This window comes from Eretmochelys imbricata, chromosome 19 (assembly GCF_965152235.1).
Source record: "Eretmochelys imbricata isolate rEreImb1 chromosome 19, rEreImb1.hap1, whole genome shotgun sequence".
In the NCBI taxonomy this organism is placed as follows: Eukaryota; Metazoa; Chordata; order Testudines; family Cheloniidae; genus Eretmochelys; species Eretmochelys imbricata.
This window is the reverse complement of record NC_135590.1, coordinates 12,425,675-12,714,032: the sequence shown is the minus strand read 5'-3', so window position 1 is coordinate 12,714,032 and position 288,358 is coordinate 12,425,675. Positions and strand designations below refer to the sequence as shown.

Genomic DNA, 288,358 nt, shown 5'->3' with positions numbered 1-288,358 from the left:
TTTGAAATGTCATAATAACCCTTTGCCTTTCCTTTGGGCTTCTCATCCAAAGACCTCCAAAGTGCTTTCCAAACACCACTTGAATTAAGCCTTGCAACATCTCCAGGAGGGAGGTAATGTGAGAGAAACAAAGCGGTTTGCACAAGGCCATACAGCATGTTAATGGAAGAGCTGGGAAGAGAACCCAGGAGTCCTGACTCTCTCACTCCCATCCCAGAGCTGGGAAGAGAATCCAGGAGTCCTGATGCCTAGACCCCTGCTCTACCCCTTGGACTACTATAAACAAATGGGCAGGTGCCCCCCCAGCATACAAAAAGATGGCATACAATGTAAGTCATTGGTGAACTGAGCCCTGTATCTTCCAAAGCAGACCTGCCATGCCCTGGGCACCAAATCCTGCAGCCCTGACTTCATCAAACTTGCCAGTGATGTTACGCATATGCACTGTGGGATTTGATCCCCAAACCGAGTGGGGGAAGGGCAAGGTCCAGCAGTGTTTTAATGAAAGAGCTGATGAACAGGCTTTTGTCTGCTACAGGTCAACAGGAATTTGGCTCCTTGAAACTGACGGAGGTGGCTCATTCCTGCCTGGGTGCAAGCTGGTGTGCATGTGATAGGCTGTTTGGTGCATTAGCAGGTCAGCTAGAACAAGTTTGAGCAAACTGGCCATTTGTTTCAATCATCACACTGTGCCAATTGCAATTCAGATGTGAGGTATGCTGTTCAATGAGCGGGGAATGTGTGTGTGTGTGTGTGTAATACCTTGGTTATTTTTAGGTCCACTCTTCCTGTACATCCTGCTACTGATGGAGGAAAATACACACACCAGCATATTTGAAACTGTTTTTAAAAAATCTTTCCTTTTCATTATTAGCCAGCCTAGGACATGCCTTGAGACCTTAATTTAAACATCCCTCCAGGCCCTTGTCCAGTATGTTAGTCGCCAAAAGTGACTGTATTTAGTGCAGCAGGCTTTCATGGTGAATGATACCACATAGAAGAGGTACATTTGGGAGGCAGAAGGTAAAGAGAGTCTGTAATGAAATAGCAAGTCTGTCTGTCTGCCCCACTGCCCTCTTCTTGGAAAAAATCAGAACCATTCCACTGTGTCTCACAGGCCCTGTACTGCTGGCAGCTGTGGGAGACTTCCTTAGCATCTGTGTAGGAAAGTGGGCTTTCAAATCAACAGGATCTATCTCTATTGGCCTCTCATGTTAGTATCCGAGTCTGCGCATATATTTATGGATCTGTTCTCACACCATCCCTGGGTGGAAGAATCATAACGGTGATTTTACAGTCAGTGATGTGCCGGAGGTCAGGCAGAGAGAGAAAGTCTGTAGCAGAGCTGGGAATTGGAGTCACAGCTCCCAAATCCCAGCCCAATGCATTAACCACAAGATCATCCAGCCTTCCTCTGTTGACCCTTGCTGCCCTCATGGAGTTCCCAGTAGCCACAATCGGTCACCATCCAGTCAAAGGGGAGTGAAAGTCTACAGTACAATTAAAACAAATCAATATATAGTAAAGCAATTGTTACTTTTTCATGAAGAGCCCTTGGGTTGAAATTCATAATTACTCATCACAATTCCATAAAACAAGTTAAGGAAGCCTCTGGTCCCAGCTGGATTTCTCTCTCCCTCCCCCTAGAATGTTGTAGCCAAGTGGGCAAAAGGGTGACAGGAACTATTACAGCCTCTTCCCAGCTGGCAAGAATCCAAAGCACTTTTGTCTTTTATCCCCCCTTGACTCACCTTAAACTTGTTAGAATCTAAGGGGAGAATGTCCTCAGCCTTTCTCGCCTGCCTCTATGTATTTTTAAACCTGTTCCACACTGATTTTTAATTAACCCCCCCCCCCTCTGGTGCTAAGAACCAGTCCGAGTTTCATCCAAAAAGGGCGCTCTAGTTTTTTCCCTCTCCTTCTAAACCGCTGTGCGAGGAAATCAGAGACTATCTTGCAGAGCAACTGAGGGCTGGGGGGGGGGCCGGAGTCTTTTTCATTTTTATTTCTGTCACTTTATGGTGCAGATGTTTTTTTTAAAAAAAAGAAAGAAGAAGAAGAAAAGAAGCCACCGAAGAACTCTCCCAAGGCAGCAGGGCCGCGAGGGGAGGGTGGGGAGAAATCCGAGACCAGCAAGGGGGGGAAGCGGGAGAGGGAACGTGTGCGCCCGAGGGAAGAACGGCGGAAGACAAGGGAGAGGAGGAGGGGAGCCAGGGTTTAAAAGGAGGCCAGTGGAGGATTAAGGGGAGGAGATCCCGGGCAGGGTGGGGGGCGCTGAGACGCCCTAGCTGGGGAGCAGCCACCCCACGCACGCAGCAGGGCGGAGAGGATGGACCCTTGCGCCCGAGCTTGAGCCCCCCGCAGCCGCTGCCCTTGCGCTGCGTCCCACAGCCGGAGGCGCCTCTAGGGGGCACAGCATGGAGCCTGGGCTCCGGGGGCTGGAGCAGCTGCAGCCGCGGGACCCGGGCGCCCCCCGCAGCGGGGCAGCGCGGAGGCCCGAGGGGGGTGACTGCCGGCAGGGGGTCGGGGTGGCTGCGCGGAGAGGTCAGTGCCTGGGCCGGGCGCTCCGGATCCCGTGGGCCCCTGGCGCAGCCGCGCGTCTGGCTGTGGAGTGAGTGACCGGGGGCCACCTCCCGTGCCGGGCGCTGCCTGCCCCTTTCCGCCGGCCACAAGGCGGGGTGGAGAGACGTGACCCTTCCCCTCCCACTCCAGCGTGGGCTGAGCATCCCCGCCCCGAGTGCCACCGGCCGGGCGGGGCCCTGCACTTCGCTGGCAGGACTCGGCCCACCCTGGCGCCCCGAAAGTGGCCGAGCTGGGCCGGGCGGGTGAGTGCCGGGGCCGCGAGGAAACCCTCTGCTTGCGCGGCTGCGGTTGCTGCCTCTGGTTCCTGCGCCTTCGTCCGGCCTCCCCGAGAAGGCAGAAACTTCCCCGCGGAGCCCGCCGCTCCCGGGGACAGCCGGCTCGCCCCCCGGCCTCAGGTTTCCCGCAGCTGGCGATTCGCCGCGCTTCGCCGCTCATCCGCCCGGGAGAGAGACGCCCGGCTTTGGAAACGCTTCACATGGGGAGAGCAGCGGACTCGGCGCGCTGGGGGTGGCTCCGCAGCAGCTGGTAGGTGACTGATTCAGCTGGGGATTAGCACGTTAAGAAACCCAACAGTTAGTCTTGTAAAGTGGGGCGGATTCCAGTCAAACCTCCTTCGGCCCCCAGGGGAGAAACTTCCTGGACAAACTCCACTGGGTCAGCAGTGAAATTCCTAGAAGTGTGCTGTGGGTGGGTGGGGAAGGGGAAACACACATGTAAACAGTTGGTTGTCATAGACTACGTGCAACCTACGGCGGGAAGGCTCCCCCAGGGCAAATCCCAGAGTGTTTACATGCAGCGGGATCCTGGAGGCAGATTTTGGCTGAGAAGAGAGACAGAGGATCTAGGGAGGCTGATCTAGTCTATGGCTAGGAGGCTGTTGGAGATTTCGAATCCGAGAACTGCTGTAGAAAGAGACTCCGGCCGGCCCTTTGCACAGAAACCACAGGATCAATCTTCGTGCAACTTCCCCTTGTGTTAAGGGGGCCAGGAAGGGACAGAGAGGGAATCGGGCTGCAGAGGCTAAAATCCCAGTCTCTCAGGCATTGACCTGAAGGTGAGTTAAACTCCTGTTCATAAATCTGCATCCTCTGAAGCTAAGAGGTGTGTGACAGGGCTGGGGGAAATGCAACAGTGCTTGTAGGGTTTCGTTGGGTCTGTGCTGGGATGAGATGCCCTTGGCCAAGGCTCTGTCCTCATACTGTGTTCCAAAAGCAGCCGTTTAAAGGGACAATATCCTGGAACCGCCAATGGCGGGGACTTTGCGTGGACAGTCACAGGGGAGCTGGGGCAAGAGGTGGAGAGGGAGCGGGGGGGGGGAGTGGGTGTTCCAAGATGTTATTGAGTAATACCAGCCAGACTTGTAAATCCTCTTCTCTGGCCTTGGCTGCACTAGGGAAGAAATCCACCCCTGGGATCTCCTCCCCGGCTATGAACGTTCAATAACTTAGCCCCATAGAGCAGCTTTTATCTTCCTCTCTATTGCTGGAATTTTCAAAGATGCCTAAGGGACCAAAGTCAATGGGAGCTGAGCACTCAGCCAATGCCTTAAAAATTGCACCCCTTTTGTTTTTTCTCTGACTTCTTTTTGCTGGATCATTCACTAAATATGTTGGTATGTACATTTCATAGAACCTCAGGAGTCCAACCCCCTGCTCAAAGCAGGACCATTCCCCCAATTTTTGCCCCAGATTCTCTAAATGGCCTCCTCAAGGATTGAGCCCACAACCCTGGGTTTAGCAGGCCAATGCTCAAACCACTGAGTTATCTCTCCCATTTCCTTCTTTCGGCTACTCTGAGACCCTGTTCCACTTCCAGTGAGTAGGAATTTTTAGAGGAAAGGCTGCTATTGGCCCACTCTGTCCCCTTCAATTAGGTGAAGGAGCTTAAAAAAAAAACACACACCCTGAGCTTAGAATGTTAATATACTGTTCTCTTGAGATAGGATTTATTCATTGTTTTAAAGGGTGCAAACAATGAGCCATGCCGGTATCCTTTCAGAATCTTCCCAGAGAAGTGCAACCTTAGCCCATGTTGGGCAGTGGGCCAGAGTAGAGACAATTAGATGAGAAACCCTTTCTAAGAAACCTGTAATGAGTTATGTGGCCATCTAACTGGCTTGACCCGCGTGTGACAGATTGTAGTTCAGTTCCCAGCCATGGTGATTAGTGTAATTAGCAGAACAAATCTGCCTAAAGCAGGCTTTGTAATTAGCAATCAGCTGGATGCTTCTGCACATCTCTGTTAGGGGTAGTAAGGAATAAACCCCATGTAGTATAAATCCCAAAGAAGCCAGGGTTAATTTACTGCTGGGAACAATCCAGGAGGGCTAGGTCACTGCTCTCTGGGTATAAAGCTTTCCCTATATAGAACCCAGGCTCCCCTCCACTGCCTGCCTTGTCCATGGCTCTGATCTTTCTGGGTCACTCTGCTGTTTGGTTCTTTCCTACTAGTCCCTGCCTGCTCCAGTTTGTTTGTTCCCTTCATCCTGGTTGAGAGTCTGATAAGCACCTGTGAAAATCAGGCCATGAGTGCCTTGCATATGATCCTAGAGTGAATCAGTGACAGAACCCAGGAGTCCTGATTTCCCTGTCCCGTGCTCTAACCACCAGACCATGCTCCCTCCCAAAGCAAACTCCTTTATGCTGCTGGCCCTTAGTTGACTTTTACAGTGCAGTGACGAGCCTGGTAGCGCCTGCAGCTGGCTCTGGTTTGGGTCATGCAACCTAAAAATACAACCAAATAAAAAGCCCAGTTGGTTGCCAGCCCACCAGCTGGGCAGTACAGGTGACCGCTCGGGTCAGCAAAATATTCAGAGACTGGTTAGCGGCTGCAGGGTTGGAAGGAGCTGATGTGTCCGGGAGCCCAGGGCAACTTCAGGATGGAGAGCTACACTGCGATGCATGAACAGCGCTGTGGTATTTTAGATGCCGAGCTCTGATTCTTACAGCTGCAAGCTCTGTTCTGAATCCATCGCCTGAAGGGGGATTGTTTTGCACGTACACTTCCCACACATGGGCCTCTTCTGTGTGGGACAGGCTGGGGTCACAGCTGCTGAAATGACCCAGCAGCAGAATAAAACAGGGGTGCTCAGGACATGCTGGCAGACTGCTGCACCAGTGTCACCCCCTTTCTGGCTGCAGGACCCTTGCAGAGGTTGTTCTCCTGCAGGGCCTGGGATAGGTGGATTTTTAAGGCCCTATTTCAAGAGATTGGCATCAGGTCCTCCATCCCGCACCAGCGTTGAGAGCACTCAGCACCACACAGGATCAGGCCCAGATACATGGCGATTTAGGACAGACCTGGCACCAGGCTCCCAATGTCTTGCAGCATGTTTGATGCACATGGGCCCTTTAGGCATTGAATGCCTCTGTGCAAATACATTTTGAAACCCCCCAGTGCTAGTAGCTGTTTCCTGGCTGTGTCACCCTGAAGGAAGACAGCCAGTGCTGCTAGCCTGTGTTGCTTGGAGCTTCCCCAGCCTGCAGTGGGTGCTAACCCTCTTCCTGGCTCCTGTGTGGGGAGTTGAGTGGCCATAAGTCCTGACTGATATCAATGGTACCAGATTTGAGGAGATCTGTCCTGCTCTCTCCAGCTTTAAGCTTGGCAGACATCCAGAGGAAGGCAGAGCCCCATGATTAGGCCAGGGGATTGGCCACTGGGACTCCTGAGTCCTAGTCCCAACTCTCTGTGGCTCAACTTACCTGTCTGTGAAATGGGGATAATGCTTTTCTATCTCCCAGGCTCTGGCAGTTAATGAGTTCATGTTTGCGCTTGTAAAGCCTGTTAGATCTTTGTGTGAAAGGCGCAGGAGAAAATCTACTTACTCGTGATTTAATTAATAGTCCCCCGTTAGTTTGGAGGCTAACGGGAATGTCATCACAAGGTGACACTGCATTGGGGTATGCTGATGGCTTGCTGCAAATATCACAATTGTCATGACACACAGACTTTACCCGAGGGAGGAAGCCAAGAAAGTGGCAGCCCTAAGGATAATAATGGGCAGTGAACAATTAAACAGGCTTGGTTTCTGCGGAGAAAAACCCATAAAGACCCCCGTCCTTATTCCCCACGTTGCCCATTTTATTTCCTTCTGGGCTTGGCAGCTGAACTCTTTATCCATGGGAAGAAATGGAAGCAGTCTAATGATGATGGAAAAAGGGGCAGTAGCTGTGACAGGTTGACAAGCCAAGGGGGCAGAGGCATTATTTAGGGCAAGGAGGCATCGCTGAGATTAGCAGGGGAAATTGAGCAAAGGAAAATCTAGGTTGGATACCAGCCAAAACATCCAATCAGTGAGCTCCAGCAGGCTACAGAAGACTCTGCCCCATTGCTTGAGTCACTTGAGGCTGGACTAGACAAAGCTCTGGGAAATATAGACTGCAGGGAGCAATCCAGCACCAGTTCTGGGAGGTCTCTTTTGTTCCTAACTTCTCGGCTAAAAGACTCGGACGAGAAGGACCAGCACAAGATCCTGTGGACTGGCAACCCTTACTCACAGGAGCAATGCTACTGAAGCCAGTGCGTGGGGCTACTCCAGAGCAAAGAGCAAGCCTGAAATCACTAAGCTGATGAGTCTCAGCTGATTCCCGAGTCTCCGCAGCCTGGCTTGCTGTTCAAACATTCATCCTAGTGAGCTCGCTGGAGGTTGGGATCTGGCTGTGGGCCAAGGGGGCTGGAGCAGGGAGCTGAGGCATGGAATGGGATGGGGACTGACAAGTAAGGAGATGCTGTTAAGAAGTGTAGGGCCCAAGGGTGCTTTGCTCAAAGGGGGAGGGGCGACGAACTGTATGGAACAAGGTGGGTGTTTTCCATTCCAACCATCCCCCTGCTGCGTTGGGAACGGAACATGGCAGCATCGGGCTAGTGCCTGCTGGAGAACCAGCACCAGGGCTTCCTAACTGAACGTCCTGCTTGCCCCGCTCTGCACCTAGAAGCTTCCTCTGGCCTTCATGTCACTTTCCTTCCCTCCAGTGCTAGGGGCCCAGAAATAGAAGCCCATGTGGCTCTGGCTGGGCTTTTAGTGGGTCTCGTTCGGTGGCTCCAGACACATCGCATTTCACTGGCTTCTATTTTCTTCACTCCCCCCTGCGGCTTCCAGGACGGGGTTGATCCCCTCCCACGCTCTCAGAGGCTTGTCACGCTACCTGCCAGCCCCTCTCATGCCTGGCCTTCACCCCTCCTCGCCAGTCCGCTCCAGGCCTGTGGCTCTGTCCCGGGCTCCTGTCTGTGCTGTGGGTGCGTCCTTCTAGCAGAGAGGTTGCCCTGAGCCCTCCAGCTCCGCTCCCTGCCTGGGCTCTGCAGTATAACAGGGGCCTCTGCTGCTCACCCTGGGCTTTGAGTCTCGCACCAGGGGTGTGCCTGGGGGACTCAAACATGTCTCTGAGATGGGGGAGGGCATGAACCCACTTCCTGGCCTGCTCCCACTGCCCTCCCTTCTGACTCCTTTCCCCGGCTCAGGGCCAGGCCTGGCTCCCCAGAGTCCCTAAATGATGCTGAAGGCTGAGATGGGACCTGCTGCTGCCCAATTGTTGCTGGGGATTGTCCTTTTGCAGCCCAGTGGGGGGCCCTTCATCCTTGTCCTAAGCAGCCCTGCATGCAGCGCCCCTTGCCCCGGCAGCAGGCTCTGGGCGCTGGCCTGTGCCTGGTCTGCTCTCAAAGGCATTTCAGCAGGGAAGCCCAGCAGCTGCCTCAGGATTGTATCTGCCCAGAGGGGGCGGTGGCAGCACCAGGGCTTCTATGCTCTGGCAGAGCTGCTGGCGTTTCTTGCTGGACACTGTTCCCTCAGGAGCAGAACGAGGCAGGGCCCCCCAGTGCATGGCAGAGCGGTGGTCACGCCCTCTCCGGGCAGCCTTTTAGTGCATAACCTTGCTCTTCATGACTTTATTGTTGATGGGCTGAAAATGCTCCAGTGAGCCCCAGACCAGGGGAGGCCTCCTTACACCCTACACCTTGCCACTGTGTACTCCGTCCCCATCTGAAATGAGCATTCGGGGGGGGGGGGGGGATGGGCACTGGCTTTTCTGTGAAGATGGCTAATTCCTGCCAACTCTGATGAGGTTCTTGTGATGGGAATGCCAGTGCACTGGGCACGGACCCGAGCCCTCTGATTCATTTCACACCAGCGGCTGAGGGGGAGCTAACTGTTCTGGGTCATTATGGACCCAGTATGGACCCAATCCCATCACAGGATCCACCATCACAGTTAGCACTAAGTGACCCCTGTTGGTCAACTCCCTGGCACAGCCAGGGGCTGAATGAGCCATGGCGGGGGAGCTCAGCCCCCAGACTTGGTCCCTTTGATGTTGGGCACCCTGGCTGAACTCTGCCACTGCCCCTGCTGTCCTTGTCCTGGGAGGAACGAGCAGCCTCCAACCTCCCAGGGCCCCGAGTCCAACAACTCAGATATTAAAGGGGAGACTGACCAAGGGATCAAAGCAAAGCTAAGGATGGAGGAAGGGGGCAGCGCGGCTCTTGCATATGGCAGAGGGCTCTGGGAGCATCTCCTCTTTGCCCCCTGGGCGTGGGTGGCGCTGGAAGGTTACACTGAAAGGGAGTTATTTTTAACCATCATATCTTGGCGCAGACTGTAATTATGATTCCCCATCTCCTTCCTTGGTGGGAGGTGACTCCGGGGATGATTGTTCCAGCAGGAGCAGCGCTGCTTGGCCCCTCCCAGCAGTCGTGTCTTGGGTGTCTTTCCCCCCCGGGTGACAGCACAGTGGTGGAGGGAGCTCTGTGGCTGGATGGGGGCTGGGGCTTGTGGGGCTTCCAGGGCCGTGTGAAGTTTTTTGCTGCCTGGTGTCGCTGCTTGGGACTGTCACCAGTTCCTCTCTCAGAGGTGTTGGCATGGGGGAGCTCAGCTCTTGCTCCCATGATGCAGCCTTGAGCTCCACCTCCACTGACTTTGATGGGGCGCAGATTGGGCCCCGGGTGAGACCTAATGTGGTGGCACCTTCTCCCTCTGTTTGTCTCGGTAAGACAAGGGTTTAATTGTGCTCTGGAGTATGGCGCTCAGGTGCTGTTCCAGCTAATGGGTTGGAAGGGCGCTATCTGTAACAGACCAGGTCTCTTGAGTCACATGCATCAGAAAAGGGATGTTGCATTCGTTCCAGTCAAAGGGGATGATCTTTGTAGCATTTGTTCAGTGTTCAGCACTCCCACCGCACGCTGCATCGGCCAGGCTATTGCACAGCTGCGTTGCAAAGGGAGACCTAGACACCCACTTCTAGAGATCCGGCTCTGGGCTGTGCTTGGGCACTGCCCTGCAGGTAACTCAGCATGAGAGCTCTTCCTGCGACTGCCTCACTCCTGCGACCACCTCCACCTCCCTCCTCCTGCTCCTCCTGCCACCGCCTCCCTCCTTCTGCTCCTTCTGAGATCTCGCTCCCTCAGATGCAGTCTCCTCGCCTCCCTCCCCTCCAAACCTCTAGCTGTTTGTTCTCCTGCTCGCCCAGCCTGACAGAGCGATTTAAAATGCACCCACCTTTTAGCTCATACAAGTTTGTGTTCTCAGTACTGTAAACCCCCAAAGTTCACAAAGCGTGAGTTCCCCCCAGAAAACCACGTGAATTTAAAAACTAATAATAAATGTGGGGGGCTTTTTATTTGCCATGTTGTGGGGGGGAGTTTAAGCCTTTAAGGTGCACTCGGGTCACTTCCTCCACAATCACAATTGCTCATGCAATCAGTCCTATCCAGGAGCTGCCTGCATCTTTAAGAAAAACATCAGATATGATGAGAGCTGGCAGTGCTGAGAACCCAAGTTGCATGTGGGCCTGGGACTGCCACACAGGGCATATGGGAGGATGTGACAATTGGCTTGCAAGGAAGTGGTCCCCAGGATGGTATTGGGCTGCGTGTCCAGAAAGAGTGTGAGCATCTGGTTGCCAGAGGGCCCCTAAGTCAGGTCCATTCCACGTAGGGCATCAGCACCAGGAATTTCTTTCTCCTCTCCCCAAGGAAGGCAGAGGAAGGCTTCCTGTCCTGTAGCATTCTCTGGAGATACCTACATTCACAGAATATCAGGGTTGGAAGGGACCTCAAGAGGTCATCTAGTCCAACCCTCTGCTCAAAGCAGGACCAAGCCCCAATTTTTGCCCCAGATCCCTAAATGGCCCCCTCAAGGATTGAACTCACAACCCTGGGTTTAGCAGGCCAATGTTCAAACCACTGAGCTATCCCTCCCACCCATTCCCCGAGATTCCTCAGGCATCTCTTGCTGTCCAGGAGCGAGCAACTGTTTTGCCTGCAGTACATTAAGGAGTACCTGTAGCAGGCTACTTTGGAAAGCACGTCTCACAGGGACGCTGAGGGGATTCACTGGTGGCGGTGGATCAGTCCAGGAATAGCGATACTCGGTTCAGCAGCACTGTATCCCATCTGGGCTCCAGGGCATGGGTACAGGAGAAAGCTGCCTGCTGCAGGAGTCACTGCAGATTAGCCAGGGCTGTTCTAACAGGGGGTTCCTCTGAAAACCCCCTTCTGGAGCCTGTGACCGTTCCAGTGTTTTGGGGGTGCATGAGCTGCAAAGTAGAGAAACTATAGCATCTGCTTCAATGGCTTCTTATAGTACTCCAGCCAAGGAGGGAGGCAGCTGCACAGAGCAAACAAGCTTGCATGTGAGTAGCACTTTGCTGGAAACATAACAGACCCTGTTCTTGAAGAACCAGCTGAGTGTGGGGCTGGCACGGCCCAGCACTCGGCCTGTGTGGTCTGGATGAGGGGAAGGTTTTGAAAGGAGGCTGTGAAATTATATCTTGCCCCACGAAAGTTTTGCTTCATACCTGGCTGTTTGGTGCAATCTCATCCATTCCAAAGGCCAAAGAAAAACCCTTCCCTTTTGTGAAACAGTGTTACAAGCCTCAGGGATGAGCCGTGCCTGGCAGGAGCACCCAGGGGTGAACTGCAGCGAAAGGAAGGGACTCACCTCAGGCCTTGCTTCTGTCTGGAACTTTAACCAGGGGTTCCCTAGAGCCTCCTCTCACACAGCAGCAAGCCTGGATCCAGGAGCTGGCATAGCCACTCTCCTGACTGCGCCTTCAGAAGTGCTGAGGAAAACCGGGGCTGCCCTTCCCCAACTAGAGGGGATTGGATTCCCCAGATCCTCGTCCAGGTCGCTCACCCAAAGGTGTAATGTTTGGAGCAGGGGATTGGGTTAAATACTGCCGGCAGGACTGAGGCTCTTCCTGTGGGGAATGTCCTATGATAATACCCAACTCTTGTCATCAGTAGATTACAAAGCCCTTTACAAAAGTCGTCAGTATCGTTATCCCCATATTATAGACAGGGAAATTGAGGCACAGAGAGGGGCAGTGACTTGCCCCAGGTCACCCTGCAGGCCACAGGCAGAGCCAGGAATAGAACCTAGGTTTCCTAACTCCTGGTCCAGTGCACTAGCCACTAGGCAACACTTTCTCCATCCTTTTGTCTCTGCTTCTCGTGGGTAACAAATAGGAGAGGGGTTCCAGGGATCTGGGTTCCTTTCCCAGCACTGCCGCTGATCGCTGGGAGGCCTCGGTGAGTCTGTGTCCCCATCTGTAGAACGTGGCTCAGGATACTGTCCTGGCTCACGAGGGGAGTGCCTGGGACACTTCAGGCTCATTGGATGGACGATGCTATGGAAGGGTGGAAGAGAAGCATCTCCTTCCAGCATGCTGGGCTCATTCTATACTGCTGAGCAAACCAGAGGGATGCTGCCAAAACTAACACGCCTTTGTGTAGCGCTTTGCAAACCCAGGCCTGTGGCGCTCGGCCTAGCACGAGTTGAATGAGTTTTAATGAAAGGCTCATTGCAGGGATTGGAAGCTTAACATCCAAACTCCCAGTCTAGGAGCTGAGCTGCTGTCTCGCACCATAGTGCTAATGCCATTTCTGTAGCATCTTTCATCCCATGGGACCCCCAAACCCTTCCTAAACTGCAGACATTCAGCTCTGCTGAAATGCAGCCACCTCTGGGGTGGCAGGCAGCAGCCGATAAGCTGCACAGCAAACTGCACTTCAGGAGGGACGGGGCATCTTTCATCAGTGACACTGGGGCAAACTCCCCTCTTTTACAGGGAGCGCAGTAGGGGCTCAAATGCCTACACAGAACAGAGAGGGCTTCAGTCTCTCTTTACACATAGTGGGATTTTGTGTTCCTGCTAAAATACCGAATTAATCAATTAACTCGGGTGACCGTGTCTGGGAGTTTTAGATTCTGATGGCAATGCTGGATTTTTTGTAACCCTTGGGGCTTCTATTAATAACGATAATGGTGCTGAGGTCTGGGAACAGCCATCTCTCGCAAGGAGTATTAAATGCTCCAACTTTTAAACACACGCCGCTTTGTGTGGTACCATCTATGCTCAGGAGAGGGCACTGTGGGCGGGGGAGAATGTCACGTGAAGAAATTTTGAGGCAGGGTGAGTTGTTTCTTGCTTGTCCTGAAATGCCATGTGCAGTGATCATTTGCAGGACAAACAGCCTTTCGGGCATCAGGGAATAAAATGATTGAGACTGTTCCGGGAGGCCAGTCAAACTGGACAGTGCCCCTTTAAACGCAACACACCCTCTTCTGATCAGCACTCGCCCACCCCACTACGGAGCGCTCCAGAGCTCTCCTCCATGGTTGGGTGCCTGGTTGGAGGGCTGTGCACAGAAGCCAAAGACTGAGCGGATCATGGAGAATCAACTCCCTGCCCACGTGGACACAAGCACCTCCCGCTCAGAGTGGAGGCAGGTCGTGTGGCAGGGAAGGAAGCTCGCACAGCCTGTGTGGTCCTGGTCTGGAGGTGACCAGAGGCCTGCTGGCTTTTCTTGCCAGCACTAGATGAGCCCCAGTTCATCGCACAGAAGGCCACTAGCTCACTTGCCCTTTTCACAACTAGCTGCTGGCACCGTCCGTTGTGTGTGCTGCACAAGAGACGCTGTGGGCCTGATCCAAAGCCCATGAATTCAGCAGGCTTCGAATCATAGAATCATAGAATCATAGAATATCAAGGTTGGAAGGGACCCCTGAAGGTCATCTAGTCCAACCCCCTGCTCGAAGCAGGACCAATTCCCAGTTAAATCATCCCAGCCAGGGCTTTGTCAAGCCTGACCTTAAAAACCTCTAAGGAAGGAGATTCTACCACCTCCCTAGGTAACGCATTCCAGTGTTTCACCACCGTCTTAGTGAAAAAGTTTTTCCTAATATCCAATCTAAACCTCCCCCACTGCAACTTGAGACCATTACTCCTCGTTCTGTCATCTGCTACCATTGAGAACAGTCTAGAGCCATCCTCTTTGGAACCCCCTTTCAGGTAGTTGAAAGCAGCTATCAAATCCCCCCTCATTCTTCTCTTCTGCAGGCTAAACAATCCCAGCTCCCTCAGCCTCTCCTCATAAGTCATGTGTTCTAGACCCCTAATCATTTTTGTTGCCCTTCGCTGGACTCTCTCCAATTTATCCACATCCTTCTTGTAGTGTGGGGCCCAAAACTGGACACAGTACTCCAGATGAGGCCTCACCAATGTCGAATAGAGGGGAACGATCACGTCCCTCGATCTGCTCGCTATGCCCCTACTTATACATCCCCAAATGCCATTGGCCTTCTTGGCAACAAGGGCACACTGCTGACTCATATCCAGCTTCTCGTCCACTGTCACCCCTAGGTCCTTTTCCGCAGAACTGCTGCCTAGCCATTCGGTCCCTAGTCTGTAGCGGTGCATTGGATTCTTCCATCCTAAGTGCAGGACCCTGCATTTATCCTTATTGAACCTCATCAGATTTCTTTTGGCCCAATCCTCCAATTTGTCTAGGTCCTTCTGTATCCTATCCCTGCCCTCCAGCGTATCTACCACTCCTCCCAGTTTAGTATCATCCGCAAATTTGCTGAGAGTGCAATCCACACCATCCTCCAGATCATTTATGAAGATATTGAACAAAACCGGCCCCAGGACCGACCCTTGGGGCACTCCACTTGATACCGGCTGCCAACTAGACATGGAGCCATTGATCACTACCCATTGAGCCCGACAAGCTAGCCAGCTTTCTACCCACCTTATAGTGCATTCATCCAGCCCATACTTCCTTAACTTGCTGACAAGAATACTGTGGGAGACCGTGTCAAAAGCTTTGCTAAAGTCAAGAAACAATACATCCACTGCTTTCCCTTCATCCACAGAACCAGTAATCTCATGATAAAAGGCGATTAGATTAGTCAGGCATGACCTTCCCTTGGTGAATCCATGCTGGCTGTTCCTGATCACTTTCCTCTCATGCAAGTGCATCAGGATTGATTCTTTGAGGACCTGCTCCATGATTTTTCCAGGGACTGAGGTGAGGCTGACTGGCCTGTAGTTCCCAGGATCCTCCTTCTTCCCTTTTTTAAAGATTGGCACTACATTAGCCTTTTTCCAGTCATCCGGGACTTCCCCCGTTCGCCACGAGTTTTCAAAGATAATGGCCAATGGCTCTGCAATCACAGCCGCCAATTCCTTCAGCACTCTCGGATGCAACTCGTCCGGCCCCATGGACTTGTGCACGTCCAGCTTTTCTAAATAGTCCCTAACCACCTCTTTCTGCACAGAGGGCTGGCCATCTCTTCCCCATTTTGTGATGCCCAGCGCAGCAGTCTGGGAGCTGACCTTGTTAGTGAAAACAGAGGCAAAAAAAGCATTGAGTACATTAGCTTTTTCCACATCCTCCGTCACTAGGTTGCCTCCCTCATTCAGTAAGGGGCCCACACTTTCCTTGGCTTTCTTCTTGTTGCCAACATACCTGAAGAAACCCTTCCTGTTACTCTTGACATCTCTTGCTAGCTGCAGCTCCAGGTGCGATTTGGCCCTCCTGATTTCATTCCTACATACCCGAGCAATATTTTTATACTCTTCCCTGGTCATATGTCCAACCTTCCACTTCTTGTAAGCTTCTTTTTTATGTTTAAGATCCGCTAGGATTTCACCATTAAGCCAAGCTGGTCACCTGCCATATTTACTATTCTTAGAATCTACTAAGAATCAGGTCTTGCGTGAGGAAACCAGAGGGTAAGTAGCAGATCGTGGCTCAGAGGAGTAGAGGGCATAGCAGCAGAGCCGGGTACGTCAAAGTGCCATCTTACACAATTGTCATCTTTATTTTTAACAGCTCCGGCTGTGTGAGCAGGCACTTTTGACACGGGTCATTTCCAGTACTGAAGGGTGAGAATAACAGCCGGGCTGTGTGGGACACAGGTAAACTTAAGTCTGACTGACGGATGACCCTTGGAATGAGGGTCAATTGGGTGTGATGCTTGTTAGTCCCCAAGCAATTATAGACAGTTGCCTTGAAAAGCAGCTGGGTCTTTGCTTCGCTCTGCAAGGTAACACGTGGGGCTTAGGGGAAGCTAAATGAGATAGGAAGGGAATTAGGTTTAAAGAGACTGGCAGCCAAAAATAGGACCAGCCCATTGTGTGTTTTGATGGTAAGACTGTGTGTGAAATTTATAAGAATTCTCTTCCCTGCAACTGCAGGGAATGGACTGTGCTCTGGGGAGTGGATTTCACTCGACCCGACAACAGCCAAAGTTTGCAGCAGCATCAAAGAGGCTTTGCAAAATCCACGGAGTTTGGAGTTGTCAGCAGGACATTTTAAAAGTTTTTAATGTAGCTTTTTAAAGGTAGGTCAAATCTAAGATTGTAATTGAGGTTAGTTGCTCTCCACAGAGGGCTGGAAACAACACAGTATAAACAATGGCACACTGAAGAGAAGCAAACATAATCTTAAGAAGTATTAGGGAAGATTTAAAATGCCTGGTAACTTCATTTGGTAGCAGACGGTTTTAAGGGAGAAAATCTCGCTCATTTTGGGGCTGACTCCATCACTTTAGGTGACTGTTAAGGCAACCTGTATAATGCCTTTCCCCATGTGATGGAGGCTTTAGCAGTATGTTTCAAAGGAAGATTTAAAAACTCACTCATCAGTAGGCTGTGGGTTTTGTTGGCTTTTTTTTCCTTTAAATCGCCCTCATTCAAATTGTCATAGCTTGACAGCCCTGTGCCAGGAACACACTGTCATCATGAAGCTTGTATATTTAATTCCTTCCCTCTGATACTAATAACGCCTTAAGATGATTAAAATTGGAAGAACTTTAGCATCTCATTTGCTTTCCATTGGTTATGCTGTTCGCTGGCTTTTTGCTTTGCTCAAATTAGGCAGTGAAATTAGGCAGGTCGCTTTCCTTGCTTCTTTCCTTGTGTGTGTTTTTAGTTTCTAATCAATTTTTCTTTCTGGCTGTGGTGCGCGAATCCCCGTGCTGTTGTGACTGGGTTCCCAACTCCGCAGGGGAAGGCTGCGAGTTGGTCTACGCTATGTAGACAGTTGTGACTTAGAGGCATGGTCACTTTAACCCGTTACGAGGAGCACAACTCAGGCTGGGTCCATGCTGTAATTTTGCTGCCCCAGCACTATGGCGCGTCCACATCTACACACTGCGTGCTTGTGTTGGTGCATTGTGGGAAAAGCTGGGCAGTTCTCCAGTCCTGCTTCGGCAGCGGACAGAGGGCCCGGAAGTCATGCACACAGAGGGAGAAAGGAGGGCTGACCAAGCCAGTTATACGGGCACTGTGGGAGGGGTTGTCCTATCCGTGCCACATAAATACTACATTTCAGCCTAGTTACAGGAAAGGAGTTGCATGCCAGCTTCGTCCTCTGACAGGGACAAGATGCTGTTAGCTGCCAAGTTGGTGTGTGGACACAAACTTCCTTAGTGCCAACCAATGTTGTCAGCTGGTAAGATGGAATGTGGTTATTTTTAAACCCAGTTTCAAACCACAACGTGAGGGGAAATATTCTCCGCGTGTTCATCCGGGGCTCAGGCAGTGCCTGTTTGCTAACACAGCAGCATACCCCAGCCACTGTCGTGGTGTCCTGATGAGCCCAGGTAAGGATCTGACGGGGGGTAATCGGACAGTTCAGTCAGCTGTAGAACTGACCTGGAAAACAGGCTCTGCTCCTGCATATTTAACAAAGACTTGCAGAGTAATGCGCATGCTGTACCTCTGTGGGAGAAAAGCCACTCAGACGTGGCTAACTGTTCTGTGCGCGCCAAGTGCAGTCAACCCGTGTCTTTGCTCTACGCTGAGGGGAACGTCCTAGAATCATAGAATATGCAGTAGGGAGCCAGGAGGGCAACTGCCAATATACCCCAAAGGTACCACATGTGCAAGAAAAATACCCTTCCAGAGCAAAGGGGGGAAGGATAGCTCAGTGGTTTGAGCATTGGCCTGCTAAACCCAGGGTTGTGAGCTCAATCCTTGAGGGGGCCATTTAGGGATCTGGGGCAAAAATTGGGGCAGTGGTCCTGCTTTGAGCAGGGGATTGGACTCCATGACCTCCTGTGGTCCCTTCAAACCCTGATATTCTATGATTCTATATCAGGGTTGGAAGAGACCTCAGGAGATCATCTAGTCCAACCCCCTGCTCAAAGCAGGACCAACACCAACTAAATCTGTCTCTGTGTTGCTCTGGAAGGGTATTTTTCTTGAACATGTGGTACCTTTGGGGTATATTGGCAGTTGCCCTCCTGGCTCCCTACTGCACATACCAATAGAAATATACTGTCCGTATGTTTGTTTATTTTCTTACTTTCTCAGTTGCTTAGTAGAAGAGTGCTATGCTTAATGTGCAAGTGATTGCAGGTTCAAATCCTGCCTGCCTCAGAAGAGGTGAATATTCTCTCCTAGGTCAGACTAGATCTAATAATCTCTCCTGGCCTTACATTATATGACTCTTACATTTCATTGAAAAATAGGGTTTTTTATATCAACCAATCCCTGAAGTGCTAGGAGCCCAAACACAACAGCGTGAGCTCTTGCAGGATCACTGAGGAAATGCAGCTGACTATGAGTGAAAAGCAAACCGCTTCCCAAGCTGTGCAAAGAACAAGAAGTAAATGGCAGCAAAAGGGATCAGTAAGACAGACTCTTACGTTATTTCAGTTCTCCTGCCACTGACCCTGTAATAAGAAAAGAGCTTTTTCTCTCACCCACTGAAGCCCTCACGTGGCGTTAATGGAAAGGGTTATTTTAAGTGTGGCCATAAACCAGACCCCTGGTTCTGCCCTGATCTGCTCCCTGTGCCTCTTTCAGGAGACATCAGCTTAGTTTGACAAAGATCTTGCTGTCAGCCCTGTGACGCTGCAGGGGAAAACCAAGCTGGATTCTGCCCGGCTTCTAGCATCCTCACTGCAGCTGCAGGCTGAGTCTGGAACGGGAAGGTCATTACCATTAATGATGGCAGCGCATGAGTTATGGAAGTTCACAGCTTGGTGATCAGACTCCCGGCTCAGCGGCAGTCAATAATAATAATGATAACGCTGATCATTAAAAAACAACTTGTTTTGCATAGGAAACTGAGCAGATTGGAGAATAAATGTGACGCTCCCAAGATCCTCTGCTACTTTGTTTTGTTTTAATGGAGATATTTTTCTTGTTGCCTGAAGAATGGCTCTGTTGCTAAGGCCCTGGGCTGGGAGTTGGGAGATCTGGATTTTGTTGCACACAGACTTGCCGTCCCTGTTCTGTGCCTCAGTTTCTGCAGCTGTAAACTGGGATAATGAGACCGACCATCCAGAGATGTTGTGAGGCTAAGCTAATATGTGTAAGATCCTTCGACATCCCTCCCTAGAAGGTGCCATAGAAATGGAAAGTACAGGGTGAAAGCCTGAGTCCTTACTCGCCACGACTTCAATGTGAACGTTGTCAGAGCAAGGGCTGTTTATTTGTCCTGTTCGTAATTGGGCCAACAAATCTTGCATGTGCCTGAGCTGCTTGGACGTGCCCAGGGAGCCATTTGCACCTGCACAGACCAGCATTCCTGTGCACCGTCTCCCTTTCGTTTGCCGAGCTGTTCGGGGTGGGGATCATTGTTTTCTTCCACTACACGTGCAACCAGTCTTACTAATTCATCAGGCAGATGTGCATTGCTTTGTGTGGGCATGGGCTAGGCGCTTGTGTTTGAAAGACACCACCCGTTGTCTAGCTTCTGAGTGGGAAGGAGAAAAATGCTTCTAGGAGGACGTAGGCAGGACGCAGAAAAGGGAAGGGGAAGGCCGGTTGCATGAGCCACCATGTCCCAGCTCCTCCGCTGTGAGCCCTTCCTCTTCACTGTCTGCTAGTGATGCCTTCTGTTCATCTCTTTTCTCCCCCACTCTCTAGAAAGACCTGACCAGGAGGATGTCATGACAGCCAGCAGCGCCGAAGCCAGCAGAGCCATGAGAAATCAGGATCTTCTGGAGAAGAAACCCCTGGGACCCGCCCCTCCTCCCCGGAGACACAGACGCAGGCTCAGGCGCAAGCCACCGACCGAGGTGGCTGTGAAGGGGCAGCTCCGGATGCGCTCGCCATCAGGGGCCTTCGTGATGGTGGGCGTCTCCGTCGTCTTGGTCGGCATGACAATCGCCGTTGTGGGCTACTGGCCTCACAGGGGCCCACACGCAGCCGGGCCTGGGGCCAGGCTGGGTAACTCCAGCGGCATGGGGGACATGAAGAAGGAAGTGAAGGTCTCTGCCCAAGCCCGCTACCTCCCTCACAGCGAGAAGCTGAAGCTGATTGGCCCTGTCATCATGGGCGTCGGCCTCTTCATTGTCATCTGCGCCAACACCATGCTGTATGAGAACAGGGACATGGAGACCCGCCTGTTGATGCAGAAAGGCCTCTACTCCATGACTCCGGGCCTCGCCCAGGACTTCAGCCAGGAGGACAAATACTGCCAGAGGAGGACTAGCTTGCCCCTCCTCAAGGCCAATGCCGAGTGTGTCGAGGGCTGTTATGAGGTGGATCTCTCCTCCAGCGGCTTCCAATCCTATTCCAGTCCCGGGAACAAATGGGCCGACTGCTACGGGCATAACAGGCTCCAGACGACAGCCCAGCTGCTCCATCACAAGGGGATTTCCCACTCCATGTCCCTCCTCAGCGTCCGTTCAGACTCTGGCAACTCCATGGAGGGGAACCTCAATCTGTCCTTTGCCCGCGGGGCTGAGTCGGTAATTTCTTTGGCTGCCACTGCCCGGTCACTTCCCGTCATCAAGGTGAACAACTGTCTCATTGAGAAGCCGTCTGCAACTCGGGGGGCAGGCGATGAGGGGGAGATCAGCCTGGCTGGGGGGCCAGATGATGCACCGCGGCTCTCATGGACTCTCCCACCCAGGGGCAGCAGAATCTCTCCCAGAGGAGATGACCTCCAGGGTGGCCATGTCGTTATTAACATAGACAGCGAGCCTCCATCTGTCACTGTGGGCGAAACATACCTGAACCCAGATGGCACCAAGAACGAATTCAGCTCAGATGTGCAGCTCCACAACCCGGGTCACTCCAAGTCGCTGGACCTTGGCAGGCCGGGCGTGCTGCTGGTGGCACCCATCAAAGACCGGAAGAACAGGAGCTGGCCTAGACTTGACCAAATCAGTCTGGTAGGCTACGCCAAACTGGAAAGCACGGGTGAGTCCTCTGACAGACTATTGGAGCAGACAGATCAGCAGGGCCCGGACGAGCCCAGCCCCAGCACCCAGGAGGTGTGAACAGAGATGGGTTCAAGGGTCTGACTTGGCAGGGGATGGGTGACACGGCCAGAACACCCTCCTCTCTTTTCATTGCCTCACCTGGGGGACTGCTGAGCATGTTCTTCTTTTAAGCAGACATTCCAATGACGTATGGAGGTCAGTGCTGCTGACTGAGCCCAGGACAGGCCTGCTACTCCTTAGGGGAAACTCTTCAAGGGATAGATGTCTCCTCCCCAGAGGCACCTGGTGCTGAGGTGTCACTCTTTCTCAGTGAGCAGCCTCAGCCTTGCCTTACGCCCCCCTCTCCCCGAGCTACATGAGGAACCCGGGCTTAGACAAGCACTCCCCGAAAGGGGAGGCGGGCTGGGGATCCCTGCTACTAAGCCGTAGGGGCCCCTTTCCTCATCATTAGCCAGAAGGGCTGCGGCAGCAGGTGTGTGAGGGGCCCCCCACCGCCCCACACCGCTAGGCAATTCACTGGCCAATGGAACGTTAAGGCTACCAGGGTTATTAAATGTTCTCTCGCCACCACCACCGAGATGCTAAGTCAATCATTTTGCCTGCACAATGTTTCATCATCTGTCTTTGCAAAGCTCGCTGTCACGGGTTGCCCCCCTTCAAGATGCCACTTGATGGGCTGGGATACCGCTGAGCCTGCCTGTTCTGCCAACATGGGCTCCCTTTAACCTGTCTTGCTGAGCCAGGGTCTTAAGCCTCCTCCAGCACAGACACAGGCAGGGCCACACCCAGCTGCAGAAAGACACAGACACTGAGATCAGCTCTGGGAAGACTCAGTTTAAGGGACTTGCCCTAGCACTCAGGTGCCCACCTCCCTTGGAGTGCAGACCTAAAGTTATATTGTCTTGCTCTGTATAGAAGAATCTGCACAGTGCAAGCTCATAAAATTCGCTCTCTTCCTCAATGTGAAGACAAATATGCACCCCTTTGTGCCCCCCCCATTAGAAATTGCATGAACTGGGTTTAATAATAAAAAAGGTAGATTTTAAGTGGTTATAAGGGTTAGCAAACAGAACAAAGCAGATTACTAAGCAATTAAAACAAAACACACAAACTAAGCTTGATTCACTAAAGAAACAGGTTACAGAATGTAATTTCTCACCCTAACTGTTGAATTTAGGCAGGATGCAAAGTTTCTGTAGCTCCGTTCCAGTTATTTCTTCTTCTAGATTGGACCTTTGTCTCAGTCTGGACTTACCCCCCGCCTTTCCCTTCAGGTTAGTTCCTTTGTCCCTTTAGGTACTTTCAGCAGTCCCTCTTCTTGGGTAGGTAATGGAGGAGAGTCCCATTTGCATTCCTCCCCACCCTTAAATAAGATTTATGTAAGGTGGGAATCTTTGTTTCCCAAACATGACACCCCCCCGCCCCAGCTTTTAGTGGAAAGTTACAAGAAGTCCAAGGTAATGTTTAGTATCAGCTGACAAGACCACCTGATCTAGTATTGTCATAGCTATGCCCTTCCAGGAAGGAGAGAGATTAGTGTCTTCAGTCTTGTTGTTTCTTCCTGATGGCCTGTTGGCTGGAGGGTGTCTTCCCAAGACACACCCAGTTGTAATTGTTACATAGTCCATGTTCTTAACTTTAGATACAGAAATGATACATGCATAGAAATTGGATAATCATCTTCAGTAAATGGCAACCCTTCCAATGATACCTTACATGAGCCATCTTGCATAAAACATATCTTAGCTGTGTCATATCCATATTACACTCCATATTCTTTATGAAAATATGCTTATGACGTCACACTCGCCAGCTGCCTTCTTTCCCGGGAAGTCTCCTCTGCCACTGTCAGAGTGACAGGAGTCGTCAGCAGAAGGGGCCTGGGCAGGATCTCTGGTGTGTCTGGTTTCATGGAAGAGGACACCTGGCTGAACACGAAGAAGCAATAGGAGTGGGTCAGGGCTGGTCCACACTGCAGTCGGAGGCGTGACCGCAGCTCAGAGGGGCACACCCCCTGCTTGCTTTAATCTAGCTCGCCTGCTAAAAATAGCGGTGAAAATGCAGGAGCCCAGACCTCGGCCTGGGCTAGGAACACGAGTCGTACCCAGGGTTCTGGGTAGGTTTTACGCAGCCCATCCTGCTGGGTCTTCACTGCTAGTTTTAGCCGCACTAGCTTGATTATGCCTCTCCAATCTCCCCTGTAGGTACTGCTGTATCTTTAAAGGGATGGCACTCACTTACACCAGCTCTGAATTTGACCCTAGCACTGTGTGAAACGAATCACCCCAACGATCAGGAGAGTTCAGCTCCTGGGGTCTGATTTACAAGATAGGGGCCGCCTGCTGAATTTGGATCTGGGTTCTATCGCTAAAAGAAGCCAAGACCAAAAGGAGCTGCATACCGCCATACAACTCAGTAGGGGGTCACCCATTGTACAGTGAGTCTGATTTGCCCCGTGCTTACACCAGTTTAAACTCTGCTGCAGTCAGGGGAGAAAGGCTGGTCCAGAGGTTCTGGAGCTAGCCTGAGATTGGGGAGACCTGTGTTCAATTCCCTGTTCTATCCCAGATTCCCTTTATGATCTGGGGTAAGTGCCTTAGGCCCACTGCTTCAAAGATATTTAGGTGCCTATCTCCCATTGGCTTTATTCTTTGTACCTCTGGTCCCCATCTAAGAACAGCTGAATAGCATTTCTGGTGCTGGAAGCGTAAATGCATTAAAGGCTGCAAGGTCCTCGGATCTGATAGTCATGGGGGCTGTAGATAGATTTACACCCGTGAGAGGAGAATCAGGCCCCCAGTTCTGAAATCGTGAATTTGGCAAAATTCCCACTGAGACCTCACTTCCCCCTTACCTGGCTAAGCCCGGCCTGCGGTGATGCTGCAGACACACCTGTGTCGAAGGGTCCTTTGTAGCCTATATCAGGGCAAATCGCAGCTCTGCATTAACCTGCCGAGGGAGAAAAACGTCTGCTGCCCATTTCCTTCTGTGTGAGGAATTTTATAGAAATGTTTCTAATTTCACTCCCAGCGTCCCTTTCCAAATTCTTCACCATGACCTCCATTACCCTCTGGAAGGTGGGGTGAGAATCAGACTGAGCACTGGCTTTGGAGTTGTTAAAGGGGCAGTGGCAACATAAAACTCGTCTGACTTTTAGCTACACCCTGACTCACATTTAATAACCCACCTCGAGACTGGGCCTGCTCATGGTAAAAGTCATGTTCAATTTTTGCCTTCATGTTGCTTGTTCGATGCTTTGCTCCACGGGAGCAGTGACACGTCTCACGGCCAGGCTCTCAGGCATTAGCACTGTGCTGTGGTGGGCCCAGCATCGCAGGGGCACAGTGTAGTCTAGCAGGATTTGTCATAGTCCAGTGGGTAAGGCACTAGCCACAGTCAGTTTAGCGAAATCTAATCCCCGCTTTCCCTCTGACTCAGTGTGGCCTCACGTCACATAAACATGCTGTGCCTCAGTTTCCCCATCTGCATGATGAGACTTCGCCTCCTTTGTAGAGCACTTACAGATCCTTGGATAAAATATGCTCTGTAAATATTATTAGTGAATTGATCACACAAGTCATCAGTTCAGCCGCCAGCTCATTCTGTAGCCTTTGGCACGTCACTTAACATCACCCTGCCTCAGTTTCCACATCGGTTTTAAAACAAAAAGGGAAAATCATCGGTAGCACCAGGGTGTCGTGAAGATAAACTCGTGAACATGTCTGAAGTGCTTCAACAATGGGAAGTGCTAGGTATTATATGGCAGAGGGAAGTTTGGGTAAACAAATCTTTTAAGAGCAAGAACCCACTGTTCTCAGGGTATATATATGGAGCAGGGACTCACAGGCTGCACTTGATCTGGCGTAACGTCAGCTAGACACATGCACCTCTTTTTGGAGCCCCCCCAGGCTGTGCTCTGCCACCACTGTGCCCCCATGGAACTGAGACCTGAGCTCAGCCCCAGCCTGGGTCACATTTCCAGAAAGCGGGAAATTTATCAGTACAGCTTCCAGTTTTTATTTGTACCCACCTCATAGGGCCCCTGCCATTGGGCCAAAAGCTTGCTTTCTGCCGTGGGTATCAACACCATCACCTGATCCCCTGGTTGGAACTGTCAGACTTTTGCCTGGCGATTGTAATGGGTTCGTTGGGCCTCCTGCACCTTTTCCAAATGTTCCCGTACAATAGGGGTGACCCGGGCTATCCGTTCTTGCATCTGCAACACATGGTCAATTATATTTCTCCCCTCATTGGGTTCCTCTTCCCAGATTTATTTTGAGATATCTAGCATGCCACGGGGGTGGTGTCCGTATAATAATTCAAAGGAGGAAAAACCCAGTTGAGGCCTGAGGTACCTCCCGGATTGCAAACATAAGGGCAGTAGGGTGTCCCAATCCTTCCCGTCTTGACTTACCACTTTCCTTATCATTGCCTTGAGGGTTCGGTTAAACCTTTCTACCAGCCCATCAGTCTGCGGATGATAGGCTGAAGTTCTCAGGGTATATATATGGAGCAGAGTACAGAGGTCCTTCATTAGCTTTGACATAAATGGGGTACCTTGGTCTGTTAATATCTCCTTTGGTAGCCCCACTTGGGCAAAGATCCCCACAACTCTTTAGCTATCATTTTAGAGGCCGTGTTCCACAGGGGGATGGCTTCTGGGTAGCAAGTAGCATAATCCAGAATGACAAGTACATGTTGGTGGCCCTGGAGTGTCTTCTCCAGGGGTCCCACTAGGTCCATGGCTGTTTGCTCAAAGGGGACCTCTATGATGGGAAGGGTTACTAAAGGTGCCCTCAAGTGGGGATGGGGACTGTGCAGCTGACACTCCGGGCAGGACGCACAGTACCTCCGCACTTCTTCATGTACTCCAGGCCAGAATAATCGTGCCAGGGTCTTCTCTACCCCCAAATGCCCCCCAAAAAGATGACTATGGGCCAGACTTAATACAGCATTCTGGTGTTCTTTGAGGTACTAGAATCTGCTATACCTTCTGCCCCTGTACTGGTGCAACCCGGTATAAGAGGTTCTTCTTCATTATGAAGTAGGGTCCTGGTCCCTGGGTTTTGCCTTCCACGGGGACCCCATCTATTTCGGTCACCTCCTTCCTAATGTTGTCATATCTTGGGTCTTCAGCCTGGTCCTGTCCAAAATTTCCTCTCCTGGGGCTAATTTGCCCGAGATCTAGGGGGCCAGTCTCTGTTGCCTCTACCGGTTCAGAGGCATTAGGGTGTGAGTCAGACTCAGGTGCTTCTCCCTCCTGGGTGGCCTCCTTTTCAGCTGCTCGGGTCCGCCTACCTACAAGAGCGACCCTCTGGCTTTGGGCCAGTATTCGGGTTCCCAAGGCCTTAGCTGCCCTTCTTTCCCTTTACGTCTTTCTACGCTGTCTGTGAGTGGAGAACAAATCTGGGGATATTTCAGAGAAGGTTGGGGGTTGACAGTCTACTGTGGATGCCTCACTATTTTCAGGGCTTCCCCCTTTCTCCAATTCCCCTACCAGGAGTAAGTCTTCAAACCCTGGGAAGTCCCTCCCTATGAGCACCACGTATGGGAGTTTAGGGACTACACCTGCTGCTACCTCAGTAGTGTTCCCCTGAATCTCAATTTTTACTGGGATGGCGGGGTAATAACCAACTGTCCCATGGACGCATGTTCTCCCCATATACTTAGCCCACAGCAGCTGACTATGCGTCACGAGCTTCCCTGAGACAAGCGTGATAGCACTCCCCGAATCAACCAGTGCTCTGGTCTCTACCCCATTTAGCTTCACTGGTCTGGTGTACATATGTGGGGTTAGTGAGACCCCCACAAGGTGGATTAGGGAGCATGGGTCTGCCCAGTTCCCCAGGTTACACTGCATCGGCTCCGCGGCACTGGGACACTGTACAGCTATGTGTCCCCACTCCCCGCAGGCGTAACATCTGTATGGAGCCCTAGGCGTTCCCCTGTCTCTTGGTTTGGGCAGTCTAACGTCATGATCCTCTTCCCCCTCAGTGCTCCGACTTTTTGTGGCTTCTGGTGGCCTTCAGCCCCTCTCTTTTTCCACCTGGGCTCTCCTGGTGGCCCAGTCACCCGAGCTCTAGGGCTTGGTGCTTACCCGGGGTGTAACCCAGGGTGCCTCTTCCTTAACGGGTCGGGTCAGCTTCCTCGCTGTCCTTCGCCTCTCTACCAGCGCGACAACCTCGTCGTAGGTGCAGGGTTCGTTATGGCTTACCCAGGCGTGAAGGTCTGGTGGTAGTCCTCTCCTGTACCGGTCAATGACAAGAACCTCTAGTATCTCCTCCGGACTTCGGGACTCAGTTTGTAACCACTTTCGTGCAAGATGGATGAGGTCATATAATTGGGACCTCGGGTTTTGTTTTCCTGGTACCTCCACTCATAATATCGCTGGGCCCGCACTGCGGTCATTACCCCAGATCTGGCCAGGATCTCTGCTTTCAACTGGGGATAGTCTGCCGCAGCCTCTTCAGGCAAATCACAATAGGCCTTCTGGGCCTCCCCACAGAGGAATGGAGCAAGGATGCCAGACCACTGTTCTTGGGGCCAAGCCTCCCGCAGGGCTGTCCTCTCAAGGGCCAGGGGGTATGCCTCTACATCATCCTCCCGCATCATTTTCTGTAGCCAATTGCTGGCCCACATGATTTGCATCCCATCATGGCCACGGTTCAGCTCTGTAAGGGCCTTTACCTGCTTCCTGTTGGGCGGCTGCTTGAACATGGGTAGCCTCCTGCTGGGCAGCCGTGGCTTGTATCAGTGCCCGCCCTACCTCCTCCATTGTGGTGAAAAAAATAAATAAATAAACCCTCTCCCTTTTTTTTTTTCCAAACACCCTCCTTCTTCCACCGTGCTGTGCACACCAGATCCCACTCTAACACCAGTTGTGACAAAGTTCCTCCTCTACTTTGGTGGGTCTTGCACTTATTGGCAGATTTGCTCGCCTTGGAACTTCACAGCAGCCCTCAGTTGGGCCGTTTTCATGAACCCACAGTCCAGGTCATCTCCTCCTGTGTCTGACCAGGAGTTGGGAGGATTTGGGGGGAACCCAGGCCTGCCCTCTACTCCGGGTTCCAGCCTAGGGCCCTGTGGAATGCAGCTGTCTAGAGTGCCTCCTGGAACAGCTGTGCGACAGCTACAACTCCCTGGGCTACTTCCCCATGGCCTCCTCCCAACACCTTCTTTATCCTCACCACAGGACCTTCCTCCTGGTGTCTGAAAATGCTTGTACTCCTCAGTCCTCCAACAGTCCACGTTCTCACTCTCAGCACCTCTTGCTCCCAGCTCCTCACACGCACACCACAAACTGAAGTGAGCTTTTTAAAACCCAGGTGCCCTGATTCGTCTGCCTTAATTGATTCTAGCAGCTTCTTGATTGGCTGCAGGTGTTCTAATCAGCTTGTCTGTCTTAATTGTCTCCAGAAGGTTCCTGAGTGTTCTGGAACCTTTTCTGTTATCTTACCCAGGGAAAAGGGACCTACTTAACCTGGGGCTAATATATCTGCCTTCTATTACTCTCCCCTGTAGCCATCTGGCCCGACCCTGTCACAGTACTGATGACATTCCGGTGAGGGATCAGGATCCCATTGCGCTAGGGGCTGTACATTCATTGAATGTATCGGCGGCTCCTGCCCCCCAAGAGCTCACACTTGAAGTATCCCAGGAGACACAGAGTTAGGTGAGGTATGGGTATGTAGCCATGGTAACCTCCATCAACTAAACTCCTTTACTGCCCCCCCGGTGGACCAGCACCACATCCCAGCTGGTCACATACTGCACTTGAACCTAGCACCAACCCCTTCCCACCCCAAGGAGGGCGTGTCGAAAGGAAGTGACTCATTTCAAAGGGGACAAATGGAGGGAGATGTAAGAACAAAAATCATCCAAACACAACCTGTGATAAGGCCACAGCCGAGCCCTAAATGCCCACCCTGGAGCAGGTGAAAAGGCTCAAGTGAATCCCCCGGGTGTACAGAAATTGGGCTCCCAGCTCCTCTGCCTTCCTCTGGAGGGTTTGAAGAATAGGGGGGACTAGCCAAATGTCCCAAGAAACGGAGCTAGACACTTATTTGGCTCTGAGATGCCTCGGCTCTGACGTGTCATTTTCTGTAGAAGTCGGCTGCTGCTGTCAGGATCGTGGAGGGGGCGTTTTAATAGCAGCCCTTCAGCTGCCTTTTAAAATCAGGCTCCAACGCAAAGCAGAAAGGTTAAAATAGCAGCATCGGCAGCCCAAACAGTGCAGGGATCAGAGCTGTTCGCTCAGCGGGGAGCGGGGGCTTGGAGCGGCTGTGGATTTAGCATGGAGCTGCTTTATTTTCAGGGTTTGCTCACAGCAATATTAGGGTTTACCATTTGTTACAGTAGCACCGAGAGGCCCCAAATGAGGTCAGGGCCCCACAGTACTACCGAGAGCCAGCCCCTGGCCTAAAGAGCTTCCCTTCAAATTAGACATGGCAGAGAACAAAAGAGTTTTATCCCCATTTCACACATGGTAAATGGACTCACAGAAAGAGATCCAGTCACCTGTCCAAGGTCACACAGGCAGTCTGGGAAAGGACAGAGATTTGGAGCCATGTCTCCTGAGACACTGGACCAGCCCTCCTCTCCAGTGGGACCTGTGTACTCTGGGGATGATGGTCCTTTGTAAAGTCCCCTGACCTCCACCCAGGACAAGTGCTCAGTGTTGTTATTCCCCAGGGATATCGAGGCAGCATGCTCTGCTCCCTTCCCCCACGTGCTGGGGCAGGGCGTGGTGCATGTGACACTTTCTTGGGGCACCCAGGACTGGGTGTTACCTTGTTACCCCCCCGCCTCAGCGAGAGAGATTTGTTGGTGCTAAATGGGGTGATCGGGGGGTGGAGGGGCTGGCCTGAGTCTGGGGCCAAAACAATGAGTTTGGGGGAAATATAAGGTGAAGCAAAATGACATTTTATTATCCACCCCTGAGGGAACAAAAAGAACAGGACTTTTGTTTCCAGGACCCAACTTTGGATTTCATCTCCAAGGTCTTCATATCCCTCCAGCCCCTCCTCAACCTGCTTTACTGTTGACTTAATATGCAAACAGAGCTTCCTTTGTGTTGGTGCCACAATGTTCAATTGATATTAGACCCAGCAGTGTGTTGGGTGCAGTGAGTTTGTCAGGCCTGATGGGATTTGCTGATGCAGAGCAGGGAACCACTGCAGGGTTTCTGTGTTCCTCAGTCGTGAGTGCTGTGAATGGTGCCCATGGCTTCAAAGGGTGCCCCAGCCCAATACTCCTTAACTAGAAAGCCGGTGGCTGCAATGCTTTGGGGGAGGGGGAGTGGGCCCTCCACATCTTCTCCCACACAGTGGGTTCTCCAAGGGCTGGAGTCACTTTATTTATGTAAGGTGGGACTTTCCAAAGTGCCTCAGTGTGTTAGGAGCACAAGCCTCACCTAATTTAACAATGCAGTTCTGTGCACCCTAATTCAACTCCCAGTAAAAATGCTAGCCACCCCGTGGCATTAAATACTCAGATACACTCCGCTCCGACAGCCCTGCACTTGAGAGAGAGCAGAGTTGGACCCAGCTTTCCTTTCACTTCCCTCTGAGGCTTATCCTCTGGTTGGTTCCAGCTAATAAGTTGTACAGGTGAAGCTAAATCACTAGCTCATGCATTTCACCTGCAGCAGCTACCCCCCCTCCTCCAGCCGTGAGGTGACCTGCAGGGTGATCAGTCTTCCCCTGAGCTGCATGTTGGAAGTGGTTTGAGGAGCTCTGCTTTCTGCAGCTAGAAGCCTTACAGATAGGTAAATTTTGCTATCACAGTCTTCAAGCCTATGCCAAGCTTAGGTCTGTATTAACAATGATGCACTTGTAACAGCCAGGGCATTCACATGTTGGTGGGTGATTTAAATGGAATGCTCTCTGACATAAGGGCCTGGAGTTAATGCCATACTGCAAGTGTAGCATGTTAGGGCTTTGTATGTTACTGGGCTAGAGGACAGTAGGGGAGCTGTAAATGTGATCATCTAGATTTTTGTAAGTCTTTTGACACGGTCCCACAAGACATTCTCCTAAGCAAACTAGGGAACTCTGGTTTAGATGGAAGTATTATAAGGTGGTTTCAAAACTGGTTGGAAGAGCCTGCTCAAAGAGTAGCTATCAATGGTTTGGTATCAGACTGTGGGACAGACGTACTGGAGTCCTGCTGGGGTCTGTCCTGGGCCTGGCACTAATCAATATTTTCATGGATGACTTAGATAATGAAGCTGGGAGGGGTCACAAGAACTTTGGAGGACAGGACTGGAATTCAAAATGACCTCGACATATTGGAAAGTGGGTCTGAACTCGGCAAGCTGAAATTCAAGAAAGACAAGTGCAAAGCCAAAGGGGAAAAAAATCAAATGCACCACTACAAAATGGGGGCTACCTGGCTAGGTGGTGGTACTGCTGAAAAGGACCTGGGGGTTCTAGTGAGTCACAAATTGAATATGAGCCAACAATGTGATATAGTTGCAAAAAAAGCTAATGTCATTGTGGAGTGTTGTAGGTGAGACACAGGAAGCAATTGAGCCATGGAGATTCTGGGGCAGTGGCCCTCATGGGCATGCTGGCACGGGCCCGAGTGGGCAGAACTGGCCTGGCTGTGGCCCATGGAGGGCTCACAGGGGAGGCTGATGTGCCTGAGTGAAGGCTGTAGGCTTGGGCTCTGTAGCAAAGCCATAATCCATTCATAACCCTCACTCCACCCTCCCCACCAGGGAGCGCCACGCTCCCAGCACTGCAGAGAGTACCCCCATCACATCACCGCTCGAGCTAGACCTCTCTCCCGCCCCACACACACTCCCTCACTCCAGGTCTTGCTGCGCGTGGCCTGGTTTAAACCGACTTGGGGATGCCGGCTCCTCTCCATCAATGATTTGGGTAGCTCTGTAGCTGGCACTGGGTCACTGTGTGTGTGGTTTCGGGGCTCCTCGGAAGTACCACTCTGTGCTCCGACGGGCTCTTCGTTGCCCCGCTGCTTTGAATCCTGTTTCTGGAACAGATGCTGTGGTTTGGAGCAGCTGCCTCAGCATCCATCTTGCATGCGCTGGGCTCTTTCCTCAATAGTGGCTGTGCTTAGAATTGGGATGAAGGTAGCTGGCTGATTTGTTTTCCCACTACACGGAGCTTTCCTTGTTGAGGTCCCTTTCAGACAGGTTCTCCAAAGCTCTAGTTTCTAGCATGGCGTTACAGGAAAGCATTTCTCTTGCTCCGATTCTTCCTGATTGTACAGCCGGCTCAGTTCCAGAGCAGGAAGAGCTCCGGATACCCGGGCCTCTAGCAGTAAATATCCTCTCTGTGACTGTATCTACAAGGACGGGGAAAGTCTGCAGCAGTTCTCCCTCCTGTCCAGTTTGCCTGCTGCAGAGGCACGATGGTCAGAGCCCCGTTGCAAAGAGTTTTGCCCTGAGAGAAGTGCGTTCCCAATCTATGCAGCGTGGGCTTGGGATTGCCCATCATGCTGCTGCATGCAGGGGATGATGTGTCACATGTGATGGTTCTGGGTTGATCAGCCATGCGTCGTTGGATGCAGGATGACTAGTGATGAAAGGGGTAAATGTATAGCACTGAAAGGATCCAGTATGAAGCTGTAGATTCTTGCTGGCAGTCGGTTAGTTTCCAAGACTTTCCTCTCTTAAAAACTAATTTACTCTCCCTGCCTAGCAAACACTTGTCCTCTCTCCAGACGTACCTGGAGAGACACGACAGGGATGGGCAGGTCAGGAGGAAGGTCCATCTGCAGAGCTGCGTATGGGAGTCCATGGTGGGTATAGCCGGGGGCATTGTGTCCTGGTGGCTGTTGGCATGGGGCATGGTGGTATCTGATGGCTGTGTGGCAGCACCTCTGGGTGTGTCTGGGCCTGCCCCTCAGTTGTGAAAGGATACACCTGAGCCCATGGCAATGCAGGGATGGGCTTCTCAATGTGCATAGGGGGCGGGGAGAGGGGCTGCTCTTGTAGGGAGCCGCCTGGAGACTTGCTGCGGGTGCTCAGGTTGGGAGGGTCCAGGGTTTGAGCAGCAGGAAAAGATGGGGGTTCACCTGTGTTTGGTGCAGGAGTCATTGCAAGGGGGCAGCACGACCAACCCTGGACACTCGCCAGCCAGCCCCCAAGAAACCATGAAATTGGCATAAGAATCCATGCGGTTTTAAAAGATAATCACTGCTGGGCTCGCTTTCTTTGCCCTCTTGTCTCTGACCTTTTAGGGGTCATGGTTTTCCAACTGTTCTTCATGGCTGCAAGGGCTGGAGACTCTCATTTAAAGCTGATGTCATCACCTGCCTCCAGGAGCTGGGGCTTTGTGTGCAGCACCAGCTGGTGAGAGACCTGGGATAAAGTCATGAGCATTAGCAGCACTGCAGAGGGTGGGGACCGTGGAGTGTCTGAGGTTAGCAGGGGGCAGAGCGGCGTGGAGTGGAGTTTGTGTCGCTTACGGGGCAGCTATGAGTTAAGAACCAGAACCTATCAGCCTGAACTCCATCCTCTTGCTCCACCCCCTGGCTGGGTTCAGGAATTGGGGATGGGAAGAATCCTCCTTGAGTCTCTTGCAGTGGCTGGGGGAGGGGGAACAATGGCTCATCTCATGTCCAGGAGCTTCTGCACCCGATTTCACCTAATCGCCAGCCTCTGCTGAGTGCGCACGTTCTGGGCCGTCCTCCCCGGCTCCTCCTGGCCCCTTGCTCTTTCTTCAAGCAAAGCATCCTGCTCCTCCTGGACTCTGTGGTGAAAACACTGAGGGCATTCAGGCCACCTTGGAAGAATTCCCCAGCACAGCTCGGATCCCTTCCTCGGTGCTTCACCTTGGGCCTCATAACCTGGAAACTGGGTTTCCTTGCATCCTGCCACCTCCTTTCTTAATAGGCAGGAGCATAACCATAGGATCACAGTGGGAGCAGGGGTGTGGGGTGAGGGATCCTTGTTCATGTGGCTACACTGAGAGATACTTCAGGCCAGCGTATCAGCTGTGCTGCAGCCAGGGTCGGTGGGGGCTGGTAGAAGCTATAGAAGCAGGACGCTGCCAATGGGCCAGAAAGGGGATGCAGGGAGGCTGGAGATGTCACAGCGTATCTGGGCCAGTGCAGGTGTATTCATAGCCGTTCTACACTAGCGGGTTCGTGCAGCATAATGTGTGTGACCATGTCTCCCTCTAGTGGCTTATTGAAGTGATTACAATAGCCTGCCACTTAAAACCAGGCTTTGCACAATTCCATATAATTTTGACAGATAATATCAGTGTTTGATTTTTAAGCCTTTTTCTAGAATTTTTTTTTGGGGGGGGGGGGAATTTTCACAGTTGTAGGAAATGATGTGGGTGGGGAATTATTTAATGACAATAGACGTGGTTCAAAAAGGTAAACCTTTGCAACCATTATCACAAGCTGTCAACTTCACATATCAACGTTTTAGCTTCTAATCAAACTCTAGTTAGTTCTCAAACAGCGTTTATGTTACTCTGCCTAGCTGTAAATTTTGATTATCAATGGAATTTTTGTGTGTATGTGTGATAGCTGATGGCTGAACTTTGTGACTTTGTCCTCACCCAGAACTATTTCACATTTGGGGACAATGTATACCTTCAAATCAGCGGCACTGCTATGGGTACCCGCATGGCCCCACAGTATGCCAACATTTTTATGGCTGACTTAGAACAACGCTTCCTCAGCTCTTGTCCCCTAATGCCCCACTTTACTTGCGCTACATTGATGACATCTTCATCATCTGGACCCATGGAAAAGAAGCCTTTGAGGAATTCCACCATGATTTCAACAATTTCCATCCCACCATCAACCTCAGCCTGGACCAGTCCACACAAGAGATCCACTTCCTGGACACTACGGTGCTAATTAGTGATGGTCACATAAACACCACCCTATACCGGAAACCTACTGACCGCTATTCCTACCTACATGCCTCCAGCTTTCATCCAGACCACACCACACGATCCATTGTCTACAGCCAAGCTCTACAATACAACCACATTTGCTCCAACCCCTCAGACAGAGACAAACACCTATAAGCTCTCTATCAAGCATTCTTACAACTACAATACCCACCTGCAGAAGTGAAGAAACAGACTGACAGAGCCAGAAGAGTACCCAGAAGTCACAGGACAGGCCCAACAAAGAAAATAACAGAATGCCACTAACCATCACCTTCAGCCCCCAACTAAAACTCCTCCAACGCATTATTAAGGATCTACAACCTATCCTGAAGGACGACCCATCACTCTTACAGATCGTGGGAGACAGGCCAGTCCTTGCTTACAGGCAGCCCTCCAACCTGAAGCAAATACTCACCAGCAACCACACACCAGAACCACTAATCCAGGAACCTATCCTTGCAACAAAGCCTGTTGCCAACTGTGTCCACATATTTATTCAGGGGACACCATTGTAGGGCCTAATCACATCAGCCACACCATCAGAAGCTTGTTCACCTGCACATCTATCAATGTGATAAATGCCATCATGTGCCAGCAATGCCCCTCTGCCATGTACATTGGCCAAACTGGACAGTCTCTACGTAAAAGAATAAATGGAAACAAATCAGACGTCAAGAATTATAACATTCAAAAACTAGTTGGAGAACACTTCAATCTCTTTGGTCACTCGATTGCAGACCTAAAAGTGGCAATTCTTCAACAAAAAAACTTCAAAAACGGACTCCAACAAGAGACTGCTGAATTGGAATTAATTTGCAAACTGGATACAATTAACTTAGGCTTGAATAGAGACTGGGAGTGGATGGGTCATTACACAAAGTAAAACTATTTCCCCATGTTTATTCCCCCGCCACTGTTCCCCTCACGTTCTTGTCAACTGCTGGAAATGGCCCACCTTGATCATCACTACAAAAGGAACCCCCCCTCCCACTCTCCTGCTGGTAATAGCTCACCTTAAGTGATCACTCTGGTTACAATGTGTATGGTAACACCCATTGTTTCGTGTTCTCTGTGTATATAAATCTCCCCACTGTATTTTCCACTGAATGCATCCGATGAAGTGAGCTGTAGCTCACGAAAGCTTATGCTCAAATAAATGTGTTAGTCTCTAAGGTGCCACAAGTCCTCCTTTTCTTTTTAGAGATTTTGGGTACCCAACTTGCGAACCAACTTCTCAGAGGGCGGATGCTCAGCACTGTCTCAAAATCCATCCCTTCTAAGGGATCTCAAGTTGGGGCCCCCCCAAATCACTGGTCACTTTTTTTTTTTTTTTTTTTTAAGAATTTAGCCTTTAGACACTAAAATAACGCACATACACTCTTCAGCTAATCAAGTTCTTATCACACTCGCACAGATTTCCCCATGGGCCGGATACAATATGCCCTGTCTGCCATTAGTTGTGGCTAAGTGGTGCTAGCTCGGTACATTTACCTGGCATTCTTAACATTGAGAGAAAGAGGCTCCCAGAACCTGAGGAGCTGCCACTTCTGACCCAGTGAGAGAAATTCGACAACGGTATTGGGGTGGGAGTGGGGCAAGGTCAGCCCATCCGTGCTTTTTCCCTTTTTCTTTTGAAGTCGGCTGACTCTGTCTTGTGCTGTTAGCCACCGTGGCTGAAATACGTCTCATTGAGAGAGTGTACGTGTAAATACTGTAGGTGGAGTGGAATCTAATTTTTCAGGCACACATGCTTTACTTTCCGCCCAGTGACTAGCCCCTGTTTATTGTACTTAAAAGTAAGCATGCACCTGAATCTTTGCAGGGTTGAGGCCTTAACATCTACAGCTGGCTGGGGGAATTTGTCAGTCAAAAATAGAACTGACAAAGGAATTGAAATTTTGCAAAAACTTCTGAGACTTTTCGCCACCCAGCTCGGTAACCTCATCAGAGGTTCCCAAACGGTGGTTTCTTTGTGGGAGGGGGCTACACTTATGTCCCTCATTTGGGTCATGGTGGGTTCAATAAGTGATCCAGACCCAAAATGAGATCACAAGATTGCAATGGAAGTGAGGAGTGGGAATCCACTCTTTGGTGTAGATAATTGCCTAGAACCTCAGTTCCATGGATCTTTCTTTCTAATGTAGGGAGGAAGGATAGCTCAGTGGTTTGAGCATTGGCCTGCTAAACCCAGGGTTGTGAGTTCAATCCTTGAGGGGGCCATTTAGGGAACTGATGCAAATACTGGGGGTTGGCAGGGGGTTGGACTAGATGACCACCTGAGGTCCCGTCCAACCCTGATAATCTATGATGGTCCAGTGGTTAGAACATTAACCTAGGATTTGGGACACAAGGGTTGAAGTCCCTGCTGTGTAGCAGACTTCCTGTGTGACCTTGGGTAAGTCACTTAATCTCTGTGCCTCAGTTTCTCATATGTACAATGGGGATAACAGCATGTCCCTGCCTGTGAGGATAAATACACTAGATTATGAGGCATGTGGATACGGTGGTGGTGGGGGGCATATATCTACCTAAGTAGATGGAGATTTCCATCAATAAAGGTGGAGGGCCATGGGGTGGTGTGAAATGTAGGAATGTGGGACTCTGGGCTGAAATGAGTGACATCCCTTGAAATGAGGGGTGTGAAGTAGACACCTTGGAGAGGGAGGCTCCTAACTTGGGTCCCCTACAGAGCTGTGTCTCCGCGCTGTCTCCAGACTGGGCGTGAGGTGGCTCCAGATATTTGAGTGATCCCCAGCTAGGTGGGGGATCCTTGCCAGATCTGGAGTTACCCATTGTCCAGCTGTGCCCTGGAGCCTGTGCCTGAAGTCTGGTTAGTCCCAGTATTCCCCTCTCTAATTGTTTTGCTGCTGATATGCCTTAGATAGGCTGGTTAAATAAATCTCAGCCTTCCTGTATCCCCACTCTCCCTCTGCCGCTTGGCCCGGGCTCCGAACTCCGTATTCGCTGCTGGGCATCTGTCCAGCTCTCCACTGCAGCTGGGCAGAGACGAGAGAGCCTGTCGTCTTTGGAAGGAAGAGGCAGAGTGCTTTGAGGAGCTGGACATGGACACGGCTCCAGCCCCAGGAGCCCTCACCTCCTTGACTTGATGGGATGTTCCAGCCAGGGGGCCCGAGGTACCCCATGGGGCTGGCAGTAGGTGCTGATGCTACTTAGGTGCTACACATGGGCCATCACCCAGGGCCCTTGCTGCTTTACAAGCCCTCATTGGGCCTCTTGATTTTCCCCCAACTCCCCCTCACCCGTTAGGCAGGCTGGGATTGTTACCGTCAGCTGGGCAAGTTGCTGGGAATTGGGGTTTCTGATTTCCCTGCTCTAAGAGCTAGGCTGGCCTGGCTTTTCTGCGGGCCCCTTTGGTGGGAGAGGCCCCGTCCTGCCGAGGCCCTTTCTCCCCACTGGTGGGAGATGTTCTGCTCGCCCCCTGCTGGGTTGTGCTCCACGTCAGTGTCACAGTGGGGGTGGAGGGAAGGAGATGTTCCCCGTGCAATGGCCTTTTGAGTCCTGGGGGGCTGTGATGGGTCCCAGGGCCCATTTCCCATTGTGGATCTGGGCCCCAGGAGCTCTGTCGTTACAGACAGTCTGGAGTGGATGCACTGGAAGGGGCACCCAGCGCTAGTGGCCCCTTGGGGATTTCAGGTGCTGTGTAGCCATTTGCAGCTCCCTTCACTAGCCCCCTCTTGTGAACGGCTCCCCATTGGCAGGACTGGCCTGCTCCAAAGTGGGCTGGCTGCAGGGGAAGTCTACCCTGCGATGCAGCTGCTGGAGCTAATGGCTTGACGTCCAGTCCAGCATCTCTCAAGAAGGATTCACTCCTGCGTCGCATGACGAGTGTGATGCAGGTGGACAAGGAATTGTACTTTGATGCAACTATTTTCTATTGCCCCTCTTGTCACGACATCTCTTCCCAGATGCTTTCACAGCTGAATGTTGGGGAGGCAGGAAGCAAAGGGGCCTCGTTAGGGGGATAAGATGTTCCCGGCTGGGGTGGGGGCCAGGCATGAATGAGGCTGTTCCAGGTGGCAGGAACTGCAGAGGAGAAGGTCCTTGCGCTGAAGGATCTGAAACCACGTGACGAGACAGCAGGGGGGAACAGTGAGATACAGCATCCATGTGGTCAGTGGGAGCAAGACCTGGGTGAGCTTTCATGAGCTGGGCTTAAATTCTCAGAGTATTTCCTGGAGCCCCCTATGCTCCTCCCCCCATTCTTTGTGGGGGTCACTGGGGGAGGGTGGCGCCAGGGCTTCAGCCCTACCCAGAGCTGGGGGCTACTGGGGCTTTAGCCCTGTGGGGATAAAATATTTACCGGAGCTCTGCTCTGGACAGCTCTGGCTGAACTTAAGCCCTGGGCGTTAGCCTGAGAGTCAGGCTGGCGCTCGTACCCTCTCTGGCTGAGGCCCAGGAAGCCGGTTCTGTGCTGCATCCCGGGATGAGCGAGAAGCAGGCGGGGTTGGCCAAGTGACTCTTGCAAATATCCCATGAAACCAAGTCACCCAAGATGGAAAAGTGCTCCCCAGGCTCCTCCCAAGCTGGCTTTTGGGTCCTTCCATGGTAATAAGGTGACAAAGGGCTTGGCATACGCTGCAGCAGCCAACTGGCCCTGCATAGGCTGGAGAAGAGCGGAAGCCCAAAAATGCGCCCTGCCCCCACAACACAGAAATGGGGTACACATCCCATGCCAGGGATTCACTTGTACGGGGGGAGTGACACTTCCTGGAAAGAGAACAAGAGAGTGAAAGCCAGGGGACCAGAGTTCCTAGCTCTGCCACTGACATGACTATGTTATCAAGCCCTTGATCTCTTCATGCCTCAGTTTGCACACCTGTAAAATGGGGCTAATGTGCCCCCACCTCTCCAGTTATTGTCTGCAAAGGGCGGTGTATGGGAAACACCAAGTATTGCCACTGATCTGTGGTTAATTGGTTATGAATGAAGGGTTCCACTCTTAAAGCTGACTCTAAAAGCCCATTAGAATTCCTCCACTTCATGAGAAATGCTGATGGAGGCACCATCCGTTCCCGTTAGGCTGCTGCTCTCCCTCTGTCCCTGTTCCTCCCCGCCCTCCCCCCTGCACTTACTTAAGAACCATCTCAATTATATCCAGACACTAAGGAGACAGGGAGGGAGTCTTGAGATAACTCTGAACAAACAGGATCATCTTTAAAAATGACACTCTCTGCTTCTGGCTCCGGCACAATGAAAACAATGGGATTTTGTTGTAGCTCTTGCATCTGCTCTGGTGCATCGTGATCTGGGCTGTACTGTCTGATGAGGCAAGGTCCACCTTAACCTCCGGAGATGCTGATTTATCTACTCCCTTCGCCCTCCCAGCCTCACTGAGCTGGGAAGATCAATCCCCTCCCTGCCTGTTCTCCACCTGCTCTTTGTTTATGGAGGGATCCCTGATCCATCTGAAGGCAGCAAAGAACAAAGGTCAAGTCTGCATGAGGGACAGCAGGGTGCATCTGGAAAGGCTGCACTGAATGGCCTGAGTGCGAAAAGGTTTAAAGGTGCAGTCAGTAGAAACAGCTGTAATTGTTTCATAGTTAAATATCTTCCTGGTGGGTATCTCCTCTCCTCCAGCCAAGCAATTGAAGGGGAGCTTTTTACCCTTGAACGGCTTGCAAAAAAACCTGTTTCCAGCATGTCTCACTCACTGACTCTCTCGCTCCAAAACAGATGCTGTTAAATGACCCACTGCCTGGGTCATTCAGGGGTACAACTCCACTGCGGCTGGGAGATGCGGCTCCTGGCTCGGGTGGACCCACACGCACGTGCTCTGCCCAAGCGTAGCAGCATGGCTGCGGGGTACAGGCAGTAGCTGGGGCTAGCTGCCGGGGTGCAGTCCCACTCAACTCCCTGCATAGGCCTAAGGCCGCCTCCAGGTCCATTGCTATTTTAGATGCTCGCTTGAGCAGCGCTGAAAGCCAGGAATCTCACCTCTCAGCTGTACCCTGACAGGGATTCTCACTACTGCACGCAAGAGCTTCCGTTGCTTCCAGCCAACGGAGTCGAGGGGCAGATCTGAAGTTTATTTAAGCACCGAACTCCCATTGCTTTCACTCCCTTGGCTGGAAGCAGTAGACTTACCTTACATAGATTAGCCACTAGAGAGGGACATAAACCAAACCATCACAGCATGTGGCTAGGCTGTTATGCCATTAAATCTTTCTAGCAGCACCAGGTGAGACCAAGAGCAGGATTTAGCCTACTTAAGGTGTAATAGCTCGTAGAGGAGCTAATCACTGTTTAGCATGTGCCATGCATCCCCTTCTGTGCCTGAGCCCCAGAGTAGAGTCTGTGACAGCTCCTGACTCCAGGATTGTCCTATAGCTCCTCGATCCTGAGGTTGTGAGTTCAATCCCTAGTTACTACATCTCTCCAGCTTCTAGAGCCAGCAGCAGGTTTCCTCTGAGAATGGGCATTCTGGCCCCAGATCTGCCTGCGTAATATTTATCCCTCCCGTGTGCTGGGCTTTTTCACAGAGTTCCCTGGGGGCCCTGAGGCCAGCTCTGACCCCAGTTAAACAAACAGAGCTGCCAGAAAAACAACCCAGCTGCGTAAGTCTCTGAAGAGAGAGAGCAAACTAAAAATACCCGGCTCTGGAACTTGGTGGTGTTGAATTGGAACTTTCTCCTCCCTGTCTGGCCAGGGCTTGCGGTTGCTGCGCTGGAAACTCCTTTCAGTTCTCATTTTGTTTTGAAATTGCTTTATTACCTTTAATGACCAGTTTGCGGAAGAGAGCTGGGCCCAGGCTGCACTCCAAGGTGGGCCGGATCATCCAGCAGGGAATCAAGCTGGGATCAGCTGGCAGTGAAATCACTGTCACGGTGGCTGAAGATCCAAAGTGGAGATGCCAGGTGTAAGAGTTGGCATTGGCCCCCCCCCCGTTGGACTGGGGACCACTTTGGCTGGAAGTGGAGCAATTAGTCTGGAGTCAAACCACTTCTTGTGCTCTGGAACAGTGTGTTCACAGAGGCAGCTAGAAAAGAGGAGCTCATTCCATAATAGCGCTGCTCTGTGTGTGAAGCAGTCTTGTCTGTCCCTGCTGTGCCTCAGCCCCCTGAAGCCCCCAGCATCTGGCAGCACAAGCCCTGCCTTGCAGGCCTCGCTCTGTCTGTGCAGGCAGCGGTAGGCACACCCCAACCCCTGAATCCTCAGACCGCTCACAGAAATACCAGGCCTGCTGTTCCCAAAGGACTGCACGCAGCGGCTCATTAGTTACCCCTCGGGATGCAGTTCCGCGGAGCACATGGCCCTGACACTTGTGTTCACAAACTGTCTCCGTGATCCCAGAACAGGGATTTGGGTGAGAGTGAGCGAGAAGATGGGAAACAAAAGATTACGTGTCACCCCAAATCAGGCTTTCTAGAGACTAAACCAGTGGTCACCAACTGTTAGATCGCGATCGACTGGTGGATCCTGGAGCCTCTGACAGTCGGTGGCGATCTCTGGTTGCTAAAAGCCCCGGCCCTGTGCCGCTCCCGGAAGTGGCTGGCATTTCCGTGCGGTGGGGGGCGGGCAGGGGGTCTCAATGCGCTGCTCCTGCCTTCAGGTACCGCCCCCACAGCTCCTATGGCCTGGGAATGGGCAACTGCAGCCAATGGGAGCTGCGGGGGCGGTGCCTGTGTCCTGCAGGGAGGGCAGCACACAGAGCCATGTGGAAAACCTGCTTTTCACCCCGCCCCACAGTTACATGCCTTCAGAACAGAGTGATCAGGGTATATACAGAACGCCTTACATAGCATCTGTTCGCATAGTCTCCAACTTTGTAATGTGCCGGGGGTGCTCCGCCCCCGCCCCTGAGCGCGTGCCACCCTTGCTTGTCCCCCTCTCCCACCCCCAGCGCCTCCTGCATGATCATGGTGGGCAGGAGGGGCAGGTGCTGATTGGGGGGCGCCGGGGGATGCTTAGCACACACCATTTTTTCCCCCATGGGTGCTCCAGCCCCAGAAGCACCCACAGAATCAGTGCCTGTGTCTGTGCGATACAGATTTTTATTCGAGACCTCCCATGACACTTCGAGCTAGAATGTAACTGTCAGAGCCAGCGGACTCCTGTAATTCTTAGGCCCCCTTTACACCCTCTGCCACTTGGCCTCAGAGCCCCTCGCGGCAGAGTCAATGCAGTGGGTTACAGGAAAATGGCAGACATGGGGAGGGATGATAGAGGGGCCAGGGCAGCTAGGCTGATTTGATCTCAGCCAGCATGTTCTGTGCATTCTCCAGTCCCTTTCCTAAGCACGGATTTCCCCAGAGGGCTTGAAAGGGTGAGAGCAGAAGCAGGACGCAGAAGGGGGTGAGGGACAGTGAAGGAGAAAAGGCAGTGTGAGATCCCTCCTGTGAGGACACGCCACGGGTCGGGATGGCCCTGACCTGTGGGGTGTTTAAAATCCAAACCTATAGGCTCTTGGGGACCCCGTCCGCTGTAACGGGCTGACCCAAACCTCCTACGTCCAGGCTTGTTTGGAACGCAGGGCCCATTGCCTGAGACCCTGTGTGTAACTTGGTGACTCTACCTCTGCTTACGGACAAGAGGTTGGTGGTAGGAGAGGCCCTGGAAGGGGAGGCTGGCAGCAGGGTTAGGAGCAGCTTTAAGGATGGCAGGCAGCAGCTGGGTGGGAAGGCAGGAATGGCCCTTAAACTGGGAGAGTTCCAGGCCTCCAGGGCAGCTGTTTACCCTGCTCGTGCAATAAGCCAGTCGGCTTGTTAATTTCACTGGTGCATCTGGGCAATGGAGTCTGCTGGGGCTCAGGATAAAATGCCAACTTCTGTAACAACTGGCTGGGAGAGGCCTAGAAACCAGGATGTTTCCAAGGATGTAAGCTCCCCTTCCTGGCAGAGCTGTCTGCGTCCTGGCTGACACGTTATACCTGACTGCAATCAGTGTTACAGCATCTTTGCCTGCTTCCAAAGGAAAAAACACACACCCCGCCCGCCCCCGCAAACTAAAGCCAAACCACAGAACTGGGGGAGGGGAGCAGAAGAGAAGCTACAGTTTATGTAGGCCCTACCCAAACAAGGAAGTGTGCTTCCTTTGGGTGGTGCTCTAATGTTAATCACTGCTATTACCTGAGCGACTCTGACATTAACGAAGATGTGAGTTCACAGGTCAGCAAGGAGAGATGTGCAGATTCGAGGAGCCCTCTAGAAACACTGGGGGGGGGGGGGGAGTGAGCAGCAGGGGGCAGGACAGAACAAAAGACTGTTGGGGAGGAACAATGAACAAGTGAGTAACATCTGGGCACCTTTCACAAAAGCCAAAGCTATGGCATGTAAAGAAACAAAATGCCAAGAGCCCAGAACAGCCCTGGACTCCCCCTCCCCAATAACCTCCTATAAATAACACACTGTTTAGAAGCTCATCCGAGGGTGTTGCAGACATGGGAGAGTCAAACAAAGAAATCTCCTCTTCTCCTACGCACCGGCACTAGCCCCAGTACCCTTTTAAGGTAAAACTTTCCCTAGTTCCACGTCTGTAGCATGACCTCTCTCTCCTCCCAGCACCATCCTTCGAAGGCGTCTCATTCGAATGCACTTTTCTCCCTAACTTTGGCTTCACAGACCAGACCCCACAGTGGAGCATCAATAGGGCTAAGGGGGGGATTAAGCACCTTGCCTGGACCAACTGAGGGAAGAACCCCCATGGCAAAAAGCACACAGTCCTGTATAAACATCCCCTGCCTTGTGTTGGCGAGGAGAGGAGGTGGCCAGAGGACACCGAGCAAAGAAGGGGCTGGAGAAGATAGATCAGGATATCCTGCCCCAGAGTACAGGATCAAAGTGACGTTGGACGGTATTTTTCTTGCACAAGGCCTGAGTAGCCTCTGGGACTCATTGCTACATGATCTCTACCGAGGCAAAGCATTGAACAGGATTGGACGTATAGCTGGAGAACAAAGGTATTTGGAGTAATCATGGTGAAGCAGTAGAGACCAGCCAGGAGTGCTATCAGCTATCATGCTTCATGGCTGAAGCTGATACCCTACCCCCTCTCATGGCCACCTGCAGGATTTCTTTCAACCTTCCTCTGAAGCAGCTGTTGCTCCAGGGTAACTGGACTGGACAGACGATAGGGCTGAGTCAGTCTGGCAAGGTCCATGTTGCATCCGCCCTTTCAGGCCAGTGGAGCCGGAGCAATGGGCTAGAAATAGTGTGTGTGCACTGTGCAATACCCCAGTAGATCTCTCTAAGCAGTGATGGGCCCTGAATGGGTGCTGCCGCCACCGGCCCCACACACTAAAAAACGCTAGATATAGCCACCTGGAGGGGTGTGGGCTTGTCCCCTGCTTAGCAGTTAGAGCGCGTCCCATGCCCACAGTGCCATGTGCAGATAAACTAGTGAATCCCTGCTTTGAATGGGTAGGCATGCCCCCTTGGACTGGAGCCCCCTCCCCCCAGCGGGGAAGGGGTTAAAGCAGCATGACTCTCCCCCCCCCCCCCCGCCCGTTTGCAAGGGAGGGGCTGGGTGAGAGCATCAGGCCTGGGGAAGGAGAGAGCCCAGCAGCAGCCTGGTTGGGGACACCTGGGTCTCACGGGGGCGGGGGGGGGGGTGTCAGAGGGCACTGTTGTGTCGAGGGCATTTTAGTGTCTCTTGGCAACCGAGCTTGGCTCTGCCCTCTTGCTGCTGCATGGGCGCTCGCTGGCCCCCCTGGCGAGTCAGGGAGTGGGTGGCTGCTCCTTTGCCCAAGAGAACACACTGGCCCTTGCCAAGCCCTGACGCTTCCCACCCCTCAGCGGCAGACGGACACTAACAAGGTCTCTAAACCCAAGGAGAAATTATCCTTGACAGGTTTCGTTCAGAGCCAGCGCAAGGCAGACTAAGCAACTGAAGCTCAAGGGGGGGGAGGGTATTAATTACTATTGTGTGGGGGGTGGAGGAGGGCACATATTCCTGCTTAGGGCCACCAAGGGTCTAGCACCGCCACTGGCTTCATTGGTCCTGCCAAAGCCGTGAACAGAGCTGCTTTTTCTTCAGTGCGAGCTGCTGGCACGATAGCTGTTTCCACGGACCCAGCCGAGCTACCTGCATACCATCGCCGCTGGGGGAGGCCCAGGCGTGGCTCTCCAGTCCCATCCAGCCTGGGGCGAGCTGCGATGTGGATGGCAGCCCCCTTTTCTCCTGGCCTGAGCGTACGGCCCCCAGGGACCTGCAGGCCCCAGCTGCGTATGATGATAGGCCTCTGGACTAGCCCTCAGCTGGGCCAGTTCTGGGGTCAGTGTTGCCGGGCAAGGCCCAGCGGCAGCACTCTGGCTTTATGGCACCTGGCTTTGGATTCCCTTTTAGCTCTGAGGGCTGGGGAGGGATTTTCCTACCAGAGTGTTGCTGTCTATCACCGCCCCCTACAGACCCGAACGGGAGTTCATTCCAGGTCTGGCTCTGGGGGGAGGCTCGAGCTCTTGATTACCCTGAATGCCCCAATGAGCCCTCTCTGTAAGTGTCAGCCAGCCAGGTGTGTGAGCCCAGCTCCCTGCAGGAAGGGGTGGGAGCCTGCAGACTGCTTCCCTGTGACTAACCTGAGGGCTTTAGCCTCCGCTCCGCTCCCCGAGGCTCCTGGAATAAGGCAGGCTGCCTCCCCGCTCCCGCCAACCCTGGGTTCTTGATTCTTTCAGCTGCCGAATCCTGGTGAGGTGGTTCTGTGCAGGGAGGGAGACGGGGCTTTTAAAAGGGTAACTTCAGTGCTGGCGCGAGGTGACTGGCAGCCCTGAAGAGCGGATTATCGCAGGTAGCAGGGCATGCCTTGCTCCCGCTACCTTGTCCACGCTTTGCTTCTTCCCTGCCACAGTCCTCTGCTCTCAGGGCCGGCTCCAGGCACCAGCGTCCCAAGCAGGTGCTCGGGGCGGCAGAGTTTCTGCAGCGGTGGCTTCTCTCGCTCCTGTCATCCGTGGTGACCGTTTTTTTCACTGCTTGGGGCGGCAAAAACCATAGAGCCGTCCCTGTCTGCTCTGCTCAAGGTCCCTCCAGTCTCTCCCCCAGCCCTTGGCTCACTGTAGCTTCCTCTTTGTACGTTGTTGTCTTCTAGGCCGGCGAGCAGAACTGCATTCTAGGTACGCTTGCAGCAAGGCACTCGAAGTTCCCTGGCTGTATTTGTGACATCCTGTCTGCTTCAGTCTAGAAATAGCACTGGTGTCTCGAGCAGCCTCTGACTGCAAGTTCTTGTTTAGTTTGCTGTGTACAGCCACTTCCAGCTCTGCCCTGGCCTGGTGTCTGTTCCCCTTCCTGGGCAAAGGACGTTTGTAACAGCCAGCGCTTGGACAGATGCTTAATGCAGGTGGACAAACTTCGTCATCCCCTGGGGCGGGGGAAGCTTAGGCCTGGAAGCCAAGTGAGTGTCTGTGGATGAGGGTCAGAGCTAGAATTAAAACCCAGGGATCCTAACTCCCACGCGGGGACACTCAGATGTTCAGATGGCCGGGACTTGGGATGGCTAGGCTGGAGGCATTGGGCCACATGCCCTGTGCTCAGGGGCTGTGGGGGCGGCTACGTGCTGCCTACCTGGTGCTGGGTTGGCTGGGGGCTAGTCTCCCCAGCCGGTGCATCACCTGCTGCCCATGGGGTGACGTTGGGGTTAGTAACCTGTAGTTGATTTTCCTCCGCTTCTAGCCCATGCAGAACAGGGTAACAAACTTTGTTCCCAGTTCATGAATTCGATGCTGGTCATTCACTGACCATATACTTATTTCAGCCCCATCTTCCACTCTATCCTGATCGTCCCTAGGTCCTCACATCATGCCTAGCCCCAGGGAATCGGGCCTGAGCCCTGTGTTACATCATCTGGCTTCTTGCTGGGGCTCGCCTGCTGCCAATTTGACTTTATTGGTTTGGGTTTTTTTCTCTCTCTTTAATTAAATTGGCCTTTCTTAATCTATGAAATCCCTTCAAATGGTGGCAAAACCCAGCCAAATCCCTCCCTGCTACTTGATCTCACCGGCCTTTCTCAACTCCCCACTAACGATTCTACAAACCTCCATGGCCGCCTGCTTTTGGGAAGTGATCTCTCGGGAGCTGAGCGAGCCCAGCTCACAGACATCCCAGGAGGGTGTCAGTGGCAAACTCCAGCCAGCTGCCTGGGTCAGCTTTTATAGGCATCCAGGCCCCATGACGAAGGCAGCAAGAGAATGTAAGGTAATGGGCATGTTGCTGTGACCGCCTGCACAGGAGAAACGTGATGAGCCATGTAATAAGGCACCTGTGCCGGTGCTGAGTCTGGCTAACTAAACCTTTCCCCCTGTAGCAAGACAGTTCTGGCTCCAAAGCATCCCAAGAGCACGTTCACCCTGAGTGACATTCTCGCCTGCATAGTGCCCTCCCCAGCCTAGGCTTCATACAGCACAGAAGGATGAGAGGCTGCATCTAGGCTGATGTGCAGCTTCTCGGAGAAAATAGAGTGCCAAGTGGGATCAGGCCGGGAACTGGAAGGATGGATCTGAATTGAGTTCCGCTAAGTGGCAGCTTATTTTCTTCACGGATGACATTAAATAATGCAAAGGAAGGAGATGGAGGGGTGATGTCTTGCTGGACTCTTTGCCTGCTCATGTGGTTTAAACACACGGGCTTTCTTTAAACAAACCATCGTGTTCTTGACTCAGTAAAATACAGTGACTGTTGGGCAGTCTCCAGTCAGTTACTTTCAAATACGGAGAGAAATCTCTAACTTATCTAGATTGAGATGCCTCTTAAAGGGGCCTGATTTTCAGTCTCTTTTGAAAATGGAGGCATCTCCTTTTTAAAACAAAAAGAAAAGGAGTCCTTGTGGCACCTTAGAGACTAACCAATTTATTTGAGCATGAGTTTCCACGGTATGCATCTGATGAAGTGAGCTGTAGCTCACGAAAGCTCATGCTCAAATAAATTGGTTAGTCTCTAAGGTGCCACAAGGACTCCTTTTCTTTTTGCGAATACAGACTAACACGGCTGTTACTCTGAAACCTTTTTAAAACAGTCATTCTTGTTGGTCCTTGTGTGGTTGCTCACAAAGCCCTGGTAGCTGTCTGCACTGGACAGATTTATCCCCTTACAAACCTGGCTGGATGTTTAGTACAAATCTTCCTCCCAGTTCAGCTGTGCGGTTTTGTAACAGACAGAAAAATAGCTTAAGGAAGGAATTGGGGAGGGGTGTCTAACACTTGTGCCTTTATATTTCACCACATCCCTGTCTTCTTACACTGAAGGATTGTAAACCCACAGACTAGATGTGTAAATAATTCAATTAAGCATCACTAAACATGTTTCCTTCATTTTCTTAGTCTGTTGCAAATCTAACTTTCTTGCCCCACTGGCTTTGGAATATTTTGCTGGGATGCAGCATGCTATCAGTGTCAATCCAGCCCAAGAGACTGGATATGATATTTCACATCCTCTTTAAATAGCCCTATCCTGGGGAAGTGAGCACTTTGGAGGGTTGGATGCACATTGTGATACTAATGAGGTTAGACAGAGCAAGGGCGTACCCCAGCATTAGAGCGAAAAGGGAGCTGGAGAGCCTTATATGCACAGCCTAAGAGGCTTACTTTCTATGGTATTTTGTTTGAAAATGTATTAAACAGCTCTTATGTGTGCATGCTGTATTAAGTAAATCAAGTTCTTCGGAAGGATTATGAAGAATCCAGTCATAGCAGTGATCTTCACCCAACGATTTCTAGAAGATTTTTAATTTCCCTCACTGTGTGGGGAGCTAATGGTTAGAATGGCTTGAAAGCACACTGGCTTAAGGCCGTTGTTAGTTTTTCAGTAAGGCCAGCGTTATGATGTCAGTAAAATAGAGACACAGATGTGTTTTGATGCTGAGTGCGCATCTGCTTCCAGCATTGTACAAGCATGAATCCCTCAGGGCTGGGATTCACAAAGGTCTTAAGGTACTGACTCCTACAGATTTCAAGGGCAGTTAAATAGCATTGGGAATCCCCCCCAGGTAAAATATCTCCCTTTTGCAGCTGGGTAAACTGAGGCACAACAACCAAGCCATTAAACTTCTCCACCTCTACCCCTGGAAGCCTGTCGGCAACAGATCATGTTCAATCCCGCGTATGGGCTGAAAAGTTTTAGGCAGGGGCTGGCTAAGGATTGGGAAAGCTGGGTTCTGTTCTACAACTCTGCTACTTAGTCACAGGATGATCTTGGGAAAGTCCCTTTAATTTCTTTCACACCAAAGACACTGGGGAGCCCAGTCTCAGGAAACTGAGGGGCTGAAGAGCAGCTCTATAGCCTGGTGTGCATACACTCTAGTTCAGAGCAGGAAAGGACAGCTCAGGTGCTGCTGTGTGTTTCTGCTAACCCTTGCCACGAGAAAGCAGGGAATTCATTACAAATGAGCAGCAAAGACTCAGGCTGGGTGCATGGATGAAACAAAGGTGCCAGATTTGCTGCATCATTAATTCCATCCTTTCAGCATTCTTGTCTACAACCTGGAGTAGCTGCGCTGGAGAATACAGACAGGTGCCAAGGGCAGGATAACATTTGCTTGGGTTGTGGCTGAGGAAACTGAACAAGCAGCAACATCGTGGAGGAAAAGCTGTTGTGGTACAATTAATCTGACTCATAGTGTCTATCATTCTCTGGCAGAGCTGCTCACAACCCCAAGGTGAAGGGGTAGACTGGAGCAGAACCAGCTTCTACTAGTTCATAGTCCCAGGCAGTGGCATAAGTGTTCCATCTCATCCAGGATCTTGTAACTTGCTAACACCCAGTAACCACATGCTAGAGAGGAAGGTACAAGACACAGCAGTGGGCAGCTGCTTGTTCAGTTCTTGTTCAGAACTGAAGTGGAAGTGATTGAACCTTACTTCATCCTAGAAGTGCAATGTCAAAATTCATCTCCACCTACTGCTCTCCCTCCTAGCTGAAGCACAAGGGCCAGCATTAGAATTAAACTCTAACCAGCTTACCCTCCTTATTGCTGTCGCTCTCAAACGTGCAGCAGGCACGACTGTGGTGTGTAATGGTTCTCCTGTCACAGGTAAAAGAACAGCCAGTGGGAGGAGTTGGAGCAGAGCATGGAGTCGTCCGGATTGCTAGGTTCCGTTCTTGGCTCTTACCTTGGGTTAGGATACAGCTCATTCCAGTCAAGTCAGGGTCCAGTGTGCTAGGATGGTTCTTGGTTGCTTTTCCCCATCCATACCAGCTGGATTTCCTTACCCCTATCCCAAGAAAACTGCATCAGGGAGTAGTGATTATGAGTAACCCTCTACATGGCTGTTGCCTTCTCTTCATTCCCCTTTCCTACAGGACCTTCATTCAGAAGCTCTTTGCTGGTAAGAAGCAGTCTCTTGGGGGTCCTGTAACAGGCAGAGTTGATCTGATTAGGCTGGGACTGCATGAGGGGTATCTAATACCAAAAGGGCAAAGGCCCAGTATAGACGCAAGCATGACCAAAAAAACTATTCTCCTAGCTCTAGAGAGTGAGTGAGGTCTACCTGAGTCCTCTGAATAGGGTGTGGTTAGGTATAAACCATGTATACTGAAACTTTATGCAGCTAGCGTAGACTGACTTGTGTTCAGTGGATTGGTGCTTTGGGGATATTTGGGTAAAATTTTCCACAGCAGCTAAGTCACTCTTGAAGACTGGATGTAAACTTCTAAGTCACTTAGCTGCTATGGAAAATTTTCCCCCTTGTGTCCAGCGGGACAGTCCTTCAACCTCACTGCAGGAGGCTTTAGCATGTTCAACGAAGCAGAAACAAATCAATTAAAAGTGGAGGTTTATGAGAGCAAATGCTGCTGTAGCCTAAGTCTAGTGCAGAGTTGTGGAGAACTCTAGTGGTCATTTCCCTGAACTACAGGTAAAGCTGCAAATGCAGGACAGCCTGCAAGGGTTCATCAGTGAAGACTCTGGATCCTTCAGAGCACAGGTGGCCAACCTAAGCCTGAGAAGGAGCCAGAATTTACCAATGAACATTGCCAAAGAGCCACAGTAATACATCAGCAGCCCCGCATCCGCTACCCACCTCCAGCCCCCAGTGCCTTAGGTTAAGTTACCATAGGGTCTACACCACGCCGGGCGGGGCGGGGGTGGTGTTGATGGAAGAAAATCTCCCGTCGATTTACCTTACTCTTCTAGTCAGGGGTAGAGTACAGGGGTCAACTGGAGCGCGATCTGCAGTTGATTTGGTGGGTCTTTACTAGACCCGCTAAACTGACTGCCAGTAGATCAGTCTCAGAGCATTGATTCCCCACTGTAGTGTACGCCCGCCCTAAGTGTTCCTGAGCCACCACAGGTTGTCTACATTTGAAGTGCTGCAGCTCTAATTAATCTGCCTTCCTGAGAGGCAGTAGCTAGGTCACTTGAAGAATTCTTCTACCAGTTTAATGCTGTCTACACCAGAGGTTAAGTCAGCTTCATTAGGTCAGTCGGGATGTGGATTTTTCACACCCCTGAGTGACAGTACCTGAGTCAACCTAACTTTAGTGTAGAGCAGGTGTTGGATTCCTAAATCACTTTTTGAAAATGGGACTAAGTCACTTAAGCACTCTTGAAAACTTTATCCCAGTCTTATTCTGGAGTACCACTGAGGTCACTAAGAATGTAGAGACTCTGAGGAAGGCTTCAGAGCTGGTGTTCACAGTAATAGGATTTTACTTTGAGATTCTTCACAATTCAAGCTTGTAGGGTGAAATATACCTTTGCTAGCTAAAAAAGGCCTTGTCTATACTCATGAAAGTTGATCCAGAATAAGAATTTAAATTAGATTAAGTCCATGGCTGGATGCTCCTATTCTGGAATAAAAGCATCTGCCCATGGAGTTAATTTGGAATGGCTACTTCACGACAACCAAGCCATAACTCTCCGTGCAGACAAACCCTGAGTGAGCAGACTGTGCTGGACAAGGGAAGTTTTTTTTTTTTTTAAAAAAGACAAGAATGCAGTAGTTTGAAAAATTATTGAAAAATGCAATACAAGAAACAATATTAACACTTAGGTCTGTCTAAACACTACAACAACTTTCCCTTTGAATTACTACAAAAGTCCAAAATAACAGCTTCTGTCATTTACTATTCAATCTATAAAGATTTGCCAGTTTTAAGTCTGTTGTGATATTTCCTATTTGTTGTAAAGAAAAGATGTAAACAGCTATTCTAGACAATTCACAATTGTCTTAAAAAATGTACAAAGCTCCTTCATATTTGCAACTAAATTTTGATTAAACTTGTAAAAAACCCCACGGTTGGGACACAAACATCTCTTAAGGTAATTGTACATTGTATGAAATCAGCAAACTAAAGTTTACTAAAATCAGAACTCAGTCAGTCCTTTAATACAGCTGTATTGCTTGGAGATTGCAGTCTGGAAACCAAAGCTGCCTTTCCAGGTTAATTAATCAGAGGTCTTGCTTCTCCTGCCTTCCTTTCTATACATTCATTCATATATAAATAGCTTCCGTAAAGTGTATACTATACAATCAAGCCAGTCTCTGGCTTACCTCCTGGACTGGGAATAGCTGAGAACATTCATATCTTATCAATACAGACCTTGTTCACATGTTACATTGACATGAGCAGCACTGGTCCCTGGAAATTCACAGTTCATGGTGGACCAAATTTTAAAACTCAATCTGATCAACTCATTGTAGGAGAAAAAGGTGAAAAGTGGGATGGGGCACAGGCAGTTTTGCAGCCCTGTCTTGCAAAGGTAGAAGTTAATTTAGTTAGTAGTAGTAGGTAGAGTGAATCTCACTAAAAGCTATTTTCTTCCCTGTCCCTCTATGAAAAGCTCAACTGCTTCAGTAGGAGCAGTTCCAGTGGCAACCCCTATTCCTCTCAGAGATCTGGACTAGGAGAACCTTCTGCTTGTAAAAACTTGCTCCTCAGAAGTATGCTGGGGTTGCCTGGGTGTGGCAGCTAGGAATCCCTACTGAAAGGTCACCAGTGCCCAAGGGGAAAAGTTTGGCCTGTCTTCAGAAGCCAGTTTGGTTTGCACTGTGTTTTGTCCCACGAAGAGAGCACTGACGTGTAATATCAAAGGGTGAACAGAAGAAACAAGCGCACTTAACGCTATCTAAAAGTTCTACTATTCTATGTCTTGTCCCTTTTTAAGAAGGGTACTATTGCCAAGGCAGAAGCCTGTAACATGCTAGGAAATGCTTGTGTACCATTGTTTGGGAAAGGAAAAACTTCTCACCAACAAGAAACTCTTCTGGATCTTAGACAAGTCAAGATTTCTGTTCCTTAGGAGGAGATGATTTTTCTTTTTTTAAATAAGATCAAACTTCGTGCTGCCTCTGCTTTATTGAACAAGGTTGGGTGTGAACTAACTTACAGCTGTGTCAAGGTCCTTAGTACTTCCTTCACTACTTAAAGTGGCATATCTAAACCTTCACAACCACTATATGCCTTTAAGTGCCATGAGCAGATTAAACATTTGGTGGCTCTAAAAGTCCCATGAAGCCAGCTATGAAGAACTAGGAAACTTTTTATGAATATTGTGTATACTGCTTGCAATAGCATGTTAGAGCAACCAAACAGGAAAGGCAAAACAATGACCTAGATAATGAGCATCCCAGCAAATGCTCAACCACACCTGCCAGATTATTAGTTGTACACACCAGGTGCCAGCAAAGCTACAGAGATGTTTTTACCCCTCCCTTTTCAGCCTTAGTAAGACAGTAGCCAGTTGTAGGATTTGCCCCTAAGAAAGGGAAGGGGAGACAGGTTTGGCAGCAGACTGAAAAGGGCTGTGGAGATGCAAACGAACCCTCAGATTCAGGAGCAGGGGCTGGTATAAACTGGGCCTACCTAAGCTATGGTTAGAGAGGTTGACTCATACATATAGGCCTCTTAGGGCTTGGCTGCACTTGCACGTTATACCGCAATAAAGCCTCCTAGAGCTCTCTACCTTACTCCCTTGTCCACACTGGCAAGGCACATGGAGCGCTCCTGGTACTCCACTTCCACAAGAGGATTAACAGCTGTTGTGTGTTGGGTGAGACGCTGCAGCTCCAGTGTAATTGAGGAGTTAAGTGACAGTGCTTTGATTGACCTCTGGAAACATCCCATTAACTAAAGTGGCCTCTCTTGTCTTTGTTGTGAACTCTGAAAGGGCCACTTCCGCATTCCTCCCAAGCTCCGTTTGGGAGTGCCGGCTGCTTATCTGGTCCGAGAAAAAAACAAACACCTAATGTTTGCTTTGAGTGAGAGAGAGAGAGGTGGGGGAAGGAGTGGGTCTGAACTTACAAGACAGCATGCTGACAAGCTCTCAGCACCCCAAAAATCCACTCTCTCTCCCCCCACATACACACTCCACCCCCCCCCCCATTTGAAAAGCACATTGCAGCCACTTGAAAGCTGGGATAGCTGCCCATAACGCACCACTCCCAATACAGCTGCAAGTGCTGCAAATGTGGCCACGCCAGTGCGCTTTCAGCTCTCAGTGTGGACAGACTGGAGCGCTTTTCCTAGTGCGCTCTCTGAAGCCTGGTTTAACCCAAAGTGTAGACAAGCCCTTACTAACCCTCTGTGCTATATACCTTCCGGGTGGATGAATGAGTGAAATGCTTTGTTTTGACAAAATTGTGTCACTGCAAGCTTATTCTGGGAGGAAATTGCCTTACAGATGCCCAATCAGGTTGGGCCTGTCAGATTTTTGTGGTTGGTAAACAGAGGGCCTGGAGCTCCCGTCTAAAGACCATGTGGTTCCACCCAGAGCAGGAAACCAGGTTTGTCAGCCAAAGGGTGCAACCCTGAGAGACTGAAAGGGGTCTAAATTGCAGTTCACCAGCAAATTGCACATTTAAATGTCTGCCTAGAGGAGGTAAAGTAGCATTCCCCCAAAACAGCTGCCTTCACAGGAAGCAAGATGCTGATAACTACACCAGTATTCAAGTAGCTCCATAATCCTTTCAAAGATAGTGTCTCCAGCCAATACTAACAATTTACTTTAAGGTGGGGTGCAATTTTAATTGTAAAGACAGTGCCATTTAAAGACAATTTTCAACCAAATAGTAAGTCATTGAGTCTAGCTCAGTCTTCTACCTCTTTTTAAAACAACAAAAAACATCATCAAACTTTAAGTGAAGCACTTACTGCCAGTTTCTTCTCATCCTGGAATGTAGCTTAGCAGCAAAGGGCTCTTCTCCCTCACGGCTAGAGGTATGCCACACCAGATACAGAATTACAACTTCAAAGCTCTATCTTTAAAAAAATATTGCTCGCAACTCTATTCATTACAAAACTTTAAAATATTGCTGGAAAGAAAAACCAGGGCATGATTAAGAGGTTTCCATTAAATCCAAACAGGTGGTGGTGATCTCCTGCTGCTGTCTACCCCCATAAAAGCATTACTCTCTCATTTTGAAAATCATGATTAACACCACAGTGGTCACCTTACAAATTTATGGATCATCTCCAGGTAGAAAATTCCATTCACACACATTCTCTCTAAAAATACTTTAAAAAATATTACAATTAAAAAAACAACCTCTACTAAGTATGCCATAAGCTGCTATAGTGGATATGACAGGAGTATCTAGAAATAATATTTTCAGTGCTTTATTGGTAAAGTACATGGGGTGTTTTAAAACCAGCAGCTGTCATTATAGACCTGAATGCACCATCATCCAGAAGCTGAAAACTGCAGCCAGCTCTGGCCCTGGTGTTTCATTGCAGCATGGCAGTGAAGGAGCCAATGTACTACAGAACCTTAATTTATGTGGAGAGGGGAATGCCAGTGATCTGAGCATGTGCACTTTCCAAACAGTTTGACTCTGTTCCCACTGGTTGCTATAACCTACAGCTATGAGAATGTCTTGGACTGCCAGCCCAAATCAAGCTTACATGTCTAGAAAGGTGAGAGTGTCTGAGAGATGATTTTAAATTAAATTAAGATTATACACACCCTGCCCTGATTTGTGGGTAATGTGCTTAGCTTTAAATAGTACTGGAAAAAACATGATTTACAAACTTATTTAAAAATTAAACATAAATAAAAGTCTGACACTGAGAAATCAACTATTGCAAATGCTGCATAGCCTACCATATAGCATTCAGAGCCCAAACCCCTTAACCACACATTTCTATATACTTATTTAAATGGCATCTAGAAAGCAAAAATAGATAGGTAGCATTCAGTAGAAATGCAGTCTCTGAGGAGCAGGAAGGGGTAGTGCCCTGTCACAGTTCTCTTAAAGCTCTAGTATTCACAGTAAAATAGAGATGTGAAGCAACTTCCAGTATTCCTTAATCTAGCCAACTACTGAAATGTGTGAATATTACACCACAAAAAACCGCCACTATGTTCGAACAACATCAATGGACCAAAACCCATAAAAGCAAGGAAATGCAGAGTAAAGGTATAGAAACTCTGTTTTGTGCACCTGGGTAGCGTGACTTGGAGTTTTCTGGAAATATCTAGGGCCAATCGCAAGAGGAAAGTAGAAATACCACACAATGGCATCTAAGTAAACTGATTCTTCTGGCAGAAGGCCCCATCAATCACTGGAGTTTTCAAACAGCTGTTATTCTAAGGTGCAGTTTCTAAGATATGCATGAGCGTGGCTTAAACCCAGTATATCTGATGAGGCTGAACGAATAAGAAGACTTAAGAACCAACCCTGTTTGTGAGGACCTATGGAGGCTATGCATGAGGGAATGCAAAACTGAAAACCTTTTTTTTAAAAAAACATTCAGTACAGTGAGAAGTATGGCATACTGTGTTTTACAATATAAAAATATTCAAAAGGATCCACTATATTCTGGAAAATCCCAAGTAAATGTCAAAGCATAACTCCTAGTAAGTCATATGAATGTTCAGTTATTGACAGCAAATCTTGTAAATCTGTGGTCTTTGTGCTCCAGGTAGTTTCTCTGCAGTTTTTCCCCCACCGTTCTCTCCTCCCTTTCTGGTGTTCTCTCAGTCAGGGAGAAACATCTCCTAGAAAGACAAGGTTAGGGTGAGTTGCCAGCTTCCTATGGAAACACTCCCAGTGGCACCCAGTGAGGGGCATTTTAACACCACCAACTTCACAAGGTGCTTTCCCCCTTGTTCCCAGTACTCAGATCCTTAAAGCATTGACCATAATTTTCTACCGTGTTTCTAAAAGCCAAGCACCAAAAGATACACTGAGGCACCCTAAATAAGTGCCCTGATTTCTCAGAAGTCCCAAACACCCACAAATCCCAATGAAGAAGCCAATGAGAATTGTGCATGCTCAGCACTTTTGAAAAAGCAGAGTAACTTTATTTAGGAGCCTAAATATGAGACGGGTACTTGACTTTCGGCATGAAGGTTTGAAAGAGAGGCAGTCAATGGCATTTTCCTCCTCCCAAATTTGGCTTTTTAAAATTGTACTGTAGTGATCTCTCCACTGCTCCCCATATTCATCCTCTCTCCACCTCCCAAACTCTCATCCACACACTTTTTGTTTTGAATGGAACACACACGCACACACGTGGACTGTTTAATTATACCTTATCTACATGCTATCTGGCCAAAACATGTTGGTGCACCAATGTAACTGATGCTGAGCACGGCCCTAGGAATAAAATGTTTGCTAGACAATGCTGCTGCCTTTATGGATTCTTAAAGCAGCTACTATGGTTTCCAAACTACTAAGCTGAAAAGCTAGGTATTGAGGTCATAGCAGATCACAGCAACTTTAATTCAAGTTTTGGGGTCTTTTCTAGATTAGGAAAAGAAGCAGATTGACAAATGGCTCTCCTCTGCTTTAGTAGTAAACCTCTGGCCTCAGGGCTAGGGCTGGGATAGAGCCCATCTCATAACCCTTCATTCACTGCTGCAGATAACAGAGCCTAGGAGTGAAGGGGGAAGAAGCGCCTCCACTTCCAGACCTGAGGAGTGCAGCTCCCCATTGGATCCACCATTAAAATGTTACTGCACAACGTCCTCATCAAGTGATGTTGAACTCTGACCCTTTTCACAGCCACTGTAGCTCAAAGAACATGTGCTGGTCGGTGGCGGCGGGGTGGCTCGAGCTGACGCCGGGATGTGGTACGAGATCCTGCCCAGCATGGCCATCATGGGCCTGTGCCTGACCATCCCTGGCGTGTCGCTCATCCACATCCACAGATACCTCAACGGGGGCAAGGAAAAGAGAATTGCTCCTCAGCCCTACCAGTGGCACCTATGGAGAGAGAGCGGCGACTGTCGGGGGCTAATGACTACTATCAGTCCAAGGGATTGGAGAACATTGACTAAGAAGCAACTCGTTGAGTGAAGAGGTCTAGTTCCTGTACAAAGTAGTTTAGCTCCAGTAAACACGCATTTATATTTGATGCAACGTGTTATATGGTGCACATAAACCTGGAAAATGAAAAAAGAAAAAGTAAAAACCACATCCATGTGCCACTGCAGCTAGCAGAGACACCACTGCTCCTTGTGCATACCACCATTTTAATATTGCTGAGAGGAGGGGAGGAGGCCCAGAAAGCACCTCCTCTTGACATTGTCAGACTGCTTCTTTTCCTCCTGCAGACAGACTCAAAGTTTCTAATTTTAGTCAAGGGGTAAACATCAGTCTGTGATCGCTTGTTCTTCTGCACTGCATGATGTTATCAAGACAGAAAGACTGGGGGGTGTGGGGGAGATAGTCATTACAGGTAAATATGCTGTAATGATGCTTTTTCTATATAGGGCTCTAGAATTATCCATGTCATCAAGCTTTTGTTTACATAAACAAGGGTAGGGGATTTCACCTGAGTTTGGCTATTATCAAAACAGAAAAATGATAGTACCTGGTTTTAATTAGGTTATGCTAATACAATAAAATTGGCAAAGTTGTGTTATTCATTCTGATTTCTCACAGCAAAGGCACACCAGGCTTGGACAGTCCTTGCATAGGAGACCTCTAGGGAAAAAGCCAGGAGCTGCAGGAAGTGGTGCTGGCAATTTAGTGAGTGGTGAGGTAGGGGTTCATATTTAACACCCTTGTCTTTTCCTTCTGAGCAAGTGCTAAACCAATGTCCAAGTAACATGGTGTTGGAGATCCTGAATACAAAGTAAAATGGAGATCCTGATCATCCATGGTCATAGATGAAACTTCTTGCAAACATCTGAGCAATTGCCTTCCCTGCAAAGTTAACTCAGATTATACCTAAATTCTGCATCCGTCCACACTCACAAACGTCACTTGTAGCAGCATGAGTTGGCTGGCAAGACCATAGCTGTAGGCTAAAGCCTGAGTAAGCATAACTAATCAGCTGCTAATACAGCCATGCTGCTGTAGTGTGGACACAGGACTGGCCAAATTCCAAGTTGATTAATGCCATCCAGCCTATCCAAATTAACCTGTTGCTTCATTTGAAACAAATGTTGCTTATCGTTTCCTGTTCTAAGATGGTTGTAGTGTACACGCCTGCCTTCCTATTTTAAAAAAACATTGGTATCGTCATTCTGTCCCACAGACATTTTAGTCCAGTGTATTTCTACTTATGGATAACTAATGGGGTAGCTGCTGCCTGCCTGAATTTGGCGTTTGTTGAAATGATTTCTGCAATACAATAGTTCCTAAAATTCACACTGGCGGTTTTTCCCCTTTTTGTCACCCAAGATTTGAAGCCCTGCTGCCACAGCATCAGCCTGACATCTAATCAGCTGAAGGTAAAAGTAGTCTTACATACTACAAGCATTTTTTTGTTTGGTGTTTTAAAAAACTAACGCAAAGATCCACAGACACAGCGTGCCAGTACACAAAGTGCTGTTCGGTGCACAGTCAACTACACGCTTTTCTCTCTGTACTAGTACTGACAGAGGTGATTCTTGGGGCTCCCAGCCAGTGAAGTTCCACTGCAGCGTAGGTCTGTAAGGCATTTTGATACTTGAAGTACTATGCAAATCAACATATCTGTGCATCTTCCACTTCTAGAGTTACAGGAAGTACCTTGCTAGATCACATTCAAAATACGGATATTCCAAGAGAAACCTAAAAGGCTCGGACAGATTTCTTCAAGGACTCGTGATGTCTGGTCCTCTATGGCTGTAGGTGTTCCCTCCTCAAGTCAGCCTGTGAGTCAGAACACAGATTTCTACCTGCTTACCTAGCCTTGCTATTCTTCAGCAATCTCGGTCTCCTGGTGGACAACGACCTTGGTCACAGACATGTCCGGGTGCTGCTCTTTTGCTTCTTTGATGGCCTGCACGAGAACCTAAGAAAGAAACAGCTCTTCAGAGAAGCACTTTGGGCTGCATACAGCGGAACAGCTGAAAGTGAATTTCACTGCAGTCTCTCCCATGTCACCATACCAGACACTGGGTGAAATCCTGGCCTCACTGATGTCCACGGCAAAACTCCCGTTCATTTCAATGGAGCCAGGATTTCACCTAGCGGCTGCAGCCTTGAGCAGCAGGGGGAGGGCTGCTGGCCTGCCAACCACTCCCACCCAGAGCAGAGGGGAGCCAATCTGGAACAGCAGGGTGTGAGGGTGTAAAAAGCCTTAGCTCCAGGAAATTCCACTGCATTGTTGCTACCTTCCCACCTTACATTCCACCTTACATTCCACCTTCCCACCTTACATTCCACTGACTTCATTGTTGCTACCTTCCCACCTTACAAGGATAATAAAATTATTTTACATATGAAGCCTACAGGGAATGCTTTTGCCATTTGCCTTCAGTTGAGTTGTTGGTCTAGAGTTGCACTAATTCACTGCACTTGCTCTCCACTAACCAATATGAATCACCATGTAACCGCCCTTGTTTCTTTCTCCAGCCATCAACCACCACTTTGTTTGCATGTTGTGTCCCTTTCCACTTTACTATGTCTTCCTTGTCTATGTAGTTTTGGAAGCTCTTCAGGGTGGATACCACGTCTTCATGCCATTGCACAACACAGCACAAAGAGCTGCCCCACTCCTATTGCTCTCTTGGCACCATTACAATACCAAGAGCAGCTGTATTGCCCATTTGCTGTAGCCGCCATCATCTTCACAGCATGTTAGAAAATTACATAAAAACTGGAATTCTTGGACTTACCCTTGTTACCTTTTGTAACCCTGCCTTGTTGCCTGTGTCCAGGAAACGAACAGTCTTACGTCACACCTTTATTAAACTGTCAGAAGACTACTTATCTCTGACAAAAATGAAGCAAATGAAGACACTTGAATCTCTCAGTCTAGAAAGAAACTAAGCAGAGAACTATATGTGGAAGTTGCAGTGCTTTCAAATCTTCCTGGAAGCAAGTGCAGGGTGAATTCCCCACTTCTTTGGAGGGGAGGGGGGACGGGGAGAAGAGGCAGAAGTTCGGATGCATTAGAAATGTACAGTAAGTTACAGGGGGAGCACAAAGAAATAGAAGCTGCCAAAGTCAATCAGATTTTGATCCATCCAATCCATACACTTGGGAAAAACACATTTGCTTTACAAGAACCCAGTTGCCAAGTGAGTCCATTGTTACAGGCCTTTGCAATAAAGTTGTCAAGAATGAGAAAAATTAACAGATCAGAGACATTTGTAGAACAACAGAAAGTGTGACCGATGTCAGATTATTGGGAGAAAGTCTCAAATTTGTAAAGAACATTGGATATTAACTAGTAAAACCGGTTTCTCAAATAAAAACATTGGTGAACGGAAAAACTGAAGTTCATTTAAATAAAATGCACACTGAGGCATAAAGACAAAATCTGAATGAAAACAAATAGCAACCAGATTTGCTGCTGAAGATAGGTATTTGGGTCTCAAACTCTCAAAATCAGGTTCTACAACAGATTGGTTTGTGACAACTGGAACAAATTTCAATGCAGGAAGTATATTAAAGAATCACATCCCAGATCTCTGAAGATCGAAATGTAGTTGTTGATTATCTGCTGATTTAGGACTAAATGATTCCACCACAATGGGACTATGGTTTTGTAGCATGTAAAATAAGAACCATAAATTGTACAGGAACAAATACTAGGTCAGGCTGAATGAGATTAGTTAAGTGGGATACTAGTGACAAGGGCATGACTGTCTTAGACCCATGAATGCTGGAAGCAGTCGTACAAATGGAAAAACCTCAACAGGATGGCCTCTCAGACATTCATGGGCATGTTAATTTTGAAAAGTTAGGGATGAATTTGCTTAGAGTGTGTTAACTTCTCCATTCAGAATGCTGTGTGAGAACTACACATAATGGGCCTTGAATAATTGGCAAGAAAGAATCATTTGGGAATTAAATCCAGAACCACCTGTATTGAAATATTTGGAAAGAGTCTAGGATCTCAGCTGATGCATGCTGACATGGTTTGGGGCTGTCCTTCTAAACAATAATTGCCCTGTGGCATGTGCTTCTAAAAACACTAATATACACCAGAACTGTGCTCTAATTAGTGCTGAGTGTCTGAAGTACATAGCATATTTTTCAATGCTATATAAATAATTACTTCATTAGACACCAAAAAGGGCCTAAAAGCCAGCTTAATGCTCATGTGAAACCATAATATTATTATTATGGGAAAGGGAAAGTTCACAAGAGGAACAGTTTATTGGATCAGGTTTAGGCAGCAGCTCAGTGACTTTGAAAATTATATATATCTGTAATTTCTAGGAAAAGCTCATATCTCCAGTTAGGAAGAGTTACCAGATTCCCAGTCAGGGTTCTGTTACTAGTTGGGTCCACTAAGTAACTTTTTCAGATATTTTGTTTTTATCACTGAGCTCTAACTGTTGGAGCATGTTGTCTATGTGGAAACAAGAGTTCTTCAAGAAGCAGAAAACAAGAATACCCAGCATAAGAGGGAAAGAGATCCATGAGCACTGTTTAACATGTTAAAGAATGCATCTGATCCTACACTAACACCGTCTTTCTCTGGTGACTTCTCCCTCCACAAACTAAATGAAAATTAGCTACACCAGGATGATAGTGTGTGTGTTTTCTTTAAAAATACATCTGAGTTTCATACTAGCTCTCTCTAAACTTTCCTGAGCCTATTTAATTTAATAGTAAAAATGGCAACACTATAGTTTATACTTCTCTAACACCATTCAACAAAGGTTCTCAAAGCACTTTACAAACATTTAACCCTCAAGATCCCCTAGGAAGTGGGTATGTATTAAGCATTTTACAGACAGGCAAACCAAGACAGAGTAGGATCTGTGACTTGTCAAAAGGTCACACGCAATTAGTATCAGAGCCCAGAACAGAACGTAGATAGCCAGATTCCAAGGTCAATATTCTAACCACTGGAAAACATTATGATCAGTAGCAAAGGCTGTTCGCTTCTAAACTTCAGTTGCTTTCAGCTTTGATACACTCGTATACACAAGCTTTCTATTCTAAATGTTTAGCTATTCAATCCAAATATCATTCAGGACATAAAAACAAAACAAATCCTTGCAAACGTGCACACAGAATCCCCTAAACTCTACAATAGTCATTGAAAATACAACAAGGGATGGATTACTAGTCTCTAAGGAAATGTTGGGCAGAAAGTGACTAAAAGAATGACTGAGCTGTCTCATGCTTATTCTTCATCAGAGACTTTCATTGTCACATTTCCTCAGTTTAAAAAACAAACTTGTTTTGAATTGAAAAAAAGTCAGCAGCACACTCAAAGTTGAGCCCTTCTGCTTTGGACATTGCCATGTATAAAATCTTCTGGAAACAAAATTTTGTGCTAATATCTGGCAGAACAGAATTCAGCTTGCTCTGCCCCAGCTACAGTATGTCTCTGCAGAACTAAATGTCAGTTACAACTTGAAGACATACAACAGTAACAGGTAGCACCACAGGGACATCGGCAGTCACTTTTCTGACATTAAACAGTTTAAAATGATAGACCTATGTCTGCAGCTGAAACACTGCAAATGAAAAATGTTACCTCTTCCACAGAGAAAAGCAATTTTATTTCTAGCCCAGGCCAATTTCCCTAAGCTGCAACCTAAATGACTGGATTTACCACAAGTGAGGCCACTTGACTATCTAGTACAGAAATAATTTGCAGGTTAGAACAACTGATTAGTTCTTTGCAAAACTAAAATGGCTCTTGGCTGGGTAACACTAAAATCGCTCACCTGATCGTGGTCAATGTCTGCATCTCCTGTGATGACAATTCTTTTTTCAATTCTTGTCTCTGAAATTCCACCTTTTACAGTCTAGTATGAAAGAACATAGGTTACTAGTAGCCTACAGTGCAACAATGGCAAAGGATTACAAAGTGGATTGAGGTTGGCTTTCAAAGACAGAACTCAAACTAAAGTCACTTGCCAATTACCAAAACATTACTGGGAAACTAGCATAACTAGATCATAGACAGAGCGAGAGGAGACAGAAAAAAATCTCACCTAAGTGTATGACAATATTCCCTTCTTCCAAACCAAACAAGCACATGTCAATAAAAAGTTTTTTAATAAATAAAAATATTAATCATTCCCGTCTTGTGGGCTGGAATGTTAATCATGTCAAAGGAACACTGTCAATGTAACATGTTCCATTATTACAACTGAAAACCATTTTAAAAATCTAATTTGTATTTCACCACATAGAGCGTGCAGTCTCTGTTATGCGCTTCACTCAACATGGATAATGCACTCAGGCTGCTTAGTTTCACTTTGACTCCCAGGAACTAGCACAAAAATATTAATTTTGTTCAGAGGAATGTTCAAATCCAAAAATTCCCAGCAACTCTGCATTGAAATAAGTAAAAAACAAAACAAGAGGCCCACAGCAATGCTGGCAGTTAGTATGTCCATGACAGTGTTAGTGAAGTATTTCAGGTTTTGTAAAACCTTTGATAAAAATGTGACATGGGTCTAGAACTAGGGGACATTCCTGTAACTTAGAAGTAAATTGAAGTCTTCAAACTCGTCCCTACTTTCTCAAATTGAGGATTTCTCACATGTAAGTTTGATTTGCCAACAGTCCCCAACTTCAGTCATTTGTAGCTCAAACTCTGCATTAATTAAAAGTTCTAAACAGGACTCAATCTTATTGACCGTACAGAAGAGGAAGAAGAACTCAAAGGCTAACTACATTTAAAATGAAAATAAGTATTTGGCTAACACACTGACAGGAGGTTCTCAGAACTGCCTCAGGATCCCAAGCTATTGTTGGATCACTCAAACTGTGGTGGTACAGTTCTTCAGGAAGCAAGATAATGTCCATTTCCAAGTGATTCTAAATTGCACTGGTGTCGGGCAGAGTTAAGGGCAGAGAAAGGGAAACACAGGATTGGAGGGGGGAAATATTTGTACAACTAAATATTTGGCAGGAACAGGCCAACTTTGCTTCCTGTGGCTTGAGCATCAATAGAACTTTTAGATTTCATACCAACCCTGCTGGCATCACCTTTTTACCTTTGTAATCTGTGTGGTGGTTGTGCTACTGGTGGTCTCCGATGTGATGGTCTGAGCAGTGAGCAGAACTCCAGGGTCTGAGTCCCCATTGCCATCGTCTGTCTAGAACACACACACAAAACCGCCATCAACCATTTTCACACCATCACCATGCAACAGGACCTCAGTGCTGTAATGTAAGATGATGTACAATCATTGCAAAAGTAGACTTTGCATTATTTATTGGACAAAGTGAACGGATTCACAGCTGGATGAATAATTAGCATTTTAGCGGTGTAACAAATGTTTCAAGACTAATGCGGTCTGAAAGTACAGCACTTAAAGAACCAAGGAGCCATGCTGCCGTCCAACAGAGCCACGATGAAATCAAGCAGAGAAGCCTTGACATCCATTAGGATGTCTGAGCTGTGATCTCACCCAAACACAGGGTGACTATTCTCCACTTCACACAGTGACTTGGTTCAGCTCTCCCCCTCTCGATTCTGGGATGATGAATGGGTCTTCTCTATCCTCCCTTTTCTCCTCTCCCATTCCAGTTGAATTGGGGTGCTGTGCTGGTAAGTTTATTTAGCACACACTGAACTGACTCACATGTTTCAGGCAGCATGGATTGTGCTACATAGTTTACTCTCTAGTTGCTCTGCATTGTCACAAATTACTCCTACAGATTCCAGAGAAGCTAATTGACAAGGTCCCCACACCTATCACTCTCCCTGCTCTACCAATAATACCAGCCTTGTCCACACTGCCTTTTTGCATATACCACCTTCCCTGAAGTGGTCTATAAAGGCTATTACACTACTCAAGTCTCACTTCTGTTGAGACTCCTATAAAAGAATCAGTTCAATTAAGATGGCTGAGGGCGCAGATGGGGTTAGTTGGCATTGTATCCATTTATCATTCTAAACAGGTTTGGAAGATATTTTGGAATCCATCTCCCCCAAGCCCTTTGTACATCATTTGTCTTACAGCCTCTTCAGGGTTGTGCCCAGCACAGTGTAAAGACCCTGGATGCTACTATAACCTAAATAAACCATAAGTAACAACAACTGCGTACCACCACTTTAATTACTTGGCTCCCATCCTGTACAATTCTCAGGGTTTCCAAAGCCTATCTATTGCTCCAGAGTTTATTGTCCATGTCTCCAAATGACTGCATTAAAGATATACAGTGAGTAACAGCCTCTTTTGTCCAATTACTGTTACAGAACAGTCTATGAAATTGTAATGACAATTTAAGACAAGATTAAGGTGCCACAAGTACTCCTGTTCTTTTTTCGGATACAGATTAACACGGCTGCTACTCTGAAACCTATCTTCAGAGTGACCACTAGGTGGGACCACTTTTTGTGCTGTATAAAATTTCAACTCCCCCAGAGATCATCATTACTTTTTGGCCAAATCTCACCTAATGTCAAATAATTAGGTTACAGAATTCTCATTTCTCCTTTGAGACATTAGAGCTAGAGATGTAAAGATGGTGACTAGACTAAGCTTGATCAGTTAATCTCAGCCACAAATACTCTGAGCAATATGGGTTCAAACCTAACACTATAACCTGGATCTTACGCCCAGTACTGGTGCTGCAGTTTGGTTCTGGAGAGCATGTGACACTGTTAGAGTGCTCTACTTCAGATGGGATGTTAAACAATCAGTTGCTGATGATCTCTGGAAACAGAGAGTTTCCACAAGGATGACAGTATGCCAGATATGCATTAAACAAGTGGTCCATTGCACATACACCTCTTTGCAATAGGCAGTCACACTAACTCCATATTACAGATGGGGAAGCAGACACAAAGGCTACGACAAATATTTTCAAATTTGGGTGCCATATTTAGGCACCCAAATATGTTACCTGATTTTCAGAGATACTAAATGATGCCTGTAAAGTGCAAAGCATTAAAGCCAGTCAGTGGCAGAACAGAATGCAGTTCTTGGTTATTCCTCTACCATTTAGCCTCTAAGTTGCAGACTTCCTAAAGTAAAAAATGGGTACTTACCTGTTCTGTAACTGTTCTTGGAGATGGGGGTGCAGACATGTATTCCACTCAGGTGTGCGCACACACAGCATACCAAAGTCAGAGAACCTTGCCTAGCAGTACCTGTAGGGGCAGCCCTTAGCCCCTTCACTTGGCTATTTAAGGGCAGTGCCTCTCCACCCCGAACATCAGTTCCTCTGACCCAAACATCAAAAATAGAGACCATGATAGAGAGGCGACAGAGGGTTGGTCATAGAACACACGTCTATGCTCACATCTTGAGAACAACAGTCACAGCACAGGAGATAACCAGTTGTTCTTCAAGTGGTTGCAGACAGACACATATTGGTCTCAGGTGACTCACAAACAGTACTTGGAGGTTGGTGCCTACTTAAACAATGACTGCAAGACTGCCTTCCCAAAGTTTGCATCTGACCTAGACACAGTGCTAATAGCATAATTCTTGGTAAAAGAGAAGATCAGGTACCAGTCCTGCAAACTCCCAACTATTGAAACATTACTGAAGAATGCTATCCATGTTTCTTGGGCCCTCATCAAATGGCCCATAATTTCCATGGAGACATGGTCTGAGCTACGTCATTGTATGCTGTTGTAAAGCAGGAAGTTATCCACCTGGAAATTGGCTGTGCAGAGACTGACCCTTCACTCGATCCTCATAGGAAACAAAAAGACAAGGCAACACCTATGTAAAGGTTCCTTCCCCACTCTGAACTCTAGGGTACAGATGTGGGGACCTGCATGAAAGACCCCCTTGGCTTATTCTTACCAGCTTAGGTTAAACGCTGCCACCACCAAAGTGTCTAACAATAACAACAGGGGAAGTGCCCACCTGGAAACGTCTCCCCACCCCAAAATATCCCCCCAATCACTACACCCCCTTTCCTGGAGAAGGCTTGATAAAAATCCTCACCAATTTGCATAGGTGAACACAGACCCAAACCCTTGGATCTTAAGAACAATGAAAAAGCAATCAGGTTCTTAAAAGAGAATTTTAATTAAAGAAAAAGTAAAAGAATCACCTCTGTAAAATCAGGATGGTAAATACCTTACAGGGTAATCAGATTCAAAACATAGAGAATCCCTCTAGGCAAAACCTTAAGTTACAAAAAGACATAAAAACAGGAATATACATTCCATTCAGCACAACTTATTTTATCAGCCATTTAAACAAAACAGAATCTAACGCATATCTAACTGGATTGCTTACTAACTCTTTACAGGAGTTCTGACCAGCATTCCTGCTCTGGTCCCGGCAAAAGCATCACACAGACAGAGAGAACCCTTTGTCCCCGTCCCCCCCCCACCCTTCCAGCTTTGAAAGTATCTTGTCTCCTTATTGGTCATTTTGGTCAGGTGCTAGCAAGGTTATCTTAGCTTCTTAACCTTTTACAGGTGAAAGGATTTTTCCTCTGGTCAGGAGGGATTTAAAGGTGTTTACCCTTCCCTTTATATTTATGACAGCCTGAAAAGTCCATCATTGGAGTGCTCATTTACAAATTTACGTACCATGGCCCCCAAAGTCCCATTAAATTTCTCCACCAGGCCATTTGTTTGATGATGGTAAGGGGTGGCAACCAAGTGATTCACCCCATGAGCTTCCCAAAGGCTTTCCATAGTTCCTGCCAGGAAATTAGTTCCTGCATCTGTGAGGATGTCGGAGGGCCAACCTACCCTGGCAAAAATGTCTGCTAGTGCCTGGCACACACTTTTAGCCCTGGTGTTGCTTAGAGCTACTGCTTCCGGCCATCGGGTGGCAAAATCCATGAAAGTCAGTTTGTACTGCTTTCCTCTGGGTGTCTTTTTCAGAAAAGGACCCAGAATATCCACAGCTACTCACTGAAATGGAACTTCAATGGTGGGGAGTGGCTGGAGAGGGGCTTTGACCTGGTCTTGGGGTTTTCCCACCCTTTGGCATACCTCACAAGACTGGACATAGGTAGAAACATCCTTGCCCATTCCCTCCCAGTGGAATGACCTCCCCAAACGGTCTTTGGTCCTGTTCACCCCATCATGGCCACTAAGGTGATCGTGGGCTAAGCTCAAGAGCTTGGCCCGGTATTTAGTTGGAACTACCAACTGTCTCTGAGGATGCCAGTCTTCCTGGTGTCCACCGGAAAGAGTTTCTTTGTATAAAAGTCCTCTTTCTACAACAAAGCTGGATCGATTAGAAGAGCTGAGAGGTGGTGGGTTGCTCCGGGCGGCCGTCCAAGCTCTCTGGAGGCTTTCATCTGCTTCCTGTTCTGTCTAGAACTGTTCCCTTGATGCTGGAGACATCAGTTCCTCATTGGATTGTGGACCTAGGCTTGGTCTCTCTGGAAGCGAAGTAGGGGATGGGGCTGTTTCCGTTGACTGTGAACCGCTCTCCACTGGTGCACTATGTTGGGGTTCAGGCTCTGGCTGAGCCTCTTGTGTAGGGTTATCGGCTGCTGCCGGTTCAGGTTCAGTGGGGCCCTCCTGTGTTGGGGTGGCAAGTACTGGATTCACTGCTGGATCCAATGTTGAGCCCGTGAAGGGAGCAGAACCGATGGCACTGCCTGTTCTGCTTGGTGGCAAACAGGTCCACTTGGGGTATTTCCCACCTCCGGAAGATCATTCTGACGACCTTAGGGATCACTGTGGTGACGACGCTCTGTTCATGACCCTCCAAGCCTACCATCCCAGCATCTGCAGTGTGGGAAAGGTGCCGGGGCTTGGGGTCCCGGTGCCGCCTATACGGGAACCAATGGCAGAACTCAGCAATGGTACACCTAGATGATCAACACCTAGAGCTCTGGGAACAGCGCCAAAAGTCCGGCGACCAAGACTGGGATGGCAGAGAACACCACCTCAACGCTGGGGATTGGTGCTGAGAGTCTGGCGATCTGTGTCTTGGCGCTGGGGACCTGTGTCGTGGTCCTGGGGTTTGGCGTTGTGGTCCCAGTGAACTTCGTTCCCCCGAGGAGCGATGCCCACGCTCCGGCGACCGGTGCCATGATTGCGGGGACTGGCAGCATGCTACGGCTCTGCGCCGGCCATTGGACGAGCGATGCCACGCCTTGTGGGACCGGTGCCGAGAGTCCGGTGAACAGCGCCAGGAACTCCAGTTGGTATGGGCAGGTTGGAAGCGCATCCCCAGGGAACACTGCTTCGACGTTGACTGCCATGGTGCTGGGGAGTGATGCTGCATGGATGGAGACAGCTGCATGAGCCCCAGTGCCGACTTCATCTTGATAGGGCGTTTGTGGCACCAGTAAAGACATGATGTCTTCTGCAGCCTGGAAGACCTCGAGCATGGATGGGATCTCCGGGTGCCAGGGACCTCTGCAACTACCCGGGCTGGCTGCTGGGTCCCTAGGGAGGCTGGGTAGCCTAGCTGGTGATGCAGGTGGCTGGCTGGGCTCTGGAGATGTGCTGCCCCACACGGGCTTATGATCTTCTCTGGACTTTCCCTTTCAGTACAGGATGTCAGGGAACACCCTCTCCTGGTGTGCTTCCTCACTTCTTAGCAGATACCAGGAACTGGGACCAGTGGCAGGAGGCCGGTGCCCACAGCACGCTTCAAACAGATGCCGCTGTGCTTGGTGCGGAGTCTGATCTTGGTGGCCCGGAGACTAGCACAAGGGCCGACTCCCTGAGGAGCGCTCTTAGTTTTATGTCTTGCTCCTTTTTAGTTTTTGGCTTGAAACTCTTGCAGATGCGACACTTATTGCTAATGTGGGTTTTCCCCAAACACTTCAAGCAGCTTTGATGAGGGTTGCTGATCATCATAGGCTTTTTGCAGCGATCACAAGGCTTGAAGCCCGGGGCATGCCCTGTCACTGGGCTAAGTCCCTTAAGGGACTATCTAACTTATTTACAGTACTATTATGTAACTATTAAAAGAACAAAAAGAACAACTTATCTAAGAACTATTTATACAATGAATGATAGGAAGAACCACTGGGTAAGCACTTGCCGAAGCAAGGAGATGTTCCAGCACAGTCACTGACAGTAGGAAGGAGCTGAGGTAGGGGGAGCTGGTGATGCCTCTTATCCTGGCGCATATGTGCGCCACTCCAGAAGGCACCAGAGCCAGTCCCCTATGGATGCCACTGAGGGAAAAACTTCTGCACCAGTGCATTGGCAAGCACACACACCTAACATAGAACAGACATGAGCAAGCACTCGAAGAAAAACTCAGGGTATATGCGTGGCTGCAACAGACACTGCTAGCCAAAAGACTCCAACCTCGGGCCCATGGGGCACATGCACACTATCAGTGGAATATGTATATGGACAAGCAGTTGAAAGAGAACCTTAATTCAGTCCCACATGTGTATGTATTATGATACAGCTTTTAATTAAATTATCACATTCCTGAAACCTGCGAAAAATACCTGGTGCAAGAAAGAATAATTCCTGCATTGCTAGAATCTACACTATGCCCATACCTTGAATAGTGCGCGCAGTTCTCGTCACCCCTATCTCAAAAAAGACATACTGGTATTGGAAAAGGTACAGAGAAGGGCAACAAAAATGATTAAGGGCATGGAACAGCTTCCATATGAGGAGAGATTAAAAAGACTGGGACGGTTCACAGCTTGGAAAAAAGATAACTAAGGGAGGATATGATAGAGGTCTATAAAATCATTAAAGGTGTGGAGAAAGTGAATAAGGAAGTGTATTTGTTCCTTCACATAACAAAAGAACCAGGGATCACCCAATGAAATTAATAGGCAGCAGGTTAAAATAAATAAAAAGGAAGTATTTCTTTACATAATGCACAGTAAACTTGTGGAACTCATTGCCAGGCGATGGGAAGGCCAATAATATAACGGGGTTCAAGAAAGAATTAGATAAGTTCATGGAGGATAGGTCCATCAATGGCTATTAGCCAAGATGATCCGGGATGCAACCCCGTGCTCAGGCATCCCTAGCTTCTGATTGCCAGAAGCTGAGATTGGACAACGGGGGATGGATCACTCGATGACTGCTTGTTCTGTTCATCCCTACTGAAACACCTGGCATTGGCCATTGTTGGAAGACAGGATACTGGTCTAGAGGGACCATTGGTCTGACCAAGTATGGCCATTCTAATGTTCTTATGCTGTCTCATTCTAAGGATTAATAAAAACTTTGCACTTACATAATGTTACATTTAATTAAATCCTCTGTGAGTTAGGCAAAACATTTCTACCTGTGCCGCTTCGTAGGTGATAGTCTTGGTCTCTGTGTGAACAATGGGAACTTCTTTTGTTGGAATTTCACTTTTCACAGCATTGGACACGTCAGAGATGGTAACTGTCTGAGTCTTCACTAGGGGTGGCTATGAAAGAGGTTTAAAAAAAACAACAACACGTAGCATAGTTACATACTGATGATGTTTCTGGTAAACGCTCTGACACTGATCTGATAAAAACATCACAGACTGAGAAACCAAGTCTCATCCTAGAAATCTTGAACATTTTAGCCCTACAAAGAGTTTGATACATGTTTTAGAGGATCAAGCATTGAACCAGCAAAGTCAAGTCTGAGGCTTAAAACACACAGTAAAATCCTCTCTGCTAATGGAGCTGTTCTCTCTTAAATTAGACCAAGAAAGTCATCAAGGGTTAAATAGTCAGATTTACTATGAATGTACTATACTGATTAGCTTCTGAATTATGGGATGAGGACCCCATAGAAAACTGCCAGTCAGACCATGAGTCTGTACTGAAATATCAAAATTGATGCTGTAGAGACTGGACAAATAAAAAGTTAATCATGGCTCACTGAAGCTTTATTCTGAATGCAAACAAAGCCATTTCCATTGTTAAAATACCCATCAATCTGTGGTTCACTGGCTTTTATTAAATCAATGTCAGATACAAGTCTTTAAAAGAAAAACAGTGTGTGTCTTGAAAGAGAAACTAGAAAAATCAGTTCTTCCACCACCTGGTAATTAATCAAAAGAGGAGATAATGTTAGCAAAAGACCCACAAGGTTTCCCCAGCTTGATCAGTTTCTGCTCACCTTCCCAATGTCTGCCAGTTGCCACCTTGATTGTTAGTAAGTTAAGCGGTCATCTATTTTAACATAAATGATTGATATTCAGCAACACTGAAGCAGGCAAAAATCTCTGCCATGGTGATGGTGGGATTTGAAATCTCATGACAATTACAATGTAAACGTAGACTTTTGACAGAGCTACAATTTGCTGAGCTACATTAAGTTTCAGCCCTGAAGCATCTCCTTTAGCCTGGTTTCCAAATTTTCTGCAATATAGCAGTAAAACCACACCAAAACCTCATGATAACCACCTAATTCCGTGGAATAAAATTAAACGTGGTAGCCTGTGGAGTCTGCAAGTTTCATTTTACTTAGAACACAGGGCACTTGTGTCAAAGGAACACAAAGGCCATTTTTCATTGAGGCATGTCTGTCACTTTATGCAAGGCTAAACTGGAGGGGGCTCCGTTGCATGGATTTTGCAGGAGATTAACTGGCTGATCAGTTTGGGGAATGAATTCAGGCCATGTAAACATAATTCCTCATCACAGATTTGTTTGCTGCAGTGTTTAGGATTTCATTCCAAAAACCAAAAGGGAGATCTGAAAAAAAAGGAGGCATTCTGAGCTTACAGTTACTACCTGAAAACAGCGAATGAGTGTGGGAAGCCCATCATCAATATTCGAGTCGTGACACTCTCCATTTAGCTTTCTAAGTGGATCTCTTGTAAAATAATTTTCTTCAACATTCTCTGCCTCCTCCTCTCTCTGACAGGGATGCAGTGGAGGTGAAACAGAAATTGTAGGAGTCTCCACCTCAGACTGCTCATCTGTGTCATCTGTCTTTTTCACACCTGCATAACCCTTTTCACATGTTAGATCATCCTTGCTCGCAAGGATTACAGGAGCTCTCTCCTCCTCCTCACTGCTTAGGGAGGAAGTGCCAAAGTCATGACTTTGTAAAGACTCTGGTGGAGTTGACATTTGGTTCTCACTAAAGACTACTGAATACTTTGGGCCCTCCAATTCAAAGTCAGGGTTAGTACTTTTCCTCTCTGTCACTGCATCCACATCCGTTTTGGGGGGAAAGTCACACAGACTCTAAAAAGAAAAAAAATACACAAAAATGCCAGAGAAGGTTAGGAAGAATGTAGCTTCCTGAAGTATAAAGGAAAATAATGTCGGTCTCTAACTTACACTGTATTGAGGCTACTGCATTCTGTGCACAGCAACAGGTGGACTTTAAACAAACAAAAAAAAGCCTGAAAACTCTGTGTGTAATACACATTGCATCCAGCGGACATCCTAAACACAACCTTCCAAACGGACTAGTTATCCATGTGCTTTAGGGTTATGGAATAATAATAAACAGCTGCCTCTCCCTGGCACCTTGAGAAATCACAAGGCTGATTCTTGACTTAAACAGTCTTAGCCTAAATTAGGAAATAAAGGAGTAACTGCTGTATGGTGGATGGAGAATTCTGTGCACAACCAGAAATTGTAGGTATAAAGACACCCATCACTGCACTGAAATTATACTCCAAGTCCATTTCTTTTCCTTAAAATAACACTTTAGTGGAAATGAGGGGGGAGAAATGGGCACAAAACAACCATGAGCCACTGAAAGAGCATCATTGTCACTGGGAACTCACACAGCCTGTGTTCAGCTGATTAGAACTCACATTGTGTAGCACCTTTGAAAGGTAACTGCAGGGGTCTTGTTATTGCAGCCCCTAGGACAGTGGTTCTCACCTATTTAAAACTGTGAGCCACATATGCAGCTCTCTGTGTTATGTGGGCCACGTCCACATAATATATATACTAGCTGTATAGCCCTAAGGATGTCACATGGGCTGCAGCTTGTATGCTAATTGGGCTGCAAGTAGCCCTTGAATTGAAAACCATTGATCTAGGATAACTAATACAGACATTGTTGTAAAGGACATGATGCTGTTGATAATGTTATTGAAAGAAGTCAGTCCTGTAATCAACTGATTCAATTATCAAGAGGCTCCCAAACTGAAAGAAACCACTGGCTCACCCAGGAATTATGATGTATCCTTACTCAACATAAAGTAATCATTATTCTAGAGTAGACAACCAGATCAACTGACTTACACAAAAAATTAACATACTCCTTGTTTAGCTCAGGAATCGTGGAAGTAAGCTATAGCTCCACATTGGAAAACCAGATAGTCAAGCTAATGTCTACTGACCACATTGTGGTTGAATACGCAATTAGGTTTATTCCCAAAACAGATTAACAACTGCATATTGCAGTATGATTTGTCCAAAACTATTGAAACACATGTACCATACCTTGTTGTAATAGTAACAGTCTGAGCACAGAAACCCTTACAATACCAACCCTCATAAAGTTACAATATAATTAGTATTAGCAACAGTACATTGCAGAAAAGACATGTAATAAACCAATACAGCCTCCCTCGAAGAAAGCAAGTGTGTCTGTAGCACCTGAGGTACTTTGGAAGACTGTGCCAAGCCAGAGGATTTAACTAAGGCTGGAGCTATTCTGCCTTCCATTCTGCTCTTGTTAGCAAGTTCTCAACTAGGTCTTCTTACATCTCTGGGAGCCCTCTAGCCAGAACTTGAAGAAAAGGAACAGTGACAGAAGAGAAGACAAGAGTTAAAACACGCACAAGATAAAACTTGCACAAAATCATCTGTTTTCCCAAATGCCCAGTGAGTACAGGAAAAATATTTAATACACAAACTCATGTCAAACTCATAGAGGACTGGGTTCCATTTTAATTATGGGCTGTGACCCAAAGCTAGGGTCTTATCCTATCCTAGAGTCACAGCATTTCTTCCACTGACAATCTATTTTTAGCAAAAAAACAGAGGATACAAGAAGCAGCCTTACATAGTAACTACAATTTTACTATAGTTATTAAGTTACAGACGCATTCAGTGTCACTCAATGAGGGCAGGGGAAAAGCCTCAAATGATGCAGCTCATTAGCTAATTCTTCTCTTTATTTAATTGGTAATTTGCATGGTTAGTTGTGGTAAATGTACACAAATAGGACATACAAATACATGTGCATATTGTATGCACAACTGCCTACCTCAACTTTTGGAAAATCTTGCCCTGCAAGTGTTACCATTAAGCCTCAAAAGTTACCATTAAGATGATCAGAAGACATCATCACATTGATTTACATTCAAAAGGTTTTCTTAGCAACCGCAAGAACTATCGTCTTTGTTTTGAATTAAAGCTTGCATTCAGCGGAAGCTGAATATGCCATAGGGTCGAGACCAATGTATCAAGTGGGTCGGAAGTCTGACATCCCTGATTTAATGGCTCCCATTTGATGGGCCAGCACAAATCCGTTTTAGGAACTATGACTGCTTTTTATTTAAGGACAAGTTAACACTTATTGTCACTTTGTTGGTGTGAAATGATTGCTCAATTCTAGATCTCTACACTCTAATGTTATGGATAAGGTAAATCACAGGTTGCTACTTATTAATAATTTGTGTTTCCTGTAAATTCTTTGAATTTTAACTTGGGAAACACATTCAGAGGTGACTAAAAATAAGGACTACCAAGATAGATGATATGCATAAACTTATTTCTGATTGAAAATATTGCTTTTACATGTATCTATACACACACTTCAGTGATGCCAATTTTGAACTACTGTTTAATGTAAGGCAGTATATTGCAACTACCTTTCACATTTGGGGGGACAATGAAAATTGTCAGCTTTTTCTGCCCATGTGTTAATCTCATTTTAAGTGCTTGTTTGGCGTACTGTCAGCCTACCAAGTACAACTTTGTTATAAATGACAAAGTTTTGCAAACTAGGGGCCCAATCCTGGGTCTTCGGTAGGAATGGAATACACTCTAGAAGCACAATTTTCTTAAACGTCAACTGTGAGATTAAGTTGAACAGCAGGAAAAAATGAAATCCCATGAAGAAAGCAACAGAGAAAAGAGAAAATTGGAACTGTATTTAAGATCTTACAAGAACAGAAAATATTTTGCAAGTAAATGTAACTTTCATTGTGAGTGTATATAAAAATACCAGCACTCAAAATGAAATCTACAATAAAGATAGATTGGTTTTCAATAAAGCAACATCCTGAAATAAACATCAACATGCAAACTAAAAAACTGGAACCAAATCATGATAAGATCAATTGACCAGAAGTGCTTTTTTCTTCCCTTCCTGTTCCACCAGTACACCAAGGGAGCCTAATTAAAAGCTATTTTTATCTATAAACAGATATAATTACCTATTTACACACACAGACTTTTTTATACAAATACGCCTGTGCTTGTTCCTGTTTAGAAATACGGTCTACATGCAGGCGAGAATAGATCATCTGTTTATAAAGATAAATTGGGAATTTGGACATCTGATCTCATCAAGATGTTTTTTAATTTGCAAATGCAAAGGCACTTCTGTTTTTTAGGACGATTAAAAGCCTGATTTTCAGAGCTGCTAAAGCCTCTCAACTTTGACTTAAATCAGCAGACGTGGAGGGTGATTAGCAATTCTGACAAATCAACCCATTAGTTTCTAATGGCGACTTGCAATAAAAAACTAATCGCACTATTTTGCATAAGCCATACACAGTGCAGGAAGAGTACAGGACAAGATGCATTGCACCATCTCCTGAGAACAAAAATGAATGCAATTAAAACAATCATCCTGGGAAACCCCAATCATAGTGCACTTGATGTTGAAAAATACTGAGGACACCGCTACATTTACTTAAAGTTACAGTGAAAAAAGTGACACTAAAACCAGCAATTCAAATATGGGATAAATTAACAACAGACTAATTGTGTGGCTGATACCAAACACCACAGATATTTTTAGTGGTTTAATATATTACTGCTTTTTAACGGTACTTTTTATCAGCAAAATATATGAAGGCTGTTTCTTACCCACCCTCCCAACATTCAGCCAGTTGCTCATGCTTAGCTGTCAAGTTTTCCTACTCTGTATCCTCCCTCATTCAGAGCAGTGATGGCATAGACCACATTTCCACAGAGATTGTGCTGACTTTCTCGTAAAAATTTTCAATTACTTTACCATATGAGAGAACTGTGGAGGGAGTGTCTAAAGTGGTAGTTAAGCCACCAAAACTGCCAGTTACCGAATGTATCTTATAAACATTTAGGATGATAATATTAACAATAGCAACTTAAAACAATCCCCTACAATCAGAACTGAATGAAATTTACAAATTCTAACTAGCTAATCTTTCTAATCAACTTTTTGTTCAGTATGGAATTATCAGTGTCAAACACTTACATTTGTTATTAGGTTATCCCCAAGAGACAAGTGTATGCATAAGCAAACAGAATCGATGTAAATGCCTACAGATGCACAATTAGCCATTAAATAGAAGACATTGATTTTGCAATGAACTACACTCACCAGTAAGAATTCCATAGATCAACTGATGAATGTTCTCAACCTCAACAAAGCTGTCAGAAGGACTCGAGCAAAGAATATTATAAAGCAGTAAATAGATATCTTTAATTTACAACACCTTTTTACACATTATATAGCTTCCCGATTTCCCAAGACAAGGAAAGTTAAGGCTTTACACCTAGGACAGCAAAAGCTAGCTTTTATTTATGGCCATCAGCAGTGAGGTTGCATATTTTGCATTGGTTTTTAGGTCGCCAATTAACTGACAATAATATCCTGGTGATTAGCCTGTCTCATAATTTCAAACAATATTTTACTGAATACAGATCCAAATCCTGCAAGATGCAGTGTCACATCAATTCCCAGTGCATCAAAGGGAATTTCAGTTGCTTAGCAACTTGAAAGATCAGTATCCCAGTAATTTTATTACTAAAGTAATTTGCCAAGTTAAACTATTCCAGGGCACACTTCTCTCTATCTTTACAGAACAACTGTGTTCTGGAAGGCCACAGCCCAGGATGTAGTATTGCTGGTGTGAGAGGTTGCACATTTGCTGTTCTAATACTCCTTCCATGGGGTACCAATTGCCTTTGGAAATGAACACTGCATTCAGAGTCAGTTTAGCAGCTGCAACTGAAAATATACTAGAAACACAGTCAGATATTAAAATTGAGGAGAGTTGTTAATTTTTTGGTGGCTTCATTTCCCTTACTCCATCTTCAGATACCATTAAAGCCTCAGATCTGAAAGCTGCTCCACGTGGGCAGAGCCTGTGCTCATGCAGAGCTCCAGTGAAGTCAATAAGATTCTGTGCAGGTCCCAATCACGCAGAGAAGCAGCGAGGATATGTGAGGATCCTTGTTCAGGGGGTGGTTGGTAAGGGAGCATCAGATCTAGTGGTCAGGGCTTAGGCCAGTGACTGGTAGGGGAGCCTGGGCCCTCCCACTCCACCAGGCTCCCACACAGGGCTCTTTGTGGACTATCAGTGATCTGACACTCAGGTGTGCTTAAAGCTGCCCTGGTAGGACCACTTCCTTTCATCACCCTGCAATTGTCCCAAGGTTGCCATCTGGGTTAAGGTGGTGTGTTCACTATAAGGCACCTTTCAGTGGTTGCGGATAACGTGAGAGCTTCCTTTTTCTCAGGGCCGCAACTGCCTCCTTCCATGGTATGGCCCTCCCTCCTGGGCCAGATCAGTCCTAGGGCTCAGGCTGGGGCAGTCCAAACAAAACGAAGGGAACTCATACAACCCAGAGTTCATAGGAGAGGGAGAGGGTGATGTTTCCGTCTCAGGCTGTCTGTCTCTGAAGTGGGTCCCTCCCTTCCCTCAGGGACCTTTAAGCAGTTTAGGGAGAGATTCTGCTTCCCCTCTGCTCTTCTCTGCTGAAGCTGCAGGTCTGCTCTCTTTCCTGGTCTGCCACCAAGTGAGCTTTTCTCCTGCCTTTTAACTCCTCCGCCAGTTGGTCCATTTCCTAATGGTATGGTGGGGCAGGACTAGCTGACCCCAGAGTAGTTCCTTAACCCCTTGTTTGTATATCCCATCACAGGATCTTAGATTGCTTACTCACAGTCCAGTTTCACTTTCTGCATGACGATATGAAGCAGCATACAACTCCAAAATGAAACAATGATCTGGATAAAGAGAATAAACTCAGAACTGAAGAGGTGCTATAAAGAAAATGTACTCTAGTTAATTTATAAATGACTCTTCATGTAGGGATAAGCCTTATGTACAATTTCAGTCAACTTCAAAGTAAGCCCATTGCTGAAACAAGGCCAGATAATTTTATTGCATGAGCCTAGGGGCTGGGAGTGCGGGGGGGGAGGAATGTTGGTGTGAGTGGGGGAAATCAAAGTTGGTTAGTTAGGGAAGTCAGTGCTCCCCAAACCCTGACAGGTACTAATGGAAGGTTTTTTGTTGTTTTTTTTTTTTTAAATGAGCATAAAATTCTTTGCCTGAAACCACATTTTTCCAGGTACTGTGCAATGAATTCATATGACTGATGACACCACAGAACAACTGTCATGTAAAAGACCCCAAATGTTAAAAAATATTTCAACACCATTAGAATCGCTGACCAGCAAAGTTCCATGCAGCTTTAAGTTAGGAAAGAATGTTTCCCATGCTGGTTGCAGGACAGATGCAACTACTGTAGCTTTTCCAAACTAGTTTGTTTACATTCAATCTTAGTAGCGAGTTCTAAGAAATGTGTTACTTGCACTGAGCAATTGAGATAGTGCCAAATGATTTTTTAAAGCTATTAGGCTTCATGAGCTTTAGTCGCAACAAATTATTATGGCAGTATTATATGGCAGTGAATGGGGCCTATAATGGCAACCTAGTGGGACCATTCACTTTAGTGGTACTAGCGGAGCACTGCAGTAGTTAGTGATTAGCTCTAAAATAAAGTAAGCAAAAAAATATGGATTATAGATCCACTTTTTGTAGAAGACTGCATGGTACCAGGTTTGGCACAAAGGGCTCACCCGGACAAGAGAGTGTGTTAGTCCAAATAGGTTGTAATGCGGGAATACTTCCTGTTTTGTTAACAGAATAATAGAAAGAGGGTTCAGATTTGCAACAACATTTATTAACAATAAATGTACATATTTACAAAGCAAATAATCTGAGAAAAATAGAAAAGAAAAAAGTGTTCCAAAAAGAGAGCGTTTTAGTTTAAAAAAAAAAAAATCTTATTGTAGTCCCCATGCACTGACTGTTAACTACACCATGTACCACTGGTATAAAATTACAGACACTTAGTGGCACAGACACAGAGTTCATCAGGATGCACATACCTGATACTGGGTACTTGTCAAGGAACATAGCTCAAGAGTCCTAATCTGTCCCACAGCTCCATAACTGAGAAACACTCCTCTAAGTGAATGTGTATCTGTCTAGATCTCCTGGGTCTTTTCTAAAAAGTATTTTTCCTACTATCTATTGGAATATGTCTATTGTCTATACTCTGTTTTTATCTGTCACACACACACACACACACACACACACACAAATCAATGAGGCTAGTGGTATAATTTATACAGGGAAAAGTTACTAACCCTAACATAAATTAACACACTTTGTATCATTGATAATCATCTTGACAAGCTCAGAAGTGTAGAATGTGAACAGATTCTGATTTCACTCTGGTGAGAATCAGGAATAACTCCAGTGAAGTCACACAAGGGTGTAAGAAAATCAATCTCCCTTTTTCTACTTGCCCTTTGATCATGTCCAAACCCCCATTGCTTGCTGTTCCTCACTATACCCTTCACAAACCAAATAGGGAAATAAGGAATAAGAAGTCTGCAGAAGAACTAGTCTAGTGCATAAATAGAGGTTACTTACCTGTAACTGGAAGTTCAATGAGATGTGTTGTTCCTATGTGTATTCCACGTGTGGGTATGCATCTGCACCATGCACCCAAGTCTGGAGATTCTCAGTAAGCAGTGTCCATACACCTGCACAATGGCTCTCCTCATACTCCAGACCAAGGACATAAGAGGTAGTGCCAGCTGATGCCTCTCTAGATCCTCTTCTTATCATGAATCAGATAAGATCCAAAGCAGGGGGAAGAAGAGTGCATAGTAGAATACAGATAGGGACCACACATCTCAAAAAACTTCCAGTTACAGGTAAGTAATCTCTATTTCTTCCTTAAGTGCTGGTCCCTATGTGTATTCCACACATGGGTGACTTATAAGCAGCATGCAGACTAGAGGAGAGCATGAGAATGCAGTCCGTAAGGATGCTTGAAGAACTGGAGTGCCTACAGCCGCACGTGCAGAGGAGGCCTGAGATAGCCTGTAACTTTTTGTCAATGTGTGGATGGAGCTCCAAGTAGCCACTCCACATATATCCAGTACTGGTACTTCCTGGAGACATGCTGTGGAGTGGACCCTTACCCCTTCCTGGGGAGGAATACGCACTAATTGGTAGCTCTTGATGACGCAACCAGAAATCCATTTAGAGATTCTCTGAGAAGATACTGCTTGTCCTCATGACCTCTCTCTTATAGTGACGATCTTGGTGATTTTCTGACTGGTTTGGTCCTTTGCAGGTAGCCTGCAAGGACTCATTTAACATCAGGGAATGAAGTCTTCTCGTCAACAGAAGCACTGGGTTTCGGGAAGAAAATCAATAAATGGAAAGACTGATTTAGATGGAATTCAGAAATTACTTTAGGGAGCAATTTAAGAAAAAGGCGAAGGGAAACCTTTCTTCTCATGAAAAATGGTGTATAGTAGGTCAGCCATGAGTGTTCCTCTCTCACTCACCCTCCTCCTGGCCAAACTAAAAGCAATTAAAATTGCAACCTTTATAGAAAGGTGGGACATAGAGCATGTGGCCAAAGGTTCAAATGGTGGCCGGATAAGTATTGACAGGATGAGATTAAGATGCCACTGAGGTGTAGGCTTGGCCACTGGTGGAAAGGTCCTGACTAGGCCCTTTAGGAATCTAATTATTGTTGGGTGAGTAAAAATGGAATGCTCATATACTGGAGAAGGAAGGAAGGCACTGACTGCTGTGAGATGAACCCGCAGCGAGCTAATGGAAAGACCCAAATTCTTCAAAGACTGGAGATAATCTAAAATGACTGGGATATCTGCAGGTTCTGAGGAAGACTAATTGTGCCATCCCAGGTGAAGAAGTCTCTCCCCATTTAGCTAGGTAGCATTTCCAAGTGGAGTCTTTCCTACTCCATGCTGCTAAAAGATAGCAGCAGGAACAAAGTCGCTGACCTGACCTCATAGTTGGAATGATCTGTTAGGAGCCAGTTGTCCAAGATTACATAGCCATGGCATTTCATTTGGGCTGCCATCAATGAGAATACATGCATGAATAGCTTGGGTGCAGCTGCTAATCCAAAGGGAAAGACTCTGAACTAGTAGTGTTCCTGACCTACCAGGATCTGGACACATTTTCTGTGGGATGGATAAATATCCACATGAAAATAGGCATTCTTCAACTCGACAGCTGTGAATCACATTCCCTCCCATAGAGAGGGGATCATTAATGCTAGTGTAACCAAGCTGAATTTTGACTTTTGAATAAAGATGTTCTGCTGTTGAAAGTCCATTCTCTGTCTTTTTTGGGGACTAGGAACTATGGGGAAATAGAACCCTCTGCCTTGATACTGAGATGACACTCGTTCTATTGCCTGTCATTAGAGAAGAGAATTTGCCTCCTGGCAGAATTCAGAGAGTGGTCCCTGGAGAGGGATCAGGAAGAAGTTTGAGAGGGGAAGGGGGAAAGAAAAATTTGATAGAGTAACCATGGTGGATGATTTCTAGAACCCACTTGTCTGTCATAACAGAGTCCTAATTGTGGGCGAAAAGTGTGAGACAGCCCCCAAAGATAGGGGTAGGGATATAAGTGGTTGGCATCAATAAAGGCAGGCAGTTCTTGACAGACATCAAAAGTAGCCCTTAGCAGGAGGGTGGATATTATGGTAGCAAAGGGGATGAAAATTAAGGTCTCTGAACTTAGTTGCTTGTGTGGAGATTCAGCCAGATCCTGATGGTAGAATGATTGTGGAGGTAACAGCACCAGAGGCAGGTGTATAGAACAAGACTAATCTCTTTAGGGCCAAGGTGCAAGTTCCCAGGAATCAGAGGGTCAATCTGTCTTTCAACACGTGCAGGGACTCAAAAGTTCTCTCACTGAATACATCTGACTTGTCAAATGGTAAGTTCTCTATGGTATTTTGCACCTCCCTGGGGAACCCCAAAGAGTGAAGCCAAGACTCACATCTCATAATTACACCAGTGGCTTGCCCTCTAGATGCCGCATCTGCTGTGGCTTGCAGGGATGTTTTTGCCGCTAGCCTGCCTTCCTCAATTAAGGTTTGAAACTGGGCTCTGTCCTCTAGGGGAAAGGTTGTCCTTAAAATCTGCCAGTCTGAAGTAATTAAAATTGTATTTCACTAACAAAGCCTTACAGTTAGCGATATGGAACTACAGCTTCATAGATGAGAATATGTTTCTTCCCAAAAGGGCCAACCTCTTGTCAGCCAGGGTGGCATTATGGTGTTGTAACCTTCTCTTTCTGTGGCTGCCTGCACAAAGTTGGGCTCTGGGTGCATGAAAAGAAATTCAGCGCCTTTGTCTGGGACAAAATGGTGCCTCGTCTCTTAAGTGTGGGGGTGTAGGAGGCTGGGGTATGCCAGATGACCCTGGCTAGTTCCATGATAGCCTCATTTACTAGGAGAGCCACTTTGCTGAGACCTGTAGGTTGCAGGATATCAAGAAGCTGATGGCTGGGTAACTTGGTCCTCTTCCAGTGGGATCTGGAGGTCATTCATCTGCAGGAGCTCCTGATACTGCCTATGGTCATCTGGCAGAGATGGTGAAGATGGAGCATTTGCTTCATGCAGTGAAGAGGATGAGATCCTTGTCGATACCATCAGTATCTGTGGATTTGGATCACTTCCCCCTTGTACTGCAATGGATCCAATAGATGCTGTGTGGAAGTAGTGTGGTAGGGCTTGTGGACAGAACCGGGATGTCTGCCATATGGGTCCCATGGAACCCAGTTGAGGGGGACCCCCTGCATCAGGTACCAGCGGCCCCTGGAAGAGTCATATCTGCATCTCATCATTTGCCTGTCAAGATTAATCTATGAGGGGTTAATGGGCTGACCAGAACATCTGATTTGTCCAAGTAGGTGACTTGCTCTTGCTCCACCAGTGGGACCGTTGGTACTAGAGGGTGAACACTTCTGCCGGAGGGTTCCTATACTGTCAAAGTAGTTTCTTCCTCTGCTGTGGGAATGTCTCTCCAGAGAACCAGGCTTAAAAGGAGTGGGGACTGAGGATAAAGGAGGAAGATATGCTCCAGTGAGGTATAGGTGTCTCTACATGTCCCGGAGTTCTGGGTTGTCCAGTAGCTGTGACTGACAGTTCCAGTATGTCCCAAGATGTTGAAAGTGAAAGGACTTTAGAATGGTGGGCTGGTACTACTGAAGAGTCAGGTGCAGCACGCTTATATGGAGCCAGTGGACAGTGGTCTGTATGTTTAGCAGTCGGAACCAGTGATGGTACTGACAGATCCTCTTTCGTGCTTTACCTTCCTGCCTGAGCCCTTAGGATCCACACATGAAGGCTGGAAAGAGTCGAGGGGTGGGGGGTCTCTTCTTTTAGGAGCAGATCTGGATGGGGATCTGTCCTTGTAACTAAGAGTGCCTTTTCCTTGTGCAAAAAGAAAAGGCGTACTAGTGGCACCTTAGAAACTAACCAATTTATTTGAGCATAAGCTTTTGCGAACTACAGCTCATCAAAGCCCTGGAGAAGGATTCCTTGGGCTTAGGAGTTCTAGGCTCCAGTCGTTAGCTTGTGCTCAGAGGGGTGCTGCTTGTTGGTTGACACTGATGCATTGGGATGGGGAGGAGAATGTCTCTCTGGCCTGGATCAGAGTGAGGTCTCATGGCCCTCTCCATAACATGTTTCCTCAACTGACGCTCACATGCTTCATGTGTTCATGGGGGAAACAAACAGCAAATGCTGCTCTTTGCTTAGATATACATCTAACCCAGACAGTAGAGAACATTGATGCCCATGATTCACAGACGAGCAAGAACAAGAGATGCACAGTACCAGTGCATGAGGAGAGACTCCAAGAAATGGAAGAAACTAAGCTAAACTATACAATATTAAAGCTTTAACCATGCTAAATATTAAAACTATTTACAGGCTGATAAGAAAAACTGGAGAAATCTGTGGATACAGGATTCTGACTCAGGCCATGCGGCAGTAAAAAGGAACTACAGAGCCTCAGCCCGGCGCACAAGGAGAGCAACTGTGCATGTCCGACAGACTAAGAATCTCCAGACTTGGTAGCATGCTGCACACGCATACCCATGTGTGGAATACACATAGGAACCAGCACCAGAAGATCTACTTCTGTATTCCAAGAGAACATCCAACTGATAATACTCAAATTATCCTGCTATATTTTTGACATTAGTACTGGTCACGAGATCAGTTTAAGATCTCACAGCACTTGCTGGACCATTAAATCTTTGTGCACCACAGTACAAAGGAGTGATGCTGCCTCATGAGACTGATAGCCTGTGGCACCAAATACAATGATAGAAAGTACACTGAAGCACTATATGACATACAACTTGAACAGCCTATTTTAAAAATGAAAAGTGTACTAGGTAAGGATGTTACTGGTCCTCTGCTAACAGACCTCATCTGAGTGTCTCCAATTAAAATGTAAATAATACAGGTTTTTTTAAAAAAATTATATCCAGTACCACTTATCTATTTTAATATATTTTATCTTCATCATTTAATCTGAATTTCAATAAGTCCTGAGTTGAGGAAAAAAAATCTCTGTGCAAGTTTCAAAATGCTAGCGTCATAGTTAGTAAAAAGTCCCCAATGATGCCTGGGCCTGAAACAGACAGCCACCGGGGAACTCAAACCCACCTCCCTGCTTCAAAGTGCTGATAACTTTTAAAAGAAAATGTGGGTAAGACCAAGAGACTCTTTTGCATTTCATACCACAAGGGAGTTTAGCAATGCTAACATAATAAAAATAAATTAAGATTCACAGAATTTAAAATGACTTCTATTTAAGTGCATGGATTATATATACAATCAGCTAATTTATTCTGGAGTTTTGAACTTCACAACCCAAAGACCAAAGCCTTGAAGAGAAGTCTCTTATTTCTGCCTCTAACTGGAGCGTGCACCCCCAATTTTACATAACCACACAGAGCACACACAAGTCTTAGTTAAACAAAATCTTGGTGTGATAGTCAAAGATATTAGAATGAAAAACACTGGAAAATAACTAAGACTAATTCATATTAATACTGTTAGTAGCCTCTATCCATTTAGGTATTTATAAAGCACCTAGTGACCGGTATCTAGGTGCTGCTGAAACATCCTGAGTTGTAACAGGTCATCAAGGATTACGTGTAAGAATGCAGCCTTCTTCACATAAACCTAGGCAAGGTTACAGTTTATGCATCCTGCTGACATGTTTACTTGAGTAGCAAATATTCACAACCTTTTCAAATATTCACCATCAGTGCAACAGACCTCAATTACACTATTGGCCAAATACAAAGAGTGACAACAAGATCAGCACTGGCACGAATTAATGTATGACACTGGCATGGTAACAACTGGCCAGTAGGCTACATGGTTTGTGGGCACTCCACTCCATCTTGTCCTCTGAAGTGGGGATAGAGCAAGATAAATTTTTTCCGTATTTCACGAAAGCTCTGCGACATCTACCTTTAAACTAAGGTATAGTGTGAAACACCTTATTCTGCACCTGATCAGCCTGACATCAGAAATTACCTATCTAGTTGTAAGGTAACAACTCCTCTTGTAGCACCTTTTAAGAACATCTCAGTTCCAGAAACAGTAAATCATATCTCTGCTAGCAATCGACATAAAAGGAAAAAATATCTCCTTGCAAGCTATTTAAAACTGACATTTTGTACTACATTAAGCGTACAGAACTCTTTATATTGTGGCAAAATACCTTGTTCAGTAGGCTCAGTCCTTTTTAGCCTTGGAGACTCAGGTTTGGGGCAAGGCGAATCCTTATAGGTGGCACAGGGTCCTGCTACTCCTCTCCTCAGTCAGTCCCTTGTGCTTGTTTTCCTTCCCTTCTGGGGAGCGAGTGCAGCCTCTCTACTCGGAAGGTTTGGTGCCTTGCTGCAAACAGCCTACTGGCAGCTTCCCTACTCCTCTCACTCCTCCCACTCTTACCACCCAGAGGAGGGTTTAAAAATGTCCCAGGTAGTTGGAGCTGAACCTAATTGGTTCCCTAGCAACCCCTTTTCCAGCTGAATCTTATTGCCCTGTGGTTCTCTCTCCTCAGTGGATAGGGAGGGGCCTTTTAATCCCCTGGGGACTAATTACTACCCCCGTTTTGTAGCTGTTTCTCCTGGGTTTACCACAATATATACACAAATGTGTATTATTCATAAAATGTTTTTATTTCAATGCTGCATCTTAAGTTGACCTTAAGGAAAGCACAGAAAGACAATAAGCATAGCAAAGTGTATATGATTTATTATGTATCACAGAAATACAGGGCTGAAAGGGACCTTGAGATACTGAACAGATATGCAAGTGGGATTTTACTGTCCTTACCATAAAAGGTGGTTTTGTGGTAATACTGTACTTAAATATGCCCTGTAAGCAAACAAAGAGGTGGGAGTCTCTCCAGGATAGGTGAAGATGTAGCACAGAAGACCTACTTATACACATTTTCAAGAGATCCATTGCAATTTTGACTGGACAAAATTTCAGTCTCTGACACTATAATTACTCTCCATCTAGAATTCCAAGCAGCATAAGACTCTCCAGTCTAAGAGGAGGGAAGAAAAGGGTAAGACCTCATAGATAGTGAAGGCAAAATTTTAAGTCTCTTCCTTGATGTTCCTTCACTCAAAAAGCAGATCAGAAAGATGGCGGCTTACAGGAAGTGAACGTAAAGGCCAACTCTAGGATACTAGGTTAAGGCTCCATGAATTTTTAAATGTGGACAAGACCACATCCTAAGGATGCTTGAAAGTAATGCAGTATTTACCAGGTATTTCTGTGAGAAACAGACTTGTTTGAAAGGTATAGATCTAATCTAATGTAAGACATGCACCTTCACAATGTGTTTGGATGATAAGCTGACCTCTACATTGCTAAAAAGATATTAATAGCTTGTTCAATTTCTTCAGGTCCTCTTCAGAGATAGTAATTAAGTGCTGAGAAACATTATGTGGGGCTCTCTCAGAATCTGTATGCAGTTCAAAGATCTTTTACTGATAGAAACCAGTCTCATTTCAAAGTTAACTTGATAAAGAGATTATTGTATTTAGGAAGTTCAGAGACAACCTGAATAGAACAAAAGGATGTAAACTCTTCTTGTCCTAGAGCGATAGATCTCTTGAACACTACGTTCAAACCTCTTTCTAGGTAAGATCCCAAAGAATGCACCTTCCTAGTTCCTTTTGACAAGGCAGATATGGCTGTAGAAATCATGGCCTTGTGATGATCGATATTTATTGTAGTTGTTATTTCAGGGTATTCTCTCTCTCTTTTTTTTTTTTAAACAGGAGTTTCTAAAGTAGTCTTGTGAGAAGTTGATTTGTCTCAAGTCTAGCTATCTTAAATAGCACCATATTAATCTCAGGCCTCTGGCTCTTTAAATATAGTGGTAAGTATTTTTTTCTAGTTATAGTGGTTTGGGGGTACAAGAATAGTTGTGCCTTCACTCCCAGGCATTAACTACTCCTCACTTCTGAGATGATGTGCTGTGGAAAGCAAACTTTTTTTTAAGTAGCCTGGGGTCTCAGTTTTAACATCTTGTCCTTTCCAATTCCTCCACAACAATTCTGGTAAGAACTCATATATCAGAAGCAACACCCTGCTCCCATTTCAGGTTCTCCCTTTAGCTTTTGACCCACTGATCCAAATTCCAGCTTCCCCACTGCTCTTTCCTCCCACTTCCTCAGGGGAATCCTCCTAAATTTCACAATGAGACCTACTATTGGGGTTCTCCATTCATTTGCCTACTGAGCCTTATTCTTTAGATCCATCCAGTGCATGATTCTTTTGAAGTGGCATTTCCCCTTAGTCTGTGGATGCATATCAATGTTACCTTTAATGCTTAATTTAGTTTTAATGTTTTTAAATAGTTACAAAGGAAAAACTGTCTATTATTGTTTCAGTATATACTGTTTGGCATCAATACAATGTTCAAATTTATTTTTAATAGGAAGTTTATGATTATGGTACTAAAAGGGTATGATGCTTTTCAATTAAACTAGTATTAACACAAAGCAAAATCCTGAGGGCACAAATGGGAGCGCTAATCTGAACTCATAAGTATTCAAGCAGTACTGGCCAAAATCATGAACATTCTCATGAGATTAAAAACAAAACTAATGTTTCACTCACTAACTAGATTCTTCCTAGCTAAAGTTCTGAGACACTGTTCAGAGAGCCTCAATATATGTACTTATGAGCGTAAATAGAGATGCAGACGGGATATTTGAAGGTTCACTATTATCCTCCTACTGGAGAACATGTGCACAATTCCATGCACTCTCATAATAGATTTGTCTCCTTTCTTTTCCCAGTACATACGCACATGTGCACACCCACCCACACGTATACTTACACATGAACTTTCTAAAATAACATTGTGTACGTAGATCTATAAAGAAAAATATAGACACAGATTTCAGTCCCTTTCATCCAAGTGTCTTCCATTCTTTTATAGCTCCTTAGTGTGAATACTGATGGCAGATCTCAGCAATATTATTTCTACACCCATAAGCTAGAGAAAGCAATAGAATGCAAATTACAATGGGAAACGAGTGGGTTGGCTCATCTCTGTCCCCTGACTAATATACACTGAGAAGGAACTGCCCATCTTACCTCTACTTTCTGAACCAGATCTGCTCAGTCCAGCTGAGCATCAAATCTTGGCTCTCATACAACCGGATCATTAACAATACAGTCAAGTTTAAACTTAATTATAGATCATTTAAACCAAATAATCCAGATATATACAAAAGTGCTACAAAAAATAAGCAGCATGCAAAGGTTTTGTTAAAGAAGTCAAAATAATAATTGTTTTAACACTACAATTATGATCTGGACATACTGCTCTTTTACATGTTTTGATAAACTTAACAACAATACTATTAGTCAACATGCAGACACAGGATGTGTACTTAACAGCATGTTACTTCCATTTATATGGCCATAAGTACACACACTTCATTGAGTTCAACACAAATTGAAAGAACATATATCTACAGTGCACCAATGGAGTCAAATTCAGGAAACAGATTAATTTAACCTTACAATAAATAAGTACTGCTTTTAATGAGGGTTTTTCCCCCAAAACAAAAGTTAGACAGTATTTTCATTCAGAGGAGAGTTCACCTATGAAAGATAAGCAGGGATGCTCGTGCAAAGACAGTAGTAAGACCTGAAAAGGATTTTCTATAAAGGGGACAGTTGAAGTAGTCTGTCCCTATGTACATATACGAATTATCCCTAAGACAGCCACTGACACCAAGCCTTTTTTAAATTAAAGAAAAAAGCTATTTGTATGCTAATACTGTTTTCTTAGAAAAGGAGTGGTTATGGATCAGACTCTGTACACTGTTGTGAATGATCTTAAGTCTTTTGAATAAATATTTGAGACTGAATTTTCCCCACCATAAATGCTATAAATGTACGCAAGTGCTGGGTTTAAGAATAAGAGTAATCTTCAATCAAGTCTTTTCATAAACTGCTGTGCAAGAAGTCTTTGAAGTGTACAGAAGCAAAATAGCCACCATCAGCATGTCCACTTCAGTGCTAAAGACTTTCACATAGGTACTCAATGGGTAACATGCTTTTTAAAATTTAGTCTATGGATCACCAAGGCTCAAATTTCAGTGCATTACTGCAGGTCTGGCAACCCATTGCCACTCCTTTAGAATCCCAAATCATACACTGTACCAAGCAAAATATTATGATCAAAAACATAGTTGCAGAGCGCTCATAGGACAATGAACTACGGAGATCAGAAGGCAACACATAGAAGACACAGTAGAAGATGCAGTCAACAATTCAAGAGCTGTGGTCACGGAGGTTTCAGTTAGGCACCCTGTTTCCAATCACAGAAAGACCAACCACCACACAGTTAGTGCAAGGATCACAAAAAGGGACACCATAAAGGGAATGTGAGGAGAAGGAAAAGTACTAGAGTATAGGTGGCACTTTTTGAGTGATTTCTGCTCCTCAGGAATTGGAATAGAAACCTTTGGAAGAATGTCTTCTTTTGCTTGCTGGGGCAATGATGTCTCAGAAGGCATCTGCTTTTTTATTTTGTCTTCATCCTGTACTAACAGAGGACGTTCCTGTGTCTGCTTTCATGGTAGAAGATCAAGAAAGACAGAGAGATGAACAAAAATGATAGATGGGAAGTGCTCAAAATGGTACTTAGGGATGTACAAAGTGTTAGGACAGGTCTTCCAGAGGCTCTGATCAATATTTTATTACTAAATTGGCAAACTGCTGTGAATGACAAATTCTGTGGAGGCTCAAATCAGGATAGAAGCACTTCAGTAATATCCTCTAGCTTAACTTCTGAATATGATCATCTCCATAAAATCCACTAATCTTAGGGCCATGTTCACGTGTGGTCGCAATTTCCCTTTGAGAGAAGAATAATTTAAAATCTAGTACTTAAGTGTTCCACAATTGAAATGGTTGAGAAAAGTTAATTTTGTTGTATTACAAATAGAAATGGTAGTATAAAAAATGCAGTCTTTTATAACTTCCTGTACTATACTGGCCTTAAAAGTGACAGTTCATAAGGCTTGACATCTAGATTTTAATGCAGATGATAAAATCTTGTTTTGAAAGTTTTGAAAATTTTGCAAATGAAGATAGTATCAAAATTTCCACTTTTTTCAAAATGATATTGTAGTTATGAATGCAAAATATTCAATCCCTTAGAAATCAGGAGTATGGAATATGAATGTTTTTAGTAGTAACATTCCAAACTCCCTGGATTTTGTTTTACATTTTAGTGCATCTGAGTCTTCAGAATCTAAAGAATGTGAAATTATAATGAACACAGTATCAAACAAATGCTTTAGCACTTGTGAAAAATGTTTGGGAAAATTTATTGCAGTTTATTCAAGAAATGCTTTCCATCCTTTCAGTTGGCCAAGCATAGTCAAACCCGGTACATCTACGAAAGAAAAAATTTGGCCCTAAGCTCTCTCAATTGATCCAACCTCCTTTGATCAGTCTTGTATTTTGGGACTGGTTCTTTGCACACCCTTAAGTGATGAGTATCAGGGAGAAAGTAGCTGGGGGACTGGGCAGCAAAAGAAATAAAATAAAATGCAAGAGTAACATGATTATTAAAACAAAAAACAAAACGGAAAAGAAAGGAAGGGAAGACAACATAAAAAGAACAGGGTACTGTTAAACTTTCATAATAGTTTTTCTTTCCGAATACACGGTTACATCTTCATGCAGCTTTTCAACCAGCCATGCGCCGAAATAAGCAAATTGAAAGCTGCAAAAGCTGCAGCAGTGCAAATCCTTTAAGGTGTTAGGTCAGGAGGCTGTGAGTTAATGTTGCCAAAAAAAAAAAAAATGTTACTCAGCAGCTGCTGTTGAGTTTTTGCTTAGTGCCATTACAATAGCAAATTTCTGGTTCAGAAGCACATGTCATAACAGCAGCTTTACCTCTGGCCCACCAACCCTTCTTTCAGAGGATAGGACAGTGGCTTTCTTGACCTGGACATACACAAAGTGTGTAAAGTTCAGTTGTCTGGTAATGTAAGATACAGGAATAGTAGAAAGATAACCCCATATAGAATGCCAGGATTTTTGCAACAATAGTATAATGGTACATCAGCAAAAAGAATTATATTACATTCAAATTTATCTTCCTTATACATTTGATAATGACGTGAAGGCAAACTAAAATACTATCCATGTGCCTTCCTGCAGGTGTCTCATGTTATGATCATAAATCACCTTCACTGAAATGCCATTTTCAGAAGGATCATGTCACAGGTGGTGGAACTTCCAGAGACAGGTATCAGTGAAGTGATGCACATAGGGCTGGCACCACCCTTAGTACAGTGTTAAAGAATTGCTAGCAAACCACTGTAGTTGCAGGTTGGTAAGCACACACTATTCCCGTCTTGTGAAATACTCTTACGGGTGGAGACCCCTACACCATCTCTACTGGAAAGCATCCTGCAGAAAGGCTTCTTAAAATAAAGTTCAGTAATCAAACTCTAAAGTGGCTTCATGTGTTTAATAAATTAATTGGCAACTTCCTCCTCCTCCCCCCAGATTATTCCATGTTAAAATTTCCACACTTGCATGGTTTAAAAGTCAAGCAGAGAAAAACAGTCTCCACAGCAGTTGGAGGCGAGGTGAGAGGGGCGGAGAGGTGAAATCCTGGGCCTACTGAAAGCAGTGAAAGTTTTGGCATTGATTTCAATGGAGCTAGGATTTCACTCCCTCCCTTTAAGACAAATAACTATCATTGCTCAAGAAATTGTAATTAGTTTGATCTAGAAGCTTTAATTATGTGTTAAGTAACAGCAGTAGTAATATGACAGGGCCCATCCCAGTAAGATACTGACTACCGGTAAGGAAGAGACCAGACAGCAGACTGACTGATCTCTTGGCTTCTCCAGCTTACTTGTATTGAAAAGTAGTAACATTCTTATGTTATGCAACTAAACAAGAGGCCTATGAATGTGCATAACTGCTACAAATATGGATAACACTTCCCTAAAAAGCAATTATGTTTCTACCAAGCCAGGGCCCAACCCCTTGTATACCCCAGTGCCCGTGAGGAGGCCCACTGATGTTAGTAAGACATCTCACTGGAATATGAGTACACACGGGCAGATCCTGACGCAAGATCAGGGCCAAGTTACATACAAAATTCTCTTAATAAGGTTCCTCTCTGGCTTATCAAGCCTTGTAACTTTTGGTTCTTAGAGGCACCATCCAAAATACATAATTTTTTTTCCTCCATGGCTTGTGATAATATTCTTGAAGCTAAAATTTAAAATTACAATCCACATCAATTTTGACATTTTCTATTTTGGAAGGTAAGATTTACCCCCACCTGTATTTTGAATAAATCAGATCCCAACATAACTATTTAAGTCTGTGCTCTTGTAATGCTGAAACTGATAGCAAGAAAACAAAGTTCTAGTTGCAGCAATGTTGCTACAAAGCCAGATAGGAAGCTCCAATATTGTTTTATACTGTATCACAAAAGAATTGTGATTTAAGCTTAAAAAAAGAAAAGAATACCCTCAGCAACAATGCTGTTCTTAAAACCCACCAAAAAAGACATCTGAAATGTCCCCAACCAGAAATATAAGATGAGCCAAGTTTAGTCCTCAACTATTTAAAGATGTTCATTTAACGTCAGTATTTAGTTGCTACAATATAAAATCAGTCAATACCACATTTCATAAGTACTCACTCCTTCCACTCCGGTGGGGACCTGCCCATTGACGTTAAATGTTCTGAAGGGGGAGTGAGTAGACAGGCGCTTATCCCATTCACTAGGCCGGGACTCGGGGACGGACTCCATAAAGTTCTTCTTCAGCTCACTGATGTTAGCATGATGTTTCTTTATTTCTTCTTGAGTTTTATCTAGTTCCTATGATTTTAAAAAAAACATCAAATGAAGATGCACATAAAGAGAGGCCATCTAAAATTGCCTGTGCTGCCAGATAGCAAGCTGCACTCAAAGTTGTTCCCAATTTCCATTAGCTGCACTCACTCTGTAAACATACAAGGGAATATTCTCCTCCCCTTTATTCTATCCTCAGATTGAGGTACACATTTTAATTATGTGGAAGATGTCTGCCCCTCTAGCAGTGAGACCTGACATTAGTCATCTTTTACTTCAGCAAAAGAGATTATAGTCTAAACACTTGAATTTTCACCTAAAGAGGATTTAAAATATCAAGATACAGAACTAAAAGAACCCTGACCATTTGATTTCATACTCTTCACTGCATGTTTTCCTTCTTTTGTTGTTCTTCCATTAACCCTGAATATCTAAGGGAAGCTCACAGATGCTGTTAACATATTTAAGAGTTTGTTTCTAGTTTCCACTTCTTCCCCTCCCAGATGAAGTTATCTTTAAAAAAGCAACCTCATAACCTTCTTTGCCCACACCTCATTCCTTCCAGGAACTATACAGGTGGTTTCATACTAGTTAACAAAATGTGAGATGAGAAAATGACTCCTAAAACTAACTGAGCATCTACTTTATGTCAGAGTAACCAGTGCACCCAAGCTAAAATGATAAGGATATGGAAAAATGCTAACTCTTTATTCTGTGATGCCAGGTTACAGCATAAATGCACAGACTTCAACACAAGTCCATTATTCAACTAACTCATTCAAAAACAGCCTCGCCTTGCAAGTAAAAACAGAGTTTGTTTAAAACAAAGCCTTTTGACTAAAACAGGCTTAAGCTGAACAAAGACATTTCAAGACAGCGCAAAAACCAAGCAAAACAGAGTCATTGGCAAATCTGATTTTGCAAATTCTATTCTCTATACATTCAATTGTTTTTCAACCTATTAAGTCACTTTCTTATGCAAGACTAGATTGCTTGCATTTGCTTTAAATTAATACCTGTCACAAGAGGCTACTCTGTTGTCTGGTCACCCAGTCCCGTGACTCTGCACGCTTACCAAAGACAGACTGCCTTCAGCTAGCAGGGATAAAAGTGTGCTTAATTAATATAGCTTTCTCTTTTGGCGTATCCATGGGGAACCAATAGTTTTATCTTTTGTCCCACATGAAAACATGAGATCAGTGTCTGCTAGTTAGAAAAAGCATGAACAAGACTGTTGAAGACTCCATGGTAAGCTCAGAAGCTGGAATCAGCAACACCATGCAGAGGAGCCCTGCCATGGATTCTGGATTGAAAGAACACAAAGATCACTCCTCTTGTTTAGCCTGCACCGGTAAGAAGCACTTTGTTCACATTTGGACTTCCCCTGCCAGAACAGTATTAACGTGGAAACTAAAGTTAGCAAGATGTATCCCACAGAAGTTTGAATTGCTCTTGTACGCCTCTTTTAATGAGCAAAGCACTCAAATAATTACACATTTTTCCTATTCCCCTTTTTTATAAATTTATGAAGCACAGAAGTTCAAGATCTGAAGCAGTAACAGTTTTCAATAAAAACAGTTCAAGAACATTTTCCTGCACTCAGCCAGTCTGCTGGATTTAATCTGATCTGCCAAATACACAGAATAAGAAGGAAGAAACAATAGGCATCACAACCTTTTTAGTTGCCCATTTCTAGCTGAGGGTCTGTGAACACCTCTAACAAAAGTGTTTCGGGTAGCAGGGGAAGACAGTAAGAGGTTGAGGAGGCTGGGGCACAATGAAGCACACTGGAGCATACAATACATGTGCCAGAGCCAAGTTCCACACTAGCAGGAAAAAGCCATTTAAGAAATACAAATTTTCATTGAGAACAGATAAACAATTAGCTTATGCATGGCCTAAACAAATGGTGGGTGAAATCCTCATTGCACTCTGACTGTAGATGACTCCTGTTGACCATTTTACTGATGTCCAAAAGCTTAAAATTGTAGCAGTCAGAAACCAAAAACCACAAAGCTTTAAATTAAGATTTAAAAAAAGGCAGTTAGTACATTTCATTTTCAAAAACAACTGCTGAGAAAACCCCTATCAGCTGCTGAAGCTGTAATCGTTAATAGAAACACAACACACAGAAAGAGTCAGTACCAGAAGCCACGAAGTGTCTTCCGTAACAATGTATAAATATATGATTGGAACGTTCCAGTCTTCGAGATCTTGTTTGCATGGGAGCCCTCTAAATTTTAAGTTTCAGTGCATAAAGCAGACTATCCAAGATCTACACCTGTGCATGAAATGACAGAATACACCCTAGCATCTTCAGAATACATGGCAACTGTCAGATGAGCAGTAGCATACTGAAGTGCATTCAAGGACACACTTTGCTAGGGATAGTAATTACATCAGACACTAGGGGACTTGCTTCCGGGTTGTTCCAATGGAGGAGAACTCTATGTTTCCTAGAATACATTAGAGCAGGAAAGTGGTTAGAGAAAAATTACAGCAACAATGATGGTAAATTCTATTGGCAGTTCTCTGGAAAGTAAAAAAGGCCTCATCTAACATTACTGTGAGCAAGCAATAGTGTCATGAGCCCTCCTGAAGAATGCTGAACAAGATTGCTGTGTAGTTTATACAGCTTGCGGCTTTACTGTCAGTCTCGTTTTTATGTTCTCAATTGTGATTCATCCTTGATTCCATTCTCCTTGGCCCAGTCAAGGAGAAAGAGAGAGTCTCTCTCTCTATATATCCTTGCATCCTGTGTGATTCATGTTATTCTGAGTACCAGTGCAGAGATTTCCTATTTGTGGACTGAAGGAAAAAAAACATGCTATAAAGTCACTAGGATGCTAGAAACAGATTTATCACAGGACTATCCCAATCATATATTTTTCTGGTAAGTATGAAAGAATGAAAACCAAAAAAGGTAGGAGAAATGACAGCACATCGTCATGTTTATTGCTGACATGCATAAGCGTATTTTTTAAAAGTCTTCATGCAACAGCATGCAAAAACAAATTCAGCAGCAGAGGAGGAAGAAAAAGAGTTCAGCAAAGAATGCAGAAGGTCCAGGCAAACGCAACTGAAATAAGCGTCAAGTTCATACAAACCTCCAACATTAAATTGCTATGCCTGATATAAATGTTTTCACCATCTAGTTTCTTTGATCTTTTCTGTGAAAATGAAAGAAAGGGGGAACAAAAAAAAGAAAAGCACAAAAAATTAAAGTGTTGTTCTTGCGGGAATCGCAAATTGGCAAATAAAAAAATGTTAAATAAATGTTTGGAGCGCAGCATTGTGCCAATATGGGATGGGCCATAAAACCACAAGAACATGTGTAGGAACAGTCACCACCAAGAAATGGAGGACCTTGCTCATGAACAATTGAATAATGTAATGAGTTTAATTTAAAGAGACAGTTCCCAGAGTTTCATTGGCTTATTTGCATTGCTACAACAAAGGCATCCTGTTCTCAGCAAATAAGTATTCAACATTTTCTATGGAGGACTTGCAAAGATTAAGACATTTTCAACTTCCTGATAATGAAGTGTGTATGGTGCTGCATTAAATGTTATTGTACGTGTAGTTTTTCCAATGCTTCCAAGCCTTTAAAACGAATTTTAATAAAATGTGTACTACAATTAATATACTTGAAATACCTTCAGTGTTTTACATATTTTCCCTGTCAAGTACCCCATAAAACCATAAGTGCTTAAGTTTTTGCATCTCCTGGAACGTTCAATGTACAATTTTCTTGTGCTTGTTACTAGCTTTATTTCTGTACAGAACTGTGAAACACAATTCATATTTGAAACAGAGTATGTTTCTCACTAAGAAGTTCTTTAACAGAGATTTATTTAACAATCTCAGATTGACAAAAAGCTGAACTGTTTTGAAAACGAACATATACTTGCAGATTAAAAAAATCAAAGCACATGAAGAAATTGGAGCACTGTCTTTTTAAATATGTTAAGTATGCATGAGCGACATGGGAATTTTGCTCGGTGAAGGTGTAAAGTGGCTAACCTTCCTCACTCTTGTCGGACCTTCCTCTTTTTCTGCAGGCTGCTGTTTCGCAGTGATAAAAAACAAAAAATGTTCGTTTATTTAGTTATGTTGAACCTTCATTTTACAATCTTTTTAAAAAAATGTGAAAAACCTAACTGATAATTATCAGCACAAACCTGGGGCTGGTCACCATTTGTGGTAGGCAATGTGACCTCCATGTGTGTTTTCCCCACCTACATTTAAGAAATAAAGTGGTAAAAACATTTCTTGTTAGTAGATTTTTGGAAACCATTTAGTTTCAAAACACAGCTGAAATATGAGGTTGGTTTTGAAGCATGGCAGCGTGCGGGAGGAGTCCGCATGCGGGAGTCTACGTGCGGGAGTCAGCGTGCAGTCTTTTGAAGAGGATTAACAAAACTAACAGTGGCAATGTCAGTTCAACATCACATTTCTAAACCTGAAAGTAAAACTGACATCAGTGTTTTAAAAGACCCCACAGAGCATTTATTTAATAGTTCTACCAAAGATAGGCTTTTTTGTTTTAAGGATATTTGTAAGCCAATGTTTCCAAAGCTTATCTACAATTTGATACCCCAATGAGATCACTGTCAAAAGCGATGTGTTCAAATTAATAGACATACAACTTTTCAAAGACAAAAAATAAAGATGTTCTTTCATGGTGATCATCTAGTCCGACCCCCTGTATAACACAGGCCATACACTTGTCTATAAGTATGTATTTACATTTGTCAGCCAATTGACCTACCAGTAGCACTGGATCGGAGTCTTCCATTCTCCTTAACTGTAGAGCTAATAACCAATATTTTCAAAGCTTTTCAAAAGTTAAAAGGAATTCAATTCATCCAATTCACCTAGGCAATCCAGGCTGTAACAGAGGTGGCATGCTTACATTTGATAGGCAGGATAAAGACCAAGAATCGTTAAAATAAAACTGCACCTCCTGCTAGCCTATCACTGAAGTAACTTTGGAAAGATTACCTTGACGGGCCTGTTGAAATAGCAATACCACCACCACAACGCAGGAAGAATGTTGAAATGGGATAAAGTACAAATACAGGAAACATTACAAAGACTGGTTGCCACAAGGCAAAAATAGTTATATATGCAAGGATAAAGAAACAGGTGATTAACCCAAGACTAGATTAGATTATGGAGCAGTTTAGCAGCTTCTAGGGTCTACAGGATTTTACAAGAATTCTTTCTACACCAAGTGCCAAAGTAAATCTAATATTGTAAATACTTGAAAAATCTGTCGGATAAATGAGGGACTGGGTGAATGGAATTATTTTAAATTTAACCGTTGAGTGGCATTAAGATGTTTTAAAATGTTTCAATTATCTGCAAGACTCCATTAGTCTTCGGCACTCATCCTCAATGACTCAGTGCTCCTGTTCTGTGCCTTTATGACTAAAAGCAGCTCAGAGGTCTTCGCTATTGGCAACAGCCACTGACAATTTTAACCAGTGGTGTCACCAAAAGTTGTGTTCTGTTAATCATATAGAAGGTCCTGTTGACTAACTGATTTGTTCATCTCTTATGTGTGTTTTTATATACATAGATATATGGCAAGATGACTATGCAAGGAAGAGAGGCATTTAGATATCAAAAGGAATACACTTAGTACTGTACGTTAAGAAGCTACAAAGAGGATAACACATAATGAAAATGTGACATTGTGATTATGTTAGGCAACTGTGGTTTTGAAGGGCCAAATTCGCCAGTTTTAAGTGGGTGCAACTTCATTCGAGTCAGAGAAGGACCAGATGTAACCAGGTCCAAATTTGGCCCTGTTAACAGATTGCCACCAGTTTTCTCCAACCAACAGGAATTCTTATTATCTCTACAGGGATTCCTTGAAGTCTGAAAATAAAGATTTCTTGGCTTGTTTGGGGGGTTGGTGAGGATATTGCAATGTCTCCTCCCTCATGCCTCAAGTGCTTATTTTATATCTATAGATCTTCCATGGACTATAACTACATCTACCATACAAGACTTGCTCTCTATACAACAATATGGGGAAAACAGAATGTACAACATTCAGAGTGACAGGAAGCAATCTCTATCTACGCTCTTTGCCTCTAGATTTTCCGCTATCTTCTCTCAAAATAAACTTTAAAATATTAGTGTTGAAACAAGATGAATACCTCTTCATATACTATTCTGCCTTATATTTTTATCTATCTATATTTTACACAGAATACTCTCAGAAGAACCAGATATTTGAACTTTCCAATTTTTAAGTAATCCCACTTAATATTAAATCCAACACAGTCTAAACGTGTTTCAATATTCATAAATCAGCATTTTAGTCCAGCTGCTAGCCTGTCAGGTCCATTAACAGCTCTCCAGGAAAAACAAATCAATTAAAACAACACTTTACACTATAAATGCTGGAAAACTCTGGGCCCAATTCTTCTCTCACAGTGTGTATATCGGGCAATTCCACTTAAGTAAAACGCGTTACTAGTTAACAAGAACAAATTCAGTTGTATATGGGGCTAATTCTCAGTGGTACATACCATTTTCAGGTGATCAACAGGTAACAGCTAATTTGTTTAGGACCATCCCTGAAAAAAAGTATACTGCCCTAGGAACAATTAAGACATGAAAACTATAACATGTAGTGTAACATATTTTTATGGTATCTTGAAGTTCAGGAAAGGTATTCTCCTGGAATCACAACCAACTAGCTAGAGAGGATCCCATTCCCAGTCCACTGACTACACAGGGATAAGATACCTCTCTACCCCTTCCCATCTAATGCAACATTGCCATTTGAGGCCATTTTAGAGCTAGCATTCCATATAAAGCAAAAATCACTTGCAGTCCTCACAAAATAAACACTTTATGGTAATTCTGAGGCTAGCGTACCTTGGCCACTTCAGATGGCTCCATCTTGGCCTTCTCAGGTGGCATTTCTTCACGCTTTCCCTCAGTTTCCACAGCTTCCTTCTCCACTTTAGAGACTACTACTATTTCCTTGGTATCTGATGCAGCTGATGGGGTAGGTTCAGCAACATGTCTCTGAGCAATGGCTGGTGCAGAGGTGGGCCGTGGGCTTCGGTCAGGTGTAATCACCGCTACTGCTGAACAGGGAAAAAAAGAGTCAAGGCATGGTTCAGAATGCGTAATGTTTCTAGATCACTAGGAAAATCTTCCCAGACTAGAGCACTGTAGTTAAAAAAAAGGGAGTAAAGCAGCTTGTGCATTTAGTACAGAAAGGTTGAGGTTATTTTCCTTATAGTTTTAATAATAGGTATTGTACAGAAAGTAAAAAAGCAAGCTTGCACTCTGCAAAGAAGCCACACCAAAAATGCTAATTTACTTGTGACCCTGCAAGGAGTTTCTGGATCTTTCAACCACCACTGATATAAGTTTATCACCATGAAACCTTTAAAGTACAAACGTTTATAACTGTGATCACTTGTATTAACCGAACCGTGAAATCCCCAAACAGAAACTTTACAAGTTTTTGAATCAGACATTGAGATTCTCTACCTCCTCACTATCTCTGGATCAGATTTATGCATTTTCTTTTGGCCAATTAAAAATCACTATTTAGTTATAAAGCTTTACAGACAAGCAGCAGTCTCCAGTTAGCTTTCAAAGCAGACTTCTACTTTTTACATCAGATGATTTCCCCTGCCATAAGAGGAGTCACTGTTGAGGAACGATACCCATCATTTCCCAATTGGTGAAAGGTGCAGCACTGAACATATATGCTTCAAATTTGTGTTTGTTAGCAGAAGGATGACAAGCCTCACATATAAGCATCAGGTACATGCAAAACTCACCAGCCCTCTTCCTTCCCCAATTCTAGTTCTGAGCTATCTAGTTTCTAAAAATCCTTACACGTTTAGGAATAGGTGGTCAAACTGATCCTTTATGTCAAAGCAAACCCCGAACAATTCACTAAGCAATTTCTATATCCACAATAACATATTAATTTTTACGGTTATCCAATTCAACTTCTTCCCATTATCTGAAATGATACATTCAGTTTGACAGAAGCTCATATTCATGAAGTCAACCACTGGTTCAAATCAGTGGCGCTGGAACATTTTTAACAGTGGGGGTGCTGAAAGCCAGCCCTCTTACCTCTCTCTGTGCCCCTCCCCCTCCTCCCCGGAACTGGGGCCAGGAGCAGGGCCATGACTCCTGGAGAAGGGGACCCAGACAGGGGTAAGGGGGCTGAGAGCCCATGCGTGGGGCCAGGAGCCGAGCCCCACCTAAAACCTGGGGGTGCTGCAGCACTCCCCGACCCCTAGTTCCCATGCCTATGGCTCAAATAGGGCAATGAACACTTGGTACTTTGTCCAAGCTAATACTAGTTTACTACAGTTCACCCAGCTAGACCCAAGACATCAGAAATTTTCAGATTTAAGGATCATAGTCTGTATGTTTAGATATCCTCTAATCCCTGTTTTGCCTCTCATTCAAAAAGGTATTAAATGCTTTTTGTCTTTGTCTATCAAATAAAAAATGAAGAAATACTGTATGTATTTGACCAATACAAATAGCAGACCAACAGAAAAATGCAAGAAAACTGCCAACACAATTTTACTGGCAATCAAGTGCACAAACTTGTTGATACCAAAGTTTACTTAATTTTCACACTGTTACATATTAATCCAAGGTATGACGTTTCTCTAAAAACATTACTCCTACACATCAGTAAGTGCCTAGTATTGACCTGGCATCCTTTTGACACAATCTCATCTAGCACCACTGCCTTGAGACTGCTTGTACTGTAGAAATGACAAACACTGGAGAAGTTGTATGTGGTAGTTGTGAGGTAGCAAACAGAGTCAGACTTAGTAGAAGGAAATGTAAACCACACGGGTTGAGAAGCCATCACAACTGTACCTGGCTCCTTTTGCACTGGTTCCAGAAAACTGGGCTCTAGTTCTAGATCTTTCATCGTCATCACTTTCTCTTCCTCCTCATCTTCGTCTACTGGGCTTATCTCAATATTTTCATGGACATGTATGACTAAAAAAATTATGCATTCATTAAAATGCCACCTAAGACTTCATGGAAAAGGAGAAGTTACCAAGAGCAAACTTGCAAGAACCACCTCTCTTCAGGAACCTTGTCTGAATATCAGCACACAAAATTATGCTACTAATTTTATGATGCTTTGGGATAAGAGGACAGGGGAGAAAGAGAACAAAATTCATAGTTTCCTTTGGCAGCTTATAATTACTTATCTGATGTATAAAATACTAATTGCTTTGATTACTAGGTTATACTTAAAATGTATTTCTGTACCCAGCATAGTATTGGCTATAGAGACACAGCTTGTTATGAATAATAATGAAGAACCACATAAAATGAGAGTGGTCAGGCTGAGAAAGGAAACAATTAACTGCCAGGTGTGCACTGATTCAGTGCCTGGGAGGCAATATGTTCACAAAGGTCCATCTCAACAGAGCTGGGTGGAGAAATCGTTACAATTGGGCAATGACAATGTACATGGTTTGGAGGTGGAGTAAGCCACTACTCTGACCCACAGAGCTGTATGTGATAGGACCAAAGAGCGGAGGGAACGGGTACCTTGCAAACAAAGACTGGGTGATGGGAGAACAAAGTGATGATTTCCCTACAAAGGGAAGGAGCAGCTCTGCTGACTCACAGAATTGTGGACCATGTGATCCGGATACAGCTGGCAGGCTGAAAGTGCAAGGCTCTGAGAAACTGGTTTTTGCCTGCCACACGGCAAAAGGTAATATTTGGATATTCTGTAATTTAAGCACAGAGCTAGTTTACTAGTTTATCAACCTTTTCCAAAGTATCCAAGTAGGTGATATTTCTAGTTATTTTACATTTTATTTTATTACATTATGTTAGACTCCAACTTCTGTAATCTGCCTTTATTTAAGACAAATAAAGGTTTATTTGAAGCGATGGAGTGGCTTGGAAAGAGCAACTGACTCCAGGGGAGGCTGAATCAGTAGTGAATAGCAGTCAAGTGCAATGGGATGAAAAAAGGAGGTTGTAATCTAACTCCTCAAACTGTGCAGCATGACAGCTGCCACAGGTCAGGGAGAGCACAACTTGAACAATTCTAGGCTTTGTATACTGCTAGTAGGATTCATGACACGTATGTCTATGAAATTGACAATACCGTGGCACTTCCAGCAAGGTATACCACCTTTGGAGGTTGCCACCTGTATGTATCAGTGCATGTATCAATGGAACTGCTGAACCACTGCTGTAAAATATTTTAGATGTCTCCCCACCCCACTAAAGTGGTCTTGCTCATAACTACCTTTGATGTTGTAGCATTATGATCAAAGGTACTTGCCACATTTACTCTGTTTTTAATTGAGTTAGTAGCACAGCAAAAATTCTAGCCATATTCTATAGTATTTCAGCACCTTCAACACTGGCAATCCATAACGCTGCTCATTTATAACAAATAAGCTGTGTAAAAGCAGATGTAAGTACTGTAGGAGGTGATGTTAGCACGACTGATATGAGAAGTCATCACAGCTGTACCTGGCTGTTTTTGGAATGGTTCCATTAATTTTGATTCTGGAACAGTAACCTTAAACACCTCCACTTTCTCCTCTTCCTCTTCTTCTGCTATTGGTTTCATCTCAATATTTTCAAAAGTATGTTTGGCTAGAAGAAGTTACGAATGCATTAATATACCAAATGGAAGACTGCAGGGAAGTAACAGTCACTAATGGTGCGGTTAAGGTCAATGGGGACTCATCTCTTAAGGACAGCATATGTCTAACATTTGAAAAAACAGCCAACACACTAAAATTGCCTGTTTTAAGCTGCTCTAGGAGTTAGGTCTTTGGTATAATCCTGCATTGCAATTGCATACCAAAGTCGTCACCATCACTCCAGTCCTATCAACATAATGTATTATAATGAAGAATTTGGGTGGGAGAGAAAAGGTGTGAAGGAGGTTCTTGGTAGCAAGGAAATGTTGGTGAGGCTTCTAGAAAGAAACTGACTGCTCTGCTTTCAAGCAACCTGTTGATACCCACCCACTTTGCAATGTTATTGTATCAGAAATTGCTGCTCAATTATGGGATTTTGATGAGATGAAGGTGCTGCTATGAGAAAGAAAAGAAAAACAGGAGCTCAAGAAGAACACCACAAACAGTAATAATCCAACTTCATCTGTATAAAAAAGTTCTGAGTTATAGAGCCTCTGAGCCAGGGCCAGATGGACTTGAGACCCTGCCCCTCCCTAAGTTCATAGATCTAGAGAACAATCAGAATTGTGTCCTGGTGTCTTAGTTGGTAGTGCTTTGCAGTGTCTTGTGAGAGGCCTGGGTTGATTTCAGTATCAATCTCTGATACTGTAAAGCCAGCAGGAGCTGGCAACACTTGCATAGGCAGATGTCACTCTGGTGTGGAAGAAGATGGGAATGACTGGCCTGTATCAGTCTTCATTTTAGGAAAGGTATTGATGGGCCTGTGTATATCTTTTTGGACAGAAACATTATGGCTACAAAACAAGGTTTCTATAGTGAATTGTGGTGGGGTGGCAGAATGGGACTCTGCTCAAACACAGATATGGAGGATGCTGGCTGGATAGAATTATGTGCCAGTAAGCATTCATCATGAGTTTCCTTTCATTATTAGAGAAGTAGTGAACAGAGCAGATCTTTGATAACACCATTGGTATAATACACACATTTGTCCTAACAATATACAAAATTTATACACATCTCAGCTTCTTTGCCAAGAAGTCAACAAGATACAGTTGTAACAAATAATAAACATGTCCTAGGAAATCTAGGCTCAGATGGCTCCCCAAAAATGTCATGAACTGCAAAACATATTTAACAAGACTTAAAAAAAAAAAAAAAAAAAAAAAAAGGGAGCAACCTCTAAGATGAAATCCAAAAAGAGTTTTGAAGTGGATGTTTTAAGATCACAAAAACAATATTCCACAATTTTTAATCTAGCATTTATAAAAGTACAGAAATTTAAAATATAGTCTTATTTGAAATGTAATTACATCTTTAAAATCTCTCCATCTGAGCAGAGTTTCTGTCTAAAAGTCTGCCGGATTTATGGCTGGATTTACAACTATCCGTAACCCACTTACCCCCTCTTTTTGTCCTATCACTGCAGAGATGTTAATGGGCCACTCTACCTTGAATGGTCCCTTAGAAAACAATATGTTCCACCTTGCATTTAGCTGTGATGCTCAAAGTACTTTTCCCAGACCTGAAGAAAAGCACTGTGTGGCTCAAAAGCTTGTCTCTCTCACCAACAGAAGTTGGTCAAATAAAAGATATTACCTCACCCACCTTGTCTCTCTAATCTCCTGGGACTGACACAGCCACAACTACACTGCATACATGTCTAAAAAGTGTAATCAAGCAATTCTATTCCAACAACTCTCCACACTTAAGGACATAAACCCATCCCAGCCTGTTGGCTGCCTGATTATAAAGACACATCTTGCAAAGAAATAAAGAAAAAAAGGCCAAAATTTGTGAAACATTTCAGAGCGGTCAAGAACAAGCATAAAAAAGGAAAGGATAGAAAAGGCACTGCAGAGAGTCATAGCCACCACAGCTATACCTGGCTTCTCTCGGAACTGTTCCACAGGTTTTGATTCTGGAATCTCAACCATCACCACATCCTCCTGCTTCTCCTCCAATATAGGTCTGACCTCAATTTTTTGAGACGTATGTTTAGCTGAAGAAATTGTGTACATGTTAACAAGCTACTCATGTAGCATATGGAGAAGGCTGCAGACTTCAATTCGGATAGAAGAATTAATTTGCTCTTTTTATTTTCCAAGTTCTGATATTAAAGCACAAGATTAGTAAAAGTAGAACTTTCCCTTCTCCTATGGTACTTACTAGCAGTACAAAACAAGTACCACCACTTGGATCCCAGATGTAGTATGGGGATCCAAAGCTAGATCTGTGTTAGTAGTTTTCAAAAACTACATCAAAGTTAAAATGTACTATTTTTCTTTTAGCTTTGGGTGGCAACAGGACAAGCAGGTACAGACTTTTTACTGAAGTGTTTTATGGCATCTTTTCAAGACTTGAGTTATTATATTCAAAACTAAGAAAAGAGTCTTGGGGAGAATGAGTGCTGCTTCAGCATATAATAATTCATATTCAGATTAAAAAGAAATCTGTTTCAACGGACTTTAGGAACAGGGTCAGTCTTCAGGACAATTTAAATTCACAACAACATTCTTTTTTGCTTGTCTTATTTGATAGTTCTATGAAGTGTCACCTCACTGTCATTTATGAGCTTATAACAAACCCATTTATTTCCCTCAAAACAATTTTTCTGACCACAAATTTTGAATCAGAATTGATTATTTAATAATTAAAATTAACAAAATGCACTTCCTTACAACTGAGTGTCTAGAAATACATTCCAGGCACTGTCTCAGTTTCAGGCTCTTTACATCAGCTTTCTTCTTTATCTAAAATGAATTATTATTATTAATAATAATGATAATAATAATAATAATAATAATTTAAAAAGTTATAAAGCCTAAGCCTACAGGGTGATTTTCAATAGAAAAATATGGGGTGGACTTCATGTATGGAAACCTTACAGTAAGGTAATGAAACTTCACTCACCTCCATCAAGGCTTCTAGATGCCCGTTTACTTGCTGTTCGTTCAAACTGTGGAGCAGGTCTGTCAATCAATGCACTAGCTTGTCTTGTCTGGGCCTGCGTCCGTCCACTATAACGAAATTTAGAGCCCAGTGCCAGGAACTTGCTTTTGGGAAGTGCTTCAGGGGAAGTTAGCCTGAAAGGTACACATGTATTTTAGTTTTATATCTCCAAATCACTCATACTATATAGAAAAAAATTAAAAAGAGATGGAGGGGGGCCCACAACAGAAAAACTGAATATTTTTCTAAATGATCTCTTCACATAATGTACTCCTGGGGGGATTCTGCATGACTACATGCCTGCAGAAAACACCCCCAATCCCCACAGAATTCCTGTGCTTCTCTGCAGAAAACAGCAGGGAAGCAAAGGGAAGCTGGGGCACAGGGGGAACCATGAGTGCAGTTTGGGGCAGGCGGGATTGCACCCCCACAGAATCGAGAGATGGGGGGGGGCACACGGGGTTACATGCCACTGCCCCACCCCATTTCTGCAAGCACAGATCTGCCCAGCTCAAGGAGGTTGCATGTCTATTCCCCAGACTCTGCAGCTGAATGCTGCCTCCTGGGTCCTAGTGCCTGTCGTGCTCCCTTTCTGTGTGCTGGGAGCCTTCCTGTTTCCTGTGCTGGGGGGGGGGGGGGGGGAAGAGGCAGTGTGGAAGGAAGGGTGTGTGGAATAGGGCAGGGGGAGGGGGATGGAGAAGAAAAGGGGATAGGGGAATCATGGGAGGAAGCGGGAGCCCGGCATGCAGCATCCCCTCGGCAGCAGCTCAGGCTCCCCCGTTAAGATGACCCATCGAACCCTCACCCTGACAAGCCCTACCCCCCTACACCTGGACCCCTCTGATGAGCCCCGTACACCCAGAGTCCACTTCATTAATCCCCAATCAGCTGCACCTGGACCCCCACCCCATCAAGCTCCACTCCCCAGCACCCGGATCCCCCACCTGCAAGGTTTCTATATTAACCAAAAATATAACATTTAGGTTTCTCTTCAAGAAAAAGCTTTAGGGAGTAAGGAGTGGGCCTTAGATTATTAACATGGGAGAGTCTAACATATATTTACTATCCAGCAACCATTTTTCAGACCAAAAGACTTGCATGAAACATCTCATGTTATTTCTTTAGCACAACGGTTCATCTGAAGTTATATTCATTTACAAAAAGGAACTATTATCAAGAATTTTTTCTTGACCTTTCTCATATCAGTACCTGCACCTCAAAATCCCACAGCTGAGAGGCACTTTCTGATACAACACCACTGCAAAGTGGATACCAGCACAGCAACCAGCATCTTTCTACAAACCTTGACATCCTTAGCTCTCAAGGAACTCTGTCACTGGTTTTCTCAATGTCAGCCTCTATTTCACTCAATCTCTTATTAAAAAGAAACCATTTAGGGGTAAAGATGGAACAATACCCAACAGAGATACCAGATAAAGTAACCAATATCGGAGTTAGATATTTGGCAAACACTTCTTTATTCTCATTCTCTTATGGCATTTAGATACAGATGTTATACTTTCAGTGCCTTATTTCAAAACCTCTGTATTTTGATGGATTTCCTAGGTTATGTTCTCAATGGTTAAACATTCATTTGCTAGCTTGATTTATTTTAGAAATCCTAAAATAAAACTCAGTCACCATACACACTTTTTACTCTTTACAAACCTTATTACCTTAAATCACTATGGAGAAGAGTCAGACATATCTATCAGCAAAGGAATTACAAAAATTGAGGCTTAAAATTAGTATCACTATTAAATATAGTGGGTTTTTAAAAAACAGATTTTTTTTTTTACAATTTTAAGCAAGGCATACCTGAAAAAAGTGTGATGTTCAACACAGACTTTCCACAGTTTCTTAGCTGCCCGATAACTAGGTAGTTTGAATCCAATGGTACTTTCATATTGTTCATGCTATGGAAAATTGCAAAGCGGATTATTTTATTATAGCTACAGGTGATGTATACAAAAGAAAATCACTACATGGAACATACCCACGTAAAACCCAGGCAAGCAACTCCGAAATTCCCCTCACAGAACTTCTTTGGCATTCTTCCACTAGAGAGATGAGGGTTTGGCTCACAAACCCTGTAGATATATGATGATACCCAGGCATCTGCAAGAAGGTATAGGCCCTTCTATATGGAGCCTGTATTTCTCTGCAGCAGTTCTGGGATCCCTTTTAAAAGGGATTTTCCACCACACAAATGAAAACGTGGACTGCTTTCATTCATGCAGGATCCAACAAGGTGGGGGTAAAACAATGCAGCAGAGGCCACTCCATTCCCCTTTTCATGTGGGAAGGAGATCCACGTACAAGTCAAAACAGCATGATTCAGCCCCTCACATACCATGTTGCTACATACTTTGACAATTGATAAAAGTACAACATTACGAATGGTCATCTAAGGTCTTATGAAATGAACAGCTACTTGCTTTCCACAGCAAGAAGAAAAAAAAATCTCTTTTCCACACAATCTTTTGTTCTCCTCATTAAAAGTATGTTTCCAAGTACTATCAGAAAGATCAAGCATTTTGCTTCATTTTGGTTATGGTAAAATATTTTGTTTATATTTGTATTTCTGCCACAAAGATCTGTTATATGCTTGACTTGTTCCAATGAGAATATGTTCAACAGCAGAATACCATAGTCTACAAGTAGGTGGAGCTAACTACTATGTAATTTATCATTCAAATGCAATGTTATAGGCTGAGACAGATATTTTAGTTTTATATTATAAATTGAATCTACTACAAAGCCAAATAAGACAGGAAATAAGTTATAATTTAAAATGAAAAACCAATTGTACTACTGCAATTATAGAAACAACTTTAAATCTCCACAGCACTTTTCTGTTCTTTATGCAAACAAGACTAAACTGGACACTAATTAGAAAATATTTTGTTACAATACAGGACAAAAATAGAAGATAAACTGGCAATGTACCTCCCCTGGCCGGATCTTAATGAAGAAGCTGCTGCGTTTGTAGGAAATCTTCAGCACTTTGGGCCAAGGAAAGCGGTTGATTCTCAGTTTATCTTTATAGACAAGAAGGCCACTGGAACAGACTCCCAGAATGATGTCAACTCCCTCCAAGTCCTAAGGAAGTTAATACATATTTATACCTGCACCAGTGTTGGAATTACAAGTTCCAACAACTGATCACCCAGCATTTTCTCTATACACTCCTTTTGTCTTTTCCTAAATAGCTACTGAATTCATTTGTCCTGCATGCCTGAACAGCTTCCAACTTCCCACGTGCCAAGGGCCAATTTTACTTTCCTTCAGATCTCTCCTTAAAACCTCCTCTCTTCTATTGATCTCTTCTCCAACCCCATCTGCTCAAAGTTTGTGTCTGATCTTTTAGAGTTTATACTGTATTTACAAGAAGTCTGAGAGTGGATTATTTTTCAGGATCAAACATTAGTTTAAATTCTTCAGACTAAGGGCTTGTCTACATTGGTAGGTTTATATCTACCTAATATACAGAGAAGCAAATCAGGAAGCGTAACTTCCTTTTTATAAAGCTTGCAGTAATGCTTACAACATATCTATTATATGCTTGCATTTCTGCAAGGGTGGCTGGCTGCCTGACTGCCTACATCTTTGATCAGGGCTCTTGAAATAAGGAACCTGTGAGCCCCAACCTAGTCCAACAACAACAAAATCCTTACCTTGGCTTGGTGAAGGTCAACTCCATACATAGAGAGCTTTTTTGCATTCTCAAGAAATTCAAGGTCTGCTTGTGCTGGAGTCATGGATCTAAAAAAGGTTATGTAGAAAAACAAAAGACAATGAACTTACTATTATCTATAATAATGATTAGTGTAAAAGCAATAGACAGTGATCTTTTATTTAGCAAAAGAATTGCTGAGCCTTGGTTTGCTGAATTCCTTTTCTGAATGCAGAATGTTATGTTTACAAAAGATACTGCTTCGTATTTATTCTACGACAATTCCTCAACACCTTATGCCTCTGAAGTACCCAGGGTGACCATACATCCCATTTTGGCCGGGACAGTCCCCTTCTTAAACCCTCTCTTGGGCACCCTAATTTTTTTGGGAAAACTGGGCATTTGTCCCAGTTGTCCAGTTTTGCCAAAAGAGTGGGGGCATGGTGGAATGTTGGGGGCAGGGAGTGAAGCAAGTGGCTTGTGCCAGCCCGGCACACAAGCGGGGGTTCGGGTGAGCCCCACACGATGTCCCATTTTCTCTTTGGGAAATGTGGTCACCCTAGTAAACAAAGACTGAAAAAGAAAAGCATCACTGTACGAATCATGGCATTGATTCTCTAAACAGCCAACTTCATTTGCAAAAAAGGTGAACAAATTAAATCTACTGAAGGCAAACAGTGAACTGCGGTACCCACTCAATACTTTTCAGAATCCAGCTATTGTTCGGAGAATTAAATGCCAGGGCAGTTGAAATCACTTAATAGGAGACTCCTACTAGGAGCAGCCTAGATGAATGAGACATTTTCTGGAAATAGATAGTGCCTGTCCATAGGAGAGGCAATACAATGCAACTCTGGATAAGAGAAACATCCTGATAATGGGGATATTTTCAGTATTATTGAAATGTCTCTGTTAATAGGGTTCTATTTGCAAGTTGTGTCCAAATCCTATATTGGGACAGTACCCATTTATATACATTTAGTTTTGTTTGTTGCTTTGATATCTTACTTACAAAACACTTTAAATTTTATGTAAACTGTAAATCCTAGTGTTATGTCTTATGCAGGCATGATACAGCACAGACCAACGGGAATAAAAAGGATTAATATTACAACAATAACCTATTTTAAGTGGAACAACAAGGTCAACATTCATCTCCTAAACACAAACCCTCTATAGTTCAAATAAAATGACAATAGCACTAAGAACATTTTATGTGGAAATTCTTTACCTAAAAACATCTGATGTTTAAAGTTCTCAGAACAACATCCAATATTAATGAACTCATCTATATAAGAGGGAGACTATGTCACGCTACAAATTTAGATATAGCCATGCTATTCAGGTCAACTTTTAATATTTTTGTTTTACACAAAATACTTCATGTTCACTGGCTCTTTTAAGAGAATAAAATAGCCAAAAAAATAATTCAGCGATGTTAGTTTCCTGTTCTATCACAAATAGTACTTTATAACCTGAAGTCAAAGGAAGATACAGAGCAACGGACAAGCTTATCTTCCTCACTTCCTCTCCCCGTCAGTACAAATAGAGAGATATCAATTTAAAATATTGATCTGACCGTGTGAGTTTGAGGTGCTCATTATAGCTTTGGTATCACCCTTCGACTGAAGTCCACTATTACAGGTTATGCTTATGTTATTAGTTTGCATTTGTCGTGGAAAGGGCTTCACCTTTGCTTTCAGTTTTCTATCAGCATTACTGTGGCTCAACTGTCAGCTTTGGGGTGGTCAAGAGAGACTGCAGGTTCAAGTCCCACACAAGGGCTTGGGCTCGTTCTTAGTGTTTTATAGGGTTTTCTTTCTTCCCTTAAAACTACTGACACTTGCACCCCTCTTTCAGGTTATTGTACAATACTTATATACCAAGGTGGCAGGCTCCTTAAAGAGTGCGAAGAGAGGTAGGGTAATAAATACACAATTCAGTGTGGTCTCTGTAGTTGAACAAGTCAGTACATTAGCATAAATATGCACAATATAAGATAAAATTTTTTTTTCAAAAAGTTTTAATTTAGTTATTATGCTCTTCTAACCTGATACAAGAGCTGCTCAAGAGAGACCCACCAGTATGAAAAGGTAGTCACAGAGGGATAAAGAAACCTTTCACAAATATTAGGTTATAGGAAACCTTCATTCCCTTTAATATCATCATCCAACAAAGTTGAAAGTGCAGCTACATACCTCGTAATAAATTTGAAAAATTGCTATACTCTGAAAGACACAAAACGGTGGACAAACGGACAAAAATGGGAGTGTGTGGAGGGGAGAAGGGGAAGGAAGCAGTAAAGGCTACAGTTTGTAAGTAAATAGTCTCAAGGAGCAATTACTATTACATGACCAACTTTGGACTTTCTCAGTATCAGATTCCTTCAGAGCACTAGCAGGATAGTTTATGCAAAGCACGTGGGTTATAAATTCTGGAAGGACTTTCTGTAACTGTTTGGAGTTTATTTATTTATTTAAAGCAGATGGATTTTATTTGTCAACTGAACACTCATCTATGAAACTAACTCTCTCTCTCTCTGTTTGAGGCTCACAAAAGATATTGATGGCCCTGAAGAGAAAAATAAAAGAACTCAGAATTTGGGAAAATACTAAATGGCTATTATTCTAATTACTCCAGACAAGCTCCCTCAATACCACCACTCACCTGTATGTTTTATGTAGTTCCATGACTTTTTCTTCAAGTTCCTTTGTCTGGTTTGGGGCCAGTTTAAACTCACTGACATAATCTGCGCTATGTAACTCCGGGTCATAATCTCCCAATTCAGACTGGACTGTGTAAGAACTCAGCAGGGCCAGTGTTGCAAAGGAACAAGGCAGACGCCCTGTAACAATGTCATGTCTAAGCTGAAGACACAAATAATACCTACAGGGAAGAAACAGAAGATGTGATTCTAACTGAGAGTGCAATAGAATAGTGGTTCTCAACCAGGGGTCTGAGGCAGGTTTCAGGGGGTCCGCCAAGCAGGGACAGCGTTAGACTCGCTGGGGCCCAGGGCAGACACCCAAAGCGCCATCACATGGGGCTGAAGCCCAGGGCCCTGAGCCCCACCACACAGGGCTGAAGATGAAGCCTGAGCAATGTAGCTTCGTGGGCACCCTGTGGCCCCAGGCAATTGTGCTGCTTGCCACCCCTTAATGCCAACCCCGGCTTTTATACGCAGAAAACGAGTTGTGGCACAGGTGGGCCATGGAGATTTTATAGCATATTGGGGTGGGCCTTGTTAGGGGGCTTATTCCTTCACCCACTTACTTCCCTGGTCCTTGTCGCATGAACAGAGAACAACAATACCCGAAGTCCAAAGGTGCAAACAATTCGATGTTTATTGGGGTGAACTTCCAGCAAGCATGATTCCAGTTTCCTTCCTTAGTGTCCCCCTTCCCAGCTCTGACACCACAGAGCCTTACCTGTGTCCCTGTTCCCATTCCTGCCCTTAGCTAAATCTGATTCCCATTTCCCCACCCCCATTCCCTGTTCCCATTCCTCCCCCCCCCGGCACTTCCTGATTGACTACAGACTATATAGTAAAACTTGAGTTCTGCTTAGCTATATCTTAACCAATCATTTTACTGAAATTTAACTAAACAATCCTAACGTATTGTAACATGATTATGTAACCAATTATATCCCACCACCTTAATTAGTTTACACCCAGCAAAATTAATTATACAGCAGACAGAAACAATCACAGAACCAGACAGAGATTATACAGACAAACAATAGGGAAATGGGGACTACAGTAATAGAACAACAAAGAAATGAGGATTTCACATCCCAGCTATTGATAAGTGAGTTCTTGCCAGACAGGATGCTATCAAACTAAGTTTCCTTTTACATTTTCTAGGCACTTCCCTTTCTCTGGAGGCAATGGGCATTATCAGGACAGGATTGTATTCCTAACAGCCCAATAGCACCTTATTTCAATGGGACTAGTTTGGAATGTGAGGATGTGACCGGTCGCTTCCCAGCTTATGGCTGCCTCTGCTGCTTAGCCAAAGGCCTTAGCCTAAGCACAGGGCCTCAGACTGTCACAGTGAGAGAAGGCTCTTACACCGGCAGACAGTGATTTTGATTCTTTCTTTTATACCTCTATAATTAGCTAAGTGATAATAATACACCTAAATTCTTAGAGTATAGGCCTTTACAGACAGACCTGAATATCTATATCCTAACAGGCCTCATCAAGAAAAAGGTTGAGAACTCCTGCAACAGAAGACAAAAACCTGGTCACTTTATTTTGAGCTCAAGCTCCTGAGGAAATGAAGAGGAAGCCCACATTTTATGCTGCTAAATGGCACGGAGTGATGTTTGTATTGGCTTATAAGAAAAAAAAGAGTTAGTGCACCCTTCTCATTCAAAGGGTAAGAGCTACACCTGCAGTAGTCTGAAAGGAAGAACAATCCACCCCCTTCAAAATGGTTTTGATAACTGAAATCAGACTTTGTTCAAGGAATTTAGAAGTATGTGTAGGTATGCGGGCGCACACACTCTACATAAAAATCTTGCACATACAGCCTTCAAAGCAGACTATGTCTAGTCCTATAGTATTAACTCTAAAATATACTTGAAAACAAAGATTTATAAATAGCTTTTGAGCTTTTACCTGAAAAGCAAAATATTATGCACTTCTATTGTACTTTCCACTCTCAGTACTTTACTAACTGATTAGTAAAGTTAAAAGGAAATAATCTGTCTTTACCTCGTTATATCCTCTGTCAGCTGTGCTGGATCTGGTGGATAAAACTTCACATTGAATGTAAAGTTCCAGGGGGCTCCTGTAATTAGAAACATACAAGTTTTGAAAATTTACAACAAAAATGTTCACAATACAGAAGTTTATAAAAATTATGACAGGTTTCAGAGTAACAGCCGTGTTAGTCTGTATTCGCAAAAAGAAAAGGAGTACTTGTGGCACCTTAGAGACTAACCAATTTATTTGAGCATGAGCTTTCGTGAGCTACAGCTCACTTCATCAGATGCATCTGATGAAGTGAGCTGTAGCTCACGAAAGCTCATGCTCAAATAAATTGGTTAGTCTCTAAGGTGCCACAAGTACTCCTTTTCTTTTTATAAAAATTATGAATATCGAATCTGACTTTAAAAATAAAGCATTCAAATGATACTTTATATTTTAATGCTGCCATTTGAATAATTGATTATAGAATGTAGTTTAAAGAGAAGTGATAAAGTCTCTGATCTGTTTTCATTTACTTAGCTTAAAACATATCTTTTATGGGGAACACGTAACCAGACTATGTGGAGGTGGACATATTCACATGAAAGACATCCCAGATAATATAAGAAGTGTGGAATTCACATGTTTTGGAATCTACTGCTCATTAAATACTTCATACCTCTGTTTGCTTTTTATAGATGTGATAAAGTATGAATAGAGGTCAAACTGTGGTGTGGGTTAATGAATTAGCATTTTACCACCAAAGACTCAGGTTTTAAATCTCTCCTAGGTGAGAAGAAAGAGGTGTTTAGTGGTTAAACATTGGCCCATGCCACACAGCCACCATATAAATTCAGTACAAATGTCTATCTGTAGTCAAGAAACACCCAGGGCTAAAACAGCAAGGGTTTTGCAGGTCAAGACTGAAATGTTTTAGAACAGCTGAATTACAAGGTTTATGTAGACAGTACTTAGCTCTAATTAGTGTCATCAGTCTTACTTCTATGAGTACTACAATTATATTCAAAATGCATGCTCAGCCACTATTCAAATAAATCACATCTAACACGCAAAGATGCAAAACTGTATGTTTATTTTTCAATTTATACAAAAATGAAACCTTTCATAAACTCTCTGGGAGTCATACTGTATTTGAAAATAAAGGTTTTTAAACAAACTGACAAGTGAAATCATTAAAAAGATACAAAATATAATGTTCCAGTACAGGACCTTACAATCATAATTACATTGTGTGGACATTAAAACTCACCCCTCCCCTCCTTACTTCAGAGAGTTCAGATACCAAGAAGGTAGTAGCTTTAAAGATTTATTTTTTCAAGTGTTCAGAATGAGGTCACCATTTCCTCTTGGAGGGTATAATCAATTTTGCCCTTAGATAGCTGACCTGAAGGGCAGAGGCATTAAATGCTTCAGTAGGGAATTTCTAAAATTGCTGCAAAAACCTGAGTCAAATATAACGACTTCATTCATCACCCTCTAATTCAATAGTTTAAAATGGTACTTAATTCAGGGAGGCAAGTTTTTCTGATTTTGTTTTTTAAAAGATTTAATAAGTCCCACATGGGGCTGTCAAGGGGGAGGAACCAGACAGACTCCATTTACAGATTTGCTTCTTACCCAATACCATAATTGAATTAAGAGACAAATCCTGCCATTTTCATTGTATGGTGCCAGAAACATTCAAATTATTCATGAACAAGTTTAAGATAACTGTGAGCAACTTTCCATCTATTTTAAGGGGAACACAAACATTCTGGAGTTGTCTGTAGAAAAGTATTGTTCCCTTTTTTAGATCTGTATCTTAATCATGTCATTTTTCCAGTAAGACAATTTAAATGCATCTTAATCAGCTGAGTGAAACAAAGGGTTCCTTTAACTATCATCCTGCTGTAGGTTTTTGAACAGCTAAAGCCGTGCACACAAACAATTGCTTTTGTAGATTATAAAAATAAAAGTGGATGACTGAATGAAGAAGCTTTCCCAATGCTGTTTGTTTATTAACTCCAGTGGAGTTTTGCCTCGATTATGCCACACAGAGAACCTCTTCAGTTCATAGCTTTGTTGAAATACCTCTCCTCCTCCCTGTTAACCTACACAGAAATTCACTTTCACTGCAGTGAGAAGTCTTGAGTGTGCATATTCTTTGAAGAAAATCTGGTCTCTGAAAATGGATCTACATGGACACTGGTCCCTGCACTGAACTGGCCCAATATCAGAAGAAGTCACAGTCCATTTCTGCTTATACTGTGAGACATTTATCCTGACACTGTTCAAGCCACTTGTTCAACTCAGCTATCCCATTTGGATGCCTGAGCAGTTCTGAAGAATCCACAGAAGTTTGCCACAACATATACTTTTCTTTTCCCCTTACCAGCAGGCTGAAAGACACTACCTAATTCTGGACTGCACTATGGAGGTACAGCGTTTGTCTGCCTCCTGACAATGTACTGTAGGATAGTCTTCATTGTAACAAAGTGCCACTATTAAGAGTAAAAAGAGGGGGTGCATGCTGTTTGAACTTGTGCTGATCCCTGAAAAACACCCTTCCATGAACTCTAACTGGTTTTTGGCGGTTCTCTGAATTGTAGGCCAAAGCTATAAATACCTACCAGTAAAAAAATAGATCAAGATGAACTCAATCCACTTACCATGAACCTGCTTTTTTATTTCTTTGGCAGAATCCAGCCATGTCTGTAAGAGGAGAAAATAGTAAAATTCACACAGTTGACAAGTACTAAAAGAAACACCACAGGAAACAGTACTGTCAATCAGCTAAATAAGCAGCTACCAAATGTGAACTGAACTAGCTTTTGTAATGTGTGTATACCATATATATTATACAATATCCACCCACCCCTATATTACTCTATACTACTACTCAGGCACATGTACAACATCCTAAGTTTCCCCATTTTTCAGCCTGTTCACTCCAGCCTACTATCACCACACCATTCATCCACAGGCAGTTCAAAGTTGAGAGAGGGAAAGGATGGAATGGGATGGGATGAAGGACAGGAGCAGAATTCACATCCGTGACTTTTGTCCCCTTTTGTGGCCAGCTAGTACATATACACTGCATACATGATAAATTAAAATTCCAAAGGACATGAAAGCTCTATATACAAAAAGTTTTATTTATTTGAGCTCCAACAATGGCCTTGAACAATAAAGTGTGAACTTCCAAGGGAAGCCATCTCTCTCTCCGGATCTAAAAGTGCAGAATACGCTGCAGTTTTCTCATTAAAATAAATGCTCTGATGAAATGCTGCAACCTACATTTTTCTCAAATTCCAGCATCAGACAGTATAAGCTAGAACTAGCCATTAGGAAGAGAAACGCACAGATCCATAAAGGTTTTAACACTGCCATTTTCTCACAACCCCCCTGCACCTTCCTCCGCCTTCTAAGATGTATTGCTCACACTAATTCAGATTTTTAGATAGTAAGTTAAGCTCCTCTATGTGTAGTCCTTAACAAAGACAGCTTTATGTCATATCAATCACTGGAATAAGTGAAGATATTTGCAATGACAGCAAAAGCTTAGCACCTATCGTGACAGTTCGGGGTGGGGGTGAGGGAAGGTGATAATCTTTTTAAAAAAAAAAAAGGCATAAATTTCTGAGAATTAGCTTGCGGAGATAATATATTTAGACATTTTTATCCAGTTTCCTCAGTTGCCTGTAATTCATCTCCTTTATTTGTATTTTTGGGGAGCAAAGATGTGGTGCAAAACTGATGTCAGTGAAATTATTTTATAGCCTTGCCAATGCTCCTCCTTTAGTCATAACCTGAAATATCTCAGTCTTGAGCCTCTTCTTAGCAGAAGCTATCAGTTGTGAAACACTGTATGAAGACAGTGCAATAGTAATAATCATCTTCTAGAGGCTAGAATGAAGCCATCAAATTCATGTTCATGTGACCTAAGCAGAATTTGTAAATCTAGGTCTTCTGGAGGTGAAAAATTAGTATGCCTACCCATTCAGCTCTCTAAGCTTATCTTAAAGGACATTTTACTTTACATGTTTACTGGTACAACTGTGGATAGGTTTAATTAAATTCATTGTTAAAAATATGCTCTCTTCTACTCTTCCAATCTTTACAACTAGCGCTATGAAACCCATGAAAAAGAAGGCACACAGGCCATCTACATAGCATTTTTTGGGGTCTATGGTTTTGTCAGCATAGCAATTGTAAATGTAAGTGCTGATGCTACAAATGTTAGTTTTCTCCAGTGAGAATGGGACAGCCTAGCTGCTGGCTCTAACACAGCCCGAGTGCAGTCATGCATTCATGGAACTCATCCTGTCTGCCTAATCCAACAGACAATGAGGGTTCAGTAATTAATGATACTCTTATCCGAGGCTGTTTCATGAATCAGTGGAAAACAATTCTCCCTTTCAGCCTAGTATAAACTCTAATATAAACTTCTTCAGTGCTAAACAGTCCCTCTAGTCACTTTCCCACATTGGAAAAACAGAGGGTGAAAGTGCCCTTCTTTGCGCACATTGTTGGTTTATTTCTGAAAGTAGAGATATTTAGGTATAATATTTTCGTGTGTATATATGTGCGCGCTCGCGCACACACCCCACCCCCCTCTCTCCCGTTAAACCCTAGTTATCATTTTGGAAGAGGTTCAGAAGTTGGTTTGTTGAAGACTCTTATTAAAATCACTTTAGCTGGTAAATCAAATAAATTAGGTGAGGGCTCTTTTTAGAGTACTGTAGTGCTGGAGGGAATTTCAAACTTGGAAGTTTACACTCCATTAAACAGAAATATACATATATAAGGCAATTATCTCAAAACAGCAAAGGGTGGCTGCAAACATTAATAGTTTATTCCAGACTAGGATTAAAATCTATATCGAACAGCTGTGTAACTCTCTCATTCATGTTTTAAGTGACAATAAATCTCTGACACCAAACAATCCTGCTACTGACAGCGTTCCCTCACTCTTTGCAGTCTGTAAGAAATTACAGCAGCAAACTCCGAATCAGACATCAAGCGAGTAAAAAAGCATGTGTATAATTCTGTTTTCAAAGAAGGCAATGCAATTAGCTTTCTTCCACTCCTCCTGTCCCAAACCTAGGGAAGCCCGTTTGACTCAAAAGTGATGGATACAAAGAGAGGAAGACAAAAGGGGAAGTGGTTAGAGAATGATGATCTGGCAATTTTCTTCCCACAATGCAACACACACTGGTTAAAAGACTTAATTTGAACAGCTTGATATTTCTGCCCTTAAAAATATCTAACAATATTTTACATATAGTAGATTCCATTAAGTATGGAGTAAACAATTCCTTACTGCAAGAATGAAATCAAATTCTAAATATAAGAAAATAAAAACAAAAATGAGGCTTCAGCTGTCATGAAAGCCACCAATCTGTTAACTGTCCCAAAGAAGAATCTTTTTTTGTATCTTTTAAAGAATCTTTTAATGAGTTAATTTCTTCATTCCACCAGTTTTTCATAAATTATTCCAATACGTGAAACAGGAAGGTAGCCAGATGAAAAGTCTTTAAGTCCATTTCAAGTCAGACAATTATTTGAAACCAACCCCCAGGTAGGCTTAATTTTTACTAAACAAGGCTGTGCTTAACTTTTATGTAAGGCAGTCTGATTTGTTAAAGAACACGCTAGCAAGACAATGACGCTGCATAAATCTAAACAAAATCATAAAGTAAAACTGACCAATTTGAGTTTCAGTATGAAGAATTTAACTTATTTTCAGCAAATACATTAGGAATTGCATTGCCTTACTAAATACTTATACTTTTAGAATTTTCCTTCCCTCCTGTCAGTGACAAGCCCCAGCTTGAAACATTAATCCAGAATGGCCTCCCACCAAGTCCTGTAAATGCTGACAAGAGCTCCAGGGACTTTTTCCAATGATGGTCAGGCCAGCTGGAGCTATTCTCCTGTGATATTTTTCCACTCTAAAGGGAAAAGTGCTCCAAGAAGGCTACACGCTTATTTGGTTGGTTCAACTAATCACAAATAAGTGTGGATGAAAACTGACAGTCTCCATTTAGCATTTTTCTGTAGAAAATCAAATGTAACTCAAAATTTTCTAACTCTATTTCCTGATTACACACAGGACAGGAGTGGAATTTACATATGCAACTCCATGGAAATTATCCAAATAATTCCCTTGTGTGTGCACAGAACACACTGTTAAATCTTCAACCACTTACATTTCTTTCCATTTTTTATAAAGTTGGAACAGCCAGTATTGTATCGCAGAATACTAGGGTGCAGGGAGTAAGTTGTTTCCAGTCATAATATTGATTGACTGGTTCATTCAGATACATATTAGAGGGATACCCATGATAGTGAAGAAGGAAACACTTACCTGATCAATAAAACAAACCTAAGGCTAAAATCACTAAGAGTCTGTCATAACAGTGACAGACAAGTCAGGAAGAGGAGGAAAGTGAACACAAGACCCTTCAGAAATTGAGATGTGAGATGGCAATCTACATACACTTGACTCAAATTAACAGCTAAATCAAATATGCTTATTTACCCCCAAAATACAAGACATTGTTTGCTCCTCTTATTGCCTTTAGTAGATACTTGGAATAATTTATGACTGAAGAAATTCTCCCTGAATTCCTTTTGTGCTCAGGTTCTTTCACATCTTAAGTGTCATCTACTCTATCCTATCCACTCTATTCACCATGATTTTGTGAACCACAATTAAAAGAAAAGGAAAAACCCTAATCTCTATGCATCCGATGAAGTGAGCTGTAGCTCACGAAAGCTTATGCTCAAATAAATTGGTTAGTCTCTAACATGCCCCAAGTACTCCTTTTCTTTTTGCGAATACAGACTAACACGGCTGTTACTCTGAAACCTAATCTCTCCAACACTTCTTGAATAACTTATATCCTACAGTTCTTCTGTTGTATCTTTGTAATGTAGTCATAAGAAAAAGAAAAAGAAACCAGAACCTAATCTAATCTGTTTTGAATGTGGCTTCAGTTCCTCCAGAACAGATTTTTCCAAATTCATTTCACTCCCCTCCATTAGCAAAGCACATACTGACCTATTTTATAGTAGCTTCTATTTTATTCACAATATCAGGTTTCAGAGTAGCAGCCGTGTTAGTCTGTATTCGCAAAACGAAAAGGAGTACTTGTGGCACCTTAGAGACTTACCAATTTAAATAAGGTGCCACAAGTACTCCTTTTCTTTATTCACAATATCGTTACTCTTACAATTCACACACTATGCCAGTTCTTAGAAAAGGTCTTTCACACATAGGGGGAAAATAAAAATATTGCTAGATTAAGCAAAATTTTTTGGGACGCTACACACTTCTTCCCATTTTGGAGACAAGAACCTATCGAGAAGAGTTTGGGGTTTTTTTTATTGCACACTGTAGTTCCACAAGCACCTTCTTACCTTGGAAGTTGGAGAGTCCCATATGGCCAGTCCAAAGTAGTCTTCTTCCAGAAGATTGAGGTGCTCGCATACTTTTCTAAGCAGATCCTGACCCTTGGCATGTTTCTGCAAATAAGTAACAGGGATTCTATAGTATACACTGCTTTTTGTCTCTCCTCTCCTGGTCCCACCAATAACTCTCCCACTCTGCATAATCACTGAAGAGGGCTGAATTCTTGAGCAAAAGAAAGGGGTGCTGACAGGCTCAGCAATTTATGGCCAAGTATTTCATTTTACAGGGAAGAGCATCAGATAGGAAATTCAAATCCAGCAAACCAGAGTTATTGGGGAAATGTTTAAAATTGATGTTGACTCTGTCCCTGACCATATTGACTGAGCATCCTGAAAGTCATTTTATCTACACATCTTACTCATCTCAAAAAATGGATATATAATTATTCCCTACTCAAAAGAGGTGTTGTGTGGCTTAAGTGTTTGTAAAATGCTCCAAGAAGGTACTTATGCTACAATGATAGGTGGCAGTACAAAATGCTAAATTAGCTAGGTTTATCAAGTGGTGACCAGACTGAGATTTGTGACTGGAAATAGAATTTATTATTCTGACACTGTATTTTGGGACACAACATGATCTAGTGGATTAAGCATAGAACTGGGAGCTAGGAACCTTGGGTTCCAATCCTAGCTGTGCTGCTGACTTCCAATCACAAGCTCCTGGTCTCAGTATTCCCATTTAAAATGAGAATAATATTTATCTGTCTTTAGGATTAATTTAGGTTTTTAAAAAAATGTTCTGAAGTGAAGTGTTATTTAAATACTACACTTTGGGGAGGTTTGTTTGATTTTTATTTAAGCATTCATTACACCACCACTTTCAGAATAAGAATAAGCATAGTAACATAAGAAGCTCTCCAGGAAATAAAAGTTATTTCTGACCCACTGTATTTCATTTTAAACCTACTTTAAATGCTACACCATGTTCATTTCAAACTCAACAGAGATTAAAAATTAAATCTAAAAATCTGCCATATGGCAGAGTTCAACAAAATTTCAGACTGGGTCTAATCCACATACACTTGTCCTGACAAATAGATTCTATCAAACATTCTAGAGAAACAATGGACATTTCGATAATTTAAGCTTTAGATGTTTTAAGAGAAACAGAGAGAGAGAGAGAGAGAGAGAGAGAGAGAGAGAGAGAGAGAGAGAGAGAGAGAGAGAACAGCTATAGCCTTAAAACGATTTACAGCTCCAGGGATACAACTGTAATTACAGCTAACAAACTTCAAACTGCTGCAAACAATTTTTTAGGCTTCAACTTCATAATTGTCCCAGGCCTTTCCTTAAAAGATCAGCTATTTCTTGTGATCAGATAAGGTTTTCCCCCAACCATGTTCCAGTAACCACTTCTCAGTCTCTAGGACATAAAACTACATTACCAGAAGCATCCCATGGGATAGCAATGGCAGCAACACTGTTGCACAAACACTGATGCATTGACCTAATTGTACAAGGTCATCTAAGGTAACTGCTTTGCACAAGAAGCCCTAGAAACCTAAACAGGTCACAAATGAGCAACTAGACTTAACCAGTGGGTTCAGGGCTTAACAAGCTCATTATGTCTCAAAGACTAAGTGCCAGATTGTTTACGTGTTGGGCTAGTACTCAGATGCTGAATTAGATTTCCGTTGACTAGGACACTGGGATCATCCTATGAGATAGATACGAAAAACATGTACAGCCAAAAACCTTTCAACTATAGGGGACTGAGCAGAGCTTCTGAAATTGATTTAATAGGGATGCTAAAAACATTATTTGTTTACTGCCATTTCCATTCTGAATACTGCTAGACATTGTCACTCTACTAGCAATTTTTACATATCCACGTAAAATGGCATGTTGGCCCAACTCATCAGTTTCGTTATCCGGTCTTGAACATTTAAGGACAGGCATTCTGGGACTTGTAGGCCTACCTACACCCACCAGGCATTGTAAGCTGAGAGCAAGTCCTTTTAGGAAAGAAAGTGGAATAAAAGCCAAGCCACCTTCTCAGTGTAAGACAAGACACAGAGATCTCTACTGGGAAACTTGAAGCAGAACACCGGCAGCTGCTAGGTCTCCCCAGGCAAGGGCAGGGGGAAGAGGAAAAGACTGCCTTGGATCCATGCACCAAGGGGTGAACCCCTTAACCTAAACGGAGAACTTATGAACCTCTGATTCAAGGACAGAAGGTAACCCAGACCACAGTGAGAGGGCTGTAAAGGCTGAAGAGACAGCTTACAGAATCTGCACCAGAAGGGTGAATCAAGCCTGAGCAGATGGTGTAGAAAGGAGAGGCTTCTTGTGTTGGGATGCAATTGTGTCAAGACTGTGTTAAACTACACCCAAGGGGAGACAGTTTTGGAATTTGTCATTTTGCACACAGTTCCCCCTAATGGAAAACTAAGGCAACTGCAACACTCTGATGACAGGAATAGAAGCAACCCTTTCACAACCACTAAAACCCAAAATTTGATAATTAAGAACGAGCATTCCGAACCAGGGTTTGGCCTGGTGCCAGTGCTACCATCGCCCTTTGTAAAAATTGTTATAAATAGTGACGTAAGGATTGTGGCTTAGATAAATGATTAGGAAAGACTGGGATGAAATACAACTGATAGTTATGTGCCCATTAAGCATGCCTGCTAACTCTTTCAAGGCATAGCTCATATGAGAAGGAAGAATTTGAAGGAACAAAGCAAAAATAAGTATTTTGACGAAGTTTAAGTGGTGATCATCTCATTTTTTTCTGTGGTGATTTGCTGAAACTGTTTCCTGTTATTAGTCAGCAGCAGGTGATCTTAGGTTTCCAAGGTATTCTGGGTGAAAAGCCAGCAAATCCAGCTGACAAACATTTTCTGGCTCTGATCTGAATATTATTTAGAGTTATAATCAAATCTTAAGAGGATGTAAAATTTATATATCAATCACACTCAAGCCTGGAGTATCAGAAATATGGGCAAGTGAAGGAGAAAGCATCAGCAAGTGAGACTACAGCATTTTTAAAAAACCCGCTAAATAGAGATGTTGGATTTTTTTTTTCCCCAACGTCCAAGGTGCCCTACATTCTTATCAGATCTTAAATAATTGTTATGGTTTAAGACACAGTCCTACTCCAGTGGAGTTCAACCATTTACTTCACTGGCAGCATCACGCAATTCCGAACCCTCCCCGCCCCCACCCCCGTCACCCATCTTAAGAGACTAAATGGCACTTACATCCAAAGCACACTCGTAAACGGTGTCATCCAGCAAGGAAACCTTGCAGTACATATTTCTGTGTCTTCTTACTGATTTCTGGGTGGCTTTTAATTCTTGGCCTGTTTTTGTCTCAGGGCTCTCTATTTTCAACTCTGCCTTGGAACACTCTTCCTGCACTCCGTCTCCTTCCTTAATCTCAAGATCTCTGCTCTCTGGGTCTTGATCTTCTCTCCTGTCCTCCTGAGCAGGCTGAAATCCCACGACACCATATTTATTACTTACATGATTCAAACAAGTAGTGTCAACACAGCATAAATGTACTGTAGGTGATTTAATCCCATTAGAGATCAAAGTGGGCCACTTCACAGTGGCTCAGCAACTTAGAGTTTTTCTCTGGTGCTGTATCTTGTGCTCTAAAGTCTACAGTTTCTTTTTCTAAACTGAATTGCTAGCCCTTCTCATTGAAGATCATTTAAATGTAAACCAATGCAGTGATGTCTGCCCAAGTCTGCAAAGAATCTGAAACAACAGCTCAGATGTCAACTGATATTTATTCAGTTCAAGTGCATGTTAATTCTGAAGTCTAATGAAAATTTAAATTAGTCTCATTAGTTATTAGTTTATCAAAGCATGTCAGAAAGGACAGGGTTGAGATTATATTATGAAGACCTGTTCAATCTACTGTTAGCGGCATCTCATTTTAGATTGGAGACTCATTTTTCCAATCTGACCCCTCAATCTTGCAGGCAAAATGCTCAGCTAATCCATAAAAACCAAGCGATTTCCTAGAATTGTTTCGTTGTAAAACAGTCCTTTCTACATTTCCATTAGAGCCCTGAGAACGTGTCTCGGTTTTCATCACAATAAACCTACCCACATAATGCAGAATTTAATTTTGGGATCCAACGTGCTAATCAGTCTTCCTGTGTTATGAGTGATAGTAAAAATGGAAGACTGCCTTCATGCCATTGTGCCAACGCATGCTTTAGTATCTGCAATTATTTAAATTAGACCGACGTTCACAGACGGCTGCTTTCTGCTGTGACAGAGATAGGATAATCAGAAAGCAGAGAATCGGATGGATTTGGACACACATGCTGACTCAGAGGCTTTACAACAGGACACTTCACATAAATGGTTTCACACTAGAAATATCTGTTAAGAGTCAGGATTTAAAAGGACATTAATACTAATTTTACACATTATAGTCAAAATTAACTTATATGCACTGAAGGTTTGTGCGGCTTGTTTTTGCACAAGTTCACATATACTCAGTGTGTCAAATGCCTACAATTTTATTGCAAACCTCACTCATAGTATTTGTTTCGCTTAAAGGCCCAGCTCCTGGAGTCAAATGGTTAGATAAAAATCTCAGTTCATATTTTCAAGCTTTTCTCTGCAAATATGAGGGATAGAATTTTTTTTTAAAACTAAAGCAGAGTGTATTGTAAAGACTCAGAAACCAAAAGGCAAATAAGACTCCCCACAATTATTATTTTTTAATGTCATGATTTTTGGGAGCCTAACTCATGATTTCTGAATGTTTGGTTCGGCAATGCTATACAAATTTAAAGTGGAAATTGCTCAAAGTCCTCAAGTCAAAAGAAACTACAGTAACTCCTTGTTTAACGTTGTAGTTATGTTCCTGAAAAATGCTACTTTAAGCGAAACCAATTTCCCCATAAGAATTAATGTAAATGGGGGGGTTAGGTTCCAGGGAAATTTTTTTCGCCAAAAAAGGCTACACACACACAGTATAAGTTTTAAACAAACAATTTAATACTGTACACACCAGTGATGATTGTGAAGCATGATTGAGGTGGTGGAGTCAGAGGGTGGGATATTTCCCAGGGAATGCCTTACTGCTAAATGATGAACTACCACTCGGTGAGCCCTCAAGGGTTAACACATTGTTGTTTAATGTAGCCTCACACTCCACAAAGCAGCACAAATGGAGGCAGAGTGTGACAGAGAGAGACACCATGTGTGTGAGAGAGACGCACACTGCCCCTTTAAGTATGCTCACCGGACTCTAAATACACTGCCTTTTTAAGTAGATCAGCAAGTTGAGACAGCAGCAGCTGCCAGCAAGCTCCCTCCATCCTGACCAGTGTGTCCCCCACACTGCCCTGTGGAGGTGAGGTACAGCAGTGGGGGATGGGCGGACACCCTGAAATTAGCACTCCTCTTCCCCTAACCTCTGCACAGCAAGCAGGAGTCTCCCGGGAGCAGCTCCAAGGCAGAGGGCAGGAGCAGCACATGGCAGTGGGCGGGGAGGTACAGCTGAACTGCCTGGCAGTTGATAGCCTGCTGGGCAACTGCTGCATAGGGAACTTACGGGAGCTGATAAGGGGGCTGGTTCCAAGGTGCCACCAGCTCGTACACCCTGGTTCCAAGGCCCCACCAGCTAGTTCCAATGGACTGCTCTTCCTGCAAGCAGTGGACAAAGCAGGAGGCTACCAAACGTTCTAAGGGAGCACTGCACAACTTTAAACGAGCATGTTCTCTAATTGATCAGCAATGTAACAACAAAACGTTAACCGGGATGACGTTAAGTAAGAAGTTACAGTAGCTATAAGCTTCCTATTTACACCACTGACAAGCAGCACTAGTCTGTCCACTTGATCAGTGCTTCTCAAGCTCTCTGATGTGGGGGACTGGCAATTTTTTTTTTCCCAATGTGCGCACAGACCGGCAGCCGATGGCTTGTGGACTTGCACCAGGCTGCGGACCACCACTTTGAGTAGCACTGCACTAGATCACACTGCCTCCAGCACATTGGGCTGGGAACTAAGGGAACTGGATTCTATTCCCGGCTCTATATACAATTGTTTGGGCAAGATACCCAGGCTAAATTATTCAGAAACAGCCATCAACTTTAGGTGTCCAACTCGAAACAACCTGGACCTGACTCTTTCAAATGCTGAGCAACCACAATGCCAGCTGAACTCGAGTTGCAGATACTTAGCACTTCTGGCAGGAAAGAAAAAGAAAGAAGCCCATTGTATTTCAAGTCCAGTAGTCAAGAGGTGATGTACCTAAAACTACAGGCCACTTTTGAACATTTGGCTATTAACATTCTGTGCTTCAGTTTCCTACCAGTAAAATGGAGATAATACCTACCTTTTAAAGCTCCGAGGTCTATGCATTTAAGGCTAGGATTTTTAAGGCGCCTAAGGGAACCACAAAATGACTAGTAGTTGGACACAAAGTCCTTAGGCTCCCTTTAAATCCCCAGTCTATATGCTCCAAGTGATTAATAAAAGTATGTGTGGGGCCACAGAAAAAACAGGGCCTACCACACTGGTGGGAGAGGGTGTAAACTGAACTGAGGTCCATGAGGTTCTGAACTGTCTCTTGTGTTGCTTGCACTTAAGTCTGTTTTGAGGTTTGTTTTCTGCTGAACACAGCTGTAATTTCCATGATGTGTTTTCTATTGACTTTTCTTCTATCCATAGTGTACATATCAGAATATTTAAAAATGAGCACTAAAAGTAACTTTCAGAAGGATGTACTCCGAGTTTAATCCCAACTGACAAATTTTCTTGCCTCAGAGGAATATTTTCTTTAAGTGTTTTAGGAGTTTTTGTTAGTGTTTATATAATGCTTTGAAGATTAAACATATTATGATTAAAACAGTAGGAATAAAGTGAGAGCAGGAAGTGTCAGATGTAGCATAATGTCTGTCAAATACTAGAAGTTCCAAAAAAATTTTTTTCAGAATCTTGTGGGTTCTCATTGATCAAATCTAACACAGGAGGATTACAAACCTCTATTCCTTACTTAACCTGACAAATAATCCTGACTACATGAGCTAGCTGATTAGGAAGCCAGACAGAATCCAAATCAACTTTGTTTTTGTTTACCTGTGTTTCTGCGCTGCTTAGTGAATGAAGATCTAAAGATGGGTCAGTCCTGAGTTCAGGTTCAGGAGCTGCTATTGGGGCCTTCAGCAGTATTTCTTCATTAGGACTGGCTCCTAGATCTGTCTCTTTCTGACCTCCTTCACCTTTCTCTTGTGGAATCTCCACTTCTTTGCCTTCTTCTTCAGAAACCTGAGACTTGGGCCTTTTGAGAAATGATGAAAATAGGCGTGACAGGCCCCGACTCTCAGAAGTGCAGCGCTCTTTGTTCTTGCTCTGGTCTTCGTGTGTGGGGGTATCACCGTTGGATGCCTTCTGTTTCTGTCCCGTTTGATTATGCCCCTCAGATGCCTGTTCGGAAGCCTCCTCCAAAGAAGCCTCTTGCTTCTGTGTTTCAGCAGCTTCCTCCTCCTCTTTTTGCTGCTGCTGCTTAGGATTCTCGGTCTCAGCCACTAGACTCTTCTCTGTTGTCATGATGAAACTGTAACAGAGATTTTAAAAAGTAAACAAGAATATTTCTTCAGTGTTTACACATGCATTTAGCCATTGTAAATCAAATAACGAGCGCTCCAAGCACCACTTCCTGACAGCTGCTCTCTCTGGTCTGTGGCCTACTGAGCATTATTTACAAAGCATCACTGACAAATCACACTCGATGTAAAACTAGACTTGACTTAGTTTACTTTTTGCAAAAAAAGAAAAAAAATAGAGACATCTTCATTCATGTCTGCTCACACACCTTTGACAGTGAGGATTATACTAACAAATGTGTTCCAGATCCATGAGCAATTCTGCTCAACTCTGGTACTGCAAGTGCTCCTTAGCACTTCCTTTCCGCAGCTTTTACAATGCATCACAGTTAAAATGGCAGCTGTCTTGCCTAATCAAAATAGTCAATGAGAGATATTTCTAGTGTGACAACTGCAGAAGACAAACAAAAGCAAATAATGAGGTTTGTAGAAATAAAAGTGCACTTCCCTTAGCATTTCTAGCTTTACACTTCTTTCAAGTCTTCTTTTTCACCCTCCAGTAAAACTTTGTGCCTGTGCCATTTTGTGGGAAGGGAGTAGAGGAAACCGACATGTAACTAAACAAGCCTCTTAGTAACATCCTATACAAAAATTCTGTGGCAGCCGTATCTCGCTTCCTGAGATACATAACTGAAAAAATGGTGTAAACAGGAAGTTTCAGAAGAAAAACCTCCCAAAGATACACCACTTACAAGCAACAACACTCTTCAAAAGATCAAAAGTTTTACAACAACAACAAATTTCAGGTCCTACCAAAAATAAGTGTCCCTGTTACAGACTAAAGAATCTATAAATATTAAATTTAAGAAGTAATACATAAACACAGGAAAGCTAATGTACTCAATGCTTTTTTTGCATCTGTCTTCATGAACAAGGTCAGCTCCCAGACTACTGCACTGGGCGGCACAGCATGGGGAGGAGGTGACCAGCGCTCTGTGGAGAAAGAAGTGTTCGGGACTATTTAAAAAAGCTGGACGAGCACAAGTCCATGGGGCTGGATGCGCTGCATCCAAAACTGCTAAAAGAGTTGGCGGCTGTGATTGCAGAGCCATTGGCCATTATCTTTGAAAACTCATGGCGATACGGGGAGGTCCCGGACAACTGGAAAAAGGCTAATGTAGTGCCAATCTTTAAAAAAGGGAAGAAGGAGGATCCTGGGAACTACAGGCCAGTCAGCCTCACCTCAGTCCCTGGAAAAATCATGGAGCAGGTCCTCAAGGAATCAATTCTGAAGCACTTAGAGGAGAGGAAAGTGATCAGGAACAGTCAGCATGGATTCACCAAGGGCAAGTCATGCCTGACTATTCTAATTGCCTTCTATGATGAGATAACTGGCTCTGTGGATGAGGGGAAAGCAGTGGACATGTTATTCCTTGACTTTAGCAAAGTTTTTGCCACGGTTTCCGACATATTCTTGCCAGCAAGTTAAAGAAGGATGGGCTGGATGAATGGACTATAAGGTGGATAGAAAGCTGGCTAGATTGTCGGGCTCAACGGGTAGTGATCAATGGCTCCATGTCTAGTTGGTAGCCGGTATCAAGTGGAGTGCCCCAAGGGTCGGTCCTGGGGCCGGTTTTGTTCAATATCTTCATAAATGATCTGGAGGATGGTGTGGATTGCACCCTCAGCAAGTTTGCAGATGACACTAAACTGGGAGGAGAGGTAGATACGCTGGAGGGTAGAGATAGGATGCAGAGGGACCTAGACAAATTAGAGGATTGGGCCAAAAGAAATCTGATGAGGTTCAACAAGGACAAGTGCAGAGTCCTGCACTTAAGATGGAAGAATCCCATGCATCTCTACAGACTAGGGACCGAATGGCTCGGCAGCAGTTCTGCAGAAAAGGACCTGGGGTGACAGTGGACGAGAAGCTGGATATGCGTCAACAGTGTACCCTTGTGGCCAAGAAGGCCAATGGCATTTTGGGATGTATATGTAGGGGCATTGCCAGCAGATCAAGGGATGTGATCGTTCCCCTCTATTCAACATTGGTGAGGCGTCATCTGGAGTACTGTGTCCAGTTTTGGGCCCCACACTACTAGAAGGATGTGGAAAAATTGGAAAGAGTCCAGCGGAGGGCAACAAAAATGATTAGGGGACTGGAACACATGATTTATGAGGAGAGGCGGGAACTGGGATTGTTTAGTCTGCGGAAGAGAAGAATGAGGGGGGATTTGATAGCTGCTTTCAACTACCTGAATGGGGTTCCAAAGTAGATGGATCTAGACTGTTTTTGGCGGTAGCAGATGACAGAACAAGGAGCAATGGTCTCAAGTTGCAGTGGGGGAGGTTTAGGTTGGATATTAGGAAAAACTTTCACTAGGAGGGTGGTGAAACACTTGAATGCGTTACCTAGGGAGGTGGTGGAATCTCCTTCCTTAGATATTTTTAAGGTCAGGCTTGACAAAGCCCTGGCTGGGATGATTTAGTTGGGGATTGGTCCTGCTTTGAGCAGGGGGTTGGACTAGATGACCTCCTGAGGTCCCTTCCAACCCTGATATTCTATGATTCTAAAATAATCCCCTTCATTTCCTCTATGAACCTAGACTGATTATTGCATTACTATACAGAAGTACTCAGAATGGTGCCTATTGAGGCCAAGTTTAAAATATACCTATTTCAAGTAAATAACTTTGCCTTTAAGCAATTTGGTTTTAGTAAACTGAGCTGCTGAAATCTATGGAATTTGGCATTTATAAAATGATACATGCACAGCATAGGCCAAAAAAAAAAGTCTCAAATTTAAACTGCAAATGCTTTCTCAAATGTATTTATCCCGCTAATGGACAGCAGGGTTTTTTTGGAGACCATTTTACTAATCTGATGCCATGTTTACTTCAACTTCAGCTTGGCTGTTGACACAAAGAGATGGAAATCACATGAAGAGCGTATCTATTTAAAGTATAAAGAGGACCTGAAATAATCATGCTTTAAAGGGGATAGAACTAATCTTTGAGAGTTGCATCACATGCATCTGAGGTAACAAATTACCATTGCTTACACAGGGGCAAACGTCTGTTTCAATCCCTTCTAGCCCAAACCTAAGTAGGAACATCTATTTAAAGTTCTCGTTTAGAATTAAGAAACATTCAAGACATCACCCATTTAGGCATTACCACATTTAACATTCAAAACTTTTTTTTCCAAATTAAAAAATGTAAATGTTCATTTTCCCCACAGTAATCAAAATACTTCAGATTTTTAAAAAAATGTTTTTGAAGTTTTTGGCCATAGATACAACAACCACTTAATACTGATTGTCCTAAAAATATTGCACCTCTGTACAATACATATCTACTGCTCCAAACAGCTGAGATAGAGTAGTGCAACTACTGCAAGTCACTTATACAAAGCCCATTTTAAAATTTGTTTCTAAGAGGTCACCATTATTTAAACACTGGTATGCTGGGCGTTCTTTTCCTCTGAGAATGTGTTGCTCATGAAAGGTGCCCTGGATGGGAAAGTCCTCTACTGCGAGCAAACAGGTACAAGCAGCAATTCAAGTTTCCCTCATCATCCCTCCAATACAAGATACCTCAGCCCTGACCTGAAGGGACTATCTCTGGGGAATCATAGAATATCAGAGTTGGAAGGGACCTCAGGAGGTCATCTAGTCCAACCCCCCTTGCTCAAGGCAGGACCAATCCCCAACTAAATCATCCCAACCAGGGCTTTGTCAAGCCTGACCTTAAAAACCTCTAAGGAAGGAGAGCCCACCACTTCCCTAGGTAACGCATTCCAGTGTTTCATCACCCTCCTAGTGAAAAAGTTTTTCCTAATATCCAATCTAAACCTCCCCCACTGCAACTTGAGACCATTGCTCCTTGTTCTGTCATCTGCTACCGCCAAAAACAGTCTAGATCCATCCTCTTTGGAACCCCCTTTCAGGTAGTTGAAAGCAGCTATCAAATCCCCCCTCATTCTTCTCTTCCGCAGACTAAATAATCCCAATTCCCTCAGCCTCTCCTCATAAATCATGTGTTCCAGTCCCCTAATCATTTTTGTTGCCCTCCGCTGGACTCTTTCCAATTTTTCCACATCCTTCTTGTAGCGTGGGGTCCAAAACTGGACACAATACTCCACATGAGACCTCACCAATGTCGAACAGAGGGGAACGATCACGTCCCTCAATCTTCTGGCAATGCCCCTACTTATACAGCCCAAAATGCCATTAGCCTTCTTGGCAACAAGGGCACACTGTTGACTCATAGCCAGCTTCTCGTCCACTGTCACCCCTAGGTCCTTTTCCACAGAACTGCTGCCGAGCCATTCGGTCCCTAGTCTGTAGAGGTGCATGGGATTCTTCCATCCTAAGTGCAGGACTCTGCACTTGTCCTTGTTGAACCTCATCAGATTTCTTTTGGCCCAATCCTCCAATTTGTCTAGGGTCCTCTGAATCCTATCCCTGCCCTCCAGCGTATCTACCTCTCCTCCCAGTTTAGTGTCATCTGCAAACTTGCTGAGGGTGCAATCCATGACATCTCCAGATCATTAATGAAAATATTGAACAAAACCGGCCCCAGGACAGATCCTTGGGGCACTCCATTTGATACTGGCTGCCAACTAGACATGGAGCCATTGATCACTACCCGTTGAGCCCGACAATCTAGCCAGCTTTCTATCCACCTTATAGTCCATTCATCCAGCCCATCCTTCTTTAACTTGCTGGCAAGAATACTGTAGGAGACCGTGGCAAAAGCTTTGCTAAAGTCAAGGAATAACACGTCCACCACTTTCCCCTCATCCACAGAGCCAGTTATCTCATCATAGAAGGCAATTAGATTAGTCAGGCATGACTTGCCCTTGGTGAATCCATGCTGACTGTTCCTGATCACTTTCCTCTCCTCTAAGTGCTTCAGAATTGATTCCTTGAGGACCTGCTCCATGATTTTTCCAGGGACTGAGGTGAGGCTGACTGGCCTGTAGTTCCCAGGATCCTCCTTCTTCCCTTTTTTAAAGATGGGCACTACATTAGCCTTTTTCCAGTCATCCAAGACTTCCCCCGATCGCCATGAGTTTTCAAAAATAATGGCCAATGGCTCTGCAATCACAGCCGCCAACTCCTTTAGCACTCTCGGATGCAGCATATCCGGCTCCATGGACTTGTGCTCGTCCAGCTTTTCTAAATAGTCCCGAACCACTTCCTTCTCCACAGAGGGCTGGTCACCTCCTCCCCATGCTGTACCGCCCAGTGCAGTAGTCTGGGAGCTGACCTTGTTCATGAAGACAGAGGCAAAAAAAGCATTGAGTACATTAGCTTTTTCCACATCCTCTGTCCCTAGGTTGCCTCCCTCATTCAGTAAGGGGCCCACGCTTTCCTTGACTTTCTTCTTGTTGCTAACATACCTGAAGAAACCCTTGTTACTCTTAACATCTCTTGCTAGCTGCAACTCCAGGTGTGATTTGGCCTTCCTGATTTCACTCCTGCATGCTCGAGCAATATTTTTATACTCTTCCCTGGTCATTTGTCCAAGCTTCCACTTCTTGTAAGCTTCTTTTTTGTGTTTACGATCAGCAAGGATTTCACTGTTAAGCCAAGCTGGTCTCCTGCCATATTTACTATTCTTTTTACACATCGGGATGGTTTGTCCCTGTAACCTCAATAAGGATTCTTTAAAATACAGCCAGCTCTCCTGGACTCCTTTCCCCCGCATGTTATTCTCCCAGGGGATCCTGCCCATCAGTTCCCTAGATGGAGAAGTGTAGTTCCATAGTCCTTGTCCTTTTAAATGAGGCTACCCAGCAATATTGTTAACCTATCCAACTATACTCTCAGCCCAGCAGAAGCAGCTGTTCTATCTCGGGGCCTCTCCTTCTGCCCCTCCACTCCCACGAACATGATACAGCTCTGTGGTGACCTAGAATCCTATTTTCGATGTCTCCGACTCAAGGAATATTTCCAAAATACCTCTGAACAACATACTAATCCACAGAGGTCTCCCTACCAACGCTACAGAAAGAAGGATTCTAGGTGGACTCCTCCTGAAGGTCGAAACAGCAGACTGGACTTCTACATAGAGTGCTTCCGCCGACGTGCACGGGCTGAAATTGTGGAAAAGCAGCATCACTTGCCCCATAACCTCAGCCATGCGGAACGCAATGCCATCCACAGCCTCAGAAACAACTCTGACATCATAATCAAAAAGGCTGACAAAGGAGGTGCTGTTGTCATCATGAATAGGTCGGAATATGAACAAGAGGCTGCTCGACAGCTCTCCAACACGAGTTTCTACAAGCCATTACCCTATGATCCCACTGAGAGTTACCAAAAGCAGCTACAGCATTTGCTCAAGAAACTTCCTGAAAAAGCACAAGATCAAATCCGCACAGACACACCCCTGGAACCCCGACCTGGGATATTCTATCTACTACCCAAGATCCATAAACCTGGAAATCCTGGGCGCCCCATCATCTCAGGCATTGGCACCCTGACAGCAGGATTGTCTGGCTATGTAGACTCCCTCCTCAGGCCCTATGCTACCAGCACTCCCAGCTACCTTCGAGACACCACTGACTTCCTGAGGAGACTTCAATCCATCGGTGATCTTCCTGATAACACCATCCTGGCCACTATGGATGTAGAAGCCCTCTACACCAACATTCCACACAAAGATGGACTACAAGCCGTCAAGAACACTATCCCCGATAATGTCACGGCTAACCTGGTGGCTGAACTTTGTGACTTTGTCCTTACCCATAACTATTTCACATTTGGGGACAATGTATACCTTCAAATCAGCGGCACTGCTATGGGTACCCGCATGGCCCCACAGTATGCCAACATTTTTATGGCTGATTTAGAACAACGCTTCCTCAGCTCTCGTCCCCTAAAGCCCCTACTCTACTTGCGCTACATTGATGACATCTTCATCATCTGGACCCATGGAAAAGAAGCCCTTGAAGAATTCCACCATGATTTCAACAATTTCCATCCCACCACCAACCTCAGCCTGGTCCAGTCCACACAAGAGATCCACTTCCTGGACACTACAGTGCTAATAAACAATGGTCACATAAACACCACCCTATACCGGAAACCTACTGACCGCTATTCCTACCTGCATGCCTCCAGCTTTCACCCTGACCACACCACACGATCCATCGTCTACAGCCAAGCTCTGCGATACAACCGCATTTGCTCCAACCCCTCAGACAGAGACAAACACCTACAAGATCTCTGTCAAGCTTTCTTACAACTACAATACCCACCTGCGGAAGTAAAGAAACAGATTGATAGAGCCAGAAGAGTTCCCAGAAGTTACCTACTACAGGACAGGCCTAACAAAGAAAATAACAGAACTCCACTAGCCGTCACCTTCAGCCCCCAACTAAAACCCCTCCAACGCATTATTAAGGATCTACAACCTATCCTAAAGGATGACCCAACACTCTCACAAATCTTGGGAGACAGGCCAGTCCTTGCCTACAGACAGCCCCGCAACCTGAAGCAAATACTCACCAACAACCACATACCACACAACAGAACCACTAACCCAGGAACTTATCCTTGCAACAAAGCCCGTTGCCAATTGTGCCCACATATCTATTCAGGGGACACCATCACAGGGCCTAATAACATCAGCCACACTATCAGAGGCTCGTTCACCTGCACATCCACCAATGTGATTTATGCCATCATGTGCCAGCAATGCCCCTCTGCCATGTACATTGGTCAAACTGGACAGTCTCTACGTAAAAGAATAAATGGACACAAATCAGATGTCAAGAATTATAACGTTCATAAACCAGTCGGAGAACACTTCAATCTCTCTGGTCACGCAATCACAGACATGACGGTCGCTATCTTAAAACAAAGAAACTTCAAATCCAGACTCCAGCGAGAAACTGCTGAATTGGAATTCATTTGCAAATTGGATACTATTAATTTAGGCTTAAATAGAGACTGGGAGTGGCTAAGTCATTATGCAAGGTAGCCTATTTCCTCTTGTTTTTTCCTACCCCCCCCCCCCAGATGTTCTGGTTTAACTTGGTTTTAAACTTGGAGAGTGGTCAGTTTGGATGAGCTATTACCAGCAGGAGAGTGAGTCTGTGTGTGTATGGGGGTGGGTTTTTGGAGGGGGGTGAGGGAGTGAGAGAACCTGGATTTGTGCAGGAAATGGCCTAACTTCATTATCATGCACATTGTGTAAAGAGTTGTCACTTTGGATGGGCTATCACCAGCAGGAGAGTGAATTTGTGTGGGGGGGTGGAGGGTGAGAAAACCTGGATTTGTGCTGGAAATGGCCTAACCTGTTGCTCACTTTAGATAAGCTATTACCAGCAGGACAGTGGGGTGGGAGGAGGTATTGTTTCATATTCTCTGTGTATATATAAAGTCTGCTGCAGTTTCCACAGTATGCATCTGATGAAGTGAGCTGTAGCTCACGAAAGCTCATGCTCAAATAAATTGGTTAGTCTCTAAGGTGCCACAAGGACTCCTTTTCTTTTTGCTACAAATCAAGTGGTCACTCGTGCTGGAGGATTCTGCCATGTGAACACCTGTGTAGTAACAGCTGGACTGAGACTCTCCAAAATCCTCACTGAACCTTTTTTTACATTGACCAGTGAGCTACCACCACATGTTGCTGTTCACCTAAGATGAATTTGAACCAGCAATCCATAATAAGTGACAGGCTCCATATCCTATTGCAATCCCCTGAGTCAGGTCCATTTTCATGAAGTGGATCATATTCTAATAGTGCCTTGTGGATACCTATCCTTCTCTCCCATTGGCCACTGATGGACCATCTCCTGCCCCACCAGCAATCTAATACCACCACCATGGCAATTACGGCAATTTCTCATGTGGGAAAGTGAAGTATATAACATTTTTAACTTCCTTTAATGTGATTCAGCAGCTGGAAACAAGGTGCAGCCATGGACCATCAGAAAGTGCTTGCTTGGGGGAAAACACAGTTTGGGAATGGCTGCACTGAGTCATCTAGTCCATTCAATGGAGGTTTGGTTTGCTTTGCTTTGCAGCAGGCTCCAGGAATCAAGACAGTTTTCCCCACTCACCCATAAGAGTGCATCAAGGGAGCGCCCCCAACAGCAGACAAGACAAGATTTAACTTTTCACCATCATTTCAGGTTGGTTTTAAAAATGTTCACAAGATTACATTTCAAGAAGTCTGAATCCATGAATAGTTGCTTCTCTCTCTCCTTTCCACCCCACTCTCTTAAAATCTCCCACCACACATTACCTACATTGAAGCTTAATGCTGTATTTAAATTTTACTTATTCCATAATTTAGTGTTCTTAACTAGGCAATTAAAATATAAAATCAGTGCTAAGCATAGCCATACAGAAAACCTCACGTGTGCACAAGTACATGTGCTAATGCCTTTTGCTGTGTTGGTTTTGAAAAGCCCCCTTAAATATGTTCAAAGGAGGAAATGATAAATAGAAGAATGAGGCAAGGACAGCAGAATTAGAGATTTGTGATTACTTGTATCTGACCCCTTTGCACCTCCCTGTCATCCTGGAACAGCATAGTAAGCATGTCCTTTCATATCTAATGTTTGTTTCAAATAACGTAGTAATTTCCATCTGCACTGTTCTCCTTGTTCTTTCAAACTGGCAGGGTAAATACAGCACAAGACTGTTTCAAAAAAAAAAAAGCATGGTTAAACTATGGACAGTGAAAATGACATTGGAGTTCCACATTTATTGACCCAAATGTCTTCTATCATAGCTCAGATTTCTTCAGTTTATGAAGAGGAGGATACTGTTTAGCTTTCCAATGATCAGCCCTGCAAAAAGCCTGGAATCTGAAAGTCAAGTGTGGGTTATCTCCCCACCGGCAATAAATATTGCGCAGCTATAACCTACTGTTATTTCCTTTCAGAGGTTAAGTGTGTGCTAGTGGGACCGAACTGTGTCCCTGTGAGATGTTACCACACTTGCTGTTAGTGGAGGCACAGTGGTATGAAAGAGACAGGACATTGTCTGCTAGCCTGCTCCCCCGCCTTAGCCTTTGGAACTCATCTGCTCACCATAACCTACGAGACACTTTTGTTAGCTTCCAGGATGCACTACAAAGCCCATTTTCTCTTCTCTCACCTGTAAAGTGATTTGGTATAGCTAGCAAGAGACACTCTAGTGGGAATTCCATGGTGAGGTTCATTTGTAATATTTGTTGTTGTTGCTAAAGTTATCTGATTTTAGGGTAACTTACAGGTCTGTTGAATTAATGCGTTTTTAAAAGATTGTTACGGGTCCAGACAGAACACCAGGGACCCTCTTCAAGCAGTAAAAATCCAATAAAGTTAGACCCAGATGGCACAACCTACTTGCAAGAGAGTATGTGAAGTGAGGTATTGAATAATGTAGATCAGAGGATAAATTTTAATGCAACTCATGTATATGTAAAAGGAGAGGTTAGTAGGATTTTTTTTTTTTAAAAAATAGATCTAGTATTCTGTAGCTTGATAGAGGATTTGGCAGGGGAAAATGGACAATGAAACCTCAGCAGCAGCAACATAAAACTGGCAATACTTATCTTCATCAGCCATTCCTACTCTCTTGCTGGGGGAAGCGGCAAAAATTACCTATCCATGTGTTTCAGTCTGGGTCACTATGTGCAGCAAAACAAGCAAGGCATGATGAGAGAGAGGAAAAAGCAAATACACATGGGGCCTAGGATACCCACACTGTACTCTTGAACCCCAACTGAGTCAAGTCTATTCCTCTACAATTTTTGTAATGATACCTGCCTAAAACAGTTGTCTTTCAAATCTTTCAAGTCTTGTCAAATCAATACAAAATTCCACCCACAAATGCACATTGGAAGCAACACTAACAGGGGTGGAGAAAAATCAGAGTTAATGTTGTTAGTCCATCTTTAACAGCTACAAAACTAGATATTATGACAGGAGTTGCCAGGCAAGAATTAGTGTTTAACCAGTTCAGTGTTGCCCATAACCCTTGATACCCTGTACAAAACCACGCACTTCCACGAATGGCCAACTCACTGGGTACATCCCCAGGGGGAGTTGGTGTTTAGTTGCAATGCTGACACTCCTGTATAATACAGAATGAGCATACAGCACAGATGAATCCATATTCAGTAGTGAAGGGGTTAATTATGAGTCATGTTTTGGTCTGGCTGCCAAAACAATGTGCTTTGTAGCTACTTCCCATTGATTTCATTTAGAAAAAATAAACTGGCAAGAATTGTTAGGATAAAGGAATAAGCCCTCTAACAAGAATCATTATCAAAACATTATCCATTCAAAATTCCCTCCTATCTAAAGTTAAATGTAAGGCTCTGGAAGCTCAGAATAGAGATGGTAGGCCTGTAAGAGAAACTTTTGTTATTAAGTGAAGTAAACAGGATAACTCCCCAATAATAGACACTTCCTCTTTGAGCAAACTAATATTAAAGTCTCTGGACCCAGAACAACAAAGTCTGTTTACTGGGTTGATTTCAGCAAGGGACAGTCCTTGTGTAGTTGCAGACCATGTTGTTTTCCAACACTGAAAGGTGGGTCTTGCTTTAGATGAGCAAACGTCTCCAAGTCTTTCCTTTGTCCCCCAGGAATTACATTGCACCTCTGCTTTTCTCAGGGACAGCCCAGTGATCTGATCCAAATGTACTTCACAAAACTAGGGATGTGGAGATAGGACGTACAAGTATTGCCTCTCCCTGCCTTCCCAATAAAGATTTAATAGAGTCAGTTAGCCGCCAACAATAATAATTCACTAAGTGCAGTCAAATATTTTGTTACAGGGTCCCTGATGCACTCACTGTCTGTCACTCTGCTTGGACTCACTAATTATATTCTCTCTCTGAAGTTTTACATTCAGAATTCATTTTTATGGTTTCAACTGAAAGCGTAAGAACACAAGGCCCTGTCTTGTAAGGCGAAATAAAATTAAGAAGATTGAACATATATTATTTAAAATACACCTCTTAAACTTTCATTATAAGGAGGCATTTCTAAATAGTATTTTGTTTTCCAGTGGAACCTTCATAGCACAGCTCACAGAAAGAGCAACAGTTTTTTGTTTTGTTTTTTTACACAGCTATTTTGTTAAACACTTAGGAAGACACTATTAGTAAGATACTCCCATACTTTCCCGATTTGGAGATTTATATATATTTAAAAAAAAAAAAACCATTTTGAAACGCAGACAAAGTTTTCATTCATATCTCCACCACCACCAAACAGTCTCTCTCAGATCCTGCAGCTCATTTAGATGTCATCTTATTATTCTTAACTTCTGGGACACATAGGCACCGGCTGTATAGATGAGGTTCATGCCATTCTGGAGATGAGAGTTCTTTTTAACAATTCCATTTTAAAGTTACATTCTATTCTATTCTATTCAAGTGCTTATCCTGGTCTCATCATCATAACACCAGAGCACCTTTCAGTAGTGCATTAAGCAACATGACTAATGTCTGTGACATGTGGTTAGCATCTTCTCTCATCCTCTCCCCAGGAGAAAAGCGTGTATACACTGTAGCATTTTGTTTTGGTAGGTTAGCTGGTTGTTTAGATTATTTATTAAAAGGTATGCTGCTGTGTGTTTGTTAAAAGTCAAAATCAACAAAGCATGCCTTCCAGTTGGAAGGGAAGGCGTAAGATTTGTTATGGTCCTTCGCTCCTGTAGATGTCTGTTCCACAGCATCAAATCAGTCCTCCAGAAATCTCTGTCTCCTGCACAGACAAGCTTTACCTTGACAGTAGAAAGTTCCATTATAACTGAGGAGCAGAGTTGAGCACAGTGGTCAACATCCCAAAGCTTTAGGTGATCTTTTATATATGCTGGATCCAGGCCAGATCACCTAAAACTTAAGCTGAAAATAAGGATCAAGATTTGAACTTGCCTCCGTAGTCTATAAGAAGTCAGCATAGACAGCAGAGGACAGGTTTAATGTGGTCATGGTAGCCTGTATTGCTGAAGAGGCATGCAGCATTCTGTAGAAGACAGAATTTCACAGGACTGATGATTTCAGGCCAAGGTACACACAATGTCAGTATTATGCAAATGACAAATATTTCAGAAGCTACAATAAAGTGTTTTTTTAATATAAGAGAAAATAGAACTGTAAAACTGAGCTTGAAATATGCTAACTCCTAAAAAAGACTGCTGTTAGCGATCCAATGAATCCTCACCACCCTCTACAGAGATTACATCCTCACCTTCTGTCAGGGTTCTTTCCCCACTCTGAACGCTAGGGTACAGATGTGGGGACCCGCATGAAAGACCCCCTAGGCTCATTCTTACCAGCTTAGGTTAAAAACTTCCCCAAGGTACAGACTTTGCCTTGTCCTTGAACAGTATGCTGCCACCACCAAGCGTTTTAAACAAAGAACAGGGAAAGAGACCACTTGGAGATGTCTTCCCCCAAAATATTCCCCCAAGCCCTACACACCCCCTTTCCTGGGGAGGCTTGAGAATAATATCCTAACCAATTTGCTACAAAATCATCAAAGACCCAAACCCCTGGATCTTGGAACAATGGAAAAATCAGTCAGGTTCTTAAAAGAAGGATTTTATTTAAAAAAAAAAAAAAAAAAAAAAAAAAAAGGTAAAAATCATCTCTGTAAAATCAGGATGGAAAATACTTTACAGGGTATTCAGATTCAAAACACAGAGGATCCCCCTCTGGGCAAAACCTTAAAGTTACAGAAATAATAAATAATAATAAATAATAACAAATAATAAACCTCCCTCTTACAACAGGGAAAATTCACATAAAACAAAAGAAACTAATCCGCCTTGCGTGGCTTACCTATACTGGTTGCAATATTGGAGACTTGGATTAGGATGGGTTGGAAAAGATGGATTTCTGTCTGGCCTCTCTCAGTCCCAAAAGAGAACAACAGGTAAAACAAAGAGCACAAAACAAAAGGATTCCTTCCCCCAAGATTTGAAAGTATCTTATCCCCTTATTGGTACTTTGGGTCAAGTGCCAGCCAGGTTAGCTGAGCTTCTTAACCCTTCACAGGTAACAGGATGTTGCCTCTGGCCAGGAGGGATTTTATAGCACTGTATACAGAAAGGTGGTTACCCTTCCCTTTATATTCATGACACCTTCAAACTACCAATCCTTGTTACCTCCCCTGAAACTCAAACCATGCCCTAATTGTTCGTATAAAGGGCATCCTCCCCGATCCATGAGGCTAACATACTATAGTTACCTGTTTCTACACCTCCTTTTTTCAGCAAGGGAGAGAGTCTAGTTTTATTAATAAAAATATTTTAAGAAGTAAATTAAAATCTAGTAAGTAATTGAAAGACTTTCCATCCTATTTTCTGTTTCAAACATTCATGGTTTGAATAAACTAATTGGTTATTCTATTTTATTGGTTCTAAAAATACAAAGTTAGTGGTGTTCTAAATACACTGGGTGTTCTACATTTCAGCATCAGTTCTGCCCTCATTTAAATATGGTTATTATGTATTATTTACACTGTAAACTTAACGTAGTAAATTTTCATGTTTCTAACACCATCTGAATTATTTTAGTAATACTTTTTCAATAATGACCAATTTAATTCTATACATCAAGGAACTCCAACAAATATCTGACAAAACATAAATTATTTCACTTACAAGCTGCACACAAGCAGGAAAAGGGAATTGGTAGTGAAGGACACGAGCGCCAACACGCAATTCAAACAGCAGATCAGACAGGACTTTGGATTCTGGAATCTTGCCGACTTCCACTTCTTCCAACATACCTACACTCAACTGTGGTAATTCAGAATGTATCTAACTGGAAAATCTGGAAGGGCTGAATTGATTCTGCTGGCTCTCTTGGTTCCAGGGAGTCCAGATATTTCAAGCCTTACACTGAGAACACTAAGTTATCACTGTATATTTGTCTTCAAAAGGTCTTGACTAGCATAAGTGATTAAAACGTATTAAAGTATAATAAAGATGTCACACCAAAAGCAAATATAGCTAAGCTCATTCATCATGATGGCTCAGAGAAAGACTAGTAGGGGAATATATAGCTAGCACAGTGCGTCTTAACATCATTAAAGTGCTTCACTGTCCATTAACCAATGCTTACTCAGAAGCAAGCACGTTTATTATTCAAACAGGGCTAAGTCACTAACTTATCACCTTCAACACAGAAAGCAAATCCCCTGATCATTTCAACATAAAGTTATGAAAATGACCATTTAAACTTCAAGGCTTTGTTCTTTTAAAAGAAAAAAAATGGTCTTTTTTCATTAAGAAGCCTTCAATTCTTATATGTGGCAATATTTAATATTTAGGTGTAGCAGATACTAACGCCTAAATACACAATATAACAAATGTTTATTTTATAAAGTCATACATATTACAATGTACTGCTGTTGACTTAGTTACCTAATAAACCAACATGTGGCCTTACTGAAAGACAAAATGTAACGTGAACACTGCTGCTGCAATAAGAAGTGACAAAGAAGGAAGATTTCAATTAAAGGACACAAAAACTTTAAATCTTTTCCATTTTTAAAGAGCAAATTAAAGGTGGTCTCAGGTACTATGCTGCATCCGAGTCCCCCCTATCAATTTTACAATTACATTTTCCTGTTTCTCTTAGTAAAATAATTCTCCCCCACCCCGGTCTTTGTTTGTGAAAGGTCCACTCAAACCTTTAGGGAAAAATGACTTTATGACTAGTACTGTCAAGTGCACAAAGTAAACAAACTAAAAAACAATTCCCTCTCAAGCATCTTCCACTTATAGCAATCTTTGGTAGTACTTCTTGTAACAATAATAAATTTTCAGAAGGGAGTATAAGTGTTAGTGAAGATTACCAATCAAACAAGTACGCTCCAGGCATATTTCTCAAAAGGTTCTTACAAGGGTTAAGAAAATACAACAAAGAAATTGGTTGAAAAAGTTTAGAGAGAAACCTAATGCAAACCTCAATAAAAATGCTAGCAATTCCATTACAATCAAGATCTGCTCAGGCTGGAGCTCAACATCATTATACAGTACAGTAACTCCTCACTTAACATTGTAGTTATGTTCCTGAAAAATGCGACTTTAAGTGAAACCATGTTAAGTGAATCCAACTTCTCCATAAGAGTGAATGTAAATGCATGGGGTTAGGTTCCATGGGAAAACATTTTTGCCATACAGTACAGTACTATCGTTGGGAGGTGCCTCCGCCTTACCCCCTACAGGCACAGTCCACTGGCACTGGAGACAATGAGGCAGGCAAGGAGGCTGAAGGTGCTGTAGGCTAGGAGAAGTACGTTGCACAGCAGCAGCGGCAGGTTCTCCCACTCTGCAAGAACCAGGGACAGGGGGCTCAACTCTCGGCCCACCCACTCCACCCCTTCCCCCAAGCCCCCACCCTTAACCCGCCTCTTCTCCCCCCTCCTTTACTCCACACACTGCATCCTCGCTCCTCCCCTCCCTCCTGCCCACGGCAATCAGCTGGCTTGCTGCGTTCAGGAGGGAGGAGCGAGGACACGGCGCACAGGCTCCCCCTCCTTCCCCTGCCTCCTAAACACCCCAAGCCAGCTGATTGCCATGGGCAGTCAGGAGGGAGGAGGTGCGCCGCATCCTTGCTCTTCTCCCCCCCACCTCCTGCCTGTGGCAATCAGCTGGCTTGCGATGTTCAGGGGGCAGGAGGGTGGGGGGAGGAGCGAGGACTCAGCACGCAGCCTCCCCCCTCCCTCCCCTGCCTCCCGAATGCGGCAAACCAGCTGATTGCCAAGGGCAGGAGGCAGGGGAGGGAGGGGGAGCCTGCGCGCCGAGTCCTCGCTCCTTCCCCCTCCTTCCTGAACACCACAAGTCAGCTGATTGCCACGGACAGGAGGCAGGGGAAGGCACTGATCCACAGGGTCTGCCGGCGGGCAGGAGGCGCTGGGGGGGCGTAGAGGAGCTGATAGGGGGGCTGCCAGCTGTGGACAAAGCAGGCAGCCAAACAACATTATAGCGAAGCACTGCACAACTTTAAATGGAGCATGTTCTGTAACTGAGCAGGGACGTAAGATCGAAACGTTAAGCGAGAGGACATTAAGTGCAGAGTTAATGTACCAGATGCAATGCATTTTTATAAGTACTACAAAAGAATCATTTATTTGGTTAGACAACAAATAGGACAAAAAAAGTCTTGCATTGCCAGATTTATAAAAGTTACTAGAAATTTTAATGAATTGGTATCATGAGACAGAAGAATAGCTATAAGATAAACAATTTAGAGGAGAATTTAAGTGCTCATTTTTGCAAGGTTTTGGGTATTTTATAACAACGTTAGGTGTTCTAAATTACAAATTGATATGTATGAGTTCTAAAATCGCCTCTGCATACATCACATTCTAAAGCAGTGGTGGGCAACCTGTGGCACATTGCCCACCACTATTCTAAAGCTTCAGGTGATGTGAAGACCACAGTACAGATTTTATATTTATTCTATTTGTCCTTGATAGAAATATCTGATGTGTGTGTTCTCTATTTGAAACATACTAAACCTGCTTAGAGCCCCTCAAATTAGGAAGGTAAACCCCTTGCAGGTTATTTAAATGTCATTTGGGTCCTTTACAAGCTGTTAGGTTTTGGGTCTTGAACAGACTGACAGTGTCCCTTTAACCAAATGGTGAGGTCCTATTACCAGAAGAAATAAGATACATTCACCAAAACATTTGAAAATTTTGCCTCAGTAACAGAGGAAAAAATAAGCCTCCAAGTGTTACAACACAGATGGTACATTGTAATTGCCTGGATTTAATTCTCACCGGACCACTCCCAGTAATCTACTGCATGTCAGCAGCACCCCTCCTTCACCCTCCTACCACGGTACAGCTTTTCTATTTAAATGAGGGAGCAAAACAGTAGTTTACCATCTGCCTTCAGCAGATCATGTGTGTCAAACTGAGGACTGGATTTATAAAAGGATCTGACATTAATAGAGGGATAAAATTTAATATAAGTTAATGGTGTGCACGAACTCTGATAAAATTCCTCTCTGTGAAGTGTCCCAGAAATTAGCCTAGATTTTAAAAAAGTTTGATATGTGACCGTTTACAGTTCTCGCTAACTGACAAGGACTATAGCCTCCAGAAGGTTTATATTTCACTTATATCTGCTCACCAGTAATACAGCTGGAAATGCCTACAAATTCACAATGTGCCAAGGAAACATTCAAAATTTAAATGATTTAGGCCCCATGCGTAGGACAAGCAGAGTCCATAAAAACTATTCTTTTAAGTTACTTATGGAATGAGTTCCCAAAGTCCCAAAGCTTTAACGTCCTTTTAAACATAGTACAGGGACACAGATACAAGTATTTTCTTTAGCTTAATATATGCTTTAAAAAAAAAAAGTCTTCCCATGCAAGCTCTTTTTTTTACTACATTACAGAATGTAATCCTTATGGCTAGACTTTTTCTTTATTGCCATTCATTAGAGACATCAGAACAAAACTGCAACATTTAATGTAAAGAAATGTGTATGATATAGCTGTTAAAGTTCACTTCTGAATCAATAGCAGCGATGCTACGAAAACAGTAAAAGCAGCAAGGGGCACAACTCCACAGCTGGCAGCTTACCTCAATCCCTGTCTTTATTAACTTTGAACTGATGATCCATCAAACTGTACTGTTAGAAGAGCTGCCACTCCAAAAATACGACTCTAAGGCCATGTCTACACTACCAGTTTCGGATGACAAGTTATGTCAGCGTGCAGCCGCCGAAGTTAATACATCACTCTTGTATATGCATATTTGGCTGCTTGCCTGGATACAGCATGTACTCATCAAGAGTGTCAGTCTCTAAGCAAGATGTGGGGCACCCCAATAGGTATCCCAGTGTGCCACATGCCCCAATCTATGCAGTGCCTTTGGGGAAATTTTCATGTGTGGTGGGGTAGAAATGAGTTGCACAGGGATCTGTGGGATCTTGAGGTCAAGTTCCCAATATGTAACTTTCTCCACTGCATAATGCCATCTATAGCCCATAATTTTCACATTTTTTTAATCCCACAAACCCACACAGGATTTTCAGCGGCCACCAATATCTCTAACAGGAGCATGGAGACTGAAGAGCTGTGCTGTTCTCATGAACACTGTAAATACAGGATGCATGATCCTCCTGTGTTTGGAGATCGAGAGGAAATACCACAATAATGGATGTGACTATTTCTCTGAGAACAGTTTGCTGAGGGACATAACGAAAAACAATTCAAGGCTGTTGGTGGCATTCACAGAGCAGCTGAAGACTGCAGAACCCCACTTCTGAGCCCGAGAAAAGAGCACTGACTGATGGGATCATTCTGTAGTGCAGGTTTGGTATGATAAGCAGTGGCTGCAGAACTCTTGGATGCGAAAGGCCACATTTCTGGATCTGTGGTCCAAGCTCACCCCTCTCTCTCTTTGCAGGGACAGCAGAATGAGAGCTCCATTGATGGGGAGAAGTGTGTGGTAATCACACTCTGGATGCTTTTAATATCAGATTGCTATCAGTCAGTAGGGAAGCATTTGGGAGTTGGAAAATCCACAATGGGGGCTGTTGTCATGCAAGCATGTAGGGCCATTAATCATCTCCTGATACATAGGACTGTGACTCAGCAACATGGACTTCATAGTGGATAGACGTGCAGCAGTGGCACAATAGACAGCTAGCATATCACAGAATCATAGAATCACAGAATATCAGGGTTGGAAGGGACCCCTGAAGGTCATCTAGTCCAACCCCCTGCTCGAAGCAGGACCAATTCCCAGTTAAATCATCCCAGCCAGGGCTTTGTCAAGCCTGACCTTAAAAACCTCTAAGGAAGGAGATTCTACCACCTCCCTAGGTAACTAAACTGGGAGGAGTGGTAGATACGCTGGAGGGAAGGGATAGGATACAGAAGGACCTAGACAAATTGGAGGATTGGACCAAAAGAAATCTGATGAGGTTCAATAAGGATAAGTGCAGGGTCCTGCACTTAGGATGGAAGAATCCAATGCACCGCTACAGACTAGGGACCGAATGGCTAGGCAGCAGTTCTGCGGAAAAGGACCTAGGGGTGACAGTGGACGAGAAGCTGGATATGAGTCAGCAGTGTGCCCTTGTTGCCAAGAAGGCCAATGGCATTTGGGGATGTATAAGTAGGGGCATAGCGAGCAGATAGAGGGACGTGATCGTTCCCCTCTATTCGACATTGGTGAGGCCTCATCTGGAGTACTGTGTCCAGTTTTGGGCCCCACACTACAAGAAGGATGTGGATAAATTGGAGAGAGTCCAGCGAAGGGCAACAAAAATGATTAGGGGTCTGGAACACATGACTTATGAGGAGAGGCTGAGGGAGCTGGGATTGTTTAGCCTGCAGAAGAGAAGAATGAGGGGGGATTTGATAGCTGCTTTCAACTACCTGAAAGGGGGTTCCAAAGAGGATGGCTCTAGACTGTTCTCAATGGTAGCAGATGACAGAACGAGGAGTAATGGTCTCAAGTTGCAGTGGGGGAGCTTTAGATTGGATATTAGGAAAAACTTTTTCACTAGGAGGGTGGTGAAACACTGGAATGCGTATCCCGATTTTGGCACCAGCCCAAATTGCCAGAGTACATTAATAGAAAAGGCTATTTTTCTGTGGTTACGCAAACAGGGATGGATCATCAGGGATACTTTACCAATATCAACATGGGCTGGTGAGGGAAAATGCATGATACTCACAACTTTAAGAGCACAGGACTGTCCAGAAAGGTGCAAGCAGGAGTACTCTTTCCAAACCAAACTACACACTGGCAATACTTAAATGCCAATAGTGATTCAAGGGGACCCAGCCTACCCCTTGCTCATAAAGCTATACAGTAGCCACCTTAACAGCACAAAGGAAAGATTCAAATACAGCTCAGCAGTGCAGAATGACAGCTGAATGTGCTTTTGGTAGACTGAAGGGATGCTGGTAGTGTTTACTCACTAGACTGGATCTCAATGAGAAAAACATCCCAACGGTTATAGCTGCATGGCGTGTATGCATAATATCAATGAGGCAAGGGGGGGAAAAGCTGCCACCAGGGTGGAGGTGGAGCATCTGCCTACTGAGTTCAAACAGCGAGACACAAGGGCCATTATAAGAGCTAAGTGTCGAGCTATGCTGTTGAGGGGGGCTTTGAAAGAGTACTTTAATGGTTAGCCACAGTATCGTTCTGTGCTAGACTGTTCTCTGATCCGAGCTTTGGGTGCTGTTAGAACCATGCTGTTCTTGCTGTACATTTATAACTGACTATGCATTTTACTGAAGCTTTGAATTATGCAATGCTTGCTGTACATTTATGAATAGGACTGGGCGTCTCCTTAACCTATGGCTTCTGTGGTGCTGTACATGTACACGTACTGGGTGCTTTGAATATCACTAAGTATTCTGCATAGTGTGTTGTGAACTAATAAAATTCTTTATTTTCAAAAAATAGAAATTTGTTCTGTTAAAAACAGTGCAAAAAAACACTGTGCAAGAGAACAGGCAATGCAATATAAACAAAAATAATAAATTAACAGAACTTTAAAATTTGAAAGGCAGCAAACATTTCTGTCCATTTCAGTGCACAAATGTTGTCACATCTAGCTGCAAGTACACTAACTGTGGTTCACACAGGTCCAGGTATGTGACGCTGTGGTTTTCCTTGCTGTCCCATGCCATGGAGTGATGGGGGAAAGGATGAGACCCATGATGCCATGTGGCATGCTGCGGAGTGAGGGAACTGCTACCATGGAGTTCTCTAAGGACTGCAAAGGGTGGAAAGTCTAGGATTTTTGGACCAGTAGGTCAACCAGGGTCTGCTGCATTTGGGTTTCCTGCCTAAGATGACCCATTATCTTCTGGTGCACTTCCCACTTCATTTCCTGCTGAGACTGTCCTCTCCACTCTGTCCATCTGCATGCTGTCTGACATGTTGGCCCTCCAAGATCTCTGTTCACAGTCCAGTGCAGCACTGGCTCTCAGAATCTCACTGCAGATATCTTCCCTAGTCCTATTCTTTCTCCTCCTCACCGGGATCAGGCATGCTGCGGCTATGGGAGGCACCTTTCAAGGCAGTAATGGTAGCAACTGGTGAAAAAAACAAACAAACAGTTTCAAAACTCCCTTCCCTTTTTCCCTTAGAAACTTTTAATAGGACACACTTATTGACAGTTCAGCTTTGGAGAATCTCTACACAGCACCAATCACCAGCTCCTGCCATAGTGACTATGGTCTGCCGGGGAGAAGCAAATTCAGTTGATGAAACAATACCATTTCCATCCCTATTCCATAGGTACAAGCATAGGGCAATGACACGGAATAGTGGCAATATTTTCCACAGGCAGTGGTGGTTTTAGCTGATCATTCCTCAGGGTAAGAAAGGCACAGAAAGCACAGCTGCTCCTTGGGTCCCAAAGTCACCCTGCCCCATATGCCACTAGCCTCTTTACTGCATTGTTGCCAGCCAAACTCATCACAGAGTGGCATGGGAAAGTGTCTTACCCCCGAAGAAGAAATAAGGCTACCATCCCTAGAAACCAACAGGAGAGGACTGCAGAGTAGCTCCACAGAAGTCTCATTGAGATATCTCTGGAGGATACAAGGGACTTCATTATGGACATAAACAAACAGCTCTGTGTGAGCCCCCCTCAATCTAACCTAACGGGGAATGAAAAGCAGATGTCAACTCCAACTCTATCTGTTGTATCTACCTCTTCTCATATGAATAAAACAATTAAAAGTGAATAGCTGTGTCTTGCTAACCTGGGGATGTATCAGGAAGGTGCTAGCGTTAAATTTAGACACTGTAAAGAAAAAATGCATGCATGCACACTTACCTGAGGTCTCTCCCCCTTCACTGGACCCATCCATGCTTGGCTGGCAGGACTGGCTAGACTGTGGACAAGTCTGGAAGAGGTCTTGGCTCATGGCATGGCTGGAGCTACCCATCACATATTCCCCACTCTGCTTCTCTTCCTCACTGTTCATGGCAGGGGTCTGTCTCCTCCAAGGTATCTATGGTGGTCTGCAGGATGGTGATGGGGTCTCCACCAAGTATGGCATGCAGCTTGTTGTGAAAGGGGCAGGTCAGCAGCTCAGCACCAGATTAATTGTTAGACTCCCTGGCCTTGTATATGACAGGCACAATTCCTTCACTTTCACATGGCACTGCTGCTGATCCCCGTTGTACTCCTTTGCCTGCATCCCCCAGGCAGTCTTTTCACAGATATCCATGTTTCTATGGCTGGTCCACAGCTGTGCTCACACAAACTTTTTATAACAAGCCCAGGAGACCCAATTCCTACTGCCTGTCCAAGCAGAAGCATGTCTAGTGTGTAGACACAGCATGATTGATTGGTCAGTTGTACACAACAAGGGAGAACTGCTAGGTGTGCTCGCAAAGCTGGGCAATCAGGAAAAGGCATTTCAAAAATATGTGGGTTGTTTTCATGGGGAGGAAGGGCAAAGGGGCTTTCCAGTCTCTGTGATCCATGGGCAGTGATGTTTACAATAATTACCAGAGCAATCACGGTCATAGGGCTTGGGGCATTGTGGGACATTTGCTGGAGGACTATTGGATCAACAAAGGTCACACAGTTGAACACTCACACTGCATTGAACTCAGTAGGGCAACCATGGCTCAACACCATTTGGGGAGGTGGTTTTACTGCATCGCCATAATAGGGCTCTAAAATCAGCTGGAGACAACTTTGAGTGTAGACACATGCACAAACAGGTCAACGTAACATGTTGACCAGACATTAGTGTTAGCCACCTGCAGTTTATAGATAGCAAAGATCTCCTGCTCCTTTCACAAGTCTGCTTCAAAGTTAAGAACAGCAAGGCAGATGAGTAAGCACAAAACAAAGAAAACACCAAAATCTGATCAGGTAAGAGCACAGTCTCAGCAAGGGGCCATGGTAACAGAACAGCATTCCAATTGGCCACCACTAGAATCTAATCAATGGAATTTTATCCCCAAATAGAGTAGGACGTAAAAGGTCCCTTATATTAAGCAATGCAAATTTGAATGCATAGAATATCAGAGTTGGAAGGGACCTCAGGAGGCCATCTAGTCCAATCCCCTGCTCAAAGCAGGACCAATCCCCAATTTTTGCCCCAGATCCCTAAATGGCCCCCTCAAGGATTGAACTCACAAGTCTGGGTTTAGCAGGTCAATGCTCAAACTCAGCAAGTTACATTCAAAACTCTCGCTCTATCAATACCATATAGTTTCTAAAGGAATAGTTTCTTCTGCTCAGAGACAGAGGCAGTATACTTCAGCTGAGTGAACTGAAACAGATTTACCCTGAACACTTCACAAAAGATTTTTTTCCTGTGCACAGATGTGTTTACTCACACTATGCCTCATTTATGCTGGAGGTATAGCAACAGAACTTGGTCTCCTTCCTTCACAGTTTTTCAGGCACTTAGTGAAATGGTTTTTGCTTTTGTTATTTTCTCTTCGATTGTTTCCAAGCAAGGCTATAATTAGGATCCAAAAGGGACCTATGTACTCTTCTGATAGAGAGCAGCCTGCTAAATGATATCATGTGTATACACAAACACACAAGCATACGTATTATTAGAGGAATGAAAGAAGATGTTTGAGGCTAAAATATTTCAAAGGCTTTAGTTGGCTACTTCTTTTCTGTAGCAGATTCCAAATGGCTGCATTAAGCAAGCCTGGCCACAGCTAGCTCATGCACTTGGACTGTGATTCTGCCTCTCCTCTATGCACTCATCACATTATATTTAAATATTTAGAAGCAAATGTACGGCAACAAGGTTTGGGTGCACTATGTGGTTTTCGCTATACAACCCCCTCAGCTTCACTCCCCCACCCCAAGACAAATTGCATTAAAAGGACATCAGGTTTGAAATAATTTTTCAAAAACAAATTGCTTACCTTCATTACAAGTAATACTCAAAAGGATTAAGACTCTTTAAAAGCAAACACAAAAAACAAAAATAAAACCAAAGTTCTGGGTTTATACTACCAAACATAGTCTCTTTAAAATGGGAATTGAGCACAACTCTATTTCTTAATAAGTCACACAGACTAGATCCCACAATCCCTTGTTCACACAAGTACTCCTCCTGACTTCAATTAGGGAATAGGGTTTGCAGGATCAGGCCTTAAATCAATTACTAACATCTCAAAATTGCTGTCCACTCAAAAAAAAAAAAATATATTTCAGCAGATAACTAAATACTGATGCAGCTCTGAACTGATTCCAAGATCTCTTTCCTTGTAAAGAGTAGTTTTGTTTTTTGACCTTCAGTCACCAACTGGTAAAGAGCGCTTGGCGGGGAAAGAAAAAAAACCTCAGAATTCCAAAGAGTCTAGTTACAAGTTTTGTCAACAAGCTTTCTGTAAGCTAGTCACTTTTTAATACTATTACAAGGAATATCAGTGACCTTAGACTATACAAGACCTAATTGCCAAGATAAGAATATTCAGTGTAGAACAAAAAGAAACTGAAGGTTCTCCTCCTTTCCATTGTTTGACATTGTAAAAAGAGGACAGTGGAGTATAAAATATTTTAGTTCTCCCTTGTGCCAGGTTGTAACATGACATGTTTCCAAGGCAGTGATGCCTAGATCACAGTCTTTCAAATAATTTAAAATGTTGTTCAAAGACATCAGGTCTTTATTTTTTTGGGGGGTGGGGGTGGGAGGGATGGGAGAGAGAAGAAGGAGAGAGGTAGAATGGTCATGAATTAATGACATCAAAACAAATTAGTAGCTAATTCATTCTTTACAACCATCAGGGAGCAGGCAAAGGAGGAGAGAAGAGTTAGAGCCTCAAGAATCCCCATCTCTTCATTATTATTGCTACAACACCATAGTGTACATAGAACTTTAGAAACACAAAAACTACCAAACTCGATCAAACCTATGGTCAATCTAGTCCAATGTCCTGCCTCCCACAGTGACCAGGACCAGATATTTCACAGAAAAGTGTAAGAAAACACACCATAGGTAGCTGTGGAGTTGCCTACCCTCCATGAAAGTCTCATCATAAGATACTGACAAACTCTGAAACATGAGGTTCTCTCCTCTTTCCAATACTATTTTATTAGCATTAACTATGACTATTCTGGATACTCTTATTGCCCACATAAAAATCTAGTCCCTCTCTGAATCTTGCTAAATTCTTGGCCTCAACTACATCCTCTGGCAATGAGTTCCATAGCCAAATGATGTGTTGTGAATTAAAGTGTTTCTCTTTATCACTTTTGGTTTTTCCAAACACATGTAGCAGTGTGGGGGACAAAATTCCCACAGAAATGTGAATGGAAGAATGGTTCAGCAAGGCAGATGCACACAGCACAGAGTAAAACATTAAACAGGGGTGAAGCAGACAATGAGGACAAAGATGTAGGTGACTTCCAGAACTTTATGAAGAAGGAGACAGGGAACCAGGGGAGGGCATGGAGTATGAGCTAACTGATATCAACACGAGGGGCAAAGAAGAAATTTGGATTATGTTACTAGATGTAGAGGCAAGGGCTGGGTAGTGAGACAGAAGTTTACCACAATCTAGGAGGAAGCTTAGAAAGAAGTATATTGAGATTTTGGCAATGGAAAGAGAGAAGTAGAAGCAGATACTGAAGTGAGCAGGGCATGGCAAGTTATGTGAGAAGAGAATGAAAAGTAGGAGTCAGTGGGGACCCCAAGGTTGTGAGATGGGCAAAAGGAAAGTCATCAAAGATTGATAAAAGAAGAAAAGGGAAAAGGTTTAAGGAAAACGAGGAGTTCAGGTTTTCAAAAATTTGAAATGAAGTGATGGGACATGCATTCATTCTCAAAGCATTCATATTAAGAGTGACCACCGTACACTGGGCCTGGAAAAGGATCCTACTGGAGACAGTCAACTCCATCTTAAGATGACAAGAAGGACTGCTACATAGCAAGACAACTTCTGACAGCCCAAGAAGAGGACAAAGCACATATCCAATATGGCCATGTAGTAGCATGTTGTCTAGTGGGAAATTTAAAGTGGTTCAACTTTACATATCCATTTTAAGGACTCAAAAGGATATGCTTCACAAAAATAGATATCTACATCTTATTCTTGAGAGAAAATTCTTTCCCCTTATATTTTCCTAAGATATTCCTCAAATTACTACCACTACTTTGTCTTAATGTTCTGCCATCTTTAATTTCCCTTCCCTTCCAATGTTCAGCACCACATGTGTTACTGCAGTAGCACAGAAAAAAACGTCAAGGAAAGGAAAACTATCTGTCCCCAAGAACAATCATCTTAAAAGGTATGTACTACACACAATACAGTCAGAACCCTTATCTCCACTTTGTAAGCCATAAGAGTTTCTGTCTTTTAAAATGTGCTATATTGTGTTTGTACCGTACCCCGTAGCCTAGAGCAGCATTTCTCAAATGTGGCCACCAGTCACTTTTCTTGAGGCCATGGCAGGCCCCAAGCTCCATCTGTGCAGCTTCAGTCTCCTCCCCGGGCTCTGTCTACTGTCCACTGGGCTTCAGGTTCCAGCCCCCACCCGATCACCCCCACACACCCCACCCCCATCGCCCCTGACCTCCGCTGCCTTCCCCAATCCTCATCCAGGGTTTTATTTGTCCCCAGGCTTGACGGGGCTGAGTAAGTCTGCTGTGAAAAGTGAGACTTGTATGTTCATTAATATCACTTTTTAAAACAGACTTACTTACTAGCTAGCAATAAATAAATTACAATGATTTGTACCTGTATATGTGCACATTTGTTTGTTTTTCCTAAAGCTAATTAAGTGTTTCAGGAAAAAGAGTGAGAGCAGCCATCAGCAAGAGTTGGTGGCCGCACTCTGAGGCCACCGAATAATTTGTCCTGAGAACCCCTGGCCTACAGATCAGAAAAGTGGAAACTAACTCCTATGAGCCCCTGCAACAGTACTAGCACACCAATGAATCCACTTCTGATGGTTTCCCTTACTTTAGCTGCAAAGGTGACTATAAAGAAAGACTGAAGAAAGTAAAAAGAAGAGGACAACCTGTGGCACCTTAGAGACTAACAAATTTATCTGAGCATAAGCTTCCGTGAGCTACAGCTCACTTCATCCGCATCCGATGAAGTGAGCTGTAGCTCATGAAAGCTTATGCTCAAATAAATTTGTTAGTCTCTAAGGTTTCAGAGTAACAGCCGTGTTAGTCTGTATTTGCAAAAAGAAAAGGAGTACTTGTGGCACCTTAGTCTCTAAGGTGCCACAAGTACTCCTTTTCTTTTCGTTTCTAAGGTGCCACAAGTCGTCCTCTTCTTTTTGCTGATACAGACTAACATGTCTGCTACTCCGAAACCTGAAGAAAGTAAGGGAAATAAGCTTACTAAAGAAGGAACAAGAAATAAAACAGATCAGAAAGAAGGAGAAAAAAGTCTGCAGCATATATGCAATGGCTGCTACAGTACCTAGAAGATAAGCGATCTAAACTTCTGTATGCTACTGAAGTGGTCTAGAAAACTGAGAAAGTATCAAAGAAATCCAGTTTGACACTGAATAAGAAGTCCTCCTTTCCACCAAGAAGAGGGAAAGGTTGAAATGAAAAGAAACCACTCCAAAAAACAATAATTTGATCAGGATGTGGAAGCCAGTTTGCAGGGGACTCCAAATTAGGATGAAAAGAAAATGATTAAGTGAAGACAGTCTTCTTTGTTAAATAGCCAATTATACAAAATTAAAATGTTAATGTTAATTAAGTCCTGCTCTTCCCTATGAACCTTTTCAGTTTTTCTACAGCATCCATCGCCACAGAAGCATATGAAAGAGTCACTCCTGTATGAAAGAGTAACATCGCCTGCTTCACCAATTATGGGACCACGTTTTTTGCATCAGGCAGTGAAACAAGGCAGCTTCCATTTTTAATCTTTATGAACAGGGATATGTGGTGGAATTTTCATTCCTTAATTATATCAACAAATAGCTGACGCAGATGATGCAACACATTTGTAAACTCATTTGATTCAAAGCCATCTTGAGTGAAAAACTGCTGTTCGCTTCCCAGAGATCAGTATTTCCATATGACCAGTCACTGATCTTCTACAATAGTAGAAGTGACAGAACCTTCATAAGCCAGCTTTCCACCAAGCACTTAAATAGGATGTAATAAGACAAACCTTCACACTACCACCATTTATGCCATTTAAATCAGTTCTTACTTGTGTCCCATTTGTGGCATGACTTTTTCAAGAGGACTAGTTAACTAAAACAACAGGGAAAGTACTAATTCAGTCTGCGTGTTTTTTCACTGCTTAAACACAATTACAAGCTGTGGAAAAAGTTAGTTTTTCAGGGATTTCACTGCTTTTTTAAAAAAAGCAATTTCCCCAAAGTATATTCTTCAGGTTCTGACAAGCAGTAGGGAAGAGAGATTACTTTTTATCTGGCCTCGGTTTTAGTTGCCTCATTTTAGTAGTGCATTTCTCACTGGGAGATGGCTCTCGCCTCTTCATTTGAATAGCTCAGCTGTTGGGAGTCCCTTTGATCCCCTGGGAGAACGAATACATGGCAAACACTTTATTAACCCGGAGTCTGCTCCTGAACCAAATAATTACGCTGACACCTTCTGCCTGTCTGTGGAGCCATTATACTATTACTGGGAGGGGGTATTTGTGTTCACTCTTGCCTTTGAACCACTATATCCAGCTCCTACCCTAATATGGTAACAGATCACTAGGTCGCCACAGCTGAGTTCCATTATGAATGGAACAGTGACAAGAGTAGGTAAGCAGGACTTGTATAGATAACATATGGTCCAACCTTTTCAGTGCTGTAGGCCAGATGCTAGTTTTGGGGCATCTCCATGGACCACATTCAGAAATATAATTCCAGATTCTACAATCAAATCATTTTTAGGATGATTTAGCCATTAAGTCATTAATGGGCTTAAGAAGAAATAAAATTAAATTAAAGAGAACAGTTCACCTCTTAGTAAGATCCCTGAAGAAAAGGTTTACCTTGCACTAGAGTCCAAATGTGGACATCAGTCTTCTTAGAGGCAAGTCAGGGATAGTAGCCAAGGGTGTTGCTCTCCAGTTTGTTGTGATATTTTGACTTCATGTGTTTTATAACTGAGAACTTTCAAAATTGGCAATGAACTCAGCTAAGATACGTAATATAATGTCCAAGAAGCTGCAAAAGAACATCAGCCATCTCAGCTGAGATTTCCTTGCATGATGGAAAACAGGCGATAGTCTTCTGAAGGGGCGCATTGAGTCCAGGCTTTCTGCGGAATGCATTGACATAACCCATAAGAGTAGAAATATTCTGATCTCTACCATACAGCTAGAGACTGAGTATACGGAGATAAGCGGTTATATCTGTTAGGAAGGCCAGTAGGCCAAGAAGTGCTTGGTCATCCAACTGCTCTTGAAACTGGGTGGTGTTGCTTACTTTCTCTTCTTTCAGAAATGCAAGACTCTCCTTTCTAAGTGAAGAAAAGCAGAGAAAGCACTCATCCACTCAGCCAGCAAACTTGTAAACGGAGGGGAAAATCCCCATATTCTGCATTCAGTTCCTCAAGGAAGCAGATACATTTTCAAAGTCTCTGTGCTCTGTTTCCTCCATAGGTGATGCTGACCACTTAGTTTGAAATGTTCTATTCTCTACATCTACTTTTTTTTTCTTACTACAGCCATTGCAATTACTTGCACCCTTGCACTGTGATTATTGTTGCAGCATGTTTAAACGTGCTAAGTTTCAAATCCAGAAAGCACACACCACAACACACAGAGATGCTCACAGCAGAAATTCAAAAGCAGCTACCTCCTGACTCAAGGAGGAGACTCTGGCAGCAGCCTTAAAGCCACCACAAAGGAGCGCACGCAACTGAAAATCATTCATGGGGGACAGACAGAATCATCCTGCAGACTGGATCTGGCCCTCGGCGCACCACTTGGACCAAAGTCTCCATGGTCCTAGAAATGCCTTTCATCTCTGGAGTCCTGGGTTTAAATTCTCACTACTTATCACAAGCAAAAAGATTTCTGTAGTCTCATTCATGTTCTTAAGTGACTTCATCTGCTCACTTCAGAAAGCCACCCCACAATTTAAAATTTTTTCTATTGAAATCAAGCCGCTGCAGCACCAGGGAGATGCAGAGACAGCTATGTGGAAGAAGCATGCACAAATCCTACCTTCGCTATGCTTTATTTCTTTAAAGAAACAAAGTCAGGAGAAGTAAGTTACAGGCTGATGATGCGTGTATTCAATACAGTACTTGTCTTTTTTCATTCTCTCTCACAAAGTGTAACACTTTTCTGGACCAACTTCAATCACAACCATCTTCAGAGTAGCTGGTCACTTGAACTTCCATTTTGTTTGTCAGACATTTTCTAGCTATTTCTACCTCTATAACACTCAATATTATATCAATCTGTCTGTACTTAACCAATGGAACTGACTTCAAGACAGAATTGAGAAACTAGATCACAACAAAAGCCATTGGGTAATTCACATCACTATATAAGATTAACGTTGCCCTATTTATGTCATTTTCTTTTTAATGACTTAATGACTTAACAAAAGGTAGAAGTCTCAGTTTACAGATTAACAACTTCAATATTCAATAGACCAAAAAATCCTTTGTATTAACAACATTCATTAAATGAAACTAGCATGGATGGAACACTATCAGACAGAGGAAATGCAAGCCAAAAAACCCAAAATTAAGATATCAAGGACAACTATTTGTGAATGAATGTGTTCCAGGGACTTGGTTACTAGAATGTCTAATGTATTGCAAGTCACAGTATTAATTCCTTGTATTAATATAATGCCTTTCATCTCAATCAATTGTAAACTGTTCTATAGGTTATATATACACACCCAATATGTCATGTATAAATTATACCTTTATGCTCAACTTGCACTTGTCCATTAATCTAGGCCTCCCTCCTTTACAACCACAGCTGCTCTGCTCTTACTCTTGTATAATTGCACTGCCTCTCCCTTTGTTCCCTCTGTTCGTTCTGTATATTTTCCCTCCTACTGCCCAAGACCTTTCCTTACAGACTAGACACGGCTGCAAATCCCTGGTCCCCACCCGCAGCCCTATTAAGCTTCTGTTTCATTTTGTATTAAAATAGTGAACTGGGAAAAGCTTAACGTCCCCAACTCAACTGCATTAAAGAGAAACAGGCCAACCATAAACAGACATTTCTAATCAGCCCACAGGGGGTGTGCTGGGGAAACCTGGGGCAGGGCTTTGAAGTTTTACATCAGCTTTCCCTACTTCTGCATCTGCATGATAGCCCTGGGTTCTCTCAGCACTCCACCCACAATATCACCAGTGTGCATTTTCAGTCTGTATTAAACCCAACTGGGAAAACTAAGCAGCTCACAAGTTTTTTTTTTTTACTACTACACAAAACTGAAGAGCTATGCAGCACACACTAAGGAAACCTGCAATCACAGCTAAGCAGAGAATAATGAAGAAAAGGAGGGAAGACATTTTAAAAGTAGCAATTTAAACTAAGTTTTCACATATACAAAAACCAAATACACTGGACCCTCGCTAGAACGCAGAATTTGGGATCCATGTGCAGTACCGCGTTAAAATGAATTGCAATTAAACTACTGTAATTAAATTTGGGATCCATGGCCGCGACCGCATTATATGCGAATTTGCTCTATATAGACGCGCGTTCTAGCAAGAGTCCGGTGTATTAACACCAAAAAAAATGCATTTTTAAAAAGTTCTTCTAAGTACAAGTACATCATGTTATAAAATTAGTGACTTTATATATTAGTAAGAGAGACACAATAAATGTTATTTGATCCAAAAATAGGTATTTTTAAAGGATGTACAGATAAGCTACCAGAGAACACAGAGCTAACTTGAGTAACTGCACCGCCCTAGTTTTGTAACCATAGTCCTCTCCTGTTTGTTCCTCATTTTTTCATCTCTTATATTTAGGCCCCAATCATGCAATATGGTCTACTAATTTGGACCTTTGCACCAACTGAAGCCCCACTGAAGTAAATAGTATTCCATCCAATTGGAAGATGAGGGCTGCGAATACAAGCTCTTGGGGACAGAGAATGTCTCATTCACTTATCAGGCACTTAACACTTTCAGGTGCTATACAAATAAAGTATATTTTGAATGACATAGCAACATATTTTTATGAGAAGAACAGATCACCACCACTTTGGCATCAAAGCCACCATTTGTCCTGTTCAGTTTATGTAATTTAGAAAAAAAACCTCAATATCAAAAACTCAGTTGAGTTTTGCAGATAAATTATGCTTCTGTTTAATCCAGGAGTGCTCTGCATGTCACTGCCTTAATACCAGACAAATGACGTATTATTTTCAATGTGTTGCTGACAACAGAACTAACAAAACAATGTTGCTGAAATCCACATTCATGGAGCACAAGAGAATTAAATACCACACAAATCCTCTTTTCTGCAAGCTCTGTTGATATCATTGTTAAGACTACAACCACAGTGAGAAGCCCCTTCAACTGAATCCACAGAGAGGGCAAAAAGGAGAAAGGGCAAAAAGCAGCTGTGATCTCACCAACTCCTGGTCAGACAGATGGCTTATGCAAAACCAGCTTTCTGTCCTATAATGAAAACATTCTTAAAACCCACCTCCTCTGGATTTCCTCAGGGGCAAATTGAAACAATTTCCTTTTGTAAACTATTACAAGAGCTTAAGTAAATGGTCACAAGTATTTCTGGCCAGTAGCTCAGTATTACAGGATGAAAAACACAGAATAATTCACATAAATTATTGTGTCTGATTGGAAGTGCACCTGGCTTAGGGTGACCAGATAGCAAGCGTGAAAAATCGAGACAGTGAGTGGGGAGTAATCAGCACCTATATAAGACAAAGCCCTGAATATCGGGACATCTGGTCACCCTAACCTGTTTTATAAGGCATTCCTTTGAAAACGTGGGCAGGGCCGTGTAGCCAGCAAGAGGGCATTTATCGGATTAAAAATGCTACCCTCATTCACACTTGCTTATTGTAAATCAAATCTTAAAATATAATGAAAGTACAAGAAAAGTAAGTTTTAAATTAAAAAGGATATTCTACTAGCTGTGTAAGCCCTAGACTGTGTAAATAAACAAAAGTTTTACAATCCAAGAAAGATGATGCTTTGAAATTTTGGTTCTAAAGTTTTAATTAATGCAGCTTTATTTTCTTACTTTAAGAGATCCCTTAGGATTGGTTAGTCTCTAAGGTGCCACAAGTACTCCTTTTCTTTTTGCGAATACAGACTAACATGGCTGTCACTCTGAAACCAATACAAACACTGCATGAGTACTAAAAAGCCAAAAGAAGGAGTGGGTCCATTTTCATTACTGCTAAGTAGGATGCAGAAAGTAAAACATTAAAAAGCATATTTTAAACTTATTTTACTAAGATAACTTTAGAATATTAAAAATAATACAACTAAGGAAGTAGATTTCTTAAAAATGACTTTACCCGTCAGTATCCTGTTAACCCTGAACAGGAACTATGAAAAAAACGAAAAGGAATACTTGTGGCACCTTGAAAAAAACATGGCTTTTGTGTAGAAAAATAACATTGTATGCACATTTTTAAACTTTTATATTGAATGTAATAAGGCACTTTGTTTTGACCTGCTAATTGTTCTTACTATCAGTACATAAACACTGTTGGATTTTATCATTTTAAACGTTCCTTTCCCTGGTATCTTACCATTCCCAGATGTGCCCGTTTTATAAAATATGTTCAAGAGTTCATATTTTTAAATCACTATCCAACTGCTACTCTTAATTACACAGTTCCAGAGCACTCTGCAGTTTGACCATTGACACAGCTCTCAAAATATTCAAGTCAAGAGTGCTGACTATTGCTGCAGTGTGGAATTTTCCTCCTCTTTCTACACACCTTCACACACTCCCCAAAAAAGAAAAAGTGATAACAGAATATGAGGTGCAATTTAAAATACACCTAGACCTCGTTGCTGATGACAGATTTTAAAAAGCATCCTGCAAAACCAGACAGACAAGTCCAAAAGAGTGGAGCTAACAACACACACAGGTTCCGAAAATAAAATAAATAAATAAAAAGAAAAGGAGTACTTGTGACACCTTAGAGACTAACCAATTTATTTGAGCTGTAGCTCACGAAAGCTTATGCTCAAATAAATTGGTTAGTCTCTAAGGTGCCACAAGTACTCCTTTTCTTTTTGCGAATACAGACTAACACGGCTGCTACTCTGAAATCAAATAAATAAAAAGAGAGTCTCTATCACCTGATCTGAAACATGGAACATACATTACCCTAACAGATGCCATGTAAATCCACAGCTATAAGTGGCTAATAATTCATAATTCATTCCAGATGAAATGCAGGAGCAATTCAATATCTAACAAACAGGGACAGAGTTGGTCTCTTTTATAACCTTTGTTAGCCTATGATTTACAAATACTTGAAAATCATCTCCCTCAGAACTAAGATGTGTGCGCCATGTTTATTATTCACCTCCACTGTGGTTGCAATTCCCACACTGACAAGCAAACGTTTCAGGGTTAAGCTGCTTAAACAATTCATGGCTAGTGTGTGAAAGTGACAAGAAGCAACATTGTAGCACTTTGCAACTTATGAAGTCTTAATGAAAATGCCTATAACTTCAACTATTAGTGCTAATTCATTCTGCAACTCCTGTTCCTCACATATAATGAGCACTCAAAAGCAACAAACATCCTTAATTTTGCTGGAAGTTTATAATGGATTAGTGTTTTGCACTCCATTTTATTTGCATAATTTACATGGAGTGCTTCAATTGTCTCTATATAAATCCATGGTATGCCCACCTCTTGAATACTGTGTGCAGATGTGGTCGCCCCATCTGAAAAAAGATGTATTGGAATTGGAAAAGGTTCAGAAAAGGGCAACAAAAATTACTAGGGGTATGGAATGGCTTCTGTATGAGGACAGATTAGTACAATTGGGACTTTTCAGCTTGGAAAAAAGAGACGGCTAAGGGGAGATATGATTGAGGTCTATAAAAATCATGACTGGTGTAGAGAAAGTAGATAAATAAGTGTTGTTTACTATTTCTCATATCACAAGAACAAGGGGTCACCAAATGAAATGAATAGGCAGCAGGTTTAAATAAAAGGAAGTATTTCTTCACACAATGCACAGTCAACCTGTGGCACTCCTTGCCAGAGGATGTTGTGAAGGCCAAGACCATAACAGGGTTCAAAAAAGAACTAGATAAATTGATGGAGGATAGGTCCATCAATGGCTATTAGCCAGGATGGGCAAGAATGGTATCCCTAGCCCCTGTTTGCCAGAAGCTGCGAATGAGTGATGGGGGATGGATCACCTGATGATTACCTGTTCTGTTCATTCCTTCTGGGGCACCTGGCACCGGCCACTGTCAGAAGACAGGATACTGGGCTAGTAGATGGACCTTTGGTCTGACCCAATAGGGCCATTCTTATGTTCAATTAATACTTTGATGACATGAAGTATCAATTGGTCAGAGAGTTACAATCCAAATCAAAAGGTTGTACCATATTACATGCACACAAGAGTTTGTTATACATAACATTAGACTCACCCATTATACTATAGAACCATTTCACCTTCACAGCCTGTATACTATAGTAAATTACACTAATTAAGCTTTGCCTCTCCTCCAAACCCTGCACAGCTCCAAAATTAAGACATTCCAAATATGAAGTATTCCCAATCAGAAATGATAAGATTTGAATCTCAGTTATCAAATTAAGACAATTAGCATACTTCGTAAACTTAAAGACAGTCACCAGAACAGCAGTAAAAAGCCCTCCTCTCTCTCTCGCCTTCCTCCCTAAACCTACTTCGGAGGATAGTGGGGGGTGTTTGTTAAACCCACAGTAATTACATCAACTGGAATTTAATAATCACAACCACCATCATTTGGGATAAGGAAGGATACTAACCTTACCTAGGGTTTTCTACATGAGAAAGTGGCACCAATTTCACCAAAGGTAGGATTTTAAACCAATTTAGTTACAAGGTGCAAACCTTGTATGGACACTTATTTCAGTTTAATATAAAATAGATTCCTAACAGACTTCAACTAAATGAAAATAAGCCTGGTCTAAACTGAAATAAGTGTGTCAGTGCACAGCCTTTTTCAATTAACTAAAATTGGTTTAAAATTAAACTATTAGTTAAGCCACTGTATTCAGACACAATTCCTTAATTAGGAAAGCACTTTAAATTAAAAACAGCTTCAGAAACAGCACAGAGGTGCCCAGCTTAAAGATAAGCCATTGAAAACTATGATTTTAGGACCCAGGTGAGGCTTGTACTTTACAAGGAGATCCAACTTTAAAATGTTATTCAAAATCTGACAAATTCAACTGCCCCACTTTTTTTTTTTTAATATTATCATTGTTAAAATGTGTTCTTGTCTGTACTGTCAGATAAGAGATCTGGTATGTACAGATCTGTATAAAATTACAGTTGGTTACACAGATCTAATGAGTATGAATCAGCAGCTCTAAATATTAACAGCTTTGACTAGTGAGCATTTCCATTATGGTAATGTAGCTATTAAAATCAAATATCACATGCATCTCTCTCTCTCATGTAATCTTTGAGTAATGGTCTCAAGTTGCAGTGGGGGAGGTTTAGGTTGGATATTAGGAAAAACTTTTTCATTAGGAGCGTGGTGAAGCACTGGAATGCGTTACCTAGGGAGGTGGTGGAATCGCCTTCCTTAGAGGTTTTTAAGGTCAGGCTTGACAAAGCCCTGGCTGGGATGATTTAGTTGAGGATTGGTCCTGCTTTGAGCAGGCGGTTGGACTAGATGACCTCCTGAGGTCCCTTCCAACCCTGATATTCTATGATTTTCACTGTTTAATTTATGATCACTCCAAATGTGCAAAGCAAATTCACTTTTTGACAAGAATATGCAAAAGTTAAGGGAAAGATTCAAAGTCTCCTGGTTGGAGCAGCAGGGATAAACTCTAAAAAGAGCAACTGAAATTAAAGGAAGTATGCCTATACCATATTAGCACCTAGAAGCCAAATTCAAATGTTTGAACAGCTTTTTGCATGCCAAAAAAGCTAGGCTCTTCCACCCTTCCTGGAATTAGTTAACTGTTATTTAATGGGAGAATCTGTCACCTTCTGTTCTTCATCCATGATACCCAGTCACTTTTCAGCCTCTGCTGTTGGGAAAGTCTCGTGCAAAGATGAGACTCGCAGCTTGCTCACAAAACATACTCAGTCACACCCTGATCACTGATGGCACAAATTCCACAGTCAAAGGGCTTCCAAAGACAATGGTTGGTCCCCATCTCTCATAAGTTTCATCATGGGCTCCAGCAACTGTAGCATTCCCATAAACTCAACTGTCTTGGTGGATTGTGAACGCAGTGAGTCCTTAAGATCACTTAATGGCCTGAGGATTAGTTAAGATAAGAATCAGGACATTCAAGTGGACCCAGAGTTGAATGGAGAGAGCTAGTGGAGTGCCCTAGCTCTGGCAATGTGGGGAATTTTGTATCACTTAGAGCTTCCAAGTGACCCTCACTCTACATAAGGACGGCAACATGTTGAAGATGTCCAAAATGGAGGTTGGAAGAAGAATAGTTTCATATGGTTACATCCTCACCCAAGACGACTGCCTAGCCCAGAGGTTCTCAAACTGTGGTTCGCAGACCACCAGTGGTCTGTGAGCTCCATTCAGGTGGTCCACAGATAGTTCCCTCTAAGGTGCACGGCTGGGCGGCTGCACACAAAAGAGAATGAAGGGCCACCCACCTAATTAGTGGAGCCACACAGGCATGGCTCTACTAATTAGGTGACTGGACCCTGGAGAAGTTGCACATGTAAGGTGAGGTGGTGGCCTTGGGGGTAATAGGAGGTAGGTGGGAGGGGACAGTGAAGTGAGAACAGGGGATGGGGGGAATTTGGGACGTGCAGGGCTGTGGTGGCCAGAGAAAGAGGCGACTTTCCCCAGCTCCAGGGCTGTGGCTGCAGGGGAGAGATGGCCGTCCTCCCATGCCTCAGCTCTGTGGCTGCTGTGGCGGGGGAGAGACCCCTCCTCTTTCTCAGCCGCCGCTTGGGGGTTGCCATGGCAGGAGAGAAAGGGAGAGACCCCCCTCCTTCCCAGTCCCAGCTCAGGGGCTGCTGCGGCGGGGGAGAGAGAGCTCATCCATCGCATTAGAAAGGTAAGACTACTGATATTAAAATATGAGTTGTGTGCTTTTATTTGTAGAACAAAAAACATTATTATAGGGTTTTTTTTTATATAGTGCTTTTATCCAAAGAGCTTTACAACAGTTAAACTAATGGTACAAATAACATTTGGAAAGATCATTAAGCGGTCCACCAAGCAATTTTCAAGTAGTCCACGAAAAAAACGTTTGAGAACCACTGGCCTACCAAAGGACTATGCTCAAAGATGTGGAAGAAGCCATTCCTCAGCTTGCTTGACCAGGAGCAGTGATGAATCCAATAGGACCCTAAAACTGCATTATCTGATTAACAAAGGGCTGATTCAGGTGTTCCAGATAATTTTTAAGTGACTCTAGAAGGAAGGAAGAAACAACTGTATTGTTGGGCTACACTTAACCCCTGGATGAAAAGCAGAGGGCTTTATTATTTAAGCATAGGAACCATGATAAGATAAATCCTGCAGGTCATCAGAATTGCTTCAGGCAAGGGGAGTTTTGCATGAGTAAAAACTGCAAAATTTAGCATTCAACCATATACTGTTAGCATACTGGTAGCACTGGAGACCATATGTCCTGCATAAATACTGGGGAGGAAAGTTTTCAACTAACCCAAAAACTGTTGCCCAATCAGAAAAGTTGTCCTGTAGTTTGAAAATCTCACTGCGAAATAAGATGTATAAGTGCTTTCCTTTATTATTTTTGAGGGGTTTTTGGTTGTTGTTTTTTTTAAAAGGAAAAATATTGTCCTATGAAGTGTTTTCACTTAAATGGATTATGGAGCTACCCAATGAAAAGAACTTAGACCCTTAAGGTAAAGAAAACTTTTTTTAAAATATTGTGTTTTATAGAAGTGCTAGTTGCAATTTACATCTACCTACTTACTATCTCAAGTTTGGGACTGTAAAAACATTAATTATTTATAGCACAAAAACATAGCCCTTTTTCCAATTTTGTTCAGGTTCCTAGCTTCAATTTCCTCTAAGTTCACATAAAGGCCACAGCATACATAAAAGATAGAAACCTAGAAGAAAAATCTGCCCTAAAACACAGTAGTACCATATTTATATTCAAGCATTACCAGTTTCTTTTTTAAACTATTTAAACAAAGCCTTTGCAGAGATAATTTTCAATGATGAACTAAAACCAAGTACAGAATATACTTGTTGCAAAGATAAAATTAATTTACAATAAAGATCCATTTACTTTGCAACCCACAAATCTGTTTCAATATTACTCCTCACTACCTGTTTTTGCCAAAGTTAAAAGTTTCAGAAGGTTAAACCAGAAGCAGTAGGGTTTTCAATTGTGTTTTTTTCAGTAAGTAAAAGTTATACAACTCAAACATCAAATCAAATTAATCAAATTCAATCTTCTAAACTTACCTTTTTTACAATGACTCAAAACAAGAGACTACCCACACAGAAGAGGCACAGACCTTTCAATTTCTTCACAATTCAGTTCCCTTTTTAATTTTTAAAAGATACAGTAAAATGCAAACTCTTCCATGTTTTTCGACTATATACAAGAACAGGATGTAAATGCAGCCTTGACCTACAACATTAACAATCCACACCCATTTCTGGTGAAGCAGCAAGAACAGTTAGCCACAGGCCCCTCCCCTCGGAAGCAGCTCAGCCATCAAATACTTCTGAAGCTGACTATTCAACAGGTCACCCTCTGAACCTCAGGAAGTTATGTTGCATCTGATTATATTTGCATGAAAGCTGCTGATTTACTGAACACTTGCACTACTAGAGTGCTAAGAAAAGTCAACTGCTTTTATCAGTTTTCTATACCTGATTTCAGTTTGTGCTCTACCCAGAAGACAAAGATTAATTTAGAATGAAATTGATCTAGAATTGAATTTCTGTAAGCATGTCTTTAGATGTAGAGATGCAGGTTTTGTTTGGGCCAGACAGATTTAGAAAAAGGTTTTAATTCCAGTCACACACATTAGTGAGATAGCACTCATATTAATGAATAAATCAAAGGCAGCTGATGAGTAATTTTATGACTACCAAATCCATCCCTCACCCACCAAACTAATGTTATGGTCAAAAATATTCTTGCCAAAAAACAGTACAGTTGTAGATTTTATAGAAGTAAAATTTGTCATGCAATACAACAGTGAAATAAATACTAAGAATTTCACTGCTTTGCTGAAGACACCACTAGAGTTCGTTATGCAGTCACACTCGGTCAGCTGAGTGCTTCAAGAGCCACAACACATACAACAGCAGTCAAGTCAAGATTTCCAAATCATTACTGCTAACAATTAAGGTAAGACTTTGCTCTTTAAATGTAATACGGTAAATCCTCACAAACAAGAACACAGTCATTTAGCTAGCATCATCAAAAGAGATTAAAGGAGAACGTATGGTCAATATAAAGGAAACTGCATAGCAGTAGTGGAATATATGCAGTTTTATTTCAGTTAGTTTTGTTGGTTTACTGATTTTTACTCTAACTCTATCCCATATTCCTACTCGCTCTCTGAAACTCTGTATGTATGACACACAGCACTTTGTAAACAGAGATAAACCAATTATTGTTTACTATTTGTTTCATCATAGTATCTTGGAGAGACAAACATTTTCTGCTCCTCTGTCCAAAAACTGAAAGGGCACGTGAAGGATACTTATTCAGGTCATCCCAGACTTCTCATGGAAACACAAGGAAAAAAAATCGTATTAAACCTGGGGAGGGGTGGGGAGGGGAAATAAATAGCAAACTGCCATCAAATTAGAAATAGACAGCCAACACAAAAGGATAAAACCAACCGATACACTGAAGTGTTGTCCTCGGGTTATTGTACCTACCTCATATACAAACCTACACTGCTGTTGAAACCTACTGTGTCAACTCAAGGTAAGGAGATTGATCTTTAAAATCAACCAAAAAAAACCCCCCGACAGTTACCTTTTCCGTAACTGGTGTTCTTTGAGACGTGTTGCTCATGTCTATTCCACAATAGGTGTGCATGCTCTTTCCCCTAGCAGTACCCATAGGAGGGAGCGCCCCCCGTAACCCCTGGAATCGCACCTGCCTGGTGCAGTATAAGGGGAGCTGCGTGCTCTCCCCACTCTCAGTTCCTTCTTGCCAGACAACTCCAACAGAGGGGAAGGAGGGTGGCATGTGGAACAGACACGAGCAACACATCTCAAAGAACACCAGTTTAGGAAAAAGATAACTGTCTTTTCTTCTTCGAGTGATTGCTCATGTGTATTCCACAATAGGTGATTCCAAGCTATATCTGTTGGAGGTGGGTAGGAGTTCACAAGTTCCCAGGACAGAGGACGGTCCTGCTGAACCTGGCGTCATCCCTGGTTTGGGAGACGATCGCAACTTGTGAACCGAAGACCACAAGACGGCCCTACAGACGTCCTGAATGGGGACGTGGGCCACGAAGGCAGGCGACGAGGCCTGGGCCCGAGTCGAGTGTGCCCTCACAATGAGCAGCGGGGGAACAAAGCCCTGGCTGGGATGATTTAGTTGGGATTGGTCCTACTCTGGGCAGGGGGCTGGACTAGATAGCCTCCAGAGGTCCCTTCCAACTCTGTTATTCTATGATTCTAACACCCGCCAGCTCACAAACAGGTACGGCTGCACAAAGTGATCCAACTGAAAAGCCACTGAGTGGAAATCAGCTGGCCCCTCACACGCTTGGCCAAGATGAGGAGCAGTTGCGAGGACATTCTGAATGGCTTGGTCCACTCGAGGAAGAAAGCCAGAGCCCGTCGCACATAGAGCGTGTGGAGACGGCACCCCTCACTGGACACGTGGGGCTTGGGGCAGAGGACCGGTAGAAAAATGTCCTGACCCATGTGGTGAGCGGAGACCACCTTTGGGAGGAATGCAGGGTGTGGGCGGAGCTGGACCGTATCTTTATGAAAAACCGTGTATGGCGGCTCGGAGGTCAGGGCCCTGAGCTCTGAGACTCGCCTGGCCGACGTGATTGCAACCAGGAAAGCCACCTTCCACGAGAGGTGAGACGAGGAGCATGTGGCCAGTGGTTCAAAAGGGGGCCCTGTAAGACGAGTCAACACCAGGTTCAGGTCCCACTGTGGGACCAGGGCTCTAGAATGTGGGAAAAGATGGTCCAATCCCTTGAGGAACCGGCCAAACATAGCATGGGAAAATACCATGTGTCCCCGCACCGGCTGATAGAAGGCCGATATGGCTGCCAGGTGCACCTTGACTGATGAAGGCGCCAGACCCTGGGCTCTCAGGTAGAGGCGGTAGTCAAGAATAAGCTGGATCGGGGAAGTCACGGGAAAGACACCGTGGTCTGCCGCCCATCTAGAAAAATGGGACCACTTCGCCAAATAAGCACGGCGAGTGGAGGGACGTCTACTTTCAAGGAGGACACGCTGAACCTGTTCTGAGCACGCCCTCTCCTTTCCGCCTAACCACTGCGCAGCCACGCCGTGAGGTAAGAGCCGCTAGGTTGGGATGGAGGAGGCAGCCCTGGTCCTGAGAGAGCAGGTCCAGGTGGAGCGGCAACGGCCACGGCAGAGCTACCGCCAGGCCCGTGAGCGTCCTGTACCAATGTTGCCTGGGCCATGCTGGGGTAATCAGGATGACTTGGGCCTTGTCCATCTTTATCTTCTCCAGGACCCTGCTGATTAGAGGGAGCAGGGGGAAGGTGTAGAGAAGCTGGCCTGACCAGGACAGGATAAAGGCATCGGAGATAGCACCCCTCCCCAGGCCCCTCCTGGAGCAGAACCGGGGACATCGCCGGTTCTGCCGAGTCACCAATAGGTCTACCTGGGGAGTTCCCCACCTTCGGAAGAGCCGGTTGGCCACTTCCGGGTGGAGGGACCACTCGTGTTGCAAGGCAAAGTCCCTGTTCAAGCAATCCACTCTCTCGTTCTGGGAGCCTGGTAGGTAGAAGGCCTTCAGGTGGATGTCGTGAGCTATACAGAAGTCCCACAGCTGAGGGCTTCGTGGCGGAGGGCAGAGGATTGGGCCCCGCCTTGCCTGTTGATATAGAACATCAAGACCATGTTGTCCATGAGGACCTTGACTACTTTGCCCTCCAGGTGCGAGCGGAAGGCCATACACACCAGCTGCACCGCCCTGAGTTCCTTGACGTTTATATGCAGGGTCAGGCCTTGGGTCTGAAAGTTCCCCACATGGGCCTCCCAACCCAGGTCCGACATGTCAGACACCAGTTCCAACGACAGGGCCCTGCCCCTGAACAGGACCTCTTGGAGCATGTTGTTTGGGGCGGACCACCACTGTAGGGAGGTGATCACAGAGTCCGGCACAGGACCTTCTCCATCCTGTCTGTGGCCTGGGAGAACTTCAAGGCCAACCAGAGTTGGAGTGGCCTCACCCTGAGTCTGGCATGACGGACTGTGTACGTGCACGCTGACATGTGACCCAAGAGCTGCAGGCAAACCCTGGCTGTTGTCACTGGGAACTTTGAGACCGAGTGGATGAGACCTTTCAGGGTCTTGAATCGGTCTGGTGGGAGAGTGGCTGTGGCCGACACTGCATCCAGGAGCGCTCTGATAAACTCTATGCTTTGGACCGGGACTAACGTGGATTTGCTGCTATTTACCAACAGGCCCAAGGCAGTGCATGTGGACAGTAGGAGTGCCACGTGGTCCCTCACCTGGGCCCCCCGCCGTCTGCGGTAGGCCGCTACCACCATCATGCATTTCGTAAACACCCTGGGGGCACTGGACAGACCAAACGGGAGGACCGTGAATTTGTAGTGCTTCTGTCCCACCACGAAACAGAGGAAGCTCCTGTGCCCCTTGAATATGTGGATGTGGAAGTACAAATCCTGCAGATCGAGGGCAGCATACCAGTCCCCAGTATCAAGGGACGGGATGATAGAGGCCAGGGAAACCATGCGGAACTGGAGTTTCACCATGTACTGGTTCAGACCTCGCAGGTCCAGGATGGGTCTGAGCCCCCCTATGGCCTTTGGGATAAGGAAGTATCGGGAGTAATACCCCTTGCCCATGAAATCCTTGGGCACCACCTCTACCGCTCCTAGTCCTCGGAGCCACCCCACCTCCTGCTCGAGCAGAGCCTCGTGCAAGGGGTCCCCCAATAGCGATGGGGGTGGGGAGGTGGTTGGGGTGAGGAGGAAGTAAACTGGAGGGCGTAACCCTGGGAGATGGTGTTGAGGACCCATTAGTCCGAGGTTATCTGTGACCATTCTGCGAGAAAAGCATACAACCGGTTGGAGAAGGGGAGCTTTACTGAGGGTGGATCCCTGATGAGGACTGGCGGGTTGCCCCCAAGTGGCCCGTCAAAAGCGCCTTTTCCCCACCTGCTTGCCCTGAGAGGAGCCAGGCTTGGGGGCTGGCCGAGACTGCCTCTGGGGGCGTCTCTTACAGTCCCACTGTTTCCTGTGGGCAGCCTCATACTTCGGGAGGGCGGCCTGGGCGGGAATCTGCTGTGGCTTGAACTTAGATCTTGCTGGAGCCAGTATATATAGGCCCAGAGTCTGGAGGGTCACGCGGGAGAGTCTTTCATGCCATGCAGCCTTGTATCTGTCTCCTCCACAAACAGGGCTTTCCTGTCAAATGGGAGATCCTGCATGGAGGACTGCGCCTTGCTGGAAAGCCCAGAGAGCAGGAGCCATGACGCCCGTATCATGGACATCGCAGAGGCCATGGATTGTGCGGCCGTATCTGCAGCATCCGACGCTGCCTGCAGAGACGCCCTAGCGGCCGCTGCCCCCTCCTCTGCTAGCGCCTTGAACTCCTTTCTATCGTGCTCCTGTAGGGAGTCCTCAAACTTGGGCATGGAGCCCCACAGATTGAATTCGTACCGGCCCAGGAGAGCCTGATGATTTGCCACTCGCAACTGGAAGCTCGAAGACTAATAAATTTTCCTTCCGAAAGAGTCCAGACTCCGAGAGTCTTTATTCTTTGGGGTCAGGGTTGGTTGACCCTGGCATTCCCTGTGGTTGACCGACTCGACTACCAGGGAGATGGGGGCCAGGTGGGTATACAAGTACTCATGCCCCTTGGTGGGTACAAAGTACTTGCATTCCGCCTTCTTAGAGATAGGGGCCAACAAGGCCGGTGTCTGCCACCGGGCATTTGAAATTTTAGTCACCCCTTCATGAAGAGGCAAGGCCATCCTACCCGGTGCTGACTAGGACAGCACATTAAACAGGGAGTCTGAGGGCTCCTCCTTCTCCTCTTCCTGGAGGTGGAGGCTTGCTGCCACGCTCTTTAAGAGTTCTTGATGGGCCCTGAAGTCCTCCTGCGGGGCGGAGCCGCAATCGCCTCCTCCAGGCGGGGCGAGGAGGCTGATGCGGTGCTCTGGGTATCGGCCAGCACCAGAGGGTCCACCACCTGGTCGGACTCCAGAAACAGTGCTGAGGGTGGACGTCCCACCGACTCCTTCCTTGGGGGTCTGGAGAGGGAGGCCAATGGTGCTTCCGAAGCTCCGGCCACCAAGCAAGCCCCCACCAGGGGCTGTACCGAAGGCCACAGTGCCCACTGGTACCATTGGGACAGCCACAACACTCAGTGCTACTGCACCTGCTGCAGCACTGGCAGGCCAGCTGTTCGGTTTGGCTGGCCTGGCCCATCGAAGGACAGCTACGAATGGAGGCCAGGCTGGTGTACAATCTGCTGCTGCCTCTGGACCAGGAGGAGTGGCGGTGCCGGGGTCGACGTCGGCCACAAGACTGCGATCTTGACACGGAGGACCAGTACCAACGGTAGCAACTGCTCCACGAACGGCCTCAATGGGCGGACCCATGATGGCAAGATGATGGCAATCGATGCCTGGGGCTGCGATGTCTTGGCAGAGACTTGGAACGGGAGTCCGAGCAGGAACGGCATCAACGACCATGCCGTGACCAGCTGCGGTACCCCCTCTGAGACGAGGACCGTTGGCAGTGCCTGCCGCGGTCCCATTGATAATCGCTCCTTGAGGACTAGCAGTGCAGAGAGTCCTGGCCGGACAGAACCCAGCCAGACAGTCTGGTCGGCGTCGAGGGCGATCCACCTGGACTCTACCCCGAGCGGTCGCTGGGTGGTGAATGGTGTCGGGAGCGTTCCCTCGACCGATACCGAGCTGGAGGCGACTGCGGAGATCCCAGCAGCGGCTTACCTCTGGAGTGTGGAGCCAACATTGGCAGCACTCCTGGCACCAGCATGGACATAACGTCCCGGGCCGCCTCGAGGCCTTCAGGCGTGGAAGGCATCTGGACATCCGAAGAGGCCGGGCTACTCCGCTCAATGTGAGTCGCAGGCCTGGGGCCCGGTGGGGAGAGTGGACTGCCTGACATCGGTCTAGCCTCTGTCCCAGATTTTCATCGGTGCCGCTGCGAAGGGGGAGTCTTCCTGGCCCTCTTGGCATGCCCCGTGAATGGGGAGTGGTGCTGACTGGTCAATGGCACCGGAGGATCGCCGCGTACCGATGCCGCAGAGCTGGGTACCGGTTTGGAGCGGCATGCTGGAGTCGGGGTCAGCGCCGACTCCATCGGGATGGCTCGGAGCCTAACGTTCCTTTCTCTTTTGGTCCAAGGTTTAAACGACTTGCAAATCTTGCAACTTTCGCTGACATGGGTTTCTCCCAAACAGTCTGCGTGCAAGTCACTTCTTGGCATAGAACACCTACAAGAGCTTCACAGCTTAAACCCCGGAGCGCGGGGCATGCCCCAGCCCGGGCTTGCTGACTAACTAAGCTAACTAAACAGCTAACTACAGGTACTAACACTGAACGAACGAACAGTACTGGGGACTGAGCTACAGCGAAGCTGGAGCAGAGTAGTTCTGAAGCACCTTCGCTGGTGACAGGAAGGAACCGACGGTGGGGGGAGCACACAGCTCCCTTTATACCGCGCCAGGCAGGCACCACTCCAAGGGTCATGGGGGGCTCTCCCCCCCTACAGGTACTGCTAGGGGGAAAACTTCCGGTACCGGTGCACATAGCGAGCAAGCACACCTATTGTGGAATACACAGGAGCAATCACTCGAAGAAGAAAGTACTGTTATGACTAAGGCTAAGATTTTGTCATGGACAATAAAGTCACATAGTAACTAGTAAAAGTCACAGATAGGTCATAGGCAATAAAGAAAAATTCATGGAAGCCAGTGACCTGTCCCTGGCTTTTACTAAAAATATCCATGACAAAATGGGAAGCTGCTCGGCAGCTCGGAGCTCCAGGGTGCCCATCCACCCACAGCTCGGAACTGCAGGGGTCCGGGAGGAAGGAGGGCTGCAGGGTATCCCCGCCAACCACAACAGCTCGGAGCTCAGGGGCCCACCACCTCAGGCAGCATGGGTACCCTGCAGCTCCCAGCCACCACGGACTGAAGTCATGGAATCTGTGACTTCCGCGACCTCAGTGACAAAATCATAGCCTAGGCCCTGGTCTACACTAGGGCTTTAGGTCGAATTTAGCAGCGTTAAATCGATGTAAACCTGCACCTATCCACACGATGAAGCCCTTTTTTTCGACTTAAAGGGCTCTTAAAATCGATTTCCTTACTCTACCCCTGACAAGTGGATTAGCGCTTAAATCGGCCTTGCCGGCTCGAATTTGGGGTACTGTGGACACAATTCGACGGTATTGGCCTCCGGGAGCTATCCCAGAGTGCTCCATTGTGACCGCTCTGGACAGCACTCTCAACTCAGATGCACTGGCCAGGTAGACAGCAAAAGAACCGCGAACTTTTGAATCTCATTTCCTGTTTGGCCAGTGTGGCAAGGTGCAGGTGACCATGCAGAGCTCATCAGCACAGGTGACCATGATGGAGTCCCAGAATCGCAAAAGACCTCCAGCATGGACTGAACGGGAGGTATGGGATCTGATCGCTGTATGGGGAGAGGAATCCATGCTATCAGAACTCCGTTCCAGTTTTCGAAATGCCAAAACCTTTGTCAAAATCTCCCAGGGCATGAAGGACAGAGGCCATAACAGGGACTCGAAGCAGTGCCGCGTGAAACTGAAGGAGCTGAGGGAAGCCTACCAGAAAACCAGAGAGGCGAACGGCCGCTCCGGGTCAGAGCCCCAAACATGCTGCTTCTATGATGAGCTGCATGCCATTTTAGGGGGTTCAGCCACCACTACCCCAGCCGTGTTGTTTGACTCCTTCAGTGGAGATGGAGGCAACACGGAAGCAGGTTTTGGGGACGACGAAGACGATGATGAGGTTGTAGATAGCTCACAGCAAGCAAGCGGAGAAACCGGTTTTCCCGACAGCCAGGAACTGTTTCTCACCCTGGACCTGGAGCCAGTACCCCCCGAAACCACCCAAGGCTGCCTCCTGGACCCAGCAGGTGGAGAAGGGACCTCCGGTGAGTGTATCTTTTAAAATACTATACATGGTTTAAAAGCAAGCATGTGAAAGGATTAATTTGCCCTGGCATTCGCGGCTCTCCTGGATGTACTCCCAAAGCCTTTGCAAAAGGTTTCTGGGGAGGGCAGCCTTATTGTGTCCTCCATGGTAGGACACTTTACCACTCCAGGCCAGTAACACGTACTCGGGAATCATTGTAGAACAAAGCATTGCAGTGTATGTTTGCTGGCATTCAAACAACATCCGTTCTTTATCTCTCTGTGTTATCCTCAGGAGAGTGAGATATCATTCATGGTCACCTGGCTGAAATAGGGTGCTTTTCTTCAGGGGACACTCAGAGGAGCCCATTCCTGCTGGGCTGTTTGCCTGTGGCTGAACAGAAATGTTCCCCGCTGTTAGCCACGGGGAGGGGGGAGGGTTGAGGGGGTAGCCACGCGGTGGGGGGAGGCAAAATGCGACCTTGTAACGAAAGCACATGTGCTATGTATGTAATGTTAACAACAAGGTTTACCCTGAAAGAGCGTAGCCATTATTTTATAAAATGTGTCTTTTTAAATACCGCTGTCCCTTTTTTTTTCTCCACCAGCTGCATGTGTTTCAATGATCACAGGATCTTCTCCTTCCCAGAGGCTAGTGAAAATTAGAAAGAAAAAAAAACGCACTCGTGATAAAATGTTCTCTGAGCTCATGCTGTCCTCCCACACTGACAGAGCACAGACGAATGCATGGAGGCAAACAATGTCAGAGTGCAGGAAAGCACAAAATGACCGGGAGGAGAGATGGCGGGCTGAAGAGAGGGCTGAAGCTCAAATGTGGCGGCAGCGTGATGAGAGGAGGCAGGATTCAATGCTGAGGCTGCTGGAGGATCAAACCAGTATGCTCCAGTGTATGGTTGAGCTGCAGCAAAGGCAGCTGGAGCACAGACTGCCACTACAGCCCCTGTGTAACCAACTGCCCTCCTCCCCAAGTTCCATAGCCTCCACACTCAGACGCCCAAGAACGCCGTGGGGGGGCCTCCGGCCAACCAGTCACTCCACCACAGAGGACTGCCCAAAAAGCAGAAGGCTGGCATTCAATAAATTTGTAAACTTTTAAAGTGCTGTGTGGCATTTTCCTTCCCTCCTCCACCACCCCTCCTGGGCTATGGTAGTCATCCCCCTATTTGTGTGATGAATGAACAAATAAACAATGCATGAATGTGAAGCAACAATGACTTTATTGCCTCTGCAAGCGGTGATCGAAGGGAGGAGGGGCGGGTGGTTAGCTTACAGGGAAGTAGAGTGAACCAAGGGGCGGGGGGGTTCATCAAGGAGAAACAAACAGAACTTTCGCACCGTAGCCTGGCCAGTCATGAAACTGGTTTTCAAAGCTTCTCTGATGCGTACCGCGTCCTCCTGTGCTCTTCTAACCGCCCTGGTGTCTGGTTGCGCTTAACCAGCAGCCAGGCGATTTGCCTCAACCTCCCACCCCGCCATAAGTGTCTCCCCCTTACTCTCACAATTATTGTGGAGCACACAGTAAGCAGTAATAACAGTGGGAATATTGGTTTCGCTGAGGTCTAAGCGAGTCAGTAAAGTGCGCCAGCACACCTTTAAACATCCAAATGCACATTCTACCACCATTCTGCACTTGCTCAGCCTGTAGTTGAACAGCTCCTGACTACTGTCCAGGCTGCCTGTGTACGGCTTCATGAGCCATGGCATTAAGGGGTAGGCTGGGTCCCCAAGGATACACATAGGCATTTCAACATCCCCAACAGTTATTTTCTGGTCTGGGAATAAAGTCCCTTCCTGCAGCTTTTGAAACAGACCAGAGTTCCTGAAGATGCGAGCGTCATGTACCTTTCCCGGCCATCCCATGTTGATGTTGATGAAACGTCCCTTGTGATCCACCAGAGCTTGCAGCACTATTGAAAAGTACCCCTTGCGGTTTATGTACTCGGCGGCTTGGTGCTCCGGTGCCAAGATAGGGATATGGATTCCGTCTGTGGCCCCACCACAGTTAGGGAATCCCATTGCAGCAAAGCCATCTACTATGACCTGCACATTTCCCAGGGTCACTACCCTTGATATCAGCAGATCTTTGATTGCGTGGGCTACTTGCATCACAGCAGCCCCCACAGTAGATTTGCCAACTCCAAATTGATTCCCAACTGACCGGTAGCTGTCTGGCATTGCAAGCTTCCACAGGGCTATCGCCACTCGCTTCTCAACTGTGAGGGCTGCTCTCATCTTGGTATTCATGCGCTTCAGGGCAGGGAAAAGCAAGTCACAAAGTTCCATGAAAGTGCCCTTACACATGTGAAAGTTTCGCAGCCACTGGGAATCGTCCCAGACCTGCAACACTATGCGGTCCCACCAGTCCATGCTTGTTTCCCGAGCCCAGAATCGGCGTTCCACAGCATGAACCTGCCCCATTAGCACCATGATGCATGCATTGGCAGGGCCCATGCTTTCAGAGAAGTCTGTGTCCATGTCCTTATCACTCACGTGACCGCGCTGATGTCGCCTCCTCGCCCGGTATCGCTCTGCCAGGTTCTGGTCTGCATATACTGCTGGATAATGCGTGTGGTGTTTAATGTGCTCCTAATTGCCAAAGTGAGCTGAGCGGCCTCCATGCTTGCCTTGGTATGGCGTCCGCACAGAAAAAAGGCGCGGAACGATTGTCTGCCATTGCTCTGACGGAGGGAGGGGCGACTGACGACATGGCTTACAGGTTTGGCTTACAGGGAATTAAAATCAACAAAGGGGGTGGCTTTACAACAAGGAGTATTTCAGGCAGGACTTCACGGAGGGGTCCAATAAGAAATGGTGCACCTAAGTTATTGTTCTTATTGGAACAAGGAGGTTAGCCTGGCCTCTGATTGATACATGGCTAGATTTACCTCGCTGCACCTTCTCTGTGAGTGACTGCAGTGTGACCTAGAGGAATGAGTCCCCTAGATGGGGGAGGAGGGGTTTGCAAATGAGTACAAAAAAAATCTGGTCTATTTCTTGTTTTGATCCACTCCATCTATCTTTTACTTCTTTGGCTGGCAGCAGACGGTGCAGAAGGACCGCAAGCCATCCACATCTCATGGCTGCTCGGCAGAAGACGGTGCAGTAGGACTGCTAGCCATCCTCATCTCTTGCCTGCCTGGCAGAAGATGGTACAGTAGGACTGCTAGCAATCCGTATCATAGAATATCAGGGTTGGAAGGGACCCCAGGAGGTCATCTAGTCCAACCCCCTGCTCAAAGCAGGGCCAATCCCCAATTTTTGCCCCAGATCCCTAAATGGCCCCCTCAAGGATTGAACTCACAACCCTGGGTTTAGCAGGCCAATGCTCAAACCACTGAGCTATCCCTCCCCGCACTGCCTGCCTACTCACCATAAGATGGTTCAATAGGACTGACTGCAGGACTAAAGAGAATGATCTGGTCAAGTCACTCCAAATTTAGTCCCTGCACCCATGTCTGCCCGTGGCAATGACGATGACGGCTACCAGTACTGTACCGTCTGCTGCCACAAGGCAATGGGTTGATGCTGCTGTGTAGCAATGCAGTACCACGTCTGCCAGCACCCAGGAGACATACGGTGATGGTTACCTGAGCGGGCTCCATGCTTGCCGTGGTATGGTGTCGGCACAGGTAACTCAGGAAAAAAGGCGCGAAACGATTGTCTGCCCTTGCTTTCACGGAGGGAAGAAGGGAGGGAGCGAACAGGGGCCTGACGATATGTACCCAGAACCACCCGCGACCATGTTTTAGCCCCATCAGGCATTGGGATCTCAACCCGGAATTCCAATGGGCAGCGGAGACTGCAGGAACTGTGGGATAGCTACCCACAGTGCAACACTCCGGAAGTCGACTCTAGCCTCGGTACTGTGGAAGCACTCTGCCGAGTTAACGCACTTAATGCACTTAGAGCATTTTCTGTGGGGACACACACACGAATATATAAAACCAATTTCTAAAAAACCGACTTCTATAAATTCGACCTAATTTCATCGTGTAGGCATACCCTTAGTTATGACTGAGTTTTTCTGATGTCTCTTTACCCTGCTTTAACATGTTACATAGGTCATGTTACCATGTATCATGAAAAATGACAGGTTTCAGAGTAACAGCCGTGTTAGTCTGTATTCGCAAAAAGAAAAGGAGTACTTGTGGCACCTTAGAGACTAACCAATTTATTTGAGCATGAGCTTTCATGAGCTACAGCTCCCAGTCAACGCATATACAGCTACTCAGATAACATGTATAATTGAAAGTTATATTGAAAAAGTTGGGGTGGATGTAAAATGCCAACAACTAACTTACTGAAAAATTGGGTTTAAACACTAACATTCAGCACAAGTACACAGTATCATTTTCACCATATTCAGGGCCAGAGAGATTGTTAATCCATCACTGTCTAGCCTCAGGACACAAATTCATGGAAACAGGCATTAGTTATATTAGGACTACACGAGAGTAAGACTATACAGATGAGGCTGAATTTGCACAAAAGATCAATGTAAACCCAGAGGACTGAACTGTTGAGAAAAAGGTTGATTTTTTTCCCCAGGGGGAGGCGTGAGGGGAAGAGAGAAAGGAAATTATGAGAAGAAAAAAGCATGAAACCAGCAAACAGGAAAGACGTTACAAAAAAAAAAAGAAAAAAAAGACAGGCAGCTGGATATAAAGTGAGGCAATAATATACGCAGCAATACACAAGTAACAAGAACTCGGGGGGAGGAGGGGAGAGAAAGAGAGCCAAAGTTATAATGTATCCACCTGGAGTTTTTGTTTGGTTTTTAAACACTTCTGAAGATGGTGCCAAAAAGTTAGAAGGCTGAAAAAAACCATACTTAAGTTATCCAGCCCATACACAATACTCCATACAGTATATTTTTCTAGTGACATACAATCTAGTTAACCTGGGGCTTCCATTCCTACAGCCTGTCAGGGATATTTTCCTTTCTTAATTTTATCCCATTACTCCTGGTTAAACCTCCTTGCTCCACACTAAGTAATTCCCCCTCTCTGATGTTCTCATCTGATTTATTATATATCATACTCTCTTTGCGTGACAAGGGGCTCACCTACAAAATGTTGTGTCCCAAAAACAGCCGCAAAGAATCGAGTTAGCTAATCAATCAGTTGTGATTAACACAGCATCAGTAACTCTGATCTTCACAATCATGCTCGAATGCAATATAGTTTCATAGACACGCCTCTTTTCAGGTATGAAAGGGCATAAAAGCCTGCAGTCAGAACAATGAAGATTTGTCCCAAATAAATTACCTAGGCTGCCAACTATGAAGGGAGAGCCCCTCAAGTTGGGCTTATTAGGCAGCAGCAATAGAACAGGTAGTGAGAAGCTTGGGAAGAATAGAATCTTTCTCCAGCTAGGGCTGGAAGTGGGAGGAAGCAATAATTTGTTTTAAAAACCCTACTGACACCAAAGAATACTGAGGAATCCGGGAATTTGAGACCTAGAGGTGACTCAAGAGTGTCAATGCCTGACACCTCAGCACGCTGTGAAGTGCTGTAGAGTCATGTCTCCATTTTAAACATTTGTGAGACAGGCTACACCATGGCTCCAGCCATGCTAGATCTGGGCACAGGAAGAGTCTCTCTCATGCGCTCAGTGACCCCTCCCCACACACTGGGTTTGCCTACACTGCAATTAAAAACCCAAAGCTGGCCCGTGCCAGATGACTCCGCTCGGGCTAAGGCTAATTTAATTGTGGTTGTTTAACTGTGGTTTAGATGTTCAGGCTCAGGCTGCAGCCCAAGCTCTGGGACCCTCCCAACTTGCAGGGTCCTAAAGACCAGGTTCCAACCCAAGCCCAAACATCTTCACCATAATTAAACAGCTCCTTAGCCCAAGCCCAGCAAACACAAGTCAGCTTGCACATGCTAGGGTGTCTAACTGCAGTGTACACATACCCACTAGGCCCAGGGAGCACAGAGGAGGCTGCTTGATTTGAATGCACAGACAAGAGCTGGACCCTGTGGGGGGTACAGAAAGAAGACAGACTGAAGGCTGAAGGCTAGTGCGGCAAGACAGCAAAAGGAAACTGGACTGGAAGCCGGGAGTAAAGGAGATTGAGACTAGCCGGGCAAAGAAATGAGAAGCCAAGGAAGGAAGAGACTGACATCGGAGCCCCAGGGGAGGGGAGAAATAAGACATGATCACATACTAACAGGTTTCAGAGTAACAGCCGTGTTAGTTTGTATTCGCAAGAAGAAAACGAGTACTTGTGGCACCTTAGAGACTAACCAATTTATTTGAGCATAAGCTTTTGTAAGCTACAGCTCACTTCATCAGATGCATACTGTGGAAAGTGTAGAAGATCTTTTTATATACACACAAAGCATGAAAAAATACCTCCTCCCACCCCACTCTCCTGCTGGTAATAGCTTATCTAAAGTGATCACTCTCTTTACAATGTGTATGATAATCACGTTAGGCCATTTCCAGCACAAATCCAGGTTCTCTCACACACACCCCCACACACAATTACCAGCAGGAGAGTGGGTTTGTGGGGGGGAGGGGCGTTACCAGCAGGAGAGTGGGTTTGTGGGGGGGGAGGGGAGGAGGTGTGAGAAAACCTGGATTTGTGCTGGAAATGGCCCAACTTGATCATCATACACATTGTAAGGAGAGTGATCACTTTAGATAAGCTATTACCAGCAGGAGAGTGGAGTGGAAGGAGGTATTTTTTCATGCTTTGTGTGTATATAAAAAGATCTTCTACACTTTCCACAGTATGCATCCGATGAAGTGAGCTGCAGCTCACAAAAGCTTATGCTCAAATAAATTGGTTAGTCTCTAAGGTGCCACAAGTACTCCTTTTCTTTTTGCGATCACATACTAGTTTTTCACCACAGGAATCCTGTCTCATTCAGTGCACAGCATGAACAGTGCTCACTGAGTGAGCAGCTATTACATATTTTATGTCATTGGTCAATATGTGGCCCCATGTCTTATTTACTGCCTACTACTCAAACCCTGTCCTCATGACAAAATTATTAAGTTTCCTCATAGGCTTTTTATGGCACTCATCAATATAGTATCCATATATTTCAAACATTAATCTTCACAAAATCCCTGTGAAATGAATATTATTCCCATTTTACAGACAGGGAACTGAAACCCAGAGAGATTAAGGTCAAAAGTATCCACTACTTTGGGGTGCCCAGTTTGAGATACCTACAACTTGATTTTTCAGAGTGTGTACCATTATATGGCACTTCATATATTCAAAACACAGCTTGCATTGACTTCAGCTGCAGCTGTACGTTCTCAGCACTTCTGAAAAATCACACCACAGAGTCTCAGGTCAGACACCCAGAAAGTTAGGAAAATGCAAATAAACCAAACTTTTCAGAGGTGGCCACTAAGTGACTTGCCCATCACCACACAGGAACGCAGAGGCAGGGAGGGATAGATTCTGCAGGGCACCACTCAACTGGCTTAACCACAAGACCATCCTTTCTCGTCCTGCAATCCCCTGCCTCATTCGCAACACACATTCCAACTTCTCGAACAAATAAAGCAGAAGTCATACAGACAAGTCGTCTTCACTACACAACTTTGATTTATCCCCGGGACAGGTCATTCCTGTGTACTGAATGAGGCAGGAGTTTTGTGGAAAAAATAGCAAGTTACCATGCAATTAAGAACATATAATGCGTACACACAGGAGGGCTGAATTAAGGTTGCACAGACAACTGCAATTATGGCATATCCTACTTTTGATTCCTTGACTTTGCAACCTTAATGTTCTTTAGCAGCTTTGTGTACAATACATAAAAAACTTAATATAAGATGCCTATACAGCACAATTTGAGACTATCTAGCCACTCTAAATCAGTCAGTCCACCTCCTTCCTAAAAGCACTGCCCTCCCATGTCTCAATGGGCTACACAAGGTCAGAATACTGAGGAACTTTATTCTACTGTTATCTATAAGAACAGTTCAAGTCAAAGACAATAGAAGATATACAAGTTGGCAAAACTAAGGCTAAACAAGCTGATGGCCAGAAAGATTATTTCTAGAATTGGCTACTAAATTAATAGTCCAAATTTTACCTAGTAGTCCTTGCTGCATTGTTTGAATGTCATTTTGAATTATATGGGACACAACTCCTCAATCAGCTCCAGAGTGTAATGCAAAAAAAAACATTTTGGTTCCCTAAACTCTCAAAAGACACTTTATGCTTTCAGGAGAATGGGCAATCCACTGGAATGTCTATACATACTGGTGCAGATTTCCTTCCATTCAGAAGGAGAAATGTTAGTTCAAGTGTTGAATCTGCCAGAAAGCTTGGGGGATTTAAAAAAAGTGACATCACAAGGCGTTCATCTCCAACAACAGATGGGAGAAACCACTCTTCAAATATACATGCATGGGAGGAAGAGTACACAACAACATCACATGATGCGGACAGATTATTCCTTACTGTCACTGATCTCTTCTAATATTAGAAGTGCCCTGCGGGTTGTAAGCTTGCTGCAGTGATTATGCTTTCACTATACGTGAGTGATGACAGAAAGGAGAGAGATTCAAAGTAAGCAAAATGTTTGATGTCCTTCATCTGAGCAGATATAAAAATTAAACAAGTCACTGTGCAATATAGGACAATGCAAATTACACTCAAAATGATAATACTGGATATGTTTGCTCTATGTAAAACGTATTTTAAAGGTAAAATGACTAACAGGATTACATAGGGATTTACCATAAAAACGGTATATCAAAATCCCAGCAAAATCCTGTATGAACGTGTCCTGCAAGAGCACATCAATCTAAAAACAGAATCTTGTCCCAGTCTAAAAGACGTATGTCTGCACACAGAAGTTAATATTTGATTTTCACACAAACCAATAGTTGTGTTATGCAAGTAACAGTTCATAGTAAACAGAATACAAGTGTAAACAACTGATAGAACGTAAAGACAAACTGTAATAATATTATCTGGATTAACTACAAACCACAGGCATTCCTATCTAATCCATCTGATGGACAAAGATAACTCCTGTCAACATTGCATCCCATTGCTCTTTGCAGCTTTAAGTTATCCTCCTATTAACCAATGCAGTGCAACAAGTGAGAAATATACCACATTATAACGGACAACAGCTATAAACAATCACAAAGAGCTCATCTTTATCCACACATTCAGCCGATGGCATAAAACTAAGGTGAAGCAAAGTATGTAGAAAGCACATCACCACAAACAAAGTAGGCTTCAATTTGAAATATAAAAACTCCACATAATACACTCCCTGAAGAGCCTTTGATTTCACAAAAAAGAAAGACCACAAGTTTGAAAACTTTTTATTCTATTTGGTATTTTTCTAACATTTTCAAAAAACTATGTTGAGGTTAAACACAGCCCAGGAAGTTTCAGAGGAGCTGGTATGTCTCTAATGAAGTCTGAGGCAGGAAATAAGGTTACAATGGGAGGCTGGATTCATCATTAATCTATGGCAGGACTAGCATGCCCCCCCAAAATGAACCTCTCCTCTTTAAAATAAAGTGTTCCACAACACCTCAGATTTCTTATCATTGCTTTTCACCATGAATTTGAAAAACAATTTCAGCACGCATCAGTCAACTCCCAGTAGAGTACATCCAGACATTAACCTAACCCAGTGTACACATATAGGTTTATTATTCTTTTAGTTAATATAGACTGGGCAAAAATTCTCAAAACCTAACAGCGAATTTCAAGGGCACATCAGCACACACACAATGTCCAGCAAAAATAGAATCACTCTCCTCTGTCCTCCAGAGGTCTGATTGGATTTTGCTAGTCAAGGTGAACCAATGGTCTTGCCACCATTTTAAAAGCTCGTTTTTTTGCATGATCATGTTCCAAGAAGGATCATTTCTGGTACCCATCATCTCTGGTATGTTCTTTCTCTTGGGATTCCAACTTCCGGGACTCTTTCCAATAAACAAAAGATGTAAACAATATCATAGTAAAAGGTTGACAGAGCAAACTGCTTTGTGGAAAACAAAGGTATAACGCAAATTTGTGCTCACAAATAGTCTCTTCAAAGCAAATCCATTTAATGCAGAAGGTGTCAATCCATTATCCTGCATTTGAATATGGATCAGACAAAAGCTGTGCTTTATAACAATCTTCTAAATAGACACTATCCTTACACTCTGCTAGCATGTTTATCATACTGCAAGGAATCATAAGGAATTAAGTTTTCACTGTTTGGATTTCTTGGTTTACAAGTAAATACAATTTCCTGAAGGACAGCTCTATTTCATGACTCACTTGTGATCTAAAATATCAGTACAGCATTTAGCTTCTAAAGATCACTTTGACACTTGTGTGCATAAGTACAGAATCTCATTTCATATGAGAATCTGCCTGTTATATCAAAATATCTACAGCACTGAAGTGTCCTACGGTTTGAAGCCTCTTATTACTGTACAGTGATTCTTTGATCACTTATGACTGTATTTTTAAGTGTGGTTGCTTACCAGGGAAGTGGCATAAAATCTCAGGTACACATCTACTATAACTTTGAATTTACTCAATAGGGTAATAACTAAACGAATAAGGTGTGACATAACAGATGGATTCTTCAGCCTTGCAAATTCAAATATAGCCAACTGAAAATATCACATCGACTCATACAAATGCCATTTTAATGCACAATAGCTGTAGTAATTATATATATTAGATGTAGACCTGGGGTAAAATTTTCAAAAGCACTCAAGTGACTTAGGAGTTGAAATTACTTTTGAAAATTGGATTTATGAGTATAAGTCGCAGGCACTTTTGAAAATTTTACCCTAGGTCCCACAATTAAATGGCTCATTTCTGATAAGTGTTTGTTTTTAAACTACAATCATGAAGATTAGATAAACAAAACAAGTAATTCCTGTTTTTCCAATTCAAAATGGTGAATTCAAGTAGCAAACAAAAATAGGTGGATTTGCCTTTGATTAAATTTCATTTATTAATAAAACAAATATCTTTCGCTATATTTGTTAACTACTTGGGCATTTTGTTTTCAGAGGGGAGCAGAGAGAACAAAGAGTGATTTATCCACATCTAACTGTAGCAAAAGATGTTTATCTGAAGTTTATAAAATGTGCCTTGACAGATATTTAGTCATGAGACACTAAAGAAACCAAGCCTTCTTTCTTACTGAAGGCATACACAAGAGTAGAAACCTGCGAGAAAACCTCAGTGCTTTTTGAGCATCTGTTACATCTTAAATTTCCCAACCAGAGAAATTATAGGTTGACATAGTCCTTATATGAAATAAAATAATGGATTCAAGCATTCATGTGTTCCTTCAGTCCACTAATGTTTTTCCCAATTCAGAGGCAGCACCCAAGTCCAACACACTTAGCAACTGGAATTTTCTTATTAATTTAGGATAATATCATTAAAGAAAACTCAAAAAGCTGGCACAACTGACAAAGCTCCCTGTGAAGTCAAGATAAAGTGCATATCACTGAGCCTATGTAAAATTAGGTTTCTAAAAAGCCATCCTTTCTAGAAAAAGCATTCTCTCCAAATATAAGCCATCTTGTGCACTTTGCTAAATCACATGACATAATATTTTGGTGGCATTTCCAGAATAAGGATTTGAATATTCATCAAGACAGAAGTGCAGTAATTGTTTATAAGATATGCATATTAACTTTATATCATAGAAGCATCTAAAAAGGTTTCAACCAGGTCAGAGCCCCACCCTGCACTGTACAAACACTGTGGTAGTCCCTGCCCCATAGGGCTTAGAAGAAATCTCTTATGAACAAAAATGTTTCAGAAACAAGATGTATGAGTAATTTATAAACCTATTGGTTTATTTTTAATTAAATACCCTTAGCCGAATATCATATGCATGGAGACATTATTTTAATAAAGTGAGTGGCAGTATGAAATTCTACAAACATTAATTTGTTACTTTGCTAACATTTAAAAATTAGAGTTTTATTTGGCTTTTCTTCAGCTACCATAACACTGGCAAACTAGTGCAAAATAAATTAAGATTTAAAAGGAACATAATTTACTTGAAATCTAGTCAATTAAAAAAAAGTTAAAAGCAATTGCTGAGACTATATGTACTCCTGATCCTAAGTGCTTCTGGGAATTTCTGTAATTGTACAAGGAGATATTTTCTAAATTTTAGAAATATACTCTTACCTGTTGCTTTACCCAAACTATAAGGAAAGTGATCACACAAGTGAAACTGACTAAACACATAGTGCCATCAAATGCACAAAATGAAGGGAGAAAAAAAAACCTCACAAGTGTTTCTTTTCTTCTATTCCAATGCTATTTGAAACAACTGTCGAGATAATTTTCAGGCAGATGTGTGATTTTTAAATTGATAATGTCCTTTTGAAATTGTTTTAGTTTTAAATGTTAGTATTCACTTTAAAAAAAAACCCTCTTAATTGCAGAGTGTCCCTTTAACATGAACAGAAGCAAATCAAGAAATATTTCAGACCAGTCAAACCCATGACTAAAAGCAGGATGCAACACAGGGAGATTGGTTTAACCCTTTGATCACTAAAGCATTCAAAAATTAATCCCATGTGTAAGCTTTTTTTTTTTTTTTTTTAAATAAAAAGCAAAGACAATTTTCTCTGCAGGCAGCGTTCATGCAAAACAGCTTCAGTAACAATAGTACCTGCTTCACCATCACAACGTTCAATTCAACTAATCTATCAGGCCTGCATTGTTTTTGAAATCTCTTCCTCTCAGAGCTCAAACAATTGACGGATTGTGTTTTGAGATTTTTTCAAACCTTTCACCGCCATATCTTCATTCCCACCATCATCCTCCTGCATCTCCCAAACCACCTCCCTCCCACACAATAGACTCACGGAGGTTAGAAATAGGAAACACCTACTGATTCAACGCATCCATCCCTCTGCAAACGCAGGAAAGCCTCTCCTTCAGAAAGGACAGGGCTGACATGAAATGGACACACACAGCACCTGATCTTGACCATCATCTCCTCCTCCTCCTCCTCCCTTAACATCTCGCCTCCCACCACTTCTGCGCTCAGACAGTTTCGGTCCCCTATGGAGCCACCAATCTTCCCTCCCACCGTTCTATGCCATGCTCAGCCCCACTGCAGCTCCGTGCCCCTGCCCACGCTCACCTGCCCCACCCCGTGGCCCCGCCCGAGACCCCCCCTCACCGCACATGCCCCAACCCCCACCCCAGGCCAACCCCTGCACCCCCCTCCGCCCATGTAGACACCGCAAGCCCCACTGCACTGACCCGTCTAGGCTGCCCCCTCCTGCCCATTTCCCTTGCACCCACTACCCCCCATTCCCACTAGCCCCCTCAGGCCGCTGCGCCCCAAGCCCGCTACACGCCCCCGTACCCGGCCGGGCGGTCTCTCCTCACACACCGGGGCAGGATAGCGGGGGATCCCGCCGGCTCCAGGCGCGCCGCTGCCTCCTCACCCACCGGCGCCAGCGGCCCCAGACCCCGCGCCCCCTCCCCCCAATAACATAGTAGTAAGTTTCTATTGGCCGGGCAGGAAAGGCGGGGGCGCCGCCGGCTCCGCCATTGGCTGCTGGGAACCCGCGGCTCCCGGAGGAGGGGGGAGGGGCGGCAGCGCGTCGCGCACGCGAGGAGAGCGGGGCGCACTGAGGGGAGCCACGGGAGCGCGCAGTCAGACAGCGGGGCGCGCCCCCCTTACAGGACAGAGGGAGGCGGGAGCCTGCTGTGCCCCACTCCGAGCTGGGGAGGGGAGGGGAGGGGGAGGAGGGTCCCTGTGCCCCACTCACAAGGGGGAGGGGGGAGCCTGCTGTAACGCTCCCTCCCTGACAGGGAAGAGGACTCTCTTTCCCTACTGAAAAATGGGATGAAGGCAGCGAAGTAAAACCTGTAGGACAGGCCACCCACTCCGCCCCCCCCACCGCCAGGCAGCTCCTGCTTCTGCCCAGGCCCTTCCCTGGGCCTGATAATGAACCAAAAAGCACCCATATTACACCCCTGCCCTCCTCCTGGTTACTCAGCCCAGGACACATAGGACCACAGAGAAGCTGCCAAAGCCATTTGGGCCGAGTACCTAGAGGCATTAACGGGAAGGATTGCAGGATATGGAGCCTGAACCCTAACATCTGGCCCAGCTCAGTACTTGTGACAGGAGGGGGTCCATTTCCAGTTGTGCCCCCCACACACACGCATTCAGGGCCTGACCCGGTACACTTGAATTCAACAGAGATCTGTCATTGCCTTTAGCGTATGTTGGCTCCGTTTGCTTCCGAGCCTTCCTAACACTACACCTGCACCTTTTTAATCAAATCCTGATTTCACATCAATCTTTGTTCTATAGACTGGGGGGGAGGGGGAGAAAACTCACAACCATGTAGTTACCCAGGTACTCTGCTCAAGCACCCAGAGGAACCAATCCTTGAAGGATAGTCCTTGGATAGAATGAGGAATTCTTTGGACTTGCCTCCACCCAAACTGGAGCTGACAATACTTGGGCATTGTATACAGCACAGCTACGTCAGTCTGGAATCACACCTCTTCTCATCCCTGCCTTACTTAGCTATGCCAGCAAAAGCCTGTAGCAGAGACAGTTATACAGGCAAAAATGGGCTTTTACTCATATTGCTTGGGGGGGGGGGGGGGTTAGTATACCATTGCAAAGCACAGCTTTGGCAATGCAGTATACTAGTAAAGGAATAGAGGTAAAATGCTTCTAATGTAGACTTACCTACAGTGGAAAGTTGTACTGCTTTAACTATACTAGCATAGTTTAGCGCTACAACCCTTGTAGTATGGACGCGGTTGTATTAGTACAAAAATACTTCATCTCTGGATGCAGTTAGACTGGTAAAGTCTAAAGCTTACAAATGGATGCGGGGGGGGGGGGGGGGAATCACATAGTTAACCAACATAGTTATACCAGTAAAACATTTATGTTTAGACCAGAATTAAAGAAAAAAAAAAAAGATAGGACACTCAATACCAGTAAAAAGAAAAGGAGTACTTGTGGCACCTTAGAGACTAACCAATTTATTTGAGCATGAGCTTTCGTGAGCTGTAGCTCACGAAAGCTCATGCTCAAATAAATTGGTTAGTCTCTAAGGTGCCACAAGTACTCCTTTTCTTTTTGTGAATACAGACTAACACGGCTGTTACTCTGAAACCTGTTAATACCAGTAGTTATTTCAGTGCAAGCTGGTAACTACAACTGATTTAGTTATTTCAGTTTGTTTGTAGACAAGCCTCCATTTAAGTGACAGAACCTGTTGGATGCAAATCCATGTCTAGGAATAGTCAGAAACAGGCTTTTCTTCTCTTGGGTTCTGTGGCATGGCGCCGCATGACATGCAAGTTACTGACAACAGACTGTTTCATGTCACTGAAAAAGTCACAGATGAAGTCCCCACAGGGAAAAGCCCTTTATGAAAAATATGCTCCTGTCTATGCATATTAATAGCTGGGTCTCACAAAAGGAGAACTTCCTGAAGTCAGCTATTAGACCATATTATGTAGACTGCCAGTGCTATAGGAATGGATGCCTTTTGAGTACTTCAACTAGATACATCATCTAATCCCAGCTCCTTTAAATCTCTGCTCTAACCCACAACAAACACTGTTCTTTAAGACAAGGTTGAAATGACATGATTACTCCCACTGCTACAGCTAAGAGGATAAAGAGGTGAAGTGTTGATAAGGTAGGGGAGGAGTAAGCAAAAGAACAGCTTTAGAACGTTACAAATACAAATACATAAAAGAAATACACAAATTTAGAAACCCTTCTGATGGATGTCTTAAATCAGAACAAACTTTTTCTACAGCATCCCAGATTTTAGATACAACTTTCTCTATAAAAACAGAAAAATGTAGTGTAGTTCAGACACATGGAGCTATTCTCCCATAACAATCTACAAAAGCAAAAAAATTTTAAAGATATAAAACAAAGGCCATTAAGTAAGAAATGGAACAGTTACTGTGTCCCCAATCATTCAAACTTTGCTTTTAATATATATCTTTACTAACTCAATTAAAACCCCGGGGGGAGGGGGAGTGAGTACTTGTGAAACAAGCAAACTTTTTTTAAGCAAGGTTCTCATAAATATAAAGGGAAGGCTAACCACCTTTAAATCCCTCCTGGCCAGAGGGAAAAAACCCTTTCACCTGTAAAGGGTTAAGAAGCTAAAGATAACCTCACTGGCACCTGACCAAAATGGCCAATGAGGAGACAAGATACTTTCAAAGGGGGGGGGGAGAGACAAAGAGTTCTCTCTGTCTGTGTATTGCTTTTGCCGGGACAAGAGCAAGAATGCAGGTCAGAACTCCTGTAAAGGGTTAATAAGCAATCTAGTTAGATATGCGTTAGATTCTGTTTTGTTTAAATGGCTGATAAAATAAGTTGTGCTGAATGGAATGTATATTCCGGTTTTTGTAACTTGAGGTTTTGCCTAGAGGGATTCTCTATGTTTTGAATCTGATTACCCTGTAAGGTATTTACCATCCTGATTTTACAGAGGTGATTCTTTTACTTTTTCTTCAAATAAAATTCTCTTTTAAGAACCTGATTGCTTTTTCACTGTTCTTAAGATCCAAAGGTTTGGGTCTGTGTTCACCTATGCAAATTGGTGAGGATTTTTATCAAGCCTTCCCCAGGAAAGGGGGTGTAGGGTTTGGGGGGATTTGGGGGGGGAAAGACGTTTCCAAGTGGGCTCTTTCCCGGTTATATTTTGTTAGACACGTGGTGGTGGCAGCAATAAAGTCCAGGGACAAAAGGTAAAATAGTTTGTACCTTGGGGAAGTTTCAACCTAAGCTAGTAAAAAATAAGCTTAGGGGTTTTTTCATGCAGGTCCCCACATCTCTACCCTAGAGTTCAGAGTGGGGAAGGAACCTTTACATGGTGGCAGAGTGGTGGGATTAACTTGCAATCATTTTGAGATTTTTTGAACCAGAAGCACAGATTTTAAAAAAGGACTTTTTTTTTTTTCCTTTGGGCTGCTGGAAAGCAGGTTCTAAGCTGAAAGCAGTTAGAGGAGTTTTTTTTGTCTCTGCTTGGGGGCCAGAACAGAGACAAAAGGAAATTGTCTTTTGTGAGCTGAAGTTTTCTCTACCTAAAAGACAGGGTAGTTAACCTCCTGCAGGGAAATTCACAAGTCTTCACAGACCTGAAGAGGTATTTTTTAGCTAAGAGCAAATAGAGGGGTTTTCTGTCTATTTGCCTGGAGACAAAGGTGTTAAAAATAAAAAACCTAAGTATTTTTCTGTAGGCTGACACTCACTATGAGAGAACATGGGTATCCGGTTACAGCACAACCTTATATATTGACAAGCTAAGTTGTTTGTTTTGTTTGTTTGTTTTATTTCTAACTCTCGGTTGTAAAGTTAGTTAAAAACAGAGAGGCTAACATGACGGAAACCAAGGCACAACACAAATTGGAGTTAACCAGACTGGAGGCAGCAAAAGAGGCAGAAAAAGCCCTAGAGGCTGCCCACAGGAAGCTATTGAGGCAAGGGAAAAAGAACTGGAAAAGAAAGAAAAAAGAGGAAGCATGCATTGGAGATGGAGAAGGTAAGGGTTGAGCGGAATCTACTGGATAACCCTAACAATCCATCCCCAACAATCCACAAATCGGAGCGACTATGTCCACAGTATGATGAATCCAGCGATATTGCTGAATAATTTCTCACCTTTGAGAGACTGTGCACTCTCCATAAAATTCCTGAAGCTCACAAGATGACCACATTGATCGCAAAATTGACTGGAAGAGCTCTGGACATATTAAATAAGATGCCTATTGACGAGGCTTCTGACTATAATAAGTTCAAGGATTTGGTTTTAAAGCAATTTCAAATTACATCTGAAACATACAGAGTAAAATTTTGAACCCTTAAGAGAGGGCCTGGACTAAATCATGTGGCTTATCTAAACCAGATGAAGGATCTGTTAGATAAATGGGTCCAAGGAAGCGGTGTCACTAGCTTTGAAGAAATGTGTGATTTGATAGCTCAGGAGCAATTCCTGAATATGTCCAAGGAGGAAATAATACACAGTGTTTATGGGATAAGGAAATGGACTCAGCAGAAAGTCTTGCCTCTTATGCTCTTCGATACAAGCAGTCCCAGACCACCAGAGAGGCGAGGCAAGACAAAACAAAACATGTGGAGGGAGGAGAGAGGAATAACCCTGGTCACAGTTGGAGCGGATACCCGAAGGGACACTCTCAGACCACCCCCTACTACTGGGGATAGCCCAAGGCCCCTACTACACACCAAGGAATACTCCAGACACCTTATCATCCTGCCACACCATTCTCTAGCAACCCACCTCGCCCCAGTGATCCGTCAGCTGGACGATGTTTTAAATGTAACAAGCCGGGGCATGTGAAGGCCAACTGCTCCAAGAACCCCAACAGATTACAGTTCATTGCACCGGAATCGCAACAGAGGTCCTCAGGCCAAATACCTCCCAGATACCCTTGGAGTGGAGGGAAATTGTGAGTGTGGGCAGGAAGAATGTCACCACGTGGAGGGACACCGGAGCACAAGTGTCGGCTATCCATGCTTCCTTAGTGGACCCCAATTTAATAGACCCAGAGATCCAAGTGACAATTCAACCCTTCAAGTCCAACTCTTTCAATTTGCCTACGGCCAAGTTGCCTGTCCAGTACAAGGGCTGGTCAGAAACGTGGACTTTTGCAGTCTATGATGATTATCCCATCCCCATGCTGTTGGGGGAAGACTTGGCCAATCATGTGAAGCTAGCCAAGAGGGTGGGAATGGTCACCCGCAGCCAGGATAAGCAAGCAGTTAGGCCTAGCTCTGTTCCGGAAACTTCTACCAGGACCTGGTCAGAGGTGATGGAACCAGACCCCATGCCAGCGTCAGCAACAGCAGTAGTGAATCCAGTCCCAGAGACCCAGTCAGAGCCAGTCCCGGAACTGGCGGAACAACCAGCACCAGATCAATTGCCAGCACTGAATCCAGTACTTGCCACCCCAACACCAGAGAGCCCCACCGAACCTGAACCGGCAGCAGCCGATAACCCTACACAAGAGGCTCAGCCGGAGCCTGAAACCTAACATAGTGCACCAGCGGAGAGCAGTTCACAGTCAACGGAAACAGCCCCATCCCCTACATTGCTTCCAGAGGGACCAAGCCTAGGTCCACAATCCAATGAGGAACTGATGTCTCCAGCATCAAGGGAAGAATTCCAGACCGAACAGGAAGCAGATGAAAGCCTCCACAGAGCTTGGATGGCAGCACGGAGCAACCCACCACTTCTCAGCTCTTCTAATCGATCCAGGTTTGTTGTAGAAAGAGGACTTTTATACAAGGAAACTCTTTCTGGTGAACACCAGGAAGACTGGCATCCTCAGAGACAGTTGGTAGTCCCAACTAAGTACCGAGTAAAGCTCTTGAGCTTAGCCCATGATCATCCTAGTGGCCATGCTGGGCTGAACAGGACCAAAGACCGTTTGGGGAGGTCATTCCACTGGGAGGGAATGTGTAAGGATGTTTCTCCCTACGTCCGGTCTTGTGAGGTATGCCAAAGAGTGGGAAAACCCCAAGACCAGGTCAAAGCCCCTCTCCAGCCACTCCGCATCATTGAAGTCCCATTCCAGCGGGTAGCTGTGGATATTCTGGGTCATTTTCTGAAAAAGACACCCAGAGGAAAGCAGTACAAACTGACTTTCATGGATTTTGCCACCCGATGGCCGGAAGCAGTAGCTCTAAGCAACACCAGGGCTAAAAGTGTGTGCCAGGCACTAGCAGACATTTTTGCCAGGGTAGGTTGGCCCTCCGACATCCTCACAGATGCAGGAACTAATTTCCTGGCAGGAACTATGGAAAGCCTTTGGGAAGCTCATGGGGTGAATCACTTAGTTGCCACCCCTTACCATCATCAAACAAATGGCATGGTGGAGAAATTTAATGGGACTTTGGGGGCCATGGTACGTGAATTCGTAAATGAGCACTCCAATGATTGGGACCTAGTGTTGCAACAGTTGCTTTTTGCCTACAGAGCTGTACCACATCCCAGTTTAGGGTTTTCACCATTTGAACTTCTATATGGCCATGAGGTTAAGGGGCCATTACAGTTGGTGAAGCAGCAATGGGAGGGGTTTACACCTTCTCCAGGAACTAACATTCTGGACTTTGTAACCAGCCTACAAAACACCCTCCAAACATCTTTAGCCCTTGCTAAAGAAAACGTACAAGATGCACAAAAAGAGCAAAAAGCCTGGTATGATAAACATGCCAGAAAGCAGTCCTTCAAAGTAGGGGACCAGGTCATGGTCCTAAAGGTGCTCCAGGCCCATAAAATGGAAGCATCGTGGGAAGGGCCATTCACGGTCCAGGAGCACCTGGGAGCTGTTAATTATCGCATGGCATTCCCCACCTCCAACCGAAAGCCTAAGGTGTACCATATTAATTCTCTAAAGCCCTTTTATTCCAGAGAGTTAAAGGTTTGTCACTTTACAGCCCAGGGAGGAGATGACGCTGAGTGGCCTGAAGGTGTCTACTACAAAGGGAAAAGTGCTGGTGGCATGGAAGAGGTGAACCTCTCCATGACCCTTGGGCGTATGCAGCAACAGCAGATCCAGGAGCTGTGCACTAGCTACATGCCGATGTTCTCAGCCACCCCAGGACTGACTGAACGGGCATACCACTCCATTGACACAGGTAATGCTCACCCAATTAAAGTTTGTACCTTGGGGAAGTTTTAACCTAAGCTGATAAAAATAAGCTTAGGGGTTTTTTCATGCAGGTCCCTGCATCTGTACCCTAGAGTTCAGAGTGGGGAAGGAACTTTGACAGAGGTAAATTTGGGTCCTTTTCTTCAAAAGGATATAATTGTTAGTCTCTCTTTTGAGAACAATGCCTGTACTCACATGAAAAAGTTTCCATGCCATGGTCTGGAGATTTGTAGGGTACATAGTGTTTTCTATTGTACTAACGGTGGAATGATTAAATCTTCTCTCTTTGAATTTGCCAGTAGAAAATAGGTATACGATACAATTTTACATTGTTTATCATGTCAGCTCCAGCAAGACCTCATCGAGATGGATTTCCTCGCATATAAAGTACCAACAAAGAGAAAGCAACTGCTTTGTCTCACATATTTACATAATCCGCAACAGACCTCATGGCAACAAAAGCCTTTTGGAGCAAAATGGGAAGAGATTTAAACTATGGATCAGTTTTCTGTTTGCATTAAGATCAACTCCGTCCCCACGCCTCTGTCCTACCCTATTAATATACAGTACTGAGGTGCTTCCTGCTTTGGGGTCAATTAGCATTGCACTTCCACCCCTCCGCACTGAAGTTTATTTCAACAGCATGCTAGCAAGGGCCAATTTCAAACTTTTGGTTTTCATCTGGTACCTGATACTTTCCAAACAATCCAGGGTACTTTCATTATGAAGAAGTCACATCCCACTGAAAGACGCCCACCCTGATAGGATTACTTACTACGGCAAGGCCCTCTCTATAAAGCTTGCAACCAGCTTTCATTACAGGTTAACACTGTTGAGAGACTTACAAATATTTCACAGCTTTTCCTTATCAATGTTGCCATCTTTTGTAATTTTAAATCATAAATCTCATGATATTTTGTGATTTTCATAAAGCCCCAGCTCCAAAACTCATGATGTACGAATCAGTTTCATTAAAATAGTTTCTAGCCTTCATGCTTATAGTGAAGTACTTGAAAATGTGAGCACTAAAAGCTCAAAAACAAATCTAAAATAAGAACCCCAGTTTTTAAAAATCTAATTTTGAAACCAGTCTCAATTTTTTGGGTCCTGACTCACAATTTTTGAATAATTGGGGTTAGCAACACTTCTTGCAGGTAAGTCCAAATTAGACTTTGAAAGCTTACAAAGATATCACACAACACTGGGCAACAAAATGGCAGAGGAAATTCATTGTTGATAAATGCAAAGTATTACACACTAGAAAACATAATTACCTATACATACAAAATGATGTGGTATTAGTTGGCTGTTAGCACTGAAGAACAATCTTGGAGTCATCATGGATAGTTCTCCAAAAACATCTACTCAATGAGCAGCGGAAGTCAAAAAAGATAACAATATTAGAAATTTTTCAGAAAGGGATAGAAAAGAAGACAGCAAATATGATATAAATCCATGGTACCCCCACATCTTGAATGCTGAGCACAGTCCTCATCACCCCATCTGAAAAAGATATATTAGAATTGGAAAAGTCCAGAGAAGGGCAATAAAGATGATTAGAGTTATGGAACAGCTTCCATATAAAGACAGCTAAAAAGATGGACCATTCAGCTTAGAAAAGAGACAGCTAAGGGGGAAGACATGATAGAGGGTTATAAAATCATGAATGGTGTGGAAAAAGTGAATAAGGAAGTGTTATTTACTCCTTCAAGTAACACTAGAACCAGGGGTTATGCAATGAAATTAATAGGCAGCAGCTTTAAGACAAATATAAGGAAGTATTTCTTCACACAACAGTGTCAACCTGTGGAACTCATTGTCTTAGGATGCGAACGCCAAAAGTTTTACTGGGTTCAAAAAAGAATTAGATAAGTTCATGGAGGATAGGACCATCAATGACTATATTAGCCAAGATGGTCAGGAACACAACCCTATGCTCTGGGCGTCCCTAAAACACTGACTACCCCAAGCTGGAACTGGAGGACAGGGGATGAATCACTTGATAATTGCCCTGTTCTGTTCATACCCTCTGAAGCATCTGGCATCGGCCACTGACAGAAGACTGGGCTAAATGGAATATTGGTATAACCAATTACGGCCATTCTTAATAGAGCAAAATGAATGTTAAACCTGTTCGTTTGTTTTTTTAAAGTACTAACTGTAGTTATACATATTTCTAACTTGGGGGGGGTGGGGTGCACATCCAAAACATTAAAACCGATATTTAACTCTACAGTGTTAGGAGACAGTTTGTATCAAAAACTCTTCATATAATTGATCTATTGATCTATGCTGTATATTAACCCAGATTGGGAGACACTGTTTAAACTGGTTCTTTCATAACAGTACTAACATTATATAGAATTTTGATTTAAAAAGTTACCTGTTACATCATATACTGTACAGTTTAATGAGACAAGCATATTACATAACATTAAAAACCCTACATGAGCATTTAACAAAACACTACCCAATATTAGTTCCCATCCAAGTTAAAAAACAACATTAGGCAAATTGACTAAAAATTACTTTGGTATAAACTCAGATCTGCCCGATTTTTTAACTTTCACTTTAGGTTTTGGCTCATTTTCAAACCTTTTCCTTCCTACACATCCCCAAACTGACCTCTGAAATCCCATAGGAAGTCATGGAAATTTCTTAAATTCCTAGCTATAAAACAGTTTGATCCATGCCAAGACAGGACTGCAACTATTTAAAGAACTTCCCTATTTGTTGCAATTTTTTTATGCAAGTTAGAAATCACATTATACAACCCAATTAGAAACTCAAGTCGTATTAATGAATCATGAAACCTCAGTAGCTGAATGCTGTTATTTTAACAAGGGTTATAAGCATAGAAATCATATTCCTTTTTAGCATGTACATGTGCAGCTAAGGCAGCAGACTATTTTACTGAAAACCACAAGGTAGTTCCAGGCCAGCAGCAAACTCAGGACTCTTGCAGCCTTGATTGGTGAAGATCAACAGGGTCTTGCAGAGAAGGCGGCCGGGGGAAGAGGTAAAAAGAGAGTGAAAAGAGGGAGGGCAAGTAAGCCCAATGTGCTGTTTTTCAAAACAAGCCATCCTAGCAGTTTAAATATGGTGCATTTAATAGTGGATTTAGAAGCCTTTTAGAATGTACATTATGATGGAAGAGAACTCTTGCCCTAAACAAATAAGAGCTCAAATAACAAAAATCTTAGGGAGTTATTTTCTATGTTCTGCTAAGACACCACAGAATATACAATATAGTAGGATTCCCACATTCAAGCATGCAGTTAGAAATCGGGGGTCTTCTTTTATTTCAATGCCTGTTAGCTTTATGTTAAAAATTTAACAATCAACAACAATGCGCTCTGCTCTGAATAAAACTCACCTGCCCTGAAGAACTGATCTAAACAAGGAGCTTACCATCTAAAAAGGAATTATTTGTGTGTGCGTGCTTAGGGTTTTTTAATGTGAAAAACAGGAGAATCTGGGGTGGGGGAGGGAGGAGATCAAAATTGACATACATTATAAGAAATAACAAAATTAAGTGACCTGAAGCTGAATGGTAACTAAAGTTTAAAAGAAAGAAAAACAGCCACACAATCAGTATTTATTGTGAACTGGCTAGAAGTAATTGAAAACGTCAGCTTGTCTTTTCTACACTGGTGCATGAATTAGGTCAAACCAGCAGGAGCAACATTAAGTAGTGCAAGCAAACAATCTGGGGGAAGTGAGTGGTTTTGTCTCGTCAACGATTGGCTTTTCAGCCCTGGCTCTACGGTTCACATTCACTGGTATAATCACAAATGTTGATTCAATTGGTATCAGAAGATTATGAAGAGGTCTAAAGGAAATCTCATTTCAATTTGGCATGGCATAGTAGGACCAATCTACTTTGGTCTAATTCTGATATATTTCTGTCAATAAATAGAGTACATGACCTCTCTCCCTTCTCAGCAAGTCATTTAAGATCCAGATTCCCAGTATAATTTCCCCTCCATTGAGAAGTGTACAAATTGACAATCACTGTGTGTGAGAAAATTACTGTTGACAAAGACTTTAATAATCTGCCATAGAGATAAAGTTACAAATATGTGGAAAATATTTCTATAGCTTTTGAAAGCTTATGCAGATAGTGCTTTGTTGTGACACAAGAGCAACCTTTCGGGATGACGGCTTTTAAAAACCTGTCACATCATGATCTAAGAAATGAAGTTGAAGAGATTTATTAGATCGTCAGCCCAGCTCATTATTAGTCTCTCGGGTAAGTCATCTCTCCAGTGTATTCTCTCCCCAGTGTTTTATTACGGAGCCACAACAGCAACCCTACAGTTAATGTTAAAAAATAACTCGCCATTAAAATCCTAAATTTGGCACACTGCATCAACTTTTGCCAAAGCCAGATCATTTTTCTGGAAGTTTTCATGGGGTGGTCTTTTACCAGGGAAGACTCTCCTTCCCACCCCCATTTTGCATCATTTTGACTATTTAATCGTGATCAGATTTTAACAAATCCTGATCATGCATTTTTCTAACATGTTCCTTTTTGCAACAGAATCTCTCAAAAGGCATTTTGGCCCAGAAACTCCCGATTTGGCTTTTTCTAGTGTCCTCAAAGAGTCATTTAAGTATTTTCCAAAAAATCAAAGGGTTAATTTCAGCTTTGCACCTATGAGAACTAAGGCTTGGTCTATACCAGTGGTTTTCAAACTGCAGGTCACGACCCACTACTGGGTTGTGGAATGTAAGGCACTGGGTCGCAGCGGCTCTCGTCACCACCACCAACTGGGCCGTTAGAAGTCCCATCAGCGGTGCTGCCCAGCTAAGACAGGCTAGTTCCTATCTGTTCCGACACCGCACTGTGCCCCAGAAGCAGCCAGCAGCAGGTCCGGCTCCTAGGCGGGAAGGTCACGGGGCTCCATTCGCTGCCCCCATCCTGAGCACCAGCTCCGCACTCCCACTGGCCGGGAGCCCTGGCCCCTCCCAGAGGTTGTCAACTCTTACCATTTTAAATCACAGATCTCACAACAGCTGGTGGGTTACTTCTTAAAGCTCCAGCGGTCATGTTACTACTTTTAAAAATTAGGTTTCTAGCCCTCACGGCTGTGAAGAAAAAGTCTGAAAATCATGAACTGGCAGTTCAAACAGCAAAATGCATATTAAGATCATGATTATTTGGGACCTGACTCATGATTTTTGAATGCTTGGGGATGGCAATACCAAGTCTCTCTGATAGTAGGACCCAAGTCACAGAGTGCAGAGATGTCACTTAATTTGGCTCATGGTGTATATCTGGCTCACTTGATGGATTTTTCTGCCCCCGCTATAAAATGGGTCAAATTTTCAGCTCTGAAGCACCCTGAAATCACGGGTCTTGTCTAAAATTTGCTAGTAAGCTCTTCCACGTAAGGCCGGTCTCTTCTTATGTTTTTATACAGCACCCAGCATGGTAGGGCTCCTTGGCACCAATCCAATACAAAATATTTAATATTAAAGAATAATCATGCCTTCCCTGGAATAAACAATCAGCTGTTCCCTTTCATTTCCTTCAACTGACAACTAGTCAGGTTCTCTACCAGCACAGGGTAAGAACAAACAAAAGAGCAGAGTTCTTTTTAAAAAAAAGTTACAGGTGCAACTTTATAAATGAACACAATAAATAAAAATGGCTAATCTCCTTTTAGATTCACTGACATCTTAATTCCATTTAAGTAGTAATTTGTCTGGGAATTCAAATTAGTTTTAAATGCCCGGCAGGGAGAGGGAAGGGGAGATAAGTAGTAAGGTTACCACCACTTCCCTTGGGAAATTTTTCCACAGCCTAATGCAGGGGTGGCCAACCTGTGGCTCTGGAGCCACACGCGGCTCGTCAGAAGTTAATAGGAGGCTCCTTGTACAGACACCGACTCCAGGGCTGGAGCTACAGGCGCCAACTGTCCAATGTGCCCCAAGGGGGTGCTCACTGCTCCACCCCTGGTTCTGCTACAGGCCCGGCCCCCACTCCACCCCTTCCTGCTCCCTCCCCTGCCCTCGCTCCTCTCCCTCCCCCCAGAGCCTCCTGCACACCATGAAACAGCTGATCGGGAGGGAGGGGGAGGCACTGATCGGCTGGGCTGCCGGTGGGCAGGAGGCACTGGGAGCAGGGGCGGGGGGAGCTGCTGACGTATTACTGTGGCTCTTTGACAATGTACACTGGTACATTCTGGCTCCTTTTCAGGCTCAGGTTGGCCACCCCTGGCCTAGTGGATCTTGCTGTATTAAGTGTACCCTGATATTCAGCCTACGTTTTCTTTTATTCATATACATTTGCGTAATTACATTTGATCAATTAAGTCCCTATTTATGAACTTAGCTTCTGAGTAAGTCAAGTCAGTATCACATGCTTCTTGTTTTGCACGAAATCACTGTTCATTTCATCAGTTTGCTCAGCACATGATAGGAGGTAGGCTACGTAAGCAATCAAGGAGAAAAGAATAAGAAAGGGCAATAGCAACAAAAACTAGAAAACAAGCAGCATTCAGTAATATTAACAAACCTCCAAATATTAAGTTTGGAAAAACTTGCTGTGGACTAAAGCATATCCCCTGGCCTGATATATCATTTCACGAGATAATCCATGAAAGGTCAGTGTTTTAATGTATTACTGGGCCAAACTATCAAAGAGTTAAACAGTCTATGAACAGATTATCTACCCTCTGAAGAACAAAATTTCCCCTCTTACAATACAGCTTGAAAGTATTAAAATTCACAAATGGCCGCCACTAAGACAAAGCACACAATTTATCATGGCATCTGTAGTGCTGCTTATGCTTAATGCTGTGAATACCACTGTAAGGCCAACTGTCACAGGGCACCAAATGTTGACAAAACACCACCACATGATAACCAGCATAAGTCTGTAAATTTTAGAAATAGTTCCACTTCTCAAAGAAATTATATCAGTAAAGTAGCTAGCACAATGGGCCCTTTTGTTGGTCAGGTAACAGCTTTACTGCATCTGATTTCCAAGAAACCGAGCTTAGATTTTCATTATTTTTTTTTTAAAGTTACTAAGTTTATCAGTGTTTCTCCATTTTCAAACCATGCCTTTTGCACTTAAGTGTTCAATTTTCATGTCTCTTTTTAATAGATTGCAGAGGAATTCTGCTAAGAACCTTGATGTTATTGCAAAAGGCTGTTCCAACCATAAACACCAGCCTCCTAAACCAAAAACACAAGCAGACAGACAGTTTTGTTGAAATTACAGCTGTATCTCAAGCTAGAGGACAAAGCTCAACTGTGCAAGATTTGTTGAAATAAACCTGAAAATAAAACTTTTAGTGCCACCTAGGGGGACCAATAATAAAACAGAGACAGAAGAACTGTATTACAAGCAATCTCTGTGGCTGCTGTATTTATTTATCCATCAATAAAAATTAGCTTATTCTGGAGAGAAGCTAAATGTTACTTACATCTACTTGGTAGAATTGCTACATTTATAAAACGTCTCAGGAATTGTTACACAGACTCCTTAGATGGTGTTTCCCTTCCAAAATTAAAATAAAGAAATATCTAGCTGTTATGGTTCTTAATAAAAAACATTCACGATATGGTGAGTGTAATCAGTGAAGTAGTGTCTGCCTAAGCTTGTAGAGAGCCTGAAACAGTAGTGCTAAGATGTGAGCTGCCCAGTTGTTTAAATGGGTTCTAACTCAGATGCCAGCCACAATGTCTCAAATCAAGTGCTTCTCAACCAAGGGCACATGATGTACCCCCTGGGAGTATGCAGAGGTCTTTGGGGGTACATCAACTCATCTAGATATTGGCCTAGTTTAGAAAAGGCTACATAAACAAGCTCTAGCGAAGTCAGTACAAACTAAAATTTCATATAATGACTTGTTTATACAGCTCTATATACTATACATTGAAATGTAAGTACAATATTTATATTCCAATTGGTTTATTTTATGATTATATGTTAAAAATGAGAACAAATTTTCAGTAATAGTGTACTGTGACACACTTGTATTTTTATGTCTGATTTTGTAAGCAAGTTGCTTTTTAGTGAGTTGGAGGTATGCAAGACAAATCAGACTCCTGAAAGGGGTACAGTAAACTGGAAAAATTGTGAACCACTATGACAACACTTAATTTTTTTCCCCCACAGTTTACCAAAGCCTTTAAGAGGCAGAAGACGATGTAAGATATGTAGGCCTTGAAAGAAAAACAAAAAGAAAAACAACACACACTTGGCTGGGTCAGAGGTGAGAAAAACAGAACACACATTTTACAAGTTTGAGAAAAACACTGCACTAGTTTGTCACTGTGGAATTTAAAACAAACTAAATAACCTGAGAGAACGATTACTGAAGGATAACCCAGTAGTACAGTATCTGTTTATACATATGATGGTAGCACCTTCTGTTCTTGTATTCTTTAGAAGTTTTTGATGGGAATGGCTGTATCTCCACCATGTGTACTGCCTGGATGGATCCACAAAATCTCTCTGTAGTTAAGGTATAATAAAGCAGCGGTCAGAAAATTTCCTGATCTCCCCCCCCCAAAAAAGGTAATTCACTGAAATTTTGCATGGGAATGTTGCTATTGATGAAATTCCAACAGAAACCCAGCAGGTTTCGAATGGAACCCAGTCTGCACGACAGGTTTTAACTTTCTCAAACCGAAACTTTAGAATTCCCATTCCACTGGGAATTTCAAAGTTTAATTTTTTTTCCCATTTCAGAATGGATTTTTTTTTCTTTAGTTTTGGAATCCCCCCACCCAAGGAAGTTTCTGTTTCTGGCCAGCTCTAATTTAAGCCAAGTTCTGCTCTCAGTCACCCTAGCATAACTACAGAACACTGATTTCAATTGAGTTCTTCTAAATTTACAGCAGACCACAGAATCCCACTATCACAGGATAAGTATAAGCATGTAACAGCTGCTGGGAAGTGAAAAACATCAGTGAGGTGGGAAAAGCTTGGAGTAGGCAGAGAAAAGTCTGGCAATATTACATATTCTGTAGTGGGGACTTGCAATGTTCACAGCATACAAACATAGAAATTAGATAGCATAAAATACTCTTGTTGGAAGGTTGCAACATAAACTCCAGAACTTCAATACACAAGAAACAAAGAGGGCGTGGGGGTGACTGGCAGCCTAAGGCAGAGAGGCACAACTTTCCGCACCCACTTTAAAATGGCTCTTTCCAGGCAAACTCTGAGCACATGCTTTGCTACAGAGCCCCCTAGCCTGCAAGCAAGACCCTCTTCCCCATGCACACTCTTAAAGTGATGACTTGCAATTCCAACACAGTCTTCAATACACCGCAAGACTATTCTCACATAGGGAGGAAATTTTCTAGCGGAGGTTCTTGAGATACCCTGACAGGCCAGCAAGTAGTGATCCCCGTCCCCGCTCAATGCTTCGTCTTCTGGGCCCTGTGTGCCATTAACGGGGTGAGCCTAGGAAGAGGAATTCAATCCTTGACTGTTGCCACTTCCTCATCTTCCTCCTCAGTAGTCTCAACTTACGCCCCTCTCCCCCATTTCTACATGGTCTTAGGAACCCAACGTCCCATCCAACCAATCCCCAATCTCTCATTCAGTACTGAGCTGTTGGCGCCGCCTCCGATAGGCCCATGTTGCCAGCCTCCATCATCTACTTATTACATCTTCAAACCACCATCCTCATGCTTCCTCCCACTCTGGAGAGGCATTCCCTGTACACATTTGCAAAGCTACCTCATTGTCTTCCTTCATAGCCCTCCTCAAAACTCTCCTTTCCTGCAACGCCTAAAAAAAGGGGGTCAACCATTAGAGTGCTAGTGGGCAGAAACCACTACACATCATGGGGGCCAATTCTGTCTCACTGTTTCCCGGTACTGCCTAATCTGGGGGGGGGGAATAAACATGGGGAAATAGTTTTACGTTGTGTAATGACGCATCCATTCCCAATCTTTATTCAAGCCTAAGTTAATGGTGTCCAGTTTGCAAATTAATTCCAATTCAGCAGTCTCTCCTTGGAGTCTGTTTTTGAAGCTTTTTTGTTGAAGAATTGCCACTTAGGTCTGTAATCGAGTGACCAAAGAGATTGAAGTGTTCTCCGACTGGTTTTTGAATGTTATAATTCTTGACATCTGATTTGTGTCCATTTATTCTTTTACGTAGAGACTGTCCAGTTTGGCCAATGTACATGGCAGAGGGGCATTGCTGGCACATGATGGCATATATCACATTGGTAGATGTGCAGGTGAATGAGCCTCTGATAGTGTGGCTGATGTGATTAGGCCCTATGATGGTGTCCCCTGAATAGACATGTGGGAACAGTTGGCAACGGGCTTTGTTGCAAGGATAGGTTCCTGGGTTAGTGGTTCTGGTGTGTGGTTGCTGGTGAGTATTTGCTTATGGTTGGGGGGCTGTCTGTAAGCAAGGACTGGCCTGTCTCCCAAGATCTGTGAGAGTGATGGGTCGTCCTTCAGGATAGGTTGTAGATCCTTGATGATGCGTTGGAGAGATTTTAGTTGGGGGCTGAAGGTGACGGCTAGTGGCCTTCTGTTATTTTCTTTGTTGGACCTGTCCTGTAGTAGGTGACTTCTGGGTATTCTTCTGGCTCTGTCAATCTGTTTCTTCACTTCAGCAGGTGGATACTGTAGTTGTAAGAACGCTTGATAGAGATCTTGCAGGTGTTTGTCTCTGTCTGTGGGGTTGGAGCAAATGCGGTTGTATCGTAGAGCTTGGCTGTAAACAATGGATCGTGTGGTGTGGTCTGGGTGAAAGCTGGAGGCATGTAGGTAGGAATAGTGGTCAGTCGGTTTCCAGTATAGGGTGGTGTTTATGTGACCATCGCTTATTAGCACCGTAGTGTCCAGGAAGTGGATCTCTTGTGTGGACTGGTCCAGGCTAAGGTTGATGGTGGGATGGAAATTGTTGAAATCCTGGTGGAATTCCTCAAGGGCCTCTTTTCCATGGGTCCAGATGATGAAGATGTCATCAGTGTAGTGCAAGTAGAGTAGGGACATTAGGGGACGAGAGCTGAGGAAGCTTTATTCTAAGTCAGTCATAAAAATGTTGGCATTCTGTGGGGCCATGCAGGAACCCATAGCAGTGCCGCTGATTTGAAGGTATACATTGTCCCCAAATGTGAAATAGTTATGGGTAAGGACAAAGTCACAAAGTTCAGCCACCAGGTTTGCCGTGACATTATCGGGGATATTGTTCCTGATGGCCTGTAGTCCATCTTTGTGTGAAATGTTGGTGTAGGGGGCTTCTACATCCAAAGTGGCCAGGATGGTGTTTTCAGGAAGATCACCGATGGATTGTAGTTTCCTCAGGAAGTCAGTGGTGTCTCGAAGATAGCTGGGAGTGCTGGTAGCGTAGGGCCTGAGGAGGGAGTCTACATAGCCAGACAATCCTGCTGTCAGGGTGCCAATGCCTGAGATGATGGTGCATCCAGGATTTCCGGGTTTATGGATCTCGGGTAGCAGATAAAATACCCCTGGTCGGGGTTCCAGGGGTGTGTCTGTGCCGATTTGTTCTTGTGCTTTTTCCCCATGTTTATTCCCCCCTCCCCCCCCGCTCTTCCTCACACGTTCTTGTCAACTGCTGGAAATGGCCCACCTTGATTATCACTACAAAAGTTTCTCCCCTCCCCCCCACTCTCCTGCTGGTAATAGCTCACCTTACCTGATCACTCACCTTACAGTGTGTATGGTAACACCCATTGTTTCATGTTCTCTGTGTATATAAATCTCCCCACTGTATTTTCCACTGAATAAATCCAATGAAGTGAGCTGTAGCTCATGAAAGCTTATGCTCAAATAAATTTGTTAGTCTTTAAGGTGCCACAAGTCCTCCTTTTCTTTTTGTCTAAGAACAGTGGCCAATGCCGGGTGCCCCAGAGGGAGTGAACTTTACAGGTAATGATCTAGTGATCGCTCTCCTGCCATCCATCTCCACCCTCTGACAAACAGAGGCTAGGGACACCATTCCTTACCCATCCTGGCTAATAGCCATTAATGGACTTAACCTCCATGAATTTATCCAGTTCTCTTTTAAACCCTGTAATAGTCCTAGCCTTCACAACCTCCTCAAGCAAGGAGTTCTGCAGGTTGACTGTGCGCTGAGTGAAGAAGAACTTCCTTTTATTTGTTTTAAACCAGCCGCCCATTAATTTCATTTGGTGGCCCCTAGTTCTTATATTAGGAGAATAAGTAAATAACTTTTCCTTATTCACTTTCTCCACACCACTCATGATTTTATAGATCTCTATCATATTCCCCCCTTAGTCTCCTCTTTTCCAAGATGAAAAGTCCTAGCCTCTTTAATTACTCATCATATGGGACCTGTTCCAAACCCCTAATCATTTTAGTTGCCCTTTTCTGAACCTTTTCTAATGCCAGTATATCTTTTTTGAGATGAGGAGACCACATCTGTATGCAGTATTCAAGATGTGGGCGTACCACGGATTTATATAAGGGCAATAAGATATTCTCCGTCTTATTCTCTATCCCTTTTTTAATGATTCCTAACATCCCATTTGCTTTTTCGACTGCCGCTGCACACTGTGTGGATGTCTTCAGAGAACTATCCACGATGACTCCAAGATCTTTCTCCCGATTAGTTGTAGCTAAATTAGCCCCCCATCATATTGTATGTATAGTTGGGGTTATTTTTTCCAATGTGCATTACTTTACATTTATCCACGTTAAATTTCATTTGCCATTTTGTTGCCCAATCACTTAGTTTTGTGAGATCTTTTTGAAGTTCTTCATAGTCTGCTTTGGTCTTAACTATCTTGAGCAGTTTAGTATCGTCTGCAAACTTTGCCACCTCAGCGTTTACCCCTTTCTCCAGATCATTTATGAATAAGTTGAACAGGATTGGTCCGAGGACTGACCCTTGGGGAACACCACTAGTTACCCCTCTCCATTCTGAAAATTTACCATTTATTCCTACCCTTTGTTCCCTGTCTTTTAACCAGTTCTCAATCCATGAAAGCATCTTCCCTCTTATCCCATGACAACTTAATTTACATAAGAGCCTTTGGTGAGGGACCTTGTCAAAGGCTTTCTGGAAATCAAAGTACACTATGTCCACTGGATCCCCCTTGTCCACATGTTTGTTTACCCCCTCAAAGAACTCTTAATAGATTAGTAAGACATGATCTCCCTTTACTACACGCTGTGCCATATGGGGCATGTAAATATCACCAGGTAGCACACCATGCTAGCAAGCGGAAGTGACTAATACACATTCCTATAAAGGAGGATGGACCAGTGGCCTTGTTCAGACTCTAAATTCTTTTCAAGTGAAATTCCCTTCAGTGCAGAAGGCAAACACAAGGTTTATCCTTCATTTACAGATACACGCGTGCAGCGGTGTAAGAAAGATCAGAATCAGCCCCACAGTTTTCTAGACACTTCTTTTAAAATGCCATGTCCTCATGTGCCTTTCTGTGTTGTATCTAATATGCTTCTTGGGACAGGGCTTGTTTGGCACACTGCATATTTTGCACAGTACTGTATATACCAGTGTTGCTATGATACAATACAGCTATAAAATAATCCACAAGCTACCCAAAATGGGTGGCAAAAGTACAACAGAAAGCCACCAAAAAAAAAAAAAAAAAAAAGAGAACACCGACACACACCTCAAACTCCTCCCACACGACACAAAATTAACCCCCTAATAAAACAGATGAGAACTTCCCGCCCTCTGGCCCTGGAGGCAGCTACACGCAAGGTCTGCTGAGGATGCCAACAGAAGAAAGTCACAAATATGGAGGTCAGTCACCTGAGGAAGTCCAGCCACCATTCCCGGAAAGCAAGTCCCAGAAGCAAAAGCATCCCAGCAAATTTTAAGTGCTGCAACCAAATACAAAGAGCGGGCCTCTTTTCTTTGCTATTCAGGTCACAGGCCAAATCTAAGTAGCTGGATGCCTAGACATATGCTGTGCTGGAAGTTTGCCTGCTACCTTCAGTAGAAGCATGCATGTCATACAATATTATGTAAGTGAACAGTCTTATTCAGATGCACATGCTAGTTCCCCCTCCAGCAAACACAATAGCAAAGGACTTTTTCCTGCAGTTGTACCTCACACACTAAGAGGGCTGACTCTGTTGTGAATGCACTCGGGTTGTGTATGTGTGTGCACGCGCGTGTATGAGAGAGAGAGAGAAAGACTAACTCTGATCAAAACAAGTTTGGAGCTACTGATCAGTTGGCTGTAGCCCTGACTTTCACAGGTGCTCAGCTCCCACCAATTCCAACAATCCAAACAAACATATCCTTGATGTAGCATTTTGCTTTTACTGCTTCCCCAAGGAATCCAGAGTTTAGGGCTTATATTTTATTTAGTAGGAGATGCCCATTACACCTTACTTAAAGTCACAAGCCCTCTTGACAGGAGTGTCATTTTGAAAGCAAGCCTGTAACATCACTTGCCTGGTTAAGCCCAATCTGCTCCCATGTTCCCTTTGCATTCTTCAGTGCAAATGCTTCTTCAGTGACTGGCATTTCTGCATCAGCAAGCACCCAGATACATGCAGCCTTTTGGCTCCGGATTTCTGCTGTCCTACATCCCACTTTCTTGTGGAAGAGAGCAACCTTTACTAAAGGTGAAGCTTGTTTAACGCGTCAGAAGAATAGAATTTAAAATAATCAGCTAAAACATCACTGAGGCACCGCAATCTACCGTCCTACATCGTCACCTCTGCAAGGCACCCAGGTACACAGAAAGACAGCTATGCCAAAAAGGGAGAGGCTCATTGCAAGGGGCTTTCATAAATTAACACTAGCGGTTCCAGACTGTGCTCTACAGGAATTCTTGAGGAACGCAGGGCCGGATTTCACATGTAACTGCTGAAGCCAGTGGAGTCAGACTGGTAGGAGATTAGAGAGGCCCATAAAAACGGTCTATGGTACAGTACAAAATTAGCACAAGACTCTCCTCAACTCTTCAGTAAGAAGCAGAGACCAGAAGGCACTGTACTGTCACTACTCCCTCCCCATCTCTCTGCCTGTGGTTTGCACCCTCGTTTGTTACTTTTATAGTGACGTGCTGCTCACCTGTCTGCAGATCTGAGACTGCGGATCCTGGGGTGGCTTCGCCTCCAATCCTACCTGTCTCTTGCAGGGAGATCTCCTACATAATTGCAGCACTGATCCACCACCACCATTTTCAGGGGGAGTTTCCAGAAGGAGGGGCATGGGGAGAAAGTGGTTCTCTTTTCCCAGTGCAGAACAATTCTCACTAACAAGTGAATTATAAGTAGAACTGAAAGGACATCTTTTATTTCAATAGCAAGAATACTAAGCAATCCTGGCCGGCAAGAACAGCCTACTGATAAAGATGCTTTAATAAAAATATATCCAGAAATAGCAACAAACTCATTCTCATTATCCAAAACCCTAAACACACATTTCACTTCACCTCCTATTTCATCACCACCACACAGACAACATATGCAAAGCCTGCAATTGCATAACGAACAATGCACCAAAGGATAAGCCAGGAGAGCCAACCCAGTTTCCTTTCAACTGAAAGGGATCACAGTTTAAAAAAAAAGGCATATGGACCATTTATTTCTGCTCACTAGTAGTCTAACGAAGCACATACTCACCCAGAGATGAGCCAATCGGAGGAAGCCCGCCGGTGAAGTGCCATAATCCATTAGAGGACAGGACATGAAACCAAAGGGAGGGAGAGAAAAGACATTAGTTAATAAAGAGTTCCAGCTTTTAAAAAGACAACCACACCCACAAAAATCCCTTAAATCACATAGCCAAGTACTCATGGGTGGGAGGGATAGCTTAGTGGTTTGAGTATTGGCCTGCTAAACCCAGGGTTGTGAGTTCAATCCTTGAGGGGGCCATTTAGGGATCTGGGGCAAAAATTGGGGATTGGTCCTGCTTCGAGCAGGGGGTTGGACTAGATGACCTCCTGAAGTCCCTTCCAACCCTGATATTCTATGATTCATACCTATATGTTTTTACATACACTCTCCAAGAGTGTTTACTTGACTTTTCCAGGAGTGGAACAGATGGCTGAACCAGAGGTTCATATTGGACTATTTCTTATTAGTGTGCAAAGTTGTAGAAAAAAACAGTTGTGTTAATTAATGCAGATAATACTCCATATGGGGATGCAGAGTCCTGTGTTTTATCACAGCTAATACAATTCAGAGAGCGCCTCAGGTGATAATCTCACACACATGCACAGAGCGCAAATTTCAGGTCGCAAATACGAAAACAAAAAAGATTCAAGCACCAAGAGCCTGACTGAGCTAGAGAAATGCTGAGACTGAAAATTGGGGCATACTTCACTTCTCTTCATGCTGGGCCTGGATAAGCCTAAAAAAGATCAGTTACTGTAAAGGCAAACTCCATTAGGCATGGGGGTGGAGGGACTGAGTGAGTCTCCATCCCAAATCCAAATGAGTTTTGACTGAGCCCCCTAGTGGGCTTTTTAAAAAACATTTACTTTTTAATAAATTACCACTTCTTCCATAAAACCTCTAAATCCTAATCCTCTCCACACAGAAACTTTAGCCAAATACAAAGGGATTAAAAAACAACAACTGTTGCCCTATAAGGCACAATGCACTACCTGCTACTGCTCCCCTTCCTCCATCCTTTGTCTGTATGCTCTTCAGGGCAGGGGCTCAGGATGCGTAGTGCTCAGTATACCATTTGGACTATATAAATACTGCGACAGCCGCAATTTGTCATTTAGGCCACCAGAGTCTATGCACATTTCTCTGGACAATCAAGCAAACAGAGGCATCTTTAACTATTGTTTTAACATGCACGGACACCACGTGCCTTTTACTTTGTTCTGTGAGGCCATGGCTGCACTATAGAGCTATACTTTTTAAACTGGCAAAGCACTCAGAGCGTAGATGCAGATTATACCAGCAGAACTGTGCTTTTACTGACATAGCTTATTCCAGACACACACACACACAGCAAGACAAGCTGTATCTGCCAGGGTAAGCAGCATCTGCACTTGGGGCTTTTGCCAACACAGCTATATTAGTCAGGGATCACACCTCTTCACACCCTGCCCTGACTACCACAGCTGTGCCAACAAAAGCTCCCAGTGTAGACATAGCCCTAGAAGCTGGTTGTGTCACATTCCACCTATGAGTGTGGACATTTTGTGGCAGTGTTCACACACCACTTTGGGACATTATGACACAAGAGGCCCGATTCTTTACTTCAGTTACACCTAGCACCACAAGCACAAAAACCCACCTGAATCAAGATGGTAGCAAGCGACACCAACTTTGCCTAGGTTTAAGATGTGATCAGGTGAAATGGCCTAATTTTGCACTGACTACCTTTGATTTATAGAGTCTAATCAATCACCACGCAACAGGGACATACTTTTAAAAGCTCAAAGCTGACTGCAAAATGTTACAGACGGATCTCACAAAATTGGGTGACTGGGCAACAAAATGGCAGATGAAATTCAATGTTGATAAATGCAAAGTAATGCCCATCAGAAAACAATCTCAACTATACATACAAAATGATGGAGTCAAATTACCTGTTACCAATCAAGAAAGATCTTGGAGTCATTGTGGATAGTTCTTTGAAAACATCCACTCAATGTGCAGCGGCAGTTAAAAAAGCTAAACAGAACATTAGGAACCATTAGGAAAGGGATAGATAATAGGACAGAAGATATCAATGTCACCATATAAATCCATGGCATGCCCAGACCTTGAGTATTGAGTGCAGTTCTAGTCACACCATCTCAAAAGAGATATATTAGAATTGGAAAAAAATATAGAGAAGGGCAACAAAAATTGAGGTATGGAACAGCTTCCATATGGAGGAGAGATTAAAAAAATTGGGATGGTTCATCTTAGAAAAGAGACACCAAAGACAGGATGTGATCGAGGTCTATAAAATCATGACTCAGGTGGAGAAAGTGAATAGGGAAGTGTTATTTACCATTTCACATAACACTAGAACCAGGGGCCACCCAATGAAACTAATAGGCAGTAGCTTTAAAACAAACATAAGGCAGTATTACTTCACACAACACAATCAACCTGTGGAACTCCTTGCCAAGGGACGTCGTGAAGGCCAAAAGTGTGACGGGGTTAAAAACAGAATTGGATACATTCATGGAGGATAGGTCCATCAATGGCTACTAGCCAAGATAGCTAGGGACGCATGCTCTGGCTGTCCATAAACCTTACTGGCAGAAATTGGGATTGGATGACAGGATGGATCACTCAATAATTGCCCTGTTCTGCTCCTTCCCTCTGAAGCCTCTGGCACTGGCCACTGTCAGAGACAGGATACTGGGCTAGATGGACCATTGATCTGAACCAATTATGGCCATTCTTATCCTGCTTTGGTTTTGTACATTAGAAATTTAGATCCTGTCTAGCTATTTTTTTTTTAAAACTACTATAGACCACTGGAGAATTAGTGGGAGATCCTTACAAGTACCAAGAGTGAAACCTGAACAATCTAGAGGAGGAGGCATTTTCAACCAGACTGTTAAAACACTACTCGTTGGTTTGTTTGTTTTTTAAATCTATTGAATTCAAGGACCTGGAAAAACACTTGGGAGAAGAGCTCTCCTTGTGAAAAATTAAACCTCACTCTTCCTGCAGCTGAGGGCTGAGAAAGCTCCTACTCTAGTTCTCTAGCTCTGCCAGCATAAATAAGGGAAGACAAGAATTGATGGGCCAGCCTCTAACCCAGTGTAAACTGGGAGTGACATACTGATTTACCCCAGTTTAGGATATGGCCCAATATTCCAAAGGTAGTAAACAACCAGGAAGAGACCCTTTATTTTATTTTAAAGAGAAGAATTCCAGTTCTTTGTTATCCATCATAAAGAAGCCCAAAAGGACACATTCATTTTTTCCCTACCTTTGCAGGTCACTTTTAAAACTAACTTAAAAGAGCCCATGTGCGGTTTGAATTCCTAAGCTATATTAGGAAGCTAACCACTGAGGCAGTAAGGCTGCTGACAGCAGGTCTGCAAAGCTACTCATTACTATGGTGACCAGGATTAGAAAGTATTTTAATCACAGCGTAAAAAATTTTCTCTTTGGAGCTGTACAACTTTTGGGGGAGTCTTAGCACAGTGACCTCAGCCCTCCAGTACCAGCTGTGACATTAGTCCCTAGGAGACAGGCTCAGAAGCAACCCACAGCAAGGATAGGCTTCTATCTGTTCTGCATGGGAAGTCCACTACTGCAATCTGTAACCTGGATACTGTTCATAGCAGCTGTAATAAGCTGTGGAACCTTGACCTACTTTTTGCAAGAACCTGGACATAAAAAGGCAGGATTTATTAGAGTTACTTGTTTCAGGCATCACAATCCAGAAATAAAAACGGGCAGGTACAAACCAATCTTCTGTTTTTCACTGTACACATCTCAGACTGGTCTTCAATTCTCTTCCAAAAAACCCATGATCATTATTTGTACTGTGGGAGCACATAGAGATGCCAGCTCCATTCTGCCAGGTGCCCCCCCCACACACACACACTAACAGAGAGGCAATCTGTGCCTCAAAGAGTTCACAATCTCAGTTGCTTCTAAGGGCTCATCTACATAGCAAGCCACTGCCCTGCAGAACAGGGTGTGAATCGACAGCGCACCAGAGGTACCACTATGTCAAAGCAAAGCATGCCAAGCCAAACTCCAGGACTGACACCACATAGCAGCATCCACATGGGACACTGCCATGCTGCAATCTAGTGTGCTCTAGATTCACACCCTTGCTTGCTGTGCAGTAACTTGCCATGTAGACAAGATCTCAGATACAGAGCCTAACACTGATTCTAGTTCCAGGTGCGACACCCTCCAAATGAAGCAGGTCAGAGGCAGAGAGCTCAACCAGTGGAGGTGAGGGGGGGAATGGGGGGGGGGGGGGGAAGAGAGACACTCAGATGTCCTCAGGCTAAGAGGCATTTCAGGTTAGCTAGAAGGACCTGTGATACAAGCTGCCTCCATCCACCTAGTGTCCCTCCCTGGGGGGACATCACAGCCTCATTGTAAAATCCAGGGTGTAGGCAATGCAGGGGCCTGCTTTGTATCTAGAATTTAAAGCACCTTCTCTCTCTCCACAACAAAAGCCCACACTTGGAAATTGGAAACCAGGTACAAGGGGTTGCCTCCCCCCCCCCCCCCCCCCCCACACACACACACACTTACTTTTAACCCTTCCCCATCACTCCCATCCAAGCCCACACTCCCCTTTCTCTCTCTCAGACTCACCCTGACTCCACCCCACTACAGGGCATTAGGGGAGGGGAGAGAGCTGACAAGTCATAATTTCTGCCCCTGGGACCTTTACCCCATGGGTACAGGGAAAGCTGGAGAAGGAGCAAATCTTTGCTTCGAAGAGGCAGGTGACACCTCTTCTTCCCCTACCAGGTGCTGTTCCCCCTGCATCTACTAGCTGGAGGGCCAAGAGCACAAGAGACTCCCATGCCAGACCCTGTCTCCATCTACTGACCCCAGCTCAGATCCCTTGTCTGGCAAGTCCTCATTTCATCAGCTATTGAGGAAGGGAATCTAAATTCCCTAAAGCAAAGGGAAGAAGGGAGAGAGCAGCTGCACTCAGCCTTGTTTCATCCCTGTTAAATGCCTAGACCCTACGCAACCATGGTTCTTTACAGATTAACAGGCTGTTTGTACAGCGATCTGATGCAGAGCAGTATTTGGGCATGTGACCACTGCAAAGCACATGTCTACAGATTTGATCAATTGAACAGATGTAATGGGGAAAAACAAGGCACAGATCCCCAAAGAGCAGCAGCCTTGCCTGTACTGCACTAGGCCCTGTGTATTTAGAGTGTTTCTCTGGTTTGTGAATACAGGAGTCATCCTCCTCCAGGATTTGCACCTCCTCTCTGGGCATGGCCTTCTCTGGGTCTGTCATCACTCCAAGTGTCAGCTACCTGGAGGCACTCAATTGTGACCAAAGCAATCCGAGCCCTTTGCTCCCTGGCAGAGGAAGCACAATCAAGGACAGACACTTCACTATTGAAGGGCTGGTCTCACACATACACTTGTTTTAAGTCCCCATCCTGTCCCCGTCTGCCCCTTCCTTTAAGCCAAGACCATCTGTCCTCTCTCTCCAATAAAATCACAGCTCATTAGAAGTCAGGGAAGCGGTGCTTCTAGCAGACAGAGCAAAGGATTGGGAGACTGGTCCCCTGGGTTCTAATCCTGGCTCTGCCACACACTTGCTCTTCAACCCTACACATGTCATTTCACCTCAGTTTCCCCATTTACAAGTGGGGAATACCAATTCTTACCTACCTCCCGAGGGTGTCGTGAGCCTTCATTCATTGGCCAGCAAAGCCCTTTGAGATCCTTGGGTGGAAGGTGCTAACAAAGGCCTGTATGTTTCTATCTCTTAGTTTCAGTATACTGGCTCTCTGAAAGCCCACATCCTGGATCCCGGTGGCACTTCCTAGCCACAAAGCTGCCTGCCTGACTAAAATGTGAGCAGCTATTTCCAAAGCTAATGAGGCTGTCCTCCTCTGACCCAGGGAAGGTATCTGCAGGCAGTACTCTTCATGTTCACCTCCTGGAATAAATCCCGAGAGTTCTATCATCTCCCCAGCCTAGGCAGGGACACAGATGGTCTCAGAGATTAAAACATACAGGGAATTAACTGCCCTGTGCAAATGAGATTCTTCATTCAATTGCCAAGCGCGCCTGTAGATGATCATTATTTGTTGTGCTCAGGGCTGTAACTAACTTGAACTACAGAGCAGAGGCAGGTGTGTAGAAAAGGAAGACAGCATGGAAGCTACAAGAGAGAATTAACTACTGTGCACATGGCATTTGTTTTCTCATTTCTTTAGTGTTTTCAGTAACCAGTTACAGACATTTAGCATTTGGGTGACAGAAATATGCAGTAGCTACTGTAAGAGAAACCAACAGAGCCAGTGCTGTGCTGGGGAAGAGACTCTGGATTTTCTCCTCAAGGGTTGCTCGATCTGTACCCTTTGCTATAGAAGAAGCTGCTGTGCATGCTTTGCTAGCTTAACAATACAGGGTTCACTCCTAAAATAGAAAAAAGACTACGTTTTACAGAGCGACGGCTGATGGGTTCCTGCAGAGTCGGCTTTCCAAGTGTCAGTTACAAGAGTTCTCATGGCTGCCAACCCTACAGAAGCAATATACTGGCTTGTCATTATTTGTAGGAAATAGTGATGCTAAGGGAAGATATCTGGGCAAATTGTGGCTTGATTCTTGGCTCCAAGATCTCCTTTCTCCCTTGCAGATTGCCTGCTTGGAGGGATTTCATCAGCCCCACATGCACATTCTGGTGCTCTTCAGAAGTACTTGACACAGAACAAGTACCCATCACAAGTGAGCGGTCAGCTACTCCTAAGTAGATCCCTACCACCAGTTCTCTGCCCAGATCACAAACATGCAGATTCTGCTTGGGTGTCAACCATGCTGTTAGAGACCCAGATAGACTGGCAGAGCTGGGGACTAAGGATAGGGGAGTTGAGGTCTTCATGGAGCTAGCATTAGCCAGTGCGGTCTTGCCTGCATTCCTTGAAGACTAAATTGGCCATCACACAGGAGCCAAGATTTTCAAGAGTCACTATTGACACTGGGTGCCCCGCCCAACATGAAACACCTTAGAAGGATCCAATTGTCAGAATGCTGAACACCCATCCTCGGAAAAATCAGGCGTCTTTAAAGCATCTCATGGTAGGCACCCAAAATCACCATTAATCACTTCAGGAAGATTGCTACCAAAAAAAACACATACCAAGTCACAGTACTACAGCTTGATTTTTAAGACCCTATTTTGTACCACTTGTGATTTTTAATAAACTTTTTTTGGACAGAAAGTGTCTCTCACTCAGCCCAGAACCAGTCAGTGTTTGCAAGGAGCTGGTTTCAAATTATGCAACTCACTACAAACGATTCCCTCTTTTATTTAAAGCCTCCCTCCTACATCTGAGGAAATCCCCAAGCGGCACTGACCCCATCTGCCAGCCTGGAATTAGGTCTACTCACAAGCCTGCAGCTTGGACGAGGACAATCTGTACCATCCAGAAGAGGTTTACCTCCACATCACCAACACATGCATCTAGCACAAATATCAACAGTGCTAGAGAAAGCCACGTTACAGCACAACGTGGTTGAAGAGTGGGTCAGCTTCTGCCCTCATTCGTCCCCGTGCTGAACACTGAAGTTTGTGGGTTGCATGGGTGCAATTTAGGATAGAACCTGGCCTATCAGAGATTTATCATTACTAATTAAAGGAGTCTAAGTTCTGAAGGAGACATTTCAAATGCTAACTAAAAAAAAATAATAATAATAATAATGTACCACCACCAAGATTCTTGGATAAAAGAGGCCATAGAAATGCAAAGCCCTTAAACACCGATGTATTGATCCTCCCACAGAGCCCTGAGGGGCAAGAGGTAGCATCATTTGAAAGAGGAGGAAACAGAGTAGGTAAGTGAGGTCACACAGTAAGCTAGGAATAGAAGCCAGGCGTCTTGGCTACATTAGGCAATGCTGCCTTCCCTACTCTTGTTTTATCAGCTGCCATCTGCCTCAAGGTATAGAGCCATTATCTCCCTCTTTCTGGTTGCTATGTGTGGTCAGGAGTCATTTTAAATATGGAAATGCATTAGTGTATTAACAATACAATCAACTGCTGTAGCAGTGCGTCCAGCCATCAATCCACCCAGCCATTTCCTATTAGGGTTGCCAACTCTGACTGAAGCCATTTCAGGAGAAATTTTTTTCCCCCAACATGACAATGTCATTTTCTTAAAATATCCCATTAAAATCTCTTGGCCTGCTTTCAATAGTCCCCGAGAGACGGATGCAGATTCTGGGAGACTCCAGGCCAATCCTGGAGGCTTGGCAACCTTATTTCCTATACCAGGCAGATCTGGCGTTCTGCAGAAGCCAGCATAGGTATCAGACTCATGACTGGGCTGCAGTGAGTTTACAATTTCTGTAGTGGTCTTCTACATCTGTGAGATTCTTCTGCACCTGTAAACATGTAATGCAACATCCTCAACTATTCCCAAACCACTTAGTTTACACAGCAGATGGCAGTACTAGACGGCTCAAAGGATTGGTAATGGCATTCGCAGCTCTGGATCTCTTGTTCAAATCTAGCTCAAATCGGTTGTGACAAAAAGTAATGATCATCTAGTAGCCTATGTGAAATGAGTTATAAATCACCTATAAGAAGATGATTTATTAATGTCTTCATGATGCCTGGGTTCCCAATTTTACTTTACTACGTACCAGGGAAGCAAAGGAGTGTCACACATTAAGATGAGGTGAAAAAAGTTTGCTGGTACCCAGAATTGGGCTTGTTTAAAAACAATGCTAGAGGGTTATATTTAACAAGAAATAAGCTCATAAATTAAAAAGAAAGAGGGGAACCATTTCCTAATTACCTATTTAAAAGTACAAGCAGGAGCAAAGAGTATTTTAATAAGGTTTGTTTATTTAATTGATTTCACAGGGTGTTGGGTGGCTTAATTGGTGTTTGTAAAACATTTGAGATCCTCAGATGAAAGAAACTCTACATGTGCAAATGTTAGTTATCAGAATTTGAAATAACTGACTAAGAATCAAAGGTGTCTGGCAGTCAAAGAGCGTGCACCTCAGAAATTTGCTCCACTCAGATTATTTTTACATTCAAGAAGCCCAGTTCTCACACCTCAGCCTCCCTATGCTACTCTGGCCCCCAGAAATGGCCCCTCAGAGAACAGCCAGGTGTGTAAAAAAGGATTCCCAGCTGGCTTACACCTACCAGACTGGATCTGTGCTGCCCCCCACACCAATCCCCAACGTAGGGGACATTTCAAAAGCAGACAATCATCCAAAGGAAGTGCATCTAAGTGAAGTCTTTTAGAACCATCACCATCTAGGGCTGCTCTAACTTACAGCAGGAGCCAGGCTGCCCCTTGCAGGGCCCACACTGCAGGGAGCACAAGGTTGGCTTAATGACATCTTCACCCTCCGTTCTTGGCCTCAGCACAGGGTGGAAGAGGTTGAGAATCAGGGCAAGTTTTTACTTGGCACTTTCTGAGTTTGATCATGCACTTGGGATAGGAGCCCATACGATTGCACTCACCCCCTACCCTCCCCAACACACACAAGAGTGATGTTTCAGGATTTTCTCCAGGGTATCAGAGCGACAAAAAACCAAACACCACTAAGTGGATAGAGGAAGAATCCTGAGACCTGAGGCCAAGCCCTATAAAGCCGCACGAAGCTGCTCAAAAAATCTCTTGTGAAACATCAAAACAGTTTCATCTGGGAAATGCCGAGGGACTAGATGCCACATACACCTGACTCTTCTGACTGGACTCTTTGCATCTTCCTCAGTACAGCCCAGAAATCAGAGCTGGAAGTGAACCCAAGAATTACAGTAAACTTTGAGTAGGAACAATAGCAAACAGGATTTGCCAAGCCTCTGAGCTTGTTTTGTAAGTCCCAGATGATGTAAAGCCCTGGCCTTCCAGAAGCAGTGTTGCCGGTTTCCCTCCCAAAGCCAGCTGGCAGAGTTCATACTACCATTACGCCAATGCTGGAATGAATGCAATACAGCTCTTTTTATACAAAATACACGTATGTGCGCAAAAGGTGCCTCGTTGCTGTTTTGTACCATGAGCGGCTGTTTGAATATATTGCCACTGACTATAAAGATTGCAATGACAACTAAGCAGCTGTGGACTAGGTATTTACCTTTATTGCTATTTAATTATCTTCCCAGGTTATTTTAATAGTATTTTTTTATTATAAACTAAAAAAAGAAGTGTGAATTTTACACTGTAATAGGCACCCAAATGACAGCCCTGCAAAGTGAGATCCCTTGTGTATCCAAACAGAACGCAGGGTACAGCAGTTTCCTCTGCATTGCCATGCCAGTATGTTACACCCTCTAGCCTACAGGGAGACCACTCCTGGGCGTTCAACATCTATTCTGTCCCCATGGTCCATCCAATCCTTGGCTTTTCTGCCACAACTGCCAGTGAGTGCCCAGTTAGTGTCAGACAACTGTTATCTGCACAACTGTCCGCTAGGAAATTAAAGGAGATGCCAACAAACTCATTCCACATATGCCACCAAAAAGCCATCAGACAGCAACATCTTTCAGTCACCACTAGCCTCGGCTGGATTTGAGCTGGCATCCCAGTTGAGAGACACGCCATATCCATTACCAAACCTCTAAATCAAGTCCCCTTAGCAATATGCTTTTGCAGAAGCTCAAGTCCCCTATGTTTTTCTAACTGAGCTGTAATGAGGTGGAGAGTTTTAACGCAGTCCTGAAAAGAGACCACGCTCCTTGTTCTCTGCAGCTCTGCTGTTTGGGGCACTCCTCTGCTCTCTCAATGGTTTTCAAGAGGGAAGAACTACTGGAGGAATAAGCACCCAAATGTTCTACGTGAGCAGCTCCTGTTCACAGCGCAGGGGACTGGAGACCCTAACGTTCACAGTCCAGACTAGAAACAAGTAGCTCCTTCAGCCTGTCCCATCAGCAGCCTCTAGTGGGCAAACAGAACAGATAGCTCTACATCCTCTTTTCTAGCTCCCTGGGAGAGAAAGAGCTGGGTAAGACTGCCACGTTGAGGTGGGCAAAGCCTAAACAGACTATTACCCCCAAGACCCTGCCATCAACTACATGCCTTCCTTGCAGACAGAAATTCTGATGGCTGCCAGCATGGCGTGTCTTTTCCAGTCTTCTCGACAAGCAGAGGTACCTACCAAGGATGATGCTCTACCCATAACACCCAGCAGAAGTAGCAGGGAACTATCATGTTATCCCCGTTTGCTCAGTCAAAGCCAGGGCCAAGCGAGCAGCATGCCAGTAGGAAGTGTTGAACCAGCTGGCCTTCCAGCATGAAGGACCTGTGAGCAAGTCAGCCACACCCTGGGGCACAGGATCAGGAGGAAAGCTGAACGTGGGGAGCCCAGCACAAGGTTAAAACCGCCAGATTCTGCCTGCATGGCAAAGGGGTGATGGGAAGAAGAGTCTCATGAAGAGCACAGGTATCTGACTTCAGGTGTGTGTGTGCGCGCGTGCAGCAGAAATGGCTTCCAGGGCCCCATGCACCCTTTGACAGTTTTCCACGCAGCACTGGCCTCAGACACTGTGAGCTGGTTTACAATTACTTTTAGACTTGCTTCTACTCCCAGGAGTGACTATGCGAGAATGGCATCTTTTCACTTAGCGGGCGCAACAGTGCGGACACAGAGCAGATCAGCTGACTTTAGTGTCTTAAGTAATAGTTCAGCCCCCTCAGGGCCAATACAGTTGGATTCTATTCCTCCCCAAGCATCATCAACAGAACTATTTACTCTAAGGCCTTGTCTACGCTGAAGATTTGCCCTGAGCCCAGGCATCAAGGGCAGTCCGCAGCACAAATCCACCAACGCTAACTCCAAGTGTAGAAAGGGTAACCTCTTATCTACAGGTTTCAGAGTAGCAGCCGTGTTAGTCTGTATCCACAAAAAGAAAAAAAGGAGTACTTGTGGCACTTTAGAGATTAACAAATTTATTGGAGCATAAACTTTTGTGAGCTACAGCTCACTTTATCTACAGCAGCACAACTGACTCCTGCTTAAAACCAGAGGTACCAGTACAAATCATCATGTATAGCAGTCTACCCTGCCTGCAGCAGGGGTTTGACTCCCAAAGTTCTGGGTGAGAGTTCTGACAGAAGAGTTTTATTTTAAACAGACTACATTTGAGAGGTGGGTCCCTGAGGAACAGACATGGAACCATATGGTGCCTTTTGAGAGTCACTTTTCAGAGCCTTCAAAGGGAGGTTCAGTAACCCCTTCAATTTCTGAACTTTTTGTGACCAAATCTTTTAGCTTTTTTCTCCTGCAGTTGATTGGGATTGCATAGCCAGAGTTAAAGTGTCACTTGAAATGTAAAGCGAGTTGTATATCGGCAGAACATAGCTAGTTTGATGCCAGAAGAGGGAAAACAACAGTTTCACACACCTGCACCTTCTTCCTCTGGCGAACAGCTAGTCAGATAGTAACTACAGATCAGGCCATCAGGAGCACCAAAGAACTGTTTAATTAGACATTAGCTTAAAAACGTCCATATCCTAGAACACAATCACCTCTATCTCCATTATCCTCAAAACGACCTCCCCAGGTCAGCCATCAGACAGCTGCAGCGACCCAGGAGCCAGCAAACAGAGCTATAAACAGGGGAGTTTGAGTGGGAGTTCTGTTGGAGGAGAAGGTATTTGTATTTGGTTTTGTATTTGTCGTATTTGTATGTGGAGAGGCTTGTAGGGGCTTTGTGCTGGGAGAGAAGCTGAGCCCTGATTGGGGGCGGGGCTTCTCTGAGTAGGGGTCCTAAAAGGTAGCCAGCCAACCAGCGGCACAGACAGCTGCAGCAGCCCAGGAGCCAGCAAACAGAGCTGTAAACAGGGGAGTTTGTGTTGTGGTGCTCATTTGGGGTTTGTGTTTCCCAGATTAACAGGATTTAGGTGGGAAGGCTATGAGATACAGAGGCAGCAGTGGGAGTGACCCATGTAGTGGAAGACACAATGAAGATGACTGGATGTGGAAGCTGCGGTATGTACATGGTCCTGGAGGGGGTACCTGGTAAGAGTTTTGTCTGCATGAAATGCCGCCTGATAGAGCTGATGGAGGAAAAGATCCAAGGTTTGGAGGTGCAGGTGGAAAGTCTGGTTGAGTTTAGGAAGGGGTTTGAGCAGATTGTGGAGCAAAGACATGAGGTACCTGAAGGAAAAAGCTCAGACTTGCAGATGGAAGCAGGGCTGGGGAGTTCTGAGGGGAGACTGGGTGAGGAAAGTGGTCAGTGGAAGCATGTGACTAAAAGAACCAGGCAGAGGAAAAGATGGGCTAGTGAAGAAGAAACAGAGCTCAAGAACAGGTTTGCAGAGTTGGAAAATGAAGGAGCTCAGCAGGCAGTCGCTGAAGGTGGAAAGACAAGGAGAAGAGCGGCTAGTCCTATAGGAAAAGGGGAAGAGTCAATGGAGACTACACCAAATATGAGCCCCAGGAGGATACAGGATGGGTTGAAGAGGATTATAAGGGAGAGTAGGAATGGAAAGAACTTGCAGCCAAAGGGAACAGAGGATAGACTGGAGAATAGCACCGTCACCAGGAAAAGGCAGGTCTATATGATCGGGGACTCTTTACTGAGAAGAATAGACAGGACTGTAACCAGAGCTGATCCAGAGAATAGAAGGGTGTGCTGTCTTCCAGGTGCTAAGATACGGGATGTAGACCTGAGGTTGAAAAAGATCCTAAAGGGAGCAGGAAAGAACCCCCTAATTATCCTTCATGTAGGAACAAATGATACGGCTAGATTCTCGCTGGAAAGTATTAAGGGAGACTATGCTAGGCTGGGGAAGACGCTTAAGGAAATCGAGGCTCAGGTAATCTTTAGTGGGATTCTGCCTGTTCCTAGAGAAGGGCAACAAAGGTGTGACAAGATTATGACTATCAACAGATGGCTTAGGCAGTGGTGCTATAAGGAGGGCTTTGGGATGTATGGCCACTGGGAGGCATTCATGGACAGTTCCCTCGGGATGGACTTCATCTGAGTAGGGAAGGAAATAGACTTCTAGGATGGAGGCTGGCACAACTGATTAAGAGAGCTTTAAACTAGGAATTTGGGGGAGATGGTTGGGAGATGACCAGGTAATCTCCATGCCGGATTTTAGCATTGAGAGGGAAGAAAACAAAGAAAGAAAGGATACAGCCGTGGGTAGGAGAATGTATATAAGGAGGAAGGGCAGTGTGGATACCAGTCTAATAGGTTATACCGGCTGTAGAATAACCGTGCTTAATAGGGTACAGGATGTGAGCGAGGCCAAACAGCAAAAATTAAGATGTTTATACACCAATGCGAGGAGCCTAGGTAACAAAATGGAGGAACTAGAGCTACTGGTGCAGGAAGTGAAACCAGATATTCTAGGGGTAACAGAAACATGGTGGAATAGTAGTCATGACTGGACTACCGGTATTGAAGGGTATGTGCTGTTTAGGAAAGACCGAAATAAAGGTAAAGGTGGTGGAGTAGCATTGTATATCAAGGATGAGGTAGAATGTAAAGAAATAAGAAGCGATGGAATGGATAAGACAGCGTCCGTCTGGGCAAAAATTACATTGGGGAAGAAAACTATTAGAGCCTCCCCTGGGATAGTGTTTGGGGTGTGCTATAGACCACCGGGATCTAATTTGGATATGGATAGAGCCCTCTTTAATGTTTTTAATGAAGTAAATACAAATGGAAACTGCGTGATCATGGGAGACTTTAACTTCCCAGATATAGGCTGGAGGACGACTGCTAGTAATAGTAATAGGGCTCAGATGTTCCTAGATGCGATAGCTGACGGATTCCTTCATCAAGTAGTTGCTGAACCGACTAGAGGGGATGTCATTTTAGATTTGGTTTTTGTGAGTAGTGAGGACCTCATAGAAGAAATGGTTGTAGGGGATAATCTTGGTTCAAATGATCATGAGCTAATTCAATTCAAACTGAACGGAAGGATTAACAAAAATAAATCTGTAACTAGGGTTTTTGATTTCAAAAGGGCTGACTTTCAAAAATTAAGGAAATTAGTTAGGGAAGTGGATTGGACTGAAGAACTTATGGATCTAAAGGTAGAGGAGGCCTGGGATTACTTTAAATCAAAGCTGCAGAAGCTGTCAGAAGCCTGCATCCCAAGAAAGGGGAAAAAATTCGTAGGCAGGAGTTGTAGACCAAGCATCTCCGAGAGGTGATTAAGAAAAAGCAGAAAGCCTACAGGGAGTGGAAGATGGGAGGGATCAGCAAGGAAAGCTACCTTATTGAGGTCAGAACATGTAGGGATAAAGTGAGACAGGCTAAAAGTCAAGTAGAGTTGGACCTTGCAAAGGGAATTAAAACCAATAGTAATAGGTTCTATAGCCATATAAATAAGAAGAATACAAAGAAAGAAGAAGTGGGACCGCTAAACACGGAGGATGGAGTGGAGATCAAGGATATCTAGGCATGGCCCAATATCTAAACAAACACTTTGCCTCAGCCTTTAATAAGGCTAAAGAGGATCTTAGGGATAATGGTAGCATGACAAATGGGAATGAAGATATGGAGGTAGATATTACCATATCTGAGGTAGAAGCGAAACTCAAACAGCTTAATGGGACTAAATTGGGGAACCCAGATAATCTTCATCCAAGAATATTAAAGGAATTGGCACCCGAAATTGCAAGCCCATTAGCAACAATTTTTAATGAATCTGTAAACTCAGGTGTTGTACTGTATGATTGGAGAATTGCTAACATAGTTCCTATTTTTAAGAAAGGGAAAAAAAAGTGATCCGGGTAACTACACGCCTGTTAGTTTGACATCTATAGTATGCAAGGTCTTGGAAAAAAATTTTGAAGGAGAAAGTAGTTAAGGACATTGAAGTCAATGGTATATGGGACAAAATACAACATGGTTTTACAAAAGGTAGATCGTGCCAAACCAACCTGATCTCCTTCTTTGAGAAAGTAACAGATTTTTTAGACAAAGGAAACGCGGTGGATCTAATTTACCTAGATTTCAGTAAGGCGTTTGATACCGTGCCATATGGGGAATTATTAAATTGGAAAAGATGGGGATCAATATGAACACTGAAAGGTGGATAAGGAATTGGTTAAAGGGGAGACTACAACAGGTCATACTGAAAGGTGAACTGTCAGGCTGGAGAGAGGTTACCAGTGGAGTTCCTCAGGGATCAGTTTTGGGACCAATCCTTTTATTACTGACCTCAGCACAAAAAGTGGGGGTGTGCTAATAAAGTTTGTGGATGATACAAAGCTGGGAGGTATTGCCACTTTAGAGAAGGACTGGGATATCATACAGGAGGATCTGGATGACTTTGTAAACTGGAGTAATAGTAATAGGATGAAATTTAATAGTGAAGTGTAAGGTTATGCATTTAGGGATTAATAACAAGAATTTTAGTTATAAGCTGGGGACGCATCAATTAGAAGTAACGGAGGAGTAGAAGGACCTTGGAGTATTGGTTGATCATAGGATGACTATGAGCCGCCAATGTGATATGGCCGTGAAAAAAGCTAATGCGGTCTTGGGATGCATCAGGAGAGGTATTTCCAGTAGGGATAAGGAGGTTTTAGTACCATTGTACAAGGCACTGGTGAGACCTCACCTGGAATACTGTGTGCAGTTCTGGTCTCCCATGTTTAAGAAGGATGAATTCAAACTGGAACAGGTACAGAGAAGGGCTACTAGGATGATCCGAGGAATGGAAAACTTGTCTTATGAAAGGAGACTCAAGGAGCTTGGCTTGTTTAGCCTAACTAAAAGAAAGTTAAGGGGAGATATGATTGCTCTCTATAAATATATCAGAGGGATAAATACTGGAGAGGGAGAGGAATTATTTAAGCTCAGTACCAATGTGGACACAAGAACAAATGGATATAAACTGGCCACCAGGAAGTTTAGACTTGAAATTAGACAAAGGTTTCTAACCATCATAGGAGTGAAGTTTTGGAATAGCCTTCCAAGGGAAGCAGTGGGGGCAAAAGATCTATCTGGCTTTAAGATTAAACTCGATACGTTTATGGAGGAGATGGTATGATGGGATAACATGATTTTGGTAATTAATTGATCTTTAAATATTCATGGTAAATAGGCCCAATGGCCTGTGATGGGATGTTAGATGGGGTGGGATCTGAGTTAAAAGGAAAGAATTTTCTGTAGCATCTGGCTGATGAATCTTGCCCATATGCTCAGGGTTTAGCTGATCGTCATATTTGGGGTCTGGAAGGAATTTTCCTCCAGGGCAGATTGGAAGAGGCCCTGGAGGTTTTTCACCTTCCTCTGTAGCATGAGGCATGGGTCACTTGCTGGAAGATTCTCTGCTCCTTGAAGTCTTTAAACCACGATTTGAGGACTTCAATAGCTCAGACATAGGTGAGGTTTTTCGCAGGAGTGGGTGGGCGAGATTCTTTGGCCTGCGTTGTGCAGGAGGTCAGACTAGATGATCATAATGGTCCCTTCTGACCTTAGTATCTATGAAATCTACTTCAAATGAATACACTGGCATACTTTGAGCTTTGGTGTAATATGACTAGAGATTGCTTCTAGACAATTGCCATGTCTCTCTGGCTAAAATCAAAGAGGCAGCAGTTATGATAACATCACACTAGCAGTTCAGGCCATGGATCAGAAATTACTTTCCTTCTAAGAAAGAAAAGAAGTACTTGTGGCACCTTAGAGACTAACAAATTTATTAGAGCATAAGCTTTCGTGAGCTACAGCTCACTTGCATCCGATGAAGTGAGCTGTAGCTCACGAAAGCTTATGCTCTAATAAATTGGTTAGTCTCTAAGGTGCCACAAGTACTCCTTTTCTTTTTACGGATACAGACTAACACGGCTGCTACTCTGAAACCTTTCATTCCAAGCTGACACTGTCAGGCACTCGCTACAAAGGTTGGCCTTTGGGATGAAGTTTTGCTTAAAAAAGAGGTAGGGGAGAGAGAAAGTAACAATTCAAAACATTATCAAAACACAGAAGAGTCATTTCATGCTTCGAGGAATCCAGATTCTTTGGGTAACTCAGCATTACAGTTTAGAAGCAGCATGTGCCTAGTGCTTTGTGAAGAATGCCAGGGAGCTGCCAAGCTTGAAAGAAACTGGTTGAGGAAAAACTATAATTGAGTTCAGTGACTGTCCACTGGAGTAGCCCTGCATTTTTGTTACCGATTCAAGAGCGTATGGACTGTGGTTGTTTAGACAGCCAAACACTCAAATAAACAAGATGAGACTCCCCTTCGCTCAACCCACACACAGGTCTCTAGTCTCAGTATTCTCACCTCTGTGAATGCACATAGTGGGCTTGATCCTGCCTAGGGCACATGCCAAGCACTGTATAAAGGAAAGGCTGGGTCAATAGTGCTGAGCAGAACAGGGAACACACAGAACCTCAGTCCTGCATTACAGACACTGCAGTATGCTTGCCAAGTTTCTCCTCCCTGATAGCAGAAATGAGGACTAGGAGGGGGATCATGTAACAGTGGTATGTCTACACTCCAATTGGACACCCGCAGCTGGCCCATGCCATGCTCCCAGCGCTCGTGCTGCAGGCTGTTTGGTTTAGACACTGGAGCTCCAGTTCTGGGACCTTCCCACCTCGCAGGGTCCTGGAGACCAATCTACACCACAATTAAACAGCCCCTTAGCCCAAGCCTGAGCCAGCTGGCATGGGCCAAACACAGGTTTTTAACTGCAGTGTAACAAGTGTCTCATTGGCACAAGGAGGCGCGTACTTGACCCCATGCCTCTCCAGACATGACCCTGCCCCCCCCCCTTTTTTTTTTTAAACCTTGAACCCTCACCAGCCCAGGAGCAGCCAAGAAGGGGCTCAAAACTTCTGACTGATGAATTTGAAAGATTAGTTAGTGCTAAACCTAGTTTTCTCCCTCATGTGGCATCCACTCACTCCCATGCTGGAGCACAGCAACCGTGCACACCCTGTTGCACCCCAATGTAAGGGTTTATAAAGGCAGGGGATGGGTTACAAAGGCAGCAAGAGTGGCACTGTAGCCTGGTATTAATGCAGAAAAGTTAACCCCACCAAGCCTCTCTCTTTGTGCAAGAGTTCACTGCTGCTCCATAGAAATCAACGGCAATCCTGACTTTAGTGGTGCAGGACTGGGCTGTACGTTCCATGAACGGGTGAATGCTGGGGATGGACAGGGCTTTCCCTTACTTCTGTTTTGTGGCAACGGGATTCATCTTTCCAGACGTCTCTGCACAGCAACTGACAGGACAAAACTGCTGGGTTCAACAGCCTGTTTAAATCCCAGGGGCCAGGCATTTCTCTCCTGGAAGCTACAATGGGCTTACATGTTTTTAATAGCTGACTAAGGAAACTACACAGGATCTTTCCATCCATGACTGCTTGTATTTATTCTAAGGGCAAAGGGGAAAATAATGCAGTAGCTGAAAAAACCTTTGGGCCCGGTTTTATGGGTGCCCAGCCACAACTCATGAAAAAGGAGCACCCCTGGGGAAAAAAGTCAGGCCCCGTGTTTGGAAGCTGGTCAGCCGAAGTCTTCTTCTGTGTAAAGAGTTAATATACCATTAAATATGCAATGTGCATCTTTAGGTGGAGATAACTATGTGGAATATACCAACACTGTAAAATATCCCCTCATAACCTAAATATAGATCAATATGTCATTTAAAACATGCATAGGTATTTATAACACACCCAGTCACCATGGCATCTAGGTACAAATACCAACACAGTCTAAACCACAATGCATGGAGCTTTTGCTGGTGGCCCTAGACGGATGGTTAATCACATGGCACTGACTCCGCCTCCAGCAGATCGATCACATTAAGGGACGCTAAAAATACATCAGAATGTATTTTAAATATGACTTTCCCATGCAAGCAATTGCTGCACTTGTCACAGGTATGCTGTGAGAGGGAAGGTATAATTCAATGGCTCCATTAAGAGGTTATTTATACTTTGTAAACATTTGAGAACCCCTGCTCTCCTTGATCCAACACTAGAATACGTAACTCCCAGAATTCTTCTGCCATACTTCTCACCAAATACTAAGTTTTTACAGGCTTGTTTATTGACAGCCCGGCCATTGGCGCGACCTACACCACAAGTTATTTGTCAGCCTTTCTGAATTTACTCACAGCTGAAGATAAAAGTAGTCTTGCACTCTTAGCAGAGTTTGCTTTGCAACCAGTGCAGGGTTTATTTTATCCTCTTCAGAGGCTGTTGGATGAAGTACAACATGAAGTTGGGCTGGTTTATGTCTGCAAGCAGCCAGAAGGAGGAGTGTTTTTCTCCAAAAGACAGAGAGGGAGAGAGAAATTCCGCAGTGCTGCTTTGGCATGAGCGTACCTCTGAACACAACAATCCGGTCTCTTGCACACCCTCACAGCGCCAACTCCTTCCCTGCCTTGCTAGGTCTGCAAACTCACAGTGCATTTTAACATTAGCACTCAGGCAAAGAGAATTATATAAGGGGCGGGGGGGGGGGGGAAGATGCAGGAAGATGAGAGAAAGAAAGCTGGAAATGGCATGATTGGCTAGAATAGCAGATACCACACTGCAGGGGCTGCCCATAAATTCAAGCAGGAACTTTCCAGCCCCTTGTGCATAAAGTTGGGAAAACTAGAAAATATCCTGAAAAAGCTGAACATATACAGACAGGATCTTGTCTAAGAGTTAAAAACTAAGTGCATTGCTTACAAAGCACAGCAATTCCCTGTGACTGCTGAGTAATGGCAAATGTCACATAGCCAAAATACCAGAGATGCAAAGTCATTCGAGCCCTCATGTCTTCCCAGAACCACCAGTGTGTTTGGCATACCCCAGTTGAGGCAACAAGTCACTAGTGGCATATCTCTTCTCCCCCTCCCCTCCGATCCCCCATACCCCGCTAGAAAAACAAGGCAAGCAGACGGGCGGGGGGAGTGCAAATTATCCCTCTGCAGGCATAGCAAGCACAACCCCAGACCTGGGCTCTTCCCCCACCCACCTCCCCTGGGTATTCTCCCCTTAGCAATCCCACGGACCATCCTGTGCTCCAGTCTGCATTTCATGCCCCCTTGGGTACCCTTTGCCCACCCAGCCCTCCCTCCTTTGAGCCACCCTGGGTCTCTCTCTTTCTCTCCTGCACCCCCCTAACTCCCCTCCCCAGCTCTCAGGACCCTCCCCCGATCTCCCTGCTAGTCCCCGGGAAATTCTGGGGGTCTGACTCCCAGAGCCCGATTTGAGTACGCTGATCCGAGAGTCAGCCCCTAATTCCCTCCCCCTCTGAAAAACCATGGGTCCCTGCAGTCCCTCTGCACTCCCAAGGCGTCCCTGCCCCCCTGCAGTCCCTCTGCACTCCCCATGGGTCCCTGCCCCCCTGCACTCCCTCTGCACTCCCCATGGGTCCCTGCCCCCCTGCACTCCCCATGGATCCCTGCCCCCCTGCACTCCCTCTGCACTCCCCGTGGGTCCCTGCCCCCCTGCACTCCCCATGGATCCCTGCCCCCCTGCACTCCCTCTGCACTCCCCATGGGTCCCTGCCCCCCTGCACTCCCTCTGCCCTCTCCAGGGGTCTCTGCCCCCCGGGCCTCCCCCAAGTCCCGCAGGGGGCCCTGCCCCCCCGCTGTTTACCTGAGCCAGGCACCCGGGGCGGGGCCGCGCACCCCGCAGGCAGCCCCCCTTGGCCTCGTCCTGTCGGAGGCGCCTCTCCCCACCGGCCGCTCCGAAACCCCTCCACCTGCCCGGGCTGGAACCCTGCCCCCTTCTGACGTCACGAGATCGCCCTGGCCCCACCCCGGGCCTCACCATTGGCTACCGCCGCCGCCTATCAGCCGAGGGAAGGCGGGACCTCGGGGAGGCCGCTGCAGTGGGCGGGGCAGGCAGGTGGAGATGCGACGTCAGGGGTGGGGGCGGGGCCAAGGCAGGCAGCTCTGGCCACGTGCCCAGCCAGGAAGGGGCAGAGGTTCTACCCTGGCTGGGGGAAGGGAGGCAATTGGCCCCGGGGCCCCAGAACATGGGTCAGTGGGTCAAGTGGGAGAATGGGACGGGGGCAGGGCCCCAGCACACATGATGTTCTGGGGCCCCAAATTTCTCTCGTTCTTGCAACAGACCCTAATTCAGTGTCCGGCAAGAGCAATATTGCCATCGGCTGGGCTAGCAAGAGTCCAGCCCCCAGCAGCCACAGCCCAACAATCGCATCACAGTGCCCGGCAGGGACGCCATGACCAGGCATCGTCATGGGGATTGGGGGTGTGCAGTGGGTTACCCACAAGCTATTCCTGGACCCGTCACTTCTATACAGCTAGATTCTTATCCCTCCTACCTCACCGTAGGGTCTCAGCACCTTCCAATAATGGATTAAACGACGTGATTAACACCTTTCACAAATGGTTCATATCCTCTACCCAAGAGGAGAAATGGGTGTGCTTCGTTTAGATGAGGAGGTTTTAATACAGGCCTGTCTTTGCTGCTCTGTGTGTGTTAGAGAAGGCAAGTTGGAAAAGCAGGCCTGGCACTTGGAACGGAAGGCATGGAGGTTTGGGGTGGTCCTTTAATCCTGCGGGGTTTCACCCCACAGTCTCAGACCAGCCCTCTCCAAAGTTCTGTCTCCTGCACAGCGTTTTACCTTTGTGATAAGATGTTCCATTGTGCCTGAGGAGTGGAGCAGTCAACCATGATGCTCATCCCAAAGCTTTAGGTTTCTTTAGGTTTTCTGGGACCAGGACCTTGAGTTCCTTGATGTTAAGCCCCAAAATCCTAAACTTGGCTCAATATTCTATGGGAAGCCAGAGCAGAGTGGGCAACAGGTTTGATATATTTGTGGTAGCCTGCGCTGCTGAGGATATGTGATGCAACCTTCTGTACTAGTTGGAGTTCCCTAAGGACCGATAGCTGCACATCCATCGATATTGCATTGCTGTAGTCTAGAAGGGAGGTGACAAAGGTTTGTATCACTAAGGCCAGGTCATCACCTGACAGGATGGGATGGTGTTTCCTCGCCAGCCGGAAATGATAGAAAGCATTACTCGCAGATGCTATGTGAGAGCCTAGTGACAGTGAGGAATCCAGGAGCACCCCCAAACTATGGATTCAACTGACAATTGTGGGTGCATATCCAGCCAAAGGAGAATGCACCATGGCCGCACCTCTAGGCTAGTGGGATGCAGGAATTGCACTTAGAGGAAAGGTTTCAGAGTAGCAGCCGTGTTAGTCTGTATCTGCAAAAAGAAAAGGAATACTTGTGGCACCTTAGAGACTAGCAAATTTATTTGAGCATAAGTTTTCGTGAGCATCCGATGAAGTGAGCTGTAGCTCACGAAAGGTTATGCTCAAATAAATTTGCTAGTCTCTAAGGTGCCACAAGTATTCCTTTTCTTTTTTATTTAGAGGAAACAGGACGTGTCTGGAATCTCGTTTCCTGCCTGTCAAACTCTTCCTGGAGGATGAAGGTTCTCGCATTGTAACATCAAGATGCCATGCCCCCACATAGTATCACCCCTGAACATATAATTTAAAGGCCTGGCAGGACAGTCCTCTGAGTAGCACCACTGCAACTTGGAAGTATGTTCAGGTGGCCATCCTTACATACAATGATACCACAGTACTCTACAGCATTGTTGCTGCCATACCACTAATTTAAGCTATAATGTTTTGACCTTTATTGTGTGATACTGTGGTTAATTGTTCATAAGAGATGTCCCAGGTAAGGGCTAATTGATTAAATGGTACGTCCCTTCCAAAGCATTGTGATATCAGATACTTGTTAGAAGGGAGGGCATAGTGGGCTAAGATGCAGATTCAAAATACTGCTACTACTTGGAATCAGAGGTTCATATCCCAGCAAGTTACTCTCCACCTTTTACTCTTTCATAGTACCTAAACTGTTCCATGCGAGTCATTCATATGAGACCTTCCACTGAGCTTCCATGTGTTCTGCGTGAATATTAACGATTTCACGATCTCTTCATAAGAAAACTGTGCCTCTGTCTCCTTCACCAAAATGTCCTGCTCCCGCTGCCCTCGCCAACTGTTGTGCTGGTTGTTGCTACCTTTCTCCTCAGAGGTGGCTGCATTTCTGTGGTCTTGTATTATTGCTTTGTAGTAGATGCTGTAGTTGAGATTACATGGGAACTTTCATCGTAAACCTCCTGCTTCCAGTTACTCCTAACTTTCTGAAAATTTCATATTTTGGCCTGGAATTTTCCATGTCTATTTTCAGAACAAAGCTTACTATATTTTTAAAACTGAGCAAACTCCATTCACTGGCATTTTTAGTTATGCAAGGGCACAAAAATGTACTTTTCTGCTGTAAAAACTTTTTTAAAAACTCCTAGGCATATAACAAATTAAGTTGTATCTTTTCATATTGCAAAAAAAAATCTGTCAGTTAGTGATGGAGAATTCTGTTTAGCGCATGCTCCATGCTAAGTTTAGAGTTACGATACCATGTATGAATCTATAGAATGACTGACTGACATTTGTGAGGTTAATATTGTTTATAAAGTGTCTTGGAATGTCACGAAGAAAAGGAAATGTAGAACTTTACTGCGATGTGCTTGCTAGTGTGTATGTGCAGCACGATTCTCAACAAGATGGAATCAGAAATGCTCTGAGGTTTCTATGTGTTGGATTTTTCAGACGAGCTCAGGGCTAGATTGTTAAATTCTCAGCACTCATAATTGGGCCCAGATTTTCAAACACCCCAGCTCCCAATAGGTACCCGCATGCTGACCTCTCTGGAAAAATTGGTCCACTTATTTTTGTGCCTAAATGACAGCTGATCTCATCTAAACTATGACCCTAAACTGTTAACAGGTAACAGATTTTTTTCCTAGCTCAAGGGGAATGCTGGGCATGTGCTTTTGCAATGGAAATATCTGAGTCCTGCTCTGGGACTGGACTGCCCTTTCTTCTGCTGACTGCCTCTTGTGCTTCAGAATCTAAACATTAATTTACATCTGACTGGCCTGATTCACCACTCTGTTATGACGGCTTTACAGCTGGCACAACAAAGTGATAAATCAGGACCTACATCTCTAGCCCTGTGAAACAAGTGTAAACCGAACAGAGAGATCTGCATGAGTCTGAAGACATTTTAGCACAATAGCTGTAAGAGAAGAGTGACCTGCTTCTATTAATTTCAAGAGGAAGCTGACTCTGAAGTCCAGTGATGCCAGCATCTTTAATAATTGTACTGTTGGCCAAAGCATGCAAGAAAGGGGAGAGACAATCATATTATGAAGCTCTTCACAATCGACTCTGAGTAGCACAGTAAGCATTTCACAGTAGTACTGTGAAAAGCTTTTTCACTGGAGATTTTGAAAAGGAGGCTGGATAGCCATCCGCCTTGGGTGGTTTAGACGCAACAAATCCTGCATCTTGGCAGGGGGTTAGACTAGATGACCCGTGCAGTCCCTTCTAACCCTAGGGTTCTACGATTCTATGATTTTGATGTCACAATGGGTGGAGCCTGAATTGCGGGTGGAGTCAAGGATAAAACCCCACACTTTTTTTTTTCTCCCAATCTGCCCCCAGTTCTAACCCTGTTGTTGAATTGAATTTCACATGCAGTGTAGGAACAACTATCCTCAGCGGCCATGGATTTGTTACAATATTAATAACTTCACCATGCATGTGAGACATCTCCTTGTGATCAAAAATGTTGAAACGAAACCCTTCCACATTTCTGAATGGAAATGGTTTGGAAAGTTTCATTGCACAAAAGTCTTCAGCATTTCAGCTTTTCCTCCTGACTTGGGAAGAAAACCAGTGCTGGCGTTTCTCCCAGGATGGAAATTCCAAACTTCACTCAGCTCCAGTTCTAGCATGACTTGCCCCTGCCCACACCAACCAGTCACAAGGGGAAACAGTTCAGCAGGTACCACTTTTTAACTGTCTCTTAAGGCTTGAAATCATTTTCCCATGTGGAGAAGCCCTTAAGTGCTCCCTTTTGTGTGTGGACAGGACCTTAGATGTGTCTTTCTTCAGAAGGGAGTTTAAATCAAGCCCTGTGTTGCCAGTCTCCAACAGCCCAGGTGAAAGTTAAAGGCCCACAGCCCCCTTCTTGAAATCAACCAAGGGTAAGTCTAATGGCCTCACCAAATGAGGTCTGGCACAGTGAGAGCCAGATATTGCCTGCCGCCGTCACTTATTAAATTATCTTCCATGATGGTTGCAGCTATGTGGACACAGAGTCCTTACTGAAGAATCAGCCAACATCTATCCAGATACCATGGACAGAGCAAGCCAAAGGAAGAACTGATGCAAAGGAGGGCAACTCCCATGGTAGCAACTAACAGGAGGGTAGTTAAAGGGCAAATACATTAGCTTCCCCACTACACATACAACCCCCCCCTCTTTACATCACACCCTCAGGTCAACATTTATTTCGGCATCTGCTATCTCGTCCCTTCACTGTGCAGATTACACTCATAAGACTGTCACAGTCTTGCTAGTTATTTTTCCTGGCATGCGAGAAGTGCACAGTCTTCTAAGAAATGCTGTATTTCTGTCAGTGGTGCTAGAACCCTTTTAATAGTGGGGGTGCTGAAAGCCAGCTCCCTTATCCCTGTCTGCACACACACCCCAGCCGGGGCCGGGAGCAGTGCTGTTTCTCTGGGATGGGAGGATAAGGGGGCAAAGGCTGGGGCGGACACAGGACCAGTAGCGGAGCCCCAGGCAATGGGCCCGCAGCCAGGGCCCTGCATGCCGGGCCAGTAGCAGAGCCCTGGCCATGGGGCCAGTGGCTGGGACCCTGGGCGCAGAGCCTTGGGAGTGTGGAGCCGGGTGCAGGGCCCCAGGCACGGGGCCAGGGAGTGGGGCCAATGTTCCAAGAGCAGATCCCGGGCGCAGGACTGAAAGTGTGGCCCTGGGCTCAGGGCCAATGGTCAGGGAGCAGGGCATGGGGACCTGAGCCCCTCGCTGGGGAGTGGAGGCCTGGCGCTGGCCCCGCGTAAAACCTGGGAGTGCTGCAGCACCCCCTGCACCCCTAGTTCCTGCGCCTATGATTTCTGTTGGTTTTGTTGAGATAATTTTTGCAGGGAGCTGTTGCAAACAGCAAGAGTTACCTCTCAGTTTTAATCTCTCTACCCGCAGCCAACTCTTGGGACACAGTGGCTTCCTGGGAATCAGGCATTGGCATACAGCTGAGATTTCTGAAAGGGGGGTGATGGCATGTATGCTGTTTAGAGCCACCTTTGTTCCAGGACTGGAGTAGATAGTGTAAATAAACAATACACACAAGGAAAATAAGCTGAGTCTGCATCACTGATTTCTCCCTCTAAGGAAAACTGACCTGCAAGGCCTTGAAATCTGGTACCACCTGGCGAACGACCAGTTACCACTTACACCCACTGGGCCTGATTCTCCACTGCCATACACTTGTGAAAAAGCATAAAATGCCCTGCCCAGTGTAAATGACTGGAGAATTCTGAGGTAACATTTTACAGCCACTTTGCACAAGGTGGAGATGAATAACTTACACCACCATTTGCCTCACCACTGAATTTGACCCTGGATCTGATGACAAAGTCACAGGTTACTTACAGGAATCCCTTGTGCGGTTGCCTGCAGCGCCCTAAACCTAGTGAGTCTGATTGTGATCTCACATTGGTGCAAAGCAGGAGGAATGCCACTGAAGTCAGTAGAGTTACACCAGGGTAAATCTGTGGCCATTTATACCTGTGAAGAGGGGGTGCACACCTGCTTTGCTCTCCTTTTAACCTGATACAGGGCAACAGAGAATCACAGGGGTAAGGGAGAGCAGGAGCAGAACTGTTATGTTTGCTTCTACTCATTTACCATTGCAATCTTCTCTCAGTCGGACACGTTCCAGTGGCCAAGGGCGGCTGTGTGTGAGTTGTTACCGGGTGCAGAACAGCTGCTCTATTTGCTTACTCAGGGCCTGACTGTCCTTTCATCGCTGCTGGTTTTGTACCTCCACCGGCTTCATCGGACACTGCCCAGCACTCAGCACGTTTGAAAAGCAACCTGCTTCTCTGGATGTATTTAAGAGCCTAACCGCAGGTTCAAAATCTTGGCCACTGGAATCAAATCCTATTTTTCCCTCCAGAAACTGCTTAAATTTCATTCTCCAGAATTTCAATTTCCCAAGTCGTTGTGCAGTCACCTATATTTTCTTCAGAGAAACTTTCCTGGGGAGTGAGGCCTCCCGAGTTCTTTTCCTAACTTGGCCACTCACTCACTGCTTCACCACTGGCAAGTCACTTCAATTCTCGGGCCCCATTTCCCTGCCTGCAAGAGGGAGATAAATGTCGTTATCTATGTCACAGGGAGGCTGTGAGGTGTAATGCGTTCCTCTGTAAAGCCCTTTGAGATCTTTACTAGAAGGTGCTGTAGCCTGGAGAAGGGAAAATGACCATTAGAAATGCTGAGAGAGCCTCAGATGAAAGAGAAGGGTTGAGGTGGAATAATCTCCCAAGGGAAGTGATGGAAATCCCATTGCTTGGCCCATTTAAAACTAGTGCACTAATAAATGCATTAGAGACAACTCTCCTGGCCTGCCCAGCAGATGCTGTAATAGGACTCGTCCCTCTTCGGCACTTAGGGTGATCATGGCAAATTATGTGTCCGAGTGGCCCTGGCAGCCCTTCCTGCAGTGTGGGGAGCCATGCCTGTGCCCAGCATTGTGTGAGTGAAGCTGGCCCGGAGCTTGCTGCAGCAGCCTCTGGACTGATCAGCTTTGTGCATGAACTGTCCAACCAGCTGAGTCCCAGCCAGTCAGCGAACAACTCTGCTGACGGAGGGGGAAAGGGCTTATGCTGAAAACAAAACAAACACAAACAGGGGGCGAGCTAGCAAGAGGCAGGCCAACAGGGTTTGGCGCAGTTGAGCTGACCCAGCACCAAGCCCCTTGTTCTCTTTCCTCTGCCACTCAATAGTTTTGAGTGGAGGGCTCTGAGCAAATGAGCTTTCATTTGGCCATAAAGCAATGATTAAGCTCAGGCCCCCTGGGCTCTGTTCCAGGTTCTGCTACTGATTCTCTGGGAATCGGGTGATCCCTTTCCCTCTCCATGCCTTGGCTTCCCCGTGTGTAAAACGGGGGTGATACACTGACAAATCCAGAGTCACCGAAGATGTCACAGCTGTCATTCTGCTAGGCCAGGGGAGGGCAAAATTTTTGACCTGAGGGCCACATCTGGGTATGGAAATTGTATGGTGGGACATGAATGCTCATGAAATTGGGGGTTGGGGTGTGGGTGAGGGCTGTGAGGGCTCTGGGTGAGGGTGCGGGTTCTGGGTTGGGGCTAGAAATGAGGAGTCCAGGGTGCAGGAGGAGGTTCCAGGCTGGGGCAGGGTGTGGGGAGGTTAGGGCTCCAGCTGGGGATGTGGGCTCTGGGGTGCAGGAAGGTGGGACCGAGGGGTTTGGAGGGTGGGAGGGGGATCAGGGCTGGGGCATGAGAGGGGGTGAGGGGTGGAGGCTCCAGGCGGTGCTTACCTCAAGCAGCTCCCGGAAGCAGCGGTATGTCCCCCCTCTGGCTCCTACATGGAGGCACGGCCAGGCAGTTCTGCGTGCTGCCCCGTCTGCAAACACCACCCCTGCAGCTCCCACTGGCCCTATTTGCTGGCCAATGTGAGTTGCAGGGGCGGTGCTTGGGGCAGGGGCAGCATGTGGAGCCCCGTGGCTGCCCCTACGCGTAGGAGCCAGAGGGGTGATGTGCCAGTACTTCTGGGAGCCGCGTGAGGCAGGGCAAGCTCCCGACCCCACTCCCAGGTAGGAGCTCTAGGGCTGGATTAAAATGGGTGAAGGGCCCCCAGGCTGTAGTTTGCCCACCCCTGTGCTAGGCCATGTCCACGAGGAACTGCACAGCCATAGCAGGGTCAGAACTGAGACCTTCTTGCTTCAACAGCCCAAGCCTATGAAAGGAGAATCTTCATTAGCTGTTAGCCAAATAGGGCCCATGACACATGGCTGAGCAGTTCCACTTTGGTCCATTAGAGGGCAGTGGCGCACACACTAGCCAGTGCCTTAAAATATTTCCTTCCTTGTGGTGGCTGTGAGGTTAACTCATGTTTGTTAAGCAGGGGTTGAATTGTGGGGAGGGGGAGAAGGTGGTACTTGTCCAGCCTCCTCCCACAAAATAAGCTCAGCTCGGGTGAGTCCCCAGAATGAGAGGCTGCTCAGAGTAGATTGTGTGGCTGTTTACAATGTGCTCATGCAGCTCTCTGAACTCCACTGGGTGCCTTGAGCCTGGCTTCCCCTCAGTGGGGCCTCACTATCCCCCTGGGCTCTGATGGGCTTCTTGGCCCAGGGTCCTTCTTGATGGGCGTTAAAAAAATAAGTGGTGCCATCTCCCAAACACCACCCAGCTTGTGGCACCAGAAGGAGCTGTTCCTCCCAGAAAGCAGCGCAGATCTGTGCCTCACCCTCTCCTCTGCTGCATGAGGAACCGAGGTAACAAACAGGCATTCTCATGATCAGCCCTGCACATCAGAGTTAGCACCTCACTGAGATGAATGCGACAATTCACATGTCCTCTGCAAACTCAAGGAACCCTCTCTACCTCCCTCACATCCAGGTCACATTTTTGACATTTTCTTTGCAACCATACAAGCTAGAGACTTTAAAAAAAATTAAGAAAGAAAGAAAGTTGAGATGCTGGAGAAGAAGGAAGCATTCGGAGAGAGGTGCCAGTATGCCATACCACGTAAAGCACTCTGAGGTCCCTAGCAAGGGAAAGTATTTTTTTCTGGGCGCCATCTTTCACTGCAGAAGTGTCATGAAAATTTTTATAGATGGGTAAAAAATGGAGTCCTGTGAACTTGTGTGAAAATAAAGCAGAAGCTCTGTAGCACTGGAAGACAGTACGTCCTGTTTGGACAAATCAATGTCTCTCACTAGCGGTAACTCTAAGGAATCCGGGTCATCTCATGAGCTGTATGGGCCAGAGACCCGTGTAGCAAAGAGGAGCTCTCATGCTAATCAGTAGCTTTGTGCTCAGTCTCTCTCACTCTCATTTTAAGAGTTAATATTCTCACCACTATTTTTAATGCATCTTTTGATAATTGGCTGGGAGGGCATGACCCCCTCAGCAGCCAGTCAGGGCTCCCCCTCGTTGCATGAAATTCACCAGGTGATGCTGAGCAAAACAGAGTGCTTACGCACGATGGCCAATCCTGAACTCCAACTGGTTGGCGAGGAGGTCATGTGATTTATAAAGCTGCCAGGAGGGCGGCGATCTGTATGCTACCCAGTGGGTAGGGCCCGTCAGCTCAGTCCCAGAGGCTGGATCTTGGCGCTGGCCCCGGTGCAAGCAGAACCGCAGCTGAGCTGTGGGTGGGGGCAGTGCTCTAATTCTGGAGAGCTGCTGAGCCTCCCTTGGCTCCCAGCAGAGGGGGAAGGGGCGAAGATCATGGGGGAGGAGGGTTGTTGGCAGAGGGCTCTGTAATCAATACAGCAGATGTTGTCAGCATGACAGGAGGACCCTGATGGGATTTTTGGCATCGGCCTCCGTACCAGTTTTAGGAGCCTCTGTTAATTATAAAAAGAAAAGGAGTACTCGTGGCACCTTAGAGACTAACAAATTTATTTGAGCATAAGCTTTTGTGAGCTACAGCTCACTTCATCGGATTCATGCAGTGGAAAATATAGTGGGAAGATTTTTATATACACAGAGAACATGAAACAATGGGTGTTACCATACAGACTGTAACAAGAGTGATCAGGTAAGGTGAGCTATTACCAGCAGGAGAGAAAGGGGGGAAAAAAAAAGAAAAAGGAAAAAAAACCTTTTGTAGTGATAATCAAGGTGGGCCATTTCCAGCAGTTGACAAGAACGTGTGAGGAACAGTAAGGGGGGGCGGGGGAATAAACATGGGGAAATAGTTTTACTTTGTGTAATGACCCATCCACTCCCAGTCTCTATTCAAGCCTAAGTTAACGGTATGCAGTTTGCAAATTAATTCCAATTCAGCAGTCTCTCGTTGGAGTCTGTTTTTCAAGTTTTTTTGTTGAAGTATTGCCACTTTTAGGTCTGTAATTGAGTGACCAGAGAGATTGAAGTGTTCTCCAACTGGTTTTTGAATGTTATAATTCTTGACGTCTGATTTGTGGCCATTTATTCTTTTATGTAGAGACTGTCCAGTTTGACCAATGTACATGGCAGAGGGGCATTGCTGCCACATGATGGCATATATCACATTGGTGGATGTGCAGGTGAATGAGCCTCTGATAGTGTGGCTGATGTGATTAGGCCCTATGATGGTGTTCCCTGAATAGATATATAGACACAGTTGGCAATGGCCTTTGTTGCAAGGATAGGTTCCTGGGTTAATGGTTCTGTTATGTGGTGTATGGTTGCTGGTGAGTATTTGCTTACGGTTGGGGGGCTGTCTGTAAGCAAGGACTGGCCTGTCTCCCAAGATCTGTGAGAGTGATGGGTCGTCCTTCAGGATAGGTTGTAGATTCTTGATGATGCGTTGGAGAGGTTTTAGTTGAGGGCTGAAGGTGATGGCTAGTGGCGTTTTGTTATTTTCTTTGTTGGGCCTGTCCTGGAGTAGGTAACTTCTAGGTACACTTCTGGCTCTGTCAATCTGTTTCTTCACTTCAGCAGGTGGGTATTGTAATTGTAAGAATGCTTGATAGAGATCTTGTAGGTGTTTGTCTCTGTCTGTGGGGTTGGAGCAAATGCAGTTGTATCGTAGATCTTGGCTGTAGACAATGGATCGTGTGGTGTGGTCTGGATGAAAGCTGGAGGCATGTAGGTAGGAATAGCCATCAGTAGGTTTCCAGTATAGGGTGGTGTTTATGTGACCATCGCTTATTAGCATGGTAGTGTCCAGGAAGTGGATCTCTTGTGTGGACTGGTCCAGGCTGAGGTTGATGGTGTGGACACCATCATAGGGCCTAATCACATCAGCCATACTATCAGAAGCTCGTTCACCTGCACATCTACCAATGTGATATATGCCGTCATGTGTATATAAAATCTCCCCACTGTATTTTCCACTGAATGCATCCGATGAAGTGAGCTGTAGCTCACGAAAGCTTATGCTCAAATAAATTTGTTAGTCTCTAAGATGCCACAAGTACTCCTTTTCTTTTTGCGGATACAGACTAACATGGCTACTACTCTGAAATCTGTTAATTATACAATAGTTTCAGAAGAACTTAGCTCTGCAGGGCAGAGTAATCCCACTGATGCCTGGGCACGTGTCATGGCCCCCCTTGTACAGCCCAAGGTGTGGGAAGCTTGCTAGAGGCCTGCAGGCTGCCCACACATAAGAGGGGCCCTCTGGCCATGGCAGGCAGCAGTGGGTCCTCTCACCACCAGAGGAAGATTAATTGGCCAAGGATAGATAGAGATCTTGTAGGTGTTTGTCTCTGCAGAAGCAGCTGTTTACCTGGAGTCCTAGCTGGAGGCACATGTAGGTGGGGGGCATGAGTGAAAGAGGAGAGATGGAGAGAGAAAATACAGGAGCAAATCTTGGGCTAACTTTGGAAATCTACTGAAACTCTGGGGGCCAAATTTCACCCGGGTGTAATCAGGTGCAACTCCTGTTCAAGTCAATGGAGCTGCATCTGCTTGGCACCAGGACCAAACCCGGGCCTATGTGTGGACACCAGTGTTAATGCAGAGTAACTCCATTGAAGTCAATGGAGTTACTTTGGACCTGCACCAGAAGACGAGAATCAGTCCCTGTGAGTTTGGCTCCCGCCATGAAGAGGATCCGCTGCTCACAATGCACACTCTGGTGCCCATAACAGCCTGCTCATCATCTTAGTCCCCTTTTCCTCCTGTTCATGGGAGCAGGTGACAGGTGGGAAAACTCCCTGGGAGGATGTTTCTGACCCTGGAGGCACTCTCAGGTGCAGAAACCGCCTCCCTGCTCTCTTACCTGCTTTGCCATGAGTGACGCGGTGCCCTGATGCCACCTCTGTTTCATACCTGCTTACCCAGTCTGGCAAGAACAGAGCTACTCCCTTTGCATCTGACAAGCCGGGCTAGGTTGGCTGGCTGAGAGAAAAGCTGCATCACGACTTGGCATGCAGCCTGGAGAATAGGATGGGGCAAGAGACACTTTGCCTGAGTCCTAGAGACGAGTGCGCATTGTATTTGCCAGTGAGAACCATTTTGGGGCTAGCAGTCTATCCAGGAGAGTTTCCAGACGTGGAATAGCTTGGGGGCTGCCAGCCAGGAGAGAGACGCAGAGGCTGTTCTGCGCAGGGGGAGCCCAGGACTGGATTAGCAGCGGAGGCTGTGGCTCAGGATTGAGGGGCATTGGCAGAGCTGTGTAGGGAGTTTGGGATTTGGGGGCTGCAGAGATCAGGACTGAGGATGCTTTGCCAGCACCATCGGTGTCTCACTTTGATAGGCGCACATAGATCTTGGGAGACAGGCCAGTCCTTGCTTACAAACAGCCCCCCAACCGTAAGCAAATACTCACCAGCAACCACACACCACACAACAGAACCACTAACCCAGGAACCTATCCTTGCAACAAAGCCCGTTGCCAACTGTGCCCACATATCTATTCAGAGGACACCATCATAGGGCCTAATCACATCAGCCACACTGTCAGAGGCTCGTTCACCTGCACATCTACCAATGTGATATATGCCATCATGTGCCAGCAATGCCCCTTTGCCATGTACATTGGTCAAACTGGACAGTCTCTACGTAAAAGAATAAATGGCCACAAATCAGACGTCAAGAATTATAACATTCAAAAACCAGACGGAGAACACTTCAATCTCTCTGGTCACTCGATCACAGACCTAAAAGTGGCAATACTTCAAGAAAAAAACTTCAGAAACAGACTCCAATGAGAGACTGCTGAATTGGAATTAATTTGCAAACTGGACACAATTAACTTAGGCTTGAATAGAGACTGGGAGTGGATGGGTCACTACACAAAGTAAAACCATTTCCCCATGTTTATTTCCCCTCCTACTGTTCTTGTCAACTGCTAGAAATGGCCCACCTTGATTATCACTACAAAAGGTTCCCGCCCCCTGCCCCCCTCCCCCGACCCCGCTCTCCTGCTGGTAATAGCTCACCTTTCCTGATCACTCTTGTTACAGTCTGTATGGAACACCCATTGTTTCATGTTCTCTGTGTATATAAAATCTCCCCACTGTATTTTCCACTGCATGCATCTGATGAAGTGAGCTGTAGGTCACGAAAGCTTATGCTCAAATAAATTTGTTAGTCTCTAAGGTGCCACAAGTCCTCCTTTTCTTTTTACGGATACAGACTAACACGGCTGCTACTCTGAAACCTTTGATAGACATGTCACTACCCTGCAATATTTGAAGGAAATCGATTCCTAGCTCATCACCATTTGCAGCCGTGAGTGATCACTCCCCGAGGTGTCCTCCCAAGCAGGCCATGCGGCAAATAAGGGGAACGCCTTGGCAGGTGTCATATAGGGAACAGCACATGGAGTAGAAATGCTCAGGGGGGAGATCCCTTTGCTGGGAGAGTCACAGAGCTCTACCGTCAGCTCTCCCAGCAAATGACCCCCAATCACCCTGGCTGTCTCAGCAAATGGAGCATCTGGAAGGGAACAGGAGAGATAGGCTTGTCCCTTTGGCCTCTGCAACGCTGCCTGAATGTTGATGGGGGACTGTCTGGCTGGAGGACCACAACGGGCTCCTGCTGCTGCCACTCAGCCCCAAAGCAGTCACTTGGGAAATCAAACTAACTAGGGCAGGGTCGTCTAGCCGCCTGGCAGAGCAATTAACCCTCTGTGGACTGCAGCATCCGAAAAATCAGCAGCTGCCTCCAGCCACAGGCAATAAACCACAAAGAGCCTGGCTCAACCCTACTTCTGAGTGCAATGCAATGCTGACAGATAGCAGCTATCCTGCTGGGTGCCCAGGGAGGAGGAGTAAACCCTACAGATGCTATCTAGAAAGAGGAATAGGTGAGAACACAGCTAGAGTATGTTGTTATTGCTCCAAAAGGCAGGAGACACGAATAATGTCTCGGCCACAGCACTGTTCATTCAAGGGTCTTAAAGCATCTTACAAAACGCACTTTACAAGCCTCACATGCTTCTTTCTTTCTCTCAGAAAAATCACCACTGAAAATGAAAGGCTCTATCTGTCCCCACACCGCAATAATATGAGCTTATTGGGCCCAAATCTGGCTTGAAAGATCACCACCGTTGGATGTTTGGCACAGGGCTCTCCCTGAATCACTGATACGCTCATAGGCCCATTTGCCTCAGAACCTGAATTATTAAACTGGGTAATTGTTCACCCGCAGTGCTGGACTAGAGAGACATGGCCCAAGTGACACAATCCAGTTTGCAGTGCAGCACCTCAACAGGGGAGAAGGGACTAGATTACAGCCCAAGCGGAGGCAGGGCGGGTCACTACCTGGCTGGGTGGTCTTGTGATAACTGAGCCTGAAAAGTTACCCTAATTGTGAGTTTCACTGTAGGAAGTGAGTGAAAGTTCATAAGACATCACAATAACCTATAACAACCAGTGTTGATGGGAAAGGGTACGAAAGGGAGACAGAAAGACTGAATTAGTCCAAACAAAAAGGCCGCCTGATATAACTCAAGGACTGTGTTCAGATTGTGTCTGTTGAACAAGAACAATGTGGGACCAGAAATCATTGAACCAAAATTGGTATGTCAGAAGCTAGGCCTAATTGTCCACCCATCGCTCCCTTTTGGAATCCTTAAAAAAAGAGACTTTGGGGTGAAAATTGGTTACTGGAGCAAGCTGCACCATCATGGCTGGTACCCCACACTCTTTTGGGACCCCAGGAGAGGCGGATTAGGGTTTTGTTGGGGCCCTGGGCCTGAGCAAGTGGCGGCCCCTCCCCAACCCTTCTGCCTGCAGTCCCCTCCCACCACCGGCGGTCCTGCTGGGGAGTGGGGTTGGGGCACAGAGGCTTCCCCCGCGCACTTGGCAGTCCTGCCATGGAGGGTTGGTGTGCAGGAGCACCAGGTGGGAGGAGTGGGTCGGGGAACAGGGGTGCCCACTTTTCCGAGGCCCCCCCAATTGGCCAGGGCCTATGAGCATGGGCCCCGTTGGCCCAGTGGCTTATCCACCATGGGACCCCAGGCCTTTTTCAATCTAATCCTGAAAGATGTCCTGACCAGAGAGAGGCACCTAGATGACATTGCCACCTGGGATGAAACAGAATCAGATGAATAACAGCGGAAACAACAACCGATCCAGCCACCTCAACTACCTTCTTCTCTTCTCCCCAAAAGGCCAGTTTTGTTACCATCTTTGGTACCATCTCAAACAAGGGGCTTTTTCTTCTAAAACTCTCTCCAGCTAAAGGGAAAGGAAACAAGGGACGTTACACTTTACATTTCAACCCTTGACCATTTTTCCTTCTAATAAAAGGCTAAAAGGATTTTTAATGGTGTGTTTGCCCTGGTGCTAAGCAGGCTGACCACTGGTGGATAATGGTGGGTTATGCTAACACCTTTGTCCCATACATTCCATCTAAATAAAGAAAACAGTTTCCAAGGAAAACGAAGGAGTCGCCGGGAAGTGGCTTTGGTGATTCCGTAGGTGGTGTGCTTCCCTCTGAGTGAGGGCAGAACTGGGACCACCAGAAGGGGGGGGCCGTGCTGTGCTGCTGGACGACAAGAGGTCCTGACCAATTGTGGTCATTAAGGAGCCCATGGTATTTTTCACAACTGTTGGGACACTAGCCATGGTGTCCTGGCCAAATTCTAACTGGGAAATTGCATTGTCTCTCTGAAATCCCCCTGATAGTTTTAACTCAATTCAGTATTCCTCGTTTCCTGGCCTAAATGTCTGCGCTCTACTCCAGAGGTGGCTGCATTTCAGGGGCTTGGTGGAGTGATTCTGACCTCCCCAGCTTGTAAAGCCATATGGGCAGAAAGGCACTGTAGAAATGTCAGCTTATCTTCCATTACAATGACTAATATAAGAGCCAATTTACCCTCTGCCGCTGGTATCCTAAAATATCACCATCACAGATGACACCACGTTCCAGCCAGATGAGCATCTCCAGCTGCAGGCTCAGACACAGCAAGGGAAATGTCTATCTATGGATCTGTCCTCATTTTACCATGTATTCCTGCTGAGGGAGGCCTTGTTCTCTTTTCAAAAGACTGTAATAATCACCAGCAAGGGTCCACAGCTGTCAACGTGCTGCACACCACAGCTACTTGGAACTTCACAATGGCAGCATGGCTAGAACTGGAGCTAACAGAGATTCTCCACAAGCTACCAGCAGTATAGGGTCTATAGCACACCACTGAGCTGTTCAGATTCCATCCAGCAGAACTCAGAGGATACACAGACAGAATAGCCAGCTTTGTACAGCCGTGCTTACCATAGCATCATTACAGGTGCCTTGTTTGAGACCTGGGTATATTTCCCTATATTCCAAGGGGCAGGAGTGTTGCTAGTTAGTACTTCGGGCATGCAAAGCTCTATGTATGTGATACCTAGCATTCGTTATTATTATTAAAGCGTTAGGAGCCAGTGGAGTCCAGTTATCTATCTCCCTCCTGTATGGGGTATGCAAACACTCAGCCCCACCTTTGGCCAGGCTGACAGAGCCGAGGGCAGCTTGCCTTGAGGGGCAGCTGCAGGAGCCTTTACTAATGTTTGCACAGCTCCATCCCCCAGGGGCCCCAGTGGAGGAAAAAGGAAAGAGCCCAGAGCCTGTTTTCAGCTCCACTGAGCTGCGGGCTGCAACTGACAGTGACACCATCCCAGCGGACAGGTGTGGCAGGCTGATAAGGGGCCTGCTCTGCAGGGTGAAGAGCACAGTGGAGAATGCCTAGCCACTCCGTCAGCTCTCTTATCCCCAGCCAAGCCAGTCAGAGCCCTGGCGACACACCCAGAATATCACCCCACACACGCAGTAAGGAGGTGGTTTGGGCTAAAGTGATAAAGTCACCGAGGTAAGTGAGGGCGGGAGCCCTCAGTTCACAGCTGGCCCCAAGGACACGTCCCATGTGCATGTTCCACTCCAGTCCAAGCCAGGGAGCTGAGCACCTCAGTACCCCTGGTAAAACCTGCGGGGGGAAGCTGGGGGCTTTTCAACATAGGGATATTGACCAGAATAGTCCCCCGGCGTGGACACTCATACGGAATAGCTCCAGCACTTTAAGTTCACACCCTACCTTGTTCCAGAATAACTCCCCTGTGTAGACAAGCCCAGGCGTGGGGCTGCCCTGTGAGCGTGCACTCATATACCACTCCCACTTTGCTCCAGAGTGAAGGCATCTCCATTACTGGGGCTGTACCTGTCGCTAAAGAAGCTGACACCGAAGCTACAGCGGACTATTTAACCCCTCACCAGCCCTCCAGAACCGCCCTGGGGTTCAGGCCGCAGCGCATTCAAAGGGGGCATCTCATCTGAAATCTGACTTCAGAATCGGGAAGGCTCGCTAGGTGGCAGCCACACAAAGGAGCCGTGTCCCCCATCTCAGCCCCCCACGCGCCAGGAGAACCCGAGTCCCGGCTAGTGAGGTGCCTGCTGCCACCTAGTGGCCACTGACTGTACACAACAGAGAGCGAGAACTCATGGACATTATGAGGAGTTTCAGAGTGGGAGCCGTGTTAGTCTGTATCAGCAAAAAAAAACGAGGAGGACTTGTGGCACCTTAGGGAATAACAAATGTATTGGGTATAAGTCCACGAAAGCTTATGCCCAAATAAATTTGTTAGTCTCTAAGGGTTTTTTTTATTATGAGGAGTGACTCCAGACTTGGGTTCTTAGAGGCCCTATACTCAAAGCGGGTCACTCATCCCTTTCCCAGTGAGCCGGCCCCCTCTCCGTTCCTCTGTCTTCCTCCTCCATCCTCCTCACCTGTCTTCCCATTGCTGGGGTGAGGGGCTTGTTTCCAGGAGCCCCTAATCACAAGAAGCAGACATGCCAATTTCTGTCACGTCATGTATTGGTGCCCCCCGGCAGTCTCTGCGTGTGGTGCCCCACGCCCACTGAGAACAGAGACAAGCTCCTCACCTGCCCCCATGTCGCCGGCATCCAGGAGCCACCAGCGTATTGCTCCTTGACTCTAGCTCAGGGATGACACAGGCTGCAACTACTCGTGGTCATTAAAGATCCGTGGGCACGTCCAACAAGAGTAACGGTGTTAGCCCAGCGTCCTGGCCAGATTTCAGCATGGATGATCTGATCTGCTTCCCTCTATCCCCCCCGCGCTCCCGCACCTCTCCTTCCTGCCCTGTGCTAGTGTGCAAGCTGCTCTGAACACCTGCTACGGTCCACTCTCGAAGGGGTGGCATGCCAGGGTGGGTGAAGAAATTCCTGCTTCCAACGTGCTTTGGGAACCACTATAAGAAAATGCCAGATTATTGTTTTACTTCTCTGGTACTTAGGGGTGGGGAGTGGGGGAATGGGTGGGATTGTGCCAGAAGCAGCAGCTCCTGATCTCCCCTCCCAACTTTTCTCCCTCTCTCCGACGACGCTGCCCTAGGAGCAGACAGCTTGGCGATGGGATGGAGGTAGCAGTGCAGTGTGGGATTGTGAGTTTGCATGAGACAGTTGCAGAGGCACAGAGAGGAAAGGGTACCCAGACAGGGTCTGGTGGGACATGGATTGGGAAGGGGTCCCCCTCCCCACACTCAGCAATGAGTGATTCACAGGGTCAGCCGCCTGGGCCAGATCCAGCTCTAAACATCCCTGAACTCTGGGAGTGTCTGGAGTCGGTGTGCCTCACCTTGACAGAGAACGTTACAATTCTGCTGTCCCTTAGGCTGGCATGATGAGGAGCGGCCCCCTGCGAATCAATGGAAGTGGATGGTGTAAAACCAGCCAGAGTGAGAAGGAAATCGGGCCTGGTTATACACAGTAAATCAGGGAGGTGGGGGATTTGTCCATGCTGCCAGCTTACTTGTCCTGTCTCCAAAGGGGCCGTAGCTGCAGAGCCTTCCCCCAAAAGAGATGGGGGAGAGCAAAGCTTATAGGACAAAAAAGGACCTTTCCTCTGTCCCAGCCAGCATCATGCAAGGTTCACCCACGTGACCTCTGGTAAATGGTTCCTGTAAGTATTAAAAGAGAGTGGAGGTGCAGGGGAGAACCGTCTTTGGATAATACGATGAGATAGTGACTACCATTCGCAAGCTGCTAAGCCCCCATAAAACTCCCCCTCTTCACCTTGACTTCTGGCCACATCTGCTCCCAGGTTCATTTTCATCCCAGCATTAAACACCGCAGGAAGCATGTCTGGCAAATAGCTGCCTCCGCGTGCACCGCAGGGCTGGCACCAACTGAATCTTGTCTCACACACACTTGCATGATAGGATGCTAGCATAGCACGAGCATCACCTTGGCCTTGGGGGCTGGGGGCACAGGCCGGCACCTCTCTGCTCATGCACTGCGCTATCCACATCAGCGGGGATCATGTCAGGCCCTGTCCTTGTCGAGGCAGGACCAGAGGCTCAGCGAGATGAAGTGATTTGCCCAAAGTCACATACCCCAGTGAGTTGCAGAGCTGGGACCAAAATCGTGCCTCCTGACCCCCAGATCCAGGGGCTGGTTCACTCAGCCAGGCAGCCTGGGTCTCCCTGCCTCTTATTTAGAGTCAGTGAGATATTGGATGGACATGACTTACTGGCAGCATTCCTTGGGGCGGGGGGAGGGGGGGAAATTAATCTGTTTAGAGGACTCCAGCACAGACCAATGGCAAAGATCCTGGGGCTCTGAGGACTCCAGCATGGACCAATGGCAAAGATCCTGGGGTTCTGAGGACTCCAGCATGGACCAATGGCAAAGATCCTTGGGTTTGAAAATGGCCAGTGACACATCCCCTACTATGCTGCCAGTGGCCCTCCGGGGACCATTCATCCACAAAGGAGTTCAGGTGGGTGGGTTATATACAAAATAAAGAGACATTTATTGTTATCAGGTAAAGTGCAACCATCATTTAGTTTTACACTCTGAAACCAAGCAGCCAAGAGGAAGAACAGCCACCAACCCAGAAGAACTGCACAAAAGAGGTGGGGGCTGGGGAGTTTACAGTATGGCTGTTTGACAGATAGCAACGCCATAACGGTACAAAGACCACTTACAGTTTGAATCCCAACACAAACAACAGGAGGCCAAAGCTCCAGGAGCAGCTGTGATGGGAGCGATGCTGCTGCAGCTGTTCAGGGATGGGGAAAAAGGGGTGATGCTTTATGCCACGGGCATTTCAGTGGCCAAGTCAGAGATGATGCTTTGAAGCCTATAAGCGAAGGGCGGCATTAACTAACTGTCTGGAATGTTATTTGAAAGGAAGCTCTGCTCTGAAATACCGCTATGGATGGCAGCATAGGCACAGTCCCAGCCTCTGCAGTTGGCTGGACCTCAGTTCTGCAGCAAGGCCCCTTGATTCTGCATCATTCTGGTAGAAATTCTGTCCCAGCTTCAGATGAATTAAAGAATGGAGACAAAGGGCACTTAGAAATGGTGGGATCAGCCCATTAGCTGGATGTTTCTGCTAAAATGAGCAGGCATTAAATAGTAATGTTGATATTTGGACCATTATTAGTCTTCAGAGTTAACATTCCACTGAGGCAAATGGTTCACACCTCTCAAAGCTATTGCTTCAGGCTGGTTGCACACTGTGGTAGATACCCCTGCACTGGTTATACTTGGGCTACAATTGTAAGATTTTTGTTTGCAATTGTGAGGACTAGCAAAAATTTTCTCTACTGGAAGCTGAGATTATGAAGCATAGTTCTGTGGCAAGAGATGAATCCCATGACTGACACACAGGGCCCCAGTCAGAGCTTTTCTTGTTGTTGTCTCAATAACTCCAGGTCAAATCTGCTCAGTTTAGTTAAAGATTGTTTTTTTTTCCTTCCAGCACCTCAAACTCTCCCTGGGATCTGACCTGAGCTGGGTTCTTCCTGTTCACACACCACCAGGAATTAAGACTCTACAACTGAAACTTAGTGACAGCCCACCACAGCCCCATTGTCTACGGAGATGCCTCATACTGGGTTTGGATTTTCCAAAGAAAGTCACACCGCAACATTAGGTCTCTTGCAATGGAACCGGCTGGCCAACTCATTGTTTCCCTTGTAACTCTCTCTCTCTCCTGTTCTCAGTAGACCCCAGGGCACATGCAGGGTCATCTGGCTTTTGAAAAATGGCTAATGTCAGAGACACGCAGTGGATGCGCAGGGCTCTCGAGCTGCTGACTGCTCTGGGACATAGGGTATCAAACAGGGGCACTGAGCAGGGAAAGAGAATTTGTCAAACAGCACCAAGACATGGCAGGTGTCAATAAGTCAAGAGTAACTGACAACCACAGCACTAACCCATCACTGGGCCAGGACTACTTTCATTTACAGGGATGCATTGCAGAAAGATAGATGCCTATGCACCAGGGCCCTAGTGTGTTGTTTAATGGGAAACAGGCCTAGCACACTGATGCACATTCAGACTTCTTGGACCTCTCCTTTGCCTGCTGCCCTGGGTTTGCTGCCAGGTACCGGCACAGCAGGGGCTTTAAGGAATTGCTCACCCACTGCACTTTCAGCTAGAAATGGGCCTGGACCACAAGGCTTAGATCCCGATCCAAACTGCCTCAAAGTCTGGGGAATTTGGATCAGGATTTCAGTCCAGGCCCATCTCTGTTTCCAGGGTCGCCTCGTTCTGCCTCAGCATCCTCAAAAGGAACCAGCTCTGCAGGGACTTGAGAGCACTCAACGCATTGGCCTGACCAGGGAGAGGAGGGGCTACTGCCTCTGTATCTTGACATGGTCACCAGTCATCCTTCTGCGGTAGGTAGCCAGGAAGATATCGTTGTCCCTGGGGCAGTCATGGTGGCAGGAGCACGTCTTGATGAACATTATCTTACGCTGGAAGAAGTCCCCCTCCGGGCACCTGAACTCCACCTCTGCAGTGGTGGTGGTGTGGGGGGTGCAGCAGCGGCCGTCTGTGCAGCTACCGCAGAACTTGGGCCAGTAAGAGCGGGCGCTGGTGCAGCCCGAGAACTCAAAGCGGATTCCCCGGCGGGACTTTGGGGTCCGCACGCACTTCTTTCCTTTCTGGGGAGAGAGCAGCAGGAAGGAAAAGGTTAACACAGCAGGACGGGATCGCACTATGGAAAAAGGCACCTGTGGGGGTGGGGAGTTAGAAAAACCCTCAGAGGAAATACAAGTGGTTTCATTTGGGTTGAAATTCACTGTTTGTGGAAACATTTTTTTGTTTCAGTGTCTCTACTGGGGAAAAATAAAGCAATGAAACGTAGCGGTGGGGAAAACGTTTTAAAAAGCGAAAAGTGGGATTTTTCCCACCAAAATGAGGGGGGGAAATTTTTTAACATTTTTCCAACATTTAAAAAAATTGGAGGAAAAATGGGGATTTTCAAAGAGCTCAGAACACTTTGGTGAATTGCTTTGATTGAACCCAAACACCAGTTTTCACTGGATATAGATCTAGATCTAGATAGATAGGTATAAAGTGTTTGACCAGCTCTAGCTACATGACCTGATCCTGCCAGGAGCCAGCGCTCAAGTTCCCACTGATATCAATGGAAGTGGATGATGCTCAGCACCTTTCGGGATTGGGCCCTATATGAGCTGCAGTATTCGGGGGAAGTGATGTTCCAAACATCACCTAGGCTTTCAGGGCTGGAGGGGTGAGGCTACGTCTAGTAATGTGGTTGATGAACCTGCAGAGTGAGCACCCCCGGCCCAGGCCCTCTGGATCAATAGAAGTGGCACCTGCCTATGCCAGGGCTGAACTGGGCTTTTGAATGTTAGCCAGGATGGGTGTGCCATGACCAGCAACTTGGGGAATGAGCTGGTGGCCTCCTGAGCATGTACTCGTAGTTTCATAGACTGTTAAGGTCAGAAGGGACAATTAGGCCATCTAGTCTGACCTGGATCAAACTGATGGGTGTCCCAGGCACACAGAACTGCAGTGCTACCCATGCCCAAGGCCTCTGCGATGGCAGGGAATTGACTGCTGTGTAGTCAGCCTCATCCTGCTTTGTCCTACCCACTCCAGCCCTGCTCCTGCCCCGTCTAGTCTCTCAGACGCTGGTGGCCCCTGCTCCCAGCTTCCACCAGCAGGCAGTACCTTGATGATCTTCTCCCTGGGGAAGTCACAGGGCCGGACCATGCAGAGCCGGCTCTCCTTCTCCAGGCGGCACTGGGGGTTGTCACTGGTGACGCGGGTGGAGATGCCCATCCCACAGCTCTTGGAGCAGGCATTCCATTCGGTGGTCTGGACTAGGCAGTTCTCCTGGAGGTCGTTCGGCTCAGGCCTGGGCGCTGGGTTCTCCATGTAAACTGACCCAGGTCAAGAGGGACACAAGAGAGCATTCAGGGACATGGCACAAGGCACATGGCCAAATGCAAAGCAAGTGAACGTCTGCGGCCTTGCTCTGCTGGGCAGCTCACAAGCTGGCGCTGCCTTGCTCTCCAGCGATGGGACAGGAGGTGCAGTAAATGAGGCCCTGCTAGAGCTGTTTGCCCTTTCACTAGGAGGGTCAGCAGGGTCTGGTCTCCTTTCCCCGCTTCTGTCAGCTCCAGTCAGTGTAAACCTAGATCTGATTTGGTAACTGGATGATGTCTGAACATTTCCCCCCTTTCTGGTGGTCATAAAAGGCACCATTCGGATGCCCTGTAGCCGCAAAACAGGAGCAGCAGAGTCAGCAGCAACACCTGCCTCTTCCACAAGACCTTGCCAACGGTCCTTAGCTCCGGCCAGAGAAGATTAATTGTTACTCAAAGTGGACTGGCCAGATCCAATGTGGCTAGTTCAGTTCTGCCCCCTCAATCTTCCTCCCCAGGCCCTGCTGATACAGTAGCTTCTTTCCCCTCTGTTACTACAGGAACTCACATGGAACCAGCTCCTGGTGCAGAACTGGTCACCCATCCCTTTGCCACTCATCGCCACTCCACAGTCCTGATCGAGGGGAGGGGACTCACCGTTCTACTGGCTAATCACTGGTTTCTAGAGAAAGCCCCAGATCTGAATATCCCAAACTATGGGCAAGTTTGGCGCTAACTTCAGGGCTTTGGGCCCCTGTCTATTTTCTAGCTAATAGCTCTTCCCTCACAGTGCAATCGGCTGCACCCTCATCTGTCTGTCACTCACCTGCCAATCACTAAAGCCTCCAACTGCACACCCTTAGTTGTCACCTACCACCCCACAATGGAACCCATACAGGGTATCATCAAACAATTACTATCCATACTCTGTGGGGACTCCATCCTGAAAGAAATCTTTCCGGAACCCTCTCTTCTGACCCTCAAAACAACCCCCAACCTCACCGAGCTCCCAACAGACCAGGACCCACCAACTCAAAGCGGCACCAGACCCTGTCAAAACAACAGATGCAAAACCTACAGATGTATCTCCACTGCTACCATGATCAACACACCCCACAACACACCTTGCGAGATCCATGGCTCCCACACATGCCTATCACAACATGTGGGGTACCTCATCCAGTGCACTAAATGCCCCAATAACAACTATGTGGGTGAAACCAGACAATCACTGAGCTCTCAAGTCATAGAATCATAGAATATCAGGGTTGGAAGGGACCTCAGGAGGTCATCTAGTTCAACCCCCTGCTCAAAGCAGGACCAATCCCCAACTAAAGCATCCCAGCCAGGGCTTTGTCAAGCCTGACCTTAAAAACTTCTAAGGAAGGAGATTCCACCACCTCCCTAGGTAACACATTCCAGTGCTTCACCACCCTCCTAGTGAAAAAGTTTTTCCCAATATCCAACCTAAATCTCCCCCACTGCAACTTGAGACCATTACTCCTTGTTCTGTCATCTGCTACCACTGAGAACAGTCTAGAGCCATCCTCTTTGGAACCCCCTTTCAGGTAGTTGAAAGCAGCTATCAAATCCCCCCTCATTCTTCTCTTCTGCAGACTAAACAACCCAGTTCCCTCAGCCTCTCCTCATAAGTCACGTGTTCCAGTCCCCTAATCATTTTTGTTGCCCTCCGCTGGACGCTTTCCAATTTTTCCACATCCTTCTTGTAGTGTGGGGCCCAAAACTGGACACAGTACTCCAGATGAGGCCTCACCAGTGTCGAATAGAGGGGAACGATCACGTCCCTCGATCTGCTGGCAATGCCCCTACTTATACATCCCAAAATGCCATTGACCTTCTTGGCAACAAGGGCACACTGTTGACTCATATCCAGCTTCTCGTCCACTGTCACCCCTAGGTCCTTTTCTGCAGAACTGCTGCTGAGCCATTCGGTCCCTAGTCTGTAGCAGTGCATGGGATTCTTCCGTCTTAAGTGCAGGACTCTGCACTTGTCCTTGTTGAACCTCATCAGATTTCTTTTGGCCCAATCCTCTAATAAACTCACACAGGAACAGAATAAAAAATAAAAACACCCTAAGACCGGTGGGCGAACACTTCTCACAAAGCGATCACTCCGTAACTGACCCCTCAGTCCTCGTCTGCAAAGGAAACCTGCACAACGCCTTCAAAAGACGAGCCTGGGGCCTTAAATTCATAACTGTGAAAATATTGGGTTTGTTTAGTTTGGAGCACAGAAGACTGAGAGGGGACATGGTCATAAATGGTTGTTACAAGGAGGAGGGAGAAAAATTGTTCTTCTTAACCTCTGAGGATAGGACCAGAAGCAATGGGCTAAAATTGCAGCAAGGGAGGTAACTTCCTAACTGTCAGGTTAGACACTGAATAAATTAAGCACTGGAATTAATTGCCTAGGGAGGTTGTGGAATCTCTGTCACTGGAGATTTTTAAGAGCAGATTAGACAAACACCTGTCAGGCACATGACCCCACATAACCCTCTCACCAATGTGTTGCTTCTGGCTTCTGCCTAGCGGGGAGGGGGGTCTTGGGGCTTCAGCCCCACCAGGCACACCTGCCGGGGCTTGGGACCTCAGCAGGAGCAGGGTTTCAGCATCAAGCCCTGGCATGCACCTCCCACAGGGCTGAAGCCCTGAGACCCCCCTCCCAACAGGCACCTCCCGCAGGGCTGAAGCCCCGGGCAAGCGCGCCCCGGCTCTCGAACGTCTGAAGATATGCAGCTCAGAGGGTCGGTAAGTTTGGCCACACCTGGCTTAGTACAACCAGCTGTAACCCACTTAACCCCCCTTGCTGTCCTATGACTGCAGAGGCACCCTGCCTTGAATGGTCCCTTGAAAACTCCTGTGAGGCTGGGAGTTCCTTTCCCAGACTTCCTGAGGAAGAGCTCTGTGTGGCTCAAAAGGCTGGTCGCCCTCACCAACAGAAGCTGGTCCAGTAAAAGATATTCCCACCCCCACCTTGTCTCTCTGCTCACCTGCCAGGGCTGTTTCCTGGCTGCCCCCTTGACAGATCCACTCCTCACAGCACTGGGTTGGGAGTTTGACCCAGCGGGGGTTCGGGCAGTCCGGAGAGGGGAGCCGCAGGTTGTCGGAGCACAGGGGGATGCAGCCGATGGCGCCGTCCATGCAGATGCATTGCAGCTTGCAGGTGGGCTGGAAGCTCTCACCGTTGTGATAGATCTTTCCCAGCAGGTCACAGGTCGCCCCCTCGTGGGCTGTAGGGAGAGATGATGGGGGACAAAGGGGGAGAGTTGATGGAATGATTCAGCAGAAATGATCCAGGTGCTGAGGGCCAGGCCTCTTCCTCTAGGGGACTGCATGGTAACCAGAAATCAAAGCATGTGAACATCAGCTTCCCCGGCCTGAGATCTATGACTCCTGGGGGTGTAACTTGATCTTCCCACAGGCATCTGGGGTCCCAAGCCGCCAGTTTAGAGTCTTTTCCTTGAGTGCCTGTCCAAGGGGAGCCTGAGTTCACCAGGGACCAGGCTGCGCCCCTCCCCTCAGGGTAAGCAAGCCCTTCTAATTGAATTGGCATGGCTGGACAAGGGCAGTTTCACCTGCAGCGAACTGAGCCCCCATCCAAAAATGAGGAGGGTGGGGTGTGACCTCTCTGTTCACAAACCCATCGAGCAAGCCAGTAATGCACAGGGGTCACTTCCGGTGCAGCTCTGCTCACAGCCCCACGTCTGAGACAGGCTGGTAAAATCCTGGTAAAAAGGCTGGTGTGGGGGATGGACTAGGGGACCTTGAGGTCTGGTCCAACCCTCTGTTGCTACAGTCCAGTAAATGCTTTGGATGTACAGTGCTGCAGACGCACGAGGTGCTGACTGTCGTTTTAGGTTACAGCAGGGGTCACTAGCGCCTTGCAGGACCGACCACAGCATGGAGATCTACAGGACTGGGTGAGTGCCCAGGCGAGGATCAACTGGAGGCTCCAGGAATCATGAGAAGCAGTGAAGAAGCTGGCTGACAGCTCCTGTGTGCAGAGCTAGTCTGAGGCCTTATAAATCCCCGGAGGAAGAGCTATTGCCTGGAGCTCTCTGTGGCAGAGAGCGGGTCCCCTCATGTACGGCAGTATTTGAGTAGGGATGGGCTCAAGGCCAGATCTCAAACACCCCGAAGTTCTGGGTAGTTTGGATCCAGTACCTTGGTTTTGCTCCATCGCTTTGGGCCAGGTTGTGAACCCCATTGACAAGACTATTCATGTGAGTTACACCCCCTGGGGTATACAGGGCCTAGCACTCTGGGGTCCTGCTCCATGAGTGGGGCTGCTAGGTGCTACCATAATGCAAACAAATAACTGCTCGGCAGTGTGAGCAAGTGGTTCACAATCCAGCTCACAGTGATCGTATCAAACTCTTTGCTGCGAGGGCAGCTCTGGCTGATCCTCACTAACCTGGTTCTTTCAGAGATGGATCTGGGAAAAGGACACAGCTAACCTGGTTTCAGAGTAGCAGCCATGTTAGTCTGTATCCACAAAAAGAACAGGAGTACTTGTAAAAAGAAAAGGAGGACTTGTGTCACCTTAGAGATTAACAAATTTATTTGAGCATAAGCTTTCGTGAGTTACAGCTCACTTCATCAGATGCATAGAATGGAACATATAGTAAGACATATATATATATATATATATACACACACACACATACAGATAAGTTGAAAGTTACCATACAAACTGTGAGAGGCTAATTCGTTAAGATGAGCTATTATCGGCAGAAGAAAAAAACTTTTGTAGTGATAATCAAGATGGCCCATTTAGACAGTTGATAAGAAGGTGTGAGGATACTTAAAGTGGGGTAATAGATTCAATATGTGTAATGACCCAGCCACTCCCAGTCTCTATTCAAACCCAAGTTAATGGTATCTGGTTTGCATATTAATTCAAGCTCAGCAGTTTCTCCTTGGAGTCTGTTTTTGAAGCTTTTCTGTTGCAAAATTGCCACCCTTAAATCTTCTACTGAGAGGCCACAGAGGTTGAAGTGTTCTCCTATCGGTTTTTGAATGTTATGATTCCTGATGTCAGATTTGTGTCCATTGATTCTTTTGCATAGAGACTGTCCGGTTTGGCCAATGTACATGGCAGAGGGGCATTGCTGGCACATGATGGCATATATCACATTGGTAAATGTGCAGGTGAACGAGCCCCTGATGGCATGGCTAATGTGATTCGGTCCTATGATGGTGTCACCTGAATAAATATGTGGACAGAGTTGGCATCGGGCTTTGTTGCAAGGATAGGTTCCTGGGTTAGTGTTTTTGTTGTGTGGTATGTGGTTGCTGGTGTGTATTTGCTTCAGGTTCGGGGGCTGTCTGTAAGCGATGACTGGTCTGTCTCCCAAGATCTGTGAGAGTGAGGGATCATTTTTCAGGATAGGTTGTAAATCTTTGATGATGCACTAGAGAGGTTTTAGTTGGGGGCTGAAGGTGATGGCTAGTGGCTTTCTGTTATTTTCTTTGGTGGGCCTATCCTGTAGTAGGTGACTTCTGGGTACTCTTCTGGCTCTGTCAATCTGTTTCTTCACTTCAGCAGGTGGGTATTGTAGTTGTAAGAATGTTTGATAGAGATCTTGTAGGTGTTTGTCTCTGTCTGAGGGATTGAAACAAATGCGGTTGTAACTTAGAGCTTGGCTATAGACAATGGATCGTGTGGTATGTCCTGGATGGAAGCTGGAGGCATGTAGGTAAGTATAGCGGTCAGTAGGTTTCTGACATAGGGTAGTGTTTATGTGACCATCACTTATTAGCACAGTAGTGTCCAGGAAATGAACCGCTTGTGTGGATTGGTCGAGGCTGAGGTTGATGGTAGGACGGAAATTGACTTGACTTCTACATAGAATGCTTCCGTCGACGTGCACGGGCTGAAATGGTGGAAAAGCAGCATCACTTGCCCCATAACCTCAGCTGTGCAGAACACAATGCCATCCACAGTCTCAGAAACAACTCTGACATCATAATCAAAAAGGCTGACAAAGGAGGTGCTGTCGTCATCATGAATACGTTGGAATATGAACAAGAGGCTGCTAGGCAGCTCTCTAACTCCACATTCTGCAGGCCATCATCCTCTGATCCCACTGAGGGTTACTAAAAGAAACTACACCATTTGCTCAAGAAACTCCCTGAAAAAGCACCAGAACAAATCCACACAGACACACCCCTGGAACACCGACCTGGGGTATTCTATCTGCTACCCAAGATCCATAAACCTGGAAATCCTGGGCGCCCTATCATCTCAGGCATTGGCACCCTGACAGCAGGATTGTCTGGCTATGTAGACTCCCTCCTCAGGCCCTATGCTACCAGCACTCCCAGCTATCTTTGAGACACCACTGACTTCCTGAGGAAACTACAATCCATCGGTGATCTTCCTGAAAACACCATCCTGGCCACTATGGATGTAGAAGCCCTCTACACCAACATTCCACACAAAGATGGACTATAAGCCGTCAGGAACAGTATCCCTGATAATGTCACGGCAAACCTGGTGGCTGAACTTTGTGACTTTGTCTTCACCCATAACTATTTCACATTTGGGGACAATGTATACCTTCAAATCAGCGGCACTGCTATGGGTACCCGCATGGCCCCACAGTATGCCAACATTTTTATGGCTGACTTAGAACAACGCTTCCTCAGCTCTCGCCCCCTAATGCCCCTACTCTACTTGCGCTATATTGATGACATCTTCATCATCTGGACCCATGGAAACGAAGCCCTTGAGGAATTCACCAGGATTTCAACAATTTCCATCCCACCAGCAACCTCAGCCTGGACCAGTCCACACAAGCGGTCCCTGATTTTCCTAAAAGAACCTGTGTGACTGGAGACTTGGCAGGATTGTGACATCAGATACCATGCAAGTGAAACCCAATCCAATCAAAATCTCACTTTCCCTCCTAACTATTTAAAGCTGCTAGTTTTCTATTTGTTGATGTCTATTCAACTCAAAGGTTTGGAAGACACTTGGGAGAAATGTGCTCTTTTTAAAAGATTGACCATACCAACCCTTCAACGGAGGGCTGAGAAATCTTCCAGTCCATGGCAGAGACTTCCAAGAAGTTCTCCAGCAAAGCCAAGGAACATCAGACTTAATGTTCCAGATATTTCTAAGCTAAGGAGAACAAGTAGACCCAGCCCCTAATTTAAAGAAAAAATCATCCTTATAAATCATAAATCTGCAAAAAAAGGCACAAACCACTGTCTTAGCCACAAGCCCAGCCTCCCTCATATGTGCTGCACAATGATACAATACAGCTTTACCACTGAACCAGGTAAGGGGACCAATTCCCTCGGTGAGAACGAACAGTAGCACTAAACAAGCAGCCTGTTTTTGCAGCATTAATCGAAAGGCATCCTGAAACCCTTCTTGCCTTGGCTACCAAGTGCCAGCACTAGAGCAGTATATCTTCGTGCAATGTTTCCCGGGGGTCCATCTTTCCAGAAGTTACACACACTGCAGCCCTGGGTGTCAATTTCCAGCCTCATGTTTGTACGGTTGATTTTAACACTAACCCAGCACAGAGCATTCAAGCCCTGCAGTACGCAGCATTCTGAGAAGATGTATGAATCACAGTCTGTCTTGTCATGTGTTCCTGATGGGCTCGTTCACGTAAGGGGGGTACTTCCGACTCAGATGAGAGTGTCTCCTCCTTCTTGAATTCCTTTCTCTGCTGTGGAGCACATAGTTCTGGTTGATGTGCGGTCAGACACATGGATCCCTGCCACTTGCTGGTCTAGTGAACCTGTGGTCTAGTGAACCTGTGGTCATCCTTGCCTGTGGACCAGGGCTTTCCTCCCTTTATATGAGATGTAGGCACAAACTGTGTGTGGCAATTGCACATTTAAAGCCTGTAATATTCTGTGGCAGAGTACAGAAGTCTTGGAACCTGGAAGCCGGTGTTCGGAGATGGACATACCGATGTGCAATCGCCACAAACTTAAAGATCCATACACTACACAAATAAGCCTCCTGACCATGAAATGTTCCCACCTCTGGATTTCCCGGGGACTCCCGTCTATGTATCTGTATTTTCAGCTTTAAGCTCGTTGGGGAAGGAATTCCCTCTAGTTGTGATTTATGCACAAAGTGTTGTGCACACGGTTAATAATCCTTATCCTCTTTGACTTCCCCCTTTCCTTTTCCCCTCATGCCCAGGCTGGTACCAAATTGTGATGGTTCTCCTTCTAATATTCTTAGAATCTCCTCTTTCCTTCCCCTGTCCCCACTGCCAAAACTGTAGTTCTCCCTCATCTGGATTCCTGTAAACTTCTCTTCTCCAGCCTCTCAAACTCTCCCCTCTTCTCTCTATTCAATACAGTAACTCCTCACTTAACATTGTAGTTATGTTCCTGAAAAATGCAACTTTAAGTGAAACGATGTTAAACTAATCCAATTTTCCCATAAGTTTTAATGTAAATGTCGGGGGTTAGGTTCCAAGGAAATTTTGGGGGGGCAGACAAAAGGCATTATTTACTGTACAGTACTGTACTGTACTGTGGTTGGGAAGCGCCCCTGGCTTACCCCACACAGGCACAGCCTGCTGCAGGCAAGGACGCTAGGAAGCACCTTCGCAGCAGCAATGGCAGCTTCCCCCCAGAAAAACAGGCGCTGACTTTGCCGGGGGATGCTCCAGGCCCGCCACTTCCCGTCCCTGCTCCACTCCAGGCCCACCTCTTCCCACCCCCACTCCACCTCATCTCTAGAGCACGCCATGTCCCCGCTCCTCCCCCCACTCCCGGAAAGTCCTAAGCGCTGGGGAGGGAGGGGGAAGAGGCGGAGAAGAGGAACTTGTGCAGTGCTCCCTCGTAAAGTCGCTGCTCTTCCACAGAATCGTACAAGCCGTGGACAGAGCAGGCAGCCAAACGACGTCATAAGGGAGCATTGCACAACTTTAACTGAGCATGTCCCTTAATGGAGCAGCGACATAACTTTGAAAAAAACGTTAAGCGGGAGGATGTTAAGTGAGGAGTTACGGTCCCCTGTAGCTGAAGTCATCTTCCACCTCCACCACTCCATCTCTCACCCCTTCCTCAAGTTCCTTCACTGTCTCCAGCTGCTAATGTGCTGAGATATCAATGTGATGGTTCTGACAGGAATGGTCAAAGCCACTAGGGTGCACATTTTTCTAACAGATGCTCACAGATTCTAGGCTGAAATCCTGGCCCCACTGAAGTCAATAGATTTTTGCCAGCTCATTTTAATTTCCCATTTTAAGGTCAGAAGGGACCATTGTGATCATCTTGTCTGGCCTGCATAACACAGGCCATAGAAGTCCACCCTGTGATATCTGCATCAGCCCATATCTTATGGCTGAGCGAGAGCACTGCTTTTAGAAAGACATCCCATTTTGAATTAAAGACTTCAAGTGACAGAGACTCCACCACATCTCTTGGTAATTTGTTCTAGGGGTTAATAACCCTCACTGTTAAACATTTACAATTTATTTCCAATCTGAATTTGTCTAGTTTTGACTTCCAGCCATTGGGTCAGGTTCTGCTCCTTCTCTGCTTATGTACGTGGTGTGACCAGGCCAGTTGTTATGAGAACACTACAAACTCCAGAGACAGGTAGTGGTATCTTTCTATCACCAATAGTTAGATATATCAACTCATGTGAATGAAAACTGAGAAACATATGCACTCACCTCTAAAGGCCCAACCAGAGATTTAACAAGTGGGGAGGAAAGAAAATTAAACAGATCAAAGAAAATAAGACTGATCAAAGAAGAGGACAACTGGCTTTTGCAAGTGAAACTTGCCATCTGAATCCTTGCAAGCAAGTGAAAAATTAGCACACAATAAAAACAGCAGCTGCAACAAGTAACCTGCAACTCTATTGACTCCAACTAATTCTGAAATACTGCGGCTGGAGCACTAATGGTAGCTAGAGTTAAGGTTGTGTGAGCGTTTCTATTACAACCCCATTTTCAGTCATTTAAAAGTTTCCAAAACTTTTACCTCTCAGGCAGTCTGTTGTAGCTGTGATAGTCCCAGGATATTAGAGAGACAAGGTAGGTGAGGTCATAGCAGCCATGGGGGAAAAATAGTGGGTGCTGAGCACCCACTGACAGCCCCTGGCAGCTCCCCCTCACCCTACTCCCAGTGCTTCCCGCCCAACAGCAGGCCCATGGATCAGTGCCTCCCGCTCCCTCCCCACGCCTCCCACCTGCTGCAAACAGTTGTTTTGCGGTGTGCAGGAGGCTGGGAGAGAATGGGGAGGAGTGAGGACACAGCGCACTTGGGAGAGGGGGCGGAACTGGGCGGGAAGAGGCAGGGTAGGGGTGGGGCCTTGGGGGAAGGGGTGGAGTGGGGGCGGGGCCTGGGGCAGAGGTTTTGGAAAATTGGCGCCTGTGGGTAAGGTAATATCTTTTATTGGACCATCTTCTGTTGGTGAGAGAGACAAGCTTCCGAGTTGACTCAAAGTGTGTTTAAAGTGGGAAATGAAAGGTTTCCCAATCCTGAAGAAGAGCTCTGTATAAGCTTGAAAGTTTGCCTCTCTCACCAACAGACCTTGGCCCAATAAAAAATATTCCCTCACTCACCTTATACCCCTCAGGCAGAAATTTTCCAGCCCTGGTGTCTGTCCAAGGGCAAATTTTTTGGAAAGTTTGAGCCAAAAATGATGCCACTGGTTTTTGGGGAGGAAAACAAAGAAAAGTGGGAGGGAGACAATATACTTCCTCCACTATGAAAAAAAAAGTCTTGATTTTTTGTTTTTTATACAGTCCTACTAGCACAATGGCTCTGGCTAAAACGCTGATATTGGGCAGGGATGTAATAGCCTTCGCTGAGAGATGCTCCAGGAGGGGTCTGGTGAAAACAGGTTTGCATTTGCAGTTATCAGGATGTGTAGAGGCCAGTTGGTGCATACACACTCTTTTGCAAATGATATTCTTAGCTATTTCTATTAATGTTTTGAACACAGGAAGGCCTGGAAATAAGGTGTAAATAAGGTGTAAATTTATAACGGTGAGAGTAATTAACCATGGGAACAAATTTACCCAGGGTCCTGGTGGACTCTCTGTCACTGACAATCTTTAAAATCGAGATGGGATGTTTTTCCAAAAGCTCTGCTCTAGGAATTACTGGGCGGGGGGGGGCAGGTCTCTGGCCTGTGCTATGCAGGTTAGACTGGATGACACAATGGTCCCTTCCGGCCTTGGAATCTATGAACACGTGTGTACAATGGATTTAAAATGCTACCATTAATGTGATAGGGTAGAGAATTCTGCTCTGATTACAAAAGTAACAATACTTTACAATAATGGTCCAAAATAGCCTCAAGCACTGGGGGCATCCTGGCCTCTCCTGTTCTCTGCCCGTGGCTCACAATGGATTAGTTGCCTGAGGACTGAAATGTTTTGGTCTAACTAGTGTCTGGTCTGTGACATAGGAGGTCAGAGAATACGATCAGATGGTTCCTCCTGGCCATGCACTTGTCTGGTCTGCCATTGTGTGTCCCCTAAGGGAGGTTCTGATGTCCCTCTGGCTCTCCCATGGTCTGTGGGGCCTCGGGACAGGACAGCTTCACGCTGGAGGGATACACAGCTGCTCACCTAAGCAGATCCCGACGTCTCTGTGGATTTTGGAGAAGTCGCAGTAGAGTCCCTTGTGGTGATCGCAGGGTGCCTGAAGGGAACACAGCTCACCCAGCTGCTGGGCACACACCTTACAGCATCCGCAGGCATCCCACACGTGGCTGGTGCCAACAGGGCACTGCAGCGGCTCAGAGGGGCACTGGCATGGGTACGAGCACGGCTGTGACTCTGCCTAGAGGACAGACAAGCCATGAAAATAAGACCCTTCTTCTCACAAATCAGCAATGTGGAGAGATTAAAAGTGAATCAATCTGCTGCCCCAGCTCCAGCAGGACAAACCCACCTTTCTCTCCCCCTCCCCAGTCTGGGTGCCATGAAGGACCTTCCATGCAGCTCCAGTTGAGCAATCCTCTTACCCTAAAATCAAGTGGAGTCCAGGAAAGAGGAATCCCCCTGGGAGGCAGGGTCAGCTTTAAACACTAACAGGGCGAGCAAATGCTTGGAGTTCCCCACTCTGTGGAATCGGTCCCCTTCCCTTTGACTGTATCAACAACAACACACCTGGCTCTGTCATCAGTACACCTGAGAGGACTCCACAGAGGAGGTCACCATCATTATTCCCATCTTACAGATTGGGAAACTGAGGCACAGAGTGGGGAATGGATTGGCCCAAAGTCACCCAGCAGCGCAGCCAAGAATAGAACCCAGGTTTTCCAAATCCCAGTGCAGTGCTATATTCAAAAGGCCACATTACTCTCCAAGTAGGCCCTGAGAGGTGAGCCCCACCTTTCTGGGGACTTTAATGTAACCTCCTTCCTTGGAACCTTACAAAAGTAATGCCATCCCTGCTCAAAGAACTTCAGGTTGCCCTTCCCTCCCTTCAAAACCCCACACTTCAGTATTTCTGCTGTTTGATTTCACATGGTGAACAAGGTTGGGCTGGGTCTGAAGGATGGGAATGCACTCGGAAAACCCAGGATGCTGCAAATGATGGTGGTGGTACAGTAGATGGTACCTTCCCCCACAGCCAGTGCTGAACCAGCCCCGCAGCTGCTGTACACAGCATGGTTTGGATGAGATGTGAAACCAAGGTCATTAAAGGTGCTAAATTTGCAGTCATTAAAGATCCCCCTTTTAATTAAAAAAAAAATCTGTGTTAATCCCACTTGGGTAACTACATTTTGCCTACCAACATTCCCACTATGTAGTTTCAACAGGGATATGGAGTAGTTCTTCACTTCCCATGTCTACTTGCTGTGTCATGCCTCTGTGCATCGCTAGCCATCTGCTATGTTCCACCCCAGAGGTGGCTGCAATTGCAGTGAGAAAATGATTTTTGTGTCTTATTTGCATGCGTCAGTCTAAGCTTACTACATGTTTTGACAGGTTTCAGAGTAGCTGCCGATGAAGTGAGCTGTAGCTCACAAAAGCTTATGCTCAAATAAATTGGTTAGTCTCCAAGGTGCCACAAGTACTCCTTTTCTTTTTACATGTTTTGAGATAGCAATGTAAAGTAACAAAGCAACCAAGTTCATACACATCTGCTCTTGTATCATACCCAGCCCTTGTTGGTAAAGCAGCTTCCTTGCATGGTTTGTTTTGTGACCAATAACAGTAGTAAAACTTTTCCAGCTGCTTTGGCTGTTGTTCCCAAACACTGTCCTAACTGAAGCTCATATGGGGCTAGGAGATGCCAGCTGCTTTATACTCTTGCAACAATCAGCACAGTATAGTATAGCACAGGGATTTGTCTGAATCATAACCCACAAGACCTCACCAAGTCTTACCCCATTCAAGAGGAATTAATCTAATTCTCTTTGAAAACTCCTAGTGCAAAATCTTCTTGTAATAAAGCCTCTAACACCACCTTACTGCCTGTAACACACCCATTCTCAAATCGTGGTCAAGAGCTGGCAGGATCCTCCCTGTTTCCAGCTGTGAAGCTGCATTACAAGAAGCTGATGGTATTTCAGTGCTTTCCTCTATTTTTCAGTTGCTGTAGTTGCCAAAGGGGCAAGATATTCGATCAAGACTAGGTGGAGAGGTGGGTACAGGGGAGGATCATGAATGGGGGTGATGTGCATCTGCCACAATATCTATATTAAGATGTGGTCCGTGCACTGAAAAAGTTGGCAGCAGCCGGCATTCTCCAACACTGTGGTGGCAGCAGCCTATGTAAAAAAACACTCTCAAAATGTCTGTCTGATTTTTTTAAATTCCCAATGACGACAATCTGAGATGAAACCCAACGGAATTTGAATCATTCCCTGACCTTGTCACTGTCAGTGCTGATTGCCTCCTTTCCCAACTTCACACAGAGAAACTGAACTGCTCTGTTTTACTTTTTGTTTATAGGCAGGTTAACTTTCCATTCTCGGGTTGCAGAGAAAGGATGGTCTGGTGGCTACAGCAGCACAGACCCAGATAAGCTAAGTTCTCTTCCTAGCTCTGCCACAGAACTGCTGTGTGACTTCACACCACTCATGTCACCTCACTTTGGTTCACAGTACACCTGGCCCCAGTGTGTATTCAGACTCCAATCTGCTCTGGTTTTGCGTCTTTTAACTCATGCTAGCAGGGCCAGCCCAAAACATTTTCGCATCTGAGGTGGGGAGCTCAAATGATGCCCCCATGCCCCCTCACTTGGGCCAAAACTTTGAAACTCTGGGTCCTAGTGGCTCCCCCCCATCCATCCACCCACAGTCTGGCACCTGAGGCAGCCGCCTCAGTTCGCCTCATGGTAAAGCCAGCCCTGCCTGCTAGCTTTACAGAGTCAACAGAGCAGCAAGTCAGCTGGAGTCTTTTCTGGCTCATCCACTATCACCAGTGAGCAGAGAGAAGGACCATGTAAGGTAGGGAACAGCTAGTACAGACTGGGCAGGGTTGAAGTGGCTACCTGGAGTCGCCTCGCGAGCACCTTCCATTAGTTATTCCACTTTCATGAAATATTAAAAGATGACGAGCATGAATTATTCTGCAACATGCCTGAAGACAATTCCTCATTCTTGCCCATATTCTTTCTGCTAGAATTTGCCTCGATACAAAGAAGATGAACCCAGGGTCTGAAGTTCAGCTCCAGATCCAAACTTCCCCAAAGAACTGAGCAGGGGCTTTGCAACAGACCTGTGCATAATATAAAGTCCCTTTCTAGCAGGTTGTGCTGCAGAGGTGGGTGGAAAAGGAACCCAGGATCAGGCAATGTACATTTCATCTTCCTCCCGCCCTCAAAAGTCGCTGGCTCTAAAGTTCCATGCTGTTGGAGTTTTCAATGGAAGGGGCCCCACTTCCCTTTAAAGGCCTGATCCTGCTTCTGTTGAAGTCAGTGGCAAACGTCTACAGACTTCAGTGGAAACAGAATTGAGCCAATATTATGGATCAGAGCTACTGGAATTGAAAAAGAAAAAAGAAGCCAAAAAAGATGACTCCCCTGTGCTGGTTTTGCTGGCAGCTCTTGCATGCACCACAAACATCATTTGCAAAGCTGCCACTCCCAGGAGCCCTGAGCGCTGACTGAGCTGCAGTTGTGGGCAAAAAGCTGACTAGCAGAATCACATCTCCAAGCTGCATATATATTCCCCATCACTGGCTCCCAGGTCCCATCTCCTCAGCTTACAAGTCAAAACAAGATTTTCCTAACTGCCAGCACTGCAGGCTGAACCTAGGTACCTGGAAGAAGAGAGACGAGTAATGTTCTTTCTGCTTCACAAAACTCTTAGCACTGGTGAAGAATCTGGGGTGGGGTGGGAGAAACCAACTCACATCTCCGCAGCTGCTGGCTCTGCAGCATGGACAGCAGGGAAATCTTGGGACCGATCAGTGAACCAAGCGGCTCTAACACCAGGGAAAGGGCAAACGCAGGCAATGACAAAGCGTTCTTTATTTTAAAGAACCCTGCTTTTTGGCTCATGATACCATCCAAAGAGGTGGGAAAGGGTACTGTAAGGCTCAATTAAATGTTTACAAAGGACCCTGAGTGCCTGGGACGAAAGGTGCAAGACAGGTATGGTTAATGCTCTTTGTATGGTCGGACAATGACAAGGATAAAGGGGGCAAAGTGTGATCATTCCAATAGTCCTAACACTGGATTAGTTTGGATAACACTGCTTTACCCTCCATTACAGGATTTCAAGGCACTGATAAGCAACACCCTTGTGTGCTAAGTAAGAATCGCTATCCCCTTTTCATAGATAGGGAAACTGAGGCAGAGAGAGGCAGTGACATACCCAAGGTCACAAAAGTCAGTGGCAGAGCTGAGAACAGAGCCAAAGAATCCTGAATCTGAGCACTCCACTCTAACCACTAGACAACACTCCTCCTCAAGACCTAGGAGCAGACCTAGGAGCTCCTGTTCTTCTGTTCTAATCAGATCCTTGCTCCCCTCCTAGACCTAAGAGAAAAGGAGTCCAAAGTCCCATTTTCAAAGCACTCAGCAGATGCTTGAGAACATGATCTCATTTGGATAAATCAAATTTGTGACCAAAGTTTGACTGTAAAGTGTTTCAGAAACTATGTTTTTTATTAGTTATTATTATTATATATTATGTGTGTTGCTGTAACACCCAGGAACCTGGGTCATTGCGCAAGGCGCTGTACAACCACAGAAGAAAAAGACAGTCCCTGCCCTAAAGAGTTTGCTAATTTCCCCTCAGCACAGAAACTGCCCAGCCCCTGATAACATTATATTATAAGCATCTCCGTACAGAGATCAGCATTCTTTCTGTTTGGAAATCATGGGGCACATTTTTGGTGCTACCAGCAAGAATCAATACACAGAGTTCGTCTACCTAAAGCATTTTGCATACATCAGTGCGATAAGCCACAAAAATCTATTTAGATCCATAGCAGCTGGTGGCATGGACCTCGTCTCCTTACTGGTCTGCAAGGTGATTAGTACAGTTTGGGCCCTATAATAACAAATCATCATAATCATTAATAATGCCCCTGTTGCTGTCATTTGGATTGTGGTCACATCCAAAGGCCCCATCAGAATCAGACCCCCATAGGTACTGCACAAAACACAGCGAGACACAGTCCCTGCCCCCACACAGAGCTTCCAATCCAATTTCTCCTTTAGATTTCAAGCTCATGGTTTCCAGAAGCAAACAGCTGCATTTCAGTAACAGCTGTTTTTCTTAGCAGGAAAGGGGGCACATGGCTGAGATATCAGGGTTTTCCTCCTAGAAGTGCCACACATTAGGCAGGTAATGCTGCGGTTAAGTTGCTTGACCTCTCTGTGCATTGGGTTTCCCTCCTGTAAATTGGGGATCGCAGGAGAGCACAGGGGAACTTCATCCACACGTTTATGAAGTGCTTTGAGATCCTTGGGCAGAGGGTACTACACAGGTCACTGTATGTCTGCAGCATGCCGTTCTGAGTGTTATTTATCGACGCAGTGCTTTGGGATGCCAAGTTAACAGCTAACTCCTCCTAGGCGCTGTCAGAGGCAGGTGACAGCTGTAACAGTTAGGCTTGCTGAAAGCATTCTGCCCGCATCAAAAAAAGAAGCTGCAAAGCTCCTCCAGTAAATAAAACAACTGCAGTACGGTACATACCCAGCCAGGCGCAAGGAGGAGAAGGAACAGAGACCAGGTTATTATCCCAAAGCTGTCACACATCCTGAGTGAGAGGGGTGGGGTTTCAGACTGACAGCTCGCTGGCTTTCTGCTCTGTTTGGAGAATGCTGCACACGGGCTCTTCTTTAAATAGCCTCCTGACGGGGTGTGCCCTGCACTTGAGTGACAAGCTGGAGAACAGCCCAAACTGGGTGAACCAAAAAGTGTCCGAATTCCAGAGAACATTAGCAGATTCCTGTGCGCCTGGTGGTCACGGGGCTGCTGGTGGAGTCTGGGACTCAGCTGCATTCCACTTGGGGAAATCAAATCTTGGAAAAAAACCTTTGTGCTCGGATTTTATTATTACCCCCTCTTTAATTCTAAAAGTATGAAGCCTGAAACAGCTTCCTCCACTCCCCCTCTCCACCTTCCTTTTGGCCACAAGAGCTGTACTCTTAAATAAGTGAAGCTTTGTTGGGCTAATCTTTTCCCCTTGCAAGAGGAAGGGACAGAAAGTTTAGCCTTGTTAGAAGCCGTTCGGTACCATATGTGATAGTGCGTCCACAGGGCCTGCAGACACACCCGGCCCAGGGGAGTCAAAGCTACAAGACAACAAGCCCTGAACCTAGTGCTACTGGCTAGGGTGGCTTCTTCCGCTTCAAGGAAATGAAAGGCAATAGGGCCAAGCTTGCTTTTAAGGGACGGCAGCTTCCCACAATGTTTTAATTTGGGTCACAAAATGGCTAGAGGGGAAGAGCACACACCGAGGGTGACCAGATGTCCCTATTTTATAGGGACAGTCCCCAAATATTCGGGGTTTTGTCTCATATGGGAGTCTATTATCCCCCATCCCCATCCCGATTTTTCACACTTGCTATCTGGTCACCTTACACACACTTGTATCACACTGTATGATCTTTTGGGTGATTATCGCTGAAATACAGGATCTAGTGTCTCCTATACAGACAGAGCGTGGGGTCATATAAAGTGACAGCCTTTACAATCCAAGACAGTTGTTTTGCTTACACCTGCCTGGCAAGGCAGAGCACTCCCACCACGCAGGAGATGAGCAGGATAGGAGAGCAAGGCTGGGAAATGAACTCAGGATATGTATATGACAGAGAAGAGCAATCTCAGGTCTGGCATACACTGAATACACAGCTGTGGCGCTCAGGAGTCTGTAAAACCCACCCCCCGGAGTGCTGTAACTATGTTGACCTAACCGCTGGTGTAGACATGGCTAGGTCTACGGAAGAATGCTTCCATCACCTTAGCTACTGCCGCTCGGGGAGGCAGAGTTCCTACTGTGATGAAAAGCCCCTTCCGTAGCTGCAGCTTGCAGCTACACTACAGGGTTATAGAGACATAGCTCTGACGCTGTAGGGAGGCTGCTATAGCCCCCGTAGGTTAGATGAGCCCAGAGTCCATGCTGGCTTGGGGCGTGACAGACCAGGCCTGGGAACTGGAGCCGGGAACCCTGTAGAACAGCATACTGTGCTTTGCACCAATCAGGTCTCTCGGCTTGTGAACATTCCAAGAGCGGCACGAGGTGGCACTTTTGATTGGTCTGGCCTCAGAAAGCTGGGAAATGGCGGCACAGGTAGGAAGGTGGGTCGTTCTGGCTCTGCCGGTGAGTCATTGTGTGCCCTTGGTTAAGTCCCTTCACCTCTGTCTCTGAGTTTCTCTATCTGCAATACAGCATAAGACAACAGGGCAGAGATAATATGCTACCTACCAAGGGTGCTGGGAGTTTAAATGTATACATTAATATTTCTCCATTGCTTTTCAAAGGTAAAACACTCAGTATTGTTAGTAAATAAAAGCATAATAAAATTACACATACATACAACACCAATATGAGAACCCTACTTAACCAGGTTTCAGAGTAACAGCCGTGTTAGTCTGTATTCGCAAAAAGAAAAGGAGTACTTGTGGCACCTTAGAGACTAACCAATTTATCTGAGCATAAGCTTTCGTGAGCTACAGCTCACTTCATCGGATGCATACTGTGGAAACTGCAGAAGACTTTATATACACAGAGACCATGAAACAATACCTCCTCCCACCCCACTCTCCTGCTGGTAATAGCTTATCTAAATCAAGGTGGGCCATTTCCAGCTATTACCAGCAGGCGAGTGAGTTTGTGTGTGTGGTTTCTGGAAAAAAGGGGGGGGTGAGAAAACCTGGATTTGTGCTGGAAATGGCCCACCTTGATTATCATACACATTGTAAAGAGAGTGGTCACTTTGGATGGGCTATTAGCAGTAGGAGAGCGAGTTTGTGTGGGGGAGGGTGAGAAAACCTGGATTTGTGCTGGAAATGGCCCAACTTGATTATCATACACATTGTAAGGAGCGTGATCACTTTAGATAAGCTATTACCAGCAGGAGAGTGGGGTGGGAGGAGGTATTGTTTCATGGTCTCTGTGTATATAATGTCTTCTGCAGTTTCCACAGTATGCATCTGATGAAGTGAGCTGTAGCTCACAAAAGCTTATGCTCAAATAAATTGGTTAGTCTCTAAGGTGCCACAAGTACTCCTTTTCTTTCTACTTAACCAGGGTTCCTAACAAGAGAGCAGCCATTTATTTTCTAAGCACTGCGCCAACATTGACTAGCCAATACTCACCACCTCCACGGGGGCTCATCAAATATAGTTATCCCATTGTAGAGATGGGGAAACTGTCCCAGAACTAATCATGTCTGGGATTAGAATTCAGGAATTTCTGGGTCAGTCGACTCACCCATGCCATTTATAGCTAACATAGCAAACCTGAAACAAAACTGCTATGGAAAATAACAATCACCCATCAAAACTTCGCCTTACTGTTCCATGAAGCTGCTTAGCAGCTATATCTCATCACTGTAAATTCTCAAAAGCAATAGTTAAGCTGATATTTAAGCAACAAGATTATCTCTACTGATCTCATATACGGGGCAGCTGCAAACAATGTTGCCTGATGCAAAATGTGCTGTTTAGATTAGAAACAGTTTTCCCCACACATTATCATATGTTCTATGCTTTTCTCCATCCTTCTCTGTTTATTCAGGGCAACTGTGTGAAAGCAGGACCTTCATTTCTTTTCAATGCATACAGAGAGGAAGGGTGCACAGTGATTAAATCAAGAGTCTGGAGACCTGGGGCATGATTCTCATTTACACCAGAACCCAGTGTAAAGGGGCCATAAAGGGGGTGGAAGAAGGAGCCCTTTGACAATATGCCCTGTGCAGGGGACCTCCCTGGCCGTACCTCAGCCCTGCTTCCAACACCAACTATAGGGGGTGTGGACAAAATGCACTATACCATGGCCATTCTCTGCCTCCCACACTCACAGAGGGGCCGGGAAAGCAGAACATAAGTAGGAGCAGCCCTGAGGCTGCTCCAACTTACTCCAGGTCCAGTTGTGGGCCCTCTACAGCCTCAGAATATAGGGAGTGTAAAGGTGGCCTAAAGGAACATCATCCCCCCTCCCCCTTTCCTGTCTCAGAATAGGATCCTAGATTCTATTCCTTGATCAGAGTCGCAAAGTGAGTTAGACGAGCAAGTCACTTGCGCTCTGTTTTGCCAACGGTAAGACTGGGTGTTGTGACGTTTCATTCAGACTTGTAAAATCCCTTGGGATCCTTGCATGGAAGGCACCAGTAAAGTGCTAACCGCATTTTCTGCTCCTTCTGCTCTTCTCCCACCTGAAGATCTGTGATTTCACAATCATTTCCATAGCAGCTGGTTCTGACACCACAAACAGAGGATTAAGTCTCTGCACAGAGGAGTTAATGAACTGGAAGTGGTATAAACACACAGTGCCCAGGAGCAGTTACAAGACAAAAGCAGTCTAGCCAGACACTGATACAGATCTGGGCTTGGAAGCTGTCACACCTTTAAGTTGTGCTTTAGTTGTGCTGTCTAATACCCGCTGCTCAGAATCGTACTCTGGAGGACATGAAAATAAGGGAGGCTGGGGCAGGGCACTGTGCCCCTCTGTTCTCATTTTCCTCCTGCAACAAAGAAATAACCCACATCTGGATTGCAAATCATTTTGACCACTTTGTAACTGTGACATCTGTGCTTCTGTAAATCCTAGACACCTTTGTTATTGCTCAATAACTTACGGCGATCACCCCGGTATAAAAGGCCGCACCGTCTATTGAGGTGGGGCTGGGAGCTCTTGAGTTCTAACCCTGGGTCTGATACAAACTTGCTGCATGACCCTGAACAAGCTACAGCCATGCCATGACTCGGGGATAATAATACTTACCTACCTATCAGGGATGTGCGGTGGAGCAGGCAGCACTATAGAAATACTATCAGCATAATTATTGTTAAGCAGCACTAGGCATGTTTTCAGCACAGAGCAAAAATAATCCCTCTCCAGAAAAAAATATTGTCAAGGTGAAGTTGCCAGTGCAGGCCTTTGTCAGTGGTCTGCGTGCATATTACCTTGCAAGAATGTTGCTAATAAAATGCTCACAATGTTAAAAACAGGCAATGCTGAGTTAAAGTCAACAAAGCTGAGTATGAGTCAACAGTGTGCCCTTGTTGCCAAGAAGGCTAACGGCATTTTGGGCTGTAGAAATAGGAGCATTGCCAGCAGATCGAGGGACGTGATCGTTCCCCTCTATTCGACATTGGTGAGGCCTCATCTGGAGTACTGTGTCCAGTTTTGGGCCCCACACTACAAGAAGGATGTGGAAAAATTGGAAAGAGTCCAGCGGAGGGCAACAAAAATGATTAGGGGACTGGAACACATGACTTATGAGGAGAGGCTGAGGGAACTGGGATTGTTTAGTCTGCGGAAGAGAAGAATGAGGGGGGATTTGATAGCTGCTTTCAACTACCTGAAAGGGGGTTCCAAAGAGGATGGATCTAGACTGTTCTCAGTGGTAGCAGATGACAGAACAAGGAGTAATGGTCTCAAGTTGCAGTGCGGGAGGTTTAGGTTGGATATTAGGTAAAACTTTTTCGCTAGGAGGGTGGTGAACACTGGAAAGCGTTACCTAGGGAGGTGGTGGAATTTCCTTCCTTAGAGGTTTTTAAGGTCAGGCTTGACAAAGCCCTGGCTGGGATGCTTTAGTTGGGGATTGGTCCTGCTTTGAGCAGGGGGTTGGACTAGATGACCTCCTGAGGCCCCTTCCAACCCTGATATTCTATGAAAGTAGCACTTCTCATATGACCCACCTTAATCCTGGCTTTGTATAGTTGCCAGCCTCCTATCTTCCCCTCCTTGCTAAAACAGCATGAACTGGATTCTATTCTGGCTCCTCTATCAGTAACCGAATAGACAACCCAGTTCCAGAATCTTTACTTCAAAGTGCTCAGAAGTTTCCATCTTAGTTGCATGAGGGTTCCTGGGGATGAAAGAACCCACCCATGAGTCTCAAATCCCAGGGTGAACCTGCACCAAAGGCAGTAAGGTGAAGAGCAGCTTTGTACTTATAAGCTGAGCAAGTTAGATCTGGAGTCTGGAATCCCCACAGTGTTACTCTTGCTGAGTCACTTTTCACAGCAGACCCATTAAAAGTCCAAGCAAGACAAATGGCTGCTTTGGGCCTTTGCATACCGCACCTCATGAATAGCTTCCCTCTTCCAGGAGCTAAATCAAAGGAGAAGGTCTGCCAGACAACATCTACCCTCTTCTGGTAGCAGGATTGGAGCAGAAGACCTTAAACACAAGGACTAGTGACTGTTTGAGATCTCTTGCATATACCATCAGTAATTCAAGGACTGAGTTCTTCCTCGGGCATTGGACAAATTAAAACCACGCCTGGTACTATCAGCTGAGCTATTCACCTCCAGTGCCAAAAGCCAAGAGAAGAACATTAAGGCTGAGTGACTCAGAACCTTCAAAGTCAGGAAACACCCAAGTTAGGAGCAATTTGTGTCTCTTCTTTTTGCCTGAGCCATGTGTAATGAAGGGATTAATCCAGTTTAATATCTCCCTGGAGCGAAGAATGCTTGGTGTTTAATTCATTTAATTGTTATGCTCTTCTGTGCTTCACCCTCAATGTCCTGCCAATGGCTTCTCTTGAATTTGTTTTTATTAAATTTATTAAAAAGAAATTTGGATAATTGCTAAAAACTTATGTAACGCTGCAGAGTGAATATCAGGCAAATAAACGCCATCAGAAACAAGAACAAGAGCACCCTGGCACAATTCCTTGGAGCACTCAGGTGCTGAAGTGATATCAATAAGATGTCACTGTTTCCTTCAACCCTTGCTTTAAAAAATATTGTCCCATCTGGAGGGTGTTCAGTGGCCTGTGTGAAATGTTGGTGGATCTCAGGACAATTCCTTGTGGGAATGGGTCCACAGCATAAAAATTACCATCATAACTGGCCCCCTTGATAGCAGTGTCCAAGGTGGGAATGGGCCGGAGGCTGGACTTCCCTCTCAACTAATTATGAGATAAAAAACTACACCAGTTACCTAACTCCCCTGAACTTTGGGGATGAGAATAAAACTAAAATGGCTCAAGCCATGACATTTGCATCCAGATCCAGGTTTGGATTCAGAACATCCCTAAGTTGTAGAAGAGTTAAGCACTGTGAAATAGGCCAATCATAGAATCATAGAATCATAGAATATCAGGGTTGGAAGAGACCTCAGGAGGTCATCTAGTCCAACCACCTGCTCAAAAGCAGGACCCATCCCCAATTAAATCATCCCAGCCAGGGCTTTGTCAAGCCTGACCTTAAAAACTTCCAAGGAAGGAGATTCCACCACCTCCCTAGGCAACGC

General features: G+C 45.2%; 3 protein-coding genes and 1 pseudogene across 27 annotated transcripts; 2 read left to right on the top strand and 2 right to left on the bottom strand.

Moving 5' to 3' along the window:
* The first annotated feature begins 19,759 nt into the window (after positions 1-19,759).
* Positions 19,760-21,097, top strand: TMEM200B (transmembrane protein 200B). Its single transcript, XM_077837809.1, has one exon. It carries the CDS (start codon positions 19,760-19,762, stop codon positions 21,095-21,097), a length of 1,338 nt encoding a protein of 445 aa, XP_077693935.1.
* Positions 21,098-52,799: 31,702 nt separating this feature from the next.
* On the bottom strand, positions 52,800-241,041 carry EPB41 (erythrocyte membrane protein band 4.1). 25 transcript variants are annotated; one of them, XM_077837803.1, is made up of 26 exons: positions 240,920-241,041; positions 133,224-133,684; positions 129,376-129,606; positions 126,122-126,226; positions 121,366-121,408; positions 118,721-118,796; positions 116,668-116,886; positions 114,002-114,089; positions 113,274-113,426; positions 112,143-112,240; positions 110,286-110,458; positions 109,258-109,374; positions 107,200-107,325; positions 105,565-105,690; positions 103,570-103,784; positions 100,854-100,910; positions 100,696-100,737; positions 99,780-99,842; positions 96,520-96,699; positions 94,746-94,796; positions 91,663-91,698; positions 73,313-73,441; positions 66,155-66,256; positions 64,874-64,954; positions 60,922-61,029; positions 52,800-57,799 (listed from the first exon to the last, which is right to left on the bottom strand). In XM_077837803.1, exons 3-25 carry the CDS (start codon positions 129,427-129,429, stop codon positions 60,931-60,933), a joined length of 2,433 nt encoding a protein of 810 aa, XP_077693929.1. In that variant the 5' UTR covers positions 129,430-129,606; positions 133,224-133,684; positions 240,920-241,041; the 3' UTR covers positions 52,800-57,799; positions 60,922-60,930. The 25 variants fall into 25 exon arrangements, 24 of the variants coding, with proteins under 24 accessions (XP_077693929.1, XP_077693912.1, XP_077693913.1 ...); XM_077837786.1 differs by lacking the exon at positions 240,920-241,041 and adding an exon at positions 219,370-219,413 and having other exon boundaries at positions 133,224-133,701; XM_077837787.1 differs by lacking the exon at positions 240,920-241,041 and adding an exon at positions 146,587-146,653 and having other exon boundaries at positions 133,224-133,701.
* On the top strand, positions 58,872-59,083 carry LOC144277169 (NADH dehydrogenase [ubiquinone] 1 alpha subcomplex subunit 1 pseudogene; annotated as a pseudogene).
* A 21,911-nt stretch (positions 241,042-262,952) lies between the features above and the next one.
* On the bottom strand, positions 262,953-281,931 carry LOC144277209 (CCN family member 2-like). Its single transcript, XM_077837871.1, has 5 exons — positions 281,623-281,931; positions 276,089-276,302; positions 267,509-267,748; positions 264,301-264,512; positions 262,953-263,264 (listed from the first exon to the last, which is right to left on the bottom strand). The coding sequence occupies exons 1-5, from the start codon at positions 281,929-281,931 to the stop codon at positions 262,953-262,955; spliced, it is 1,287 nt and encodes a 428-aa protein (XP_077693997.1).
* Positions 281,932-288,358: the final 6,427 nt, after the last annotated feature.

What these genes read in the sequence shown, in the direction of transcription:
- LOC144277209 (XM_077837871.1), bottom strand. Translation starts at nt 281,931, where the DNA reads ATGCAGCTGAGTCCCAGACTCCACCAGCAGCCCCGTGACCACCAGGCG. An exon ending in CCAGGAAACAGCCCTGGCAG is followed by an intron (nt 264,513 to 267,508) that starts GTGAGCAGAGAG and finishes GACCTGGGTCAG; the next exon opens with TTTACATGGAGAACCCAGCG. An exon ending in CCAGGGAGAAGATCATCAAG is followed by an intron (nt 263,265 to 264,300) that starts GTACTGCCTGCT and finishes CTCTCTCCCCAG; the next exon opens with AAAGGAAAGAAGTGCGTGCG.
- EPB41 (XM_077837786.1), bottom strand. Translation starts at nt 219,413, where the DNA reads ATGGCACTTCACCGGCGGGCTTCCTCCGATTGGCTCATCTCTGG. An exon ending in GAACTACATAAAACATACAG is followed by an intron (nt 114,090 to 116,667) that starts GTGAGTGGTGGT and finishes AACCTTTTTTAG; the next exon opens with ATCCATGACTCCAGCACAAG. An exon ending in GAAGGGTTGGTGGGCCAGAG is followed by an intron (nt 91,699 to 94,745) that starts GTAAAGCTGCTG and finishes TTTTCTTTATAG; the next exon opens with ATCTACGTACACAATGTTAT.
- TMEM200B (XM_077837809.1), top strand. Translation starts at nt 19,760, where the DNA reads ATGACAGCCAGCAGCGCCGAAGCCAGCAGAGCCATGAGAAATCAGGAT.